Genomic DNA, 274,177 nt, shown 5'->3' on the forward strand with positions numbered 1-274,177 from the left:
GTGGGTAACTATTTCCTAAATTTTCATTCAGTACCATTTTTGTCTGTCTTTCTGTATATAGAAGGAACCATCCAGAATGCTGGAGGCTTTCTGTTGTTGTTTTTAATATTTCATGGATGCCCACATGTCTATCTGTTATCCCTTGCTTTCCACAAGACCATAGCAATTAAAGAAGAAATGCATTGTATTCTATCAGTGACTTCTACCTACTGTGTATTTATGTTTTATGTAGCTTTTTATTTACATGCTGCAAACTCCATTAGACTATAAGCTTCATGAGAACAGGAACTGCATTTTGTTGTTTTCCTTCCTTTGCATCCTCAGAGCTTATCAAAATGTCTGGCACTTAAATGTATAGCTTAATAAATGCTTGCTTACTGAGTAGTTATTAGTTGGTAATTGAGATAAAGATTTGTTTAAGGGATGAATGAATGATGTCAGTGGCAGGGACCAGGCAGAAGGCTGGGGAGGAGAAGAAGGAGTGCTATTCATAGTGGTCTGTGGTTCACAGAAGCCAAATCCTTTAGCAAATTAAACTGACCCTGGGTCGTGGAGGGACCAATGAGGAAATGAGAGAAAGGTACCAAATTCTTGCAGGCTCCTCCTCAGAATGTTGTGGGCCTTCAGAGATGGCCACCAAAGGAAAGAACAGGTCACATTTGTTTGTGCCCAGCCACAGGGCTGTCTCTGGCCCAAAACACAACTGAAAGCCAGATTTCCATGTGGGTATCCCACAAAATTACCCATCCATGGAGAGCCTCTATTCATCTGACTATGAATGCGACCTTTTCACAGACTTGCTCAGGAACCAGGAGGCAAAATGCTGGATTGGCTAGAAAGTTAATCTGGGGGTTCAGAAGACTCAGCCTCCTGTTTCTGTGGGTGCAGGGATGTGTAGTGAGGTCCTCAAAGAGAAACCTGTTCCTTTATATTCAGATCCAGTAGAATGTTTAAACAGTTTACATCTCACTGGATAAACCTTTTGACTTGTAAAAGCAGAGAAAAGGGTAGCTTTATTTACCCAGATTCAGGGCAACAGAACTTTTTATGTCAACAGATTTATAGAATGTGAATTTGTACTGAGCAGCAGATGAGTTGTTTACAGTAACCTTGAGTCCACAGGGCTTATCTTGTATTTATACAAGAAGTGCAAAAAAGAAAAGAGATTCTAGTTTTCTTTCCAATGTTTAAAATACTTTTCTTCCTGTCTTAAATAAAGGATGAACTTTAAACAATCCCAGCAAAACCAAGCCATTTTTATACTGGGCACCCAGAGTTCCTTTGCACTTGAAGAGGGTATAGATTTCTTCCAGCCTCCCTTAGAGCAACAAAATGGCAGGAGCCCAAGACCCTCTGGAAGAAGATTGGGAGGGCCTGTAGGGAACCTTGAATTCTTACTAAGGGATTTCCCTTCCAGGGAGATGTCAAAGAAATAGAGGTAATTACTCAGAAGGGACTATGCGAAGGAGTCCACTCAGAGCTGTGCATTCTGACCATGCCATCACGGCAGGGAGGCAGCGGGGAACTGAGAATATCCTTGCCAAGTTAATTTCTGCACTAGGAGGAGTAGATTCATGCTTATGCCCAGTGGGGATGGCAAAATTGGGAACAGCCTAGTTATGGAAGACTCTACTCAGTTTCATTCAATTAGGATTTACCAAGTGCCTACTGTGTGCAAAATATTGGGCATCCAACAACAAAACCACAATTGCCCCCTGTCCTCAAGTATCTAGGTTGCCATTTTTGCCACTCCTACAAATCAATCAAGTGTACGTTATCTCTATGAGTGACCTCTAGCTTATCTCCATATGTCTTAACGCTAACACAGGGGTCTCTTCTCTAACTCCTCCCGTACACTCCCAACTCAATCTTCTGCAATTATCAAGGCACTCCCCATAAGATAAAATGTGAAATATGGCCAGACATTCTCTGTCTTCTCAGATGCCTAATTTTTCCATCTCATCTGTCAGTAATTCCAAACAGAATAGTCCACAGAACTTTGATACTATAAGGGATCTTAGAGCTCATTTAGTTCAATCCAGTAGAATTTTATAATAAGGGGATTCTGTTTTGTTTTGGTCTTTACACTTCCAAAGGCTAGAAATGTCTGATAAATTTTGGAAGAAGAGAGGTCTAGACCTATGATTTCATCAATGTAGGCAGCTCTCAAGTGAGGAAACCTCTTCTCTTTAATGAAGATCCACTTTTATTCTGTAATGTAGCCATAGAGAGCCACTGAGGGGTTACTTTAATATATGTCAGAGGCAGGACTGAAATGCAAATTGTCCTGAGTCTGAGACCAGTTCCTTGTCCACTCTATCTCAATGCCTAGTATATAGTAAGCACCTAATAAATACTTATTGAATAAATTAATGATTTTTACAGATGATCAAACTTATTCCTAAAAGGTTAAGTGATTTGTGTAAAGTTCCACATCTAGTTAACCAAAGGATTAGCATTCTAGGCTCCTAGTTTCTATTCCAGTATCATTTACATTAAACCCCCATACTCTGCATCCTGTTATATGTTCATTTGTCTATTCTCCACCCGGCAGTTACACCACACAACCACTTTCTGATATGAGCTCTTGTTCATGTCCAACTAGAATAGCCACTCACCTCCCATCATCCTAATCAAATTCTACTCATTGACAGCACCCAGCTCAACTACCATCTCCTCTCTGGAGTCTTGCAGGATCACAAAGGCTGTGTTCCCTTCTCCAAAGTCCCACATTACTTTTTCGTATCATTTAATTTTAGTTTCTAAATCCAATTAAATGAATCATTGCATCAAGTATCCCCTGGGAGAAAGGAACTGTTGCACACTAGGAGGAGGAATGGAGAATTATATAGTACTATTCATGAGGACTAATATTTATCTTCTTCCTTTAACCCCAAATCATCAACAAGTATTTATTGGGCATTTTTTAGGAAGCTTGATTGTATATTGGATAGAATCAGGAAGATCCAAGTTCAAATTTGACCTCAGACAATAAGTAGCTATTTGACCCTGGACAAGTCACTTAACCCATATTTGCCTCAGTTTCTCATCTGTAAAATGGGGATACATTGGAGTAGGAGATAGCAAACCATTATAGCACCTTTGCCCAGAAAATCTTTTGGAATGTTCCATGGGGTCATATAGTATCAGACAACTGAACAACAACAATGATGTGCCAATCTGGCACTGTACTGTACTGGGTGCTGGAGATACAAAGGCAAAAATGGAACCTTCCCTACCCTCAAGTAGTTTCCATTCTATTGGAAGAAACAACATGTGCACATACAAGTTTATACAAACATGTTTATGTTTATACAAAACAGATTCAAAATAGGTACAAGGTGACAGAGAATATTTTTTGTGGGGAGGAGCGGGGAGAAGGGAGAAGTAAGATTAGGTCTGTGCAAAAAAGTGGTGCTTGAGCTGAAATTTAAAAGAACCTAGAGATTATAAAGAAGCCAAATGAAGAAACATGTTCCTGAGATGGGAGAAAGCTGGTGAAAAGGAATAGAAGTAGGAAATGAGGTACTCTGTAGATGGAAAAGTGAAAAGGCAGCTTGAAAGGATGAGAGTATATAAATATAATATGACTAAGTTTGGAATGGTAAGTTGGAGCCAGATTGTGAAAATTTTAAAATATCTTTTTAAATATTGTCCTCCGTCCCTGACATTTCTTTTTTTTTTTAATTTTCTTATTTGATGATAGATTTTTATTTTCAAGATACGTGCAAAGATAGTTTTCAACATTCACTCTTGTAAAACTTTGTGTTTCAAGTTTTTCCTCCCTCCCACCCCCCAATCCCCTCCCCTAGCCAACAAGTTATGCATTATGTGTTAAACATGTACACTTTTTCTATACATATTTCCACATTTATCATGCTTCACAAGAAAAATCAGATCAAAATGAAAATAAATGAGGAAAAAAAGCAAGCAAACAACAACCAAAGAGGTGAAAATATTATGTTATGAAACACATTCTCCATAGTCCTTTGTCTGGATACACATGGCTCTCTCCATCACAAATCTATTTGAATTAGCCTGAATCCCCTCACCCTTAAAAAAGAACCACGCTGACATTTTTATCATACGATTTAGAGCCAAAAAGGATCTTAAAAATTACCTATTCCAATCTTCATTTTAACCACCCAGAGAAATGATAGTTCTTAATGAAAATCAGGCTAATAGCAAACAGAAACAACAGAATTCAAACCCAAATCCTTTGTTCTTTCCAATACATTATAATATATTATGGAATCTTGAGTGCTTTAAAATGTCAGTATTTTTTTTTTTTGCTTAATTGAGTAATCAAGGATGGCAAATCAACCCCAACACATTAAAAGACCCCAGAGGTAACCTGTCCTTAACACATATCCAATGATTGTGGCCAGACATGCCATGACCCTATACATGGGGTTTTTACTTCTCAGTACAAATTGTACCCCTGAAACAGTTTAAGCCATACACTGCTGGGGCATGAAGCACTCAAGCTAGAACAGAAGAGCAGGTCTCATTTTCTAAATGGCAGGGTGATGGAGCCAAGTTTCTGAGGTTGGTTGGTTGAGTTCCAGGGAAGCTTCGTGGGTTTTGTTCACATTAATCTGGCTCAGGGACTTTGCTACCATTGGCAATAGACCCTAAGGACCTAGTCCAATATGGCCCCAACTTTTCTGGAATATATCCCCAACTGTACCCAGCTTCAAACATCTTACCAGAAGAATAATTATTCCACTTTTCATCAATCAATAAATTGGGGAAACATTGCCTTTAGCTATCTCCCAAGTTAACTTTCAAGCAATTACATGGCATGGTGGCTGACATGTCAGACTTAGAGATGGGAAGATTCAAATTCAAATCTTGCCTGGGTCACTTACTAGCTATGTTACCCTGATTTTTTTCTTTTTGTTATTTAACCTCTCTCAACCTGTTTTCTCACCTATAAAATTAGAATAATAACAGTACCTACTTCACAGGGTTATACGGATCAAATGAGATAATATATATAAATTGCTTTGCAAACCTTAAGGTGCTATATAAATGGTGAGAAGAAAAGAAGGAAGATGAGAAGGATGTATAATAGTCACAGTGAAAGAAGACTTTCAATTGAGACACAATCTCCCTGGAGACAAAAATCCAAGAAAGATGTTAATAGACCCATAGCCTTAAATATCTATATGCTATGTGCACAAATGCACAAAGATTAAAACTGATGGGATAAGACTCATGATTACAATATGACTCTGGACAAGCTTACCTACCTTATTAAAAAGAAAGAGAGAAAAAGGAAAAATAGCACCATATGTTTGAATGCAATCACATGGGAAGAATTTCAGAAGATTAAGGGGAAATGTTTTTCCCAAATGTACATTTGGGAAAAAATCAATGGAAAGAGAAACGGAAATGAGTTGCTTCTTTTTCTGTTCTTTTCTCTTTTTTTCTTTGAGTACAAAAGATAGAAAGAAGAGCAGGCAACAAAGGAAAAAGACAAATACATGGCATAGTTCTGTAAGAAAAATCCTATAAGAATGCTAAACCTCAGGATAAGGTAAATCCAGTAAAGAAAGCAAAGGAAAACACAAAGGAAGGTTTATAGTTATGTTAAGGGGGAAAGAAAGATCAAAGAAAAGAAGAGTTAGGATAAATGAGACAAGAATAAATGATAACAGAGAAAAGATAAAGCTCTCAAATATTTTTTGCTTTTGTTTTCTTTGAAAAAAAAAAAGACTGACCTTTGGATTAGAATGGAAAGAAGAAAAATGGATAGGAGGGAGAGTTGATAACAATAAAAATAGATAGTAGAGCACCTAACTCTCTTTGATGAATTCCAGTCACATGGCTCAGATGAATTACCTAATTGTATTATTATGAATTGAATTATTATGAATTAAATGAATTGCTTAATTGAAGAACATTAATGTATGATTACTGAGTCACTATCAGGGATAACTGAAAGAATGTGGACAAAATGAGAGGTGCAATAGGACCATAGGACAAATGTTTGACTTTGCCAAAAGGGAAGAGAATAGCGTCAGCAAATTATGGGATATTGAGCTCAACTTGATTCCTGGCAAAATACAAGAATGTATAATTAAAGAGATGGGTGAGGAGTTTCTAGAAAAGGAAATGGTGAATACAAAGAATCTACATAACTGTGGCAAGATCACAAGTTGACAGACCAATGTTCTTTTCTCTTTTGATGGTTTTGCTAAACTGGTAGGTTAGGAAAATATCATAAATGTAATTTTAGCAAATAATTTCTTGGATAATTGTGTAAAAGGCAGAGAGATTCTAGTTAGAAAACAGCATAGGTAGGTGGATTGAGAATGTTGAATACCTGAGTTCACATTATCTTGAAAGATCATCAATGAAATGTCACACGGATCTGTGACTTAACTTAGACTCTTTTAACGTTTTTACCCCTTACTTGAATAAAAGCCATTTGCCAATCATACAGCTGAGAGTGATTGCCAAGTCACAGAATGACAGTTAGAATCCCAAAAGGTCATGATAAACCAGAACATCAGACAGATTTGAATAAATTAAATTTAATAGGAATGAACACAAAGTCTGAAACAGTCATGAAGTAAATTTTATGAGTACAAAAAAATGCCATTTGGCTGAAAAAAAAAACTGGAAGTTTTAATGAACTGAAAGCTTGATATGAGTCAAAAGTATGATATGGCAGACATAAAAGTTAATGTGATTGGCACAGTGAATAGAGCACCAGCCCTGAAATCAGGAAGACCTGAGTTCAAATCTGGTCTCAGACACTTAACACTTCCTGGCTGTGTGATCCTGGGCAAGTTACTTAATCCCAATTGCCTCAGCAAAAAAAAAAAAAAAAAAAAAGAAAAAGAAAAAGAAAAAAAGTTGATGTGATCTCTTTCTTTAAGAGAGAAGTAGTTTCTAAAAACATCACAGCTTGTTGATTCTACCCCCACAATAACTATCATATGTCCTCATATTTTTTTCACTCACAGAACCACCAACCTTGTTCAAATCTGCATTACTTCTCACTGGGGCTCCTGCAGTAGCTCCTAATTGACTCCTCCTCCAGATTTCCCCTCTCTTCAAAATATTGTCCCCAATCCTGTTAAAGTGATATTCCTAAAATCCAAATCAAGTTACATCATTATCCTGCCCTCAAAGCTCCAATAGCTTCCTTTTGTTTATAGGATTCATTCTATTTAACAATTAAAATCTCTCATAATCTGACAGCAAACTGTGCCTTCCCAGGATAATAAAACATTATTTCTTTTCATGATTTCTATGGTCCAGCCAGACTAGTCTCTTTGCTATTACTTGTACATAACATTGCATCTCTCATGTCTGGAAGACTCTCCATACTCAATTCCACTTTTCATAATCCCTCAGTCTCTTCCAGATTCAACTCCAGTGCCACCTTCCATGCCGGGGTCATTCCTGATTCCACCAAGAGTTAGTGCCTTCCAACCTCTCTATCCCTCCCCAGTCTAATATTGCTTGGTTGCTTTGTATTTATTTAGGTCAGATTTTGTACAGAAATTTCTATGTATATTTTTCCTCTTAGTAGAATGTAAGCTCTTTGAGAAGAGGGACAGTTTTACTTTTCTCTTTGCATCCCTATTGCCTTGCATTATTCCCAGCATATAGAATGCTTAATAAATATTGAATAAATGAATGTATGAGCAAATGAATAAGACTACAATCCTACTGTTCTCTGCCCTGGTCATAACATATATGTTATATTGTATTCTATTCTGAGTGCCAGAGTTTAATAAGGATGATGATAAATTGGAGCGCGTACAGAGAAGGGCAATCAGATTGCAGAAGGTTTTGAATTCATGCCACATGAGAGCATAAACTGAAATTATTAGGGATGTTTAACCTGGCGAAAAAAAGACTCAGGAGACACACAATGGCTATCTTCAGTAAGTAAATTAATGGCATTTACTAAGCACTTTCTACATGCCAGGCACATATTATTTCTATTTGGCCCCAAAAGAATGAACCAGAAGTAATAAAAAGAAATTGCAAAGACACATTCAGGCTTGACAGGAAACTGCTTCCTAATGTAGCTTAATATTTGCAGACACCTATGTCTTTTGGCACAGCAAAATTTTATTATGTGTCTTTACTGAACCCCTGGAAGATTTAGCTCTTCCCATTTTCTAAAGAACAGAGAATAGAACCCTTTCTTTAGCCTAAATAAAAGCAAGAATGTCAGAAGACTTCGTAAGTTCTAAGAGAAGACATTAATTCATGTCCTTCTATAACTTTAGACTCATCTATTCCAAGAAGTTTACTTTGACACCTTCCTTTCTACCTTCATTGGAATCCTTTAAGTACTTTTGTACATCTACTGATGCTTTTTTCATCTCATGCTCCTTGACATCTTTCTAGTATTTGATACTAGCCTTCCTCTTCTTTCTATATACACACTCTGTCTCCTCTTGGTTTCAGGAATAACAGTCTCTTTTTTCTCTTCCTACACTTCTAACCTCTCTTTCAAATCTCCTTTTCTATTTCTTTATCCTCCTAGCAAATTCATTAATTACCTGTTGTCCCAGGCCTTATTCTTGACCCATATAGTCTCTCCAACTTTTATTTCAGTCACATACAACTTTCTGTGACCCTATTTTGAATTTTCTCAGCAGAGATACTGGAGTGGTTTGCCTTTTCCTTTTCCAGCTCATTTTATATATGAGAAAGCTGAGGCAAACAATTAAGTGACTTGGTCAGGATCACACAACTGTAAAATGCCTGAGGGCTCATGAATATACAATATTTCATTGTTGAAAGGGTCTTTGGCAGCCAATTAATTGGCCAGTCTGTAACTAAAACTGAATTTTCTCTGTAATATGCCCAAAAAGCAAATATCCAGTTTTTGTCCAAAAATTTTCAATCAGGAAGAATACATTACTTTCCAATGTAACCCATTCCATATTTGAATAACCTTAATTATTAGGAAGTCTCTTGTTGGGGCTTTTTTGTTTTACTTTGTTTTGTTTTATCCTCTTTGGTCTTAAGCCTATGTTTGACTACAATTTTCTACTCACTACTACTGGTTCTGACTCTGGGATCAAAAAACAAAACAAAACAAAACAAAACAAACAAACAAACAAAAAAAAAAAACAATCTCTCTGTTGGCAGCCTTTAAATAATTAAACACAACCATGAAGTCCCCATTGAGTCTTCTGTTCCCCAGGCTAAACTAATCCCTAATTCCCATGGAAGATTTTTATATAGTGTACCTTGAGAGCCTTCACTATCTTAGAGTTCTCATCTCGATGCACTCCAGCTTATCCATCTCCTTCCTTTAATGTGGTGCCCAGAACTGAACTTCATAGTCCATATCTGATCTGATCAGTACATGCTAACCTACCCTCCCACCCTATAACCCTATTAATTACATGCCCTCACTTCCATGAAGGTAGGGATTATATATTTTCTAAATTTGTTTCTCATCCAGTACCTAATAAAGTGCTCTGGTAATAGATAGGTATTTTATAATATTTCTGTAATATCATGCTCAGGCATGTCCCAGGAACTACTGCTGGTCCTTAAAAGCCTGAGCCAAATTCTGATATTTTCAGGAAGCTCCTTCATCAAGGGAAAATTGAGCCAAATTTTAGTATTTCCAAAAAATATGTATGGTGAACGAACTGAAGAGATTTATTAGAATGAAATCTTCAAATTGGATCTTTTCTGTGTGTGAGATTAAAACTGAAGAACTGAGTCATGTATTGCTTTGGATTAAAAAGTATTCATAGTTGAAAGAACATTTGATTCAGTGCCAACAGATCTGGATTTGAAATAAAGTTTTGATCATTACTAAATGTATTTCCCTGGACAAGATATTTAACTTCTCTGGGCCTCAGCTTCCTCCTTTATGAAATGGAGATAAGAATATGGCTTTAGTGGATAGAAAGTCAGACTTGCAGTCAGCCAGTAATCAAGAAGAATTCATTAAGTACTCACTATGTACAGGTATTATGGTGAGCACTGGGGAAACAAGCCTCTGACCTCTAATGGGGGAGACAACATGCAAAAAAAAATGTAAATATTCGATAAAGTACTTAAATGATAGGAGATTGTAAGAAGACTGTAAAGATAGGAGGGGGACAGGTTAGAAAGGACTTTGATCCTCGAGGTAATAGGGAGCCACCAAAATCTGAAGAGGAGGGGGAGGGAGGAATGTGTGACCTATTCCCTAGGAAAATATCCTTGACAACTGAATGGAAAATAAATTAGAATTGGGAAGATACTTGAGGCAAGAGGGACAAGCAGAAGGCTATCCTCATAAGAGAGGAACTAACTATAGGTATTAACATTTTTTTCCAGAGGAGTGTTAAATTATGAATTCATTAATGTACAGATATCTACATGGCCAAACAGATTGTTTCATATCTATTCTGTGTAACACTCCTTCAAATATTCAAAGATAGGTATCATGTTCCCAGTGTCTATTCTTGCCCAAGTGTTAAACATCCATAGTTCCTTTAATCTTGTAGTCCAAGGTTCTCTCTCCTTAATCATGTTTCCTCCCTTCTCCCTAATACCTCAAAGGACTTTTAATTAGGTAAACCTTCCAACCAATGTTATCCTTCCTTTGAGCTGAAGAAACCTGCCCTGGTCAATGAGATAGAAAAGCAGAGTTGAGAGCTTTTAGAAACTTCTTACATCTTCTATTTATTTCTTTTAATGTATCCCTGTCACCTAAAACAGGACTCTGCAAACACTCAAGTAATGATTGTTGACCACTGAATGAAAGAAGGTAGACTCAAGAACTAGTAAAAACAGCCCCAAACAAATCACTTTTTCTTTCTTCTTTTGATAATATTTGTACTTCCTCCCTTCCTTGGCACATAGTAAGTACTTAAAAAATACTTGTTAAATAACCTTCCAGGGCTGTTGTGAGGTAAACCCTCTGGAATCCTGCAGACAGTCTAAAAATGAGCATCACAAAATATATAAATATTAATGTTTCTTAGTGTGGCTTCAGGGAGAAAACTTTGGGTTTAGAATTGGAAGAAGTAGTCTTCCCTCTTTTTTGGCCTTAATTTTCTTCACTGTACAGTAAAAATAATAATATTAGCATCCAATATAAAATAATCTTTTTGGCTTTCAAAGCCCTTCATAATTATTATTCACTTGCATGCACTCCAATTTGATGGTTCTGGCCTTATTGTTCCTTTAAAATATTCCATCTCCTAACTCCAAGTGCCTTCACTTACTGTCTGCTATGACTGGAACATTATTTCTTCTCATGCCTGCCTCTTAATTTTTCTGATTTTCTCCAAGGCTCAGTTAAATAGCCACCTTCTTCAATAGGTTTCTTTCATCTTAGTATCTTCCTTCTGAAATTACGCTACAATTTATCCGGTTTATATTGTGACTGTATATAATTGTATTACCAGTTTCCCTATTAGACTATGAAGCTCCCTGAAAACAGAAGCTGTCTTTTGCCTTTCTTTGTATCTCATAATTTAGTATAGTGGCTGGCATTTAAGAGGAATTTAATAAATATTAATTGAATAACATCTAAAATCTCCTATCTATGATCTTTTTTGATGTTGAGATAGAAACCGTCATTTTCTTTTATTCTTTAATATTTAATTATCTGATGAACATTAAGGACAATAGCTTTTTGTATAATTCAATAAAATGACTGAAATATTCTTGAAAAGCAGCTCCTAGACAAATCTAATAATGATTATTATCATGATCTCATCTTTCTCATTATTGTGCTGGCATTCATATTGAAATATTATTGCTATAGAAAAATAATAATTATTTTCTTTTTCTATGGAATCCAGATAGAAATGATTTTTGAAATTATTAATAATAATAATAGCTAATATTTGTATGGTATTTTAGATTTACAAAGCACTTTACAGATAAAAGGTATATTCATACCTTTACTCTTAGTATAGTTGTAAGATATTAAGACTTAATAGCTTACATATTAAAAATAGTATTATTTGACAGATTAAATGTAAAATTAAAAATTAAACATTCATGACTGAGAAAACTGAGGCCAAAAGAGGTTAGAGTGACTTGCTGAGATGATACCATCAGTGAGAGATTGAAACAGGATTTAAACTTGTCTTTATGACTCCAATTCTGAGACTCTGATACTATGCCATCAAGTGATTGTGTGATTATCCTGTTCTAATTATCTTACATTTGATGTTTTGCAGATTAATGGACTAATAGACAAAATAATGTACAAGTAAATATGGCTTTTTATAGTTGAATAAAAATGTCAAAATATAACTTCATCCCATGGAAATTTACTGAAAGCTTCCTTGGTACAAATCTCATAATAGGCAGAATGATCGAGATGATATAAATCTCATTCTCTTCTCATCTGCTTAGGTCTTTATATTTAAGAAGCCTTTAAATCAATGTAGATTGTATATTAGGAATATACAGTAGTATATGTATGCCTAAGTTTTGTGGGCAACATTTAAAGTTTAGGATAATATTCTCTTTTTTAGGACAATATCCTCAATCCATTACATTTAGCTGGTTTAATTTCTCTGGGCTATTTTGAAGTTAGTATTTGTAGAATTGGGATTTATCATCCAACAGTTCTTGAAAGATAGCAAGCTTCTGACGTATAATTGTAGCTACTTTTATATCCTGTGAAGATTTTGCTTGATTGGCCTTGCATTATCTGCATTTATTAACAAGTCTGGGTTCCTTTGAAAAAAATCCTTCTGTACTTTATGGTAGTAATGGCCAAGTCCTGAATTGCCATCATAAACTAAAAGGTATTTTCTGTGAACCCAGTTCAAATCTTGCAGAATGGATTAGTAAACTTCATGCAGTGTACTTATATATTCCTAGGCATTTCCATATCTCCTCTTAAAATATAACTCTTTGAGGGTAGGAACTGTTTATTTTTTCCTTTTTTAAAAATATTTTCAGCAATGTACCTAACCAGTGCTTAATAAATACTTGTGGTCTGATGGACTGCTTTAATTTTATGTATGTGGCATGGATCCCCACATAATAATTCTTCCCAATTTTGATATTCTATTTTGGGTCAACAACTCCTTAAATGTACATCTCTAAGATCTGATTTCAATGAGCTTCCAAAAGATTAATTTAAAGAAACTAAATAGAAGCATCAAAGTTTGTAGCACTGAAATGAAATAGTAGGGGAAACACGGCTATGAGAGGGCTGAATGAGATAAGCTCTACTGGCTTTTCAAATCCTAGAACTATATTCTAATTAATGTTTGCGATATCACCAGTATGTAGCTAGATGACATAGTGCATAGAGTGCTAGGCTTGGAGTCAAGAAATCTCATCTTCCTGATTTTGAATCTGGCCTCAGATACTTACTAGCTATGTGACCCTACACAAGTTACTTAACCTTGTTTGCCTCAGTTTTCTCATCTGTCAAATGAGCTGGAGAAGGAAATAGCAAGCTACTCCAATATTTTTGCCAAGAAAATTCTAAATGGGTCATGAAGAATGAGAGATGACTGAAAAATGACTAAACAACCACAAATACACATGTATATTACACAAAATATACATTTATACCATTTATAAATGCTTATATATGTATGCTTATATATGCATATTTATATATTTGCACATTGCCAAACATATTTATAGATATAGATAGTATATCAGGGGTCCTCAAACTATGCTCCGAGGCCAGATGTTGCAGCTGAGGATGATTATCCCCCTCATCTAGGGCTATGAAGTTTCTTTTTTTAAAGGCCCACAAAACAAAGTTTTTGTTTTTAACTATAGTCTGGCCCTCCAACAGTCTGAGGGACAGTGAACTGGCCCCCTATTTAAAAAGTTTGAGGACCCCTGGTATATATCATATATAATAAATAATATATGCATACAAACCCAAACATGCTATTTTATATATTTAAATTTTTATATGCTTATATATATGTATACACATATTTTACATTATACATCTATAAGTTATATAGAAATATATTTGTATGCTGAACTATTATATGGATAGGTATCATATGTAATACATACATAATATTTAGCTACAAATATGGTATTTTATATGTATGTAAAGATATATTTTTCTATTTACATATAGTTATATATTAGAAACAGAAATATAAACTATATATATACAATACACTTATGTATATACATATATGTGTATGTTTGTGTATGTATAAATATTTCATAATGGTGTGCCTTGAGCAAATCATATACTGCTGGTCTCAGGGTCTTTCTGAGCTATGACATTCCAGATACTATATTTATTCCTAGAGCTATACCATGCTACTATATTCATCTGTCATTGCTTTAACTTAGCCCTCAACTTTCATCCAGAATTTTTCTAAAATCTAAGTTAACCGGGGCAACTAGGTGGTACAGTGGATAGAGTACCAGCCCTGAAGTCAGGAAGAACTGGGTTCAAATCTGGTCTCAGACACTTAACACTTCCTAGTTGTATGACCCTGAGCAAGTCACTTAATCCCAATTGCCTCAGGGAAAAATAAAAATAAATAAATAAAATAAGATCTAAGTTAGCCAACGATGTTCTTAAATTCTCATAAAGGTTACTTTGGAAACTCTTTTTTCCCTTGTTAGAATTCTTTCAGTTAAATATATTTGGAAATTTATTCATTAAGACAGAAGCAGCTATACTCAAAGAAAGAACACTGAGAAATGAATATGAACTGCTTGCATTTTTGTTCTTCTTCCCCGGTTATTTATACCTTCTGAATTCAATTCTCCCTGTGCAACAAGAGAACTGTTCGGTTCTGCACACATATATTGTATCTAGTATATACTGTAACCTATTTAACATGTATAGGACTGCTTACCATCTGGGGGAGGGGGTGGAGGGAGGGAGGGGAAAAATCGGAATAGAAGTGAGTGCAAGGGATAATGCTGTAAAAAATTACCCTGGTATGGGTTCTGTCAATAAAAAGTTATTTTAAAAAAAAGAAAGAAATTTATTCCTTAAAAGAACTATAAAATTATTCATGTCCCTTTATCCAGTAGTGTCACTACTGCGCCTGTATCCCAAAGAGATCACAAAAGAAGAAAAAGGACCACATGTGCCAAAATGTTTGTAGCAGCCCTCTTTGTGGTGGCAAGTAACCAGAAACTGGGTGGATGGTCATCAGCTGGAGAATAAGTTATGATATATGAATGCAATGGAATATTATTATTCTGTAAGAAATAATGAACAGTCTGATTTCAAAAAGGTCTGGAACTGATGCTGAATGAAGCAAACAGAACCAAGAGAACATTGCACACAGTAACAATAAGATTATGTGACAATCAACTGTGATGGACTTGGTTATTGTTAAGAATAACTTTGTTATTCTTAATGCAGTAATTCAAGGCAATTCCATCAGACTTGGGAAAATGCCATCTTCATCCTGAGAGAGAATTATTGAGACTGAATATGGATTAAATCATAGTATTTTCATCTCTTTATTTATTTTTCTTTCTCATGTTTTCCCCCGGGTATGATTTTCATTGCACAACATGACAAATGTCAAAATGTGTTTAAAAAATTGCAAAGTTTTAACTTCTATCAGATTAGGTGCAATTCTGGGGAGAGGGGAGAGAAGGGAGGAAGAGAGAAAAAACTGGAATGCACAGTCTTGTAAAAATGAATGTTTAAAACTATCTTTACATGTATTTGGAAAAATAAGACTATTGAAAAATTTTAAACATAAAAATAAATTGTTCTTGAAGGTGTCCCTTGTCCTTGGATCAGCATCCACTAGAAAATTTTCTGAGGCAGGCTTTGGACTCAGATATTCCTGACTCCAGACCTAATTCTCTATCCATTGCTAAAAGAAGAACTAAACTTCACATGATGAAAAAGATATAAATGGGTATGTATCTGCACTATTGAAAGCAGTGTGTGTGTGTGTGTGTGTGTGTGTGTGTGTGTGTGTGTGTGTGTGTGTGTGTGTGTGTGTGAATTCTGGGTGTGATTTGCCCAGAGTCACAATTAGTAAGTGTCTAAAACCATATTTGAACTCAGATCCTTCTGGCTCCAGCACTGGTGCTCTATCCACTGTTGTGTCTATCCACTGCCCCCAGTAGCCACATTATTACAGTAATAGAAGTACTAAAATACAGTTCTTGGCACAGTGACCTGTATATAGTAGAAGTTCATAATTTGATTTAATGATTGGCTGGCCTACACTTCCACTAAAGGAACTTCAGCCATTTAATTTCTCCCTACTATTGAGTTTTCATATTTCAGTCCAATGAAAATTCCTTCCACTTCTTCCTCCATCAGATTGTTTTCATTTATCCCACTCTGCCTTCACAGCCAGACTATTGGATCATGTCCTTATCTCAAAGAGTAGGAAATGACTACAGGGGATAAGGGTTTACTGTGTGTATAGGCTATTCACTGAGATCTTAAACTGTTAAGTTTATTAGCTGCATTTTGATAAGATAAGTAAATTAACAATGTGCTATAAATACTTTTCTAGTTAGCTTTGGATCATTCCAGGGGGCAACATGTGTAGGTATTTGTACTCTCCAGTCTTTTCAAATTAATGGGAATTCTGTTATTTAGTGTTCAAAAAATTCTAAAAATGAAAATTTGGGGTAAAAGCATGTTTTATGGTACAAAAAGTGGTGAGTAGTGAGGAAGACTTAGAATATAATCTGACCAGAGATGATTGTCACCCTCTTACTCTTCCTAAGTGTATTCATTTCACCCAACCTCTCCAAAAAGCAATCATTTCAAAGTTTTATCTTTCTTGCTCTCTTCCCCACAATGCTTTATGACCTTTGTTGGATTTTTTGGTCCATTTTTCTTAGAATCATAAAATCATTGATTTAAAGGCTAAAGAAAAAATTTAGGTCATAGGATCATAGATTTATAATTGGGAGTATCCTCAAAGGTCATCTAATTTAAGCCCCATATTTTACTAATGAAGAACTGCTGCCTAAGAAATTTAAATGACTTTCCTGAGGTCATACATTAAGTGGCAAAGTCAAGATTTGAATCTAGCCTCCTCTGATTCCAAATGTAGCCCTTTATCCACTTAACATTGCCTTCTGAAGAAAAATCCTAAAGCACCTGGTAGTTTCAGATGATGTCCCTTTCCAATGATAATCTACAGTATCTGTTACATAGTAGGGGCTAAATAAATACTTGTTGACTTGACTTCTCTTAATCTAATTGAATCCTGCTTAGCTTCCAAAAATAAGTAGATTCAGGATATAGACAGTTTCAGTCTACAAAGAAAATTAGTGGCAGAGCTGGAGTAGAAAAAACCAGATTATGGAACCATATATTGTAATATCTCAGGGGCAATCTAGCACACCTCCTTATTCCCTTCAATATTACAGATGAAGTAAGTGAGGCCCACAGATATTAAATGACTTTCTCAAAATTAAACAGGTGTTATTTTAATTCAGTACCACTGATTCTATAGCCAATTGCCCCCAAAGCCTATTATTCCCATTGCCCAGCAAGGGCATGGTCCCACTTCTACTAGGATAATGGAAAGGGAAAGTTGAAGTAGGAAAAGGAAAGAGGAGAGGCCTTTGGATTGCCTCTGAATTGTTCCCTTCCACTTGTAACCACCAAGACAAATAACAGAGAGTGGAAGGGTGGGAACACATACCATGGAGATTAAAAAAAAAATGGTGCTATGGGTCCAGTGGTGACTTATGAAAAAGGTTTTGGCATGAATTGCTATTTTTGTTCAGGAAGAAATGAGGTCAACCTCTTAAAAAAAAAAAAAAAGGTTCAGAATGCCATAGCCCTTATTAACCAATGTGGTCACGTCTCTGGTTTACCCCATCATACTAAGCCTGTTTTACAGAGTCAGTAAATTCATCCACTGGCAAAGGACCACCAACCTAACAAGTGGTTTGCAACTTGCTCAATAAATGGACCAACTTCTCCATTTCAAAAAAATAAAAAATAAAAATAGAATGCAAGACATCATTGTTAATGGAGTCATTGCAAATTCAATATGAACTCTGTTCTCAGGATATCTCAAGGGTGAGTATCTTTGTTATAAACAAATATCTTCAACTGGGGGTAATGTATGAAAGAGTAAGTGAAGCCAAGGATAAATATAACCCAGTATTCTTCAACTAAATTTATCCTTCCCTTACCTATGGCCCTAATTATAGCCTGTCTAGGGGTCCAGTCTGAGGGGTTTGAGAAGTTAAAGTTAGCAGTGGGCTGGGAGTCATTTCTATAAACAAAGGGCAGAAGCAGAATGAGCCCCCTTTAGAATGTTGCTAGATAGAAATAGAAATGACATACCCTTTGTATTGTAGAACATGACCCCTGTGAAAGCAGCCCTGGGGGATATATTTTGGTATATGGTTTGTCCTGTGCAATATTTGAAACAATTTTTAACATGTTATATTATAATGGGAATCCACACTTTTAAAAATTATATCTCATTAGAGCACTAGCTCTGGAGTCAGAGAACTGAAGTTTAAACCCAGTCTTTTATTATCTATGTAATTTTGGATAAGTCATTTAATCTCTCTGGGTCTCAGTTTACTTATCTAGAAAATGAGGTCAGACTATTTGGTCTCTAAAAATGCTTCCAGTTCTGAATCTATGTTCAAAATAAAACTCAGTCCTTAAGTCCTATCCCTTCTACAACTCCTTCCCTGACCATTCACACCCACAGTCAAATTGAATCTTTGTCTCTATCTTTTTCTCTCTTTTTCTCTGTCTCTCTCTTTTCTGGTTTCTCTGTCTCTGTCTTAGTGTTTCTCTGTCTCTCCCTATCTCTCTGCCTCTGTCTTTCTGTGTCTCTGTGTGTATCTCTCTGCCTCCCTCCCTCTCTCTCTCTCTCTCTCTCTCTCTCTCTCTCTCTCTCTCTCTCTCTCTCTCTCTCTCTCCATTAACTTCCTGTATTTAGAAAGACATAGCAAGATCATGTTATCTAATAGTTATAGACCATTTCACTAGGTAGATGTATTACAAAATAGAAACTAGAAAGTCTAAATAGTTGCTAAAATACTGTTGTAAATATATTTCTCAGCAGATGGACTTCCTGCCAGAATGCATTGAGACTTAAGGAAGACAATTAGAAAATACATTCATCAAAGGGATGTTATCTTTGGCGGGCATCAAGAAATCTAGGATAATAATCTACTACCCCCATGGGAACCCACAACCTGAATGCTTCAACCAATTTTTGATGAACATGTTAAAGATGCTGAGATCACAATAAGAATCTTATTGAATACAGCATGTAGCTTTTTTGTACATTCAGACAATTCTTTTGGGATGATGCCATTGGTTTTACATCCTACATGCTGATGTTTGAACAAAAGCCACATCTACCTAATAAATCATGTTTGGAAGTCCCCGAAGATGCAGCAATTGCATATTCTAATAACTAGTGTATCTCTGGGTTGAAAGAGAACCCAAAAGAAGTTGACCACCTAACTATATCTTCAATGCCGAAGAAAGCTGAAACAAAGAAAGAAATGATATGACTGTCTTCACTATTCAGACATTCAACAAAGTAGCAATCCTTTTGAACAATCTTAGCGTTCACGAGATTCATAAATTAACAGATTATAACATACCTAATTGTGGACAGCCTGAGCATCTTCACTGCTTACAAAATAGCCTCTGAGACCTATAAAGGTCCCCTAAGGACACCTCATCACAATCACTTACTTATACCCATTGGTAATAGACAAGTAATAACTGATAATAATTCAACATAGTGAATTATAAACAAAAGAGATTACTGGTGAGTGATGTAATCATCCCATTCAGCAATGATAGGAATTTAAAATTAAGAATGGTTCTATAATCTGATAAATTCAAATGATAGGAATGTGCTGAATCTTCTTCTGTCTAGGACCACAGCCATAGAGACTTTTAAGTTACAGACACATTCCTCAAAATAGAGTAATCCTGCTAAGCAGATTGAGTACTTTATATAGGGTCAGATTTAGGTAGACAAGACTGATGAGTATGATTATCCCATATTATTGATATGCATACGCATAAAAGAAGATAGGTATGGAGGTCACAGAAGTACTATCTAATCCATGACCAGACTAATGTATAATGTCCTTCATGGAATGGGAAATATTTGTTCATGTGGACTGATGATAATTCTGATGTTTGTTTGTGTACTATGTCTTGAATGTGATTACACATATTAATAGATGCATAAATTTCTGAAGAATATTTCTACTTTATTATCCTTTGCATGTTATTCTTATTACTATGTATTGTTATCATGCCTGTTTTGTAACATCATTTGTTAAACTTGCTTAGTTCATTGTTAATTATTTATAGTTTTGTCATTTGCCCCATTTTGTTATTCAGTGGGCTTAATATTATTTTAACTTGCTTTTGTTTTTGGATATGTATGTACTATTGGGAATTTTGCACAATTCTGGAAGTAATTTATCAAATGATGCTCCCTGTATGGTGCTATGTCTACTGTATCTATGTCTAATCACAGAGTTGGTAGAGATAGAGGAAGCCATTTGTGCTAAGATATCAGAAACCATCTGATCCAATTATTGCTATTTATGTGCTGTTCTTGATAACCTAAAGGGACTTTTCTCAGATATTGGTTTAATTCCCTGTTCTATTATAGAGTGATGTATATTTGATCTTAATTTATATAATTATGGATGCCATCTACTGAAGCTGATTTTTCAAGAGACTGAAAATTTTCAAACCCTGGGGGAAAATGTAATGCTTCCTCGCCAAGAAGTGGTTGATATCCACTTATAAATATAACTAAATATCCAATATTTAGTTGATCACTAAAATTTTGAGGTTTTGCTCACCTCCCAATGAAAAGGCTTGGGGATGGAATGGAAAAGGTAGGAAAAAAACACCTAAAGGAAGAAAGAGGAAGCCTTCCCTCAGAAGTCTATTAGTATTTTGTAACTCAAATCCAAAAGGGAAAACTATGAGCTAAAGGGGCAATCAGCAAGACATAGATTACTTTATATTGGGATAACTCAGTTGAAAAAGAAAAAAAAAAGGGAGAGATTTTGTAACAAATATGGAGATAATTTATGGTCTTTATTGACCTTCCCCTTTGTCTATTTCAGCCAAGCATGACTTGTGCCTAAATTTGAGATAATTCATTCACTCTACTAAAATACAAATTCACTGACTTAATCTGACATCTCACAAACTTCTATGATTGATCTAGATGTGCATTTTTTTACGTTCATTGATTTACAGTGTGAAAATTCAAGGGCAGGAGCAACTCTAGGGCCAACATGGAGAAAGAAGTGATTTTTTCGTAGTACAATGCTGGGATCCCCAATTCCATTACTATCCTCTCTTGCCACCTATTGTTAGATAATCTTTTCCTCTAACAAAAGCATAATCATGAGCCATTCATATGTTTTTGTAAATAAACCCTAAAAAGCAAAATTAATATGAATTTGGGCTTTTTGGTCTTCCCCATCAGGCTGTCCGGTTTTTTGTTTGTTTGTTTGTTTGTTTTTGGTTATTGTTTGGTTGTATAATTGAGCTAAGGTGTCTAATTCATTAATGGTAGTAAAGTCCTGGACTTTGTTTAATCTTTAGAGATCCTCTAGTTTAGTAAATTGCTTTCTGGGCAGTTTATATTTAAATTATTCCATGAAGACAACTTTGGATGTTTGTATGGAAGAAACATTAACCATGTGGGTTGCACCCAATAAGGACAAGGCTCAAGAACTAGAAGCAAGTTATATATGTATATGACCATTTAGAGAATCCTCTAATTTATAACTCAATTCAAGAGTAAAATCAAAGCCATGTAAAGCATTAAAAAACTGAATGTGTGATTTATTATATTTAAGATTGGTCTATAAGGCTTAAATATGTCTGTCATTATTAACAGTAAATGAATGTAACTTTACAAGTTCAGTATTTCGATACAGTACAGAACTATAAATGCGGCAACTGTGTACTAGAGAATTAATATTTCCTCGATGCAAATATCAATCTGCAGGACCATTCAGAAGCTTCCACTAAAAACTCAAACTGCAGTATCACAAACTCTACTCAAAACGTAAGTCTATCTAAATTAAGTATTAGAGAAAAACAGTGGTGACAACTTGGGCTTAATATGTCAGATTTGGTACAGGATCAAAATAACTAATATTTTTAATGTCCTGGTTTCAAATTAATAAATACAAACAATATAAAAATATACACCAGTTGATAAAGGGCTACACTGAGAAAGATGAAGAAAGTTAAATCTCGCTTTCAAATGTATGCAGATATGTCTTTAGAGACAAGATTTCAGGGTAGCTCCGGCTGGTCTTTCGGAAGAAATCCAGACTGGTGAGCTGCTCAATGTCTCTCACTCGAGCAGTATGCATCTTCAAAAGATCTTCAACCCACCGGGATTCATCTTCTGAGCTCTATAAAAGAAATGCAACTTTGTTTGAGCCACGTTCTGAATTCTAAATTTTCCAAAGCAAATATTCCTTTATGGTTCTCCACAAATGACCTCCACACGCTTCTAGGCTCACAACCAACAAATTTCCTCCATCTCTCTTGTAGCATGCACACACACACACACACACACACACACACACACACACACGCACACACGCACACACATACACACACATACATATTCCCTCTTTCTACCACAGTCCTGTCAAAAATGCCCCACAAATACCTACCCTCAACTGTAAACATTTTCAACAGCAATTAGTTGTACCATATAAATGAGACATGTGGTGTGTGTGGGTATACAACTTAATGAATGCTCAGGACATAAATCAAAATTAGAAAACCCAAATGTCCCTAAAGTATCCCACATTTTTCATCCTTAGGCACTGTCAGATTAGAATAGTTCAGCACATACATAAGTAATCTGAAAAGTTCTTCTATTTCATAGAGAGAATTAAGAAGGACACTTGACCAACACATGGAAAATCAGATATATATTGCATATCTTTCAGAAGAATTGATTAAGCATCATCCTTTTCATAAGAAAATGAAAAGAATGAACTAATATGTATATTAATTCTTCTTAAGAATCACAAGGTTGCAAGAGACAGAGGAAGCCATTTGTTCTAGGATATCAGAAACCATCTGATCCAATATATATTTTAACAAGCACTCTTTCTAAAATGTACCCAAGAAATAGTCACTTGACCCATGAATGAAGACCTCTGATGAGGGACAATTCATCTTAATTGCATCTTAAGAATTGCATCATAAGACATCACATTCCAATTTTTTCATAAACTTATTGGTAGGAAGTTTTCTCCACATAAAAATCTGATTCTTTGGTCCTTTTATCCATTGCTCCAAACCTAGAACTACCTTCTGCAGTAGAACAAATCTAGTCCACCTTGCAAGTGAGAGTTCTTCAACTATTTATTATGTCCCTTCCCATCTTCTCTCATCTGGGTTAAGCATCTCCCAAACCTTGGAACTGGCCTACTTGGGTATGATCTTAAGGCCCTTGACTGTCATAATTGTTTTCTTCTGGACACCAATAGCTTAACAATGTTCTTCCTAAAGTATGTCACCCAGAACTGAATGCAATACTCTTAGTGTGCCAACAGGTCTATCATTTCCCTAGTCTTAATACTATACCTCTATCAATGTGGTCTGAGTCCATGTTGCGTTGGTTTACTTTGGACTCCTATCAAGTCCCTAATACATCAATTCCTAGTTCTTTTTCAGATAAACTATTATACAGCAACACTTTTCCCTCATACTCATACGATGATTTTTCTGGACTTAGTATAAGAATTTGCATTTGTCACTATTAAATTTTACCAGATTTGTTACCAGTGTTCTACTTTGTCAAGGTCTCTTAAATTCTGACCCTTTCATCTGGTACATTTGCTGTTCTTTTCAGTTTTGGCTCATTTGCAAATAGGATTTGTACTATCTCTGCCTTCATTCTGAATTGATAAAATTGTTAAACAGTACAATGCAAACACAGAACTGCAGGGTACTCCTCTGGGCATTTTCTTTTGGGTTGATCTTAAACTTATGACTAAGGATTTGATTTCTAAAAACTGAGTACTAACTGGAAATTGAGTAGATGTCCATTGGTTGGAGAATGGCTGAATAAGTTATGATATATGAAAACTATGGGATATTGTTTTTCTGTAAGAAGCGATCAGCAGGATGATTTCAAAAAAGCCTGGAGAGACTTGCATGAACTGATGCTAAGTGAAATGAGTAGAATCAAGGGAAAACTGTACAGAGCAACAACAAGATTATATGATGATCAATTGTGATAGATGTGGCTTTTTTCAACAATGAGATGATTCGGGTCAATTCTAATAGACTTGTGATGGAGAGAGCCATCAGCATCCAGAAAGAGGACTATGGAGAATGAATGTGGATCACAACACAATATTTTCACCTTTTTTGTTATTATCATTTGCTTGCTTTTTTTTCTCATTCTTCCCCTTTTTGATCTGATTTTTCTTGTGCAGCATAATTATGGAAATACGTATAGAATAATTGTACATATATAACATATATTGGATTAATTGCTGTCTAGGAAAGGGGATGGGAAAGGGCGGAAGAAAAAATTTGAAACACAATGTTTTGCAAGAATGAATGTTGAAAATTATCTATGCATATATTTTTAAAATAAAAAAAACTATCATTAATAAAAAAAAGTAAGCCCTAAATGTCAACATTGGGGTTTAGTAAGTGAAATAGATGAGAAACATGGTCTTTGGGACAAGGAAATGTTTGATTACAAAGAAAATATTTTTACAGCAAAAACTTAAGGATCAAACTACTAAGGTCAACAACTTGTGACATAAAGATGCAAGAAGCCTTCCATTGTTATTCCATTAATACATTGTTGATGGAGTTGTAAAATGATCCAATCATTATGGAAAGCAATTTGAAACTATGCCCAACAGGCTACAAAACTCTGCATATCCTTTGATCCAGCAGTGTCTCTATTGGCTCTGTATCCCAAAGAGATCATGAAAGAAGGAAAAGGACCTTCATGTACAAAAATGTTTTAGCAACTCTTTTTGTAGTGGCAAGAAACTGAAAATTGAATGGATACCCATCTCTTAGGGAATGGCTCAATAAGTTATGGCATATGAATGTAATGGTATATTATTGTTCTATAAGAAATGATCAGCAGGATGATTCAGAAAGAGCTAGAGAGGCTTACATTAACTGATGTTGAGTGACGTGAACAGAACCAAGAATAACAATAACACAATAACAGCAAGATTATATGATAATCACTTGTGATACACTTGGTTCTTCTCAACAATGTGGTAATTCAAGGCATGGGATAGAAAATGGCAATCACATCCAGAGAGAGAACTATGGAGATTGTAGACTGAAGCATAGTATTTTCACCTTTTTGTTTGTTCATTTGTTTTTTTTTTCTTTCTCATATTATTTTTTCCTTTTGATCTGATCTTTCTTGTACAAGACAAATATAAAAATAAGTTTAAAAGAATAGTACAGTTTTAACCTATATCAGATTACATGTTATCTTGGAGAGGAAGGAGATAAGGAAGGGAGGGGGAAAATTTGGAACACGAAGTTTTACAAAAATGAAAGATGGAAAATGTCTTGAATACATTTGGAAAAATAAAATTTACCATTTGAAGTTACCATTAAAAAAAGATTTGAGCTCAAATTTGGCCTCAGACACTTACTAGCTGGGCAAGTCAATTAATCCATTGGAGAAGGAAATAGCAAATCATTCTAATATCTTTGCCCCATACTGGATCACAAAAAAGTCACACTTGACTGAACAAGAAGAAAACTGGAAAGATAGGAAAGGATTATGCAACAAAGGGCTCTGAATGTCAGAGAACTTTATATTTAATTCTGGAAACAAAAGGAGACCACTGAAGTTTATTAAGTAAAGGAAGAAGCATGGTTACACTTGTACTTTATGGAATTCACTTTAGCAATTGAATAGAGAACGTATTGGAGCAGAAAGAGACTTGCTTCAGGGAGATCAAGCCAGAAGGCAATTGCAATAGTTGAAATATGAAGTGATGAGGGCTTGCATTAAGAGAACGGCTGTGTGAGCATAGAGAAGGGGGTTTACATAAGAGATCTTGTGAAGATAGAAACAACATGACTAGGCAACATGGAACATGAAGAAACTAAGTTTGTAAATCTGGAGGGATAGTGTCTTTTACAATAATGGAGAAGGAAGGCTTTGTAGAAAAGATAATGAGTTCTGTTTCAAACATGTCAAATTTAAGATGTCTCTTCTAGTTGTACAATGCCAGTTGGTGATGCAAAATGCAGGATTAAGGCTAGGGCTGGTTTGATAGATCTAAGAATAATCTGCATAGAGATGATAACAGAACCTATGGAAGCTGATAAAAATCACCAAGAAATGAAAGGGAAAAAGAAAAGGGTCAAGGACAGATGCTTGGGAGACACCCAAGATTAGTGCGCATGACCTAGATGAAGATCCAGCAACATAATAACTCTAATAGGTATCAGAAAATATGATTCGAATTAACCTTGTAAATTTTATCTGAAGAAAACACTAAACACTGTTTATATTTAGCTTAAACATAGTATGTGTTTTGTGGCTATCTGCACTGGGGCATGCTCATGGCTTACTACAAATTAAATGGAATCTTTCATAGAACTCTCTTATATCCCATCCCCTTCATACACATACATATACACATATATTCGATTTTCTATAGAGGCAAAAAGGGACTTCTGTTCCTGAATTATTACTGTGGTACAAATCATAAAAGTGTCAAGATTATAATTACCTAAGTGAAAAGGACTAAATTTCTAGATTAATTGCAGAAAATCCTTTAATAGTAACTAAGATTGGTAAGGCTATATCTCATAAGACTGTGAGCTCCTCAACTCACCTAAATCTCTCCCTTGGTGATGCTGAACACTGGAGTTAAATTGTTTTTCTAGCCCATCCTCATATGTTGTAATGATGACTCACACTAACTTTCAAAGATTGACAAAGCCCATTCCTCATAATAATTGCATAAGTGAATAAGGATATATAATATCTGACCCATTTTACAGGTTGAGAAGTATGGTAGAAAGAAGTTAAGAGATTTGTCATCAGTCACATAAGTGGAAATACTAAAGCTTAGACCCCCCATTCTATATTTTCTGGCTCTAAATCAATCTAATATTCTATTCTTTATGTTCTTTGGGAACAAAAAAATGTTATTTGATAATTATTAATTTCTAGTCTCCCCCATTACAACATGAATCCCTTGAGGACACAATCTATTTTTGCTATTCTTTGTATTCTGAGCATTTAGTTTAGGACCTTGGCTTAATAATGTGGGCTAACTGAATGACCTATTATTGTAGCTATTTATTGCTATTATCTTTGGTCACATCCATGATCAAACTAAATTATGGAAGTGCCATAGAAGAATCCCATCCCACCCCTCATTACCACCTCCTTACCAACACTCATCACTTGGCAATTGCTCTATAATCTCTAGTCTTTGATGCCTTGAGCATGCAGCCAGTATGTATAATTAACAGAAATAGAACCTTGTTCTAATTACAAAGTGAGTACATAAATTACATTTCATCATCATTGTTGTAATTATCATTACTCTTCTGTTGATTATTTCCTATTTATCTGGTAGACAGTTTGTACATAGTTGTTTACATGTCTCTTCCATTAGATTTTGAACTCCTTTAGAACAGAGACTATCTGTTGTTCTTCATTGTATACCTAGAGCTTAGCACAGTGCCTGGCACATAGTAGGTGTTTGATAAATGCTTATTGAATGCTTCTCTATGACCAAAGAGTTCAAATATTAAAAGGCAGGAAGAATCAGGAAGTTGATTTTTAAGAAAACCTCTCAATATGAGTAAGTATATAATGAGCCCCTGTTTAGGTTTATTTAATTCATAATTTATTATTAATAATTCATCATTGCTGGCAGGCAAGGTGAATTTTCTTTGCACCACCACGCCCCATCTGCTTCTTCCTTGACCTCAACTTGAAGGATTGTGCTTATTTGCATGGTTCCCATTTAAAGTAGATTCTCAGAGGCTTATGGAGAACTTGACCCCCATTCCACTGATGGAGTAGATATTTGGTCAGAAACAGTCAAGGAAAGACATGAATTCTCTCCTGTACCAGCTGCTTCACAATTACTGGGGTTTGGCACAAGTTTTGTTATCAGAAGAGATTCGGATGTCCCAAAATGAACAATCAGCATTATGACTAATTAGAAAATAGAAAACAGTAACATTCTCTCTGTCTCTCCTCCTTCCCTCGCTCCCTTCCCCCTCTTTCTGTCTCTCTCACTCTCTTCCCCTTCACTTTTTCTCTCTCTCTCTCCCCCTTCACTCTTTCTCTCTCTCCCCCTCTCCTTCTCTTCTCTTCTCCTCTCCCTCCTTCTTCTCTCCTTTCCTTTACTCTCCTCCCCTCTTTTTTCCTCTCCTACTCTCCTCTCTCATAATGGGAAAGAAGAACTCTAAAAGAATCCTGGATTATTACAGAAGAAAGCCCACAAAAGCTTCTTAAAAGATGGCTTAAAAGAGACAAAGTCCTACATGTTCCAGGGCTTAAAACTTCAAATGTTCACACTTTTTTTTTCCTCAGTGGCTTTATTGAACTCTGAACTGAAGCCTGGGAACTTGAATTTCTCGGAAAGATTCAGCCCACACAAACCTGGATTAGGAATGAGGGCTCACTGGTGCCAGTGCTAAATATGTAGTATGAGGGTGTTGATTCAGGAAACTGGCACTGAGTAGTGCCAGGCCAAAAAGCATAAATATGCAGAATATTTTTGCAGTCCGGGGAAATTAAGGGCTCTCTTCTCCCCCTACTATCTTCCATGTAGAGTACTGAGGTTCATGGGGAAGGACAAATCTAAATATAGTTCTCCCAAGAAGATTACATCTGATGCTCAGGGAATCATGCCATTTTCAAAAAAGAATCTCAAACTAAGTGAGATTTTCCTTAGAATAGACATGCCCATAGAATAGACCCCCTCATTGGGGTGGGGAGAGGGTCCTCAATCCAATTCTTAGAGTTTCATTTTCATTGAGTTTAATTTTTGTAAATGCAAACATTTGAATGGGTAGCCACAAGGTAAAAAGGCATTTCCTTTCTCATAAGACTGTCATTTGTGCACAGCAGTTCAGGACAAATCCAATTCATTTTCTCAAGCTGTTTTTCTGGTTTCATTTTTTTCTCTCTCTTTATGAGAGCTGAGATGTCAGGTCAGCTTCATTTCAATGGTTTTCCTTTGGGTTCTCATACTGTAATTTTTGGGTTCAGAATAGCAATTCAACTAGTACTGGAAACCTCACAAATGAAAACTAACCTTCTATGCTGATTAGGGCTATGAGCTCATGAAAGTGTTTACTGAGCCTGATCCTTGGATGTACAATGCAAAACTTGGGAAACTCAAATATATAGCTTCGTTTATTAAGGGAGAAGTTTGTTTAAACACAGTTCTTGAATAATTCATTTGGGGAGTACAAATGGAAGCACAATCCAAGCTTTTTATGTTGTGGACATTTGCTATAATTCAACCATTCTTTCCTAATGTTTAGAGAGGCAATTTGTCACAATAAGTAGAATGCTGGACTTGGAGTCAAGAAGGCTGAGATCCTACATTGGGTAACACTGATAAGATTGTATGCATTATGACTTAATTTCTCTGAGACTTAATTATCTCATCTGCAGAGTAGAGATAATAATAAGTCTCTCTTAAAAACTTTAGCATTGATTGTATGACATGGGGAACACTGGCACAAGACTTCATACATGGCGTGCCCTCATCAGAGAAGGTGCACTAGGAGCAAAACAGAAATGAATTAACTCAGGAGAAACACGAGATGTGCAAAGTTAGAGAATCCACCCCAAATAGGGTCATAATAGAGACTATTTGTGACTGACCTGTGGCAGAACATTCTGAGTTCATATCGGTCTGATCAGCCACAGTCAGATATAATAATTTGACTTTAACATAGTGATGTTATTTTGATCCTCTTTGATAACAAAGGACAACAAACAACCAATTCAGAGGGCTGAAATTGTAGTTATTTGTTAAGAGATTGCATTGTGTGATGTAAGATCAAATGGGATAAAGTATATTAAATGATCCACAAACTACAAAGCAGTATAGAAATGACGCTTCTCACTATTACCACCACTACCACCATCACCATGAAAATCATTACCATCATTCTGAGAGACAATTCCTAAAAGATTGGATTTATGAGTCAAAATCAAAAAGATATAGATATCAAATTTTTAAAAAGATACCAAAAGATATAGATTGAAGTCCTATATTGCCACTTGCTAGATATATGATATTGGGACAATTAGTCAATAACCACTTATTAAGTGTTTTCCATGAGCCAGACACTGGGCTAAGTATTGGGTATAAAAAAGGTAAGGAGAGGCCAAAACAATTTCAACCCTGGAAGAGTTCTTAATCTAATGGAAGAGACATATATGTAGCAAGATCTGCACATAATAGATGAAATACAGTTTCTCAACCTCTCAGAGCCTTCATTTTCTCTCCTGTACAATGCAAGTAATATTCAGAGTTGATTCAATGAGGTAACTTAGGCAAAAAAAATCTGAAAATGATTAAAAGCTCTATAAAACCTAAAGAATCTTTCCTGGATGACAAGTTGCCTTTTGCAGAGTTATGAAGTGGTATTTATGTTAGTCAGAGATCCACACCTACTGCCTCAACATCCTTTTGTACTCACATTGCAGCTCTCCTCATTGTCAGGCCGGTGAGGAAGGATGAAAGAGAATACTGACAGGGGACCATCACACTTGTCAGCAGGTTGAGTGAAATCAAGGCAGCTTGTAATGATGCTGTAGTAATGAGTAGGAATTGGAATGGAGCTTCCTTCAACATGCCTGGTAGAAGAAAAAAAAAATTTAATGACTTGTAATCTTCCTTCTTTAACAACAACCAAGGCATTAAGATTGACTCCCATACATGGCAAAATCATTTCTCATTTGCTGACAAGAGGGCTGATTAAAATATACTCATCCAGTTGTCCCACAAGTCTAGGGCTCTGTTCCTCCTCATTTCTGCCTCCTAGATTCAAATTTCAGCTAACAGTCCTACTTTTTACAAAAAGCTTTTCTCAATTCTACTTAATGCTAATACCTTGCCTCTGTTTATTATGGCCAATTTGTACCCTCTATAATTTGTTTGTACATATTGCTTGTGTGTGATATCCCCATTAGACTGTTAATTCCTTTAGAAAAAGGACAGTCATTTGCCTTTCTTTCTATCTCCAGCACTTGGTACCATGTCTGCATATTGTAGGTATTTAATGAATGTTAGTTGTCTAACTTACTGATTTAAGACTCTCCACCAGCTTGCACTAACCTCTCTCTCTTGCCTTACTTCTCATAACCCATCCCCTCCTATCCCCTACTCTACATTCCAGGCAAACTAAACAACTCACTTTTCTCCAAATTCACTGTTCCATTTCCTTACTCTGAACACTTGTCTAAGTTGTGTCCCATGATTAGAACACATTAGAAGGGTCCTCATCTCCACCTCTCAGAATCTTGATCAGCTTTGAAGATTCAACTCAGGAATCATCTCTTTGGTCTTCCAACTATTATTCATTCTCTCTCCTCAAATTACCTTCTACATAATTCCCTGTACTCATATCAAATTCCCCCAATATTGCCTTCCTCGAGAGTCAAGTTTTGTTATTGTCTAGTCCTTTAAAAATGTTTGATCAATTAAATTATCCAGAGAATGGAAGAGAGGACGGATAGGAGGTATGTTAGAGAGGGAAGGGAAGAACAAATCCCTTAGGTTGATGCTACCTAAAATCTATGGTAATTAGGGAGGGAAGGGAAGGTGATGAGCATTTATATAGCTTTCAAAATGGGTCAATCATTGTGCTAAGTACTTTACAAATATTTTCATTTGATAGCTCTATGAGGTAGGTGTTTTTATTAATTAGTTAGCTTACTCATTTGCATGATTTCCCTTATAGTCTACTGTGTATTTACTGACCTACTGGAGAAAACATATGTTCACCCCCTTCCTTTCAAAAGAAATGGACAAACACATTGCATTGGCAGAACCTGTGATACATGGATTCAGATGTTCTCTTTGAAAGTTCTAAAACAATCCAAATGTCCTCAAAGTGGATCTAGTTGATTTTTGCTATAATAGTGCTATAATAGTTAAATATAGCTTCTTAGGACCTGGGTTACTACTGGCTTCTGGTTTGAGCAATTAATTGACTTTCAACTCAAGAATTGAAGGACACCATGTGGTTTTCTGTGGAAAGAACACAGACTCTGGAATCAAGAGGATGTGCATTCAACTCCTTCCTCCACCACCTATGAGAATTTGGACAAGTCTCAATCTCCATGAACCTCAGTTTTCTCAACTATTACATAAGAAAATTGGAATAAATAGCTTCTGAAGTTCCTTTCTGCTCTACACCTGAGCATCCTATTATAAAAGGGGGTCCAATCCGCAGTAGGATCCCCTGCAAAGAGTAGGACTTGGACCAAGCCCATACTTCAGTGGAGTTTACTAGAGCACAGTGTCTATCATATAGTAGATTCTTTTTTTTTTTTTTTAATTTTTTATTTTTTTTATTTTTTAAATTTTTTATTTAATAATTACATTATATTGACACTCGTTTCTGTTCCGATTTTTTTCCCCCTCCCTCCCTCCACCCCCTCCCCTAGATGGCAAGCAGTCCTTTATATGTTGGATATGTTGCAGTATATCCTAGATACAATATATGTTTGCAGAACCGAACAGTTCTCTTGTTGCGTAGGGAGAATTGGATTCAGAAGGTATAAATAATCCGGGAAGAAAAACAAAAATGCAGATAGTTTACATTCGTTTCCCAGTGTTCTTTCTTTGGGTGTAGCTGCTTTTGTCCGTCATTTATCAATTGAAACTCAGGTCTCTTTGTCAAAGAAATCCACTTCCATCAAAATATGTCCTCATACAATATCGTTGTCGTAGTGTATAATGATCTCCTGGTTCTGCTCATTTCACTTAGCATCAGTTCATGTAAGTCTCGCCAGTCCTCTCTGTATTCATCCTGCTGGTCATTTCTTACAGAACAATAATATTCCATAACATTCATATACCACAATTTACCCAGCCATTCTCCAATTGATGGGCATCCATTCATTTTCCAGTTTCTAGCCACTACAAACAGGGCTGCTACAAACATTTTGGCACATACAGGTCCCTTTCCCTTCTTTGGTATTTCTTTGGGATATAAGCCCAATAGAAACACTGCTGGATCAAAGGGTATGCACAATTTGATAATTTTTTGGGCATAATTCCAGATTGCTCTCCAGAATGGTTGGATTCGTTCACAACTCCACCAACAATGCATTAGTGTCCCAGTTTTCCCGCATCCCCTCCAACATTCATCATTATTTTTTCCTGTCATCTTAGCCAATCTGACAGGTGTGTAGTGGTATCTCAGAGTTGTCTTAATTTGCATTTCTCTGATTAATAATGATTTGGAACACTCTTTCATATGAGTGGTAATAGTTTCAATCTCATCCTCTGAAAATTGTCTGTTCATATCCTTTGACCATTTATCAATTGGAGAATGGCTTGATTTCTTATAAATTTGAGTCAGTTCTCTATATATTTTGGAAATGAGGCCTTTATCAGAACCTTTAACTGTGAAAATGTTTTCCCAGTTTGTTGCTTCCCTTCTAATCTTGTTTGCATTAGTTTTATTTGTACAAAAGCTTTTTAATTTGATGTAATCGAAATTTTCTATTCTGTGATCAGTAATGGTCTCTAGTTCATCTTTGGTCACAAATTTCTTTCTCCTCCACAAGTCTGAGAGATAAACTATTCTATGTTCCTCTAATTTATTTATAGTCTCGTTCTTTATGCCTAGGTCATAGACCCATTTTGATCTTATCTTGGTATATGGTGTTAAGTGTGGGTCCATGCCTAATTTCTGCCATACTAATTTCCAATTATCCCAGCAGTTTTTATCAAATAATGAATTCTTTTCCCAGAAGTTAGGGGCTTTGGGTTTGTCAAACACTAGATTGCTATAATTGACTATTCTGTCTTGTGAGCCTAGCCTTTTCCACTGATCCACTAATCTATTTCTTAGCCAATACCAAATGGTTTTGGTGACTGCTGCTTTATAATATAATTTTAGATCAGGTACAGCTAGGCCACCTTCATTTGATTTTTTTTTCATTAATTCTCTTGAGATTCTCGACTTTTTATTGTTCCATATGAATTTTGTTGTTATTTTTTCTAGATCAATAAAATATTTTCTTGGAAGTCTGATTGGTATAGCACTAAATAAATAGATTAGTTTAGGGAGTATTGTCATCTTTATTATGTTCGCTCGGCCGATCCAAGAGCACTTAATATTTTTCCAATTATTTAAGTCTGACTTTATTTGTGTGGAGACTTTTTTATAATTTTGCTCATATAATTCCTGACTTTCCTTTGGTAGATAGATTCCCAAATATTTTATGGTATCAACAGTTATTCTGAATGGAATTTCTCTTTGTATCTCTTGCTGTTGGGTTTTGTTGGTGATGTATAAAAATGCTGAGGATTTATGGGGATTTATTTTGTAGCCAGCTACTTTGCTAAAATTATGAATTATTTCCAATAGCTTTTTGGTAGAATCTCTGGGGTTCTCTAGGTATACCATCATATCATCTGCAAAGAGTGATAGTTTGGTTTCCTCATTGCCTACTCTAATTCCTTTTATATCTTTCTCGACTCTTATTGCCGAGGCTAGTGTTTCTAATACGATATTAAATAATAATGGTGATAGTGGGCAACCTTGCTTCACTCCAGATCTTACTGGGAAAGGTTCCAGTTTTTCCCCATTGCATATGATGCTTACTGATGGTTTTAAATATATGCTCCTGACTATTTTAAGGAAAAGTCCTTTTATTCCTATGCTCTCAAGTGTTTTTATTAGGAATGGATGTTGGATTTTATCAAATGCTTTTTCTGCATCTATTGAGATGATCATGTGGTTTTTGTTTGTTTGGTTATTGATATAGTCAATTATGCTAATAGTTTTCCTAATATTGAACCAGCCCTGCATTCCTGGTATAAATCCTACTTGGTCATAGTGTATTATCCTGGTGACAATTTTCTGTAATCTTTTTGCTAATATTTTATTTAAGATTTTAGCATCAATATTCATTAGGGAGATTGGTCTATAATTTTCTTTCTCTGTTTTCAGCCTACCTGGTTTAGGTATCAGTACCATATAGTAGATTCTTAATAAATATTTATTAAATAATTGTTTGATTAAAATCTCATCTATAAATGTTTTCTTGTAAGAGAAACACTTGCATAAATCAACAACTCCTTATCAGTTATCTTATTATCTTAACTGTGGTCCAGGGATTTAACTAATATAAGGAACTGGGCACTAAATCTATAGTAAAAAGGTTCAGATACTCATATAAAGCCTGGGCACTATGCCTTACCCCATTTTTTCTTTTTTTTTTCTTGCTTCATACTTCCTTACTTGCTACAAAGTAACTAGTATTCTAAACATAATATACTATCATGGTATATAAATCTTTATAAAACTATCTATTCTGCGAGGCATAATGGTGCACATCTATAAATAGTCCTTGCTACTGGAGAGGCTCAGATTGATAGATTGCTTGAGCTGAGGAGTACTAATCTGCATTCAACAGGATAAGTAGATAGGATGTTCATACCAAGTCTGACAGAAATATGGAAGCATACGAGGATAGGCAGAAGCCAGGCTGCCTAAGGAGGGCCAAACCAACCTAGGTCAGCCATAGAGCAGGTTAAAGCTCTGGTGTCAATCAATAAAGGAATCAGGTTCAATGGTTGCTGCATTTGCAATTCAGGTAGGACAAAGATTGTCAATTTCCACAATTTTGCTATTTAAAAAATAGCTAATACAAAAAGGACAGCAATAAGGTCAAAGAAAAGAAAGAAAGAACAGCTTTTCAAATTTCACAAGTCTTTCTTATGAGATAAATGATTGACTTTCAATTAAATAGGCGATCATGAGATTGGGAGCTGAAAGAGATTTTAGAGATCAATTAAACCAGTCCTCTTATCTGACACATGAGGAAACTGAGGCCAGGAGAGTTTGAGTAATTCACCCAAAGTCACACAAGTAGCAAATAGCTGTGTTAGAACTTGTATTTAATGTCCTCTGACTCCAAATCCAGTGTTCTTTCCACAATACTACCTTCTCATTATCTTAATTATAGTTCAGAACCTAATGTTAGTAGAACTTTGGAATCTCAAAGTTAGGAAGGACATTTAGTCCAAACTATACTGAAAGGCAAGTGGTCATCTAGTTCTTTGCATAAGATTTCTATTGAATGAGAATCTACTACTTTTCCCAATGCTTTCTATTTTACTTTTAGATACATCTGTCAGGAAATTTTTTTCTTACATCCAGTCTTTTATAAGATTTCTTTTGTGTAAATTCAACTTATTACTCAAGTCCTACTGTTTGGACCAAGCCAATACTTCTTGTTTCTGTTGTATGTAAGGTCCTCCATGAAAGCCTAGTCAAAAGCTGAAAGCCTTTTTTCTCCAGGCCTTTAGTATTTCATGTCTATTTGGGCAGCACTCAGGCGGTCCACCCTTGACTCTCTTTACATGACAGGTTGTATTAATGATGGAACACATCATCAACTTCTGTGCCTCTATTCATATTATACTCTAACACTTAGAATACTTTATCCATCTCTGTCTGTTGGTGTTGTCTCATATTAACACTTATTCTTCAAAGACCCACTCACCTACTACCTTTTCCATAGAGTCTTCCTTTCTATTCCTCTATAGCTAGTAGTCTATCCCATCTATTCCATTATCACTTATTAATTATAATTAACATAACCTATAAGTAATATATGTTTATTAATAACTATGCATTTATGTTTCAATTTGTGGCATATTTATTTCAGTTTGTCTAATTTCTTTTACTAGATCATAAACTTCTTGAAAGCAGGATCTTGTTCTGTCCATTTCTATATCTTTCCTAGCACATTAGCCTACTATATTATATGTCTTTATATGCTTGTTGAATAAGCATGTCTTTATATGTTTGTTGAACCAATATTTGAGTGAAAGGAAATTAAAAGCTGGAAAACTAATGAGCAAAGATCTAGAGGGAAGGATTTTAAGAACACAGTCTCTTCTTATTACCCAAATATTTGAGAAATAACCTTTAATAACCTCTTTGGAAATTTAATTTCAAAATGTTTTAAATTAAATGTTAATGTAAATTAATTTGAATAATTAAGTATAATGTAAATAAAATTAAATAATTAAAGGTGATTATTAAAATTAGCCAAACAATTACAATTAAACTTGTTAATAAATTTATTAATGCATTAACATAAATTTAATGCTAAAATTTAAATAAATAAAATTCTAAAAAAGGAAAATTTGAGTCTTACTGTTTGATTTTATCTTGTGTATCATGTAAACCATCATAGTCATAGTCAAAAATGGGTCCACTGATGACATTGACTCCATTCCTCTCAGTTGCATATCTTTTCACCAAAACCCTTTGGAAATAATTCCAGATTCCTGTACAAAGAAACAATCTTGAGTAAGCAAAATGCTTCTACTTTAACTGAATGTTGAAAATATATTTCACTGAGCTAAAGATCACTGACTTAAAATTCTAGCTCAAATTCATCTTCTTTCAGCATCTCAGAATTTACCATATCTGGAACTTACTACCTCTTTATTTCTACTTGTTAGACTTGTTTTCTTTAAATAAGAGCCCATGTAATTTCTATATGATGTTTTTCTTGACTTTCTCCCTGTACTCCAGTTGTTCATATTCTCTTTCTTTAAGATCCCAGGGGAGATCATTTGGGACCAGAGAAGAAACAAGACATTGAGCTATGTTATGAGGAAGCAGACAGTTAGGACTTTATCTTCCACTGTCCTTATGAGCTATTTAGATGATGCAGATTCACTGAAAAGAGGTTTCCCTCCTTCCCAATTTTATTTATTTACTTTCAACAGAAGTCCAAACCACAGGATGGAGCTTTGAGAACAGAGGATGAATGGCATATATGAGAGGAAAAGAGATATATCATTTGTTTATGAACTACTATAATTCCTTTGGTTTTATATATATTTTTGTGGGTAAATTTTCATTGGTGAAAGGAGAAAGTATTGTCCTGGATCCAACATGTATGGTAAATCTGAGTTCTTGTACAGGATCTTAGAACACTTTTACCCACATATGTGGAGACCTACACATGAGCTACCTGAGCCATAATTAGAGAATTTTAGAAAAAACTGGAGGAAGAAATGCAAAGAAAAACTAATTAGTTGGTTAACCATTAGTCAGAGCTCTCTATCTGATCTTTATTCCTTCAAAGGCTCCACTTCAAATGGAATAGACATAATAGTCCTCCAAAAGAGAAAATAATCTTTAAGTTATAAGAACAGTAACCAGAGAACCATTCTCCTGAGGACCAGAAAAAATCAGCCTAAGCTTAGATTTACCATCACTTTCTATCATTTAAGAGAATGCTATGCTCATATAAAGAAAAAGAAGATGGGAAGCGGAAGAACAAATGCTAATCTAAGCAGAAGGCAGTGAGTGTGGCAGGGTGGAGGGGGACAAGGAAAATCAACACAATGAGAACACTCAAAAGGCCAAAGACCACAGCAATGTGGCATGTGAACAGACCATTCCACCTCTGGGGGAGGAACAGTGAGACCTCTGTGCGAAGTCTGTTGCAATGCCAACATCAGGATGGTACTGTGTGTTTCCTTTATTACTGCTTAGACGAAAATGTGTCAATAAAGAACAAAGGCCTCTAGCAAACCCTGATATGAGGAAATCAAATAAAGTCACACGATAAAATAAAATTTGCAAAGAATATATTGCCATGGCCTCCTGGAATGCTCAAACTGTAGTTGAGAATGGCCCAGGAACCTAGTTTTGTATATGCATGTGTACATATGTACATTTTGCAAAGATCCAAAACAGATTATAAAATTGTCCCTCATTCAAACTCCATAAAGACTTTGTTCATGCCTTTCTCGGGGCACTTAATTATAACAGAAAGCAGAAGTTGATTTGCTCACTTCCTTAATTCCAATTACCAAATTGTATAGTCATTGAATTCTGAGACCACATTCTATTCACCTCTTATCTCACCTCAGAACAGTAATAATGCCTTGAATATCATTTGGACTCAATAGATGTTTGTTAAATGAATCAATTAACAAATGAATTTAGCACAGTTATGGAAAAGAGTATTCTATTTGATCTTGGAACCATAACATATATGGATTATCAATTTTTAAATTATCAATAAACAATTAGATATATGCTACTAAAACTGTACTGAAAGTAAATTAATCATTTTTTAGTGGTTTGGAAGACAAACAACATGCTGAAAATATACATAAGAAGTTCTTAGTAAATTATTGATGAATTATATTTTGTTGTTGAATACCATTTATCACTGGACTGGTAAAGCACAAAAGTGCTGATTATCAGAACCCTGGAAAACCACTCTTAGCAATATGTCCAAACAGAAAAAAGACAAGCATTAGATACAGAGAGATTTATATGTGTTTGTGTATACATCAATGTGCATACTACATATATTAACATATGTCTATTTTCCTATTGTATATAAAAGATATAAATTGATAAATATAAGGCTTATAGAAAGAGGTCCAGAAATAAAAACTTTTTGAGAGTAAGGAATATAGGAGAGGGGCAGGGAATCTAGACCAAAGATTTCATTGAAATTGGAACTCTAAGAAAATTCCGTCTCTCAATGCAAATTTCTAATTTTCTTAGGGAGTTGTCTGAGAATTAGGAAATTAAATGACTTGGTTTAGATCACACAGTTATTATGTGTCAGCACAGAACTTGTTCTTCCTGACTCTGAGATCAGATCTATATTATGTCATGCTGCCTCTTCTTACAGATAAAAGGTCAAAATATATGAACAAGTGGTCATTAAAAGAAATAATGCAAATAAACAGCTATATGAAGATGACACAAATCACTAAACATAAGAGACAAGGAAAAATAAAACAATTCTGCAGTCCCACTTCACACTTGGCAAATGAGCAAAGATCATAAAAGATATTAATAACCATTGTTGGAAAGATAGACATACTAATAGACTGTTAAATGAGCTATAAAATGGCTCCAATTGCTATGGAAGAGAATTTAAAACAATTCTAGAAAAAGTAATTAAACTGTTCATATTTTTTAACTCAGCAAAAGTACTACTGGTTATGTACAACTACAGGACTTTTTTGTAGCAAAACTAAACCAAACTAAACTAAAAACAAACAAAACCTAAGAAACGAAATGAGAGCTCATCCGTAGGGGAAAGACTGCATAAGCTGTTACATACAAATGTAAGCAGATCATTATTGCATCCTAAGAAATAACAAATGAGAAAAACAAAATAGCATGGTAAGATTTGTATGAATGGACGCAGTGTATCAAGCAGAACCAAGAGAATAACATCCACAATGACTCTAACTAAGTTAAGGAAAACAATACCATGAAATGTGAGAACTTGGATCAATGTCATGACCAATCTTCTTTCTACAAAACTGCTGAAATATACTTCCTCTTGGTAGAAAGGCAATGGACTACATGTGCAAAATAAAACATATGCTTATTTGACATGGTCAATGTATCCATATGTTTTGTTTAACTGTACTTCTTTATTACAAGAAAGGGTTTTGGAAGTTCACAATGGAAATTAATGGGGGGGAAAGGGAAGAAGACATTAAAACATTTTATTTAAAAAGGAGATTAGTACCTACTCTGTCACTTGGCAATTAAGGAGCATTAGGTAAGGTACTTAAGTGCTCTAAACTTCAGTTTCTTCATCAATAAAATGAAAATCATTATGGCTGCCTACTACTCTAATAGATTGTTATAAAAATTGAGACAAGGATATTACTTCAAATAATTTGAAATCTATAAAACACTGTCAATTAAATTAAACAAGAAAGTTAAAAAAGCAAATAGTAAATGCATAAGTTTATCTTCACAACTGCTTAGGATATATAAACTTACTCTGGAAGGCAGGATACATTGGAATCATGTTAGTTACGAGGAAGGCATCATATTTAGATTCTGTGGAAGAGCTCAGATCTAAAAATTATAAATGAAAACAATGTAGTGTTAATTACTTAGATCTTATCAATGTCAATTGTGTGAGATTCTCTAACTGGAAGGTCTTGTAAATGACTACACCTAAGGATTACCTGAGCAAATCCATTTTTCCCTTCTTCCCATTACCTCTTCCTCCAGTCATATTCTCATATTCATATTTCTCCTTTCTCTCACTCCCTCAAATACAAGTACATGAATGTGTCTGTAAACATTCACATGTACAGGCACAGACATACACATATAGACTTCCCTTCTTCCTTCTCTCCCTTCATGCTTTATGGAAAATAGTAAACAATCTAAGGAGAGATAAATATAGATAGATAGATAGATAGATAGATAGATAGATAGATAATTCAATGCATAAATAGGTAAGTAAGTAGGTAGGTAGACAAACAGATAGACATAGATATAGATATAGTATATGAGAGTTCTTGCTAATATTATTCATTTCCTTTCACTAGAGGCTTCTCAATGTTCAAGTCCTTGATTGCTAAAAAAAAAAAAAAAAAATCTGAGTCATATTACCTGTTCATCCACCTCCAGATTCCCTTTCTCTAATCATATCCCTTTGTTTCTTTCATGGAAATATCACAAGACACTCAGTCAAGAACTTTGCTGAAATGCAATTACAACATGCCTATGGCATTCCTATTTTTGGAGCCTGAAGAACTAAATTCAAATATTGCCTCAGCTTCTTACAGGTTACCAGTGAAAGCTGGGTGAGTCACTGGCGCACTGGGAGCTTCAGTTTCATCATCTATTCTGTGAGGAGTTTGAACTAGGTGATGTCTAAAGTCCCTTCTAGTTGAATCTAAATACAGTTAATCAAGAACTGCTACCTTTGACACATCAAAAACCTAGCACCCAGCAACCATGCATTATCCAGCCATCTGATGACCAAACAACTTACGGGGAGGGAAGAGAAATCCATAGGAGATCTGTTTATCATTTTTATAAGCCAAGCAGTTCTGACTGTAACTTGGAGAAATGCGAACATCTGGTCGTACACAATTGGTCAAGTGCTCAGGAATGCTAGAGACTTCAGCCTGCAGCAAAAGACAAATGAACACCATGATGCAAAGTCCAAAAAATAAATAAAATAACATTGATATCAGCATGAAAAAGAGGCTATGCCATCTGAACCCAGAGAGAGGACTATAGGAACTGAATGTGCAGATAACATAGTATTTTCAAATTTTTTTTTTGCTGTTGTTTGCTTGCATTTTGTTTTCTTACTCATTTTCTTTCCTTTTGATCTGATTTTTCCTGTTCAGCATCATAATTATGGAAATATATATAGAAGAATTACACATATTTGACATATATTGGATTATTTGTTATCTTGGGGAGGGATGGAGGGAAGGAAGGCAAAAAATTTGGAACAAGTTTTTGCAAAGGTGAATATTGAAAATTATCTATACATATGTTTTGAAAATAAAAAGCTTTAATAATAATAATAAAGAAAAAGAAAAAGAAAAAAGAGGCTATGATTGGCTCTGGTCACAATCAAAGAAAAGAAAATAGGAAGAAAGGCTCTTATCTTACCTCTCTGATTTCCTTAAAGGGACATGATTCTAGCAATTGTAGCAAATACTTTGTACATAAACATGCACAATACGTGAACTTAAAAGCTGAGTTTCTAGCAGTGGGGAAAAATTGCTTTTTGAGTCATTATAAGAATATACAGGTAATCCTAAAAAGAAGATCTGAAGCATTTTGGGGCCTTCCTTAGTTTCCTGATATGTAAAAACAATAGATTAGGCAAGGTAGCAAAGCAGAAAGAGTCAGGAGTACTTGGTTTCAAGGACTTCCTCAGATACTTACCTGCATAATCCTGGCACTTAGACTCTTTAAGCCTTCATTTTCTTACCTTCAAATGGAGGTAATAATAATTGCCTCATAGGGTTGTTGTAAGGATCAAATGGGATAAAGTATAAAGCAATTTGCAAAATTTAAAACACCACAGAAATATTAGCTATTACTAATATCATTAATATTATAAATCTAGAGATGGAAGGGACTTCAGAGTCATCTGGTAGAAGACTCATTTTACAAGTAAGGACCCTGAGACCCAGGGAGATTAGGCAATCTATTCAAAGTCATAAAGTAAATTAAGCATCAGAAGTAAAATTTGAATCCACACCTTATGATTTCATAGTTGGTGCTCACTTAGTTCTAAATCTCATGACTATAGGCAAGCAATATACTATAGTAAAAAAAGAACCAGCTCTTAGAACTAGAGAAACTGTTTTCAAATCTCACCTTTGATATTTATAGTCCCTATATTACCTCTTCTTCCTCAGTTTCCTGATTTGTAAAATTAGAAGGTTAGACCTGATGATATCTGAGGTCTTTCCTGCTTTACATGTATTGCCCTCTTCCCTCTCTCTGTTCCTCAGGTCCTTTCTTCAGACACTGAAGACAATGAGAGTTGCCCTGTCTAATTCAGGGGTGGGGAATGTCCAACCTGTGGGTCACATGAGGCCCATGAAACCATTTGCTAAGGAAACCATAGATGATGATGATGATCTGAAAGCTAAGTATAACAATCTTTCATTGCTTGAGTTCTATAAACTGATAATTTTGTACGGCTTCTGAAGGATGTTATAAATACCCAAATGACACTTGGCAGAAAAAAGGTTCCTTACCCCTATTGCTTGGGGCACCCATCTTCTACTCTAGCAAGCTTCTGCTATCCTTTGTGATGACACAGGTCCTATTAATATCAAATTTCCTACTCATGGTCCTGCTCACTTTATACTTAATTTACTTCTAGGAGTAATTTGAAAATTGAGAGAAGTGAGATAGTACAATGAATCCAGTTTCTGAGACTTTTCTCATTGAGAAAAGTTAAAGCCTTGTTTAAACACAATTTAAGTAAACCGCAGTATTTATCTTTCTATTAATACAAAGAATATGATATAATATTAAATACTGGAGAACCCAATTTCTCTTAATGACCTGTTTGGAAACAGTGTAGGATGTCCACAAAGGCATTAGGAATGTTTCACTATAGCCGCTTTCGAAATCATGGTGATACAAGATATTATATCTAGTCCGATAAAGTACTGCAGGTCGACCATAAAGGAGATGTCTCTCTAGGAAAGGAAAAAAAAGAATGAACTTCATTAAAGACAGTTTAGATTATACAGATGATTTGGAAAAGATATTGGAAGAGGGCCAAGTTGTCCAAAATTTGCTCACTTTAGTAATAATATAGCGCCTTCCCCTTAATTTAATCAAGTTAGTATCTAATCCTCTTTGTGGTTTATCTGATCACCTTGGAAGAATAGTGTTTTTTGTTTTTCAAAAAAAAGTTATATTAACGTTGAACTTCTTTATGTGCAAAGCTTTTTCACATACATTGTCTTATTTGATTCAAATCTTCTCCAAAAATCAAAATAAGTGTTCTTATAATTTTAATAATTTGTTTATGTTGTTATTTTAATTTTGGATCTTTTAATCTTAAATTTAAAAGCTGATATCAAGGGTGAAAAAGTTCTGTAACCATATCTGGAATGATGACTAGACAAGAGATAAATAATAGTCCTATTTTGATGTCACTTTATCCAAACCTTTATTACTGCCATCTAATGTCCTCTAAAACTTTCTAACCACTTCCTCAGTAATTATAGTACAAAGGCCATATTCTTCCATCTATCCAAACCCATGCTCTCATCCTAAACCCCTTCAATATTTACAATAATTATCCTTCACACATCCTGGATCACTTTAACTCTCAAGGGTTGTCTCCATTTCATAAGGGTTATCATACTAAGACCTTGCCAACACATGAAACTATTCTACCTCCAAGATTATGAGCTCTGAACTCTCCTCTCTCTGGGTCACAGTCTTCTGTTTTTTCTACTTTTCCCATTTCTTCCCTCCTCCTCAGCCAACTCAGGTTCTTCTTGGTACAATCCAATTCTCCCAATTTATAACCTGTAGTTTGGCCACAGTTTTCTCTGTTCAAACTTCCTTTGCATGCACTCTAGTCTAAGTCACAACACTAAACCCTCAAATCTCTTTGCCCCTTTTCTTTAAAGGGATAATAGACAAAAGGAAAGGTTTGGGGTTTCTTTTTTTTTTTTAAGCAGTCTATTTACCACACTTATTAAGTGCTTCCTATATGCCAAATACTGTGCCGAAAGATAAGGGTTAAAGACAATAATAAAACAGCGGCTATTCTCAAGAAGCTTCCTTTATAATGGGTGAGGCAACAATACACATAGTCAATTTATCCCCTAATAATGCTACTCCTAACCCTCTAACATATAACTTATATCTAACATATTGCTTTTCTAACAATTCTGGAGAAAACCACCAGGATGATTGATTCCAATAAAAATTCAACTAGGCTTTCATTCTTATATGTCAGTTTCTTTAATCATCTCTGATAGTCTTCCTGTCCTATAATAGTTCTATACCTTATCTTGTCCTTAAGCCTTGAAACTAATTTCCCTGCTCTATCAGAATATATTTTATACACATGTTGTGTATTTTAAAATATCCACTAGGAATTCTTTCAGCTCCCTTCCTCCAGACTTCAAAGCCTCCTTAGGTCCACTCTTCATCTCTCTAATAATAACTAACATTTATTTAGTACTTACTAAGTGCAATTATTATCTCATTTGATCTTCATAACAACCCTGAAAGGAGATAGATATTATTATATCCCCATTTTATAAATAATGAAATCAAGAGAAATAGACATAATTGACTTGACCAGGGTCATAGAGTTACTAAGTTTCTAAAGTCAGATTTTAACTAAGGTGATCACAGTGCTCTATTAACAGCATTACCTGTCTTCAAAAATCTCTCTCCTAAAAAGATGAAATGAGCCTTTCTTATCAAGGTTATGCCATTCCCTTCAATGGACCTTGCTTTATTATTCATTCATTTTCCTTTTTTTTTTCCCCATCTGCCTTTCCCTTCGTCATCTTAACCTCCATTTCTCCAAATTCTCCCTCTTTCCTTCAAAAATAGGCTCAAATACAATTTTCTGCATTAGTGACGGTGAACTCCAACAGAAATCGGGGCCACTAAGCCATTCATAAAACCATATATTAACATTTTCTATATTCTCTTGTATTTTTTATTTTATCAAATATTTCCCAATAATATTTTATTTTGGTTTGAGTAGAATTACAATGTAGACTTCCTGTGTTTAACAACTTTATTCTGCATGAATAGCTAACATCCTCTTTCTTTAAATTAATTCATATTTATTTTGTATATGCTATTTCTGTATGTATATATTATATACATACATGTATATATGTTATCTTCGCTATTAGAATTCAAACTTCCTGACAACTTCACTTTTTGTCTTTGTATTCCAGGTGTTTAACAAAGAGCCTAGCACATATTAGAGACAGTTATGTGGCACAATGGATAGAATACTAGGCTTGAAATCAGGAAGACTAGAGATGAATTCAAATTAGTCTTTGATATTAACTGTGTGCTGTTTGTAAATCACTTAACCCCATTTGCCTAAATTTCCTTATCTGTAAAATGAGCTGGAGAAGGAAATGGCAAACTACTCCAATGTCTTAGCCAAGCAAACCCCAAATGGGATAAAAAGTTGGGCACAGCAAAACAACAGAAACAAAATATATTAAGTGATCAATAAATTCCTTTTAAATGACTGACTCCATGTCTAAATTTTTAGAATAAGTAGTCTATACTAGCTACGCCTACCTCCTCTAGCCTTTTAATTCTTGAGCACCTTTAGTATGTCTTCTGTAACTAACATTCCACTAAAACTGTTTTCAAACCATCTATGTCTCTAAAATGTTAAATCTAAGATCAAATCCTTGACCTTTTTTTACAGCAGTTTGATGGTTCTGATCATCTGTACTTTCTAGATGGGTCCTTCTATGGCACTGTGCTCTCCTAGTTTTCCTTATTTTTTGATCAATCTTTCTGGATATTCTTCAGTACAGCTTCCTCCTCTTTGGACCTATATCTCCCCAAGGTCCTTTTTATTATTCCCTCTGAAGACCTCATCCATTCCTAAAGTTTAAAATATTATCTGCCTAAAAATGATTGCAAATTTTTTTTTATTTCCATGTCTGATTTTTCCCCCAAACTCAAATTTTACTTCTTCAACTGCCTTTTGGGCACCTTCCCTTTAATGTTCCACCAGTATTTGTCTCATTATGTTGAAAACTGAACTCATTCCCCACCCACATATCCCCAACCTCAAAAAACTTATGCTTTCCTCCTTTCTTTTGCTAATATGACCATCTTCCCAGTCAACCAGACTCTAAACAAAAGAGTCATTCTTCCTCTTCCATCTCCTTCACACTCCACAAATAACTAGTGGATAAATCCTGCTCATGCTACCTGAACAATTTTTCTCAAATATTTTTCCTCGTCTATATTTATAAGCTTATCAACTTATCACTATTCACTTAAATTATTGCAGTATTAATTGGTAGGTCTTAACTTACCTTTTCTAATTCATTCTTCATACCATTAATAACATAATGCATCAAAGCAAAGGTCTAATTATGTTAGTCCCTGCTCCAAATCTTTACTGGCTCTCTAATAAGTGTAAGAAAAACTAAACTCCTTACCTTGTAGCCAAGGTCCTCCCACATCAGTAGAACAGTTCTCAGTAACCTACCTTTCCACTTTCCCACTTCCTCCTCCCATTCTATATTCCATTCAATAACTAGCTGATCCTTGAGTCTTACACAGGTTGTCCTTTCTTCATTCATCTTCTCTTCATGACAACACATTCTCCTCCATATTTCTGATTCTTGAAAGCCCTCTCATCCTTTAAGACTTAGATAAGATTCCAACTCTTCAAAGAAGATTTCTCTAATTCCCTTTGCTATAAGTGATCTATCCTTTCTAAAATTTTTTCTTATACTTTATCTGGATCTTGCTTTCAACACATTTCATTCTACCTTGTGTCCTATGAATTTAAAATAAGAAAATATTTGGAACAGACTTTGCAAACCTTAAAATGTTATGCAAATGTAAATGTGAGCTATTTAATTTTTATATTTATATTTTATATTACTTATCAATCAAATAAGATAATATATGAAAAGCACTTTATAGATCTTAAAAAGCCGTATGGATACCAGCTTTGTTACTGTTATAATTATATCATATCTCCCTCTATTAAACTATAAGCTCATCAAGGCAAGTATTGTCATTTTTCATGTTTGTATTTGAGGCACCTATCATAATGCCTTAGACCTAGTAGACACTTCATAGATGCTTGTTGATTTGAATTTACTTAAATTAAATTTAGCCCCATGAAAGATTAATCAAATGAAGTGATCAAATGAACCAATGATTTAATCAAGTGGAAGGCTCTCTGTTGATCATTATTTGCAAATTGCAATTCCAATATGCATTATTTGAGCATTAAAGAAAGTAGTGATGAGTATTTAAAGTAAGCAGCTTTATCACATGAAGAAAGGAAATCTCCTCAGGTAAGACATTAAACAAACATGTATAAATAAAATAAGTGAAATTTTTAGAGGGTCATTCCTTCCAGTGATGGGGGAAGGAAGGATGACATTTTGAATTTCAATTTTTAACAATCTATATCAAGGTTCCCAAATATTGCCTCAGACAAATATGGGGAAGACCATTCTCTTGGGGAAGAAGCTAAGATCTTTTACACTAAATAAAAAGAAGAAAACTTCAGTTCTCAGGCAGTTATCAAAAGTGGCAGGAACCCTGTAGACTTTTTTAAAAAGTCCAAAGATTGAGCTGTCTTCTAGAAAAATGGAACTTGGTAACCTGAAGGCAAAATATTTTGCGCCTGAAGCTTGGATGATTAAAAGTCAAATGATAATCAAATTATACTTATTTTGTTAAAGAAAAAAAAATTTGGCAACCACTTATTCAATTCTTTATACATGTTGTTTTAATTGGAGTGTTACCATTCTATGCAAATAACCAAGAAAACCCTTTGGAGTATACTTTGGAAGATCCCCCCAAGTAGAACCATTGATTTGAGGCAAAAGGACCCACCCTGCTGTCACAAATTTCCCATGGATATTTTGGGGCTCTCTAAATTATATTAAGAGGCATAAGCCTCATTTCATGCACTACACTTGGGAAATTAGAGGAGGATTTGTAACCAAGGGAGATATCATAGGGGGGGGGGGGGGGAGGGCGGGGAGAGAGGGAGAAGAAGCCACCAAATCAGAACCGTCATACTTGGGGAACAGGCGAGCCAACCCAGACCTTCCTTCAAAACTCAAACCAAACCTTTTCTAGGCTCAAAAATTCCATTAACGTTTTCCTTGTTTTCATTTTTGCTGCCTCTGAATTTTCTGGTTTCAGCTGGAAGCAGAAGCATCAAAATTCTATGAGAGGCTATTCTCATTATTTGTTCAACTTTAAGTGCTTACCAAACACATTCCTCAGAAATTTGAATACAAACCCAATATTCCGAATCTATTCCACTGGGGAAGCAAAGGATTAGCAGCTGTTTCTCATTGTAAATCCTAATCCTGCACTCATTACAGCAGACATTTAACTAGCAATTTAGAGTGTTTATTGATTATACAGTTGAAATACTCTCCTTCCCCCCCCCCCCACTCTCCCCTACCCCATTTCCATCTCAGTCCTGACTATTTCTAAACAGGAACCTTCTTTCACTCCAAGACAGGGAAATTTGATGGCTGCCCCAAATTCATTACTGGTTTGTCCCAACCTCTAACACACACATCCCCACCACACACACACATACACACTCACACTCCACCAAGGAACTCCCCTCTTTCAAAATCTTGCTCAAGATTTTCTCCTCTAGACAGCCTTCGCAGATTAAGCCCACTCTTCTCTGCTCATTTCTCTTAGTCTTAATGTCTTAAATTTTGTTCTGTTTCAAATAACATTTGTTTAACAAGTATTTGTTTGAACAATAAATATTTGCAAGGCATTATGTTTGCCTGTGGGGTAATACACAAGAACTAGTCCCTGCTTTCTAGGAGTTTACTATCTAATAGATTGCATATTCAGTCTCCCTAACTAGGTTTTAAGCTCTTCAAAAAGACCCAAATCCTATTTTATTGAGTTTTGTATCTATCCAGGGACTATTCAAGAAATGGGCCAATGAGGGAAGGGACGATAGGGGGTACAGACATTTACTGGGATAAGTTTTATCTACATTTCATTTTCTACCTGCCTGCATTTACACAATCCATCACTAGGTTTGAAATAGAATTCTTCCTCTTCTCTGCCTCTCAAAATCCTCATCTTCCATCAAGGTTCAAAAAAAGTATTTCCCACTCCACAAAATTTTTCCTGAACTTCTAAGGTAATAGAATCATAGACTCGGAATTGCAAGGGCCTTAAAGACCATCTAACTAAATCCTTCCTTTTTTAGGGAAGGGAGACTGTGACTTTGTAAAGGTCATATTGGTAGCAAATGAGATGCTGGATTTAAATGTAGGTTTTCTGTCTCCAAACCCAATCCTTATTCCACTGTACACTATTGATGTTCTCTCTGAATGTCTCTGTTTCTCTCTGTGTTTTTCTCTCCCTTCTTTCCTCCCCCTCCTCCCCTCCTCCTTCTTCTCCCCTCTCTCTCTCTCCTCCCCTCTCTCTCTCCCCCTCATAGAAGCTATACAAATATAGACATTTCTTCCATTTTTGTCTTTTTATCCCTATACACAGTGTCTCATACTTCACTGTGCTTTAATATCTATCAAGTGGAATCCAATCAGCAAAGAAAGAGGAAGGATACATAGTCTCCAACAGAGAAAAAAAGAATACTCAGATTCTCAAAGCATCGGGGATATCCAAATTTTGAAAGCAATTTCCCTATCCAGACACTGATCCACAGTCTAAGACAGATCTGCCTGAATCACGAAAATTTGGCTCATAAATGTCAGTTGTTCATTTTCCCCTGTAAAAACTATTTCACCTGAAGTCTTTGCTGAGATAGGAAGATCTGGATTGAAAGAGTAGTAAGGTCTCAGAAGCTCAGCCCAAATTCCTTCCGAAACTGTGAGAAAGCCACACAATTTTATTTCTGGGTAGGAAACATTGCCTTCTGTCCTAAAGAAGTCACATAAACCTATGTACTGTACATGACAGTACTTGGGCATGGAAGCTTTTATCTCACTATGGTTAAAGCTAGAGATGATGATTGTGTCACTACTTTTTCAGTGTGCTATGCACCTTATTACTTCTTCAAATTATGCTTTTCTTCTCTTCCCAGTCTGTTACCACCCATTAGAATACCAGACAGAGGCTTTCCTCCACTTCCCAGGTCAGTGTTTACAGTGGCTTTTTGGACTCTCTGATGCAAGCCAGGGTTCTCCTCCATATGCCACACTTGGCAGGACATTTGTAGCCAAGTCTTTTTAAGTGTTGTGGTCCAATTCCTTTTTAAAGGCTTCCAAAGTCTGGTCATCCAAACTTGAATTCTATTTCTTTTCCCTCCTCAGTTTCCTGATTCAGATTCCCACGGATTAGCTGGCCGACTTTTCAACCACAAGAAAATCTTTCCTCTTTTCCTTTTCCTTAAGTCTTTGCTCTCACAATAAGATGTCCTTGAAAACTCTTAATAGTATCTTAACTGGAGAACCCACTGTGTTATAAACTAAATTTCTCTTGCTCTTCAGCATGTGTTCTCATTTGTACACTGATTCTTTCTGTCCACTTTCTTTCAGGCAAGTCAAACTTTTACCTAGAAAAAAAATTTTTTAATACTTTCTATTTGAAAGAGTACTCTTCACAGAATTTCAGACTTGGAGGCAATCTAGTTGCACCTATACTTAAACAAGAATCCTCTTTACAAGATGCTACACAAGTAGTAATACAGCCTTTGTTTGAAGACCTCAAAGAACAGGGAGCTTACTACCTTTGAAAACAACCTATTCCAATTTGGGGCAGTTCTAATGGTTGAGATATTTTTGTCCTTAAATCAAATCTAATTTGCTTCTCTACAACTTTCACTCATTGCTTGTAGCTGTTGGAAAGAAAATCGTCTAATCTTATTTCTGCAGGAGATTCCTTTAAGTGCTGGAAGAAAATTAACCTTAATATGGTGAAGATATCTATACCTAGTTGTTTCTCTTCTTCAAGCCTAAGCATCCCTAAGTATTTCAACTGATTCTTTTGTGGCATAGTTTCCATGCCTCTAACCATTCTGATGATCCTTTCTGCATAAGCTACAGTTTATCAATAACTCCCCTAAAATGTGGTACTCAATACTTACCATTGTGTTCCAGATATGATCTGACTAAAAATAAAATGTACAATGGCTGCATTTTCTTCAAACTTGATGCAATGATTCTATTAATACAGTCTAACATGACAATTTTTTTTCTGGTTACTATATCTGTATTGAGCCATTGAACTGATAGATACCCTACTAAAAACCCCAGGTTTTTGTCATTAAAACTATTGTGTTAGCCAGGCTTCCTCATGTCCTGTACTTAAAGATTTTTTTTTAATCTATCTATAAGACTACATTTGTCACTACTAAATTTCATCTTATAAAAGGTTTTTTGGTATATAGGTGTTAGTGGACAAGTATCTATGCTGTAATTACTTATTGGGAATATTATAGGAAAAATTTTCAAATAAGAACAGGTTAGGGAAAAGCAGAAGAAAGGAAAAGAGAGTGGAAGATGCAGGGAGAGTCAAGTCCAATTTATCATGACCCTTGCTAGATTTGTAATCTGTTTACTGAATTTGTCATCTACTTCCTGCTTCTGTCCAACTCATCTCTAGGATATTTCATTCACATTATTATTTATGTCTCTTCCTCCCCAAATGCTCATCACCATGCTTCCCCATTCGGTTCATGGATTTCCTTGCATGAGTTGATTTTCTTGATTTGGTGCTTCTCTTCCATCATTTTTAGTTAACCTGTTCCTTTGAAATAAGGGATTCATCTCTGTAGAAATGTATAATATAAGTCATAGTGATATATATAAAATATCCTCTTTCATTGGTGTTGATTGGTACTTTCTCTGAAGCATAGTTTTGGAGAATTGCCTATGACACTGAGAAGTTAAATCACTTTCCCAGAGTCACATAAGATAATATATGTCAGAAGCAGGGTTTGAATTCAGATCCTGAGTCCCAGGCATACTTTCTACCTACTATGTCATATTGTCTCTATAAAAAATATAATTTCAAATATTCAGTGATGCTTCCTATTCCCTCCTCTTTTTGTAACATATTCTTCTTCATTTATGATACAAGGATTCAAGTTAAGATTTTCCTTTGGTGATACTCAACACTATGGATTCCTCTTTTTCTACAGCCAAGTATTTCTGGCATATAGGCTGTACATTCTGCTTTAACAAATTGTATTTCTCTTTTAAATCATTCAAGAACATACTGTTGTGATTCCATGATCTATTGGGAATACACAGTGTGTTTTGTCTCATCAGATATTGATTTTTTTCTTTCATATTACAATATTTATTCAGAGATTGCTAAACTCTTTCAACTGTTCTGCAAACTATTAATATCTTTTCTTTTAGTTTATCTTCTTAAGCTCATGGTATTTAAATGAGTTTATTCCTCCTAAAAAATTTGGTAGTTTTAGTCTTTTGTTCATTATCTTTTCCTATTGCTCGTTTTCTGACTCCCTTTCCTTGATGATGCTCTACTTGGGGACTTGCTTCTTCCTACACTGATCAATTCATATTTTAACAGCTTTAATTCCTATTCCAAATAAATTCTAGAAGAACAGAACTGACCTAATTAGATGGTGAACTCTTTTTTCAGATTTAGCTGAGTGCCTCACAGCCGCAAACTCTCTGTCTCTCTCATGTCTCTATTTCTGTCTCTCTGTCTCTCTCTGTCTCTCTCTTACACACACACACACACACACACACACACACACACACACAGCCTTGTCCCCTTTCCTTCCATTCCTACATTCTTTGGCCCAATTAAATTATGGCTCAGAGTGCTGCTATCCTGCTAAAACAGCCTAAGAAAATGTCTGCCACTTAGATCTCTAAGGCACTAAAAGAAAGGAAGAGCTACAATCAGGGTATAGATTCAAGTTCTACAAGAACCAATGGTTTGGGGCCAAGTTGTCACAAGAGAAGAGGGTGTTAAGTGGACATCCTAGGGGTAAATATTTTTCCTATGCTGTTAGTTCTTTGTTGTTGTTGTTGTTGTTGTTGTTTACCTTATTGAGATTTTGGTGTCCTAGACCATGGAGACAACTGAAATTTCTTTATCTCTTACACATAATTCTTATTTTGGAAAGGTTTGAAAGATCCCAAGGATGAGAGAAAATGTATATTCCTCTATCTTGTACATCATAACAAGTTAAGATTTTGGTTTTCTTTGGATTTTTTTCCTTTATATTTTCCTTAGAAGGAAAATTTTCCATTATTTTAAGGAGTAATTTATTCTTCCTGATAAGACAGAGAGATATTGCCCAATTCCTTTTGCTTTCTATTCCAATAGAGAGAAAAATGCTACATTTTGTCAGCGAGATGTTACTTAGTAATTAAAACTGTTTGAAAATGGACTAGATTGATTAGAGGTGATATGCTAAAAGGAAGTTTCCCTTCACTGGAAATCAAGCAACTACTTTGGGAGTATATTGTAGAGAATTTCAATTAAAGGACTTTTCCAAAAAATAAGATTCTTGTGTCACTTATGCAAGTCTCTTTCTTTCTTATAATTTACATATGGATATCCACTTCTTTCATTAATACATCCAGCACCACTTACAGTGGAACACAAAATGATGACAAATTTTAGAAAGTGGGGGGAGCCATTTTAGGCCATGTATCAACCCCAACTTCATCCTCTTGCTTTATACCTATCAAGATTCACAGAATATCATCATCATAAGGGACCCCAGAAATCACTGAGTAATTTAACAGGAATTTCCTTTACAACAATTTTTCCTGGAGTAGCTTTGTTGTGAAATTTCTCTGCACTTATCACTTTTTAACCTGCATTATTCTTATTTGTGGATACAATTTATCACTGCACATAGCCTCCCCCCATTTATCATAAGGTGTTTGAGTGAAATAACTTATATTTCATCTTCTTGTCTTTTCCATTACTTTTGATGAAAAGCTGAATTACAAATTAAAATGTATAATAAAAGATCCACTGAATTGTGTTTTTACATATGGCTATTCATTACTACCAAAACATGTCAGGATAGTTTAACTACATTAAATGAATGGTTCTTACAGCTCTGTCTAGCTTATATTGATTATTCCAGAAAATTAAAGGCTTTGCTAGAAAATTATCCATAAAAGGAAGAGCAACCAAAGTGTAAGATGTCCTTGAAGAGAAAAAAAAAGATTTCTCTGAACAAATCATCATGAGCAAATGCTTGCACGCACAGGCGCATGAGCATGCACACACACACATGCACATACAAACACATGCACACACAAATAGTATCAGTCAACTTCTACTCTAGTGGAAATATTAAATATTTTGGAGTTGTGAGGCTCTTGGGACCCTCATAAATAAGATGATTATTTTCTTTTAATGAAGTTCTTTTTTGTTTCATACATTGGAACTAATAGTGATAGGTGGAAATTCAGAAGTAAGTGATTTGTTTGATGTAAGAACAAAACAAAACAAAACAAAACAAAACAAACAAACAAAAAAAAAAAAACCCCAAAACCTCACAATTGTCTAAAAGTGGATCAGTATGTCTTAGGAAACAGGAAGTTCTCTTTCACTAAAGTCCTCCAAGTAAAAGCCCACTTGTAAGATTGTCCCAGATAAAAGAACTCCTTTTTCACATGTGAGTTAGACTCAATGAGTTCTAAAATCTCTTACATTCTAATAGTTTTTAAAGTGCTCCTCTGAAGAAGTTTTGAAAGTTTTCTGAGAAATGATGTAAATTAAAGGAAGCAGAACTAGGAAAGCAACATACACAAAAACTATAATAATGTAAATACAAACAATAACAAAATAATCAAAATGACTACTTGTGAAATTACAGTGACTAAGTTTGCCTCTGAAGAAGAGACATGAAAAAGTAATCGCTACTTCCATCTTGTCTCTCCACTTCTTTTCAGAGGCAAGAAACCATGCATATAGACATGGATATTAATAATTTTTTCCATTCATACCCCTTTTTCTCCAAAGAAATTTTTACATGACTCCAGTATATAAAATAGGCATAAAAATCAAACATTTACTGATTATAAAACATAATTTTGCCAGCCCTACATTCAATTATAAGACCCCATATGGAGTTGCAAACAACAGTTTAAGAAGCTGAGCTATAAAGAATTCCCAGATAAGGAAAACTCCCTCTACCAATTCAGATTGTCACCTTTCCCATCCATTATTATTCTTAGAGAGTTTCTTGAGGTACTGTGATATTAAATGACTTGACCAGAGTCATAAAAAAATTTATAATTTTAAGAATTACATCCTTTACATAACTAAAGATATGTCCATAGGGCTGTAGCTTAGTCAGTCTTAGTCTCTCTTTTGGTCAAAATATATTATTGCAATTTCTGTCCTTCTTCTCCTATACTCTTTTAGAAGGCCAAAAAACAGAATTCTGGAATGGGCTAAGCTTGAGATTCATTTTTGATTTTGTTTTAGTTATTTTTCATTGTTTGCTTTTTTGTTCCTTGTTTTTAAATTGTAAACTTAATCAATAATCATTTTAATACAAAGAAGGACAAGAAAGAAGATTATATAAAGGATCTGAAAACTTTGGTAAATAGTGTTTGAGGAGATCCTTTTTTGAAAATCTAATTCAGAGGATTATAAGTGTTGCCAAATCTTTAGGGGTAATAACCTGTGTGACTTTTCCCCAGGTTCCATCTCACAAGAGAATGAGGGAGATTGGGGCTGAAATGTTATTCAAAGGGTATCTTGAGAAAAACCCAATCCTTCTGCGGCTGATTCCTTTTGAATCAACTCACTGGGGTGATTCACTCAAAGCAAGAGTATCTTAAATCCTGTTTTCCCTAGGTTGAATCTACAGTTTCTACTGAATGGGAGGGGTGGAGAAAGTTGAGGAGAAGAGGAGGGGAGGGGAGGGTGAGAATAGGTACCATCACATGAATGCATTACCACTGACTACCAAAGGCACTTATTTATTCTCAGCCAAAGTGGTTTCCTGGCATCACTGAGGCGGGCCTAAGGCTACAGAAAAGACACTAAGGCATTAACAGCAATACTATTAACTGTTTCGTAGGGATCTATTGAGGGAGAACAAGCTTAAGCTTTTCTTTGTGTCCTGATGATTCAATATCTGGAGAACTCAAACTATCCAATATTTTTCCAAGCAAAGATCCAAATCTTTTCATGATGAAGATACTCACTGGATCCCCAATGAAGAGTCAGACTAAAGCACTCTATGTCCCCAGTATAATTTGGCAACTTTTTGTTTAGCTATCCACTATCTTTAGACTACTATCCAAGCTGCCTTCGTCTAAGAAGCTTCCAAATATCCTGCATATCCCATGATCAAAGGGGAGCTAAGAAAAATGGGGTGGGAGAGATGAAGATCTTATAAAAAGGAGAAAATCAAAGAAGTCAAAGAAAAACAAAATCCTTGAACTAATTTCTTCAGCTTCCCCTAATCAGATGGGAAGCCATGAACAGACTAATAGGAATCATATGCAAGCTAATAGATTTAGCAATGGAACAGTAAAAAGGAAAAACACACACACAACACACCCTATTATTGGTTTGTGAAACTGAGGGGGAGGGGTAGTGACAGTCCTGAAGCCAAATAAAAAGAAAACTATAATCCTCATAGAAATGAGGCATACATAAATCAAGGAGAATAATACCTTAGCTATCTGGTACTGTAACATTCAGTTTTCCATTAGCTCAGAGTTTACCCTCTTTTAGCACCAAATCAACTTTTTTTTTGGTATAATAATTTTGGACAGAAATCTTTTTAAAATGAATCACACTTTTTTCCCTATTCTTTTAAACAGAGGATATTAAACATAGTCTAATCTTTTCACCACTTCCAGAACATTTTATTCAGTTCTGGGAACCCTATTTTAAGAAGGATGTTAATAATTAATGGAAATAATCAATTAATAATTAATGAGAATGTCCAGAAAGGGTAAATCAGAATGGTGAGGGTCCTCACATTCATATCATAAAGGAGTCAGTAGAAGGAAATGAAGATATTTAGCATGGAGAAGACTGAGAAATAAGAGCTATCTTCATTATCAGAAGGTTATTATATAGCAGAGGGAATGGGTTTTTTCTATTTGGCCTTAAAATATAGAATCAGGGATAGTTTGCAAGTCTCAAAGAGTCAGTGAGTTAGTCCATGAGGATTTATTTAGCATTTACTATGTGAGACTTTGGTAAATGGTAGGAACACAAAGAAAGACAAAATCAATCCCTGCCTTCAAGACACTTACAGTCTGATGATGCAACAATGTTAATAACTGGGTACATATATATATATATATATATATATATATATATATATATATATATATATATATATATATAATGAATGGAAAGTAATCTGAGAAGGGACAAGAGAGAGAACATGGATAGGCTTCCTTTAAAAGGTAGAATTTCATCTTAAAGGAGGTTAGGTAAACTAAGAGGCAGAGATAACAGAAGAGTACATTCTGGGTATAGTCAAAAGTCCATTCAAAGGCAAGGATTTTAAATATGGAGTGTTAGGTACAAAAACAAACAAACAAACAAACAGTAGTGCTGGATTATAGAGTATATAGCAGGGAGTAAAATATAAGAAGCCTGGAAATGTATGAGGGGACCAAGTGGTAAAGAGCTTTAAATAGCAAACAGAGAACTTTATATTTAATCCTGGAGGTAACAGGTAGCCACTGAAGTTTATTGAGTAAGGAGATAATAGTTAAGGCCAATACTTTAGGAAAATTGCTTTGATTGTTGAGTGGAGAATACATTCGAGTGGAGAGAGACTTGAGGCAGAGAACAAACAGAAGGCTATTAACCATAATCTAGATGATGAGAGCCAACAAAAGGGTAGTGGCCCCAGGACTGAAACTCTGGAGGTAGTTTCAGTTATTAGACATGACTCAGTTGAAGATACAACTAAGGAGACTGAGTATTAATTAGGCAAGTAGGAAGAAACCCAGTTGAAAGCAAGTCATGAAATCCAAGAGAAAAGAGAGCATCCAGGAGAAGAAAGGATAAAAAGGATGGGGAATGAGAAAAAACAATTATATTTGACAATTTAGTTCATTATTAACTTTGAAGAGAGGGTGATGATGTTGGAAGTCAAGATAAAAAAATGAAGATGAGAAGAAATGAGGAGACCCAGTGTAGTCAGATTTTTAAAGACATTGAGCTGAGAAGGGAAAGAAAAACATGGGATGACAACTAGTAAGAATGTTTGAATCAAATGAGGATTTTTAAAGAAAAGAATAGATAGGAATACATTGGCAATAGAAGGGAAGAAGTCAAAAGATGTGGAAATATTGAAGATGAGAGTGGAGGTGAGGGTACAAGTAAAGATGTCTGCCACAGGAAAGAGAAGAAGAATATTGGGGAGGGAGGAAGATGACTGAATGACATAAGATGGGGATGAGGAGGAAAAAGGGAATTCTAAGCAGCCTCAATTTGTTCAGTGAAGTGTGAGGCAAAGTCATCAAATTAGAGTATGTAGAGACAGGTACCATGGAATGCTTGAAGAGAGGCAAAATAGTTTTTAAAAAAAGTTGATTAATTAAAAAAAAAACCACCTGACAATTATAGTTATTCAAAAGTGAATTGGACTTCTTCCAGAAGTAATAGGTTTCCCTTCACTGAAAGTTTTCAAACCAAAGTTAATTGATCATTTGTCAAGAATAAAAATGGATTTTCTAAACTGTATTAGGAAGACCTCTGACATTCCTCCCAACCCTAAGTCTATGACATGAATAGCAATTATTCTACTGCTCTGTAACTCAATGATATCTAAAGCTAAATAAAGTATGCTACAACACTCTCCCTAGGCCAGACCAAGGTAGCCTTAAATTGAATTTTTAATTCATGTCTATTTTGAATGGTATTTTTAAAATCTCTTACCATCACTTTCTATGTGTGCCTACCTTTAATCTTTGATGGAATTAGGAACCAAATAACCAGACTTATTAGGCAAAAAGGAAAAGGAACAATCTCTTAGTCAGGGCCCTAGGGGCTCTCCTTGGAGAGAAAAATATGAGCTTTAATGCATGGACTTTGCAACATCTGTTTTAGCTATGGAGGGGTCTTTTTTCCTTACTTACACAGTCTCAGTTTTCTCTGAAGAATTGCCTTCCCATTTGGAGGGGTGTTACTGTAAAAGTAAGTGTGTCACTAAACCTCCTTACTGAAGCACTCCCTTTGCTTCAATCTATGATCTGTTATATAGAAAATGGACTGACTATTCTTCAGGAATATTAATAGTGAATAGTATTTTGTTGACCAAATATTACATAAATGCATCTTGTACATGTAAGAAAATTCTGCCATTTGCCAGATGGATGAAAAATCTCCACTGCCCCCCTTCTCTCTTTCTCTCTCTCTCTCTTACACACACACACACACACACAAGAACATACATACACACACATACATACATACATATATATACATATATATATATATATATATAATATATATATATATATATATATATATATATATATATATATATATATATCTTTTATTGGTTTTCTCACCATAACCCTTATTTACCTTCTGTTGTTCCTTTGGGATGAAGGCGTTTATTGAGTTCTTCCAGTTTGTTCTTCAGAAGCAAAACCCAAGGGGGAAAAAATAGCAAAAACAAAATCACAATGTCAGAAGCCCTCTTTCTTGTACCCCACCCCCACATTTGGATCCTAGTAACAAGAAAAGATGGGATAAGGGAAAAAAACACCACTAATTTCCCACTTTTGTAAAGATACACTTTAGAGACTAAATTCAAAAACTGCATTAAATTCTAAAAAAAAAAAAATACACCAGAAACCCTAAGAGAATAGGTTTTTCTTCCTTCTTAAAATATGTACTTATATTTCAATGCCCATTTTCTTTTTTTTATTATAGCTTTTTATTGACAGAACATATGCATGGGTAATTTTTCAACATTGACCCTTGCAAACACTTCTGATCCAACTTTTCCCTTTCTTCCCTTCATCCCCTCCCCTAGATGGCAGGCAGTTTCATACATGTTAAACCTAATGTCAACTTTCACCTGACATAAACTGATTGTCATAGGAATCAATGGAGGAATCATTTTTGATAATCAATAATAATGATAATAATAGTGTCTCTTGGAGAAATCCAGCCACATGAATACATTTAACCAATTGTGTTTGACTAAGAAGTAGAAAAAACTTCTCTGTTCCCTGAAGGGGCCTAGAGTTAATTCAGAGAACCAAGATAATTTAAAATAAGTGGAACTTCTAAGTTTTTTTAGAGAAAGAGGAATAGGAGGAACGAAGAGGAAATTGCCTTATAATGGATCATGTTTTTCATTTCAATAATTAGTTAACGTCCTCCAACTACTCTATTTTCTATCTCCTCTTTGTGTTTGGTCTTCCCCACTAGATTGTAAACCCTTTGAAAGTAAGGAACATCTTGTTTTCTTGTATTCTTTCACTTAGCACAATCTGTGGCTAATAGTAAGCCCTTAATAAATCCATTCAACAAAGTTCCATCCCTCAGGGCAAATTCTGAGATGAACCTATCTTCTACTGAAATCAGCAAAAGATGCTATAATGAGAATTAAGATTTCCCATCATCCATTGTTTTAAGCAAAACTCTTGTCTAATAAACTTCTATATGTTTTGCCTCTCCCTTTTAGAAATGTGAGCTTCTTGAAAACAAGAACTTTATTTTTCCATGGGGTTTGCACATACTTAACAAACATTTTTTCCATTCATTCTCCCTTTGACAATACCTTATCATCACATGTACATCCCAAGTCAAAATCAGAGTGAAGATACAGAGCCCCAGGATAGAGGGGTCTTGTAACTTCATCAGGCATGGTTGGCCTGTATATATTAGTGCGCAGGAGATGATTCAAACTTCCATGTGTCCCATTATTAGGGGCTGGCCTGAGTCCCAGGAGATCTGATGAAAAGAAGGAGAATAGGATCAGTTGTTTAACAAATGCATCAAAATGGTATTCATTCTAGTGTGCACTGAAAGGCAGACACAAACATATATATATATATACACATACAAATACATGTGTGTATATGTATACCTATACATATGCAGGTATTTTTTTTCACTCCATTTAAAGGACATAATTAACTTTAAGCATCTTTTGCTGGGAAGAGAAATTCAATAAAAGGTAGGTTCATCTCCACCCTTGCAGGATGAAATTTTGTTGAATAGATAAGCATGTATTAAGGGCTTAATGAAAGTCAAAAATTGTGCCAAATGAAGGAATAAAAATACAAGAAACAAAATGTTCCTTACTTGACTCTGATTCTTTTAATTTAATGAAATAAGAAATATAATTGTTTCCTCTCCACCATCATAAGCTATGAAAATGCCTAGGACCAGCAATTTGAAATAGCCAAATTTATTAGCATGGTCATAAAAGATGATACTGCATAAAGAACTGTGCCTGGTGTTAATCTGAGCTCAATCCTGCCTGTTGCTATCAAAGTAAAAATTCAAGAAGCTAAATGGAACTGTCAGCTTGCAAACATTTTGCACATGTATAGGGCCTTTCATCCAAAGTTCTTAAAAGAGATCCATGATTAATAAATAACTTTAGAGTCCCTGGGAGTCCTCTGCTCTGATCGACTCTGCAGGGGTGCTGGCTTCATTGCTTACTAGCATGATAAACAAGCCCAATTTCATCGTGAGAGAATCTTTGCCAAGTGGCACACAGTGACTCCCCTAAGGTGAAAGACAGAGTTGGGAAGAGTACCCAGGAGTCCCGACTTGTGGGCTCCTCCTCTAACCACCAGACTGGCAATTCCTCATTGCCCTCTCCCCCTCAGGAAAGAAAAGTTGTCCTCAAGCAGTAATTAAAAGCTTGATGGGGGTGAAAAAGGAACACATAAATAGCTGGACTGGCTCAGGGAGTTGGCACAATTATAACTGAGCTGTAAAGGTGGCACTGGGAGGTAGGGGGAGCATCTCTATGTGGACCCTTACTTCACGAGGTCAGAGAGACTGGGTGTGTCAAACTGTAATGCTATGTTTCATCCCCAGGAGGCTGCCAAGAGTAACACTATGAATGGTCACCATTAGTCAACTGCTGGGAAGAAACAAAGAAGTCTTAGAGGAAGATGAGTAGTTTGCCCCTCAAGCCAAGGAGAAAGCCTGTGGCATTCATGGCATAGGAGAGAGGGAAGAAATGGCACTGATGGTAGGGGAGGCAAATTATCAAAGGAAGAACTTTAGTAACAACTTACCACACATGACATTGTAAAGTTCAATGTTTTCAAATGGAGGCACTTTGGTCTTGTACTTAAATGTTGGACCGTAACCTACAAAAACAGTCTTCCAGAAGAAAAGGAGAAGAAAAACAATTAAGAATAATTGCTATTTGGAAATGAATGAGCTAAAGCTTTTCCTACTATTCTCACCCTGGCCTAGAAATTTCAATTCCACCCAGAAAAACAAATAAAGCATGGTGAGATAATGTTGGTCCTGGCTCATACCTGCATGCTATTGACCTTGTTGTCAAATCCATGATCTCCCTGGAAAAAGCATTTTCCTGTTTGTTTCTTATAGACATCCACGGATTTCCTACATTAAAACAATCTTATCAGTCAGGGATTCTCATGGAATTTTGAGATTATTTTTCAAAATGCAAGTATAGTATATCAAGGGATATGGGGGTAAGAAGGAGAAATGAATTTTTTTTCCAAGGGAAAATAAACCATTTTCTACTTGTATACTGCTATCAATCATTGTGAATCCCATAAAGTACTGCTAACTACCCATACCTACCTCTAAGATGTGACACAGCAACTGTCTAAAAAGATATTGAAAGGAAACACAAACTCATTCACTTAGGATGAGAATAGAACAACTAGGAAAATTAGAAAAAAAAATCTTTGAACCAATTGTTCTTTTGAGACCACAGGTTATATCTCTTTACATGTTATTTCCACCTCTCTACATCTCTATCAGAACATAAACTCCATGAGGATAGGAATTGTGTTTTGCCTTTTATGTTTAGACATGTAATAAATGTTGTTTTGGTTTACATTGGATTTTTAGTGCTTTGCTGTATCCTAAATTATGCAACCACTGGTATTTTTTCAAGATATCAAGTTTCCCAAAAAACTTTCAGTTGTGATTTCAAAGCATCATTTTATCCCATTTTAGATGAAAAAATGTAATGCTGACTTTATATATATATATCATATCTCAGGAAATAAAATAAAATCTAAGACCTTTTTCTTCCTATCCAGGGTTTCATTCAAGACACCATTCTGCCTAGACTCTAGACAAAGGTTTATATAACCTTTTTTATGTCAAATACCTCTTTTGCAATCTGGTGAAAGTTACACCCTTTCTAAGGGCAATTATTTCATTTTAAAAATACATAATATTACAAAGGAACTCAAAAACCAAATGTAATTTTCTCATGCAAGTATATGGATCCTCTGGGGTCTGTGATCTAAGGTTAAGAACACCTCACCTAGGATCAACCTAGTAAATGAAACTAGTGGTTCCCTCCTTCCAAATCTTTGTGCAAGTTGGCTTATGCTTCCCTCTTTACCTCATCCTTTTTGGATTATCTAGGTTTGTTCAAAAGTCAACTCATATAATTCTTTTTAAGGAAAGTCTTCCTATTCCCCTTGGTGTATTCTTCCTCCTCACATTATCTTGTATTGCATTTGCTTATATGTTTATATTTTGTATCTCCTGGTAGAACCTATGTTTCTAGAGAATAGAGGCTGTTGTTTGTTTATTTTGGTCTACTTTTATTACCTCATCATCTGACCCAGATGTACACATAGTAGGCTCTTAAAATGCTTACTCAGTTGTGGTTTGCCTCCTATTATAGATGTCTAAGTGTTTTAAGAGGTACCAAGAAGATAACAGTAAAACTTCTAATTCTTTGCCCAGAATTGCCCAGTGATAGAACTGATGACATCCCCTAAGATTCCACATCCACCATTGTTACATGTCTACTTGGCTCTTTCCTAAATAGGAATGAGGAAATGACAGAGCTTAGAGCCAATACAACTGGTGCAATGTGGATGTGCTAGGCTTCAGGAGGAAAGATACAAAGTAAGAATGGTTCTACAGAAGCTTGCTCTAAAGCCACAGACTACTGATATCTATAGAGGTCCAGAATAAATACATATTATTCAGAGAAGAAATGGGTAGAAGAGGAAAGAAAGCAAGAGAGGGAAAAAAAGAAAAAAAAATAAGTAAAATCATCAGGTCACCTTTGGGGTGATATTCATCACCATCTCCAGGTATATGTGTTTAACCTGCCATTTCAGAATTATAAATATGATGTTTATTTATCAGGAAATATATATAATTTAAAATTTCATGCCATCCTCTAGCATACTTTATTAGATATACTGGGACCAGGGCTGGGAGTTGGAGGGGAAAGGGGAAGTATTATCTAGTCTCACACCTTCACAAGGGACCAAAGGTAAAATGATAATTTAGGGAATGAAACAAAGGCTTCATTGTCAAGAAAGCAAAACCCCTAATTCAACATAAGAAATAGGAAGTGCTACATGCAGTAATATCCCTCAATCTACCTTTCCTGTGGCAATAAGAATCACTTTGCTAAAACATTTTTCTTTATTGACCCAACAATTATTTTCTGAGTAATCCCAGAGACATAATGCCTAGAAAACCAACTTCACAGTCAGAAAGATCTGGATTCAAGTCTGACTTCTGCTACACATAATCTATGTGACTGAAAAAAATAACAACCCACTTAATATTTAATAATTTCAATAATATAGGCAGCTCACTAAGACTATAAGGTGCTGAACTATAGTGGTAATGTGTTTTCCCTATCAGGGAGCTTCCTATACCAATGAAATGTCAAGCTCTGTTCCTACAGGTGTAGCGATGAACTAGATTCTTCAGCAATAACAATGAATATATAGTTTTATCCTTTAAGGAACTTCATTTTAGTTGAGGAGATAAAAAGTCAATAGCTTTAAAATGTCACCATCAAATTAAAACTTTTGATTATGACTGGCATGTTGTTCACCATCTTTCCTGCCTGTTCCAGTGACCCTCTTCACTTCTTTTCTCATACTTGCATTCAGGCAAATTTACTTGCCTCAAACATCTGGTAATTTCTCTCCCCTCCAAGCTTTCATTTACAACAGAATATTTCCTCTCCCCACCCTCCCCAAGAACAGTCTCCCAGATCCTCTCAGCCAATCCTTGTTCCTCATTTCTTTGGTAACTCTTCCATAAAAATTCCCCAGAGTATTCTTACTGAGCCTCTATCCCTCCCATAGTGCCTGGCCTTCATCCATCCCCCACTAATAACTTCTACACACTTAACATTCATGTACATCTCTGCATAGTTATAACTATATGTTAATACTATTCTGCCATTTGTAATCCCACTCTCACCCGTGAGATTGTAAGCTTCTAAAAGGCAGGAAATTCATCTGCTTCCTTTGTTGCTACCAATGGCAACTAGTTGTGGGAGGCTCTACATACACAATGGGTGTTCAATAAATGTTGACTTATTCATTGAAGCATTGTGTGTGTGTGTGTGTGTGTGTGTGTGTGTTTCTTTTTTTAAGGAGGCCAAAGCTCTGCAAAAACAGCAACAGATGTTTTAAAATACCATAGAAAGTTGGAACTGGGAGGAGTGGAAAAATCCATATCTGTTTCAGCAGAAGATGCTGCTGGCAGGTTTGTGTGTAGATGGATAACCCTCTCAATGATTAACTCTTTGGAGGCTGTTAGAGCCAAAAGCAATGGATAATTTATTTGATATCAAATACCAACAGTGGCCAACTATTAACAAATCCTCAAAAAATAAAAATAAAAATTCAGATTCCTCTTTTTCTATTCTATAAAAATATTTTCTTTTTCCAAAGTTCTATGGATAAAAAAATCTCAGACCCATTTTAAAAAAATGGTGACCAAAAAAGAGAGATGCAAAGCATTAACAAAAAGTCCTGAAGTACTCTATAAATACTATAGGTCAAAGTTTGGTCTTTCAACTCAGACTGAATCAACCCAGTTTGCTAGAACAAATTTCTGGCACTTCTTTTGATTAGAAAAAATCTCAGAGAAATGCAAAGTCTAAAAAGGCAATGAAGAGAGGGAGAATATGAGAAAAAGAGAGGGCACATTGAGAGAAGAGATGGAGAAAGGGTAAGAGAGAGATGGAAGGATGAAGAGGGAGAGAGGAAAAGAACAGAGGAGAGAAAGTGGGGAAAGGAGATATAGAATAAAGGAGATGGGGATGGTACAGAAGAGAAAAAGAAAGAGGGAATGGGGGAAAGGAGATGAGGTAAAGAAAGAGAGGAAGATGAGAAGAGAGAGTGTAAAGGGAAAGGAAAGTGTGAAAGAAAAAAGGGAAAGAAATAGAAAGGGAGAGAAGTCAGAAAGAAAGGGAATGAAAATGAGGAAAAGGAAAACATTTCAACTGCCAATCTAACACATTTGGAATAGAATTCCTTCTAGGTAAAATTTTGTTTTCCTAATCTAGCTCCTTTTTCTAGTTAGTAACTTTCAAGAGCTTCAATTGCCCAAAAGTCAATAAGAAAGGAAGAGGGGGAAATAATAACTAAATTACCTCGCAACATGCCATCTTCTATCCACCAGCAGATGAATGTCCTCAATTCTTCTGTTATTAGCATAGTGTAGACGTTTGGGAAGGTTCTGTTTCAAGTAAGGTTTAAAATGCTGGTCTTGCTTTTTACACTGAAATGCAAGTGAGGGAGATGTGGATTTCATGGTATAAGTTATAGAATCATTAGTTGAACTGAAACTTCACTAAGAGCATGCCATGGATGAGTAAGAAATCTATGGACTTATTTACTCTAATCAGATTTTAAGCCACCCTAAAACAAGCAAGTTCAAAAAGTATTCTGATAAGTGTTTCTCAAATGATTTTGGCACTAGAACACTTTGGGGTTAAAAAGCATGAGTGCAACCCATTGATACAAATGGCAGATAAGATATCTCTTACAATTTTATGGGAGGATGGGGAAGGTTTGATGACAACCACCTCCTTTCAACAATTATTTCTTGAGCAAACCTGAAGGCAACTTTGGCCTTCATATCTAAAATATCTAAAAAGCCCACTTTACAGGCAGAAAGATCTGGATTCAAGTGTGACTTCTACTACATATAGTCTATGTGACTCTGAAAAAAATAATTTAACCCATTTCATATTTAATAATTTCAATAATTTAGGCAACATTCTAAGACTCTCAAACTATCTTCTCTTGAAGTATCAGCTCTTACAGAGCTAGTATGGGTGGTAGATATGAGTCTAGTGAGGTGGACATTCCTTCAGAATCATGCATCTAGTATATTTTCTTGATTTCAAGACCCAGCTCTATGCCCACTGTGCAACAAATGCATCCCCCTTAGCTTATACCTTTCCATTATGAGTCAGGTGATATTGGCTCAAAAAAACTTAATTATAAACTTCATGTTGGGACAGACATTTCTCATAGCTTTTTGTGCCATTCAGTGTTTGTTGATCTGAAAGGTTTTATGACCTTCTGGACCATGGGCAGGTGGAGGGTGCCATTGATTACCTATTAGTCACTGATATCTATATTAAAGCTACATTAGAAATTTCTTCACCATTAGCTTAATATAATGCCATTAGGGGAAAAAATTATTCAGATCTTTACTAAAAGAATTAGTTGTCATAAGACGATAAAATAGCCAATTTCATTTTTTTCATTTGCTATACACATATCTGGCTCAAATGCAAAGATGACATGATTTCAAGAAAATCAAAAATCTTCAATATTTACACAAAAAGAATATTTCCCAAAGGAAAAAAAGTATTAATTTTAAAAGTTGTTTCACAAGAAAAGAAATCATAAACTTTTTTCAAGTCAATTACTTTGGAACACTGTTGTCAAACTCAAGTAGAAATAAAAGAGCAATAATCTATGGATTATCCTTGAAGGTCATATATTGATTGTTTTAAAATATAATATTCTCTTTGTTTGTTTGTTTGTTTGTTTTGCTAAATATTTCCCAATTACTTTTTAATCTGATTTAGGCCATACTTGGGAGAGTGATGTGTCATGGTTGCATGTTTGAAACCTCTGTTTTGGAGTAAATATACATTATTACATGTATATATGTAGATATATGTGTGTATGTATGTTCATTTTTTAATTTATTTACTGGGTTAAGAAGAGATGGAAAAGGGAATATTTTGGAGTAGAAGCAAATATTTGTTTTATTGTGAATGATTACTTTATATTTCTAATGGATGAAGCAAATAAATTTACTTGGTTCAGGCTGTTGCCAAGACTCTTGTGAAGCCTCCAGCTGCCCATGATCCAGGAGGTCATAAAACCTTTCAGATCAACAAACACTGAATGGCATGGAAAGCTATGAGAAATGTCTGTCCCAATACATGAAATGAACATAAGAAATCCACCTAAAGAACAGTAGTCTACAAATCATAGATACTCACAGTGAGATTGGCAATAATAGTTCGGGGATCATCTGTTTAAGAGAAAAAGGAAAGAGATATCTTTAAAATATCACATAATTACTACTGGAGAAAAAAACATGACAGTATGCCCCCCCCGTTCTCTTCAGAAATTTTTTTTTCCTTTGATGCTACAGTGAAACAGAAATAAAATATTACATATGTATATGTACACATATACACACACATATATACACATACAATTTCCTCTGTTTATAGTTATTCCTTTTACATTATCAGAATAGGGGAGGAGCATCAACCCCACCCTCCCTGATCTGGAAATTCCATGTGAAAATGTTTGGCACTCTCTTCATATCAGAGAAGAAGCCTGAATTATCATGGTATTGCTGTTATACAATATTATACACATATTGTATGCATTTCTGAGTTCCTAGGCTTTTTCTGTGCCATCTGCTGTCATCTAGGATTCTACAAAACTCCCCCAGAATTACCATTTAATTTCTTACACTGACCCACAATATATCACAGTGGGGATGTGGAAAGTCTCAATGTGGAAGGGATAACTGCAGTAATTCAAAAGGAAGTTAAGGTGAAGGAATGAGGCAAATCCTAAAGTAAGAAATTTTTTTTTAAATTTCATAGAGGCAAATATCTCATTGTTGGTACACAAATTAACACCTTCTCAGTGCTGATACACAACAACAAACATTTCCCCCAAACTAGAACTGAGAAGAAAATCTTACAAGCTCTGATATCCTGGACAAATCACATATCTGAATCTTAGTTTCATTTTTTTGGGAACTGGGGTTGCTTTGAATTATCCACCTTAAAGAAAATTATCCAACTTAAAGAGAAGATAGAACTTTGCAGAATATACAATATTTTCTAAATGGGAGCTCTCCTATATGCTTAAGGAGTCATACACAACTCAATTCATATTAGAAAGTAGATCTGACAGAATTTTAAAAATATGATTTCATAATGATTTGTATTTCTTTAAAACAGACTATACTTTGTTCATTTCAAAGGTGAGGGGTTTTTTAATCCATTAAAGTTAATGCTGAAAACAAAGCTTCTTTTTTTTTTCCAATAACACTGGATCTAATTATAGATTTCATACACATACACCATCCTCTTTTATTTTCACTATCATTAAACATGATGCTAGCCAAGACCATAAACTTATCCTGGAAAACACTCAATGATGTAATAAAGGTTGTTTATAAAGTGAACAAAGAGTTTGGGGCTTTAGAGTTCTTCTTGTATGTTGGCTTTCCCCCCTTTAAAATGACTTAGAGTCTTAGGATAATACATATAAAAACTAGAAGATACTTTGGAGGTCATAAAGTTCAACCTTTTTATTTTACAGATAAGAAAACTAAGGCATCATTTTGGCTAAATGATTTGCCCAGGTCAGCACAAATATTAAGTCTCAAGCAAAATCTGAAGTTGTCTTCCAGATTCTAAATCCAGTGTTTAACCCACTAAACTATACTCTTAGTACAAGAAATTCAAATATTTGGGGCCAAAAATGCCCTTCATTTATCAATTTCTAAATACTCAGGATTATTCTGTAAACCTTGAGCCCCACGGCCATGAGATGCTGAAGTACAATTTTCACACAATAAAATTCATGCCACTTTTAATTGACACTAGATTATGAAAAAAAAGTTTCCTTTAACTTTCAACTGTTCTTTTGAGATATTTCTGTCTTTTTTTTAAGAGGGAAAATTTAAAGCCTTAATTGTGTTAATTTGGGTGGCCTCAATATACCAGATTCTATCTAATAGCTAAAGGAGACTAAAAACTAAAATTAATGCCATTGTTCAGAATTAGAACTCCTGAACTTCTATGAAATCAAAAGACCAAGGACCCCTTTAGAATGGCTGATCTATATATGAGTGAAATAAACTACCATATATACCAGTGTGATCTCTGGGACATCAATTTATCAAAGTTCATTCTTAGAAAACACATCTCCCCAGCTATTCAACCTTAGAGGAAGATCTTTCATGCTACAATGATAAGATAAGAATATCCATGACAGAAAAGATTATCCATGAATGCTCTTCTCTCTAGGAGACATTAGACAAAAATTTAGTTTCAAACTATGCTTTGAGAGAGAAAGAGGAGCACACTGGATACCTGAAATGTTTTTAGGGAAGCTAGGAAGAGGGACAAAAAGTAGAGGCAGAAGATAGACAACTTTTTTAGTGCTTAGTCTTAGTCCCTGTTCCCTGTTACATGATAAACTCCCTTTTCAGAATCACAGAACTAGAATTTAAAAGGACTTTAGAGGTCACTCATCTGACTCCCTCATCTTACAGATAAGAAAAGCTAACACAAAGACCCAAAAGGGATACCTGACTAGCCCAACATGGCACAGGTAGTCAAGTACTAGAGTCAAGATTTGAACCCAGGCCTTATGACTCCAAATCAAAAGTTCTTTACAATGCATATCCCTTCCTCCTCCTCTTTCCCACAATCTATTCCTACTCCATTCATTTGCTGTTTTTTGATGGATGTATGTTTTGCTGTTGTTGTTGGGAAAGAATCTTCTCTAAAGTCTATAAAGATCTCAATGTCTATCTTTTATAGGTTCTTTTTTTTTTTTTTTTTTTTTTTTTGGTGAGGCATTTGGGATTAAGTGACCTGCTTAGAGTCACACAGCTAGTATTAAGTGTCTGAGGATGGATTTGAACTTGGATCCTCCTGACTCCACAGTTAGTGCTCTATCTACTGCATCATTTAGCTGCCCCTTTCTAACTTCTTATTATTTTAAAATGTCTATCTTTTCTAAATGGACCATTTCTACAAATAAACAAAATGCCAACTTTAAAAGTCTTCAGTAAGGGAGGAATCATCCAAAATCCCCTGGAGCCTACAAGTTTAAAAGTTTTGTCTGACTGTAACGTTTCCCATCCTGAAAGCTGTAACTTAAGTGGCATGGTGAGTCATGATCATTTTCCCGTTACTCCTCATCTTCAAAACAGCCACCACTTCCCCAGGCATTAATGGGTTTTCCTTCTGGCCTTTGCCAACCAGTTTTACATGGATCAGAAGCTGATTTCTGACCAGACTGGAGGGATCTAAAATTTCAGCAAGAAGGGTCTGTTAAGTCTATAAAGCGCTTTAGACTCACTTTGGTGGGAAAGTCAGGGAGGGGAAAGGTTTATCAATAAGTTATTAATTCTTTTGCTACAGGGAATGGTTATCTGGTGAGGAGGGTTAGGAGAGGGTTGACAAATTAAAACCTGAAAGCTGGAAAGAAACTTAGCTGTAACTGAATCAAATCCTCTAATTTTAAAGATAAGGAAAACAAGGCAGTTAATTGACTTGCTCAGGATCATATAGTTATAAGTGTTTGAGGAAGAATTAGAACTCAGGTCTTAAGACAAATATGGAACTATATTTAAAATGATTGAATATATAACCTATATCTTATTGCTTGCTGTCTTGGGGAGAAGGGAAGGGAAAGAGGGAGAAAAAATTCGGAACTCAAAATTTTATAAAAATGAATGCTGAATACTATCTTTAAATATAGTTGAAAAATTAAAAATTGATTGAAAAAAAAAGCCAGGGTTTCCTAATTCCTAGCCCAGCATTCTATCCACTACCCACCTAAAGGAGAAAGAAACACTGTATTTGGAAATAATGATGTTGTAAAAACACAAGATAACTAATTTATAAAATTTGAAGTAGTAATTAATTATAGTTGCTCAGAAGAAAAGAGTCCTCCAGAATATTAGCTACAAGATAACCATGTCTTAAATGCCAACTCACATTTTGCATTATTATTAGACTTAGGACGAATTCTTCCCAGGGCTCCAGGCACTAAAATAATATCATCTACATTGGTCAGATAGGAGCTCAAGAACTCTGTCCTTTCACATGTGACATCCTCCATTCCTGCAAAAAGAAAGGGGAAAAAATGTTAGGGAGACAAGTAAGGTGCAAATTTAAATTGTACTATGGACTTATAAACATAGCTTATTCAAGAATCTTAAGAGTTCTTTCCAAACCACTTATTGGGAAGGAGGGGAAAGGGAAGCAAAGGGTATTGGACAAAATAGTTTCTTAATTTAAAAATACTGATTTCTGTTCCATAGAATCAGATTTTCTTAAGCAACAATGTCTCTGCTCATATTTGAATGTTTAAAAAAAAGAATCATCCTTCAATCATCATTACAGGTCAAACAACCAAGTGGGGGAGTGGGGTGGGGAAGAGACAGAAAGAAATAATTATTCCAATTCCATGATAAAAACCAGCTGACACTGATGCTACTTCTGTAGTCTAAGAAAGACCTATTTTTTTTTTATCCAAATTACTATAAAAATTTCCTGATACTGAGGCAGGAAGGGGGATGGGAGGAGGAATCAAAAAAGGGGCAAGGAGAGAAATAACTAAAAGACATAGTTCTGTGTGTTTTTTACAAAATGTCCCTTTTAAATTATCTCTCAAACATAACTCCTGCTTTGCGTATATGTAATCACCAAACAACTAAGTGTCTCAGTAGGTGGCCTTGGATATTACTGACAAAATAATGTTGACAGAACAAAACAAGGGAAAAAAAAAGCCTACTCCAGACCAAATGAGCTGAGAGCTGCTTCTCTAATTGTAGAACAGAGTAACTGTTCCAGCAAGGTTGTAAACAGTGTAATAAGAACAGAGAACTGGCAACTGTAGTTAAGAGAGAAGGTAAATTTGCTGAAAGGAGAGGAGACAAAACTTATTTCATGTTTTGCCCTTAACTGTTGTCTGTTGTCATCATACACAGGTATATGTATTGGCACATATGTATGTGTGTGTATATATATATGTATGTATGTATGTAAATATATATACATACATACATATATATGTATGTATATGTATATATATATATATATATATATATATATACATATACATACTGATAACAGTCAAGCGAATTCTCCCCAGAAGAAAGAGGAGGAAATTGGTGCACATATTCATTGTTAGATATAGATAGATATAGATATAGTTATATTTATAGATATGATAGACATAGATCATGACATTGAGATACAAACTTAAATGTGGCAAGAAGACAACCAGTAAGTAGGCTAGTAGGACTAGAAAGTGTGCCCTAGTTGGAAAAAACTATGCATGCTTATCCTAAGAAAAGATAACTTAAGAAAACTATAATGAATAGAGCACTGAATACAGGGTTAATAAGACCTGAGTATAAATCCAGTCTAAGACAATCACAAATTGATTGACTCTGGGACAAGTAATTTAGTCTCTGTCTGCCTCAGTTTCTGCATCTTAAATTGAAATTAATAACAGCACCTATTTCCCAGGGTGGTTGTGATGGTTAAATGAAATAATATATGTAAGGCAATTTGCAAACCTAAAAGCATTACACAAATGTGAACTATTTAAGTATCTGAAGAACAATCATATGGAAGAGGGATTCACTTTGTTGCACTTGATCAGAGGAAAGAACAAGAAGTAGGTTTGGAAAGAGCTGGATAGCAGAGTTAGACTTGGAAAAAGTGTTTAGCAAGCTATCTGGCACATAATGGAGACTATGTAGATGCTTATTCTCTTCCCTACTCATATAAAGAAATGTTTCCCCTGATTAGAGCTATCCAAAACTGAAATGTCCAGACTCAGGAGGTAATAGTTTTCCCATCATTTGAGATCAGACATAAATAGAAAAATTATTTCCATAGTTTTTGGTTGAGGGAATTCTTGTTCAGGTAAGGACTGGACTAGATTATTTCTAAGCTCCCATTTTATTCTGATTCCCCAATTATCTTCCATAAGCCATAAACATGAAATTGATATAAAGGACATAATAAGAGGACATGTAGTTTATTTTGATGAATTAAATTCATGACTGAAAGAAACTTCATTTAGGGAACTGAAAGAATAGATAACTGTAACTAAGGAAGTAGATCATTTGCTGAACCCAAGTATAATTCTTTGTTTAGTTTTGCTGTTCCTGTTTAGTTGTTTAATCTTGTCTGACTTTTCATGACCCCATTTGGGTTTTATTGGCAAAGACATTGGTGTGGTTTTCATTTACTTCTCCTGCTCATTTAACATATGAGGAAACTGAGGCAAACAACATTAAGTCACTTGTCCAGAGACATACAGATATAGTCTGAGGTCAAATTTAAATTTGGGTCCTCTTGACTTGAGGCCTGAAATTCTATCCACTGTAGCTTACCATTTAATTTAATTTTATGTAATTTATACAATATGTTATTTAATATATTTTATATAATATAATTTATGTAAAATGTTATATTTTATAATTTATATAATTGTATTTTATATTTGGCCCAACATTCAAATATGATAGCTATTAACTCCACATCATTTATAATTTGCAGATTTGACAAGCATATTACTCCATGCTTTAGTTCAAGTAAGTCACTAGTTAAAAAAAAATAATAAATAAATAAATAACCCAGGACCTAGCATATGCCTTAATTGTGCTTCACTGGAGATTTCCTTCCAAACTGACATAGTCAATATTGACCATTTTTATGATCCAATATTTAAATAATTCCGAACTAACCTAAATGTACAACTGCTTAGCTAATTACATCATTTTAGTATTTTACATAAAGATAACATGAAAGACTTATTTAGATGCCTCGGTAAAGTCTAGATAAGTTATCTATAATCTCATGAGCTATCAGTCTAAATCACTGTTTCTTTACAGAAGAATTAAGATTAATTAATTAACACTACATTTTGATGAAGTTATCTTTGTGATCACTGCTTCCTTTTCTAGATGTTCACAAACCATCCCTTTTAAAAATAAGAATTTGGCCAAGAATCAAAGTCAAGGTCATTAGCTTATAGTTTATAGAAACCATTCTCTTCCCTTTTTGAAAACTGAAACATTTGTTCTTCTCCAGTCCTGCAGCCCTTTCCTATTCCCCATGACCTATTCAAGATCACTATCTTTATGTAATTTTATGCCATTTATGATTAAGAGAATTGCTTTGGGGAGAAGATTCTGGGAAGATCTCAGAGTAGGCTGATAAATTTCAAGCTCTCTCAAATCTGCCCCCCCCCCCCCCAAAAAAAAAAAAATAGAACAAATTTGTACTTCAGGGCAAACAATCAGGTGAAAAACCAAGATTTAGGGCAGGACAGGGATCCTCCTGATACAAACCTACAACATCTGAAGAAAGACCCAAGGCTGGGATTAAGCTGTCTGCAATGCAAACACCCCCAGGCTAACTCCATAGAAACTTTAAGTAGGGATCCCTGGAGCTATCTGGCTGTGGCTAGAGCCTCTGCAGGAATCCCAGAGACTTTCACCTCCTGGACTATTTGTCCTGAGGGGGGTTGAGTCCAGGAAGATTGAGCAAACCTTGGCTGATTTGGGAAGTAGACCCAGCTGCGCTGAGACTCGGCCCAGAGCAAGAAGGGACTTTCACCTTTCCTAGTGAAAGTAGAAGCAGCAGGACCAGGGCATTGGTGGCCATGGGCACTTGCAAGAAAGTGGAGCTCCTGGCTTGGGATTCCTGGTTAGAGGGGAGATGTGAAGCGAGACTTAAGACACCATCCTCCCACCCCCATGATTAGAGGTGCTTGCACTAATATCTCTTTGTTTAAAAAAAAAATGAACCAGCAAAGAAGAAAGAATCCCATCTTTGAAACATAATATGGGAACAGGGAAGATCTGGATTCATCTTCAGAGGAGGACATTTTAGTTAAAGGAAAAAAAAAAGCTTCTACTCCAAAGAATAATGAGAAATGGCTCCCTGCCCAGAGAGAATTTATAAAACTCAAAAAAGAATTCAAAAATCAAATGAGATACTTTGAGGAAAAAACAAAAGAAAAAAATCAAGAAAAACAAGATTATGAAAAAAAAAGTTAATCAATTTAAAAAGAAAGTAGAGTTTCAAAGATGAAAATAACTCTTTGAAAATTAGAATTGGACAAGAGGAAGCCAGCAAAACTATGAGAGACTAAAAAATAACAAAACATTATAAAGAATGAGAAAATACAATAGAATGTGAAACATTTCATAAGGAATATTTTTCATAAGAAAAACAACAGATCTGAATAGAATAGAAATAGAATAAGAATAGAAATATAAGAATAATTGAATTGACAGAAAGTTGTGACCAAAAAGAGAACCTTAATACAATAATTCAGAAAATAATCCTAGAAAATTGTCCTGGAATGATAGAACATGAGGAGAAAGTAGAAATAGAAAAAATCCACCAATTGCCATTTCAAAAAAATCCTTTGTGGAAAACACATAGGAATATTATTGCTAACTTGTGTCACCCCCAGAAATAAGAGAAAATTTTGCAAGAAACAAGAAAAAAAACAATTCAAATATATTGAAGCTACAATTAGAATTGTATAAGACTTAGCAGCAGATTCAATAAAAGACTGCAAATCTTGGGATCACGTTTACAGACAAGCAAAAGAACTAAGCCTAGAGCCAAAAATACCATACCCAGCAAAATTATCTAGAAATTTGAATGAGAAAACACAGACACTCAACCAAACTTGTAGATTTTCAGGACTTTCTACCAACCAAACCCGAATTTAACAGAAAATTTAACATATAAGAGACAATATAAAAGAGCAATTCTAAGGAACTCAACATAAACAAACTGTTTAAACATGGACAAATTATTTATTTTTTTTAATATAGGAAATGTATACTTTATGTTTAAGATTTACATCAACAATAGGATAAGCTCAAAAAAAAAGACTGGCAGAGTAAAGGTAAAAATTGTAATCATGTTATGCAGATAAGGTACAGAGGAAGAACAGAAACAGAAGCATTAAAGGTGGCAGGAGGGCTCATAGTTCTGAAAACCTACTCACATCAGAAATGTGTTCAATAGGCAACACTACAGATATACCATGAAGGATATAGCACCCTTGAAAATCTATAAAGAAATAAGGAGGAGAAGGATAGGTGGAAGGAGAAGCAAAGAATGAGGGAAGGAGGCAAGGGAAGCATCCCCTGGGTGTTAGGAGGTTAAATTATGTAGCAAAATGTAATGAAAGAGTCAGCAAGGATAGGAAAGACATGTGTGTGGAGGGGGTTTGTGTGTGTGAGTGTGTATATGTATGTATATATCTTCATATGTATCTATAAATATATTTTTTCTTAACTGTAGCTTGCTTAGAATGGGGGATGGATAAAAAAGAGATAAGTGTGTGTCTATGTGTGTGAGAATCTCTTTGAAGTGAAGATGGTAGAATGAGTCAGCATTTTTGCCTAGTTCACCCAACATACTTTCTCTACAACCACCAGAAAATATGCCAAACTGAATTCTGATATGGAAAACCAAGAAAAGGTCACAATGAATCATTCTTCCAGCTCAGAAAAGCTTAGAAAGATAGATAGATAAATATGCCAACACTGAGTTTGGGGCTGGCCAGAACAGAAGAAGCAGTGGTAGAGAGTGATAGTGTCCAGGGCTGGTACAATGAAAGGTGCCGAGATTGAAGATCAGGTCTGAATTTGTACATCAAACATGAGATTCAAAAGAAGCATAAAAAGGTAAACATGAGTAAGAAACCAGAAGGGACTAATTAAGGTTAAACTGTTTACATTTTTATACAAGGTAAGGACATGTAATGTCTCAGAACTTTAACATTACTAGGGCTCTCAGGGGGCGTGTAATTGGACAGAGGACCTGGATGTGATTCTACTAATCTAAGATGATCTCAAAAGGAGAGTCAACTGGTAAAGGAAAAAATGCACTGGGAAAGAGAGTAGGGAGAGGAAGATTGGGGAAAATTGGCTCAAATAAATGAACATACAAGGAAGAATTTATACAATAGAGAGGATAATGTGGGGCAAAGTATGAGAATTGTTTGAACCTAGTGGTCATCTGAACTAGTTCAAAGAAGGAGGAATTAACATATATTCACAGTGCATGGGTACAGGAATTTATCTTACCCAAGAGAGAAATAGGAAGAAAAGGGGATATGAGAAAATGAAGAAGGAATAAGAGAAAGAATAGATTAAAGGAAGGAGTGATCAGAAGAAAAATGGACAACAAGAGATGGGAAAAAAGAAAGACATACAGAAAGGAAAAAGGAAGAAAGAAAGATGCATAAGAAACTAGGATGGAGAAAAATCTATAATTGACAATCATAATTGTGAGTATAAACGTGATTAACTCACTCATAAAAATAGAAGATATTATGGATTAGAAACCAGAATTCAATAGTAGGTTGTTTACAAGAAACACACTTGAAACAGAAACTACACAGCTAAAATAAAGAGCTAGATACCATGCCTTAACTGAAGTAACAAAGGGGGTTTGGGGGGGGGGGAGGGTTGGCAAACATGAACTCAAAGAAAAAGCAAAAGAAGACCAAATTTAAAAAGAAAAATAAAGAAACTATATTTTAAAGTACTATAGACAATAAATTAATATCAATACTGAACACGTATGCACCAAATGGCATAGCATCCAAACTTTTAGTTAAATAACTTACAGGAAGAAACAGAGAACAAAAACTGTATCAATGGTAGATCTGAATTTTCCTTCTCATAACTAAATAACTCTAAGCATAAAATAAAGAAAAAAAGTTAAGGAGATGAATAGTTTTAGAAAAATTAAATATGATAGATTTCTGAAAACATTGAAGGGGAATACAAGCATTTTACTTTCTCAGCTACGCATGGTACCTACACAAAAACTGACCATGTATCAGAATATACAAAGCTTATAAACAAATTTAAAAAAAAAACAGAAATATTAAATGCATCTTTTTTTTCTGAAGATACTGCAATAAAATTACATTCAAATAGGAATATTAGAAACATGAATAAAAATTAATTGGGGACCAAATAATAAATTGTAATTAAAAATTTAAAAATTTATTGGAAATTAAAACTAAAGAATGTGTGAGTCAAAGAACAAATCATAGAACCAATCAACAATGCCATTAAAGTAATGAAAATGCAACCAAAAAAGTACTTAAGGGAAATTTTATATATCTAAATACCTATATCGATAAAAGAGAGAAAGAGATCAATAAATTAGCATATGTTAAAACAAAAACAATTTAAAACTCCCAATTAAATACCAGAATAGAAATCTTGTAAATACAAGGAGATTAAACTGAAAGAAAAAATCAAAATAAAACATTAAGCTAGTAAATAAAAGTAAGAACTAGACTTTTATTTATTAGGAATTTAATAAATTAGATAAAACATTGACTAATTTAATTTTTAAATAGGAAATTTACCAATTTTTACCATTTTGTCAATATAAAAATGAAAAATACAGATCCACAATTAAAGGAAAGGAATTCAAAGTGATTATGACAGCTATTTTGCCCAACTACATGTCAAAACTGACAATCTAAATGAAGTGTATGAATATTTACAAAAATATATATTGTCTTTAGGAATAACAGAAAATGATAGGGACAGATAGTTAATGTAGTAAATACAGCACCAGCCCTGAAGTCAGGAGGACCTAGTTCACATCTGACACTTAACACTCCTTGGCTGTGTGACTCTGGGTAAGTCACTTAACCCCTGTCTCAGAAAAAAGAAAAAAAAGAAAAAAAAGAAAAAGAAAAAGAAAAAGAAAGAAAGAAAGAAAAAGAAATGGCATACCTATGTTGGAAGAATCAATTTACAAAAATAAATGAAGTCTTTAAGGAAAAGAAAATCTAGGAGCAAATGATTTACAAGTGAATTCTATAAAAACATTCAATTAATATTATTACCAATAAAATACTGAGAGGAAAGGTAAAAAAGTCTTTCCAAAATCCTTCTATAACACAAATACATGGTCTTGATACATAACTCAGGGAGAGTCAAACCAGAGGAAAAAAAATATAGTCCAAATTCTCTAATGACTATAGATGCAACTATTTTAAATAAAATATTAGCAAAGAGATAAATAGCAATATACCACAAAGATTATACACTATGACCAGTCTGAGTTTATATTAGGATTATAGGACCAGTTCAATACAAAGAAAACTGTAAAGATAAATGGCTATATCAATAGCAAAAATCAAATGATTATTTCAATAAATGCAGGAGATGCTTTTGATAAAACATAATACCCATTCTGATAAAAAATAAATAAGTACTACAAAGCAGAGAAATAAAGACTTTTCCTTAAATTGATAAATAGTATTATCTAAAATCAAGAGAAACTATTAGTGAAAATGAATGGTGAAACAAGGTTGTGCATTATCATCAATACTATTTAATGTTTTACTAGAAATGCTTGCTATAGCAATATGACAAGAAAAAGAAATTAAAATAAGCATTGGGAATGAGAAAATAAAACTATCAGCATTTGCAGATGATATGATGCTTTATCTAGAAAACCCTAAAAAGTTACCTTTTTAAAAAAATTAATTGAAATAATTGACAGATTTATAAAACAATCCATTCCTCAATTGATAAATGGTCAAAAGATATGAACAGACAATTTCCAGATGAAGAAATTAAAGGCATTTCTAGTCGCATGGGGAAATGCTCTAAATCACTATAGATTAGAGAAATGTAAATTAAGATAACTCTGAGGTAGTACTTTATAGCTCTCAGATTGGGTAAAATGACAGGAAAAGATCATGATAAATGCTAAAGGGGATGTGGGAAAACTGGCACACTATACATTGTTAGTGAAGTTGTGAACTAATTCAACCACTGTTTAGAGCAATTTAGAACTATGCCCAAAGAGTTATCAAACTGTGCATACTTTTTGTCTCTTCTGGGCTTGTGTCCCAAAGAGATCATAAAAAGGAGACCAGAACCCACATATGCAAAAGTGTTCATAACAGTTCTTTTTGTAGTGGCAAGGAACTGGAAATTGAGTGGAGGTCCATCAGTTGGGGAATGGCTGAATAAGTTATGATATATGAAGGTAATGGAACATTATTGTTCTATAAGAAATGATCAGCTGGATGATTTCAGGCCTGGAGAGAACTACATGAACTGATGCTAAGTGAAGTGAGTAGAACCAAGAGAACATTATACACAGCAACAAGAAGATCATGTGAATAATCAACTATGATGGACTTGGCTCTTTTCAACAATGAGGTGATTCAAGGCAATTCCAATAGACTTGTGATGGAAAGAGCCATCTGAATCCAGAAAGAGAACTAGGGAAATTGAATATGGATCAAAGCATAGTATTTTCACCTTATTGTTTGTTGTTTGTTTGCTTTTTTGTTTTTTTCTTTCTTTAACCTTTTGATCTAATTTTTCTTGCACAGTATAACAAATATGGAGATATGTTTAGAAAATCAAACATATTGGGACAACTGGGTGGCACAGTAGACAGAGCACTAGCCTTGAAGTCAGAAGGACCTGAGTTCATATCTGGTCTCAGACAATTAACACTTCCTAGCTGTGTGATCCTTGGCAAGTCACATAACCCCAATTATCTCGGGGTGGGGTTGGGGGGAAGAGATAGAATCATAAACACAAAAGTAACTGAAAATTACAAACTGATCTAACCATGCTGGAAAGCAATTTAGAACTATGCCCAGAAGTGTACAAACTAATTAAAATGCACACTTATTAAAGTGTGCAAACCTTTGACCCAGTAATTCTGTTCCTGGAGTTATACCCTAAAAAGATCAAGGAAAGAAGAAAAGGATGCATATATACAAAATTATTTATATCAACTTTTTGTTCTGGCAAAAAATTTAAAACAGAGAATGCACATCACTTGAGGAATGGCTGGATAAGATATATTATATGAATGTGATAGAATATTGTTGTGCTATAAGAAATGTCAAAGGGGATAGTTTCAAAAAAATTGGGAATTGATGCAAAGTAAAGTGAGCAGAACCAGAACAATTTACACAGTAACAACAATATTGTCCAGATAATCAACTTTGAAAGACTCAGTAATTCTAATTACCATAATGATCTATTACAATTCCAAAGGACATATGAGAAAACATGCTATTCACCTCCAGATAGATAACTGATATTGAAGCATGGTTTTATCCTTATTTTTTTCTCTATATGGCTAATGGAGAAATTTCTTTTACAAGATTACAAATATTTGTAATAGGTTTTCTTTTACTTGCCTTTCCATTCAGTAGAAGTGGAAGAGAATTTGAAACAAACAAACAAAAAAAAAAAAAGAATAGAAAAATCAGAGTAAAAAGAAGGAGGGAAGGAGAAGGAAATGAAGAGAAAGAATAAATATCTCTGGGAAATTCAAAGATATTTAAATCATATCAACCAGACTGATTTACTGTCTTTTAGCCCAAAATATAATATGATAAATATTTTCTAAACAATTCCATAAAATATCATACAACCCTTTGTAAACAAAGGACAAAGATCTGGTAGGCAAGTCATAAATCAATATCTTATAGAATCCTTAGTTTAGAATTTTTGTAGAATGGACAGAGAGGGACAAGGCTAATTAGAATTGGCATGACTTTAATTTTATCCCTAAGTGCCTTTATCCAGCTAAAAGCCACCATTCTCAGAGAATGGAAGTTCTGTTATATGGTAGTATATTTGAATATAACTCTGTACATGTTAAATGGTGTATCTTCCAGGAAATGTTTGCCAAGCAAAATAATCAGGTCAAGCATGTAGTAAGAATGAGAGAAGATAGGCAGCTGCTGAGTACTAGATAGCACTGCAACAGCCTGAAAGGGTGCATTCCTAGTAAGAGACCTTGATTAAAGGGTATACCATAATGGATACATTGCCTATGGAGAATTTTACAGAGTCACAGAATTTTAGAGTTATAAAGGTTCCTTTCTATAACTCATACTTAGTAATAAGGACTCAGGGTCCCTTTCTACAACACATATGAAGTCAATATCCACTTTGTGACTCTAATATTTGACTATCTGATTAGTGGTCATGAAGTTTCAACTGGAAGATAACTAGTGAGAGGAAATCTACCATCTCCTGGATCAGTCCATTCCTGTTTTGTGCAGCTCTGATTATTAGGAAGTTTCTTTACTATTCTCTCCCCTTACCATTCTCCTCTCCAGCTAAAAACATCCCCTTTTCCTCCAACTGATGACCAGATAGCATGAAGTTTCATCATCCTAATTGTTCTGGATATTCTTCAACATATCAAAGTCCTCCCTAATCTGTGACATCCAGAACAGAGCATAATAATCCATATGTTGCTAACACATATTCAGAAGAAATATTGTTTCCTTGTTCTTAAAAGCTATGTAATCTTAGTGTAGTGTTGATTTACAATAGGTTTGTGATCCACTGATATTTTCAAATCATATTCATGTGCTCTACACAGTAGTTGAATCAGTTCACAACTTCACTAACAATGTTTAGTGTGCCAGTTTTCCCACATCCCCTTTAGCATTTATTATGATCTTTTCCTGTCATTTTACCCAATCTGAGAGCTATAAACTATCTGTATCCCTATTGAATATCCTTATTGAATTCTTATTAAATCCAATCTAACTTATCAAGATCTTTTTAGATCCAAATTCTGTCATTGTATTAGATATCCCCCTAACATTATGTTATTTGTAGTTTTGATAAATATACCATGTCTTTATCTAAGTTGTTGATTAAAATATTAAATAATACAACTCTGCATTATACTATTATTCAGGCAATCATAGGCTTCATAGAAATATTAGACTTCATAGCTAGATAAGGTACAGAATTTTCCATTTCCATTTCCATTTCCATTTATACTACCTCCCTCAAGGACTGAGTGAGAATAGCCATTTTGTCTTCTTACTTCTATAGTTGTCCTTATTGCATTAAGATCTTTACAAAATCATAGAATATCAGAATTGGAAGAATCCTCAGATGTCATTTAATTCGATCTGGTTCTGAAAATGAATTCTTTCTACAACATCCCCAACAAATGGTAGTATAGACTCTATTTAAAAGTAAGAGATAACTTACTACCTCCACAGATATCCAATGCCACTCTTGCATAGAATTAATTTTTAGGCAGTTTTTCCTGACAGCAAGCTTAAATTTATACTTGCAACTTTTATCCAGTCCTCCTTTTGGGACCAAACAATACTAGTCAAATCCCTTTTCTAAATGAGGTTATTATTGATGCATTTGCCTATAATGGGAAAGCACTTTCTCACCATCCTATTGCTCGCGCGCGCCCACGCGCGGGTACTCTCTCTCTCTCTCTCTTCCCCACCCCCTCTCTCTCCATACATACACACACAGAGCACATTTTCAAGGAAGAATTGAGATTTTTAGAATAGTACTTAGCATATTATAAAAATAAAAACAAGACTGTGTTTTAGATTTAAATGGATGCAGTACCTACATAGTACATGATAAAGGGAAAGATAATACATCATTTCCCCAAAAATGGTTCATACAAAATCTAAATATAGTCTAAATCTTCTCTCAATAAAAGAACAGCAACAAATATAACTAAGCTGAGGGTTAGGAATAAAAATAAATGAAACATCTTTGTTTGAGCTGGAAGAAATATAAAAACTCTTTCATATAGTAAATTGGTATCCATGTGGTGATTTTGCAAAATTAGAATAGATTTTTAGAATCTATAAGAAATATCCTAGATTTTATTGTGGACCTGTATAACCAGAGAAGGTGGGGGGGAACAATTATGTAAAGAGAGTATAAGATAACAGATAACAGATAGACTAAGTTCTGAAGTGGTATCCATGAAAAATTAAAAGAAGCAAAGAAAATTCCTTGAATATAATTGGTTTTGCCTCTATGACAAATTTTTTTTAATGGGCAAAAACTACAAATGATGGGAAAGAAGAAAGGATGAGAAGATGGAAAAAAATGTCAATTATAATTACATGAAGAATATATTTAATACTGGAGGGTATCCAGTGGGGAGGATTCCCTTTAAAGATCCTTCTCTCATATTAGAATTATAGTCCATATTTAAGAGTAGCATATGGAAATTAATTAATTATCAAATATTTTCTGGGTTTAACCTCACCATTGATATTAACTAAGCTGTCCTCTTTAAAAATTTAATATATGGGGGGGGAAGACTTTACCATGGTCTCCAACAAAGATGACATTAACACAACGATGCAGTTTCAGTTGTTTCAGTCCATCCATTAATTGTCCCACAGTTTTGTCAATTTCCCTCAGAGGATTTGTCATCTGTAAAGAAATTTTGAAGAACAACCAAGTCAAATTTTGTTTCTCTGCTTTCCTTTTTCTCACTCATTTCCTTCCTTAGAAAATTCTGGAGGGTAACCTTCATTATCAAGAGGCAGAGCTTTGGCTAGGAAAAAGTTCCCAATAATTTTTAGAGAAACTAGGATTAATTTACTTCATTACTTCATACACACATATATTGTGTATATAAAAATACATACATATGAATTAATTTTAAGGAAGCAATTTTTGTTTTTAAAGATATACTGATTCTTGTTTTTCAAAGTAGAGTTTTTTTTAAATATATTCTTTTAGAGATGAACAGAAATAGCTAAACATTTGAAGCTCCCAAGGGACCATGAGAGATAGGAACCAGGAACAAGATCAACAAAAGAGTAGAGCAAATTTATTTTTTTTTAAATGTCAGCACCAAAGAAAGAATATGGTATATAGTAGGCACTTAATGCTTATTGAAGTGAAGGTATTCCAAGAATGGCAGGTGTTTACTATGGCATCAAAGTTATCATGACATATGAATCAGGATATTATTAACACAATGATATCCACACAACTTTCCAAAGATCTTCAATATAATTTTCATGAAAAGAAGGGAATGCTAATAGTGGAAGATTTTCTAAAAATATGTAGTATAATCATTTTGACATGAAAATTATTTCTGCTTTATTTTGAAAATATTATGTATTCCTTAAGAGCCATGATGCTGATAGAACACTGGACTTAGGAGTCAAGAAAAGCCAACTCTGAATTGGGTTTCTGGGTTTCTTTTTTGACTTTCTGTGTTTCCATTTAAATGACTGTAAAATGAAAGTATTAGACTAAATGACTTAAAAGGTATCTTTCAGTTTTAAACCATGACCTTATTAGCAGTTTTAAATAAAAGTAAATGTTTGGAATTTTTTATATGGGTTTTTGCTTACCTATTTAAAAGAAGATTCAATGCCTACTTCTCTAAAGGATGTTTTCTGAGGGAAAGGATCCCAATTTGATCTCTTATCCTATTGCTTCCTTTCAAACTTTTAATCTATTTGCATGTGGGTCTGGCTTCTTTCAACTTCAATTATTAAACATTATATTTTTCAGACAAGTTTTCAAACATATACATGATAATATGTTTTACCAATTTTATTACTTAGCTAAAGTAATCACAAGATATTACATGGATATCATTTTCATTCAAAAAATATGTTTATTTGATTCTATCTAAAAACTATATTCTATTAGTATCTCCTTAGATTAAGTAAGACTTCTCCTAAACCAGTTGTACTGGGAAGATTCAGTTTTTCAAGATGGGATTCGGTATCTGAAATTCTATTCCAAAGCATGTCACTGAATGTTTCACCCTGAAACCTGAAGAAAGAACTCCAGATACTCCCAGATGTGCTGACTGATAATGTCCTTCTAAGAAAACCCTGCCTGAAACAGTTATCTAAAGAAAAAGGAACTAAATGTAGAAAGTTTGACAAGTCATTGTTGCTACCATCAGTGGCAGTAAAGAATTCTTCTTCCCTCCAAAGAGTGCCAAGAATACAGATGTAGATAAATAAGATTAAGTTTGGACTTTGCTGTTTATGATGCATTAACTCAAAAAGGTTTGAGGCTTCATGGACAAACAAAAAATATGAATCTTTGGGCTATTTCAGATGTCCTGCAATGTAGACATTATCCATCAATGCAAGATTATACCAAAAATGCTCTCTCTTATTTACCCTTTTTTATTGTCTCTATCCTTCAGATTCTAACCTGAAAGTCTGTTGAGTTAAAGAGTTGCCAAATTATTTAAGTCAACTGTTTTAAGGAGTTTTTTCCTTTGGAAATCAAACTATCCTTGGTGTCTTCCTCCTTCCCTCCCTGTTAGAAGGATGTTATTATTTAAGATTGAGCAAGTAATAATTTCCTCTGGGAAGAAAACTTGGAAAGTCCCTTTTGTCAGAGGCTTTAATTTGGGGCAATTGTGAAATGCTTCAACTCAAAGCAATGTGAATATGTTTTTCGAAGTCAGATGCTAAGACTTTTTTGGTAGAAGCAAGGTGATAAGAGAGAAACATGCTTTTCTAACTTGACTGGAATTAAAAAAGGTCCTTCAAATAAGCTTTTCATGGTATCTGTCAAAAAGCAGGAGGGCAGCTTTATGTACCAGACTCTTTGAACTCTCAAAGCCGAATGGACCCTGAAAATTAAGTAAAACTTTTGGGCACACTCCCCAGCCAGGAAGTAGTACTACCATTCTAAAATTCTAAGGTAACAAGGAGAGCTTTAACTCTGGCCTTCCTGACATAAAGCTTTGGAACAACAGATCAACTTACTTTATCCCGACGGGCTTCCGCAGCATAATGGGTCATCCTATGTAATTTTCTTCTTCGTTTCTTTGGAGAAGCAACTGGTCTTTCCTGTCTCCTCTTAGGAGTTAGCTTCCTCTTAGGTCTCTTAGCCGGAGTAAGAGGGGAGCCAAAACTACTCTCCTGTACTGGCGGAGAGAGATGTCTGGACTCAGAAGAAGCCTGTCACCCCCCCAGGGGCAGAGCGTACAACCCTTTGCCATTTGGTGGAAGAAAGAAAGGCTTCTTAGATGATAAGGAAATTGGTACAAGGGACAATTTAGGGACCTCTTGCAAAGAGGAACCCTAAATTGTTCTTGCTGGCAGGGTAGCAGCTTTTGCACTAAGAGCATGAGTATAAAGGGAATCTGTAATTGAAATGAACTTCGGGAGCCCATTTTATGAATAAATATCCATATGGGTTTATGTTAGCAAAGGATGCCAACTTTACAGAGAAAATTATAGGGGAAATTAGAGAAAGCATTCCTCAACTGGTCATATCAATTAACTAATATTTCAGAGTATGTAAAGGGTTCCCTAAGTTATTTTTTTTTTAAAGTCCCATCTCTGGATAACTGGTTCATCTGAGTGCTGGGATTTTTAAGTTCTAACTTTTTTCTTTTGAAATTAGGAAAATTATAAGAAAAGTTATTCATTAACTCCTTTTGATTTCTGATATCTCCTGGAGGAAATAATCAACTCAATTTTTCCTACCAAGAACCATCTTCTTTAAAGAAGGAATTGCATGGTCATTGCTATGTGGAAAGCATTATGGCATAATGGAAAGAATACTGGATTTGGAGATGGAGGACCTCGCTTCAAATCTCAACTCTTCTTCCTTTTTATAATAAGAGGGTGGGACTAAATGACCTTTAGGGTCCAGTCTAACTAAATCTATAATCTATACATAATCTAAGAGTCACATAGGGTGGGACCCATTCAAAGATCTAGTAGGCACCTATTATGATAATAGTCACCTTTATTAACAAGTATCAACAAAAAATACCCAAAGGGTGGAATTAGCCATAGAAGCAAAAATATATATATATATTTTTAGTCTTAAAGAAGTATTGAGGTAAGTTGAGTACAGTATATGAGAACCACAGAATAAAGCATATGTGGCTGTTATTATAGTCTCTGAATCTGATCCTTAGAAGGTCAGAAGGAATCAATAAAACATTTTTAATATATCAAAAAAATCTGTTTTCAAATTGGGGTCATTATAAGACAAAAATCATTAAGCACTTTCCATTTCTGATGCTCTCTGGATAAATAATCTACTTAAATATTTTCTACCAAAAACTATCTTCTTTGGGGAATTGGGGGTCAGGTATCAGACATCAGTGGAGAATAACTATGGAAATTTGTTTTTGATAATTAAGAGAACAATAGTAGTTAACTGATCTTTGGGGACTCCTAATCACTAGAGAAAAGTGGGACTCCTATTTTATTGGTGCTATAAAAGTGAATTTAAAATGCCATTTATTTTAGGGCAGCCTGACTGATTTGTCTTGGTTGGGCTGGTCACAGAGACATTTGAATGCAAGAGGGGAGAAGGGGAAGAATTATGTTAGTGTATCTAGGGAGGCAGGGAGAATCTGCCATGCTAATTCATCATTTTCAGGAAAAGCGGTTGCAAAAGGAGATTCTGTTTGCCACTCATCCCTCTTATGATTGGAGATTTTGGAAGGCACAGCCCCACATACTTTGGTTTTTAAAATGCTTCAAGCTTTCAGGCAAGTCCCAATGAGAAGAGCAAGAAGGAAAAATAGAAGTTTCTCATTTCATGGTACCCAAACACATTCAGCAAGAGCTCAATCTGCCCAAGAGGCTCCAGGCCATTTGCAAGAGACCTAAACATTCTGAAGACTCCCAAGAGTCATTCCAAGATAGCATGTTAGAGGAGCAGCAAGAATAGGTTTTAGTTGAAACAGATTTTTGTCCAATAATTACATTGCATAAGTTTCTTCCTTCCAAAGTTAGAGGGAGAAGAAAGCTAAATTCTCATTAACCAGCCATTCTCTAGCCTGACTTGAAAAGAATTAGCCTAAGGTTATTGAGGGTGGAAACAAAGGAGGGCTATTGACCCTCCTTTCAAAAGTATGCTAGGCCACTGAGGAAGATAGTAGTAACTAGTCAGCCAAAGCTCTGCCTCTCGACCTGGAAGGGCAACCTACCAGAGTGTCACTGAGGAAGCACAGAAGATAAAAGAGAGATCGCGGGAATCCAAAAGCAAGCACATTTTTGAACATTCACTAGTACACTGTGAAACCAGGAACAAAACCTTACTGCAAGAGTACAAAGTCTGACAGAATAATTATCTTTTTCATGGAAACCTTGATACTTGTAGTCAAAGTGCCTACTTGAATTTCAGAATTGCATTCCAGGGTGGTTTTGGCCAGATATAACTTTAAATTTATTTTCCATATCCATTCTTCTATTTGAAAGCACAAAATCATACTTTACCTCATAAAGATCCTTCACTTCATCAATTCCTTAGATGAACCACAAAATACTTTCAAAGTATATTACGAGAAGGCAACATTCATTTGTTATAATCTTGAATCCAAAGCACGCAGTCAACAGAAGACAAATTTTGCTTAGTTATTTTAGTTTTTCATATCACATACGTAAAATTCTTATAAAATTCTTTGTCAACTCCTTCATTTATTGAACTATCTCTTAAAATGTAGAACTAATATTTGAACAGGAACTGTTCTTACCCAGTTAAATACTGGGAGGTCAAACAAGCTTTATGCATGTAGCTGACAACCTTAGTCATTTGTTATCTAGGCTTCATAGAAATGAGGCAGTCAGCTATTGAGGCAAGAGCCTGGTCTCCTTGCATTCATGAAGTTTGAATGCCTTTTATTTTGTAATCTGGCACAATTCAATTAAGCATTCTGATTTTCCACATCTATAAAATGAGAATAATAATATTTTTCTTGCCATCAGTAATACACTGCTAGTACATTTCTATTCTAAATGATGTGAGCATGGTTTTATTCATAGCATTTTTTGTGGAATATCAGAGAATCTACCATTCTCCAAAAACAAACATTTTCAAAGAGTCTGGCAATGTAAATAAAATTTTAGATTCTCAGGAAAACAAACAAACAAACAAAAAACCTCACTGAATTGAGGTAGATGAGTAAAAAACCACAAATACATCAAAATGGTTAAATTTGTAAAAATCCACAAACTTTAGAAAATATATATACTGAAATACCAGTGTAAAGCATCATTTGATACCCAGGTGCCACCCAAAAATACCTCCCACCCTCCTCTTAGAAATTACATTGATGGGCCTTGTAAAAGAGGAAGTCTACAATCAAAATTGCTGGGTACCTAAAAAGAGAGGAGTGACACAGCCCTCAAATAGATTAATTCCTATTTAAAACTGTTTTTAGTTTAAGAGTATTTTATTCCTCTTAAAAACAGTTTTGGTTACCCAACTATAACCATTCTTTATCAATGCCTCTCTTCTCTATCCTCTAACTTTTGATCCAAATCAATTTATTTCAACTATTCAACAAGTATGGAAGTGCTTTTATATTTATAATATTTTAACAACTATTTATTGAGTCCTATTGAAAGTTACAGTGTAGTGGAAACACCAGACTTCGCAACAGAAGAGCTAGGTTGGAGTCCCAGCTTTGCCACAAACGAGCCATTTGACCATTGAGAAATCATTGAACTTTTCCAACTTCAATTTCTTCATTCATAATACAAGGCTAATATGTACTTATCTACCACACAGGGCTGTTGTGAAGATCAAATGAAATTGTGTATATAAAGTACTTTTTAATTTTAAGGGGATAGGGACTAAACCTATGATTTTGCTAGATTAGGGAACTTTGTGGTGAAGCAGCTTCCTCTTGCCAATGCGAGTAAAGCAGCTTTTCTGAAACTTATAGTTTTAGAGAGTCTAGATCACTGAGTCATTAAACAAAATTGCCCAGGGTCATAAACAAAGTTGAATTTGAACTAGGCCTTCCCAGCTCCTTGGGCCAGCTCTTTACCCAATACATTACAAATTCCTCTAATTATGTAACTGTGATTAGTACATTTTTGTTATCAGATTCAATCTTTGAAAACTTAAATTCCCACAAAGTATTTTTCAAGTGTTTTTCTCATCTTCCCATTCCTTTGCACCTTAAATCTAAGGATTAAAAGCACTCATTTTCAAATCATCTACTTGATAGCACAGAGGCAACATAGTGTATTAGATAAAGTCTGAGCTCAGAACCAAGAAGACAGGTTCAAACTCTGTCTCTGACATTATCTATATCATGCTGGGTAAGTTCAACTATAATGGATGAATTGCATATACAAGGAGCCCCTACACTGAGAATTACCCCACAATGTAAAGAATCATGGAGCTTTTGCATATTTAGCTATATACATCACTCCAAGTATCAGAACTGGATTATTCCCCACTTTTTACAATACCAATTTCAAGATTTTTTTTTTTAAAAACACAATCTGACCTAAACCTCTTTATGAGAGAAATACAACTTAAAAATCAAGTCAAGTGATCTTGATTTTAAAACATTTTTGATTATAAACCAACAACATAGATAATACTACTCCAATAAATCTACCACATTGCTTTGCCTAAAAACCAAAATCAGGTATCACAGACGACGAACAGAGAGTAATTTAGTGATACTTCTGTCCCTGTCAGGCAGATTATGAATATACTAACCTCAGGGCCAAATGGGCCATATTTGTGTCCAGCTGCATCTGGCTGTTCAGAATAGAAGGCATAGACAGAAGGCCTACAAGAAAGATTGGGCGTCAGAATATCTCTCCAACCCCTAAACATAACTAATGTCCTCTCATGACCCAGCAAAATATCCCTTCAAATGAAGTTAATTAACCTCCCAAACATGGTTTCTATTATGGAAAACTCATGAGTTTTACTTTCATCAGTTCCCGTTCCTCCCTGTCCCCACAACACAATTTAGCAATTAGTCACTCCGTAACTTTATTAAGTTATCAGGATACATGTGGTGAAGGGCACCAGGCAACAGCCAAGAGAGTACATGGCCCTAGGAAAACTCACAAGGACTATGGAAGCTGTATCATTTAAGAATTCTTTATTAAAGTCACAATTAAATCTTGACATTATCTCAACCCTTAGGGTGCTGTTTGTACATTTCCCAAAGCTCCTGATTTATTTAAGCTGGGTTACAATTAATAGGATAAATAGTTGGTCTTAATCCATGAAATTAAATGTTCTTTGATAATCAAAGCGCATTCTATCCCTCTTAAGGAACCTGTGACATGGTTAAGACTAAGAGCCACACAATATTAATAATACCAAACTTTGGCTGGAATCCTGGCTTAATGTTTCATCTAGTGTTCCATGTAATTCAAATCTAAAATGGAAATTTACAAGAAATAGAGAAAAATGGAAAAGGATGAAAAATTACCTTTCATTATCGGGAAGGGTAAGCCACTGCAGTATTGTTAAAATTCTTCGCTCATGAGGGATGACACTAGGGTAAAAAGACATATACGGCACATATAGTTAATGTTGAATTGCAGAAGGAAAAAGGAAAATTTGAAATCTGTTAAGTTTTTATGTTGCCAATAAACCAAGCTGATCTTGTTTGTCACAATCTGTTTTTACTTGGCTTCAGTAAAACTCCTCTTTCATATTAGTATTTAAATTCATCTTTCCATTTGTCACATTCTACATTGCTCAACTTCTGCTACAGAACACCAAGGTTGGAAAATGTGATTCATGGTCAAAGTGAGGAACCTTCTTAATCAACATGTAGGCTAGACGACTAGCAATATATAATAGAAAGGACGGCAGTGGTTTAGGAGTAAGCAGATCTGGGTGATAGTTCCATGTCTATTACTAATTATTTCTGTGTTTTTAGGCAAAACACTTGTCTTTTCTGGACCCCAATTTCCTCATCTCCAATGTGAGATTTTGAAGATGCCTTCAGAAATGCTCTCTATATAGCGAAGGAAACAATAATTATACAACTGAGAAGAAAAAGTGTCATTTTCTTCCATATTCTCTACCTTGCTCAAACTGGGATCCTTTATTGAAACTTATATCTTTAAGAGTCTGAAATAGAATGTAAATAACTAAAGGGCAAAGAATGATCTGTTTCTTGTCCATATATTCCTAGTGTTTATGCACATAGTCAATAAAGATTTAAGTGTCCTATATGTCCATGCATTGTTCTAAGCTTTGGAGATACAAAGGTAAAAGACATTCCCTGCTATCAAGAAGCTTATGGGCATAGATTAGTTGAACAGAACTTCATTAAGATGACATTCCTTTATTCTATAAAGAAATATCATAAAATATTCCAGGCTCCCTTTTTTTTGTGTATTAAGTGCTGGTATTTCTTTCTGATTGTTCCATTCTAAGAGGAAAAGCATTTGTAGAGGCATATAAGCTAAAAGTTTAGATGAAAGGAAGAGACAGACAGAAAAAGATAGACATAGACAGAGATGGAAAGAGAGAGACGGACACAGAGACAAACAGAGAGAGACACACAGAGACAGATAAACAGAGACAGATACATACATATACACATAGAGAGACAGAGACAGAGAGAAGGAGGAAGAGGAGGAAGAGAAGGAAGAAGAGGAAGAGAAGGAAGGAAGGAGGGAAAAAAGAAACAAAGAAAGGTAAAACTGCATTTGCTTTAAAAAGAAAACAGAAATCTTTTAGATTTCAACCTTTTTATCTGTTAAGTGACAGTATTGAACTAAATAATCTCTAAAATCCCTTGAAACTTGAATTTTTTATTACTTAATTCCTTAAACTCTCCCTTGTTGTTACTATCACAGGCATCTATGTGGGCAGATTACTTAGCTTCAACTGCAAATAAACTTTGATTCTCTTCTTTGAAGTGTGGCATTCTATGCTATATGCCCACATAGGTGCCTGTGATGACAGCCACCATATGGTGGAGTGAGAAAAATAAGATAAAATTTTAGAAGTTGAGAATAAGGAAATACGGTAAAAGGATCATAAATTTTGAGCAAGAACAGATCATCAAGGTCATTTTGTCTAGTCCCCTCATGACACAGGAGAGGAAACTGAGACCAAGAGAGATACTGAATCACTTTTACAAGGTAACATAGAAGAGCTCATTTTCAAGCTCATATCCTGTGGCTTTAGATTCAGCATTACTGAAGAATAAAAATATCTTTATCTTTAGTTAAGCTTCAGAAGTAGACATCTGAAATGTAACTAATGAAGTTCAGTAAGCATATATTCAACTTGGTATACCTAAGGAGGGATAAACCAGCATATCCAAAATATTCAATATGTATTGAGTATAGCTATTCCAAAAGTCTTAGTGCAGTTTAAACTTACTAAAGTCTTATCTGCACTAAGTCTTTTGAGATACTCTATCATGATGGGAAACATAGGCACTAGCCAGTCAAAAAAAAATGTTTAAAAGGCAAGAATCATACTAGATTAAGGCAGTATGGTGTAATGGACTCAAGAAGACTTATTTCAACTTTTGCCTCTGATACATACCAGCTGTCTGGTCAAGCTAGTCATCAAGTTCTCAGTGTTTACAAACAACTCTCCAAGACTAAAAGGAGAAGAAAAAGTACTCAAGCTAGTCATCAAGTTCTCAATGTCTACAAACAACTCTCCAAGACTAAAAGGAGAAGAAAAAGTACTCTTCTATATTAGTAGGGGAAGCTCATTACTAGGAACTTCCTGCACTCATGATATCAGAGGTCCAACAGAAAAAAATTGTAAATTGTACAATCTGTAAGATGAGATTGAGTTACCTATCCTACATGGTCAATACTCACCAATAAGTACTTATAAGTCTATTGTATACTGGGCATTGTGTTAACCTCATGGAGTTTCAGGTTTTTGAGAATCAAATAAGATAATGGATATGATGGGGTTTTAGAAAATATAAATCACCATACAAGGGCAAAGTTTAATTAAATCAAATTGTACTATATTACTATCAGGGAAGAACCTAATAATAATATATAGAATATAAGGAAAGATGATGCTGACTAGTCATTTATTACTGTATAATAAAGTTTGATGAAAGAACTTAAGAGTTTATAGTAGAGAAGTGTTGGATGTTAAAGAAATCAAGATGTCATCATTTTATTTTTCTCCTATCAAACATGTGAATAAGTGGTTCCAGGATTATATTACAAATGAGTAGACTGTCTCAGTGGATTTCCATGGGAAACATAGCTAACAAAAATCAAAGTCAAAAAACAGACTGAACTCAGGGCTCCTTCCACCAAAACCATTGTTCTTTCTACTACATCATATTGCCAGTCAATAAATGTATGCGGTCTGTTTGTCCAAGAACTACTTACAAGAGTACAATATGTGCAAAAGTGTTCATAACAGCTCTTTTTATAATGGCAAGGATCTGGGAATTGAATGGATGCCCATCAGTCAGGGAATGTCTGAATAAGTTATGATATATGAATGTAGTGAAATACTATTGTTCCATAAGAAGTGATGAGCAAGATGATTTTTTAAAAACCTGAAAAGACTTATATGAACTAATGCTAAGTGAAGTGAATAAAACCAAGAGGATATTGTACACAGTGACAACAAGATTTTGTGAAGATCAACTATGATGAACTCGGCTCTTCTCAACAATGTGGTAATTCAAGACCATTCCAATAAAATTGGAGAAAATGCCATCCCCATTCAGAGAGAACTATGGAGATTGAATGTGGATCAAAACATAGTATTTTCACTTTTTTGTTTGTTTTTGTCTTTCTCATGGTGTTTTCATTTTTGGTATGACTTTTTTTCACAACATGATAAATATGGAAATATGTTTTTAAAAACTGTAAACATTTAACCCATATCAGATTGCTTGCTGTCTTGGGGAGGAGGAATGATAAGAGAGGAAGGAAGAAAATGAAGAACACAAAGTCTTACAAGAATGAATATTGAAAACTATCTTTATGTGTATTTGAAAAAATAAAATACCATTGAATTTAAAAAAAAAAAGAGTAGAGGAAAGTACTTATAGGCAAGAAACATGTTTTCTTCCATCAAAAGAAACAAAAATCTTGTGATTTAATCACAAATAGATGAATGTCAACTATATAGAGATTCTAAGGAAAGAAAACTAAACTGGGATCCGTAGCTGCAAGGGAAATCACAGGCTATTTAATCTAACCTCTGTCATTTTACAGTTAAAGAAATTAAGGCTCACCCAGAGAGGGAGAGAGGCCACCTGGCCTTGGAAATGATGAGTTTCTTCTCTTGGGTTATCTTATCTTAGTTTACTTTATAAGGCCAGGATGCTAAGTCAAAAAGATTTCTGGTTGGTGCATACCCTTCAATCTAGCAGTATCTCTATTGATTCTGTATTCCAAAGAGATCATAAAAAGGAGGAAAAGGACCCCATGTGCAAAAATGTTTGTACAAGCCCTCTTTGTAGTGGCAAGGAACTAGAAATTGAATGAATGATTATCAGTTGGGGAATGACTGAAGAAGTTATAGTATATGAATGTAATGGAATATTATTGTTCTATAAGAAATGTTCAGCAGAGAGAGTTACATGAACTGCTGCCAAATGAAGTGAGTGGAACCAAGAGAACATTGCACACAGCAACAACAATATTATGTGTTAATCAAGTGTGATAGACTTGTCTCTCTTCTACAATGAGGTGATTCAGGGCAATTCTTGTAATGGAGATAACCATCTGTATCCAGAGGCAAGACTATGTGGACTGAATGTGGATCACAACATAACATTTTCACCTTTTTGTTATTGTCACTTTCTTGCTTGCTTTTTTCTTTCTATTTTTTTTTTCCTTTTTGATCTGATTTTTCTTGGGCAGCATCATAAATTCCATTCTGGAATTCCAAATTTTGGGGGGTCCCCTTTGAATTCCAGTAGTATCAGTTTCTCATCTGTAAAAATGCAAAAGCTGACTTAATTATTCTCTAAGCCTTTCCTAGCTCTAAAACTCCATGATTTTGATCAATCTGGAGAAGAGTATTATGCAACCATTGGGTTTAGAATTGAAAAGACCTGAACTGAAATACTAGCTCTGCCACTTAGGAGTTTTCTGATTTTGAACAAGTATTTCATCTTACTGATCTCTAGTTTCCTTAGCTATGCTGTTAATACTATTATTAATAATATGATTTATAATATTTCTAATGTTATTTTAAACTGTGATTTAACTGATCCTTATAACAACCCTGTGAAGCACGTGCTATTATTATACCTTTTTTTTTTTTCAGATGAAGAGACTGGAATGAGTGAGGTTAATTTGACTTGCTCAAGGTCATATAAATAGTAAGATTCTGGGGCAAGATTCAAACTCAGGGCTTTCTGACCAATCCAGTACTTTATCCACTATGGCACCTAGCTACTAATGGTAGTGATGGTGGTGGTGGTTTGTTCAGTCATGTCTGACTCTTCATGACCCCATTTGGGATTTTCTTGGTAAAGATGCTGGAATGGTTTACCATTTCCTTGTCCAGCTCATTTTGCAGCTGAGGAAACTGAGGTAAATAGAGTTAAGTGAGTCACTCAGGGTCACACAGCTATTAAGTGTCTGAGGCTGGATTTGAACTCACAAAGACGAGGGCTCTGTCCACTGCATCACCTCCTACAAGGAGCTACAGCTCCTTTTTAAAGACATAATAGCCAACCTTACTTGAAACTTGTGAGAGACAACTAAGATAACAAATGTAAATGAGAGATATGATGCTGATGTTAATTTAAACAGCTTATGACTTATCTTCATATGGAGAGTTATGATCACCAGTATTACAGTTGTACTAAAGGAACAGTTTATTTCATAGCCTATGTATCCAAGCTTGTTGAATGAATGAATGCATGCATGAATGAATGAACAGCAGACATAACTTCCTGACACGAGAAAGTAAAATAAGCTATAGGGGGAAAAATCTCCCTCCTTTCCTACAGAAAACTGTTTAAACACAGCATTAGTACCATTCTGCCTAGAGTAAGGGTCAGTCTACATCAGAGATGGAAAACTTCTTTTATGTTGAGGGCCTTTTGGATACTTATAATATCATTCACCAGCCATATGAAATCATCAACTTATAGAAGTCAAGCAGGGGGGTATTATACCTAGATTTCAGCTCATTATTGCCTGGGATTGCCTTGGCAGGGTCAGACTAAATAATTCAATATATACAGTCTGAGACCCAGACAGTCCCCATTCCTGGTCTAAATAATGACCTTTCTTTCAAAGACATAAGTCCCTGAGGTAGAATTTGAACCTGAGTGAGGTTTCCTTACTTAAGTCCAGCACAATATCTATACCACCACACTGCTTAACAGATGTTGTTAAATTCTTATTTCTACTTAGAAGAACCCCATCTCTAAACTGTACTATAATCCTTTGATTTAGAAAAAATTTTCTAAGAATTTCCAGTGCATAGAATGGAAAGGAAAAATAATATAGAAAGTAAAAGAGACAAAATCATAGGCATCTTTGGAGCACAACAGCTACCTTCTTGAAAGGTGCCAGAAGAGGGTGGAGAACATTAAGATTCAAAACCCAAACACTGTGCCTTTTCAACTCACCCTAGCACATTTTCTGGGGGTGGGGGTAGGGGTGGGGGTGGGGGTAACTCTCTGTATTAATTATGTTACTGGCATCACTCCACTTTGCCAGGCAAATATACAGGGTGGAGGAAGAAGGGGCTCCTATAAGGATCCATTACAGCCAAGGGTTAAAAAAATATTTCGTTCATAAGATTAAATTGGTAGATCAACATGCCAGTTAAGTTAAGCGTTGTCATTTCTAATATACCCACACTCATTCCTCAACTCCAGAAAACTTGGGAAGGAGGACTTTTAAAGAGAACTTCTGTCTTAGATTCACATCATCAAACCCAATTTTGATTTGACTCTTCAAAACTTAAAAAGCAACTTTTATTTCTGCAGTTAGAGAATATAGGTGGTGCCACTCTGGATTAACTTGAATTTGTGATTGCTTTCAGCACAGTACTATTGCAGAATAGGCAGATTTTTGTTAAGGCATAAATGGCAAAGGTGGTTTATAAAAAAAAAATGGAAAGAACATCTCAGTGGGAACAAAATCCCAATGAAAGCTGAAACAGATTCCTTTTCTTACTGAGGAGCCTTCTTTAAAAAATCAACATGTTGACACTTTTATTAGGTATGTTTCATCTTAGCATCGTTTCATAAACATTAACTACTAATCCTCCCCCAACACCTCTGTGGGGAAGGGACTTAGCTCCATTTTCTCATTAAGAAAACCCAGACTCAGTGCAGTGGACAAAATGGGGCTAGAACAGAGGTCTTCTGGGTCTCCTGTATTGCCCTCACCACCACTAGACCACTACATTGAATTCCTAGCAGCCCAAGACCACACAAACGTTTTGAGCTTGCAGACCAAAATAAATAAAGCATGTTGTAATATATTTATAGAAAGTGATAATGCGAACCACAATAAAAAGGAGAGAGGAAGAGAAATATACATTTCTAAAGTGGGAAATTTCTAAAATTCTGTAAGTAGTAAAAAGAAGAAGAAAAACTTTGAAAATGATATGTGGAAAAAGAAAGATTTCTCCTTGCTTGCAACTTACTTTACCTTTAAAGAATAAGTGAAATGAATAAATAAAAGAAACCCCTAAATCCTCTTTAGTGATTCATTGGAAACATATGAATGAAAAGTTCTTGATGCTTTTTTATATTATCCAAAATGAACATGACCAAATGAAGTCATAAGAATCAAGAAAGTTAATTTTGGGAAAGCACTTTTTATACTATAATGGTGGGCTACATAAATAAGTTATTATTATTATTACCAAGAAATTGAATTCAAAATTTAATTCTACAGTTAGTCACAAAATAAAGGTCACTTACACAGACCAGAAGAATGTCCCAGCTTTCACTCCTTGCTTGGTGGCAGTAATCCATATCTAATGAGGAAAATATAAGAGGCTTAAATATAACACATTCTGACTTTTGTTCCCCCCCAAGGCATTAAGATGCAATATGTCATCACTCTTATCCCCACCAACACAACATTCCCCACCATTAATTTGCAGCCATTGGAAATAGATTCCATATTCATTTCCATAAATACTATTAACATTTTTGTTGAAACTTTCATATAATTACTATTTTAGAGCTTGATTTATTTTTGTCTGTTAGAATATAAATACCTTGAAAATGAAGTCTATTCCATATCTATTTTTGTTTCCATAACTCCTAACATAGTACCTTATATGTTGCTACTATTGTTCTTATTATTCAATCATTTTAAATCATGTCTAATTTTTCATGACTATTTGGGATTTTTTTGGCATAGATACTGGAGTGGTTTGTCATTTCCTTCTCCAGCTCAGTATAGATGTGTTAAATGACTTGCTCAGTGTCACACAGTTAGGAAGTATCTGAGGCCTGATTTGAACTCAGGTTCTACTGATTCTAGGGCCAGTGATCTATCCACTACATTATCTAGATTCTCCAGTTTAACCTTCTGGACCTCAACTTTCATTTGTTGGTTTCATTTCAATCATGCCTGACTCTTCACAATTATTTGGCTGCAAATACTGGTTGTATATCCAGCATAATGTTAGGTGTAACAAGTTGAAAAGATGCCTATTCAAGAATATAAATATGCAATATAACATCTATTGCTCCTAAAATCACAAAATTTAAAGAAGGAAACAGAAGCCCATATAAAGGAAACAATCTCAGAACAATTACTCTAATTGATCATGTGCAGGTTTTCCCAAAAAGCTGATTTTAAAGACTTTAATGCCTTAAAAATGGACTAAGATTTTTGCAACACCTGTATAACAGTAGGCTAAAGAAGAGAGCTCCATAATGAGCTGAAATTGTTGATAAAGGTCACTTCAAGAAAGCCAAATTTGAGTTGAGCCTTGAAGATAATAGATTTTAGAAAGCAGGAAAGTAGGAAAATATTAAGTGAGGGGAAGAGGATAAGAGCAAGACCAAAGTTATAGTGAGAATAAGAAAGAGAATAAAAGGGAGATGGAGGGAGAGAGGGAAGAAAAAGAAGAGGAAAAGAAAGATGAAGAAGAAGAGGAAAAAGAGAGAAGGAAAAGAAACAGGAGAAGGAACAGGAGAGGAAGAAGGAAAAAGGAGGAAGGAGGAAGAAGGAGGGAGGAGGAGGAAAGAGGAGGAGGGAGAAGGAGTAGGGAGGAGAAGGAGGAAGAAGAAGAGGAAGAGGAAGAGAAAGAAGAAGAAGAAGAAGAAGAAGAAGAAGAAGAAGAAGAAGAAGAAGAAGAAGAAGAAGACGACGACGACGACGACGACGACGACGACGAAGACGACGACGAAGAAGACGACGAAGACGAAGAAGAAGAAGAAGAAGACGAAGAAGAAGAAGAAGAAGAAGAAGAAGAAGAAGAAGAAGAAGAAGAAGAAGAAGAAGAAGAAGAAGAAGACGAAGACGACGACGACGACGACGACGACGACGACGACGAAGAAGAAGACGAAGACGAAGACGAAGAAGAAGAAGAGTGCTTACTATGTGCCAGGCACTGTGTTAGGTTTTTTTTCACACCCCATCCTTCATCATCTCTCTATTAATGCTGACATTCTTGACCACTATGCCTCCTACATATTTCCTCAATTTCCCAAATACATTTCTCTCTTGGTTCTACAGTCTACTACTTTTCTGACTCTTGCTCCTATTAATGGCATCACAATCTGGTTCCAGCCTACCTTGACAAAATTATTCCCAGAAGCACATTCAAGTCACATCAGTTTACTTGATATTCCTCAATTCAATTTGTCATTTCTCAACTGGGAGCCCTCCCACTTGGAATGTGCTTCTTCTTCACCTCTATTTCTTAGGATCCTCAACTTTTTTCAAGGATAATTTCAGGAACCACTTTCTATATGAAGCCTTTCTGGACTCCCATCATTATTAGCACTTTCTCCTTCCTCAAATTATATTACATTTGTTAATCATTTACATGTCTTATTTCTCAGCAAAATGTAAAGCAGGAACTAATATTTTGAGGGGTCTTGTCTTTGGATCCCTATTCTCCAGCATGGTGCCTTGCATGTAGAAAGTGCCTAAGAAATATATGCTGGATTAAAGGACATCTAGAATGACTTGCACATTTTGAGTTGTAGGAAATAGATGTAGAATTAGCATGGAGTAAGATTATTGGAGACCTTGAAAGCCAAAGAAAAAAGGATATGCTTAATGAAATAATCAGTACACAGTCACTCTAACTTTTTGAGCATGGCAGCAGTATGATGGATGAAAGTAATGATATAAGCTTAGATACTTATATTCAGTTATTTGGATCTTCCCTTTTTGGTTCCATTTTACAAATGAAAAGATTGAGACTCAGATAGTTCTATTGATTTGTACAAGGTTCCAAAATTAGTAAATGCTGCTTATATCTTATCTTTCCTTCTCCACAGGCACAGATGACTAGTATTTTGATTTATATGTCGTGAAAGTCTTCCTAATATTTTTAAATTAAAAAAATAGCTTTCATCTTCTAAAATATATGTGTTTATCCCTATGCCTGTATAATTTTCCTAATGTCATTTATCTCCTATTTCAAATAAGCATTGATATTTCCAAGGATAACCAGGATCTTTCTGGGCATCTAAATAATCCACAATATCTATAGATTGTTCACATAGATAAAATATAGCTATCATCTGGGTTTTCTATTTTCCAAAAAAGAGAACCAAGTTTCCTTGTTAATAACTAGATACTAGAAAAGTTTTAATTTTGGAGGCTCAATTTAATTTTTTTTATTTTTCTCTCTTTATTCACTTTATTTTATTTTCAATTCAGAGAACAAAACAAGCATTTCCATAAAATAGTACAATGAAAAAAGATGATTGTACATGAAACTGCAAATTAGATTTTAAACAAAATTAAATTAAAACACTGAATTTAGACTTGCTCAAAACAGACTACTCTATCATCGCTGACTAAATATATAGTAGCCACTTAAAAATAACTGCTAAACAACTCATGAATATTGATCTTCTAAATAGAAAAAAAATGCCAGTTTAATGGGCTCACAATGCATATTAAATAAACCTCAGTTACTATTTGATTATCTCCCACCCTACTCATTATACCTCCTCTTCCTCCTTACAAAAGATCCAGCCTCCACAGGGAATTGATTTTGAATGATTCTTCTCAAGATCCCAAATTCAAACACTCAGAACATATTGCTTGTATATACATATACATATATATATACATAGTTATATACACAATGCACAAATAAAAAAATGTGTGTATATATTTGCATGCATAACTATATAACCACATGGGTTAAATATATTTTTATACATTTATATGTATACACACAAGCATGTATATATACATGTTTGTGTGTATACATATATTTTTTCCAATCACTTTGGAAAAGTTAATGGAGGACTTTTTAAATGTTAGAGTCCTTTCTCAATCTAAATGCATATGTCTCTGTAGATTATAATCAAAAGTATTATTGGACATGACTATTTTTATAGTATATGTCAAGAGAATACATACACACCCCATGATTCTTAGTCAAAGTTTATTCCAATCTCTCTAGAAAGCCTCCCCAATATTTGTTACATTCTAAAAGAGAACCAGAGAGAGAGGAACTCAGGCCAAGGACAACATCCAGTAAACATCCTAGACTTGGGATCCTGTGGGAGGGCTAAGCAAACACTCCCCCAGTTAACTGACCAAAGACTGAAATTCATGCTAGTGGCCAGGATACTATATGCACTGGCTTGGAGTGAGAAAACACAGAACACAGAGAAGGAGAAGATTCCTCAGTCTGGAGATTTAACATACTTAGATATGCATACATATACATCCATAACTTGTGCTATGTGTATGTATGTTTAAGATACACATATAAAATATGAAATAGAGAAGTGTGTGTTTATATATGAATAATCATAAAATACACAGGGTAGATGCTTATTTTATTGTATTACACTTATATGCATATAATAGGTACAGAAAGAATTTTTTTTTGCTTTCACAGTGATAGACTGCTGGATTCACAAGATTGCCTACAGTGATCTTCCTAGTCACAGCAATTCATAAAAACATCTAATAAAGTTAGAGAAAGATCAAAGTATATGCTGTTAAAATAGGTACCACTCTAATAATAAATACAAATGCTTGAATTTTATTTATAGAAACACACACAGTCAGTAAGCAAATATGCATTATATTTTTATAATGCACTAGTGACTACACTGAGTATTAGCGATACAAAGAAGTAGCCCCCCCACCCCAAAGAAAAATAAGTTCCTGCCCTCAAACCCCTGTAATTAAAACAACAATAACATTCATGTTGCTTTAAGGATGCAATATACTTTTTGTTATTCAGTCATTTGTCCCTCTGTGACCCCATGGATTTGTCCATGGGATCTTCTTGGCAAACATACTTAAGTATTTTGTCATTTCCTTCTCCAGCGTGTCCCCATTTTACAGGAGAGTGATCAAGGCATATAGGGGTTAAGTGATTTGCCTAAGGTCATATAGCTACTGTCTGAGTTTACATTTGAACTCAGGTCTTCCAGATTCCAAGCCTAGTGTTCTATCTACTGTACCATTTAGCAGTTCCCAGTACACTTTACATAAGTTAATTCGATCCTTACAACAACTCTTTGATGTGGATGCTATTATTATCTTCATTTTTACAGATAAAGAAACTGAAGCAATAGTTAAGTGCCTTGCTCGGGGTCATTCCACTAAAGAGAGTCTGAGCTAGAATTGAACTCTGATTTTCCTGATTCCACTTTTTCTAAGTTAATATTCAGTATCCATTCCAATAGGGAGACAACAATTACATAATGTAGTTTCATACAAGATGAAAGTAAATGGAAAGTCATAGAAGAGGGGAGGGCAAGGGAGTTGGGAGGGTAGATGAGGAAACACATCTGGTGGAAAATAGTACTAGACCTGAGTCTTGAACACAAGCACATGCACATGTGTGCACACACACCAAAAAGTAACTACGTAAGTGCCATGCCAAGCCTCTATCCCAAAATACAACCATTTGAACAAGTCGGATGATACCCAAAATGAACAGCTGGAGTGACTGAACTTCAAACTCTTCTCTAGATAATAGGTGCAATGGTCAAGTTTGTCTCTGATCCATCCTTTTATGACTAAACCATTGGATGAATTGGAGCAGGGCTCTCCATGATTAAGATAAACGTGATGCTTAGGAATAGGAAGGAGTGAGGCAGGATCACGTGGCTTTGAAGGAGCCAAGAAGGCAATCATGCATTTGTAGAGGGGTGGGGGAGAGGAAAAAAGCAGCAGGCAAGCAGGCAGCCACTCCCCCTGGAGCAATGCCCAGTGGCCTGGCATCATGGAAATTTACCCAGCATATTTGGTAGAAACTATCCAACTCTGCAATTTTACAACTACCATTATCAGACCACCTCACTTTCATGTACTTTCTTAGCCACCACTAAGAGTCTTGAGTTACTTAGTGTGCTATGTAGAGGACCGCTTCTTCACAAAGGCAATGCCAACATAATACAAACTCAGATAGTTCTTTAACAGCTGAAAAATAAGTCCAACAGACAATATATTTGAGGCAGCAAGATGATCTAGTGGATAGAGAATTGTACTTAAAGTCAGTAAGAGCTGCATTCAAATTCTGCTTCAGACACTTGAACAAAATGCTGAATCTCCCTGTGTCTCAGTTACCCCAACTATAAAGTAGGGATAATCATGGCACCAAACAACACAGAATTGTTATGAGGCTCAAATGACATATGCAAATTACTTTGCAAACTCTAAAGCATATCCTCCGAATGCCCACTGAATCCTATTATTTAGTAGAAGCTTTTCCCAATTATCCTTCATTCTAGTACTTTTTTCCATTGATTATTTCCAATCTAGCCTATTTTGTTAGTACATAAGGGGGAGAAATCCCTTAAGTTGGAGCTTTTGAAAGACAGGCACTATCTTTTGCCTTTCTTTGTAACCCCAGAGCTTAGCCTAGGGCCTGGAATACAATGTTGTTATTATTGTTCAGTCATTTTTCAGTCATGTACAACTAACTTTTCATGACCCCATTTGGAGTTTTCTTGGCAAAGATACTAGAGTCATTTGACATTTCCTTCTCCAGATAATTGTATAGATGAAGAAAGTGAGGAAAACAAGGGTAAGTGATTTTCCCAGAGTCACACAGCTAATCAGTCAGTGTCTGAGGCTGGATTTGACTTCAGACCCTGCACTTTATCCACTACACTACCTAGTTACCCCTGGAACACAATAGGCAAGCATTTAATAAAATTGACTGACTGATATAACTATCATCATCATTATCATTATTATTATTGATTACTATCTGAGGACCAATATAGCTAACTCATAGAGGTTTTTTTTTTTAGCTTTGCTAAAGAATAACATTTTTTCTTCTTGTTTTGGCCACCACTTTTGAAGATCATCTCCTAAGCTATAAATGTGCCTTAACAGGGAAATCTCCACTCATTGAAGTACTGAATTAATAATAATTCTTTACATACAATCTCCTCATTTTTTCAAAAAATTTTCTTTCTGTCTCACCTAGGTTCTAGAAAACTACTCATGATTGGCACAAGAACTTTGATTTGCTTCATTTCTTTCATAGACCAGTTTACCCTTTCTCAGACAGCCTGGAGTCAAGTTTTGGTATCTGGAAGCTCACTCTATGGATGCTAGACTAAGCCAGCTTTAGTCCTTCTGTAGAGTTAGATATTTCAAGCTCAAGAAATCCACCAGCCTCAGACACCAGAGTAGAGGGATTTCTGGAGTGCATTCTCATCCCCAGCTCCTGAAAACATTCTTACAATAGTCCCTTTCCCATGTGTAAAATAAGAGGGTTGGACTGAATGATCCCTAAGATTTTAAGATTTCCTTCCATCTCTATTGCTATGAGTCCAATTCCAGGAGCTAATTCCTATCAACTGCCTTCAAGAAAAAGTGTTTGAAGCAGTAATCTACCATTGTCTTTGTAGAAAGAATAATGGCTCTAAACTCAGAAGATCTAGCTGCAAAGCCTACCTCTTGTATGCACTATCTGTGTGAATTTATCCTCTGTGGGTCTTTGTTCTCCCCCTCTTTCTAAGACTAGAAAGCCTTAAAGGTGGCTTCCAGCTTCAGATCTATGATCCGTAAGATGTAAATGGGGAATGTATGACTATTATACCCATTTGATAGCTAAGAAGGCTGAGGCTGAGTCAACGAAAGTAAATTACTTGTCATATTGACAGTTGGCAAAGGCTAAAGCTAAATCTAAGATCTCCTAGAGCCACTATTCTGATGCTTATTACATAATACCATGATGCCTTTAATTAAACCAGATAATAGAGTGACCAGGTTTGAAGTCAGGAAGATCTGAATTTGAATTCTTCCCCAGACACTTAGTCTATGTCAAACTCAGTTTGCCATGCTGTAAAATAAGCATGATAATAGCACTTATCTTCCAGGACTGCCTTGAGGATCAAATGAAACAATATATGTAATGTACTTTCCAAAACTTAAAGCTTCATAATAATAATAATAATAAATTATATATAATTATATCACTATATATATATATATATAATTATATAGCATGCTGTTGTATTTATATCATATTTTTAATATTAACTATTAGGGCTTACATATTACAATCATTTCAGACACAAAATAATGTGATTATTCATAAGCATTTAAATTGCATATTATATAATTATATATATTGATTATTATTGTCATAATCATTACAGAAGTATCAGGGATTCAGTGATGTTGCAACCACTCCTGACTAAATTGATTCCACATGACAGCTTCAGGAGTAGTAAATGTCCTCATTCTCTTGATGCTGGTTAGCCTCTTGGCCACAAACACAGGTCATATATCACAGACATCAAACATTCTAGTGGACATGCAAAGCTTGATTCCAGAAGATTACACCAAAGCAAAATCATGACAAGCTTCAGAGGCAAAGAGCAAACCATCTAAGGCTTTGCCAATATCAATCGAAAGGGTTATTCTTCTTACAAGACTCTCCACAAGCTGGCTCCAACCTCCATTTCTTAGCTTTATTTCATGCTACACCCCTTCACATACGCTTTGCTCCAGTCAAATCAAAATAAATTAACTCTGAGGGAGGCAGATGTGGCATATGGAAAGAGTAGGTCATACATAGGATCTAAATTCAAGCCTATTACTACTCCTTCATGACTGCCTAAGTCTGAAAGGCAATGAGGTATTTAAAGCACTGGACAGTGAGACAGAAGGACATGGGTCAATTCCTGCCTCTAATAATTGGCATTTATTTAATTTCTTTGAATCTTACTTATGCCATCAAAAAAATAGAGAAAATAACATTTGTAGTAACTACTTTACAGTTTTGTTGTAACATCAAATAGGGTATTTCTTTTTACAACAAAAACAGTGTTTTATTAAAAAAAAAAGTATTTTTTGAAAAAAAAGTTTTACAAACTTTCAAGCATGATTTAAATGTCAGCTATTGTTATAATCATAGGGCAGGGCATATTGTTATATTTGTTGCTATTGTGTTATTATAATATTATATTTGTTATTATGTATTATTATGTGGCATATATTTCCTTCAAAAGAGTTCAGACAGAAACTTGTGAGATGTCTTTATTCAGATTTTTTTATATTCTATGAACTATTTCACAAGTGGGAAAAGTAATTGCTTTTTCTATAGTTGAAAAAAAAGTATAAGAATATAATATAAGATCATCTATAGGCTCACTAAAGGCTTAATCAGTATAAAGCAGCTAAAAATGGTAGGGAGTTGGCTATGGAGTCAAGAAAACCTGAGTTCAAATTCAGCTTCAGACACTTCCTAGTTGTATGAGTTGGATGAGTCAATTAAGCTCTATTTGCCACTAGAAAAGAAAATGGCAAATCACTCCAGTAAATTTGCCAAGAAAATCCCAGGGACAGAATTCCTGTAGAATTCCATTGAATATTGAAAAGTTAAGGGGTCCTCAGTATCATAAAGCCATCAGAAGCCGGATTTGAACTCAGATTATCCTGATGCCAATCCCAGCCTTCCATTCTCTAGTGCATGCTCCTTCTTATGCTCCTATATTTTTATAACAGTTTAAATCCTTGCTATCCCAGGAGCAAAGGATCTAATACTAGAACAGTCACAACATCAATAATAATAACATCACTTGTTTAACTATATCCGGTTGCTTGCTTTCTTGGGAAAGGAGTTGGAGGGAGAGAGAGAAAGAAAAATTTGGAACACAAAGTTTTGCAAAAGTGAATGTTGAAAACTATCTTTGCATATATTTGGAAAAATAAAATACTGTTGAAATTAAGTTAAAAATCAATACTATCTATATAGTGCTTTAAAAGTGCTTTATAAATATGATCTCAGTTTATCAGTTTATTTATAAATAGCATGCAAAGATTTAAATCCAGATTTTTGACTTGAAAGTATACATTTTTCCTACGATATTATAATTGCCTCTCTTTGAGGTCAAGCCAATGTTACCTTCTCAATTAAATTTTCTTTGATTCCTAACTCCTACCCACAAGTAATACCGCTGGCCTTTGTCTTTTCACATATTCCTATGCATTGTCATAGATAGATAGATAGATAGAGATAGTTCTCTCTATGTGGGTATATAAATACACACACAATACACATATGTGTTTGCAAGTATGTACAGAGTATACCAAAAAGATTAACGCACTTTTAAGTTTTAATAGCTTTTGGGAGACACACACACACACACACACACACACACACACACACACTACCAGGTGTGTATATATGTGTGTCTGTGAACATGCTTCTTCAGTCCCATCTTCCTATTTAAGATGTAAGATTCATGATGATAGGAATAATTTGCCTATCTTTGTATCCCCTGGAAACCTAGGAGAGAATTTAAAAAGACCTCCTTCAAATGATGGGATTTAAGTTGAATCTTGACAGAATAATAAAAAAAAAAAAAGTAAAAGTTGAAGGTGAGAAGATAGAGCATTTCAGATCTGAAGGACAGCCCAGGCAAAAATAGGATCATCTGAAAGAGTAGACTGAAACCTAAAGATTAGGGATGCACAAGCTTTTGTTTTCTAGTGTTAATCCTAATACTTTTTCCTCTCTATCTTACTTACTTAAAGTTATGGTTTTCCATGCTCAAAAATGTACATCTGAACTTAAATAGGATTAATAAAACTGCCCTATCTCAGAGAGATCTTTTAATGAATAAGTCACATTATCCAGGAAGTCCTCTCTACTTTACACTCCCTCCCCCCCTTCTTTATTACCTAAGGACTTGGACTATTTATACAGTACTTGCCAACATATGGCGTTTTAATTTTTCTGGCATTACTTCTCCTTCCCCCAACTAGAGTATATCTCCTTAAAGGGAAGGACCACACAACTTCTTTTATCTTCATATACCTCCATAACCCTATGAAACACAACTGTAGGCTCACTGAATTCTAGATGGAAGGCATCTTAGATACCTCCCTGGGCAATTACCTTACTTTACAGATAAGAAACTGAGGTCCAAGGAGATAACTATTCATTTGTAAACATACACACAGGGTCTCATGTATCAGAAGCTTTTAGAGTATATTAGACTCCTAGTCCTCTGAATCCTCATCAAAGCTACATCAAAGCATAAATACTTGTTGACTTAACTGAAAACACAGGAAATATAATTTGTTCAGGTAGGTTTGACTATAACACCATTATTTTAATACCATAGGTTTCTCTGGTTTCCTTTAAGTCCCAACTAAAATCCCACCTTTATAGAATTCCTCTCTTAATTTCAATACCCTTCCTCTGTTAATTATCTCATATTTATTCTATATATAGCTTGCTTTGTATATATTTGTCTGCATATTGTCTTCCCCATTAGACCATAGGCTCTATGAAATCAGTGACTGTCTTTTGCCTTTTATTGTGTGTTTTCAGTGCTTTGCATAGAACCTGGCACACAGTAGGACCTAAATAAATGATTTTTAAGTGATTAATTTTAATTTGACATCTCTGGTATTTGGCTTTCACTTTTAAAAAGGGAGCAAGGCATACAGCTTTTAAATATCTTCATTTTCTTTTTCAATTCAAAATCCTTTCCTATACAAAGGAAAAGGAATTGCAAGAGCCAGTGAAAATCCCTAAAGATCCTCAAACTCTTAAAAATTTGGATTATTTATCAGAAATTCATTCTCTTTAGCAAAGAGGCAGAGATCAGTAGTAAAGAATACAGAAGAAACAATTTCTCCTGGTAGCCCTTCAAGTGGCGTGCCTGTGAGAGCTCTCTCTAAAATTCATCCACTTAATCCCATATGGTTATAATTTTGGTTTAACTAGGGGAAAAGTTGCTGTTCCAAGACAGTTTAACATCCGTTCTCCCTAAAGCAATATCTACTTTAACCTTTGTCTGCTCTTCTTTTCTGTCTCCTTCTTCAATATTTCTCCTCTTTGGGGATTTTTTCTCCCAATTGTTGAGCCATAATTGGAAGCATCCTTTAATCCATTGCTTTACCAGTTCTGGCTACTAGAAGAATGGGGTCAGCCATCTGTAGCTTGGCAAAATGAAAAAGGGCAAGACTTCTCAAAATTGGCAAAGGGGAAATTGAGCTAATGAGCTAAATCAAAACCTAAAATTATTTTAGGAAAAAGTATCTAGTGACAAGATCATAGCTAAATAATCAGTAAAGGTGGAGATGGGTAATAAAAAATAGTATTTTCTCAAGCAACAGTTGTAGAAGTAGCAGAATTTGCTTATAGGAAATGGTTATGGACAATGTGCCTATTTTATGCTGGGCTAGCAGGCATTACTTTTTATCTCTGATATATGATCCTACCAGTGAAAAGTGATCTAGTAAATTTCTTAAGGGCAGGGACTGTTTCATTTTTGCTTTTGTATCTCCACCTGATAAGAAAGAGCTTAGACATAGATGCTTGATAAATCCTTGCTGAATTACTTTTTGACCTCTTCTTTTCCTTTTCAAATTCTATCTAATTCTGTTGCCATGGAGCTTTATCCAACCTTAGTGACTCCAGTTGGAGTTTTTACATATATGTCAAATCTATTAGTATGTAAGCAATCTGAGTGAAGGAAGGCTATTATTTTTTCCTCTCAGTATTCCCCAGCATCTGGTCATGTAACTTGTAACTTATCAATATTCAATGAATATTTATTTTGTTATTTTGAAAAATTAAGTTTTTTAAATTTTATTTTATTTTTAATTTATGGAATAACACAAGTATCTCCATAACATACTATGATAAAAAAAAATGATCCCACTTGAAATCGCAAATGTATTATGTATAATGTGCTTTTAGATAAATCTACTTGAAAACATGTTTGGCAGCCATTTTGCTTCAGGATGATGAGAAAAATAACAAATCAAATATTAGGTAGATTTTAATTTCTTTAGGAATATATGTTTGGTTAAAACCCATTGTTGTCTTCTTGAAAAATATTTCGAAAACACACAAACAAGAAATATAGAGTAGTCAAGTTGAAACAGTGACCTCATTTTGTTCTCTCAGTTAATACTACACCTCCTATCTGATAGTCACATCTACAGAAATTCGTAGTATGATTTCTCTTCTTCTTGAGTCATGCTAAATCAAAGGAAACTATCAATAATAGGGCAACCAAACCCAATTTGATAAAACTACCTTTTATCTGTAGCTGTGGTGTGTCCCAAAATAAGTCTAGATTCCAATATGAAATCAGAAGAGAAATTAGGTAGTTATTTTAATAGAACATCATTTAGATTGAGTTTCTAATTGACTTTTAAATGTTATTATTACATGAACCTTGTTTATAAAAATCCAAGCCATATACAAAATTTCCCTGGGACTCTGTCTGGAGCCAACAAAGAGAATCTAGCGTTTGGAAAGACAACAGAATCAGAAAATCATTGAAAAGAAGCAATTGAACTTGAGTGAACAAGGAGATCTTCTACTGCCTTTCCTAGTGGGAAATCTAGATTTTACATTTACCCACTGACATTCTTTTTTGAAATCCCACTATTTCAGGTTAAAATGACCTTTTTTCCAAGAGGCTGCTGTCATTCAGTCATGTCTGATTCTTCATGACCCCTTTGGGGGTCTTTCTTGGCAAAGATACTGCAGGTTTGCCATTTCTTTCTCCAGCTCATTTTATAGATGAGGAAATTGAGGCAAACAGGGCCACACGATTACTAAATGTCTGGGGCCAGATTTGAACTCATCTCCCTAACTCTAGGCCTAGTGCTCTTATTCACTGTTCTGCCTACTTGTCCCATTTTTCAGACTGGTGCTTTAAAGGAAAAGTTATATTTGCCCTTTATTCTCTGTTAGATACCTATGAAGACATGACAAGCAACTCTGGACATCAGGCCACATGCATCTTCTTAGTGACTCTATGGGAGTGACACTTATGGGAACCATGTGTCTAGTCCCTGATGTCAAGTATTTGAATTCTACTCTCTATTAGCAATACGATATCCATTTAATCTAATATAATCTAACAAGCATTTGTTAAGCACCTACAACAAAAAAGGATCAGAAGATGCTTTCTGTGAGAAGTGCTGCCTGAACTGAGCCTTGAAGGAAGATCAGGACTGATTCTGTGAATAAGGAGTATAGAATGATAAAGAGACTGTCCACTGGATTTGGAGTCAGAGATCCTTAGTTTAAATCTCAGCTCTCAAAGACTCCCTTATGACCTTAAACAAACAAAGCACTTCACTATCTTTGCCAAGAAAACCCCAGATGGGGTCATGAGGAGTCAGACATGACCGAAAAATGACTGATCTGACCTTAAACAACCCCTTAACTTCCCTGGCTTTCGTTTTCTTATATGAAAAATGATGGGGCCAGACTATATGACCAAGAAAATTCTTTTCAGTTTGAAATCTGTGACCCTGTAATTCTAAATGCATTCTAAGATATGGAGTAGAACTCGTGTAAATGTTAGAAGTAAATGTCAAGGAATATTTAAATAGACTAGTTTGGCCAGAAGGTAAAGGGTGTGAAGATGAATGAAATGAAATAATTCTGAAAAGGAAAATTGGAGACAAATTATGAAGATTATTCCAGAGGCAGGAGTGAATCAATGATGATCAGTGCTTAATGAATGAGAGCGTAATATGGTCACATGGCTTTAGTTTTTAGGAAAATTACTTTGGCAGTTTTGTGGAGGATTGATTGGAGAAGGCAGAAAATGGAAGATAGGAACTCATTTAGGAGAGCATTGCAATACACTGGATGTGATATTAAAAGGCCAGAAGCAAGATGGTGACTGTTTGAGGGAAGAAAATGAGATAAATTCAATAGATGTCATGTAGATACAGATGTATCATGTAGTGTGATAAATTGTTTCCCACTAAAATAAATAGTTACAAGTATCCCAAAGCAATGAGAAAATAATTTATTAAAAGCCAAATAGACACCCTGTACTTCAATTGCAAGCAGCTAGGTAGCACAGTGGATACACTACCAGGGATAGAATCAATAGGATTCATCTTCCTAAATTCAAATTCAGCCTTACTAGCTCTGTGACTCTAGACAAGTCACTTAATCCTGTTTGCCTCAGTTTCCTCATCTGTAAAATGAGCTAGAGAAGGAAAAAGGTAAACTACTCCAATATCTTTACCAAGAAAACCCAAATGGAGTCATGAAGAGTTAGGCACAGCAGCAGCAGTAATAACAACTTCTATTTTTACTTTCCATTTTGTTAATTAAAAAAAAAAAGGATATAGGGGAGAAACAATATTTTCCCAATCTAAAATCAAGTTAGGGACCTCTTTATAACATTCAAACTTTATGAAGAACTCTTTCACTCTAAGAGAGATATTCTAATAGAAAAAAACTGTGAAATTATGTACCTCAGAATATTCTACAAATATGTCCCTTTTTTGGATACACTTATTTCTGTTAATGATACCACTATTTCCCCAGTCACCCAATTCCTGTGCATGGCATCAAGTGAAGAATCACAGAATCTGTTGAAGTTAGAAGGGAAATCAAAAGTCAGCTACTCCAACTTATATTTGACCAAGAATCACATACCCAGCATAGCTAATAAGTGGTCATTAAGTCATAGTTTAAAGACTTCTAAAGAGGGGAAATCCATTACCTTCTGGGGAAGTCTATTCTACTTTGAAACAGCTCTACTTGGTGGCAAACTTCCTCACATCAAGTTATCCACTTTGCAACTTACATTCACTGCTTTCTTTGAAGACAAGTATAGCAATTCTAAATGTTTTTAAATACATAAAGACAACTATTGAGGCAGTATGATTCAATGGGAACAGGGAGGAGAAAGAAGAAGGAAAAAGAATGAACATTTATTAAGTATCCACTAGGTGCCAGGTTTAGATGTTTACTAGTTGTGTGACCCTGGGCAATTCACTTGATCTTATTTACCTCAATTTACTCATCTATAAAATGAGCTAGAAAAGGAAATGGCAAACCACTCTAGTATCTTTGCCAAGAAAATTCCCAAAAGGGATCGTGAAGAGTTGGACATGACTTAAACCAACTAAGCAACAACAATAACAACAACAAAACATGTGCCTGGCATTGTACTAAATGCTTTGCAAATATTATTTCATTTGATGCTCACAACAATCTTGGTAAGTGCTATTATTATCCCCATTTTTCAGTTCTCTAAACTGAGGCAGAGATAAATGAATTGCTTGGGTTCATACAGCTAGTAAGTATTTGAGGCTGACTTTGAACTCAGGTCATACTGACTTTAAGCCCACAATCCTCTAATGACTGCACCACCCAGCTGAATTTAAAATAGTAAGATCCTGCCAATGGCTACCTGAAAGACTCTGGCCAATTTATTTAGTCTCTTTGACTCTCACTTTCTTCATCTATAAATTATAATTGAATTAGGTGATCTCTAACATCCTTTCCAGTTGTAAATCTATGATCCTAAGTGTTTTGACGATTTCTTCAAAATGTCTATTAAATCTTTTTCTATCTCCCTTAACCTTATCATTCCACAGCTATTACCCTAATTCAGACACAATTCAACCCTGATTTATTACAGTGGTACATAGAATTTGTCTAAATTTGTCCATTCCATTATTATATAAGCTCTTTGAGAGTAGAGAATGTAATTTTTTTTTACATCTCTCTCTCTTGCATATTATAGTACCAAATAAAGACATAATCATTTGATCAAGCAGTTCTGTTCCATAAATGTTTGTTAAATAAATGCTTGGCTAAATCAGAATTTAATTATGTCAATCTAACTTTTTAGTTATTACTTTATGCTTCCTAATTTAACTGAACAAAAAAATAAATATTAACTCGGTGATTTGCAAGAGGCAAAAGTCTAAACAAACAGAAAAAAAGTAGTCATAGAGTAACATCTGGTTGTTTATTATTCCAAAAGAACATGGAACAGTGGAAGAGGGAGATCAAGCAACAGAGCTTACTAAGTTTGAAAAACTGAATATCGTATTAGAATAATCAAATTCTATCTCTGACCTATACTTTGGCATAATTAAGAATCAGTAACTTCACTAGTGCTTGACATAGTGACACTGTGTAGGAGCTTAATAAATACTTATCAGTTGGTTGATTAGCCACTCAATACCCCATACTCAGTGCCTCTAAGACCATAAATTACAGATGGGTTGCCAATACTTAGAGGATGTTTCTCAAAATTTCTCAAAATTATGAAAAACACTGGTATGAGCCAAAGAAAATCAAACTTTCTAAAGCCCAGCAAAAACTCAAACTTACTGGTTGGCCTCCCCACCATCTGTGATTAAATTTCTCTCGTCCTCGAAGGTGGAAAGTAGCATCAAATACAGGATCATACATTGAATTGCCAACAATTCCATGTGATTCAGGGTAAAGCCCCTGAAAAAAAGGAAATTTATTAATACAATTTCATCAATATGCAAAAAAGTCAGGAACAATTCTAGTTCAAGACTTACTATTTTATAAAAGTGTATTATGTGTGTTTACATTTATACACATACATATATGTACATATAATATACATCTATACACACATATATGTGTATATGTATATAGCTATATATACTTACATATCAGTATATATATACATATATATATATATGTACACACCCATACATATGTGTATATATTTATATATCCATATTTATGGAAGTATATATCTATATAATATATATGTATATGTATACAGATATCTCAAATTACCTCCTTATTGTACATGGGAAAATATTCATTCCCATTTGTAGAATAGTTATTTTAAAATATATTATAAATTTAAGAATGCAATGGTAATGCACTATCCATAGTTTTTATTGAAGAGGATATTAAATTATAAAACAATGTGAAACCAGTGGACCAGAACATAAGCATTTTCATTTTTAGTTAATTCTTAAACTTTGCAGCTTAGTTAGCTATTCTTTTACTTCTTTTAATAGTCTCTTCTCCCCTCTAACTCTCTTTTCCTTATATACTCACTTATTTTCTCACTTTACTCCTATCCCATGTACCATTAAGCAAACAAAAATGGCAGGTGCTTGAATCTAAAGGAATACCTAAAATTCTAGTTATATAACAAAATATAATTAAACTTTAAAGTCAGAGAACAAGCAACAGAGCTCACTAAGTTTGAAAAACTGAATATTGTATTAGTCCTAATACAAATGACTTCTCACTAGCAATCTTTTTCTTTTAACAAAGCAACACATTTGTTTAGTGAGGAACATACTTAAGGGTTTTAGCATTTAAAGTCAAAATAAACATCTTTTGTTAAGGCTAAAAACTATTTCATTCTTGTGAATCAGATGGAATAATAAGATTTGAGAACATACTAGCTTCTCTTTTAACACTATTTAGCAATTCTTAAAAAAACATTTTTTCTCTTTAAATTATCTCTGTGTAATTCCTTCCTTTGAATATATTAAATATATCTTGAAAAAACTTACAGTTGCCAAGGTATATAAGTTTGGGAAGGTTTTTGTAGGGTAGACAGGTCTCATGTAAGGAGAGTGTGTGCCACAAGATCCTGAAAACATAAGTAAAGATGTTAAAAATGGAAAAAGCAGTCAATAAAAACATGGGGACAATTCTCATTTGCATATTCTCTACAAAGACTTTTTTTTTTTTTTACAAACTGTCTTATAGAAATACTAAGAATTAGCATGTGCTATTTATTTCTACTTTATCACATTTTTGTGAGTTTTAAATTATCTTATAGGCATTCATATCTCAAGATATCAAAGTCAAGATATCTGTATTGTACAAATATAGATCAAGAAGAATTCTATCCATACACCTCAAGGGTCAATAGGTAATTAAATTAACACATAGGCCACAGGTAGCAGGTGTTAAGATATAGGGAAATTTCTTACTTAGTTTTTCAATGTTAGGCATGACCTTGCTCCCTTTCTTCATGTAGGATGCACGGAAGCCATCCACAGAGAAGATAATTAACGGAGGGCGAGTAAACCTTTCAACAACAAAACAGTTTGTGTTAGAAAACTGATTTCCACCTTTTTTCATTATGTACAATAAGTGTACATTATAAGAGAGACTGAGATAGAAAAGCAAGAAGAGACATCAAGAGATCATTTATACCCTAACTCCTTGTTTTAAGGCAGGCTTGGTACAAGGAGAAAGGCTGCATTTAGAGGAACTGGCCTTGAATCCAGGGACTGTTATGTACTTTCTCTGGGACACTGGACAAGATTTCTCTGAGCCTCTAAAGGGCTTGGATCAGAGAACTTCAAAAGTCCCTTCCAAATCTATAACCTATATTTTATATATGAAGCATTCATTCTCAAAGAAATTAAGAGTTTTGCTCTTTCTCTTACATTTAACAAGAGAAGGATCTTAATTGCCCATAAACTATGTCTTTACAAGCACTATAATGACAATAACAAACAACAAACCATTTTATCTCAGGAAACTGTAATAATGACCCAAGAGAAAACCTAATATTTAAATAATTTTAAATTTTAAATGAATTGAAGACCACCTTAAAAATAACTGGGGTGTTTACATGGATGGATCAGGACAGCCAACAAAGCAAACCATCCCAGGGGGGGAATTCCAGAGAATACCCAGCTTCCTCCAAAAACAAAAAGAAAAAAAGTACATTTTACTGCTGTGCAAAAGATTACAGGAACAAACTGGCTTCAGAGTCAGGAAGTTCTAAATTCAAGTCCACCCTCTCACACATACTGACTGTATGATATTGGGCCAGTCATCTAATCTCGCAGTTATTGTTCTTTAGTTTTTCAGTCATTTCTGACTCTCTGCAAGTGCTTTTGAGTTTTTCTTGATAAAGATACTGGAGTAGTTTGCCATTTCCTTCTTCAATTCATTTAGCAGATGAGGAAACTGAGGCAAACAGAATCAAGTGATTTGCTCAGGGTCATATAGCTATTTGCTTTAAGGTTTATAAAGTGCCTGTTTAATTGTTAGATGGTCTTCAAGAATTATTCTGAACAAAACAAAGGAAAAAAAATTTTTTTAAAACCTCCTTACCATAGATAGCCAAACAGGTGCTAACTCTCTCCAAGTTAGCTAGATTGGTTCTTGGACAGCAAACATACACAGGACATCGTTAGGCCAGTACACAGAGTCATTATTCCTCCATAGTATTAGCCAGGACTTTTGTTTCACTAGCTTAGCATTCAAGAATCCAAGATCACAATCATATATCAAGAACTCCCCCCAAAATCCCACAACAAAGTACATGTCACTCCCTGATATTCATAAAATAAACATAGCAACCAAATTTCTCAACTGTGGGCTCTGAGCCTAAAATACATTTAGAAAAATTGTCACAAGTTTCCAAAGTTAACCCATCAATAAACAATGTTATCATTAATAATAATGAGTAGTGAGATAATAGTAAAGAGAATAATGAATGAGCAGAGAGACACTTATGGAGTCAGGGAAACCCGTGATCAGGCCCTGTTATACCAGCTGTGTGGCCCTGTGCAAGTCACTTAGGGTCACAGTGATCCATGACATTATCTAAGAATATGAGCTACAGGATAATTATTGACTTATATGCATTTCCTTGCATGGAGTTTTCTACATGCCTGACATCACAGATGGAAACAAAATAATAATACCCAGTTATCTAGAATTGTTTAAGTCTACAAAAAGACTTTCATAATAATTATTCTGTGAGGTGACTAATATGCATGTTATTATCCCACATTTTACAGATGAGGAAATTAAGACTGGAATTAAATGACTTGTCCCTGGTCCTATAGCTAGTAGGTGTTCAAGCTGGAATTTGAATTCCAGGTCTCCCAACTCTATGCCCAACATCCTTTTAACTTTTCCATGTTGCCTCTATTTATTAACTACTTTCCAACATATAAGGCAATATTCTAGGGTACAATATTATTACAATGACTGTACAATTGCAATGGTGTTCATTTAGAGAAGCAATAATAGCCCTATCTAATCACATTTAAGCAGAGTGGATTATCAAAGTCTGGAAGTTCAGAGACATTAATGCCTCAGTAGTCCAGGGAGAGCTGATTGTACCTAATTGCAACTCTTCTCTTGAATCTAGAAATTCTTTAAGGATACTGCAGAAATATTCTTAAAGCAAAGAGCTGCAGTTCTTCAAAGGGGATCACTGCAAAATCACCACCAGGAAAATTTCCTTCCCTCTTTATTGTTACCCAAAGATCTCCTATAAAATTAATTAACATGGACCATGGTGGATATAGGTGATACGGTGGAAAGATTGCTGGATTAAGTTAATGAAGACCAAAGTTAAAATCTTGTTGCAAATATTTACTAAATGGGTGACCTTGGATACCAAATCTGTCAGCCTCATTTTCCTAACATCTGTCAGCCTCAGTTTCCTCATCTGTAAAATGGGGATGAAGCACCTTCCACAAAGAATTGCTGTGAAGATCAAGTATATGCAAAGTTGTGAAGAGTATATATAAAGTGATCTGCAATCCTAAAAGCATCAACATTATCACATAGACCTACTATTTTCAGAAGACAGCAAGAAAACTAATAATTTCATAAAATGAGTATAGATTTTAACCTTTGACTAGTTCATAGTCAAACTCAAGGGTATTTTATAAACTCAAAGTCTTTAGAGTTGAATAGGATATTACAGGTTATTGAGTCCAAATTCTTCATTTTACCAAAGACAACATTAAGCCCCAGAGTTGTAAAGGGAATTCTCCAAAGTCATATAGAGTCAAAATTTTAAACCAAATCTCAAGAATCCAAAAGAGGTGCATTCTTTATTTGTATATTACCCCTAATCGTTTACCTTGAGCTTCACCATCTCTATTAATCCATCTATTTGCTTTATCAATATTTTAACAGGTACTTCAAACATATCCTAAACATATTCCTAAATTGTACTTACCCTGCAGGGCATTCTGGTGCCTTTATTTCTTCACAGTCATCATCCACCCAGTGGGACTCTCCTATAAGGAGAAATGGAGTACTTTATGGTGAACATAGATAACCATTCCATCCAGAGTCTAAAATGAGCAATCCTAAGACCTATAATCTATTTTGCTACTGGTCAGGTGTGACTCATCTAAAAATGTTCATGATACCTAGCCAATGCCTGAGTTTGGGGATGTCAGAGTATAGAAGTGATATAGAATGTACCAGGAGATATGAATCTAAGAGCTCCTCTCAGTCCTGAACGATACATGAATAAGCATTGAAGAAAATCATGGGATCAAAGGAAAGGAGGATCACAGATTTAAAGGTAGAAAAGACATGGAGCTCCAGTACAAACCGCTCATGCTATAAATAAGGAAATTGAGACCAAGAGAAGGTGCCATGGTTATGCACCTAGTTCATAATTTCTAGACCCTCTGATTTCAGACCCCAGCTCTTTTTATGATAATGTGACTCATATCAATGATGAATAAGCTGGTAATATCTAGGGATAATAGTTTTCCATTCCCTCAGGAGAAAAAATAGATTTTTAAAAATCTGTTGTTGTTGCCATGATTTCCCTCTTCTGTGCAACTGTGCATGCTGCTACAAGTAGCTAGGTGGGACGATGCATAGCACCCCAAGCCTGGAGTCTGGAAGACCTAAGTTCAAATCCAGCCTCAGACACTTACTAGCTGTGAGAATATGGGCAAGTCACTTAACCCTGTTTGTCTCAGTTTTCTCACCTGTAAAATGAGCTAGAGAAGGAAATAGAAACCATTCCATGCTCTCTGCCAAGAAAACTCCAAATGGAATTGCAAAGAATCAGACATGATTGAAGTGACTGAACAACAATAGCAAAATGCACTAATTATAAAGGTGCTATGGTTATTTTATAAAGGTTAGGTACCAGGTACACAGATACAAAATTAATACAGCCACTGTCTATATTTGGAATCAGGAAACCTAGATTTAAATCCCAGCCCTCTTCTATTACCTGAGCACCTAAGTCTCAGTTTCCTTGTCTGTAATATGAGGATAGTGGACTAAATTTTATACTCCAATGAAAGCATGGTCTGGATCAGAAAATGGAATTAATATTATTATTGTTATCTTTGTATGTTACAGGTACAAAGCTCATCGATAGACATGCATGCTTTCATTTGATTCTCACAGCATAAGTTCTGTGAGGCATGGAGTGTAATTATCACCATATGCATTTCACAGAGAAGTGCCTCTTTCAGAGTCACACAGCCTTGTCACTCTAACCCTAGTGTTCTCTTCTCTGTGCTATACTAGGCCTGCTGCCTAAATCTGGGAGTAGAAATCTGAAAAAAAAAAGTTTTCCCTTTAACTCTACATCCCACCCCCACTGATCATCCAGAGAAGGACTCAGATGAACAGATATTTTTCTCTGCAGAAAACAAAATGTATCAAAAGCTGTCTGTCTTGTACCACTTTTCTAAGGGCAAACAAAAATCACATGTCCAGTGCTGAAGGAAAAGTTTGTGACCAACCTTTGAGAAAAACTGTTCCTATGTAAAGAGTTTCCTTGTAAACCTGCCAGGGTCAGTGAGAACTTAGCTATTGACGACAGGCCTGAAGATTGTGTACCTTGAAATAAGGTAGACCTTTAAAATACATCTAATATTAATGGAGCACTCTCTTCCTGCTCTCAAAGAAAGCACTCAATGTGATATTTAGAATATCCATGACTCTGTTGGCAAGAATATAGTCTCCACAGATACAGATTCTGCTAAATCCTACATCCCTTCAGGAGACAGTTTTCATCAACTGGATGTCCAAAAGGGGGGAAAAAAAGAAATTGTCACAGGGTAGTCAGCTCATCCTGGTGATGGGCCTCTCTGAGTTTATCTGAACTGGTCTCAGGTGATAGCATCCCCATCCCCATCCTTGAGGTCTTCCCAGTTTAGTATCTAAGGATCTCTGAAGGAGGATGAGAGTAAACATGCATAGAGAGAAAGAAGTAACAGAGAACTAGAGCTAGACTTAGAAAGAGGGTCTCATGTACCCTAGTCATCTTCTCCAAGAAAATCACAAAATCAGTTCACTTGGAATAGGAAGAGAAGGGAGGGGTGCTTGCTGTTTTTCAATGTGTTGCCAAAAGAGTACTTCACAATATTAACTGGCATTTCTCTAGCACCTTCAAGTTTACAAAAATGTTTTACATATTCATGATTTTCATAATGAACCTGTGAGGTATGGAACACAAATATTATTAATATCCCCATTTTACAAATGAGAGGATCAATACTCCAAAAATTCAAATGACTTGCCCTTGATCATACAGCTATTAAGTATTTGAAGTGGAATTCATCCAGGTCTTGGTTTCTTTTAAGTCTAGAATTCTTTTGCACTCTGTCCTCCTGTCTTGTATTTATAGATACATAATTATCTCATTCTATTTTATATCCCCTTCATTCTATAGTGGCAAAATAGAGAGGAATAGTTATTTCTCCTTAAATTCCCAAACTTGCATCCAAGGCAATAAAATTCATTATCTTTTGGATTATATTCAGCTTTTGTTTTCCCAAATCTGAAGATGTCCCAGAGAAAAAACAGTGCATACCTTTACAAATAACTTGGTAATTGGTACAACAGTCTCCTTTGGCCAAGCAGTCCTCTGAGCAATGACAAGCATTGTCTTCATTTCTTACTTCTCCACATCTGTCCTTAGTGCATTCCCAGCCCCGGGCTGAAAAAGACAAAATAAGGATTTTTTTCAAAACTTCTTTTGAATCAGATGAAAAGAGAACACTAATGGTGTCCAGAGACAGCCAAAGGAACTCAAGACATTTAGAGGAATCAATGAAAACATCACATCATCTTGCCCATTCTTGATGTTTGGATTGGGCAAAAGCCCATGTGATTGTAAGAAAATTTCTTAATCAGATTTATAATTTTTCTAAAAGAAAAATCCATCAGAATGAAGTAAGACTCATTTGAAAAAATAGAATCATTATTGATGAAAGTTTCTTATCCTTTCTTGAGTGGCTCTAAAGTAGCAAATGGAAAGGTAAAGTAATAAATACATGGAAAATAAATGGTAGTGATAAGGTCATATTGTTACGGTATAGATAATATATGTATCTTAATTTATCCATTTTCATGTGCACACCTATTGAAACTTAATGAGTTTGATTTACATACAAAATATGAGGTGATTCCTAAGACCTTCTCCAAAAAGAACAGAAAGAGTTTTAATATTCTAAATTTTAGCAAATTCATTGGCAAGCTCCTCTCTTCCTGTTCAAATGGCCTGATACTGACTTTTCTGTACATATTACCCCTCTTGTTTTCAGTCATATGATTCTTCATAACACCATTTGGGCTTTTCATGTCAAAGCTACGGGAGTGGTTTGTCATTTCCATGCAGTTCATTGTTCAAATGAGGAGCCTGAGGTAAATGGAGTTAAGTGACTTTCTCAGAGTCATACAATTAGTGTCCAAGACCAGATTTGAACTCAAGAAGATGACTCTTCTTGACTCCAGGTCCGGCACTCTATGCACTAACTTATCAGCTGCCCTGTCCTAACTACCTCTAAAAAATACAAGCACCTAGAGGTTAGAAATCATTGTTTTTGACTCTTTGTTACTGCATCTACTGTCTGAAGCAATTCAAAGGGATTCAACTGGTGATTTCATTGGTGTAGGCCCAATGAAACACCTTGTACCAATGAAAGTTGGTATCTTCTCTACAAATAAGTGTTGGCCCTCACCTAGAGACTCCACCACCAAACTTTGGGCATTTTCACATTTGTCCCCCACATCAGTAAAGCTCTCCTCTTCATTTCTCCCTGCTGGCTTCTCTAGCTTTCTCTAAGTCCCAGCCAAAATCCCACCTTCCACAGAAAGTTTCTTCTGATTCTCCTTCATACGAATGACTTCCCTCTCCTGATTATCCATAATCCATGATTATCTCCATCTTGTTGTCCATAGTTCTTTGCATGTTGTTTCCTCCATTTGATTGTGGGCTTTTCAGTGAGCAGGAACTATCTTTTGCCTTTTGGGTGTGGGTTAGTTTTGTTTTGTATCCTCAGAACTTAGCACAGTATCTGGCACATAGTAGGTACTTAACAAATTCTTGACTGTCTGACTTTCCCAGAGCATATAGCCAGGACAGAAGGAAAATTTGAACTCAGGTCCAGCTTATTCCAAGGTCAATATCTATTCTATCTGAATTATTCTATCCTTAAATTTTAAAAATTTATCTGTAGTCCAATGTCATCCAGAAAAAGGTGACCAGAATGGCAAGTGGCTACTATCGAAGACAAACTGAATGAAATAAAAATGTTTAATCTGGAGAAGCGAAAAAGGGGAAGTAAATGATAGCTGTTTTCAAGTCTCTGAAGGGCTGTCATGGCAAAGAGAGACTAGACTTGTTCCAGTTTGCCCCAGAAGGCAAAATAAGGAGCAGTGGATAAAAGCCTGCAGACACAGATCTTGGCTCAATAGGAGGAAAAATTTTAAACAACGAGAGCTAGCCAAAAGTGGAATGAGATACCTCTAGAAACAGTGAGGCCCCTAGCTAAAGATTTCTAAGCAAAAGCTGAATGACCGCTAATGGGGAAGATTGAAGAAGGAATTCTTTCTTGCCTGGGTACACTTCAGACAATATAGCCTCTCAAATGCTATGATTAGGTAAGATATCAAAGAAAAAGCACAAGAATTAGGAATCAGAAAAAAATAGATATGGGTCAAGGCGCCACCACTTAAAAGGTATCATCAGGACTCTACTAAAGCCAGCACAAGCCAGCTTCAATCAACTTGGGGGAAAGCCGCTTGTTAAATTTTCAGTGTGAGCATTGACACATCAGAAATCACCAAATGCTACAAATCAGAGTGTGATTTATTGTTTTGTTGACTATCTATAAGAAAGTGGTAGAGAGAATGCTAATTAATTATTCAGATTAAATTGAAAATTGTGTCCTGAATACATTTTTTGAGGGGGAAAGCCAATTGTTAAATATTTACCAGCATTTTACTAGATATAATTCTGTGTAAATCAATTAACCTCTCTGAGTCTTAGCTTCCTCATATATAAAATAGGAATAGACTCAGAGCCAGAAAGAATAATAGTGGTCACTTACTCCTTTCCCTCATTTTAGAGATAGGAAATTGAAGGCCAGAAAGATTGAATGAATGCCCAGGAAACATAATGCAATAATAGAAGAGCTCAACTTTGAAACCAAGCCATCTGACCTCAAATCCAATGTGCTTTCCATTGTTCTATACTGCTTCAAATGAGAGACATATGTGAAAGTGTTTTGTAAGGAAGGAGGGAGGGAAAGTGGAAAGGGAAGGAAGGAAGGAAGGAAGGACGGAAGGAAGGAAGGAAAAAAGGAAGGAAGAGGGAAATGGAAGGAGGAAGATAAGAAGAGAGGAGGGGAGAAGAAAGAAAGAAAGAAGCATTTATTAAACACCTACTATGTGTCAGGCACTATGCTAAGTGCTTTAAAATCATTTCATTTTTTTCCTCACAACAATCCTATGAGTTGGGTACTATTAAGATTCTTGGAAACTGAGGCAGACCATAGATAAGAGACTGGTCTTATACAGCTAGTAAGTGTCTCAGTCTGCATTTGAACACAGGTTATCCTTACTTCAGGCCTAGCATTCTATCTACAACACTACTTAACTATCTAACAAAACACTATATAAATGCTAGTGATTCTGATTCTGATTGCTCAGGGAGGACTGACACCTCTGACGTGAGGGTTTGCTGAGCACTTTTCAAAGCTGCTCATTCATCTCCCTTTGGTGTCCACCTCTTACCCAACTCTCACCTGTGGTTCTGAGAAGCCCTAGTATGCACAGTGGGCCATTCTCAAGTAAATTAAACCAGGTTGAGGTAACCAACAAAAAACCTGTCCTTGAGTTAAAAATAAGTCTACATCAAGCATGTAAAGATTTCCTCTGGCTGAATGGACAGATGCGAATGATTTATTCCAATGACCATGGAGTCAGCTAAATCAGGCATTGGGGAATGTTTAAATTTTGATCAAGCATTGAAGACTGCAGTCATCCACTGCATCCTGGATCTTCTTGACTTTCAACTTTTATCCTGCCCCTAGACTATCGTGACTCAGAAAGAGAGAGTGAAGATGATAACTTTGGGCAAATCTGCCTCACTTAAATCCAATTCACTCACAAGTCAAGATATTATCCATAATGTCATTGGTCCTCTTCAAACATGAAGGACAAACAATAGCATTCTTAGAAATACAAAAGTGGCAGCAAGCACCTAAATCCCTGTTCATTTCACTGAAATTGTATTATTTTTATGATGAAAATTCCAGATCTATGTTTCCTAGTAGTGTGACAAAAAACTACTAAATCATATAAGAATAGCTGGCTGAGTACTCCCAAGTTCAATTTTATCTAGAGGTCGTGTTCAAGAAAACAAAAATAAGAATTGATGTTCCATCTTAGGAAAATTATATTATAAATATAATATAAATAATAAGTAATATAAAATAAATATAATAAAATTATGTTAGTGTGATTTAATTTCCAGCCTATTACTTTTATGTTCCCAAATAGAAAAAACAAATGCAAAGTTGTCAAACTATTTCAGATTATACAATAAGAGTATCTCTAGGTCACTGGCAAATGATTTGACTCTATATCCTCAGTTATTCATGCATCATCAGAGATGGAAGCAATGATTCCAGATACTTGTACCCTCCTCCTAATGCTACATCTTCTGTCTTCCATGTGACTATGAGATTCATCATTGTCCATAAGAAAAACTTGGCCAATATTTTTAGTTTAACTTGGCCTAAGATCCATACCATTCTTCTTACTCATGACTTCCCTTCCTCTCCATTCTGTCACTTCCCAACCACATCTAGTGGATGGAATTCTTTATTCTAGGACCTGGAATCCAAAGGCTGAGCCTGATCCACAATGGTAACCACTTGCAAATATCTCCAACTCAAAAGGTCATATTGTTGTATGTGACAATAGCCCTCTAGTTGGTCTGCCTGCCACAAATCTCTTCCCACCAATGTCCATCTTCCATTCAGCAGCAAAAGTGATTTTCCTAAAGCATTGGTCCCACTATATTATCCCCATATTCAATACAATTCAGTGGCTCCCTATCACCTCCATTATCAAATACAAAATACTTTGACATTCAAAGCTTTTTCACAACTTGTCTCCCCTCCCACTTTTCTAGTCCTTTTACAACTTACTCTCTGCCATATACTCTTTGACCTACTGATAATGGCCTCCTTGCTATTTTTTGAACAAGATATCCTATATCTTGTCTCAGATATTGTCTCTATCCTCCATCCCTGGAATGTTCCCCTTCCTCATTTCTAGCCAAATGACTTCCTTCAAATTTCAGCTGAAATTCCACCTTCTATGGGAAGTCTCTCAAAAAAAAAAAAATCCTCCTAATTCCAATGTCTTCACTCTGATAATTATTTCCTATTAATCTTAATTTGTTTATCTGTACAATTCTGCTTGCTTTTTCTCTCTCTCTCATTAGATTCTGAGCACCTTGAGGGCAGTTGCTTTTTGCCGTGTGTGTGTGTGTGTGTGTGTGTGTGTGTGTGTGTGTGTGTGTGTGTGTCTCCAGAGCTTAGTATGGTACCTAGCATATAATAGGTGATTAATAAATGTTTATTGACAAAAGTCAAAACCACAAAATTAGGGATTTTTCCAAGCATGGAAAAAAATTTCTATAGATAGGAAAACAGAAAAGTTTTACCTTACAAGTATCAGCAGGTGACTAAAGATATAAAGAAATTGTTGTGGGTGTTGCTATTCAGTCATATTGAAGTTTTAATGAACACATTTGGGATTTTCTTGAAAAAGGTACTGGAGTAAGTAGCCATTCTCTTCTCCAGCTCATTTTAGAGATGAGGAAACTAAGGCAGAATTAAGTGAGTTGCTTAGGGTCACACAGCTTGTATCTGTGGTCATATTTTAACTCAATTCCTCCTGACTCCAGCCCCAGAACTCAATCCATTATGCCACCTCATTGCCCAATACAAAGGAGTAGTGGACTACAACTCCCAGGAGCCATAAGCTGTTGGCAGATATTCAATGATGTCCTACATTGCTACACTGGATTTTTAGCATATTCATTATATAGTATCATAGCTAAGGAATTTCAGAGAAGGCCCCTAGAAAAGCAATAATTATGATAAATAGGTCTAGGAACTAGGTCTGTAAGGAAATCCTAAGAAAACTACTAAATCACATTGCTGTAGGTTAGAGAAAAAAAAAGCAGAGGTGGTAGGGAAGAAAATGAGTCATCCAAATAAACAGGATTGGCTATGGGGAGCAGGTCTTCTGTTTCTAGTGATAATAGACCCAGAAGGAATAATAACAATATGAAGTTAAGTATATGAGAGAATTTTCTAATTTGTTCCACAGTTTTGTTCCCCACTCCAGTTACAAAGACTTTGTGGAATCTCTTTTTCTGGGATTTTTTAGAATAGAATAGAGAACTACCTCTTTTAAATACCTAGAAAAACAGTTTTGCCTAAGGACAGGGAATATTGACTAGATGCTCTCTCCAAAGTCCTTGTCCGGCTCTTGATTATAGGACAGTAAATGTGGGGGCAGCAGCAGAAAGAACCACAAAATAAATCAACATGTTGAAATTGTAACAGGGAAAATATGAGGGACTTCATCCACTAAAGTGTTGTCTTTCCATTCTGAGAGCTGTCATTCAGAAACTTCTAAATTTTGTTTGTGCTGCTTCAAAACATGAGAATTTTTCTTATTTTTTATTAATAACATTTTATTTTCCCCCAATTACACGTGAAAACAATCTTTGGCATTTATTTTTGCAAGATTTTTGTTCCAAATTTTTCTGCCTTCCTCCCTTCCCTACTCTTTTCTGAAGATGATAGGCAGTTTGATATAACATATTTCCATATTAGTACAATTGTGAAAGAAGAAACAGAGTAAAAGAAAAAAATATGAGAAAGAATAAAAGGAAAAAGTATGCCTCAATCTATATTCAGGCTATATTATATATAAAAATATATTATAATAATATATTAATCTGCATTAATAATATTAATAATAATATTCTATAATATAATATTAATTTATATTAATTCTTTTTAACACTTCAATATATTTTTATTTATAATAGCTTTTTATTTTTCAAAATACATGCAAAGATAGGTTTCAACATTCACCCTTACAAAACTTTGTGTTCCAAAATTTTCTTCCTATCTTCCTATGTCTCTCTTCCTCTAGACAGCAAGTAATCCCCTTTAGGTTAAACTTGTTCAATTCTTCTAAATATATTTCCACATTTATCATGATGTACAAGAAAAGTCAGATCAAAAGAGGAAAAAATGAGAAAAAAAAAGCAAACTTACAATATCAATAACAATGAAAAAGGTGAAAATACTATGCTGTGATCAAAATTCAGTCTTCATAGTCCTCTCTCTGAATGCAGATGGCTCCTTCCAACAAGTCTATTGGAATTGTCTTGAATCATTTCATTGTTGAAAATAGCCAAGTCCATCACAGCTGATCTTGATGCTGTGTACAACATTCTCTTGGTTCTACTCACTTCACTTAACACCATTTCATGTAAGTCTTTCCAGACTTTTCTGAAATCAACCTGCTGATCATTTTTTATAGAATAATATGATTTTATTGCATTATATATCATAACTTATTCAACCATTCCTCAGCTATTAAGCATCTACTCAATTTCCAGTTCCTTGCCACTACAAGAAGGGCTACTACAAACATTTTTGCACATGTGGGTTCTTTTCCCTTTTTTATGATCTCTTTGGGATATAAGCCCAATAGAGACATTGTTGGATTAAAGGATATGCATAGTTTGAAAGCTCTTTGGATATAGTTCCAAATTGCTCTCCAGAATTGTTGGATCAGTTCACAACTCCACTAAAAATGTATTAGTGTCCCAGTTTTCCCACATATCCTGCAGCATTCATCATTACTTTTATTGTCATGTTAGCCAATCTGAGAGGAACCTCTGGATTGTTTTTATTTTCATTTTTTTCATCAGTAGTGATTTAGAGTATTTTTTTCTATGACGAGAAATGGCTTTAATGTATGTGACAATCATCTGTTCATACTGTTTGACCATTTATCAATTAGGAAATGGCTTGTATTCTTATAAATTTGAGTCAATTCTTTATATATTTTAGAAGTTAGGCCTTTATCAGAAACATCAATTGTAAAAAAAAAATTGCCCAGTTTTCTACTTTCCTTTTAATTTTGGCTACATTGGTTTTGCTTGTGCAAAACCTTTTTAATTTAATATAATCTAAATTATCCACTTTACATTTCATAATGTTCTCTAGTTCTTTTTTGGTCATAAATTCCTTCCTTCTCCACAGATCTGAGAGGGAGACTACCCCTTGTTTTCTTAATTTGCTTATAATATCACCCTTAATGCTCATTAATGGAACCAGTCCATCAGTTCTTTATCTGGATGTGGACAGCATTTCCTTCATGAGTCCTTTGTATTTATCTTAGATGATTGTGTTGCTGAGAAGAGTGAGTCATTTGTAGTTGATCATAACAGAATGTTGCTGATACTATTTACAATATTTTCCTGTTTCTTCTCATTTCACTTTGCATTAGTTTGTATGTCTTTCCAGGATTTTCTGAAATCTGCCGGTTCATCATTTCTTATTGCATAATAGTATTACATTACATTTATATATCATAGCTTATTCAGCCCAATTGATGGGCATCCCCTCAGTTTCCAATATTTTGCCACTACAAATGACAATCCTTTATATTTTTTCCCTTTTTAAGCTTCTCCTGGGGCTTGATACTGGAAATCATTTTTTTTTGTTGTTCAATTTTATGAAAGCTTGAAATTTGATTGAATGACTTTTTTTTTTTTTTACTTAAAATATTATGTTTAACTTCACTGGGTAGGTGATTCTTGTCTTACTCTTTGTCTTCTAGCATATCATGCTCCATGACCTCCAATCCTTTAATGTTGTTGCTGCTAAGTCTTGTGTAATCATTAATACAGCTCCCCAATAGTGCTGGTGTCTGGCATAGGCTTAGGTCAGTGAGATGGTTCTGCATTTTCCCAGCACAAAATGTCTGTCTGGACACTGAAGTCTGCTTGTTTCCCCCAGACTGTGCTGAAAGCACATGGAGGTCTGGCCACTAGAGGTTGTCTGTTTGCCCAAAGCTACACTGAAGAATGTGGCTATGCTAAGGCGCATGGGGAGTCCCGGTGTTGGTGTTTGCCTGCTCCACCACACTGAGGCTCAAGATCTCCCACTAGTTTGCTGAGGTAAAGCTTGCTGCTGGTTTGCTGAATGCTTCCTGTTTTGGATTAAGTCCCCATTTTACCCAAGAAGATAGACCCTTCTTACAGATTTTCCAGGTTTCTTGGACTAAAATTTTTTTCCCTCCATATTTTTGCTAATTTTAGGATTTGTTTTAGGGTATTGTTTTATAGTTGTTTGGAGGTGGATATGGAACAGTTATGACTATTTACTGCTTACTCTGCCATCTTAGCTCCCAGAAATGAGAAATTATTTTTAAAAATAAAGAATATTTTTACAGAGGAATACTTTGGAATAATAATCTGGAGCATGATAGGGCTGAAAAATACTGAAGTCTTTCTTTTGTTCTAGAGAAACAACCCATACAATTGAAAATACCCATTGACAGCCCCATTAGGCTGTCCATGAATAGATTCTAGAGTAACTGTCAACTATACAGACTAGATGTTGATTAAATAAATATATTATTGCTGTATATATAAGTCAGCCAACAAGCACTAATTAAGTAGTTATTATTATTAATTATGTGCCAAAGCCTGTGCTAGGTGCTGAGGGTTTAAAGACAGAAACAAAAGAATACTTACTCTCAACAAGCTTATATTTAAATGGAAATAATGGAACAAAGGCAAGCTGAAGAGACAAGAAAAATAAAATATCTTAAATAATTTGATTTAGCTGTATGCTAAGATTGGAGATGAAGAAAGAAGTACGGCAGCAATCAGAAATCAGTTTTCCCTTCTTTAAGCAAAGGTGTGAAAGGAGATTGAATCTAAAAGGTGAGTCACCAGTGTCCCCAAAACCTAGCCAAGGAAGCAACATTTGCACAATATGGGAAGGACACATTATTGTCTGTTTTTTGAGGTTTTTCTTTTTAGCCAAAGTGAAACACACAGATAATAATCATCATCAGAGCATCATTAAAAGGACAATAATACATGGAATCACCCAGGTTCCTAGTTTAATTAGGCCAAAACAAGAGAGTGGAAAAGGAAAAGAACAGCAAGTTATGTCTCATTCATTATTGGGGAAAGTAAGAAAGAAAACAATGGCTACTATACCTGTCTTTAAACAGTGATCATCAAAATCATAGCAGCAACTACCATAACTCTTGCACAGGTTGTCACACTGACAGTCCATGTCCTCACGTTCTTGGAGTTCAAAGCATCTGCCCTTGCAAGAATTAGAAGAGTTGGTCCTGGGAGCATCTGAAAGTACTGTATAAAATAAAGGTGGTTGGTATCATGTTACCATTGACTAGCAAGTGCTAATTCATAATGAACCTGTAGTTGTTTAATGCTCCATGATTTATTTTATTCCTTTCCATTGCCATAGAGAAAATCCAGAATCTCAGCTAGCAGTCTTAAATGAGCATTGCTTAACAAAATAGGGACCAGAAAAGATAATGAATATAAGCCACTTTTTCATTATCATCAATTAGTAGTTCAAGGTAAACACACTATGATAAATAATACCACTTTCACATGTGAAATACAGTGAGACAAACATATACTAATATATGCAAAACAAACCAAAACTGAGAAATGCCAAACTGAGCCAATTAAGGACCTGATTTCATTGGCATGTTTAATGGGGGAGGGGGAAATAGGAAAAGGGAGGGAAAGCAAAGTTGAAACAGAAAACAGGAAACATCTGGAATGAGAGGGTTGAACTAGAAGCCCTCTGAGGCTCCTTCCAGATCTTATATATTAAATATTTTATGTCTATATCTAGAACAGAAGAAGGAACCAAAGTCACAGTAAAAGATTTTTCATCACGATATGCTGTGGCTAAAGACTGAAATACTAGAGATTTGATTTGGCAAAGAACAAATCTTAGAAATGCTAGAAGAATAGAAATCATTCTTTTTTTTTTATTTTTAATTGACTTTTAAAATTAAATTAATCTTTTTTAACCACTGGTAGTAAAAAAAAAAAAAAAAAAAAAAAAAAATCAGTGAAAAGCTATCCATAGAGCCAGACAAAATACCAACTTGAAAAATCATGAATGTAACAAATGACATTTTTGTGGATAAGACTGACTTTTCCAAGTTGTGGGGGGGGTGAGTTTTTCATCTTTGGGCTGGGAGATATTTCTAGGTTCCAGCAAATAGTTCTGCTACCTGCCCTGGAACCTGCACCTGAAGATATCCACTCTGGCTCTTGCTAATTAACACAGCCAGTTCTATTGGATTAAAGAGATTCACTGGATGATAAGGAATACAAAAACAGATGCCTGATTTGTTGTGAAGTGTTGTGAAGTGCTGATTTATGCACGCATAAAAGCACCTATTAAAGCAGGAAAATATCGGATCTCCAGTGTCAAGATATATATGACCGTACATTGAAGGGCTATTGCTTCAGTCAAACTGAGACTTGGGAAAGACCTTAACTTTAAAAGGCCAAGGTTTCCCATTGTATCCAGAACCACCTCCAGTCATTCAGATCTACAAATTGCCTCTGAACCCAACTGGCTCTAAAGGAGAAAGTGAAGCTGGTTGCTTTGCATATCCCTCCCTAACTTAAATCCAATTCATTTGCAAGTTGTCATCACCTTCCTGAAGTCAAGGTACTCTTCAAGAAGGAAGGACAAACAAAAATATATCTGACCAACAATTATTTATACTTTGAGCCATCTATTGATATAACAGACTCAATTGTAATAAGCCACGAGAAAGAAGAAAATAATGAATTGAAAAGAAAGAAAACTCAATGGAACAAAGCAAGAGATGAAATTTAACACTATTTTTTTTTTAAGAACTACTTTTTCCCCAGAGAAAACCAACAGTAATCTACTTCTGATACAATATATCAACTAGTGTTGTTCTTATATTCCTTCAATAAATATTTCTTATTACTCAGGTTGTTGAACCAGATCCATAAATCAATAACTAATCATACAGGATCTAGACTCACCTAAGTTGTTGAAGCATATTTGTCCTCTTCCTTTACAAATTTAGAGAGAGAAATGTAAAATTTCTTTCCCTTTACATTCTTAAGCCACTTCACAAGTAAGTGGCTAAATTGTGCAAATAATAAAATCCCTGAAGTGATCACTTTATTCAAATTTTACTGCATATTTCTATTGAGCCGCAATCAATGACCATATTTTATATTATTATAACTTTTAATAGTACAAATTCATTTTGTTGTTCACACTAATGGGGGCTTAACTTTATTAGCACATCTGTACCTTTTTTATTTTCTTTTATTCCTGATATCACTTACCTTGACAGTGCCCTTCACAATGCTCTAAGACTTTGAATTGCAGAATAGTTGCTGATTAGAACTGATAAAGGGAATTTCCTCATTGGAAGTTCCCAACTTCAAAGAAATTCCAAAAACAGGTCTTGGTCCATTCCAAAATGTATATATATCCTAAAACCATTGCTATCATCTTATTTTTTCTTTCATTAAATTTTTTAAATTAACAAGTGCTTATTTTCTCTTTCCCAATTCTATTCCCTACTCCAGAAAAGAAATCTTTATAATAAATATATATAGTTAATAAAAACAAATTTCAACATTAATCATGTCCCAAAATTCCATCACTCTCTTTTGACTGTGTCCCCTTACAATAATCTTCAGAACAACTTTGAAACTTTCAAATGATTGATCACTACTATTTTATAATGTATGATAAGTGCAACTTTATTTAAAAAGAAAAAAAAAATCTAAATTTCACCAACTCACAGAAATAAGCAATATCATTATACTAGGATCAGGCTTGATAAGAGTCAAAGGTACTATCTCTTATTATAATGAAGCTGTTCTGAAACTTGCCCCATAACTGGCTTGCATTCAGCTGACCAAAGTGATGAGTAAGGGAAGGAAGAGATGAATACAATTGCCCAGTATCTTTGTAAGCTTCAAGTACTTCTACCATCTGTATGCTATGTCTATCAGATTTAAGTAGTTTGAGTTGTTACCCATTCAAGCATTCAAGCAGCAGAAAGGAACTGCATCCACAAACCTTTTCCAATTCCCAATGACCTATTCTTGCCCCATGCCACAACTTCAGGAATGAGTCAGGGAATCTTCAGCAATCCCTTGACTGTTCTATTTCTGGCCTCATACTATTATTCTCAGACTGTACCCAGAGCACAACTGTTCAGTTTGTATCCTATATCCTACTTTTATGGGCAATTGGGGAATCTATCTTCATTCTGAATCTTCTAACTTTTAAATGTCATCCTGCTTTTGACCCATGTAGACACTGAGTTCTATAAACTAACACGATATATGATGAATGCTTAGGAATTTCATATTATTTCACAATATCTATTTGAATGGGATCATTTTAGTTCTGTTATTTAATCCCAGCATCACCTCTTAGTGATATGGTAAAAGATAATGTTTAGAAAACGGGTCAGAAATGAGTGATGCAACAATAGGATTATTCATGAAGACCTTGCAAAAGTCTTTGTATCAAATAAACTCATTCAAATTTTAATGATCTCATGTATTTTTTAAAGGAAAGGTTGTTATCTATCAGAGGAAAGTCATTTTTAGTGTTTTTGAAAAAAAAAAAATAAATGCTGCAAATATTCACTCCCACACAGGTTTGTGAAAACAATGGGAACAACAACTTTTCCAATTTCTACAATACTCTGCATTTTTTTCCTGGAGTCACAATTTGACTGTTAAACAAAATTAAGACTGGATAAAAACTTGTAAGACTTATTTTTGTTTTCAGTCTATTGATAGAAAATATAGTGGGTGAAAAAATACTCTTTTAGGAATAAAAAAGGCAGTATTATATAATAAAAGCAGGCTTCAAAATCGGAAAGACCTAAGTTAGAGTCCTTTCTGATTATATCTTAACTTTTCAATGCCCCAGGCAACTCTCTTAGATGGTAAATTGCAAAACAAACACCAGAGTCAGTTAAAGGGAAATTTCTTTACTAGGGGTCCCTATGCCAATAGTATCAAGATCAAATATTAATGGGGTCATTAAATGCACATAATAATCTTGTAAGCACACACCAACTTAGAAAACTATATATTAACATTATCTATGTTCAACAATATTTTTATTATTCTTGCTAAATATTTTCTAATTATAATCTGATTCAAGCAGCACTTAGAGGCATTGTAGTAATAAGAGACCACACACTTAATTACATAAGGAAATCACAATCACAAATCTAATCTGTTAAAAGAAATTCTAAAGTAATCCCATTACCATGGTTCTTGTTTGTTGTGATTTCATTGATATAGGGAACTCCCAGACAAGGAAACTTCCTCATAAATTCCATTTATTCTTTCCTCTGCAATTTATAAACCTAGAGGATTGTCACTGAGAAGTTAATTGACTTGTTCCGTGTCACAAAACCTATCAAGTTGCTCCTAAAGACTATATACCCATATCAAACTTTAAATTAGCCTTATTCAGAGCATTTTCTGATTATGGGATGTCATACACCTGAGTCACAGGAATGAGGCTGACTATGAGACAACCAAAAGCAAGAGGGAAGGGATGATCCAAACAATAGTTCAATCAGAATACCCTCTTATTTTTGCCCTTATCCAACAAAGGCATTCTTAAAAAAGTAAAATTCCAGATCTGAGTGATGGCAGATCCGGGAGGCAACATTTAAGCTTAAAAACACCCAGCATGCCATCCAGCCCAACCTACTGCAGGAATGTTCTTTCTTTCCAGTTTTGTTCATTCCCATTTCCAGTGTTTGGGATAGTGCTCCCAACCTGTTCCTCCCATTCTTCTTGGTTTTTAAGCCAAATATTTCCTGACATTAAGAAATAAGGATTGAAATGGGTATAGGCTGAAGTTGTATGGTCTCCTTTCTAGATAGTTGTTAAAAACAGAATAGATTATCATATCTGGGGTTGGTTTTAATGTGATGGGGGGGGGGGGGAGAAGACAAGGGAAAGATATAAATAATCTTTCAACATTCTCTCCAACCATAAGGGATTATAATGATAGTTTCCTTTCAGTCATACCTTCTTATAACAAGATAAGAATTCTTCTTTCTTCTTGCTGCTTCCAACATTACATTTAGCAAAATAACATGAATACAACCCAGCTATTGAGTTGTCTGAATCAAGTCTCTAATCATCTTCGTGGACACTATTTTTTTTTTAATTTTCTCTAAACTCTCAACAATATCATTTCCCCCTAGCATCAGTCAGAATAAGTCCATGACAAGTCTTTTTGTTTGTTTAATTCAGCATTTTGGAAACGGCTGACTCCACAATGAAGGGACCTCTTAGAAAGACTTCACATGCATCTTCCATCAATCTAAAATAGCCTTTGTAGAAATGACCTCATAAACTATAAAGCTACATTTTGTACTTTAAATAGACATAAAATAAAATTTTAAATTCTATTTCCCAGACATCCAGATTGCAGGACAGGGATATTGGACTATATATATACATACATATACACAAACACACATACACACATATATATAACACCTCACCACAACAACCCTATGAAATTAATACCATGGATATTATGGTCTCTATTTTACTTAATAAGAAAAGAAAGAAAGATTCAAACCCACATCCAAACTTCTTCCTACTTATGCCAAATTACCTTTTTAGGAAAGATTTTATTTAAAAAAAAAAAAAAAAGCTTAATCACCACTATTAAAATGTTTATCATAGTATCATAGAATTGGTGGACTGGAAGGGACCTGTAAGGTTTATTGAATCAAATTCCCTCTTTTCATAGGCAAGGAAAGTAAGTCTCAGAGAGGAGAAAGAGTGGCCAAGATTATACAGGAAATGAGTGGTACAGATGGGCCTTTAACCCAATTCCTGTGAATCTCCTTACAATTTGTTTCTCCTAAACCATAATTTTAACAAAACTTCTTTTTTTCAAAGAACTTTCAAGTTAAGCACATCAACTATCGTTGCTGTTGTGGAATCATTTCAGTCATGTCCAGCTCCCCTAATCAATAAACTCCACTGGCTGATTCTCTATAACCTCTAGAGTAAAAATCTAAACTTCTCTTTTTTGGCTGACCCTCACCTATTCTTCTAGTGTTATTCTATATTACTTCCCTTTCTATTCTATAATCTGGCCAACCTGGTCTTACAATTATTCTTTTTGTGTTATAGTCCATCTGCCATTTCTGTGTCTGTGTTGCCTATTCCCCATACCTAGAATTCACTTTCTCACCTTGGCCTCTTAGAATCCCTTATTCTCTTCAAGACTTATCTTGAAGACTTGAAGACTTATTCAAGAAAATCAATGCACTCATAATTACTACCTTTCATGACCCTCATCCCCAACTATTATTGCTCCCCACACTAAACTGCCTTTTTAAATATATATTTTCTCTGTATATAATTAAGTTCATGTTATTTCCCCTGATAGAATATAAGCTCTTTGAGGAGAGGCAGATTGATTCTATATCTCCAACAGCTAACATAGTGTTTGGGTCATAAAAGTCATTTAATAAATGATTTTTTAAAATAAATGTTTGTTGATTGGTTGAAATCCAGCATTTATACCAAAAATGTTCTAAAGATTTATCTTTAGATATCTGAAATATCAGAATATATACAGGAGGGTTACACCATCTCTGCTTTTCTTTAATCTGCAGCTAAAATCCTCCCCTCTACTCCATTATTCCTAATATTTTCTCTAAGATATGAAATCTATCTTGCACATAATCTATTTGTACATAGTTATTTGGGACAACCAACTGGTATTAGATAGCATGCTAGCATAAATTGTAAGAATTCAGTAATACCTGAATTCAAATGCAGCCTCAGATGTTTACTAGTATGTGACGCTAGGCAAATCATTTAACCCTGTTTGCCTCAGTTCCTCATTAGTAAAAATGAGCTAGAGAAGGAAATGGGAAACTAGTCTATTATCTTTGCCCACCCTCCTAAAAAAAAAAAAAACACAAATGGGGTCACAGAGAGTTGTACATACCTGAAACAACTCAATGACCATAAAACATAAACACAAAATTGTCCAAATATTAAACCACCCAGTAGACTGTGAGTTCCTTGAGAACAGGGATGCTCTTGCCTTTCTTTGTATCCCTAATCCTTAGCATAGTGACAAACACATTGTACGCACTTAATACATGTTTGCTGACTGACAGAAAGCATGCAAATCAATGCACTCATAATTATTATGCCTCTTAAAGACTTAAAACTCAAGTATCCTATTAGTTTTCCAATTCAGAAGATCACATTCTGCTGGCCTAAATTCTTCTTAACTTCTTTACTAGATTTCATATAAAACCCCATGGAGTATTTAGTAAATTTGGTAGATTTTCACCATTGCATTTAATCAGCATTTTTGAGTGCCCTCTATGTATGTGGCACTGTGCAAGACAATGGAGACAATGTTACAATGACCAGGACACAATCTCTGCCTTAATCTTCTTAGTTTTAGTCTTTCTTTTCTACCACCATCATTTAAAACAATAATTATTTTTCATCAAAAGGCACAAAATTAAAATGATTATAATCATTCTTCCCCTGTACTTTTCTATATTTCTTGAATAAAAGTTCTCAAAGTTGATTTGGAGTCAGGGACCTGAATTTGAATCCTAACTCTCTCTGTGTGATCTTAGGAAAGTTAATTGACCTCTGTAAGCCTCAGTTTTTCCTTCTATCAAAAAAAGGTGTCAGACTAGATGGCCTCTAAGATGCTACCTCTAGCTAGAAAGTGACCTTAGACACCTTAGATAACCTCTCCTTCTAAAAGATAAATCTTTGATCTGGGATTTGAAACCATGTCCTTTGATTCTGAATTCAGATGCAAACTATCTTTTCATCCACATTATTTTCTGCAGCATATTATTTTCAATTATATCCCTAAATTTCACTCATAAATTTATTTACACTTCCTATAAGACTGCTAAAGATGATGAATGGATCAGCCTAATCTTTCTTCCCTTAAATATCTGCCCACTGGTGGATAAATTACTATTTATCATCCAAAATTAAAAAGCATAATCAATTTGAACCTAAAGAGCAAAAGAACCAAATCTTATTCTTGAGTGAGGGGGAAAAAAGACAAAAATCTCATTGCTTGAGTCCCATCTTCCTGCCCTCATTGTCAAAACAGTCTCTTCCTGGAAGGATTTCAGGAATCTATGGTACAGGCCCTCTGTTGAGCTTACATGATTTTTCATTAAGATTTGCTCACTTTACAGTAGATCACTCTTGTAAATTTACTAAATTTTCAGCTTATCATCGTTTTTGTCATACAAAGTCTATGTTTCTTCTAAAATTCTTATTCAATTGTCACTTCCAATGGTTCACAATAAAGCAACAATAAGTCTACCCTACAAATTTGCTAGTTAATTAATTATAAATACTATTTGTTTGTACTGTCCTAGTTTTTAAATTAATACTCTGACCAGAGCCAGCACGTGCCAAACATTCTTAGCAACTGGCAAAGGGTTTGGGGGGTTTTATTTTTTTGTTTTTGTTTTTGCTTTTGCTTTTGCTTTTGCTTTTTTGTTTTTATTTTTTGTTTGTTTGTTTGTTTTGTTTGTTTGTTTTTTGCAAAGATCTGCCCCTGTTTGCTAAAGAAGAGGTGGTACGGTTTTGAATGGACCATCCCACTTGAGTCAGTCTGAAGTTGGTAAGGGGCAAATGTCCTTCATCCTCATATTTGCTGTGATGTCCTAGAAGCTGTTGGTTTCCAAAGAAAATAAGGACATCTACCTCTCTGCCTAAGTAATCTAGGCCTAATGTGAATATTCAGACAGTCATGTTTTCTGATGCTAAGGCTTGGCTAGTGGTTCAGATATTATTATTTATAGAGATTATTTATAGAAGGCTCTTTCCAGACCTTGTGGCACTAAGAGTCTTCATGTCTCCTAAAGCTCTACCCTTTTACTGAATTACCAAAGTGATGCAAAACTTGGAGAAATAAACTCTTGTCTTTAAGTAGCAAGAGCAGCAGCAGAAAAAAAGCTGCTTTAAAAAAAACAAAAAGGTAGGCAAAACTGAAAAAGAAAGCATGGAACTCAAAAGTAACTTATCTTTAGTTTATCTTCTTGTGTATAGCTAAGCAATGTTTTAAACTTCTTAAGAGTCTAGTATAAGAGCTAGAGGAGTGTTCTTAATCTAGGATCCATGAACTGCTAAAAATATATATATGGATAACTATTTCAAAATAATTCATTGTAATCCTAAGTATTTTATTTTATGCATTTAACAGCATCACTCTGAAAAGGTGTTCTTAGGCTTCACCAGACTGTGTAAAGAGTCCATCATATAAATAGGGTTGAAGACTCCTACTCTAGAATAACAAATTTAACTAATTTAATTTAATAAATTGGTAAGTCAAAAAAGAAATCTTAGTTTCTTTGTTTTCCTGGATAGATTTCAGCTCCTCCCTTGAAGCTGCCATAACAACTCCTCAATGAATGTTGATTTTCCCAGAAATGACAGGGCCAATAGCAATATCAATTCCATAATTCTGTTAACTGTTTCTTTGTAACACATAAGAAAATAGTTGCTTGAAAACTAAATGTTTACAAGGATTAGTACTGCTGGCCTATATTTTAAAGGAAATAGAATCTTTTCAAAACCTTGTGACATATACTTTTAAGCAATGAATGTTAGGTTTAAGAAGTACTTTTTTAAAAAGCAGCTTTTTAGCCTCAGTAGTATTTCTTATAAAGATAATGTTCATTGCTATTCATATAATTGATTTAAAATACAAGAGACAGAGACCATTCTTCTGAGTCCCCTAGAGGAGAAACTGGGGTCCCCAGGGAAACTTGTCCAGAGTCAACAATTCATCTATAACAGACTTAGAGATTAACATAAGGCACTGATAAGTTAAACCCATACTCATTGTGTTACAAACAGGACCTGAACTCAGATCTTTACAACTCAAAAGCTGGCACCTTATACTGCCTTAATATTTGTGGCAAAAAAGGAGAAATGGGGGCTGAGGAAGAAGGGGGAAATAGGGGATCTTTGCTATGATATATAGAAACTCAGGATAAAATAATATGAATAAGAAGATAAAAATTTTAGACCTTAGATACTGTCTAAACCAACTTCCTAAGAAAAGGAAATTAAGGTCTAGAATGGTTCAATGACCTGTCTAAAATCATACAGTAGGGATTGAGAACCAGTCCTCCTCATGATATAGTGGACAGAGCACTGATCTCTGGGTCAACAAGATTTGGGTTTGAATATTGCTTCAAATAGTTCCTAGCTGGCCAAATCACTTAACCTTCCTGAGCCTCAGTTTCCTCATTTGTAAAATGATGGGATCTGGACTTAAGATTTAAGATCCCCTAAATTTGTGAGCCTATGACTCCTAGTCCAATTTGTCTTCCACTACTACTTCTCATGACACTTCCTCAAGGATCAGTCATGTTGAAATGAGCCAAACTAGTTGAGTTTGCACATTAGTTAATAAAAGCATTGCATTTTTTTTCCTTTAAAATTCATTTTATATAATAAATATATTTGTTTACAATATATATACAATATATACACTTGTATAAAGTCCTCTGAAGAAAATGAAAGCAAAAAAACAAAACAAAAAAACCCACCCTAGAATATGATTGCAGCAGCTTCTGTGGAACCCTTCAACCTTGTGAAGGTAAGGTTCCCTTTCCTCTACAGCTACTGTGAGTATTAATGGGAGTCATACATGTCTAAACAGAACATTTGTTACCAATAAAAACAAGTCCTCTAGCCCAGCATTGTACCTTCTGCTCCTCTCCCCTCCCCTGCTCTTTCTAACAGTAGACAATTCATTTTGTCCATTTGCCTCACTGGCCACACGATTTTTATGATCTCAGCTTTCCTACTCAACCCTCTCCACCCCTACCCCCCACTCCCAACCTAATATTATTCTTTCAACCCTCTGGCATGACTCAGAAGAAACTTAGTTGATGTAAAAGAAGTCTGTGTAGTCCCTTATCCTATTCACCATAAACAGATTAATAATCAAACTTAGAGCCTAGCCAAATCAAGACAGGTGGTGGTCTTAGAGGTTAGAACTGTCAAGAAACATGGGTACATTATGCATAGAATTACCAGAAAAAGAGAAAAACATGCTGAAATGTCAGGTAAAGTCCAGAAAATATTGCCCCCTAGGGTACCCATTACTTAAAATGTAATTTTTTATTTATAAAACCATCAGCAGCTCCAATTTCCAGGAAATTAACCAACTCATTACTTAAGACCTGGTCAGCTAAGCCCCTCACCATACACAAGGAGCTCCTTTATCGCAGCTCTCAAACTGTCTGTGGACTAGCATATTGTAAAAGGAAACTTTTCCCCTCTCTTCAGTTCTAGTAATTAAGTCAAGGGACACATTTATAGCCTCCCTTCCTTATGCCACAGGAAAGAAAATGGAGACAAGTTTATCCCTGGAAACTCTTTTGAATTCCTTCTGTATTTAAGTTCTTTTTTTCTATTCTAAATAAATCTTGATTTCATGAAATCCCACATATCTCAAACTTGGTAAAAAGACATCACTTGTATATTCATTATTTACTGTCTCTTCTCCCCACATCAGGAAACTCTTACAGAAGAAAAGTTGGAGGGAGTGAGGGAATCAACCAGCCAGCACACAACTACCTAACAGCCTATGGAGACCAGGTACCTCCAGTCTTAAAGCATCACCTGTTCTCACCATCCATAGGCTGTAGTAGTTTGGAGGAACCGTCAGCCGACAGCTGTCTTTTGGTTCATCCATAACATTCAAAAACATTGTAGCCTTAAATATCACATCACCAGAAATTTTACAGACATAATTTTGCTTATTCTTTTTAGTCTTCACCCAGCAATAACTAAATACCTGTAATCTGTCACTTTTCCCATCTGTTTCAGGCTAAAATCTAGGTCAAAGCTGAGTATTTTGCAGCATGAGATTTTCTTTCAAAGAGGACAACTTTGCACCAAGAAAACCACTGACAAAAAGAGATGGAGAATTTGAAGAGATGCTATTATAGGTCATTTACCTGAGAGAGGACCCTCCTCCCATTCTTCAGCTCTCTTAATTCGGTTTGTGGCAAATCCTACACAGGCATATATTCCGATGGCAAAAATGAATAAGGAGATTACCTGGGGAAGTAAAAGACCAAAGAGTCAAATACTCTTATAGCTGGCTAGAAGTCAAGTCCTATAGCATTTAAGGGTCAGAACATCACAGCTCAATCCCTATAGCTTTTCAAACACATCATCAAATGCCATTCTCTGTTTCACACATTCACAACTCTGCAAGAATTTGTTTAATTAAGCAAGTGAGAAGAAAGCATTTCATTTGATAGCCTGTCCTTCAGGAGGCAGTGGAAGGGTCTCCTTCCCATAGAAATGCCTTTTCTTGCCCCGTACCTGGTGTGCCTGGAGAATGTTTCTCTTTGCCATGGTAGAGAATTCTTGGAAAGCCTTTTTTTGCTGTAAGTTGTTCTCTTTTTTCTCTACACTGAATGCCGGGCTCTTTGCTCTCTGAGTCCAGTCTATTAGCTACAACTAATCCCACCTGGGGAGGTTGACAGGCTCATTTGATTTGCCAAGGGCCTGATTTCATCATGGTTCACTCACAAATCCCAGCTCTGAGTACAAGAGGCTTCCAGCATCATCCTTCTTTTCCCCTCCCCCTTGCCCTTCCCCCCCCCCCCCCATACACATACACACACAGACACACACACAGACACACACTCTTTTATGTGGTTTCCTCTGGCAACAAGAGGTTTTCTAATGTTGCTGTGGCCAATAACAGTTCATGTTCATCTTACTTTCCTCACAAAAACACGAGTAAAAAAGAAACCAAATGTATTTTATCCGATAAAAGTGAAACAGGGCTGGAGAAAGGAGAGAGAGGTTTGGTACCAGTTTCAAGCTTTGGAGATTTACAATGTAGTTATTCAAAGGCATTAATCTTGCAACTTTATTTTAAAAAAAAAAAACAAGGAAGCTTTTATAATTTATGACTAATAACTTGCTGATTTTACCATTTATTTGATTGGAGGAATTCAATTTTAATGTCCAAGTCCCAACTGCAAACCCCCCTTTTTTGTTCCTCATGATTTTCCAACTATTTCTCACTATGAAATCTCTTGGGACTGTAACCAGCCCTAGAGATAGCATTAGTTTTCCTCATATTGTTGTTATGGTTCAGGAGGAGCTTTATCAAATTACCAAGAATGCCAGCCAAGCTACACCAAGTCCTCCTTGCCTATCAGAAAGGACATAAAGACAGTTTCTCTCTCTCTCTCTCTCTCTTTCTCTCTCTCTCTCTCTCTCTCTCTCTCTCTCTCTCTCTCTCTCTCTCTCTCTCTCTCTCTCTCTCTCTCTCTCTCTCTCCTCTCTCTCTCTCTCTCTGTCTCTCTGTCTCTCTCTCTGTCTCTCTCTCTGTCTCTCTCTGTCTCTCTCTGTCTCTCTCTCTGTCTCTGTCTCTCTCTCTCTCTCTCTCTCTCTGTCTCTCTCTCTCTCTCTCTCTGTCTCTCTCTGTCTCTCTCTCTCTCTGTCTCTCTCTCTCTCTCTGTCTCTCTCTTTCTCTCTCTTTCTGTCTCTCTGTCTCTGTCTCTCTGTTTCTTTCTCTCTCTCTCTCTCTCTCTCTCTCTCTCTCTCTCTCTCTCTCTCTCTCTCTCCACCACCCCCCCTCCTTTCTCAAAAGAAACTACCAGCTTGGGAAAAAAAAAAAAACAGCTTCATAAGCAGTTTCATTTAGGAAGGAAACTAGAGATGGATAGAATTATGATTCAAAGTATTGGTTTGCCAGTTATTCGTGGGGGTAAATTATCATTCAAGGCAAAGCAACCCAGCCCCTCAGGGATAAAGAAGTTTCTTTCACTGAGCTCTTTACCAACCAGTATATTTAAAGGAACAGTGTTTAAACTTAATCTTAAAATTTACTGAACAGAGGTTCAGATTAGTGATTAAAACAGGATCAGAGGAGCAATCAAGAGACTTTTATTAAGCACCAGAACTATGAGCTGGGAGCTGATCTAGAAGCTGGGGCTATAAAGACTAAAATGAAACAGTTCCTACCCTCAAGGTGCATACATTCAAATGTTTAAATTCAAAGATTCAGAGTTCTAGGGGTTCCTAAAATGTCCTCTCCCACTATTTTAGACAAAAGAACTAAGACTACAGAGATAATGAGTCATGACATGGTACAAAAAGCCCCAAATGAAGGAATACAACCGATTTTATTTCTATGAACATTAGTTTCCCTATTTGTTGAGTGAGAGAACTGAATTCTAAAATCCTTACTCAGTTCTAAAGCCTTTAATGGATAAAGTCTCTTCCAGATCCAAAAACACTTTAAAAAATCAGAGAATTGGGAATTTTTATTGTTGGGTTTTTTTTTTTTATTGCTTCTTTCAAATGATCACTACTAAAAGATTAAATGCATGTATGCATATGTAAATAAATCTCAGACCTGCCATTCAACAAATGACTCAGAGCTTTGATTATGTTCAAAAGATTGGAGTAGCCCAAAGGAACCACCACTTTTTTGACAAAAAGTGGCAATCTTGATGACCATCGTTTCATTAAATATTCGAAAATATGGTGGTGGCTTTTTGGAAACCAGAATATGTTTTCAAGCACTTTAAGAATTCACACTATCGCAGAGATAGTGGGTTACAAGTTCACTTAAAGACAAGCATTGATAGAAAAATAATAAGTTAATATTTGTATAGAACTTTAAGAATGTGGTTTCTTTTTTCCTCTTTTTATTATATATATTAATGAATATTGAAGGGATAAAACAAGCATTTCCACAACATTGTACAATAAAAAGATGATTTTATATGAACTACAAATCTATACAACTTGCTACTTCTGTCAAATATACAACAAAATTATTGGGTAAATTTCTTTTTTTCCCCTCATTTTTCTCTACCTTTCCCCCACTCCCACTATAGATGGCTATCATTAGAAACAAATATATATGAGTGTGTGTTTTTATATACACACATGTAAAATTATTATTTTAAATGTATATATATATATATCAGTTCTTTCTCTGGCAGCTAGTGTTTTACTGCAGAGAGTGTCTTACTTCAGATGTCCTCCATAGTTAATTCTGAGCATGATATCAATTAATCAATTCAACAAGTCTATGAAGTTGGTGCTTTAGCTATTAATATTCCCATTTTACACTTGAGGAAATTGAGGTTCAGAATAGTTAAGGGATTTGCCCCTGGTCATAGAGCTGGTAAGATTTCATTGTATGGGTTTTTCAATTTGGGGAAATTTGGTTAAGGTTTTAGAAAACCTTATGAAATATGCTGGAGTTCTCTGCCATTTGTGCTTAAAATCTAAGGTTATCATTGTAAATAAAAGACTGGCCTTATGATTCCATTGGTATGTGGAACACTTTTTTTCAATACATATTGGTAACCTGAAATCAGAGGGTCACCTAGAGCAGTAGTAATAGGCCCTAATGCCTGAGCTACTAATCTAAAATAGGAATTCCTACAGGCCGCATATTATTTTAGTTTAAAAATGTAATGTTATCTATGTTTTATTGTATTTTTATTTACTTTGTAAATATTTCCTAATTATGTATTCTTTAAAATCCATAAGCCTGTGTGTCTGACACACAGGCTGTATATTTGGTGTTTAAAGAAGTTGAATAACTTACCAAAGCTTCTTGATTTTCAAGGTCTACTACTTATCCACAACACAAGGATTCATCTGGCAATTTATCATGACAGATAAGCAAAAATACTAACAGAAAACAATGGTGGATAATGTAAAACTCATTACTATGCTCTTATAAAGATTTATAAGCTTTTCTTTGCATTAATCAATCATGAAATATTCATTAGGAACCTACTACATGCCAGGTGGCAGCTAGATAGCTCTGTGGATAGAGCCCTGGACCTGGAATCAGGAAGAACTGAGTTCAAATCCAACCTCACATATTGAGCAGTGTATGTGATTCTGAGTGAGTGACTTACGCTCTATTTTTCTTATCCACTGAAGAAGAAAATAACAAAGTATTCTAATATCTTTGCCAAGAAAACCCTATAATGAGGTCACAAAGAGTTAGACACAGCTGAACAGCTAACAAAAAAACAGCAGCTACTATACTAGGTACTAAAGATACAAGTGCAAAAAAATTAAACAATCCAGTCTAAGGAAAAAGCCTATATTCTAGTGGGGAAGACAAGAAGTATATAGAAAGATATTTAAAACACAAATATAAATTTAATAAATACAAATACATACAAAATCATTAAATACAATATAAATAAATGCATTGGAAAGAAGATACTAGCACTAGAATATGATAAATAGGTCCTTCAAGCAGAAGAAAATACATCACTACATACCCTAAAAGAAATCAAAGAAGAAAGAAAGGACCTACATTTACAAAATAAATGTATAGTTGTCTTTTTTGTGGTAGACAAAAATTTTAAACTAAGAAGGTATCCTCCTATCAGGAAATAGCTAAGCAAATTGTGGTATATGAACAATGGAATTTTTTTTTTGTTGATTGTTGAATCATTTCAATCATATCAAACTCTTTTTGAACCCATTTAAGGTTTTCTTAACAAATGTTGAAATGGTTTGCTATTTCCTTCTCCAGATCTTTTTACAGATGAGGAAATTGAGGCAAATAGAGTTATGTGACTTACTCAATCATATAGCTAGTATCTGAGATAAGATTTGAAAATTCAGGACCTTCTGACTCTAGGCCTGAATTCTGTCCACTCTACCTAGCCACCAAAGAATTGAATGTTATTGCTATATAAGAATGAAAAGGAAAACTGGGAAGTTTCTTTGTGAACTAGAATTAAACACAAGAAACTAGCTCAATCTATATAATGTCAACATTATAAAGAAAAACAATTTCAAATGACTTTAAAACTGACCAACACAATGAAAAATCACAATTCCAAAAGAATGAAGATGAAGTACACTGCTGCCAGAGAAATGATCATGCAGGAAGAGACAAACATTTTACAACATGACCAATGTGAGAATTTTTGTCAGCCAGTGTGTACACGTGTGTGGATGTGGATAAGTGTGGGTGTATGTGTACACAACGGGGGTTCGATTTTTTTTTATTTGCTCAGTGTGAGGGATGGAGGCCAGTGGGAAGGACCTATTATACAAGAAAAAATAAAAGCTAAGTAGTTGGAAAAATTGATGAATAGTAGAAGAGAAACTACATCAAAAACAAGCTCATTCAACACATTAATATTATTAATATGATTTTGTGCTAAGCATATTTATTTATGCTATTTTAATTTTTGTTAAGCATTGGTTTATACATTAATGAAACATTCTTTTTCATTTAAAAAAGGAAGAAAAAGGATATAGCCTGTACTGAGTCATATGGTATCCAATGCCATGGAAGTATGGCATTGAGTGATAGAAGGATCAGATTGTGTAGATCTTTAACAACTAAAGAGAAAATGTATGTTGTATCCTAAAGGCAATAGTTCAGCACTAGATAGATTCAGTAGAAGGGTCACATGGTCAGATCTGCACTTAAGGAAAATTACTCTGGCAACATTTTGTAGAATAAATGAGAGAGGGCCAGATATGCAGGGGAGGCCAAGGAGGAGGTTGCTGCAATAATCTAGGTGGAAGATAAGGACATGAACCAAGGTGGTAGTTGTATAAGTAAAAAGGAGGGTTTGAATATGAGCATTATGAAGGTAGAAATTTTTAAAAAATTGTTTACTGATAGGTTAATATAATATAATATAACATAAGAAAGATTCAAGATAAAGCCAAAAACTTTGAAACTGAAATATTAGAAGGATAAAAGTAACTTCCATAGAAATAGAAGAGTTTGGGAGAATAGAGGCTTTCAGGAGAAACATCTTCATTAATATGACAGTATTAATTCCTTGGGAACTGAGGAGGCTACCAAGACATATCAATAAAAATAATAATAGTTGACAATTGTTTAATGTTTACATTTTGCAAAAGGCTTTATGTATATTTTCTGTTTCCATATATGTCTCACTGTCCTGCATGTTCTCAATAATTACAAAGAATTTCTAAGTGTTTTGGGAGTCTAGTGCTTGCCCAGACCCAATAGTTTGGCTGATGCAATCTCCCCACAGGGGAGGAAAGGGGATAGTAGGGAATTTGCTTCTAGGATAATCACAAAATCAGAAAAAGACAGAGCCTCAAAGAGACTATGCAGCAGGTGTAGATATTCTGTGACTTATTCTGGTCAGCTAACCACATGGTCACGCTACACATAGTGTCTAGCAAGAGACCATGCTATAAAGGGAAAAGATCTCTTCCTCTCTTTTGGCCTAGAACAGGTCTCAATTCTTGACCTTCTCATTTGTTCTTTTGTGTCCTGGGTGAAGAGAATAGTGTCTCATGACTAAATAAATCTGAAAAGCCATCAGGAATATGTTCTGGCACCTCATTGTAGCATTGATGTCGAGAGAATCAAGGAGTCACCATATTCTTCAGAGTAAATGAGGGAAAAGAAGAGGTGACTGATACTTTTTGAATGCCTTTGTAAGTCAATCAACATGTTTCCTCTTCACCACATGGTTAGTGGACCAGAACCAATTGGGGAATATCAATGAATTCCCCACAGTCTGTCTAGGGCACCTCCCTTATCATATTTATGGTAGTGCCTACTATGTGCCCAGCATTGTATTAAAGGTTTTAAAATTACTATGTCATTTAAACCTCATAACCCTGGAAGGTCAGTGCTATTACTAACTCCATATAAAGAATGAGGAAACTGAGGCAAATTAAGTGACTTGCCCAGGTTTACATAGCTAGTAAATGTCTGCAGCTAGATTTGAATTCAGATCTTTCTGAATTCAAGTATCCTATTCAATGTGCCACCTAGCTTCACCATCATGATTCTCCAAAAAGCAAACTCCCTTAGCATCTTCCATCTAGAAAGGCTGCATTCGTAAAGGAGGTTAATGGCTTCAGTAAGTGTACAATACCCCCATTACACAAGGATATTTTACAGTCTTGACCTTAAGTCCTCACAGCTTAAAAGGGGATCTTGGAAGTCAGCTAGTACAACACTGTGTAAAGCTGGATTCCCCTTTACTTTATAGTTTCTCATACTTAACCTTAGTTGAAATTTGATCTTGTAGATAGACCTAACTTGGTCTATCCTGATGAATCCTGATGAGGACTCTGTTAAAAATTAATAGAATCCTAGTGTTTGGAGAACCATGGTATAGTGAAAAAAATTAGTCCTGAGAACTAGAAGGCATGGTTCTGATCCTGGTTCTAACTAGCTCTGCAACTTATGAAACTACCTAATCCAACTCCTCGCTTTACAAATGGAGAAACTAAGTCCCAGAAATCTCTCAACAGATTTGAAGTAAATCTAAAGTCAAACTGATAAACTGTTGGTCAACAGTGCAGCTAATCAGCAGCATTTATTAAGAACCAACTCACCCAAGGTCCCATAAGTATCAAGTGACAGAAGTCAGACTTGATTACAGTTCCTCTGTCTACAAACCCAGTGTCCTTTGTACTTGATAAGAGCAAACCACCTCATTTCTCTGAGTCTCAGTCTCTTTGTCTCGGCAACTCTGGCAAAAAGGTGATAGATTCAAATTGCAAAATGACATGTATATTCTCTGACAAGCCAATATGAGAATTTATTTTGCTTGATTTTGTATATTTGTTGTAAAGGCATTCTTTTTCTTTTTTTTCTCTGTTTATTTGGAGGAGGAAAAGTGAGAAGGAAGAGTGGAGTCATGATCAGTTATGTTCAACTCTTTATGACCCAGTGGGCCATAATACACCAATATTATCCAGTTTTCTTAGCAAAGATACTAGAATAGTTTGCCATTTCATTCTCCAGATGAAAGATATGGTGGAAGAGAGAAGGAGAAGGAGAAGGAGAAGGAGAAGGAGAAGGAGAAGGAGAAGGAGAAGGAGAAGGAGGAAGAGGAGGAGAAGGAGAAGAGGAAGAAGAGGAGGAGAAGGAGAAGAAGAGGAAGAGGAGGAGGAGGGAGGAGGGAGGAGGAAGAGGAGGAGGAGGGAGGAGGGAGGAGGAGAAGAGGAGGAGGAGGAGGAGGAAGAGGAGGAGGAGGAGGAGGAGGAGGAGGAGGAGAAGAGGAGGAGGAGGAGGAGGAAGAGGAGGAGAAGGAGGAGGAAGAGGAGGAGGAAGAGGAGGAGGAGGAGAGGAAGAGGAGGAGGAGGAGGAGGAAGAGGAGGAGGAGGAAGAGGAGGAAGAGGAGGAGGAGGAGGAGAAGAGGAGGAGAAGGAGGAGGAAGAGGAGGAGGAAGAGGAGGAGGAGGAGGAGGAGAGGAGGAGGAGGAGAGGAGGAGGAGAGGAGGAGGAGGAGGAAGAGGAGGACAACACAGAGAAAGACAGGGAGAGATGGAGGGTGGGAGGAAGAGAGAAAGAGAGATAGGTAGAAAGGAGAGAGAAAGAAAGAGAAGAGACAGAGAAAGGACAAAAATGGAAAGAAGGAAGGAAGGAAGGAAGGAAGGAAGGAAGGAAGGAAGGAAGGAAGGAAGGAAGGAAGGAAGGAAGGAAGGAAGGAAGGAAGGAAGGAAAGAAGGAAGGAAGAAGGAAGGAAGGAAGGAAGGAAGGAAGGAAGGAAGGAAGGAAGGAAGGAAGGAAGGAAGGAAGGAAGGAAGGAAGGAAAGAAGGAAGGAAGGAAGGAAGAAAAAGAGAGAGAGTAGGAGGGTGGGAGGAAGAAAGGAGGAAGGGAGAGAGGAAGGAAGGAAGAGAGGGAGAGAAGGAAGGAAGGGAGAGAAGGAGAAGGATGTAGAAAAAGAAAGAATGTTCCTGAAACATATTTTGGAAAATCACAGAAGAAAGCACAACCAAGCAGAATAGTTTTGAGAGTTATGTGTTTATTATGAAACTGAAAAGCAAAGTGTACATAATATGAATGAATATATTCATTTCAATTCTCTCGCTCTCACTCTTGCTCTCGGTGTGTGTGTGTGTGTGTGTGTGTGTGTGTGTGTGTGTGTGTTTGTCTGTCTGTCTGTCTCTCTTTTTCCTTGCATTGACCAAGAGAGAAGCAGATGTAAGCTGAGGAAGAGGAAATACCTCAGTAATTAGAGTTGTTTAAAAGTCGATAGAGCCTTAGAAGACAGTACCAGATTTTCAAACTATATCACAAAGTGGCATTCATCAAAAATCTAGTACTGGCTAATAAATACAGTATTGGATCAATAATAGATTATTGTAAATAACTATAACAATGTAGTATTTGATAAACCCAAAGATTCAAGTTTTTGGCCTAAGAACTCATTATTTGACAAAAATTGCTAGGAAAACCAGAAAGCAATTTGACAGAAACTAGTTATAGATCAACATCTCATACTATATACCAAGATAAGATCCAAAGACATAAATGATTTAGATATAAAGAGTAATATCATAAGTAAATTAGGAGAAATGGGAAAATGTGCCTGTTAGTTCTATGGATATGGGAAAGTTTATAACAAAACAAGAAATAGAGAGTTTCATTGGAAATAAAATAGATAATTTGATTAAGTGAAATTAAAAAACTTTTGAACAAAGCTACTACAGCCAAAATTAAAAGAAAAATAGGGAATGGGATGGGGGCAAAATCTGAGAAATCAGAGAAAAAGGGAAAGGACTTTATTTATAGATCTGTGGTCACAAAGAATTGGAAATTGAGGGGATGCCCATGAATAGTGAAATAGCTGAACAGGTTGTGGTGGATTGTGGTGGAATTTTATTTTGCTATAGGAAATGAAAAATAGAATGTTTTTAGGAAAACCTGGGAAGACTTATATGAATTCATGCAAAGTGAATTAGCAGAACTAGGAGAATATTATACATAGTAACAACAACATTATAAGGACAAACAACTGTGAAAGACTTAAGTACTCTAATCAAGACAATGACCCAAGGCAATTCTACATGCTCCAGGAAATAATTAATGAATTTTGGATACAGACTGAAACATGTGTGTGTGTGCATATGTTTATACAGCATGTACATATATAATATGTTCATTTTTTTTCTCTATTTGTATGTTTTCTTTTGCAGCATAACTAATATGGAAATGTGTTTGGCATGTCAAATATATTTATTTGTTGTCGTTGTTATTTTTCAATTATGTCTGATTCTTCAGAACCTAATTTATTGACAAAGTTGCTAGAGTAGTTTTCTATTTCCTTCTCCAGCTCATTTTGCAGATGAGAAATTAAGGCAAACAGGAATAAATTACTTGCCCAGATCAGATTTGAATTCAGCGAGTTTCATCAGATGTTTAATTAATTTCAAATTATTGGCTTTCTCAAGGATGGGAGAGGGATAGGAGAAAGGGAAAGAATTTGGAACTCAAAATGATAAAAAAAAATGAATGTTGAAAAATCTTACATATAATTGGGAAATATTTGATGAAATGAAAAAATATTTTTAAAAAGAAGATAATATATTTCCCATCAATGAAGATCTTGGAAAAGATAATGAATAGCCATTGGTAGAGTGTTGGAATCCTTACTAACTGCTAAGTAATTAGAGTTGATCTAATCTTACAAGAAGTTGTTTTGGCCAGAACCTGAAACAAGGTACTAAGTAGAACTAATCAAGACAAGGCTTGTGTTCCCACCTTTACTCATTGGACTCCACAAGTATGCTAGCTTCACAAAGTACACTTTCTAACTTCAAGAGAGTTCACACCTCCCTTAAAGTCATTGGGCCAGAGAGCACTATGGGAGAAAACCCATAATCCCATTCTCTCAGAAGAGGCAGATAAAAAGCCAGCGATGAAGGATCTATGGCAGAATACACTTTTTTCCTCTTGGCTGGCTGATCGCGCTAGACTCGAGAGAAACGACTCTGCTGCAGAGAACACTTTTGACGGACTTCAGTGGAGCTACGCCAGAAGCCCTCTCTCCGCGGCAAGTTGGTGCTGGGCTCCCCAGAAGGAGATAAGAGAGATCTTCCATCTCTGTTGGAGGCAGAAGAAGGCAGAGGCAGAGGCTGAAGGACAGAACCTTAAGATTTGGAGACATCCGAAGGGCTCTAAGCCTCTAAACCGGCTGCCCTGAGAAGAACAAACTCCAACATTTTGAACTCTTAACATTTGGCGCCCAAGCGTGGGAACCAAGGACCCTACTTTCACTGAAGAAGTCTCCAGTGACCAGGAACTGAGTGAGTACAACCTTTTTTGGCTGAAATGGGACAGATCCTAGGTAAAGATTCTCCATCCCCCACCCCAACCCCAGACCCACCCAAGAGTGGTGCTATAGAAAGCCTGCTTAAGCTGATAGAAGATCAAGGGCTACTTGTAACTTGGGGACAGACAGCTAGACTTCTGGCTACATTAAAACGCACCTCCCCTTGGTTCTTAGAGGAAAAACAAATCTCTCTAAAAAACTGGGCACTGGTTGGTCAACAGATGTCTGCATATAACAATGAAAACGGTCCTCGTTCAGTTTCCATTGCAGTGTTCTATTTATACAATACAATACAGATGGCCTTAAAATACCAGGATATCCAAAGGGGGAAGCCTGAGATAAAGGAGGAAGACAAAGAACAGATTAATGGCCATATCCCCACAGGGCAGGGAGACTTAAGTGAGGCTCAAGGGTGGGGTGAATCTGAGGCAGCCTCAGCCCCACCTGAGGAGCAGGTAATTGACTCTCTTTCATCAACTCCACCCTCCGGGATGGAGGGAGGAGGGGTAGTGGGGGGGGCAGTGACAGCACCAGCACCTTCCCCCCAGCATCTAGCATCTTCCCCCCAGCATCCAGCACCTCCCCCCCAGCATCCAGCACCTCCCCCCCAGCATCCAGCACCTCCCCCCGGCATCCAGCCCTCCCCCCCAGCATCCAGCTGCTCCTTTGAGTAGATTACAAAAGGGACTAATTAAGGCCAGAGAAGAAGGGAAAAATGTATTAGAATTTCAACACCACATTTTTCCTGTAATTCAACAGTTTAATTCTTCAGGTCAAGAAAGTAGAAGATACTCACCTTTTGATATAGAAATCCTCAAAGACCTGAAAAAAGCTTGCACTCTTTATGGGGCTACATCAGCTTATGTTAAGATGCTATTGCAAAATTTGTCTTTTGAAATCTTGACCCCTAATGACTGGAAATCGATAGCAAAAATATGCCTAGAACCTGGACAGAACTACTTGTGGCTTTCTGAATATAGTGAGCTCTGTAGGATACAAGCCCAACAAAATATTCAAAGTGGAGTTCATACTACAATCACCTGTGACCTACTAACAGGTACAGGTCCTTATGCAGATGTCGCAACACAAATTGGTTATTCTGTAGCAGCATATCAGCAAATTGCTGATAATGCTATCAAAGCGTGGGCTTCTCTTCACAATAAAGACGACAAAGGAGGAGCCTTCACAAAAATAACACAAGGGCCAAATGAACCCTTCGCTGACTTTGTGGGACGCTTGCAGACAGCTATCATAAGAACAAATGGAGAAAATGCAATAACAGACATCTTGATAAGGCAACTTGCTAAGGAAAATGCTAATGAGGTTTGCAGAAGAATTATACTAGGACTGCGCAAGGATGCTCCTTTAGAGGAACTCATAAGACGCTGTGCCACAGTGGACACAGGTGCCTTTTATAGCCAGGCTATGATGCAGACTTCCCAAAATCCAAACATGAGAAGACAGAATCCCTCTTGGCAAGGGACTTCCAGAGAGACTCGTAGATGCTTTCAGTGTGGAAAAGTAGGACATCTGAAAGCTCAATGTTGGTATAGAGATAGAATGGGAAGACAAGGTGGGAGAACAAGACCCCAAACCCCATGTCCAAAATGCAACAGAGGCTTCCATTGGGCCTCAGAATGCAGACAGATTCAGGGAAACGGGATGAGGGGCCCAGCCCCAGGGCCCAAGGCAAAAAACACTTGGGGCATGATGGCAGCCAATGGTGCACCCAGAGAGTGCCTAGAAGTCCAGTACCCAGATATGACCAATCAACCAGAAAGCCATATGATGGGAGAAGGGGATTACACAGTAGAGGACGTTGTTAAGGGAATAATTCTTTCATATATGGTTTGCACCTACTCTTGTGGCTAAAAAATTCTTTCTAACACTATATGCTATAACTCTTGACTCTGTGCTATAACCTATTTTCCCTATTAGTCTGAAAACCCCATGAGGACAGGAACTGTGCTATTTTTCTTTGTGTCCATAATAGTTCCTGACATCTACTACTCACTAAATATTTGTGGAATTATTTATCTGGAGAACGCAAAAAAGACTAACCTTCCCCTCCTCCAGGTGAAAGACAAACTGCAATGCCATCTGATCATTTAAAGTAGAGAAAACAAACTGGCAGAATAATGGATATAAAAATAACAGCATTCTCACATTTTTGAAAAGAAAATATCATTGAAGGAGAGCTGGATACCGAACTAAATGATCTGGGGAATGTTTCAAAATACTCTAGAGCAAATTCAAACAAATTGAATGAAGGCCATCTATGGTAATGTTTAAAGTCATTAATATAAGGTCATCTGTGACTGAAACAGTAAACAGAAACAAGGACAAGAACGAATTCAGGAAATGACTTTCCTGTGTAGTCTATCAATACAGGGAAAACACCACTCTACAGAACCCAACACTCTCAACAAGATGGAGATGATCAACCTTACCACTTCCTCAGTAATTATCAGTAAGAATGTCTATGTCTATATCACTTTCAGTTGTACAAAACATTCTGAAAAACAACTTTGTAAGGCACACAGTAAGAGAAAGCATTATTATTCCAATTTTTATAGGTGATGACAAGGCTCAAACTAAGTGACCTAAACATGGTTACATAGCTATTCCAATTTATAGAATACTTGACTTGATTTTTTTATTTTTTCTGGGGGAAAAAATTAATATAAAATGAGTCATTATAGATCAGTCCATACTTATCAGAAGGGTCATTTATTATTTGTTTGTTTTTATTTAGGAAATCAAATTTAAGTGATTTACACAGGGTCACAAAGTCAGTAAATGTCTGAGGTCATATTTGAATTCAGGTTCTCCTGACTCCAAGGCCAGTGCTTTATTCACTGTGCCATTATCTGCCCCAATTTATCATTTATAATTTATCTATAAAGTGAAGGTTCTAAAGTTCCATCCAACTCTAAATCTATTAATTCATATTTAAATAAGTTACTATTTACAAAATGTTTGATCAGAACAACCTGGTAAGGGAGAGTGGAGAAGAAGACATATGCCCACTTCCCAGATTAATAAACTGAGACTCAGAAAGCATCCCATGGACACAGAGTCATAAAGTCTTTAAACCAAGATTGAAACCAAGTTCCCTGATTGTAATTTGAGCACTGTTGTACAGCTCTACTAAGAAAATTAATAACAAGTAAAAATAAATCAAATAAATAAATAAAAAGAAATAAAATTTTAAAAGGACATGACATTTTAATATACTTAGGAACATATTAGCAGTTCAAATTAGCAGTGTGATTATCTGTCACCAAGCCTAAACATCTTAACCTCAGAGACTATCTTTGGCTACTTTTTGTATCCTAGTATTTTACTAGGATACATAGTGACTGATACATAGTAGATATTTAATAAATATTAATGAATAATATGTTAATCAATATTTTATTTATTAATATCAATAAACACATTAATAAACATTAATATTTATATGTTAATATAATTAATTGTATGTTAATAGTAAAGTTTAATAAATATTTATTGATTAAGTAAGTGCTTTCTATATGCAAGACACTACACTAGCCACAGAATCTCAAAGTTAGGAATTAAATGTCCACTTACTACAACTTGACCTTGACAAGCAATATATCTAACAAGTGAAGACATTCTGGGAGGAAGGCTTTTGAGGTAGTCGATTCTCTTTCTATCTCTTCAGATTATATAAATTTCATAATCTATTTAATTGAAAATTTCCAGATTTTCTTTTGTCTGCAAGACTAAATCCAAATTCCTCTAGATTTCAAAATTTGTAACGATTGATCTTGTTCTGTGTTACCTCTCTGACCAAATCTCTCCCCCGCAACCCAATATCCACACCAGTAGAGGAAATTCACTCACTGTGCTTCACAGATAGATTCCTAAGACATTCAATTTGGACAGGCCTTTCGTTAAATTTCTTCATTTTACAGTTGACAAACACGAGTCTCAAAGAAGCAAAATGAGTCACTTGAGGTATCTAGTGAGGATGTGGTAGAATTAGGAGGAAAATTCAGGTATCCTGAATCCTTGACTAGTTTTCTTCTTCTATATATTCTTACCTAACTCTAGTGCTTTTTCTCTATGGATTTTTTCCTTTAATTTACCCTGTTTATAGTTTACTCTATATGTGGATATTTGCATATTATCTTCTCCATTGGATTGTAAGCTCCTCAAGAGCATAACCTCTGTTTTGCTTTTCATTCTGTTACCAGCCCTTAACATTGTACCCCAACATAGTAGGTACTTATTAAATGCTTATTGACTTTTGTTTTGGCATAGTAGATACTTAATAAATGTTTCTTGACTGATTGACTAATTCTTGCAAGAAAGTGTTCCTTCTTTCCTTATGCTTATACAAATCCTATCCATCTTTTGAAGTGAATCACAGTATCATACGATAATAAATCTAGAAATTGAGGGGGATTTAAAATGCCATCTAGTTGAACACCATCATTTTACAAATCATGAAACTTGTATCTAGAGAAGGTAAATGACTAGGTCAATAACACAAGATTATTAAGTGTGGGAAGCATGATTTGAACACAGGATTTCTGACTACTGAGAGTTTTTTTTCTATTATTATACTTATAATCAGTGCAACAAAGTTTGGGCCTTATATGTTCTCACTATTGTTTAACTTTAATTATTTCTTTTTTCTTTCCTATAAAACCTTGAGAATTCTTGCAAAGCAACAAGAATATGTGTGTGTGTGAATATATAGATATATATAGATGTGTAGATATCTATATATAGGTAGAGAGAGAAAATAAACACAAAGATGGAGACAGAGAGAAACAGAAAGAGAAAAAGAGAGAGGAGGAGAAAAAGAGACAGAGAGAGAGAGAGAGAAACACAGAGAGAGAGAGAGAGAGACAGACAGACAGAGAGACAGAGACAGAGAAATCCAGAGAAAGCTCTTCTGAAAAAATTCTTTAAAACCTTATTTCTAAAAGCTGTTGGAAGGTTATGGCATATGATTATGATGGAATGCTATTGTGCTATAAGATATGACAAGCAGGATGCTTTCAGAAAAACCTGGAGAAATTTACATGAATTGATGCAAAGTAAAGTGAGCAGAACTAAGAGAACAGTAACAACAATACTGCACAATGATCAGCCATGAATGACTTAGCTTTTCTCAGTAATACAGTGATTCCAGACAAGTCCAAATAACTTATAATGAAAAATGCTGTCCATCTTCAGAGAAAGAACTGATAGAGTTTGAATACAGATTGAAACATACTATTTTTTCACTTTATTTTTTTTTCATTTAGCAGGGAGACCTGTCTTCTTTCACAACATGAGTAATGTAGAAATATATTTTGCATGATTATACATTTATAACCTATATTAATAACCTAATTAATGTCAGGAAGGAGAGAAGTTGAGGGGAATGAAGAGAAAGAATTTGCAACTCAAATTTGTTAAAAGTGAATGTTCAAAATTGTTTTTTCATATAATTGGAGAATAATAAACTATTATTCAAAAAAGTTTCAGATTATCTACAATAAAAACATTGTTTTGGCCTAAAAAATTTTTTTAGAAAAAGAAAGAACAGGGTTTGAGAGTGATAGTAGGAAGAAAATGCTTCCAAGTCAATTCTAGAGTCCAAAAAATAAGCGGTTTTTAAGTTGCCTTTTCTTAATTTCTCAGTTTGCAGATTGACAGGATTCTACTTGCTAACACCCTTCATGACTTCAGACTTGAAAGTATGACAATTAAGCATTGCTATAAATGTCTATTTAAAGACATCCATTTCATGCTCATTGAAACAGAACAGGGTACTGGTGTATATTCTCCTTATTTCTTTTTGAAGCTTCTTTTTATTGGAGCTTATTTTTAGGTTGTCTCTTGGTGAAGAGCTCACAGTGAATTCAGTGTAGTATAAAAAGTGGAACAAATATTCTTTGCAGAAAGGATTTACAATCTGAGTTGAACTAAAAATTGTGATTGCCTAAATTTGAAGAAGTTGGCACCAGGAACACTGTCAAAATGAGTTGTAGAAACGTAACCCCATGCAATTCAGTCCTGCAGCTGTGGGTTTGGAGCTTAGGATACTCAAGATTCCAACTACTAGAGCAAATTTACATGAATAATCTCTGTGTCAGGGGGTTCTCCAGAGGAAAAACAGCATGAGCCAATCCAAATGAAAACATCCTCTGTAATGTTTATTATAACATCACTAAAGAAAGAAATTGATACCATTATTCTTTTCAGTGACATAACTCCTATTATCCACTACCTACCATGCCTTGTCCAGTACATCAGAAAAAGGGGAGTAAAAAACAAGAACACTGTTCTGTAGGCTATAGGAATTTCATAATTATTTGGTGATATTATTACTTTGGTAAATTCACTGCCTCAGTGAAAAAGGCTGCATGTATGTTTGTTAAAACAGCTTTAATCTACAAGTTAATTATATCAAAGTATTAAAGTTTTGAAAATACCATCAGAGCAATTGATTTTAAATAATGTTATACTAAACTTGCTTTGGTATGTTGAAAATAAATATATTCATTATTGAGGTTTTGAAAATCATTCTCAGGAAACCATTGAGAATAATAATTGCTTTCCAGTCATCTCTTCACCTTGCCATTTATGTCTGACCAACATCTTCATCTCTCTATCATCATAATCTTAGATGCCCCTTCTCAATTATCTAGTTCTAATAAGTGACCTTTCACTTTTTCTTGACCTAAAAATCCAAACTACCATTCTCCTTGCTTTTCTCTGCTTACACAAATCCTGCTCGTTCTTCATTAAAAAAAAAAAATCCTGTTCATTCTTCACAGTCCAGTCCCAAGCTCTTCCTCCTCGACCAAGGCTTCAGAACTATTCCAAACAATGATCCCTCCATTCAGAAAGGAATGTCAGAAGCCCCTCATTTTCCAAATGAAAAAAAAATTGAGGCTGGGCATCTCTGCATCACACTGAGCACTTACCCAGTTTGCCTCCACCTTCTCACCTTTCCCCCTCTCTTTGATATATTTGCCTATCTAAATGTCAGCTCTTTGAGAACAGGAACTATCTTACCTGATCATGTATATCCCAGGTGCATAATACAGGGTCTAGCACACAGTAAGTGTTTAATAAATGTTTTATCTAACTATTATCTATGTATATACTATGTATGTGTATGTATCATCTATGTATGTGATTATATGTCCTCTCTATCATGTGGGTAAGCATCCTATCTATATCTATGCATTTATCTATCTATCCTATTTATCCATCCAAACAACTATCATTTACTTACCCATTTAACAATTTACTCTCAATATTCATTTACCTCTTAGCTATATGTCATGTAGCATAGGCAAATTCATCTCATCAGAAAAATTCCCTAACTTACTTTAGTATAGAAGCTATTCCAAACTTTTTTTCCTCAGTCCTTCCGGACATCCCTCTCCATCTCAGAATTTTGTCTCCTATTTATTTGAATAAAGAGCATTCACCGTGAGTTCCCTATTCTCCCATATCTTCGCCTCAAAATCCTTGACATCAGCCTCACTCTTTCTTCTTTTCCCCCAGTCTCAATAAAGAAGCTGCCTATTTTTTCAACAAGGTCAATCTATTTTCTACAAGAGAGGTATCAAACATGCAACTATATTGAAGCCAGCAACAAATCCAAGTGCAGCTGGAATCCAGATTTAAAAATAATTATTAAACATTTAAGAAAATGAATAAAAATACAATAGGGCATAAATAATATTAATATGTGTTCTTTACTAAGTCAATATACTGCTGACGAGGCTTCTTATACATGGTTTAGTCACCCTGCTTTTATTCAAATTTGACAATGTTGCTCTACATGTGCCTATGGTCCCAATCTCTTTTATCTTCTCCATCAGATTACAACTTCAATCTTCCTCTCTCACAAATGGATTGGGACTATAAATACAAGCAAAACAAATATAAACTCTCAAGAAATTAATACACAAACACATACAATGTCTACTAAAAAACAACCATAGTTGGGAAAGAGTGTATTAACAGGGGAATCAGAGAAGGAAAAAATACTAAATAAGCTAGTATGCTTATTTATATTTGGATCACAGAGTGGGAAGAGGGGAATAATATATAAGCCTGAAACAGTAGCAAGGGAACAGTTTGAAATCCAGGAATTTAATTTATCTTAGAGGCAATTCAGTTTTGAATTATTATAGAGGTAAGATCATACAAAAATTATATAAAGGTAAAAAAGGTTTTAGTCCAATATCAAATCAATATGAATCATCAACTTGGTGGAGCAGGCAAAAAAGCTAACAAAACCTCAGGCTTTCCAAAATAAAGGAGATGACAATTCTATCATACTTTTTTTGGTCAGAGAACACCTGAAATGCTATATTTAGGTTGAAGTGACATCATTTTTGGAAAGACATAGACAAGGTTAAGCATAAACATGTGCTTGTAATCTTTGAAGCTGGGAAATCTGAGGCTAAAGCAGATCAAGTATCTTTACTAAGTCCCCAGTGTGGTGAGCCCTGGGAATTGGAGAGCTACCAAGCAAAATAAGGAAATAAAAACAAACCCAGTTTGAAAAAATGGAATAGATCAACATTTACTTCCGATCAGAATTGGCATCAGACCTGGGTAAGGTCAGGGGAGCTAGTCTCAAAAAAATAAAAAGATATTGACAAGCTGATGGGAAAATTGGAAAACATCCAATGCATGGATCAATTGAAGGAAGTGAGACTGATTAATCTGAAAACCTGGAGGACAGACTTAAAAGCAATATAATAGCTGTCTTTGATATTGGCAATAACATCTTATAATTCTATGATTTTACAGATCTATTATAACATATATAATTTATAAAACACTGTTTTGCACTTAAGTATCTGCTAACATTAAGGATTTAATTTCATTTATATGCTTCCTTATCACCAATAAGATCACAAATGTCTTGATCTCATTAAAGCACTTTTGCATTTTTCCTTAACACAATATTAAGAAAATAGTAAATACTCATGTGAACCATAGAATCTTAGAAGTCCTCTATACCAAGGACTTCATTTTATCTTACGCTTCTCTTCTTTCCTGATCTATGTAGGCATCAATATACTCCATGCTCCTGAATGTTCTGTTCTCTTATTCATATCACATCATGGCTGTTTCATAACAGCACCAATATATGTAGATGGTCAAGCAGTTCCTGAGATTCTCTTCTCCACTCAATTATAGGGCATTCTTCTATTACCAACTTATGAATTTTTACCAAGGAAGGTTCCTTGTTATTACGATCACTGAGAATCTTTTACTTCACAACTTGGGTGATGAAAAATGTACAAATAAGAAAATTCATGAGGTTTAGTCCATTCTCACACAGAGATATTGTTGGGAAAGAGAGGAATATTTTAATAGACAATGTCTTAAAATTATTAGGAAAATAATTTTAACCCTGCAGATCCACTGAAAGAGTATTAGGGATCCCCAGAAAATCTTGAACGACACTTTGAGAATTGCTGCTCTAACCCATCAAGATCTTTTTTTTTTAATTCCATCTCATTTATCCAGTATGTCATTTATCCTTTCCTGCCTTGTATTGTCTGTAAACTTGTTAAGCATTCCCTTTATGCATCCATCTGACTGACAAAAATATTGAATAAAATAGGACCAAGGACAGATGTTCAAATCATTTAATTAGAGACCTTCTTCCAGGAGGAATAAGGATGGAATTAAAAAAAATTCCATCTCATTTATCCAGTATGTCATTTATCCTTTCCTGCCTTGTATTGTCTGTAAACTTGTTAAGCATTCCCTTTATGCATCCATCTGACTGACAAAAATATTGAATAAAATAGGACCAAGGACAGATGTTCAAATCATTTAATTAGAGACCTTCTTCCAGGAGGAATAAGGATGGTGGTGTCTGGGTTCAAATCCTGCCACTCACACTTATTAGCTGTGTGACTTTGGATGATAGGTTGCCAGTTAGATGGGACCTTAAGGGCCATCTAAAGGAATCCATTCATCTTGTATATGAGAAAACTGAGTCCCAGAGAAGTTAAATGACTGGTATTAACAAGATTGAGATTTAAATTCAGGTCCTTTAACCCTAAATCCATAACTTTCCCCCTACATGAAACTATCCTCAGGCATTAAAACTCCCTGAACCTATTTAATTGTGTTTACAAAATGAGAGCACTGAATTAAATAATATCTCAAGTTCCTTCAACCTCTGTTAGATTCTATGAAGTACCTTCCTCACAGAGTTTTTGTGTAGATCAACTAATATAATATGTTGTAAAATACTCTTTAAACCTTAAAGAGTATATTATTAATGTAGGTCTGGCCATTTAACTAGTGCTCTAAATTCACGTAACAATACAATCATGTAACCCCCATCCTTCCATCTTATCCAAAATCACAAGAGATTTTGTCAAATGTGAGACTAAAATATAGGTATAGTGGGCCTATGCCATTTCCTTAAGAGTAATCCTGTCATTACATATATCTTAGAAAGATAATGTGAGAATCGAGTAGACTGAATTTCTCAGTTCTTTTAATGTCTTTCAAGCAAGAAAGTTAAGAGACTCTTCCAAAAATCATACAGTTGTATGACAGAGCCAGGATTAGAATTCAGTTAGATCAGTTCCGAGACCACTATGTCTTCAAATTGAATTATTTTCTTTTTAAAAAGTATCCCTTATTTTTCTGGGCTCCATAAACCAGAGATAATTGTTAGAAATGTTATGAGGCATCCCTTACACAGTCTATCTGAACTCAAGACTATAACCAACAGTTTTTGAATGGGTAAAAGCAGCTTTGTCTTTGGAGTGATTTAGCAAACAAAACAAAATTCACTGGGAGCAAAGAGAGGGTTTCTGTGCATTTGAACCTCACTAATTAAAATCTTTTTTTTTTCCATTATTACGGACAAACTTCAGGAAGTTAAGAATAAACTAAAAGAGCTGAGCAGAGCCTCTAACCGAAAGTGCTTATTATACTTTGCCATGGGAATCTCCCAATTGCCAGAACAATGGGACTCCCACTAGGGAGGAAGCCACAAAGAATATGCGTGTGATTCTCCTTGTAACCATGGAAGGATTGTCAAGGATGTAAAGGAGAATGGGATTGTAGAGGATCTGAACTCAACAAAAAGGAAATTTAAGACTCATATGTCTCTGTCTTAAAGATGTACTGTTTCCTTTATCACTACAGCTTTCCTCTTGGCCTGTAAAGCTGCCAAGATTTCAGAGTACAGGCCACACAGTAAGCTACTCCAGGCAAGTACTAAGAGACAGTTTACTATAAAGTTAAGATGTTTCATATGAAAAAATATAGATTGCAACACTTTTGTTGATCTTTAATCTCATCCATGTGGGTTTTGCCTCCAGCAATGCAGCTCTCAACTCATCCATGCCTTCTAATTTTGTGTGACTCTGTCAACCTTTATGTAATAGCACCTGGGACAACACACACACACACACACACACACACACACACAGAGTTTTAAGTACAACCTGCAGAAAGGCTAACCCAAGATCAAGGTACTCTATGGATCACTATGCAGCTAAAAAACCATATCTCACGAGCTCCCACTGATGAGTTTGAACTTTCTGCTCAGCCAGATGATAGGCTATTTAAAATTAAAGGCATTAAGTTAAATAGCATAATATACAAAGTTAAAATATAACATTGTCTCCATAAACATGGGGCACATTTTCTTGTGAATATATGTACTCCTCAGTGAGAAGCGTGAACATATCAAGGAGCATTTGAGGGCGTATAAACATTAGGCACTTATATAGAGGATTAGATGTGTGAGAATTCAAGAGGGCAATATCTTTTGCTAATAACAATACAATGCTGATAAATAAATAAATGATTAATATTTTGCATGACTTCACATGTATAATTGCCATCATATTGCTTGCCTTCTCAGTGGGTGGGGAAGAAGAGGAAGGGAGGGAGAGAATTTGGAATGCAGCATTTTTAGAATGGATGTTTAAGATGATTTTTTAAAAAGGTAACAGTGCTACTGCCCATTGCATATCATATCTATTTCCTATTTCTATTTATTCCTCTCCTCCCTCTCTGTGCTTGATCTGGAGTCCTCAATTGAGGTGCTGCTTCTTCCACATAACTGCCATCTCTCCTTCAGTTTAACAATCAGATTCCTCCAGCTCCTTGTGTTTTAAGTGGCAGTCTCACAAGCATCAGTGCTTTTAGAAAGTTAGGGCTTTCATATAACAATCATCAAAAGAGAAAAGAAAAAAAGATTTTTTTTTTCCAGAAAGAGAGGGATGTCCTCTCTGAAGGCAGCCCCCTTGTTAATAAAACCTATAAGCACATAAATTATCCTTGAATTCCTTCCTCCTACTAACAGAATTGAATGTCTCTATTCTGAGTCTACATCTAATATCTGATTGTATAAAAGGAGATTGAAAGATGCCTAGATCTCCTAAGATAAAGTCACTCATCCTACATGTCTTTAAATCTACTTAAAAGAGAGTTGCAGGGTCTGATGACCAAATCCCTCTTCCTTTAGGCCATTTGGCCCTTAAAAAAAAAAAAAGACTTGAGATTTGAGTTTTTTCCCTTCCATTTATTCTTTTAAATTCTGGGTACAGGGACTTTTTCCAATGTAGGGACTTTTTTCTTTTCGCATAGCTCTCAGGATCCCAAATGGTTTAATTGGAAGGACTGATCAGGGGGACAAAAAGATGAGGGACACATAGATGGGGTGACTTATGAACAGTGGATTCCAGTCTGGGGACTCTAAGAGGTTGCATTTGAAGCCTCCAAGCCTTGATAAGAGTGCTGGGAGCCTGAGCCACAAGGTCTTAGATCCCAGAATTTCCAGGTTAGATGTAGAAGAAAGCAAAGGAGGGAAACTCTGAGAGGCCAGGGTTCTTGAATCCTGGAGTATAGAGAGTGGAAGTCTTTAAATTTGAACTTGGTAGAATTAATGCTATACAGCAGTGGAGTTAAGCTGGAACCCTAACCCCTGTCTTCTTTAGAGACTAAGGTGATACAAGTATTGGGGAGTAATGCCTGTATGGTTATATTTCTGTGAATAGAGCACCTTTCCTCCATTCGGGAGAACTTATCTTTCTGAGTTCAAATCTGGACTCAGAGACTTTCTAGATGTGTGAAAGTTGGGAAGTCACTTAATCTGTTTATCTCAGTGTCCTCATTTGTTAAATAAGACTAATGATAGCACTTACCTTCCAGGATTGTTGTGATGATTAAATGAGATAATAATTATAAACTCTTATAAGGCACAGTGCCTAAAGCATAGTAGTCCTTTATCCACTATACCACTAGCAATCTGAGAAAGGTAATTACCAACTGAGAATGTTAGAGTAAGCATTATGGAGAATGTGGCATTTGGGGGAGAGGGGGAAAGGAAATTCTAGGTGAAATCCTAGGCAGAATTTCTAAATGTCTTTGTGCCAACAAAAGGCCACAAATTTCAGCAGACTAAAATTGAGTATATTTATAGGGTTCCTCAGAGCCTGGGAAGGCTTTTACAAAGTAATATTTGCTTCGAAGTTAAAGCAAGTATAACCAGGATCACACAACTAATAAATATCTGAAGATGAGTCTTCCTGATCCAGGATCTTAATGTACTGTGCCACCTATAGTTGCCACTACATATATGCATGCATTTAGAGTTATATAAGTTATATAAATGTGTTTGTGTGTGTGTGTGTATACAAACACACACACACACACACACACACACACACACACACACATAGATGTGTATATAGGTATCTATATATCTGTGTGAGTGTGTGTCATAGAAAAAAAGAAAGAAAGAAGCCAGAATAATGCCTTGGTTTATATATACAGTTGGGAAATATGATATATATATATATATATATATATATATATATAATTAGCAAAACATATTAGAAAGGAACAGTCAGACACATGGGAGTAGAATTAAGAGAATGGTGTCATAAAAACTCAGAGGAGAAAGAATATGCAGGAGAAAGGTCTAATAAACAATATCAACTGTCAAATCCAAGTCAAGAAGGAGGAGGAGGAAGTGAAGAATCAGATTTGGCATTTAAGAAATTATTGGTAACTTTAGAAAGGAATTTCACTTGAGTGACAAGAGATAAAAAAGGAAAGTAAACAAGCATTTATTAAGTATGTACATTGTATTAGGCACTATGTTAAACACATTACAAATTTTATCTCATTTAATCCTCACAACCACCCTGGGAGATAGCCACTACTATCATTCACATTTTATGGTTTAGAAAACAGAAACAGACAGAAGTTAAGTTATTTGCCCAGAGACACACATCTATGAAGTATCTTAATAAAACACTTCTTAAACTTTTTCCACTCATCATTCCTTTTTGCCCAAGAAATTTTTACCTGAACCCGGATAATATAAGTACATAAAATAGGTATACAAATCAAACATTTACTGGTAATAAATCATAATTGTGCAGACCTCATATTCAATTACAAGGTCATGAGCCACAGTTTAAGAATCTGGGTCTTATATCTCATTTTACTTCAGGTCTTTCTGACTCTTCAGAGCTCTATCTACTGCTTTCTGATTAGGTCAGAAGTCAAATTGTTAAGGAGTAAATAAAAAATAATTAGATCAAAGAATATTAATTTTTTTCTATTTTGGCTAAAAAATAAGGAAAACTAGTGTAGCTAGTGGCGATGGGTTTGAAAAATTAGCTTTTGGAGGTACAAGACACAGGGAGTTATGGAATGATTAAAGGTTAAGACTAGGAAAAGAAATATTACAGTATTTTTAATCATGCAAGTAGAAATTTTGTAGGTGGTGGCAAGATCTAGGGTGGGACCATTATTGTGTATGGCTGAAGAACAGTGGAGGAATAGATTATGGGATCTGAGAAGACTAAGAACTGGAAAATTAAGGTATTTGAGGAAGTTGAAGTCTGCCAGCATAAGAGTTAGGGAGGAGAGAAAAACAATAAGCCAGATGTCGAAACCTTTGAGAAAGCAGAAGTAATGGCATAGGGTCCAGTCAATGGGAACCACTATCTAGATTGAATGATAAACTATGATAGAGTAAATTTCAAATTTGGGGAACTTGGGGATTATTGGCAGCAGGAGGAGAATCTGGATGTGGCAGTGAGGATCAACAAGGCACGGTAGAACAATAAAAAGAGCACGGAATTGAGTGTTGTAGAATCTGGAAAATCTAGAGGAGTCCATATCTCTCAAAATCCAGTAAGTCTCTAAAAAGGCACCATAAAGATGCTGTAAACTCCTCCATCCCATATAGGACTACACAAAAAGACTGCTAGAATCATGTAGGAGTGTAGATCTGACACAAACTAGGACATGAAAAAAAGTGAAGTATGAAACAGTCCAGTCCCACAGCAAAAGAGAAGGCCAGAATATTTACCTTTGCTGGCCACCCAAGGGTCTTATCCCCTTAGGAGAGAAACTCAGACTAGCAATAAAGACAGGGCAATCAGGAATTAAAACACAGCAAGAAAGAGCACCCAGGACAAGATAACCTAAAGGTTTAATCCATAGCAAGAGACAGGGTCAGGTCCACTGTGGAATAACCTAGAAACACCCTTTGTACCAGAGACTGAGCTAGAACAGCACCCAATTGGAAGTGACTCAGACCACAACAAAGGCAAGATCCCAGGTCAGACTAGCATCCATGCAGCTGCACCCAACCTACGATTCAGGCATCCCATGTCCAATTCTGCAACCAAGAATGATGAGCTTATGAGCTATGAAGGTGTCAGCTCTTCCTTCAGGACCAGGGCAAGTGAACATGCAGTCAATGCTAAAGAAGACAGTAAAGAATGATTTTCACAGGAGGATACAGAAAGATTTTGTAAATATGATTATAGAAGGATCACTGGTAATCTTTGAGAAATAATGGAGAACTAGAAAGGCTCCAGAAAACTGGAAGTATTAAAAAGTACTTTATAGATTATAGAAATAGTTGACTAGATAATTTAATGTTGAGAGAGAAAAAAAATTCTAGAATAGATTATTTAAAGAATCATAAATGAGCACTTAGAACCAAAAATACTTATTGTTAGAACTTGCATAGCTTTAATGAAAATAAATCATGTCAAAACAACTCATTTTTAATAGTTCCACTGACCTCAGATCAGGGAAATGCCACAAACTTAATACATCTGGGTTTCAGCATGGCATTTGCCAATTTTTTTGCTGATATCTTCACAAAAAAAAATATAAAGAAATGAGGGCCAGATAATAATCCATTTGGAAGAAGCACAGTTGGTTAAATAATTTACCCAGGGAGAGAAAGAAGAATACATGGGGAATGTGAGATGATATAAAAACAAAAAATATAGCAAGGAAATTTTATTCTTAAAATAAGAATAATCTACTCAAACGGTTCAGGTTCAGATTAATGGATAGATTTCAAATTATGTCATTTTATAGGGCTCTTTCTGTACTTGATCCTGTGCTAATCACAATTTTCACTAGTTGTTTAGATACAGAAAGGAAGCAGTAGATAAAGCACTGCGCTAGAACAAAGAAAGAATTGGATTCAAATCCCCCCTCTGATACATATTGGTTGTGTAATTATGGTCCCTCAGAGTTTCCAGAGTATTCTCTAAGGTTGGAAGTTTTAAAAAAGGTACTGACCTATATTTATGTAGGGAATTTCTTACCCCCATGCTTCCCTATTTAAGTAAAACCATACATGTGTGACAAAAAAAAAAAAAGATATCCATTTTGTCTTAAGGCATATCTTGAGGTTTGATGCAAGCAAAGGAATAAGTCATGCTGACCAGAGTTTGCCAGGTCATGCTTCCGGAGTCAGGATTAAAGCAATAGTTAATAAAGGTAGGAGGTCCTGGTAGAAATGAAAGCAAGTTTAGAAAAACAGGCTGATACCAAATAAGCAAAACAGGAAGCCTCATTCAATTAGTGAACAAACATGTATTGAGTGATTACTACAAGTCAGGCACTGTGCTAAGCACTAGGGATTACAAAGAAAGGCAAAAGTACAGTTGGAAGTCAGCATCACAAATGACTCTAGACAAGCTTGCTGGCTTGATGCCCTCAAGTCTGTCTTCACTGAAGATAGCTTACATCTTTTTAAATGGGTTGTGGCTTGGCATGGAATTAGGCTGAACTACTAGAAATACTGTGGCTTGATTAAGGACTTTAATACTATTGCTATCTTTTGCACTAGTCAGACCACATCTGGAACAGTGACTTCAGTTCATAGGATCACAGATTTAGTACTAAAAGTGACTTTCAAAATCATCAAACAAAATGGGGTTGATCTAAGTCACCCTAGAGATTTCTTTGAGTGACAGGTTCTGCAAAATTATTATTATATGTATGGCATTGGATCTCAGAAATGAGTGGCTTTAAATTTATGTATTTGACAAATTTTATTAAGCATTCTCTCTGCGTAATACATCATACTATTGGTACAATGTAGGAAGGGAGAGGAGGAAAGAAGGAATAAACATCTATTAAGTACCTACAATGTGCCAGGCATTTTGGTAAGTGACTTAGAAATATTATCTCATTGATCCGCATAACAACCCTAGAAGACAATTGTTTAAAGATGAGCACACTGGTGCAGACAGAGAAAAAAAAATTAAAAAAAAAATTGATTGCCAAATTCATAAAAGCTAGTAAGTATCTGAGGTCAGATTTGAATTCTGATCTTCCTGACTCAGGTCTGTGCTCTGTCCATTGAGCCACCTAACTGAGAAGATAGTCAAAACCAACAATCAAAGATAAATAAGACAAGAACTCTGCTTTCATTTCCCCCATTGACCTCATTATAAAATATTTAAATGCTCAGGATACATGAATAGCAAATCCACAGCTTTTCCCCTTCAAGGAGCTCACATTCTAATGGGGAAGGTAACATGTAAACAACTACGGACAAACACGCGTAATGGGAAATTTGGCACAATGTCTAGACAACCTAAAAAGAAACCATCTACACTGACCTTCTAGGTGACAGGAGAGATGATGCACATGTGGACATTCTGCATTGGCATACCATGAACAATTTTTCTATTTTTCTACTGGTTATGCTTTTAAAAATCATTTCCTGAAAAGAATTGGAAAACAAGTAGTTGCCCATCAACGAGGGAATGACTGAATAAGTTGTGGTATAAGAAATGGAATATTATTGTTCTACATGAATGATGAACAAGTAAACTGATGCTGATTGAAACAAGTAGAACCAAGAATACAGTGTATACAGTAACAGCAAGATTGTGTGATGATCAACTATAAAAGATTTGGTTCTTTTTAGCATTTCAATGATCCAAGGCAATCCCAGTAAATTTTAAATAGAAAATGTCATCTGCATCCAGAGAAAGAACTGTGGATAATGAATGTAAATACATGTTATGTTCACTTTTTTTTTCTTTTTCTTGTTTTTTCTCTCTAATGGTTTTTTCCTTATATTCTGATTTTTCTCTCCCAACATTCATACATAAATGTATATCTAAAAATTTATGTATATGTATAACCAGAAAAATAAAGAAAACAATAAAAGGAATATTATGAGTCATGGAGGAGATAGAAAAATAATTATTACAACAAGGTTATTACTGACATAAAGAAATCATTGCCTGAGTGATCACAAAGTTAATGTGTCGGAGTGAAAGGCATTTACAGTAGCAGGTAACCATACAGCAAAGGATGTTAGTTTTTTGTTTTGTTTTGTCCTTTTCAATTTTAGGTAAAAGAAGTAGAATCTTTGGCCCAGGACAGTTTGATCCCCAAGGATCTGGGAAATGAAGAATCCAGATGGGGTCTTATGGGAAGTCAGCAAGAAGCATTAAGAAACAAGGGCCACAAGATGCTAACACAGTAGGACTTTAGACTTGAACTTGGTGAAACTCATGCTATAAAGGAATTGAATTAAACTGTGAGATGGGAGGAAAAATACAGAGATCAGAAATAACTATATTAATAGTGGCAATGGTTGGAATTTACTTCGTGCTTTAAAGTTTACAAAGTACTTTATATATACTGCCTCAGTCATATAAAAATAAATATGGCTTCTTCAGATTTGAGATAGCTGGGCAGTTTGGCAGATATTTAGATCAGCCAAAGGTAATGTGAGAAAATGTTATTTAAAAAAAAAAGAAAACAGGATTGTCCATGCATTTTTAAATACCTTTTTATCCATTAATACTATTGCTGCTAGGGTGCAAAAGAGATAAAAGAAAGATAAAACATAGAAAATAATTTATATCAATTCTTTTAGTGGTGGCCAAGAAAAAAAAATAAATAAATAACCTGCAATACAAGGGGATGGCCCTTCAATTGAGGAAAGGACGAATAAATTATGGTTTGTGAATATGATGGAATACTATTGTGTTGTAAGAAATGAAACAAGAGATCATTTTAAATAGGTAGGGAAAAAGACAGAATGAAAAGAACAGACAGAACCTGAAGAACAATTTACACTATAATTATAAAAAATTAACAATTTCAAGGACTTATATAAAGTGATAAAGATAGAAATGGGTAGAATCAGGAAAACAATTTGTATAATAATAATACTTAAAAAACAAATAACTTCTCAAGCTGTAAGAACTATAATCAGTGTAATAACCCTTCATGATTGCAGTGGAATAATGAAAAAATATGGCATAAAAGTAATGGATTTGGAGTACAGAATGAGACATATAATATTTGTGTATACAATGGGAATTTGATTTTGGTTGCATATATTTGTTACAAGAAATTTGCCTTTCTTTTCTTTTTTCCAATTGGATACGAAAGGAGAAGGGGAGAAAATAAATTTGTCTAGTTTTTTTTTTTTTTAATAGAGAAGAAGAGGTAGTCCTACAGGTATGGAATGCTGCATGCACTTTTAGATGAGATCATTGTACCATTAGTTTTTCTCATGTGTTACTCTTTGCTACAAGAGACTTTTCAGGAAATGTGAGTAGTCTGTAAATGTTTGTAATATAAAAATAAAACAATTCAATAAAATTTTTGAAAATGCACAGGAAAGAACAGAAAAAGTTCAGAAGGAAACATAAACAAGACAGCTTTGAAAGTAACATATTGAATTTATTACTTTCTTTAAGTCATACTAAATGGAGATTCATGATATAATACTGTTTTCTCTTTTATGCTATATGTGAAAGTGTTCCTTATGTGTTTATTAACTTCAGAATATTTTGTGTTGATTATTTAAATATTAAGTTATTTAAATAATTTAAATAGATCATGTATATTTTAAAAGTGATTTAAGATTCCATTTCCTTTGACCCAGACGATTAGATGTTGAGCATGTATATGTTGAAGATGAAAGACAAAAAAAGAAAGGTCTCAAATAGATCTAAATGTTCAAAGAAACACTTTTGTGGTAGCAAAGCACTAGAAACAAAGATGTCCATCAGTAGAGGCCAAATAAATTGTGATACCTGAATGTGACAGAATATGACTCTATTGTGATAAATAATATAAAAAATTAATAGAAGCATGGAACATATTATCAACTGATCCAGAGTAAAATAAGCAGAACTAGGAAAACAATTGACATGACTAAACCAACATAAATGGAACAAATATTAAACAAAACTGAAGGTTATACATTTATAATGACCAAATTTTAATGCAGAGAAAAGTTATGAAAATTCAACTCTCTCTTCCTTCATTGCAGAGGTGAAGTTCTATGGAGGTGGAATGTCAGACTTGCCATGAAACATAATATTGGTTGCTTTTTTCATGAATTATTCTTTCTTGTTTAATTACAGCTACAAGGGAAAGGCTTACTGTGTAGGAAATGAGGATGTGATATATCGACAAGCAGCTATGAAAAAATAAAAGGTAGCTAGGTTGCACTGAAAGACAGAAATATCACTGGACTCAAGAATTGAATCCCAGACTGGTTAGTAGGTTATAAACAAGATCAAGCAAAATGGAATACGATTTTGAACTAGATGAATGGCCATGGGGAGGGATTAGAGGACATAACTAGAAGACTTGACAACTGAAGTAATACAGATTTCTCAGATAATCTCATTAGGTTTTCGTTGTTCTTTTTGAGAAGAGAAAAAGTAGTAGTGACAGTTCTCATAATAATTGTTCATAGCAAGTGTTCCAACCTCAGAAGGACCCTAAGAGCAATTCTCCAGCTGTCACAAGAAGCTGTAACTCCTAAGAAAGGGGGCAGATTCTGGCTTGGCACAATTTCTCAATTCATCTCTTGGTAGATGGAATCGTTATTCCAATCTTCCCTTGACGCCATCTGATTGGCAACTGGCTTAGAAGGCCAAGTCTGTTCTTAAGTCAGTCACAGGCTTGCCGCCCAATCATTTTATATGATAATAAGCCTCCTTCCATTTACACAGCTGTTTTTCCTTCAATTCCAACTGTCTATGATTCTGTGACTCATCTTCAGCATTTACAATAATTTGAAACTCTGATGCAGATAGAATTTCATGTGGCAATGGCTCAGTTGAGTCCCTCATTCATAATACACTAATCCTAGAACAAAAAAATCACAGAATCATAGTGCTGGAAAGGATGGAATAATAAGATAATTACATATATTATAATATATAAGCTTAATAATATGTCTAAGACAATTCCATCTCACAACTCTAATTATTTTCACTGCTGTCACTCATGCCTAGAATTCCTTTTTTTCTCATCTCTACTTCTGTCTTTCTTCCAAGTCCCAACTAAAATTCCATCCTCTATGAGAAATCTTTCCTGATCCCTCTTAACACTAGAATTCCTTAACCATAGAACTCCTTCTATTGATTATCTCCAAATTATTCCATATATAATTTGTTTGTATATAATAGTTTGTATGTTATCTCCCCCATTATACTGTGAACTCTTTCAATCCATAATAAATCAATAAACAATTATTAAGTGTCTCCTGTGTTCCAGGCACAGTGCTAAGGACTGATGGTATGGAAAAAAGAGGCAAAAGACAGTCCCTGCCTTTAAGGGCTCCTTTGAGATCAGAAATTGTCTTTTGTATTCCCTTTTGTATCCCTTTCTTTGTATCCCCAGAACTTAGTACAGTATCTGACATATAGTAGATGCCTGACACATGTTTATTGCTGACTGACTTAGACTGGTTTGTGATTTTTATGGTTATAGGAAACTCCTAGGCAAGGAAATTCCCTTTGCTGATACAAATTAGCACCTTCTTTGCAACTTAAAATCTTAGAGACTGGCATAGAAAATAGCAGGTATAGAAAATGACCTGGGTTTGTGGCAGCCCTGTTTGTAGTGGCTAGAAGATGGAAAATGAATGGATGCCCATTAATTGGAGAATGGTTGAGTAAATTGTGGTATATGAATGTTATGGAATATTATTGTTCTGTAAGGAATGACCAGCAGGATGAATACAGAGAAGACTGGCGAGACTTACATGAACTGATGCTAAGTGAAATGAGCAGAACCAGGAGATCATTATATACCTCAATAATGATACTGTTTGAGGATGTATTATGATGGAAGTGGATCTCTTCGATAAAGAGAGCTAATTCAGTTTCAACTGATCAAGGATGGACAGAAGCAGCTACACCCAAAGAAAGAACACTGGGAAATGAATATAAACTGCTTGCATTTTTGTTTTTCTTCCCAGGTTATTTATACCTTCTGAATCCAATTCTCCCTGTGCAACAAGAAAACTGTTCGGTTCTGCACACATATATTGTATCTAGGATATACTGTAACCTATTCAGCATGTAAAGGACTGCTTGCCATCTGTGGGAGGGGGTGGAGGGAGGGAGGGGAAAAATCGGAACAGAAGCGAGTGCAAGGGATAATGCTGTAAAAAAAAAAAATTCCTTGGCATGGGTTCTGTCAATAAAAAGTTATTTTAAAAAAAGAACCTAAAAAAATTTTAAAAAATAAAGTGACCTGGGTCACAAAGCCAGATTGCATCAGAGATGGGACACACGCATGAAATACTTGAATAATATTATCACATAACATGTAAGAACAACCTGTTCAAATAAGATATCAATTTATATGGCGTTTTAACATTTATTAAGGCTTTTATACACAGCCCTGAAAGACAATAATGCAAATAATGTTATCTTCATCTTACAGATGAGGAAACTGTGGCTTAAAGTGACTTGCCCAAAGTTACACAACCAATAAGTGACTACGTTTGAAGTGCTATTTCTTCTGAGAATCTGTTGAGGGAACTGAGAATGCTTAGCTCAGAGAAGAAAAGACTGCAAAGGAATATAACTGCTGTCTTCAAGTATTTGTAAGGCTGTCACATGGAAGAGAGATTAGATTTGCTTAGCTGCAGAACCCAGAATTAGGAGCAAAGTGTAAAAGTTTCAAAAGAGGGAGATTTGGGTTGAATATAGAGTGGCTTCATAGTAAATAAAAAACATAGGGCAACACAGAAATTCAGTGTTGGGACCTCAGAAGATATCCAATTCAAATAACCCATGCCTAAAAATAATCCTCACTATGACATACCTGACACATGATATTTTCTTGATGGGGAATCTACTCCCTTCTGAGGAATCTTATTCCTTTTTAGAACCAATTGTTAGGAAGTTTTTCATGAAATCAATCCTAAATTTGCCCACTCTGTAACTTTTACCCATTGCACGTATTTCTGCTATGGAGATCAAGGAGAACAAGGCTAATTACTCTTCTGGGAGAAAACCCTTCAAAAAGGCAGTTATCCCTCAAAACTTCTCTTATTAAAATTAAAATGGAAATAACCCCAGAGTGAAGTCATTGCCCCTCACTAAAAGTCTTCAAGCAGATGAGATGCTCCATCTCCAGACTCTAGGCATTTTCACTGGCTAGCTTTCTTTATGCCTGAAATTCTCTCCATCTTCATGTGTGCGTCCTGGTTTTCCTGGCTTCTTTTAAGTTTCAGTTAAAATCTCACCTTCTACATGAAACCTCTCCTGATTTCCCATTAATGCTAGTGCTTTCCCTCAGCTGATTAGCTCCAATTATATATATGATACATATATATACATATATATGTATATAGATGTATTTATATAAAATCTATTTTATATATTTGTATATAATTTGTATACATTTATATAAATGTATATATAAATCCATATAAGTAGATTTATATATAAATAGATTTTACATTATATATACATTTATATACATATAGAGAGAGATGTATTAATATATAAATAGAGATATATTTATATATAAATATATTTACAAATATTTGTATGTATATCTATATACTTAAATATATAAATGTATATAAAATATTTTACATAGATATATATTTTATACAGCTATATTCATAAGTATACATATGTATATACACATATAAGTAATTTATATACAGTTGTTTTACCCATTAGACTGTGAACTCCTTGAGAATAAAGATTGTCTTTTGCTTGTTTTATTATTCTTAGTGCTTATTGATTGACTGACTCAAATACACTTTGGACTCATTGTCCTTTGAAATCTCTTGTAAATCTTAAATTCTGTGATTCTTATTACCAGTGTTCTTTCCATTGTGATTCAGTTGTTTCTTATCTCATCTGATTCTTCATGACCCCATTTGTCTGACGCTGAATTTAAACTCTCAAAGATGAGTGAGGCTTCCTAATTCCACACCTAGCATTCTATCCATTTCATCTCTACCTATTACAAAAGATCGGTTGATCCAATCCTCAAGTAGAAAGAAGTAAACACCACAGACAAATTATTATTTTTCAAGGTCCTAGTAATTTGACCCCATCGTGTTAGGGTGATCATCCCTACAGTTGATATTTCATCCATAAGCACAGATTTCTCCATGATTTTTGGAATTCCTGATGAAAATAGATTCTTGCTGGGCCTAAGCTCACCTCACTAAAATACAGGGGCCATCAGTGAACTGGACTTATGAACTCACTAGGCTGGTTTGCTTATTTATTAGTGTCAGTATTTGCCTGGGCAGGGTAAGAACAAACAAAAGAAACTCCCATGTACAGAATTTCAATGAAGAGGCTGAACCCACAGAGAAAAGGGTCCATTGTGATGATGTGCAGAGGAGGGGATGAGTAGGCTACCCATTCTGCTTTAATCCACCCAGAATCTGATCCTGCTTTTACTCAAACCAACCTTCAGCATTATGCCTTTAGGCCATCCTAAACAATGCATTGGTTTTTCCTTTGGTCTCTATCCTCAGGCTGCTTACTGTGAAAGTTTTGACTTCTAAAATGGATTAAATATTTTTGAGAATAGAGATGGCTACTTTGGTTTTCTAATAATGCCCAATGTAGATTTTTTTTTAAAAAAGTAATTCAATTGCACATGTTTAATCTATATCCCATTCCTTGCTGTCTTGGAGAGGAGAGAGGGAGGAAGAAAGAAAAAACACTTTGGAACACAAGGTTTTACAAAAATGGATGTTGAAAACTATTTTTGCATGTATTTGGAAAAATAATATATCATTTTTTAAAAAGTAATTCAAAATTGCTAATTGATCATTTCAGATTTCTGAGGCTTCTGGGGTTTGGAGGATACCAAAGCTCCAGTTGGAAGCTCTTTTTCTCTGCCTTCAGAAGTTATTGTAAAATGGAAAGGAATATACTAGGAACATAGTTCCCTGCGGATTTTGAGCTCTTGAGGGGCAAAGACTATCTTTTACTTTTACATACTTCGTGCTAAGTATAGTACCTGGAGCATAATAGGTGTTTTGTTTTGTTTTGTTTTGTTTTTTTTAATGCTTCTTAACTAAGTAAATGTAGATTTCAAGCTAGAAAGAAATCACAAAGTTGATATGGCTCCCCAGCTTCTTAAACAGTGGTTTGCTATCCCATATAAGATTTCATAACTGAATATGAGGGTAACAAAATTATGATTTATTTACAAAGATTTCTCGGAAGAAAAGGGGTTATGAGTGGGAAAAGTTTAAGAAGCCCTGATCTAAACCAATTATCTCATTTTATAAATCAATCAATCAACAAGTATTTATTAAACTCTGCTGTATACCAGACATTAGGAATATAAGTACAAGGAATTAAACAATCCTTATTTTCTATGAGTCTTTAATTTAACAATAGAGACAAATGCATATTAAAACATATAAAGAATGTCTTTTCAGTTATATCCAATTCTTTGTGACCCCTTTGGGATTTTCTTGGCAGAAATGCTAGAATGATTTGCCAATTCCTTCTCCAAATTATTTTACTGATAAGGGAACTGAGATGAATAGGATTAAGTGACTTGCCCAGGGTCACACAGCTAGTAAATATCTGTTTGAAAGTAGCTCTTAAAATATCAGATTTGAAAGTAGCTCTTCCTAACTCCTAACTTGGCAATCTATCCACTGTACCACCTAGCTTCCTTAAATAAATATAAAGTGTGTGTGTACACACACATACAGACACACACACACACACACACACACACACACACACACGACAGTTCAGGAGGAAGGCACTAATGGGGTTGGGGAGTGGGGTATCAGGAAAGGCTTTGTGGCTTGAGCAGCATCTTAAGAGAGCAATTCCATAAGAAAAAAGTAAGGAAGGCATTCATTGCCAGCATGGGAGACAACTATTACAAAGGCACAGGAATTACAAATGGATTGTCTTGTAGGACAAACAGAAAAAAGGAAGGAAAATTTGTCTGGAGTATAAAGAATAGGAAGGGAAACAGTGTGCAATGAGCCTGGAAAGATAGGTTGGGTATAGATTGTGAAAAGATTTAAAAGCTAATCAGAGAAGTTTGTATTTTATCTATTATAGAGGAAACAGGAAATCCCTAGAGTTTATGGGACAGTGGAGTCTTGGGGCTGGATCTTTGTTTACATAAAATTGCTTTGTCAGCCATGTGTAGAGAGAATGTATTTTTAAAATGAGGGATTGGAACTAGGGAGATCAATTAGAAAACTATTGAAATAATCTGAGTGACAGGTAATAAGGACCTAACTCATAAGTAGAGTAGAGAAGAGAGATGGGAATCTAGAGATTTTGTGAGATATCAAAGCTAAGAGAGAGAAAGTGTGTCAATGTGCAGCATGCATCATGGATCTCATATTTAAAAAAAATAAAGACAAATCTAAGGGAGGGGTTTGGGGGAAAAGAGGGGGAAAAAATTGGAGCACAAGGTTTTACAAGGGTGAATGTTGGAAATTATCCATTCATATGTTTTGAAAATAAAAAGCTTTAATAAAAAAGGCAAAAACTATTTTGCACTGCTTGCCTAAACCCTCTCCTTGTGTTGAATCAGTGGAGTGCAGAATAGCTCTCACCATCCTCCAGAGTTCTTATGAACAGTCATTGATTGGCTGAGCTGTTCAATCTCAACAGGTCCACTGAGGAGAATATAACAAGCAAACATACTTGACTATCTGCCTAGCCCATGGCACTAGAGAAAAGAGGAAGAGGGGACTGTCAGTACAAAATTCAGTTCATGCCCTCAAGGAGCTCATAATATAATTGAGAAAACAAAACTTGATATACTTAAAACAACTAGAGAAATTATGCACGGCAATGTGCAATTAGCATCCAATTACATAGCTAGATTGTATAATTTCTGTAAGTGATGAGGAGCAGATTATAATTAGAATAGGATGTGAAATGAGAGTTGAGTCTTGAATTTAAAAAAATAGATAGGATTAGGCTAAAAAGTGGGGATTTAGGATAGCATTTTCAACAAAAGGTATTTCAGGATGGACTAGGGGACTAGGACCACTAATGACCCAGAGATGAAAGCTAGCATCAACACAAATAAAAATCAGAAAAGGAAAAAAAATGAGAGTGATAGAATATTAAGTAGAGAGAAAGGAAAATAAACCCAGAATCTAATGCTTAAACTTTTGAAAAGTTTAGGAACTTAAGAAGAGGTAACAAAAAAATCTGCATTTATTTGTTAATTCAACAAATATTTATGTGACTAATATGGAAATATGTTTACAATTATTGTACATGTATAGCTTATATCAGATTGCTTGCTGTCTTGGAAAGGGAGAAGGTAAGGAAGGGAGAGCAAAAAAAAAATTGGAACAAAGTCTTACAAAAATGAATGTTGAAAACCATCTTTACATATAATCAGAAAAATAAGATACAATTGAATTTTTAAAATTGTCAAATGCTTTCTGTGTGCAGGACAATCATATGGCCTGTGTCAGAGACATAACAGAAAAGTGGCTAATGATAGTTGGTTGAGACAAATTTCAAAGCTGAATTTCTGATCCTCTAATACATGTAAGAATATATATGTATACACACAAGCTTACTAGCTTTGAAGTATTACCCAAAGCAAACCAGATTGGTGACATAGCAATCTTGCTCCCTAAAGATGGCAGGTGTTTGCTATTGGATCACAAAAAAATCTCAATTACTTGGAAAGTGTTTTGAATTAAATAGCAATTTCTATCAAGCAATTTATTCTATAATTTCCTCTAAATAGGTCTTTCAAACTCAAAGAAGGATGGGAGGCAGCACCGATGAACAGAGGGATAGATGTATCTACTAAGACCTGAGTTCAAGGCCCAGATCAGGATTAGTTGTGTAACCATAAATGGATTATTTAACTTCTCTGAATCTTAGTTTACTTAACTATAAAACAGGAATACTGTTGTTTGAACTCCTGCCCCCTAGAATTGTTTTGCACAAAGCATTGGGCAAAACTTCAAAATGCTATATAATTGAAAGAGGAGGGAATGTGATCATTTTGGCTACTAGTAGGAAACAATCAAAGGACACCAGCCCCACTGGCCTTGCCTCTTTCTTAATTGTTCTCTCTACCCCTAGTTACTCCCCGGCCCAATGTATTCTCCACACAGCCACTAAATTGACATTCTTAAAACATAAAGTCTAGCTATTACATTCCCCTGTTGATGACACTTCAGTGGATCCCTGTTATTTTTAGGATAAAAGGCCAATTCCTCTGTTTGACTTTTAAAGCCCTTTACAACATGGCTCCAGACTACATCAAGGAATTTTACATTACTATCATGCAATCTGCATTCAACTAGTTTACTCCTCTATTCACCTTTCCATCCCTTCACTTCCATGCCTTTGCATAAGCTGTCTCCAGTGTCTAAAATACTCTCTCTTCACCTCTGCCTCTTGAAATAATAATAATAATAACAATAATAACAACCACCATCACCGCTACTATCCACAACAATATTTATAGAGCTTACCATGTGCTAGGTACTGTGTTAAATACTTAACAATTATTATTTCATTTGATCCTCACAACAACCCTGATAGATGAGACATAGAGGCTGTTACTATCTCCATTTTACAGATGAGAATTAGACAGAGTATAAGTGACTTGATCATACAGCTCATACATATCAGAGGCCAAATTTGAACTCAACTCTTCTGACTCCAGGATCAGCAATTTATCCTCTATGACATTTAGCTCCCTAGCCCCCTTCAAACTTTACTTCCTACCTAAGCAAGGGTTTATACAAACAGTATACTAAATGTGAATGGAATCAGGAAAGTGTTCATAGAAGGAGAAGAGGAAAGGAATATGTATTTCTTTATTACCTACTATATACCTAGCTCTGTACTAATTACAAGTATTAGTTCATAGAATGACAAAATCATAAGATTTGAGAGAGTAGGGATCTCCCTGGCTATCTAGTCTTAGAAGCAAAATGAATCCTGACTATAACATACTCAACAAGTAGTCATCTAGACTCTGTCTGATCACCTCCAAAGAAGGAAAACCCATCCTTGCCCAAAGCATTCCATTTCCATTCTGGAGAGCTTTAATGTTTTTCTGCAAATAAAACCCACATTTGCCTGTTTGCACTTTCTACCAATTTTCTACCAATTGCTCCTGGATGTGTCTTCTGGGGTCAAACATCTGCTTAGGTCAGAGGTGGAGTTTTAGGGGAGTTAGGTAGCACAGTGGTTAGAGTGCTATTATTGCTTTATATATAAAATAGATTAGATAGATAGATAGATAGACAGACACCACATATTGTATTTGTCTCTCTCTATGCCATTTCTTTCCACAGAATATAAATTGTACCTAGTAGTTACAACTATCCTTAAGGAAAGGAATGATTTGGTCTTTGTATTCCTAGAACCCAGAACAGTCTGTGGTACAGAGTAGAGACTCAATAAATATTTTCAGTTGGATTCCCTCTATCTTCAGATTAATTGACAAGACAGTCAAGGAACTTTAAACGAATTGTCAAAAATCTTCTCATCCCAGGTCTACCCAGATCCTTTACAATATTGGTAAATGGAGCCCCTAGGTTTGAAGGAGACTCATTCTTCTAAATGATTAATTTAGTTGGCAAACTCCTTCTCTATGGAGAACAAATTACTACAAGCTAGCAGAATAGCAGCAAAAAGAAACTATCCAAAGATTTCAGCTCAGTGAAGAAATTAGATCATTCCTTTTTTTTTTTTCTTGATGCAATGGGGGTTAAGTGACTTGCCCAGGGTCACACAGATAGAAAGTGTTAAGTGCCTGAGGCCTGATTTGAACTCAGGTCATCCTGACTTCAGGGCCAGTGGTCTATCCATTGCCGCACCTGCCTCAGATCATTCAATTTTAAGAGGACCATGGCAACTTTGGAAGTATCAGTTACCCTAATCCCACGTATATTCCTTCACACATATGCTGCATATCTGTTCCCCTCCACGTACATTCTTTAGTCATGTGCATTACCTATGTACCTTGCACAGGGAATGGATATATCCCACCACTAATGGTACAGTAACTCATAAAAGAATATACTCAATATACTCCTATGTGAATGGAGCTGAATTTAGTGGAGTGGGGATGGGATGAAAAGGAATTTTTTTCCCATATATTTTGCTAAGTTGTTTAATAAGTATCTTTTATTTGGAACTAATGCATCCTCTGATAGAACTAATAAAAATAAATGCCTAACTAGGGGCATGCAAATCAGGAATTTTCTTCAAAGAAAATACTAACTCATAAAATGTCTCATATCTGAGATAGCTTTCTCTGGGTTCTCTATCATTGTAGTAGAAGTCCAATCAATTGCCAACTCAAAAGAAAATTATTGTTCCGCCTAGAGGTTAGTCAATTGAAGCAAAATTGGAAAGAAGAAATGGAATGTCAAATTCCAATTTATATAAGGAAGAAAGTATAATTTGTTGGTTTTGAGTCTCTATTGTATTTCTGCAGTGAGAACAAAGATCCCAACAAAGAAAACAAAAATCCCAACATTTTATCATTCCTAGAAATTAACAATCTATTTAAAAGATAAACAGTTTTAAAAAGATGTGTCTGTATATATGGTATCTATATACACCCATGCACATGTAGGTATGTAATATATATATATACAATAAGTATATTTGTTTGTGTTTATGTGTATGCATACATGTACATATATAGACACATATATAAATATGTCTTAATCCTGTGCTTAGAAGTAATGAGGCTATGTTCTAGTAAAAGTTCACTATTCATCAACTAGGGTATCTGGGTTCTAATCCCAGCTTCCACTGAGCAATCTCAGGAAAGAAATTCATCTTTTCTGAACCTTAGTTCTTCATTGATAATGGTGAAGGTCCCTTCCAGCTCTAGAGTTCCATGATAATGATGTTAATGGTTAGAAATTATAGTGGCACTTCAAGATTTTTAAGTACTTAACAAATATTATTTTTTTATCCTCATAGTAACCCTAGAAGATAGGTGCTCTTATTATCCCCATTTTGCAAATGAAGAAACTGGGACAACAAAAGTTACACAGCTTTCTTAGCTAGCAAATCTCTGAGGTCACATTGAACTCAGATCTTCTGGACTCCAGGTCCAGTACTCTGTCTACAGGGTACCTGAGAGTCAACTAACTTACTAATAATGTACATTCAGGTGGGGAACTAGGTTGTGCCATAGTGCATAGAGTGCTGAGCCTGAAGTTAGAAGGCATCTTCCTGAGTTCAAATATGATCTCAGACACTTACTACCTGTGTGGCCCTGGACAAGTCACTTAATGTTGTTTGCCTCAGTTTTCTCATCTGTAAAATGAACTGGAGAATGAATGGCAAATCCCTCCAATATCTTTGCCAAGAGAACCCAAATAGGGTAATGAAGAGTCAAACACACGTGAACAACAATTACAAGTCTCAGGTTACTGTCAAAGATCTAGGGTACTCAGAAGCCATTTAATTGAACTCTGTTATTTTACTCTGTGAAACTGAAAGCCAGGGTGATTAAGTAATTCACCCAAAATCACACAGGTAATAAGCATCAAATACTTTTGAACCCAGATCCTCTGACTCCACAATTAGTAAGTGCTCTCTCCACTACATCTTTTTCTTAGTTTTACTCTTTAGGCTGCCTGAAGTAGTTACCTTCTAATTTTCTCTAAAATAATGTTTTTTAACTGTGTTCCTTGAACATGGTGAGATATATAGATATAGGATATAAAATATACATATATTATATATACTTATATTATATAATTGGTTTCCTTTGTATCTTATTTTGTGTATTTAAAAATATTCTCCTGAATAGGAGCTTCATCAGCCTTGCAAAGAGGCCACAAAATAAAAAGAGGTAAAATAAGGTTCCAAGACAAGTAATTAATTCACTTTGGTTCCTATCCTGTGTTCTCTTATGAAAGAATAGTCTTCAGTCTGCAACATACAGACCATCCCATTTTGTCAATGCCCCGTCTGTTGTGCTATTTGAACAAAGACTGGCTCCTTTTTCATGGATATTTAAAAAAGACACAGCAGGCCTCTGATTATCACTTCAGTCCCTTGTCCAAAATAATTATTTATTGATTACAAGCTCTGACACATCACCTGAGTGATCTTTTCCCTAAAATTCTGTAGGCCTTGGTCTCTGCCTAAATAAAATAAATTTGACTAAGAGGTTTTTCCCACGACATGACATGAGTAGTGATTACTAGTTAGTAAATCATTATCACCTATCTTCTCCCTTACAGGTTTGAAAAGATATGAATCTAAGTACAGCTGAATTTCCTTAAGGCCATTTGTTGTTTCTTCTGTATTCTCTGAAGCTCATTTGTGGGAACACTTAAAGGAAGTGGCCCCCCGAAACTATCTGGTACATGAAAACAACTACCCCAGCCACATTGCTATCAAATGTTTATAGAGAAGCCCTGATCTAGGCCACTATGTTTATAAATGCAGGCTATTTTCTCTACTGAAAGGCTTTGTTTACTGACCAAATGGGCTTTCTCAACACACAATCTGCTTGTTGACAAATCCAACTACAAAACTTTGAATATGTTGGACACAATTGAGTTTTTCCATCATTAATACTTCCCAGACATTAATGCATCATAGTTACATGGAGGGTTGGGGGCACTAACCTTTTTTCCATATTGCTAACTTGAATCAGGAACAAATACAAGATTATTCTACATTTCCCCTCTAAGCTTGTTTTTTGGCATCTACCATATGCAGTAACTCTGGCACTTTTCACAATGTCATAAGAACTTTCACCCAGGGGAGTTATTAGTTTTGAAACCAGGGGGTAAATCCTTAAGAATGCCTATTTTCCTTCAAAGGACAAAATGTTGTTTGTGTGGTGTTAAGCTTAGTATTAAGCATTCCCTAAACCATCAGACAGAAAAACAGCAGTAACACCGTGCTAATCAGAGGAGAAAAAGCCTGGGAGTATCAAACAACAGGACCTCAGATCAAACAATATGAGAATATTAGACCTGAAGAGTCCTTAGAGATGATCTAACCCACATCCCCCATTTACTAGATGAGGAAACTGAGTCCCATAGCTTCACAGAATTTGAGTATTAGACGGGAATTCAACAGTCAACAAGTCCAAGCCCCGCATGAATAGAATCCCTATGCTAACATACTTGACATGTAATTATCTAGCTCTTCCTTAAAGATTTCCTTCAGCATAAATTGGCCTCTTGGAACTTTTACCCATTGCTTCGGAACCTGCTTTCTCCAATCAAACAAAACAAGATAAATCTCCTCCATAAGAGGCTTCTTCAATCTTAGAAGGCAGCTATCAAGACCTCTTCTCCAAGATAAATAGCCCTAGTTCCTTTGATCAACATTTGAATGTCATTCCCTCAAGGTCCATCACCATTTTTCTCACCTACCTCTGGACACCCTCCAGCTTATCAGTATTTTTCTTAAACAGAATTGAACAAAAGACTCAAGTTAAGATGTGACTTAGGAGGGTACTGTGTGGCCATAACCTTACTGCCTCCTCCTTCGGAAGCTATGCTTCTCAAAAAAAAAAAAAAAAAGCCTTTTATTTAGAATAATTACTAACACATATATCATTTTAAAGGTTATCAAAGAGATTTGCAAAAAAAATCTCATTTTATTTATGAAATTATCCTCCCCATTTTTACAGAAAAGAAAACTGAGGCAAATAACAGTTAAGTGGCTTTCTGAGAGACATAAAACTAGTAAATATTTAAGTCTAGATTTGAACTCAGGCTTTCCTGATTCCAGGTATAGCGCTCTGTCTGCTATACCACCACCTAGCTTTCCCTAATAATAGCTAATATTTATAAAATACTTTTAGGTTTCCAAACAATTCACAAATATTACCCCATTTTGTCCTCCCAATAACTTTGAGAAGCAGGAGTTTTATTATTTCCCATTTTATAAATGAGGAAACTGAGAAAAGCAACAATAAAATGGTTTCCTCAAGGTCACACTGCTAATAAGAGTCTAGATTTGAACTCAGTTCTTCCTGACTCCAGTTGTGTTCCCTATGCCACAGGGATGACTTGACTTCACATTGTTGATTCACATTGCAATCCAATCAATTCAGATTTTTTTTTCAAAAGACCTCTCCATACATATCTCATCTTATTATGCTTATAAACTTGACTTTTTTGCACCTAAGCAAAATTTTACATTTATCTTTACTAAATGTCACCTCATTTGATTTAGCCCAGTGCTCTATTCAAGAGGTTCTTGGATCTTGATTCTGTCATCCAATTAAGCAGTTGATCAACAAGCATGTATTAGGCACCCAACACATACCCAGCATTGTGTAGATGCCAATACAAATATAATGAATATAGTAATTGTATTCTAAGAACACACACACACATATACAAATGTGTATATACGTATATTTGTGTATATATATTTATGTTTGTATGTATGAAGAAATCAATATAATCATTATATTCTCAGAATAAATACAAAGTAATTAAATTTAAGGTGGTTTTGAGAGGGAGGGCACCAACATTTAGTGGGAAATCAGGAAAGATTTCATATAGGAAGAGATGTTTAAGATATATTTGAACAAAGAGGAGAATTCTATTAGGTGGAGGTGAGGAGTGAGTTTATTCCAGCCATGTGGCATGGCCCCTATAAAATATGAAGATGAGAGATAGACTGTCCTTGAGTGAGAAAAAGAAAGAAGACTAGTTTGACTGCATTGCAGAATATAAGAAACTAGAAAGATAGGTTAGGGTCAAGTTCTAAAGAGGTTCAAATACTAAACAGAGATATTCATAGTTGATTCTAGAAGCAACAGTTTATGTGTGTGTGTGTATACACAAGTAGTGTAGAAACTGTTCCACCATGATTCCATCTCCAAAAGTGATAAGCATGGACCTTCTGGCCCATCTTGGTATTGTCCACAAATTGATAAGCATACCATCTATGGCCTTCTTTCCCATCTTTCTATTGTCCACAAATTTGATAAGAATACCATCTACGGTATTTATTTAAGCCATTGATAAAAATGTTAAATAGCAAAGGATCAAACAAATGCCTGGAGTACTTCAACAATTATTCTTTGAGGTCAACCAGCTAGACAATCCTGAATCAATCTGATAGTGTTATCATCTAATGCACATCCTTCCATATTCTTACAAAAAATAGTATGAGATACTTTATCAAAAGCTTGGTTAAAATCTACCTAAACTAAATCCACAGTATTTAAAGATTCAGTTATTTGCCTAGATTACATAACTAAATGTTGTATTTCCTGCCTCTGTAGAAGAGATGTCCTTTGTTTGCCCACATGCCTCTTAGTCCTATTGGCAAGCCTCAGTTAATCTTCAGAATGACTCATTATGAAATAGTGAAATCTTTCACCCAGTGCTTCTCAGAAGCATACTGGCAATGCTCATCAGACAAAACAACCTTTATTACTATTATTCTGATCATTACAATTCCCAGTTACTACATTCCATGGTTCAAATTTTTTTCTAAATTTTTTTAAAGCTTGAGGTTATTTCCCAAATAACATTTTAAAACACTTTTTTAAAGGTGAGGTTTATATAGTGTTTTAAGATTTACAAAGTGTCTGATATATATTGTCTATTGCCTCAATCTATGATTTCCTCTCAAGCAGAAAGAGGTAAGATGCAATCTGGTGTAGCAGTTAGTTTATTGTTGTTCAGTCAAGAAGTTGCATACAACTCTGAGATGTTCTCAAAACCCAGGAAAACCTAGATTTAAGTCCTTTCTGATCCATACTGGGTATGTAACTATGGGCAGGCTACTTAACTTTCAAGTGTTCTAGATAATACTGTAACACCCCAACACTGTAAGTTGCAGACAGTGTCAACCTATATTGGAGAAGTTTTCATATCTGAGAATTTTCCAATGAAATCAAGGGTCCAACTCCTATCGCCTATCCTTTGTAATATCAGTACCATGCCTATTAAGAATAGACATGTTTATTGACTTGAACTGAAACAGTCCTAAATATTTCATAAGAACATAATATTGAAAACAATTTCTTTTACATCTTGCAGTTTGAGTGTAAAAAATGAGAAGACCAAAAATAATGCTTAAAAGCAATAAAAAGAAAGATTGTCATGGTTCCCTCTACTGCATACATGTTCTGTCATTCTTCTTTCCTTTAATCATTCCTGAATCCAAATCCTTAGTTTTATAAAAATGGAAAATAGCCAATAACATTTGGATTCTCTCATCCCTTACATTTGCTGCTGTCCACCACTGCATTATATCAGTTGCATACAAAATGTGTAATCTTCTCCAAAATAGGTTTCCCCAAACATGAACATTGAACAACTGTTCTGTGGAACAATAAAGCAATAACTGTTGTCAATAACCTTAATAAGAATACCTACCACCCTTTCTCCCTCTCAGGCTTTCTATTACTTTGAGCCTATAAAGGCTGAAGTAGTATAGGTCTTTGAGTCAGTGTCTTTAAATTAGCCCTAGCGCTGCAGGGCTCCTGACTATATTTTCAGTAGGGAATGTAAGAGAGATTAGAAGCAGAGAAGGGCAGCTGTGTAGGAGGATAGTTGTTTCATTCAATCAACAAGTTTTATTGAGCTCTAACTATGTGCTAGACACAGTGCTAAGCACCAAAGATACAAAGAGAGTTACAAATACAGTCCCTGCCTTTAAGGGGTTCACATTCTAATAGGGGAGACAACCTGCAAATAACTGTGTACACAGAAGAGATATGCAGAATAAATAGAAGGTAGTCTTCAGGGAGAAATTACTAGGATTGGTGTGGGAAGAAGGGAAAAGATGGAAAAGGCCCCTTGCAGAGATGTGATTTGAACTGCATCTGGAAAAATATCAGCAAAACCCAGTGGTAGAGGTGAAGAAAGAGCATTCCTAAGAATAAGGAATAAGCAGGGAAAAGGGAGAAAGGCAGAATGTCATGTGCCCAGAATAGCAAGAATGCTGGTGTTGCTGAATCATAGAGTATGTGGGGGAGTAAGCTAGATTTCCCAGTGTTGCCCAGTGTTCTGTATGTCCCTGGAAAAAAATCTCTTCCAGGGACTTCATGCTGATGAAATTCTTAAAGCATTGCAAATATCAATTCCTGAACATTAGTGAGCTTTTCACAAGGTCATTAATGATTGTGTTCTTGAGAACACCTTTAAGCCCTTCCTTATTCCCTCAGATGTACCCAGGCAGAAGTCACCAAACTCAGATATCACAATTATTTAGTAGAGTTAAACACATTAGTCTTACATGAAATCAAATTCAGAAAAATTAATCACTTTTCCACACAGCTAGCCAGCTCTCTATCTTTCCCTTCCCACATGATGTTTATCTACAGAAGATTGAGCACTGGGCAATGAATTTTTCTGACTGTTGTAGAGATGAAGATGTAAGAAAATAAATTCTAGTCCCAGGTAGAGAAGGCACAAACAAAAGAACAAGCTTTGTCTAGCCTAGGTGTTGCTACTAATAAAGAATGAATTCAAAGGAAGAAGAGATTAATTTTGCAGAAGTAGATGCAGAAGAAGACTTCCAAGAATGCTTTCTATCAGATTTGGCTACCCACCCCAGGCCATTTTGCCATCTGCTTTACTGTTGCCCTGTTTCTTTACATAGAACAGTATCCTCCAGCTTGGACCTGTTTCCAAGTTCAACCATGTCTCCAGTCTCCCAGGTTTGAAACACACTTTAGGACTGAACTGTCCTAATTGGTAAATGTGCAAAAACTAATCCAGCCCACAACATATCTCCAGCCCCAGACCAAACCATGTTTCATATCCTATCTAGCCATCTTCTCCAAGATGACTTGTTGGGCTTATCATCTTCCTTTGCCACTGCTTTTTAACTTCCCATGCTTGTGAATAGTCATGAAAAATCTCCTTTGCCTGTCCACCATTCATTCTCTTGGAAGTGTTGTCCTTCCCTATTAGCATGCTCACACATAAAGATAGGGATTATTTCACTGTTATATTTTTCTTCCAAGTGATTAAAAGCATATACACAAGGAAAGGAGATTATGTGGAGGAACCTTGGATTCTTGGACTTGTTCTAGTTTTGATTTGATAACTTGTTAATTATATGGGTGTTTGAGCAAGTTAACATCTCTTAGTCTTATTTCAGCCATAAAATAATGGTTTTTCACATTATTTCAGAGCTAGTAGGGACCTAAGAAGTCATTTAGACTAACCACCTTTTATTCAACTGTTCTACAATATCATTGAAAATAGTTGTTTAGCTTCTGTTCAAAGATCTCCAATGCAAGGAAAACTTCAACCTCCAAAGGATGACCCTTTTATTCTCAGGCAAAGCTTAATTACAATAGAGATTAAGGTTCAAGTCCCATGTCTTGCCTAATACTGACTCTATGACCTTGAGCAAGTCATAGAACTATTAGATGTTCCTAATAACTTTCTAAGACCCTAAATTGCAGAGAAAGTGGCTATTCACATTGGTGGAGGAATTTTCCCATCAATAGTTTCTTAATTTAACAAAATCGTATGTTCAACAAAACAACAGTAAAGCCAGTTTTTCCTTATATCAAACCTAACTTTACTTCTGGCCAACTATTGCTCCTAGTTCTTCCCTCTGAAGCCCAGGAAAACTAGATTGGACAAGACAATCTCTAAGTTTCTTTCTGGATCAAACATTCTCTATTTTTACATTTCATGCATTTATCTTTTTAGACACACCTTTACTCCCTAATATTCACCTTCTAAATACAAATAACACAAAAAATCAAACTCTATTATAATCATTATAAAAGATCTGGATGATTATTCTCTTTTAAACTGTTGGATATCCACCAACTTTTAAAAAAGAAAATGACAACAATGTTAACTCACACCACAAGTCACCAAAGACAAAGGGAACTAAAATAAACTTTCAAAATCCCTTGATTCTATTGTTTTCTATTTATCTTCCACAACTAACTGACTCATTACTGCCTACCTTTCTACCTCTCCCTATTTGTCTTCTTCATCCCTCATATTTCCTTCCTAAGTAGATGAGAGGAAAACCTTTCTCCTCTACAATCACTCCATTGAAGATCAAAGATTTCAAGGAAGCCTCTTCTCCTATGGATTTGCATAGCAAGAGGGAGCTAGAGAGTCTGTGAGTCATACATGAGCAATGGGAATTGAGTATATGCAAAGTCTGAAGGGCAAAGAAATTCACAACCTCTCTTCTTTCCCAAAGACAACATACAACAAAATGCCCCAACTCACAGAAGCCCAGAACAGAAGTAATAGAAAATTTCTGGAGAGTCAAAGCCTGTGCATGGACTGTGAAAGAAATCTATAGACTTGAAAAAGATCTTTTTCTTATCATCTCAGATTTCCAGAAATGGTGAACCCTAGGTGCATACTGTTTTTTAATAGATCTTTTTTTTTTTTAATGGAATCTTTTTGTGCTTCATCATATTAAAAAAATTGTCATATTGAGCATGAGTAGTTTGGTTCGTCTATTCTTTAGCTGACAATCCATAAATACATAGGTTTTCATTTTCCCCTCCTCTGATTGTCTTAAAATTGAAACTATTCTACTTCCTGCTAAAAGGAACAACATTTCCAAGCAAGGTAATTAGGTAAACAGTGAGAGCACTGCAGGAAACTTCCCAGTCAAAGGCAATGATCTTTCCTTGCAGTATTCCCCAAATAGACTTGTTTGTAGTAATAATGAGCAATTAAAGATCAAAAGGACAGATAATCTGTTTAGAGACCAAGTGAGGCAGCAAGGTTTCTCTCTAGGGCTGTGGGGCACATTAATACAAAAGCATAAGTCAAGGGAGCAGTGTTGCAGAGAAGGGGATATAACAGAAAAATGAAATGGGCATAAAAGAATTAGAAATTTGCTCCTTCTTATTAATAGATCAAATATTCTTAATCTGAGGTCCATATCCAGAGAGATTTCAGGGGATTCATGAACTTAATGAGGAAAAAACCAGCGACTTTATTTCCACAGAAGTAGTTTTCTTTGTAAATCTATGTAGTTAATGCATTTTAATATACATATATATATGCATATGTGTGTATGTATATTATTCTGACAAGGTATCTCGACTATCAAAGGGATCCATGTTTCAAAAAAAAGATTAAGAACCCCTTCCGTAAATGATAATTACCACCTCGCTGCTCTTAATCTCAGAAGCAAGGAAAGGGAGAAGGACTGTCTGAAATGCACAGGAAATTAACACACTTGTGTTCCAAGAACTCATCCCTGAAATAGAATGCTCCAAGACTGCCCACCATCTGCACATAGATTCAACAGTTAATAAATGTAAAGCGAAGCCTGTCCTTTGAATGACACAATGAATAACAAAATTCAGGATGTGAATGCCTAGAAACCAGCTTGCTCTCCCTTTTCCTACTAACTCAAAAGGCAAACAGCCTTCCAAAGAAGAACACGCCACTCAGCTGCACATTACACAATCTGTGGATAGATTATCTTCTCCTTTTCAAGAAATGAAACACTCAATTTCCAAACCAAAATGCTGTTTGGCAAATATAACTTGCAAGGAGCTGGGCTCTGCTTCTGGGGCTACTCTGAGTTTCCCAGATTACTGTCCTCAGACCCGATTTTAATAGGGAGGGTATTTGGGGGAAATTGTTACTTTGCTTCCCCTCCAACTTTCCTTCCTGACCTAAGAGCAGTTCACAGATGCCGCTTGCACAACAGAAGGAGGGGAGGGAGAGGCTGTCTCCTACCGTACCGGTTGGTCTTTGGAGCTCATGTTGCCACCGATGCTTTCTTCCTTTTTTCCGGAGAATTTGGGAGAATCAGTGGGAGCAGCTGGTAGAGATCTTCTCTCTGAGGGCCCAGGGCGCTGATGGAGTTGTGCCTCAAGTGCGAAGAGCCGGCTGGTCTTGTTTGCACTATGTCGTTTGCTTTTGAGATTTCTCCAATGCAGATGAAGTCAGGGGGCAGCTGTCCTTGGGGACAATGATTCAATTGGAAGATGGCCTTTGAACAAAGGAGCTGCTTTTACCAGATAGTGTTTTACAGGCATACACATGACCTTTGACTACAAGGGCTGGATGGAAGGAAAGTGTCAGATCACCAAAGACGGGCCTGTCGTCTAAATCATCTGCACTCCCCCCCCCCCCAACAGGATCAAGTTAATTTTTTACCATATAATCTCTTAAGGAAGATTTCTGTGATCTCTGCCATTTCCCCTACTACCCCCCTCATTCCGGGCTTTCAGATTATTTTCCCTTGTGTCCTAAAGGATTTTTGTAGGATAGACCTGGTGTGTTGTTAAAAACCGTCCTTCCACCAGCTCATATTCATGATAATCAAAGGTTCACCAAAGATTTTTACTTTGTATATATTTTGCATTTGCTAATCTCTGTACACGTTGTTTTCCCTGTGGAATGTAAACTCCTAAAGTCGCAAGCAGTTTTCTAGTTTGTCATTGTATTCAAAGCTCCCAGCCCAGTGCCTGGCATATAGTAGGTGCCTAATAAGTGCCTGGGGCAGTTAGATGCTGCTGTTAATAAAGCAGTAGGCTTGGAAGTAGAAAGATATTTTACAGAGTTCAAATCTGGCCCCAGACACAAGCTAAGTGAACTTGGGCAAGTCATTTAACCCTGCTTATCTCAGTTTCTTCATCTGTAAAATGGAGTTGGGGAAAGAAATAGCAAACTATCCTAATATTTTCGCCAAGAAATACCCAAATGGATTCACAGAGTCAGATCCGGCTGAAAAACAGCAACAATAAATGCTTATCGAACTAAATGTACTTAGGTTTTATATAAGTGCCCAAAGATTCCTTCTAGAATTTAATACTAAAGAATACAATATACAAACACACTGTCTTAATGTCCCTAACACGCCACTCAGCTGAGGACAATTCAAGTGGACGCCAAAAGAGTGTTGGAAAGAAATCATATTTAAATTCAGTAATTATCTCCTTAAGTTATTGCCAATATTTAAATGAAAACAAATTATACGAAGGAACCTCAGTGAAGAGAAGGAATGAGCATTTAAACAACACCTGCTATGTACCAGGCACTGAGATTAGAGTTGTTTTTACAAATATCATCTCCTTGAATCCTCACAACAATCCTGGGAAATGTGTGCTATTATTATCCCCAGTTGAGGAAATTGAGGCAAACAGGTTAAGTTCCTTCCCCAGGGTCACACATCTAGTAAATGTCTGAGGGGGGGTCTCAGTTCAGATTTTCCTGACTCCAGACCCAGAACTCATCTCCAATTCCTTAGAAAATTTATCTAAGGCAGGGATCTACCTTGTTTTGACCCCTTTGGCAGTCTGGTGAAATCTGTAGGTCCTTTCTCAGAAGTACATTATAAAATATAAACATGTATAAAATAAACATAGAACTTCAAAGGAAAACAATTATATCGAAATACTCTTATAAAGGAATTTGAAAACAAGTTTAGGGGCAGCTAGATGGCTCAATGGATAGAATCTGGTAGTTCCTGAAGTCAGAAGAACCTGAGTTCAAATTCAGACCTAGAACTTTCTAGCTGTGTGACCTGGGCAAGTCACTGTTTGCCTGTTTGCCTCAGTTTCCTCATCTATAAGATAAAATGGAGAAAAAAATGGCAAACCACTACAGTATTTTTTGCCAATAAAACCCCAAATGGGGTCATGAAGAGTCGGATACAGTTGAAACTACTCATTGCAAACTATCTTTGCATGCATTTGGAAAAATAAAATACCATTAAAAAGTTTTTTAAACGTGGCCAAAGGCTATGAAGAGGTAGTTTTCAGGAGATGAAGTGAAAATTATCAAAAGTCATCTGGAAGAATATTCTAAATCATTACTATTAAAAGAACAAATCACAGTAAATCTGATTTTTCACATCACCCCTCCCCCCAAAAAATAAACTACTCAACAAAAACAAAAATAAGTTTAGGGATCCAAGTTAAAAACCTTGTTAATGTAGTGTAGGATACTAATATTAAATAACTTAACCAAATAATTTCACATGATACTTTGTGGCTAACCTGGGACTTAAACTCAGGTTTTCTGCCTCCAAACCAGCATTTTTTTTCAAGTGTATTATACTTTTCCCTCTATTGATTGCCAACAAAGAATTGAGATGGAAAGGACTTTAGAGATCATGCAGTCCCACTCCTCTCTTTCTTTCAAGGAGGAAGAAACTGAGGCTAAAGGCCAGGAATTAGTTCACCTCAAATCACATTAAAAAATAGAAAGTTGGAATTCCTTCATAGGCTCCAGTCAGTATGCCCTAGACGTTTTCTAAGCAGAAAGCACCAGCTATACAATTGTTAGTATTTCTCCATTTTAATTAACTAATTTATTGCCACATGTGTTCTCCCTCGTTAAAAGTTTTCTTCTTGAAGTCAGGGATTGACTTTGTCTTTTTCTCCCAATGGAAGAACATGCTGCCCCATAGTATCCTTCTACAATTGACAGGTTCCTCTAAATACCAACTGAGTCTTTACTCCTTTCCCAGCTCCACTCCTGACTCTCTAGACCAAAGGTTCCTAAACTGTGGGTCATAACCCCATAATGGGTTCATATAACTGAATGGGGGGTCATGAAATTATGATTTGTTATCAGTAATGTTTGATTTGTATATCTTTTATATACCTATATACCTATTTTATACACCTATATACCTATTTACATGAAAAAATTTTTCTGGTGATAAGAGGTTGCCAGTAAAACAGTTTAAGAAGCCCTACTTTAGACTTGCTCTACTATTCCCCAATAAATGTACTTTCTCTTAACAGAGTGGCTCCCCTCCCCTGACTTTAGCTTTAAGTGTGGCCTTCCTCCATTGCAAATTGAGATCCTTGGGGTACCTCAAGGATTGTCTTTCTGCTTGTGTTTTTATTCCCAGAATTTAGTACAATGCCTGGCATATAGTAAACACTTAATAAATGCTTGTTGATTTGAAAAAAAGGGAGAGAGGGAAGAAGGAAAGATGCAAGGGAGGAGGGAAGGAAAAGGAGGAAAAAAGAAGGAAGGAATTCTAAATGGCAAAGTTAACTTAACCATGGGCAAATGTAACGGTGAGGAATACTCATTGCATTTACACAACAATAAGTTGGTTTATTAATTAGGATCAGGTAAAGAATTTAAGTCATTCTACAATTTCTATAATTGAATGTGCTGCTAACTCCTCAGAAACCTACAAAGTGCGCAACATAATCAGGAACAGTAATTGGAAGCCAGGGACAAATAATCTTCTCCCCTCCACAGAGTCATTCTGCATTTCAACCTGATTTTGTGATTCCGGTTACCACCCAGAGCAAGGTGGGGGCAGTATCCTAAAATTAGAGATTAGAGATTCAGAGCAGGGGGCCCTTAAGAAATCCTCTGGTCCAACTCTCACATTTTATCAATGAAGAAAAAGGCCCAAAGACAGTAATTAACTTATCTGAGGTTCTACATACAATAGTAACAGAGCTGGGATTCAAAGCTAGATCCTGTGATTCCAAACCCAGGATATTTCCACTGATTATTCAAAAGAAAAGAAATTAAGAGGCTAAAGATATCAAGATGAAGAAAATATATATTTTAGAAGAGTCTTCAGACAGTTGTATAATGTTGTATATGTATAGGGGCATTTAGGATAATGAGTTGTATGTATAAGGGCATTTTAGGATAGAGTGAGGGACTAGAGTGGGAAGTTTTTAGTTGTTCAGTCATTTCAGTCCTGTCCAACATTTCATGACTGCGTTAGGGATTTTCTTGACAGACATACAAAAGTGGTTTATCATTCCCTACTCCAGCTTATTTTACAAATGAGGAAACTGAAACAGAGATAAGTGACTTGCTCAGAGTTACACTGCAAGTATCTGAAGCCAGATTTTAATTTAGGAAGATGAATCTTTCTGAACCCAGTCCTGATGCTCTCAAATCTGTGTCAGACATTTCCTAGCAGTATCATCTTGGGCAAATCATTTAACCCTATTCACTTCAGTTTTCTCATCTATAAAATAAACTGGAGAAAGAAATGCAAACCAGTCCAGTGTCTCTGCCAAGACAACTCCTGATGGGGTCACAGAGTCATCCCTGACTAAGCAAATGGTATGTAGGTAAAATGTGAAAGGAGACATATAGATATAGATAAATCAAAGATTTTTAAACCTTGGAGTAGATAAGGTGAATTTTTATCAAATCTCAGCTTGCTAGTTCTAAGGGAAAAGGGGTAGAGAAGCATGATTTGAAGTGACAAAAAGGTTATTTTAAATCAAATATGAGAAATATTATATCTCATTAAGTTTAATTCCTGGCTCACAGTCTTTCTCTTCACCAAACTCTTGAAGGGTACTTTAACCAAGATAATTTTGTTTCCTCAAATACTCCTACATACAATTCATCAATTTACTTATTTCCCGTGATTCACTTCTCTGCCTACTTCAACAACACACAGAATTGGCAGCTAGGTAGAGCAGTAAATAGAACACTAAATCTGGAGTCATATAGGAGTTAAAATTATGAATTTATTATCAATTATTCTCAGTTCAAGTTTCCTCATCTGTAAAATAGGGATAATAATAGCACTTGCACATGGTGAGTTATGCATGTGGTATCCATGTGAGGATAAAACAGATTAATATTTGTAAAGTGCTTTGCAAACCTTAAATCATTCTACAAAGTCTAACTATTATTAATTTTTATCTTGTGTTCACCAACAATTTTTTGATCTCTGTGTTCATAAGATCAAAAATTCTCTTACCTGATTACAATTTGTGGTTATTCCACCTGTTCTGCCTTAGGAATAAAGTTGGGAACCCTTAATTTTATTCTTCACCTTCTCTACAACCTCTAGTGCTTAGTCTCCTGAATTCTTTCCCAGACGATCACCCTTGTACTGGCCATTCTCCTCTTTTTCAGGAATTAGGGTTCACTACCTAGGTAGCATCCTTTGACATCTCACTCTCTCCAACTCTCCTGTATCTAATCTGGTGTGAAGTTGTGTCAATTCTACTTTCATAACATTTTTCTCATATGTCTCTCTTCTCCCTTCTGATATTGCCTCCACCCTGATGCTGATCTTCATCACCTCACACCTGGACTATGACTTTTTGACCTCCATTCAACTGTCAGAGTAATCTTCCTAAAGTATCACACACACCCCCCATCATTTAAAAAACTCCTATGGTTTCCCTATTCTTCTGGAATCAAATATAAAACCCTGTTTCTCTTTTAAAGCCCTTCCTAACAGGGATCTTTTGTACTTTAACATAGCATGCTTTTCTATTATTCTGCAATCCAGGGCACTGATCTCCTTACTAATTCTTGAATACCATATTCTATTTCCCAATTCTGGTCATTTTCACTAGCTGTCCCCCATTCCTGGAAAATTCCTGTCCTAACCTTTATCTCCTACATTCCTTTACATCCCACCTTCTACAAGAAGCTTTTCCTGATTCCCCTAAATGCTATTACCTTCTTGCTGTGATTATCTCTAATTCATCCTGTATTTATCTTATCTGCACATAATTGTTTGCAAATTGTCTTACTCATTAGTTTGTGAGCTTCTTAAGAGAAGAAAATGCTTTTTAACGATCTCAGGACTTAACACTGTACCTGGCACACAATAAGGTGCTTAATAATTCTTGGTGAATAAATTATTGTTCCCACCAGTTCCTCTGCTTGGTTTTGATTTCCCCTATCATCATCATCCCCACTCCCCACCCCATCCCCAGCATGAGCTCATCACTGGGGAAACTCATCAAGAGATTGCCTCAACCTTGGTGCTCACACCTCATTAGTACCTTTAGTTGCATTTGTACCTCTAATTGGAGGGCTGTGGGCCAGAGCAAAAAGCTCCTGCCATAACAATCCCTGTCTTTAAAGAGGGCCCAGAAGCTCAGCCAACTTTCCATTTCCACCCAAACCTCTCTGCTTGGTTGTGATTCTGTGACCCACAGTTTAAGAAGCTGGAGAGTTATACAATAAAAAGAATAAATGGTTATTATTTAGTGCCTTCAGAAGAGACTTCTTAGATCCAGTTTCCTTTCAAAACATAGGTCAAGTATCATCTAAGTCACAGAATTTCATTTCAGATCCACCTGAGTCACAGAATGCCATACATTCATTTTGATGCACATTATATTTACTTAATTACCTTGTATGTGCTGGATGCTGCTCCCTACTCTGAAAGTTTTAAAATCACAAACTATTGTCCAGTTTTGTCTTTTACCCCCAAGTACTTAGCAGTGTTTAACACCTCATGTTTTCTTAATGAATGCTTGTTGAATCAGTTAATTGAATTAAATTGGAAGTGCCCTTGAAAGTCTTCTTACACTAGAACAATGGTAAAAAATGAGTTTATCAGAGTAGCAAAAATCTTGAAGGCAAAAAGGGCCTGAGCTAGAAGAGAATAAACCATGTTTATCACAGCAGCTTCAGAGGGAGTAAAGTGTAACTGAAATAGGTTGTTTCTAAGAAAGGCAGGTCTCCACCTCACCTCACCTTCATCCTCCATCCACAAACCACTCCTCACCAATGGGGTCCCTATGCTTGGACCAAGGAATGAAGTTAGAAATGTGGGACTGATTGTCCCTCTTAATGCTAGTAAGAAGACATGGATACACATAGACGTCTCCATTTCTCTAGGTTAAAAGAACCCATATTTGCTCATAAAAGAAAATCATGCTGTTCCTAGAACAATCACAATTTGCTGACCCTAAAACCTTCATTTCACAAATGAGAAATCAAGACAGAAAGTTTAAGTAAATTGCCCAAGATCACCCAATTTTCACTGGCAGAGCCAACGTTGGAACCCAATTCAAAGTTTACTGATATATTTCCATGTCTTAAGTTCATTAGCCATTGTTCCTTTGTTTCCTTAATTCCATCTTTCCTTCTCCCTCCCTTTTTCCCACCTTTCTTTCCTTACTTCCTTCATCTTTCTGTTACTTTCTTCCTCCCTCCCTTCTTTCCTTTCTTTCTCCCTCATGGCCTCCCTTCCTTCTTTTCTCCTTCCTTCTGTTAGAACATATTTTCATGAATTTAAATGGTTCCTAGGACGGAAATTTTATCTATCAGGGCAAGATAGTAACCTGTCTATAATTTTCAGTCATATAATTTCCTGAGTTCATTTCATAATGTCTTTTAAAAATTATTTTAGCAGATTTTTCTTTTTATAACTCAACAAAAGAGATCTTCAAATCAGCTTTATAGACTTTTAGGTCCTAATAAAGTTTCTCTGTGCTTATGAAGACCCTATATCAACTAAAAGAAGAAATGGGCCCATGTGTTTTTGTATGTAAGCCTTTGTATATCAATATATTTGGGGGCCTTCATTTTTGGACGTAATAGAGATTATAATCTGCTCATAGGAGAGCCTAGCAAGACCAATGTGACTATTAATGAAAGCCTTTTCATAGTAGCAAAGAACTGGAAATAAAATATTTACACAACAGTTGGGGAATGGCTATACCCACTTTACTATAATGGGAAGGAAAGGTTAACATAAAAGAAAAAAAGTATAAAACATCAGGGATTCAAAAAATTATGGGAAAATTTATATGAAATGATACATAATGACTACCACAAAATATAAATGAAAAGTTTACTAAAAGGCAGCCAAAATGAGTAACTGAGAATGCAAGAAACATGTCTCCCTTTCTCTTTAAAGGGGTGGGATGGGGTGGATGGAGGTAAGGACTAAAAGAGCAAAATTATATATGTATTATTATATTGTAATTATATGTAACTATTATATTGTTTTTATTGTCAAAGATATTGGAGTGGTTTGCCATTTTCTTCTCTGGTTCATTTTACAAATGAATTAATGAGGTAAACAACATTAAATGACTCATCCAGGATAACACAGCTAGGAAATATCTGAGGTGGAATTTGAACTCAAGAAGATAGAGCATTTTCCTAGCTCCAGGCCTGGTACTCTATCCACTATACTGTATAGCTAATGATTCCCATGGTCTAACCCAGCCAGAATTCTGTAACTGATAGGAGAATCCAGAGAATTTTGTGGAGAACTGGCTGACTTCTATAACTATTATATGTAAATATGCATAGAGACATAAATATAAGTTATTTATATAATCTATATATACATAAATATACACACACATATATGATATTTTTACTGATTTCTTTTTTGCTACAAAGGGAGGTTCAATTATGGGAGTGGGATATGTTCAGAAATTACATCAATGAAAAAATAAAAACCAATAATACTTATTTTAAGAGAGAAAGAGAAGGAAGGAAGGAAGGAAGGAAGGAAGGAAGGAAGGAAGGAAGGAAGGAAGGAAGGAAGGAAGGAAGGAAGGAAGGAAGGAAGGAAGGAAGAAAAGGAGGGAGAGAGGGAGAGAGGTATATATATTTTTAAAAAAAAAGGTATTAGCATCTTCTGTGCTCCCTTTCCATATCCTCTGAATACTTCTCAAATTTGATTGCCATTTTTTTGCAGTCTACCTCCATCAAGATCAGTAAGCTATCCTTAAGGCACAGGTCACTAACCCCTCATACCTTTTCCCATTCTTCTTTCTTTGCTTTACATCATGTCTGTAGTTTTTTTTGTTTTTTTTTGTTTTGTTTTTAATATCGAAATACAACCATTTATTCGGAATCTAAGCAGCTCAGTAAAAAGAGCCCTGGGCCTGGAGTCAGGAAAACCTGAGTTTAAATCTGCCCCCAGAACTTAGTAGGTCTGTTATCCTAAACAAACCAATCAATTGTCCTTAGACTCAATTTCCTTATCTGTTTAAAAATTAAGGAGAAGGGGGGAATAATAGCAGCACTTACCTGAGGAGGTTGTTTTAAGGATCAAATGAGATGATTATTACCAATTCCCTCTTCTTGCCTTTCCCTCTCTCCCAATTGCTGGACATAAATGCTATTTTCAATTTGTCGCTATTGCAAGTAAATCTATGAATAACTCTGAACAGCTACATCTTTTCCCTTCCTTCGTTCCCCAGTTCTTCCAACATCTGCTTTGCAGAGGTGGTCACACAAGTTCTGATGGAAACATAACTTGTTGGGAGGTGAGGGGAATATGGCATGACATCAGCATAATCTGATAGTTAGACCACAAGAGAGGGGCAGTCTGTCCCTAGTTCTTACAGAAGTTGGGGGAAAGTGAAAAGGTAGCCCTGGGAAAGAGTTACCATGATGATGGCCCCCAGGAAGTTGATGGTCTGTGGGCAGTTATATAGAACAATACAGACCAGTAAGTGGACTAGTGTGATGTAAGACTTTGGAATAGCAATCCAGACCCTCCTGAGGGAGGATATATATCCCTAAAATGTCAGCACCCCAGCACTTCATTCATTTTTATTAGTTACTGTTCTGTGTACAGACTGAAGTATTAAATACATTTAAGATGGATTTAGTTAAATTTATGGGTACAAGCTCCATAACATCTTTTTTAGATAAACTCAGGGTATTCAAGAGACATCCTTTTGAAACTGAAATTACAGAAGTCAGCCAGATCTCCACAAAATTCTCTTTGATTCTCCTATCAGTTACAGAATTCTGGCTGGTTTAGACCATGGGAATCATTAGCTATACAGTATAGTGGATAGAGTACCAGGCCTGGAGTTAGGAAAATGCTCTATCTTCTTGAGTTTAAATCCCACCTCAGATATTTCCTAGCTGTGTTATCCTGGATGAGTCACTTAACCTTGTTTACCTCATTAACTCATTTGTAAAATGAACCAGAGAAGAAAATGGCAAACCACTCCAATATCTTTGACAATAAAAATTAAAATGGGGTCATGAATGTTGGACATTCATGGAATAAATGGAATAACAATTTTCTTTCCTCCTTTTTACTCTACTTACTTCTGCTTAATCATTTTTTCTCCCTTTTTTTCTTCTTCTCTTGTTATGCCTTAACACCCATAAATATTATTTTCTTCTCCAATTGGTCATCCCCTTTTCCCTCCTCATCAAATGTAGTTATAAAGGGTGTCCCAAAAGTCTTAGTGAAGTTTTAAGCCAATATAATTTTTCAGTAGTATTTCATTTTTCTAAATACATTTAAAGATAGTTTTCAAAATTCATTTTTGCAAAACTTTGTGTTCTATTTTTTCTCCCTTCCTCCCTTACCTCTACTCTCAAGACATCAAGCAATCTGATATAGGTTAAATACATACAATTTTTTAAAAAAATTTCCTTATTCATCATGTTGTGCCAGAAAAATCAGACCAAAAGAAAAGAAACAAACAAAAAAAAAGAAACCAAAAGGTGAAAATACTATATTTTGATCCATATTCAGTCTCCATAGTTCTCTCTCTGGATGTGATTGTAAGGCATTACAATTTAATACAATTTTCAGTTATGTGATCTCATTTCAGCCCCATGGCTACTTCATGCACAAGGAGAATAATTGTTATTATGCCCCATTTTATAAATCAGGAAAGTAAGATTCAGAGCACTTAAATAACTTATTTTAGGTCTAAACCTTCATCTTTCCAAATTCAGCGCTCTGATCTTTCCCTTAAACGAGTTTACTCTTGATCTAATGTCAAAAGTACAGGTCCCTTTGTCTCTCTGAACTTGATCTCAGGATTTTTGAAGAATATAAACTAACTAATAGAAATTCTGCCTTTTTTTAAAGAGTCTTTTCTGGAAAACAACCCACACTGGAATTCTGCAATTCAATAGGGATTCTGTTATGTATATATTTGAATTAATATTTTTCTGTTTCTAATTATGGATAACCAGCAATAGATCTTCTTCCAAAATTATAGGACTACTTATTCTCCAATGTGCTCAGAGGCTTAAGGATTCATCCAATGAATTTAATAAGTAAATAATGTTCTTTCTGAGGAATAAGATACTCCTACAGTAGTCTATGATTCTGATTTTAACAAAGCTAATGATTATTACCTCTTTTTCTCTCTGTCAAACATTGACTAGTTCTATTAACATTTAATCCACTAATAATTTTCTCAAGTATTCCTTAATTTAGTCAAAATCTTTTTAACAGTATAAACTGTGGCCAAGGAATCCCTACCATGACATCAGCCTCTCATGGTTGGGATCATATTGTGAGTTCCTAGCTCCTAAAAAGGTTAGTTTCTCATTGAGTTCATTTTTTCTACCTGGAGTTTCTCCAAAAAAATCTTTTACATGTGGGGTAAATTCATGCCTGACATAACTCATGTCTGATTATTCCTACTATTGATCAAATAGTTTCCTGTCCCTGTACAAGCACTCAAGGTACTAAGTGTATCTCGAATACAGAACAGCCTTTATTTTACCTCACAGAGAATGAATATGATGCAAAGAAGTCAAAAAAGACCATAAAGAATTGCAGAAACATTAAGCATTCAATTCATCACTCTTCCCCCTACTCCACCTTCACCCCAAAGGGAACAAATTTGGCATTATAACCAGATAATCCTTTGACATTCTGGTGAGTTTGTCTTTTCCTAGAGGGTTTTATAAAATCTCCCTAAGCAGTAAGATAAAACAATGTATAGTCAGATAGAGTGCTGGGCCTGGGACCAGGAAAACCTAAATTCAAATCTGGCCTCAGACATTTACTAGCTGTGTAATTGAGCAAGTCAACTTACTTGTTTGCCTCAGTTTTCTCAACTGTAAATAGAGAGAAAATAGGATCTACCTTTCATGATTATTGTGAAAATCAAATGAGATAATCACTGTAAACCATTTAACACAGTGTCTACCACATAGTAGGCACTACAAAAATATTAGTTATTAGGATAGCAGTACCACACTGTGGTTTAGAGCTATTGACAAAAATCAATGTATTCTATAAGATTTGTATTAGCAGAATAACTCCCTAGTTTTATTCTCTAAATTGATGCTCTTTGTTCCAATGACAAACCCTCAAACTTGGATGAAGTGTGAACACTTCCTCTACCCTTTGATTTTATAGAAACTTTCATTCTTCAGGCTGTTACCATATCTTAGATTGAGAAAAAAAATTTTTTATCAGTCTTCAATTCCTGGACTTCTCTGAAAAGGAGATAGAAGGACTGAGGCCAGAAATTTGAGGTCTTATGGGTTCTTTAGTAAACACTTAAAGCAAACCATGCACTTCTTCCACAAATCACTATTAATTGTTTGGGGGCTAGAGGAGAAAAATCCCCTTCCTTTCATCCAGCACCTTTCCATTGCTATGCTACAGAGAAAGGGACAAAAGAAAAGATGAAGAGAGATTTCTAAAGAAATTCAGAGAGAGAGAATAATCTATTAGCTCTATATAACATGGAAGGAGTAACTCTTATGACAAGAATCCATTTTCTGGGCATCATTCAGCAAATCATCTTGGAAGTTTCTCCAATTTCAGGAATTCAGTAGTCATGTCTAGGCTGCTCCATGGATGCCTCCAAATAAAAAACCAAACTCTAATTTCATCAGGTTGACCAGAGAAACTCATCAGATTGATTGGGGACTCTTTGATCTTCATCTTTGATTTCTCTACCCTCCACAACAGTATTCAACAGCTAGGAAAATTCATTATTTGCTGAAATGTTAAATTCATTCAAAACACCCTTCTCCTTGGCCACTTCAAAATAAAGACATTTCATAGCACCTGAGAATATTAATGCTGAAAGAGGCCTGGAGATTCTTGTTCTAACCCCTCAATTTGACATAGTTGAAAGAACATAGGCTTTTCATATACTCCTCATTCCCCACAAACTCTGGATTTCAATCCCATCTCTAATACTTCTTAATTATATAATCATAGTCAGCTTAAAGTTTATGAGCTTTTGTTTTTTCATCCATGAAATGCATGTAATAATACCCTTAATACCTATTTAACTGAATTGTTGGGATAAAGTTATGAAATTAACTGCTTAATAAATCAGATGAAAACAAATATTAGAATTATTATTTTATTGATGAACGAAACTAAAGAAAAGGGAAACAAAATGGAGATTTTTCAAGCAATGGCCGCAACTCTATTAACTTTATTGTAAAGGCAATTCAAAAATCACAAAACTTCAGAGTAAGAGACCTCAGCAATCATCTAGTGTAATTCATTCCTGAAAAATAATAGAAATAAGCATATAATATAAATAAAATGTAAAATGTATAAAACATAAATATATAAAATGTAAAATAAAAGTATAATAAAAGATAACAAATTCCCCCTCTATGTGACCTTTCAGAAAGGCTAGATCACTACTTACTGATCTAGCCTTTGCTTAAAAGTCCCAAATGAGAGGGAGCAAATTTCCTTTCATTATACTCATAGTTTCAATAGTCATCAGTCAATAAACACATATTAAGCTCCTATCAAATGCTAAGCATTATTCCAAGAGATGGAAATACAAAGAAAGGCAAAAACTCCTGAATTCAAGGAGTTCACAATCTAATGGGAGAGATGATATTCAAACAATATGTACAAATAAGATATTATACCTAGGGATAAACTGGAGATAATCAGAGGAGCAGTACTCAAATGAAAAGGGATTGGGAAAGCCTTCCTGTTCAAGGTAGAAATTTAGATAGGACCTAAGAGGTGGAAATGAGAAAGGAAAGAATTCCAGGATAAGCCTGGAGCTTTATCCTTACTTCAAGCTGAAATTTGCTTCTTTGCAAATTTCACCTATTGTTCCTAGTTCTTCCCTCTCCCTCTTCCTTATGATAGATAGCCTTTCAAATATTTGGAGATGGCTATCAGGTCCCTCCTATCCACCTCCATGCTTATCTTCTCTAGGCTAAAAATATCTAGCTTCTTCAAATGATCCCCATGGCATGAATCTAAAGCCTTTTCCCATCCTTACTGACCTTCTTTGAGTATTTTCCAGCTTAACAACATACTTTGGCAGAATGTGACGGGCCACAACTGAACCCCACACTCCAGAGGTAGTGGACAATTGATCCATCACCTCCTTTTCCCTGGAATCTATATCGCTCAATGTAGTACAAGATTTTGTTTTCTTTTTTGTCTGCCATATCACACTATTGACTCCTATTGAGCATCTTTTCCAATAAAATCCTTCTATCTTTTTTCAATTTTAATGTACCTCTGGCCATATTAACTACTCTTTGGACCTAGCTTCCACTTAATTCTAGTTTGTCCTTCCCTCTTTCCTTCCCTCTTTTCTTCCTTCCTCCTAAAGGAGTGATCTGGAACTCTCTTCTTTTGATACTCCATTATAGCAAGCAAGTAGTTTTCTGTTTCCTTTCATGAGGGTACTGGAGAATTGGGAGGTGATCTTTCCCCTAACCAACATCCTAATGGCTGTTCTCATATGACAATTTGAGTAGGGGAAGTCAACTAATTAAGTTTGTACATTGGCTGCTTTTTCAGTTTTCAATTTACTTTCCTGAGTATATGGTTGAACAGCAAAGTGAGTTCATATACTGTGAAAAGCACTGGAAATACAAAGGAAAAGTTCCTTCTTTTCTTCCTTCCTTCCCTCCCTCCTTCCTTCCCTCCTTTCTTCCTTCCTCCCTTTCTTCCTTCCTTCCTTCCTTCTTTCCTTCCTTCCTTCCTTCCTTCCCTCCTTTCTTTCTTCCTTCCTTCCTTCCTTTCCTCCTTCCTTCCCTCCTTCCCTCCCTCCTTTCCTCCTTCCTTCCCTTTTCCTTCTCTCCTTCCTTCCCTCCTTCCTTCCTTTCTTCTCTCCTTCCTTCGTCTTCCTTCTTTCTTTCCTTCCCCTTCCTTTCTTCCTCCTTCCTTTACTTGTCCTCCCCCCTCCCTCCCTATTCCCTTCCTCTTTACCTCTTTCCTCCTTCCTGTTTCTCTTCCTTCCTTTTTTCTTTCCTTCTTTTCTCTCTCTTTTTTCTTCCTTCCTTTATCTCTCCCTTTCTTCCTTTATCTCTCTTCTTTATTTCCTTCCTTCCTTTTTTCTTTCTCTCTATTTTTCACTTTCTTTTCCTCATACCTTCCTTTTTCTATAGGCCCCATTCTTCTCATGTATTAAATGTGATCATGGACTACTTAAACCTAGCAAAGTTTCAGCTTCCTCCTTTGTAAAATAGGGATATAACATCATTGATGTCTATTTTAGAAAATTGTTGCTTAAAAACTACTTAGATTCATTAACAACTTTAGCAAAGTTGTAGGATATAAAATAAATACACATAAATCATTGGTATTTCTATATGTTACCAACAAAGTCACACAGCAAGACATAGCAAGAGGAATCCCATTTACAATCATTGTAGATATTATAAAATATTGGGGAGTCTACATGCTAAGACAAAGCCAGGAACTACATGAATACAATTACAAGACATTTTTCACATAATTAAAATTAGATCTAAACAATTGGAAGAATATCAACTACTCATATGTAGGCCAAGCTAATATAAGAAAAAGGACTTTTCTACCTAGATTAATCTACCTATTTAGTGCCATACCAATCAAACTGCCAAGAAATTACCTTATAGAGTTAGAAAAAGTAACAATAAAATTCATCTGGAACAACAAAATGTGAAGAATTTCAAGAGAATTAATGAAAAATGCAAATGAAGGTGGTTTAGCTGTACTAGATCTAAAACAATATTATAAGAAATAAGAGTAGTGGATCAATGGAATAGGTTAGGTTCACAAGACAATAGAGAAAATGATTATAGTAATCTAGTGTTTGATAAACTCAAAGACTCGAGCTTCTGGGAATAAAAATTCACTATTTGACAAAAATTGCTGGGAAAATTGGAAAATAGTACGGCAGAAATTAGGCATTGGCCCACATCTAATTCCCTATACCAAGATAAGGTCAAAATGGGTTCATGATTTAGATAAAAGGTGATACTATAAGCAAATTAGTAGAACAAGATAGACTTATCTCTCAGATCTATAGAGAAGAAAGCAATTTATAGTCAAATAAGAACTAAAGAAAATAGCAAATGAAATGCAAAATGGATAATTTTTATTATATTAAATGAAAAGGTTTTGTACAAACAAAACCAATGAAGCCAAGATTAGAAGGGAAACAGAAAGGGGGGGGGGATTTACATCCAGGGTTTCTCATAAAGGTTTCATTTCTAAAATATATATATATAATTGACTCAAATTTATAAGAATACAAGTCATTACCCAAATGATAAATGGTCAAAGGATATGAGTAGACAAATTCCAGATGAAGAAATTAAAGTCTTTTCTAGTTATATGAAAAATGCTCTAAATCGATATTGATTAGAAAAATTTAAATTAAGACAACTCTGAGCTACCACTTTACATTTCTCAGATTGACTAAGATGATGATAAATTTTGGAGGGGATGTGGGAAAACTGGGACAGTAATACACTGTTGGTGGAATTGTGAACTGATCCAACTATAGTGGGGAGAAATTTGGAATTATGACAGAGAACTATCAAACTGTGCATATTCTTTGATCCAGCAGTGTCTCCTCTAGGTCTGTATCCTAAAGAGATCATAAAAAAGGGGGAAAATGCCTATGTGTGCAAATATGCTTTTAGCAGCTCTTTTTGTAGCATCAAGGAATTGGAAACTAAGTGAGTGCCCATCAATCAGGGAATGGCTAAATAAGTTATGGTATATGAATGTATTGGAATATTATGGTTCTATAAGAAATGATGAGCAGGCTGATTTCAGAAAGGTCTGGAAAGATTTAACATGAACTGATGCTAAGTGAAGCAAGTAGAACTAAGAGAAGATTGTAAACAGCAACAAGATTATGTGACGATCAGCTGTGATGGCTTTAGCTTTTTTCAACAATGAGGTGATTCAAGCCAATTCAAGAGAGCCATCTGCATCCAGAGAGAGGACTGTGGGCATTGAATATGGATTAAAGCATAGTATTTTCACTTTTTTTGTTGTTTGCTTGCTTGATTTTTTTCCTTCTCATTTTCCCCCTTTTTTGATCTTATTTTTCTTGTATAACATGATAAATATGGAAATGTTTAGAAGAAGTGCACATGTTTAACTTATTTTGCACTACTTTCTGACTAAGGGAGGAGGGAGAGAGGGAGAGGAGAAAAATTTGCAATACAAGATTTTGCAGGGATGAATGTTGAAAACTATCTTTGCATGTATTTTGAAAAATAAAATGCTATTAAAAAAAAAAGATTGTTGCAAGACTTAAATGAGATATGGAGGGTGTCCCAAAAGTCTTTGTTCAATTTTGACCTTCAATGGCTTACACTTAAAGCAAATTAAAGTGAATTAACACTTTGGAGATACTCTCTCTATATATAGTATTTTACAAACTTTAAAATACTATATGAATGGTAACTATTGCTATTGTTAAAAGATCCAGAAAGGGGGGGGACAATCTAGGAAAAATCTAAGGGGGTGAGTCAGAGGGCACCCCAATTTCATCTGGGCAAAGCCTTAGGGAAAGATTCATATCAAAAGTGACTCCTGAACTGAACCTTGACAGAAGATAAAGTTTTTGAAAGTTTATTTTGTGAAGATGAAAAGAGTAATTTCAGGCAAAGTACAGGCTGTGCAAATTCACTGAAGCAGAAGACAGAAGACAGCAATGTTAAGTTCAAGTAATAGCTAGAAGTATAGTTTGGCTGGAAAATAGAATTTATGAGGGAGAATAATGTGAAATAAAGATGGAAAAGTAAATTGGAGCCAAACTATACAGGGCTTTAATGTCAGGCTTCAGAGTTTGTTTGCTTTTATCTCTAAGGTCACTAAAGAGTTTTTGAGGAATAGAGAGACATGATCAAATGCAGACATTAGATGAACATAAAATCAATCATTCAAAAAAAAAAAACACCTTCAAAAAGTTTGACAAATTCCAGAAAAAAGTTTAAGAACATACTCTCTGAAAACATAGAACATAGTTTTAAGTTTAATATCTTCATTAACATATTCTTCATCACTTTCAAGCAACAAAACAAATCATGCCCCAATTTGTAGCATTTGCGGTTTTCAAGATATGAAACTTTAATAATTATGAACCTTTTGGAGCTGATTCCAGCACATACAAACATTCAACTTCTACCTCTCCTCACAACCACCTCATGCAAGCTAGTTAGACCAGGAGCTTGCATTAATTGAACTCAGTGATGCTGTACAAGGTTGAAAAAGTAAAGTGCTTATTTAGAGAAAGAGATGAGCTTTTTTGGTACTTAGAGTTGATGGAAATGCGTCCAGTAGGGAAAGCAGAAAACTTACAAGTGTAACAAGAGACTGAACAGGGCATATGTAAAGCTGCCCTTCCTGATGCCAACCAATCATGTGTACCAGTTCAGTGATTGTTGTTCATATTTTTTAACATCTTGGGGTATTGTCTTGACTTTTGCAAGAACTGAATTTAAGAGAGGCATTGTCACACAAAGTCATTAGCCTCTCTTTTCTTGAATTATGAAAGTTCAGTAGCAGGACAAAAGTCAAGATGACTGGCAATGGTCCAGGATGGAGTGGATTAACTTGGTGTTTTTGATGCCTGACTAAGCTCTAATGTTTTACCTCACCTGCTGTAGCTGCTTTCTTGGCCACTGGAACAAACTGTTCTCATCTGCCCATTTCACTAATCTTCATTGCTTGGTACTTTGGAGATGACCAACTCATGGCTTCTGTCCATGTATGAGTCAGCATAAGGACTCCTATACTTTAAGATGGACAATTATCTCTGAATAGGAAGAGTCAATGACTTGGTTGACCTTTAAAGGAGTGATCCGGAACTCTCTTCTTTTGATACTCCATTATAGCAAGTAGTTTTCTGTTTCCTTTGATGAGGGTACTGGAGAATTGGGAGGTGGTCTTTCCCCTAACCAACATCCTAATGGCTGTTCTCATATAATAATTTGAGTAGTGGAACTCAACTAATTGAGTTTGCACATGAGCTACTTTTTCTATTTTCAATTTACTTTCCTGAGTATATGGTTGAACAGCAAAGTGAGTTCATCAGCTTTCCCTATTTTCTAATTTCCTATTACAATTAAGGATACCACACTTTCCAATATCCCAGGCTCACAACTTAGATATCAGTCTTGATTCCTTATTTTCTTTCACTCCCCCATATTCAATCTATTGCCAAGTCCTATTGATTTTAACTTTCATGGTATCTCATGTATGTGCCTCCTTCTCCTCTCTGCTCCACTCTGTTCCAGGCCTTCATCATCTACTGCCTAGACTATGGCAATAACCTTCTAGTTAGTCTTCCTGCCACAAGTCTTTCCCCTATTGCAGTCAATCTTTTGCTCAAATATCAAGTTAATCTTCCTGAAGGATAGGTCTGATTATCTCACCCTTCAATTCAATAAATACCAGTGACTCCCTATAACCTCCAGGATCAAATGTAAGATCCTCTGTTTCAAGTTCAAAAATCTTCATAACTGCTCCCTTTCTAATCTTACATTTTTATTTATCCTCACATACTCTCATTTCCTTCTTATTCTTCAGATAAGAAATTCTATTTTCTCTGGTTGTCCTCAATGCTTGCAATTCTCTCCATCATCTTCACTCCTTGGATTTCTTGACTTCATTCAAATCTACAGGAAAATTTTCCTGATGCCCCTTAATGTTGGTGTCTTCTCTCTGTTAATTATCTTATGATATAGATAGAAAGACAGAAGACAGATAGATAGATTGACTGATATTACTTGTACATAATATATGTGTTATATTGCATACTGTCTCTTTTTTTAGATTTTGAGCTTCTTGAGAGCAGAATTTTTTTTCCTTTGTATTCCCAGTGCTTTTCACAGTATATGAAGTAGGCCCTTAACAAATCTAATTGGCTCACTGTCTAACTGACTCTAAAGATGTATGTGTCTGGGCTTAAAGATGGCCTTATATTGGAGAAGATTTGGGTTCAACATTTGGAGCTGCTGTGCTTGAAAGAAAGTTTCTATATTGGAAAAAATGACAACAGCCTTAGTCCTCATCATCAAAAGAAATGGACTAGAAGTTATTTGGACAGGACAGAGTCCTACAAATGGCCTTATCTTCTGATAGGAAAGCATGATAGTAGATTTAAGTTAAATTATTAAAACCCATACATCTTTCTGTCAATGAACCTTTGTGTTTTATGTTAATCATTTCTATTATGTGTAAAAAATACCTGTCCCAGAGAGGACTGGCAAGACTTACATGAACTGATGCTGAGTGAAATGAGCAGAACCAGGAGATCATTATATACCTCAACAACGATACTGTTTGAGGATGTATTCTGATGGAAGTGGACCTCTTTGATAAAGAAAGCCTTAATTGATCAAAGATGGACAGAAGCAGCTACACCCAGAGAAAGAACACTGGAAATGAATATAAACTGCTTGCATTTATGTTTTTCTTCCCGGGTTATTTATACCTTCTGAATTCAATTCTCCCTGTGCAACAAGAAAACTGTTTGGTTCTACACACATATATTGTATCTAGGATATACTGCAACCCATTCAACATGTAAAGGACTCTTGCCATCTGGGGGAAGGGGTGGAGGGAGGGAGGGGAAAAATCGGAACAGAAGTGAATGCAAGGGATAATGCTGTAAAAAATTACCCTGGCATGCATTCTATCAATAAAAAAATATTTAAAAATTAAAAAAAAAGGAAGAAAAAAAGAAAAAAAATACCTGTCCCATACCTGATTCATATTGTATATTGAGTACTTTTCTATTCCCCTCTTTAGAGATACCTTAGATATCTTTAATAAGCAAATTTTTGAGGTACAGGAGTGGGAGCTTAAGAAGCCAAAGAATGTGAGAAAATAAAGTCTAAGCCCTCTCTTTAGAGGCCAAATCTCTGTCAGACTGAATTTGGTTCAGATCATCTATTAACATGGGTACAGACAGAGAAACCTGTTAGTTGCGACATTCTTTCTAAGTTGGTTCCCTCTTTGTTTATCACATAGCTAAGCTAAAGCTGCTACTAAATCATTCAACTTAGACAGAGATAGGGTTTGATGATATCTATCCTCAAGAATCTGACTTCAAATCCAGTTTAAGAAGATTAGAATCACCACACTAAATCAACTCAGCAGTCTAGCACTGACTAGCCAAGAAGGCTTATCAAGAAAGCATAGTGGTTTTCCTTTACAAAATACTCAAAGCTTTCAGCTATATTTCTTTATGTTTCCTTTAGTAACCCATTGTGATCCCAATATCACAGGGACATATTGCTTTTAAAGATGACTTATAACTTTTCATTCTACAAGTAAGGAAGCTGCGGTCCCTCCAAGATAAAGAGATTCTTAAACTGCAGCCTATGAATTTGTGTTATAACTACTTTAATAAATAGTTTTCAAGATAATTGATGTTCTTTGCAAATCTGTATATTTTATTTTATACATTAAAAACATTGTTCTAAGGAAGGGTTCATAGACTTCACCATGCTCCTAAAGGAGTCCAGGACATGCAAAAAAAGTTCAAAACCACTATTTTTTTAAAAGAGTGACTTGCTATTTTGGTCACAAAAGTAAAAAGGAATAGAATCAAGCCTTTCATAAGATAACAAGCTTCAGGATAAACTTCATATTAGAGGTCATTGTGGCCAATACATCTTTTTACAGATGAAGAAATTAGAGCCCAGAATGATTAAACAATTTATCCAAACCAATTCAGATAATGAGTAGCAAAGTCAGTATTTAAATTCAGATCTTCCATTAGAACCTGGGACTCCAGTGCTGGAAAAAAACATGTTAAGCTCTGATTGGCAAATTTCTTACCTTATCTTGTCAAGATTCCTGTCACCATCTTATTTCCTGGTCATTGCTACTACACTAAACTGTACCCCACTATATCCCACCTCCTCTTTACAACTCCCCTTTTTTATCATGTTTCTCACTAGAATGTAAGTTCCCCAAAATAAGGACTTTTTTCCTTTGATTTTTACAATTTTTTCTTGGATTTGTATAGAATTGGCTACTTCTTAACACAGTGCTTGAATCAAAATAAAAAGTTTAAATACTCTGTCTTTGACTTTCTCTGTCTCTCTGACTCTGGCTTTACTTCTATCTCTCTCCCTTTTCTAATTCAAAATACAAGTCTTTCCAATATCTTCTTGATCATTTTATAGTTCTTTCTCTCTACATCACTTTCTGTCCCATTATATTTTTCCTTGAATTGAATGCCCAGACCTGGGAGGTTGAATTCAAATCATATCTCTTTAATTACTAGCTGTGTGATCATAGATAAGTCATTTAACATTTCTAGGTCTCATTTTCTTCAACTCTGAAATATAAGGCAGCAAGGTGATATAGACTAAAGAGCATTGGACCTGCAGTCAGGAAGATCTGAAATCCTGTTATGGCCACTTACTAGCTGGGCAAGTCACTTAACCTCTGTCTGCCTTAGTTTATTCATGTGTATAAATAATAACACCTGTCTTTCAGGATAATTGTAAGGATCAAATAAGTTCAATATAAAGCTTACAAACTATAAAGTACCATATAAATGCAATTTATGATGATGATGAAAATGATGGTGATGAAATACTACTAATGTTGTGAGGATTAAATAAGATTAAATGGAAAAAATATATAACACACTTTGTAAACCTTTAAGTACTATTATCAATATTAGTTGATATTCTAAATTGATATCAATATTAGTTGATTATCTAAACCAGGAAAAAATAACATTTTCTGCTTTGTTTTCAATTTTTGTCTTAATGATTCCCAAACCTTTCAGAATTAGAATTTATAAAAATTTTAGCTGAAGGGCATGAATGATATGAGCAGGTGGATTTCAGAAAAAATGTGGAAAGACTTAACATGAACTAATGTTGAGTGAAGTGAACAGAATCAGAAGAACATTGGGCACAGTAACAGCAACATTGTGTGATCATCAACTATGATAGACTTAGCTATTTTCAGCAATGCAATCATCTGAGACAATTACAAAGGGCTAATCGCAGAAAATATCCTCATCCAGAGAAAGAACTATGGCGTTTGAATGCAAATTGAAACATGCTATTTTAATTTTTTTCTTTCTTGTGGTTTTTCCCCTTTTGTCCTGAGTCTTCTTTTACAACATGACTAGAGTGGAAATATGTTTAACATGATTGTACATATATAAACTATATCAGATTGCTTGTTGTCTTAGGGAAAGGGGAAAAAGGGAAGTAAAGAGAAAAATTTGGAGCTCAAAACCTTAAAAAATGAACATTGAAAACTATCTTTACATGCAATTGGAAAAAATATTATTAAGAACATGAATCATGAGAAAATGGAATGAATGAAGGATCAAAGCATTTATTAAGTATGCAAAGCACTGTGCTAGTAACTGGAGATAGAAGATTATTCCTGCTCTAGAAGAGAACTTCTTAAACTTTTTTTTACTCACAACCCCATTTTGCCTGAGAAATTTTTATATGACCTCGAGTATATAGGTATATCAAACAAGTATACGAATCAAACAGTTACTGATAATAAATCATAATGAATTCATATCCCCCACCTTCAGTTATAAGACCCCATATTGTTTCTCAAGCCACAGCTGAAGAAGCTGGGTTCTAAAGGAGCTCTCATTCTTCTAGGGAAGACTATACAAGTGGAAGGTTTCAGCTGCAAGTTGGATGGAAAGGTGACATGGTCCTTAAGGTGCAATGTAGGGGTGTACTGCTAATATTTAGCAACCACCTCTCTGGAAAAAATAAAATGTGCTAACAATGCACTTTTAAGCTTAATCTTCATTATTAACATTTCCTCTATCATTTTCCTAAATCTAGACAATCAACAAAATAATAAATCATCTTGGTTTGTAGCATTTATTATTTTCCAAGTTGTAAATGCTAACAATGAAAATTTAACAATCAATTCTCATAAGCCAACTCGAGCCAGCTCAGGACACTACTGCTCTAACAGCAAATATGATATTTGTCCAGTCTCTGCTAGTCTGGCATAAAGTATTACCATAGGGTGAAAGGGATCCGGAAAAATTAAAATCATAGAATTTTAGAGTTGAAAAAAGCTGTAGGGGATCATCTAGTACAATGCCCTTATTTTCTAGAAAAAGAAACTGAGTCCTAGCAAAAGGAGTAAATTACCAAAATCACATGGCTAGCTAGCAATAAAATTGGGAATAATTCTTAGATCTTTCTAGTTTCCTGTTCAGTGTACTTCCTAAGCAGAGCATGGTGATTCAGCCAGGTAGATGCCAAAACAATCCAGGACAGATGGTTGTCATATGGAATACCTAAGGGTTGGAAAGCTTAGCATGAGAGCTGAGAGTAGTGCAGTTTAGCTATTAAATCCCTAACTTAACATTGTGTATGCTTTGTAAAGGTCTATACAAATCTCATGGAGCCATGTTGCTTCAATGTAACATAATGTTTATCCATATGACATTTTTAAAAATCGTGATTTCCCCCCTGGAAAGTATGACTAAGAAATTTCACTGCTATAATAAATAATTTTCCCTAAGTGGTGGAAGGGGCCAGGAAGGGGGAGAGGAGTAGTTATTATAACAACCACAAATTGGTCCAGGCTATGTTTTGCTTCCAATTTCATTACAAATTTTCAGAGAAGCCATAAAAGATTCAAGTGAAATCTGGTTGGTTGATTAGAAACATGTGAATGGAGCCCCAAATCAGCCACGTGTTTCACATTTCCCAGTCTGAGTTTTGCCAAGTATTAATCATAATCTGTCCTATGATATTCTAAGAAATGCAATAACCCAGGCTGCCCTATGTTAGGAGTGTGTCCACCAAGCTCCCATGGAGAGAGAAGCGGCAAATGCCAAAAAGGAAAAAGACACTGGCACTTGAGACCAAAATTGTCTTTAGAATCCACAGATTCTTCTAAGTCCCACTCATATCTGAATAGGGACCTTCTCTGTAGTATCCTGGTCACGGAATTCATTATTCATTCTTTAATGGGAGAATTCTAGTGAGGAAGAACATACTACCTACCAAGCCACCCCATTCCACTTCTGAATAACTCTGGTTATTAGAAAGTTTGTCATTGTATCAAATCTAAATGAGCTTCTGATTCTTTTATGCATTTCTCCTTGTTCTGATGCCATAAAAAGCCTACTCATACTCTTTTACATTACTAGCCTTCAAATTCTTCTAAATAATTACCCCTTCCACATCAAAGGGAGGCACAGGGCCACTAGCTGAAATATCTGCATAAAAATTTTTTTGGCCCTCCCTTTGTACTGCATTTTTTTTTCTTTTTCTTGTAGGGGGTTTAAAACATTCAATCATAGGCTCTGTGTTGCCTACTGGCCTTCGTATGTCATCTGCAGCTTCCGCAAAACTCCCAAAAAATTCCCATTTAATTTCTTATGCTAATCTGCCATATACTAAAACTTGTAATGAGAAAAGCTACAATAGGAAAGGTTTAGCTGTATATTGTAAGCTCATTAAGAGAAGTAACTATTTTAATTTGTCTGTGTAAGCCCAAATGCTTGGTAAATGCTTATTGAATGACTAATTAATAGTTGAAGAAGACTCGTTTTTTCTGAGTCTTCTCTTTTCCAGGCTAAATAAGTCTTAGGTCTTCAGGGAATTTTCATGTCATAAGCCTAAGGTCTTGAGCTAAATGCCCTCTCCAGATGCTCTCCAACTAATAAGAGTCTTGCCTAAAATGTCTTACCCAGAATTAACCACAATACTTCAGCTGTGGTGTAACCAAGACAGAGTATACTTTCTCTTCCCATAGCCCACGTTGTCATATTAGTCTCTATCACCAAAGGCTATCATATTAGTCACTGGAGCTACTATTGATTAAAATACTGAAGGACAGTTACTTGGTTCTTATTATGACAGCACCCTAATGTTTCCCTTCCTTAGGATCCAAACCAATTTTAAGAGGCATCATAGAAAGAATATTAATCCCAAACCTTATTCTTCCACTCTAAAAGTCAAGTTTTTAGTAAGCATTTACTATATGCTAAGCATTATGATATTCACTGCAGTCTCTGAACTCAAGAAGCTCACACTGGAGAAAGAAACAATATGTAAACAACTGTACATACACGATATATACAATATAAATGTAAGTTTATTTCACAGTAAAAACATTGGGAGTTGATAGGACTAGGAAAGGCCTCACATTCACATAAGTAAGATTCATATAACTTGGTCTTGCAGGAAGCCAAGATGTGGAGATGAGAAGGGAGATCATTCCAGGTATGACATGTAGCCAATGAAAAGACATGGATCTGGGATATGAAGTATGGAGTAGAAATTCTTAACCTGGGGTCTATGTGGATAGAGTTCAAGTGGTCTGTGAACTTGGATGAAAAATAATCACATCTTTCATTTCAATGTAATTTGTTTCCTTTGTAATCTGTTTTATTTTATTTTATGCATTTAAAAATATTTTTTCCTAAGATGTCTATAGACTTCCCCAGAGTGCCAAAGGAATCCATGACACAAAGAGTAATCCCTATGCAGAGTAACAGCTGGTAGTTCAGTGGAGAAGTAGAAGAAGTAGTAGAGAGGATGGGGAGAGTCAAGTGTAAAAAGATTGGAAAGGTAGGAAGGAGACAGATTAGATAGGACTTTAGAAGCTAAATAGAGGGTTTTTACATTTAATTCTGGAGGTAATAAGGAGGAGAATGAAATAGTCAGATCTAAACTTTAGGAAGATGATTTGAAATGTCTTGAGTGTCTCCCTGAGCATTTACATCTTAGTACTTGTTAATTGGAGATAATATCAGTTACCCCATCAGCCTCATAGGGAAATTATGAGGATTAAGTGAGATAATGGCTGCACACTGCCTTTGACATATCAAATATTAAAAACATATCAAATGTTTTTCAACTGAATTGAACTGAAAGATATTATAAAGATGAAGGGTGCTATATATATTATCAAATATTTGTCAGGATTTAAAATAGTCTTGATAATCTAGAACATTGGGCCAAATCTAATAACATGAAACTTAATAGTGATAAATGTAAGATATTATACTTGGATTAGAAACATTTTTTTCTATAATAAGTCTGGTGTAGTTGATAGAATACTGGGCTATAAACAAGAAGGACTGAGTTCTACTCCAGTCTAGCTAAGTGATCTTGGGCAATTTTACCTCTATGAATCCTCAGTTTCATCTATAAAATGTCCAAATTAAACTAGATGCCCTCCAACCTGCCTTCCAAAATTAAGACTGTACTCCTACAATCATACATTTTAAAAATGGAAAGAAATAGCATTTTGTCTGAAAAAAAGTATGAGTTTCTTAGTGGACTCTATATGAATCAGTGGGCAGTAGGACGCATAGTAAATAGAATGCCCAGTCTGGAGTCAGGAAAAACTAAGTTCAAATCTCAGTTTAAATACTTACCACCTGAAAAATGTGTATATTATACTAAATGACCTCAAGTGCCCTTTTAAATAACTAAATATAAATTCATAACCCAGTATATGACTCAAATAAGATTGAAGTCTATTTTGGCTTTAAGGTGAAAGTGAAGACAGATTAAAGTTTAACTTCCTTGAATCTACAAAAAAGACCAAAATTCATTTTAAAACTTCCATAACCATTTAACTTTAGGTGTTCTATTATTGTTTCTTCTCTTAAACATGTTGTGTATTTCCCTGGAGGGGTTAACAATAAAAAGTCTGAAGAAGAGTTGTATGCTGATCTCAAAAACAGGAACACAAAGAACAAGATGGAAACCTGCATTACTTCCTGAGGGAGAGCTGGGGAAAAGAACATAGACTGGGAGGTAGCAATAGCAAAAAACCAATAGAGGACAAAATCAGGCCAAACTCTGAGGGTTCAGCAATGAGGAAAAAAGAGCAAACCATAGGGATTCAGCAAGGCTATGAGAGGACAGTCTTCATGTGTACTTATCAGGATGGGCAATGAAAAAAGTTGAACTAAATTTTTGCATCTTTATATTTTTACTGGGTACAGAATAAAAATGTGTTTGTGAGCTTCACCTCTAAAAGGGAATATTGACTTTACATCTGTAGGCCAAATAGGTGTTTGTACAAACACATCGATTTCAAGATTCTGGCATCCTAAGCTGTGAAATTTCCATTTATTTCACATCCGTGGAATATCCAAAGAAGCCTGGCATTGGACAAGGTGCTCTGGGATTGGGATACAGAATATAGACCATAGAGGAGATCCAACTGTTCCCAAAACAGCCCTAATGGGGCGGAAATACAAACTCTTTGACTTGGCACTTTTGCAGATGTGGTTTTGAGATGTTGTGTCTTAATGATTGAATTGATAATATGCTTTTAACCAGGTCCATTTTAAGTAGCATTTTCTCAGCAGTAAGAACTAGAGATTTATACATTTCAGAAGTATCAATACTCCTTTCAGAAGGACATTGATTACTGCTTTTGCATTTCCATTTCAATCAATTGACAAGCAAGTATTAAGTGCCAACTGATTATCAGAAAATGTGTGAGGTGCTGGCAATGCAGAGACAAAAATGAAACAGTCCCTGGTCTCAAAGAGATTATATTCTATTGAGGCAGACAACATGCATGTATATAATTTTATACAAAATATATTTTAAAAAAGAAATACAATTTCATTTCAAGGAAAAGGTATTAGACCTAAAGCAATGAAGAGAAACATTTAAATATAGTATATGAGATGAATTTTGAATGAAACTAGGAATTCTAAGATGTGACAGTTTTGAATCTGGTCTCCTCAACTAAACTACAAGCTTGGTGAAGTCAGAGCAGAACTGTAACTAAGGCAAGTCAACTACAACTTTGCCCTATGGTAAACTATGAATAAATTCTAAAAAGAAGAATTTTAAGCTATTAGCAACCATAAATACTCAAATAGGAATTGGGAACAAAATAACTATCTATTGGTTGGGGGAATGGTTAAACAAATTGTACACAAATGTAATAGATTATCACAGTGAATAATGAATAATGGATCTTAAATTCAATACATCTAAAACTAAGCTCATTGTCTTTCTATCATTGTGAGCAGTTTTTTAACCTTTTTAAATATCCTCAGCAGTTAGTACAATGTCTAGAATATAGTAAGCACTTAATAAATGCTTGTTAACTTGACCTGAATGTAAGAAATACAGAGAAACATGGACAAATTTATTCAACTAATGTAAAATTAAGTAAATGTTTTAATCTTGCTGAACTACTTTTTTTTTCCTTTTTTTCTAGTTTTATTGAAAAGGATGACTTGCTGTGAAGGAGTAGCAGGCGGCACATATTCAAAAGTGAAATTGATATAAAACAAGAGATTTCACAAAAAAAATTTAAAATAAAAGAAAATATAAGAATTCTTTCAAAATAGCCCAAGAAGAAGAAAATTGATGCTGAAGAATATATTAGGAAAACTATTTAATGTTATTTTATTAAATTTGTTTAGTTATTTTAAGAGTTAGGGAGTTTTTATCCTAGATAATAACGCTATCATCATTATTTTCATCATTTTCATCAGAATGCATTTAGACAAGACTTGAAAGTACATAAAATGATTCCTCCAATAACAATAACTATCAATGAAGCAGGAAAACCTTATCCTTTCCATTTCACAGATTCAGAAACTGAAGCTCATAGAGCTCAGATTACTTGCTCAGGACTAAAAAATCTCAGAGACCATATTTGAACCTGAATCTCCTAGCAGGAATATAATCTTTCTCTGCCTTATATCACTTTGAACCTATAACTAACTACCATGTGGTTTTAGAGAAATCAGTTATATCTTGAAGACCTAGTTTCCTCATCTAAAAAAATGAAAACATTTGATCTTGAAAGTCTTAGCATTCTATTATTTTGTCAATACTATGTAGGGGGAAATAGTATCACTATTAAGAATATTCCTTAAGAACATTTTCAAAGAAGAAAACAAAAACTGTTCAAAGTTATTTATGGTTCGGTCATAGCCAATTCTCCATGATCCCATTTGGGGTTTTCTTGGCAAAGATACTGGAGTGATTTGCCATTTCCTTCTCCTGTTTATTTTATATATAAAGAACTGAGGCAAACATGGCTAAATGACTTGCACAAGGTCACACAACTAGTATTTAAGGCCAAATTTGAACTCAGGAAGATGAACCTTTCTTTATTCTAACTCCAGCATCTTATCCACTACATCATCTAGCTATCCCTGTTTTTTATAAGTTGTCTATACTATTATTGTTTATGATCACAGGGGAGGAGGAAAGTGACAAGTGTTTGAAGAAATATGGTACATCAACGTAATTTTTCTTTAAAAAAGTATCGTACAATGAAGAATGGTAAATGTATTCAAATGCTCAAATGGCTCTGACATCTTATGGATTCTGAAGTTCCCTTTACCAATGTAAATAATAATCCATTCTTAACTGCCCATCCTGAATGATTCTTGTCCAGGTCCTCATACAAATTTACCAGAGTATGCTGTGGATACCTTCATTGTTTTCTCTTAGTACTGAAAAGTTCAAATGGAGCACTATGATTTCCCATTTCTTGCTCTTGTCCTGTGACCCAGTTTATCTTCTCTTTCTACTTTATAATTCCTTGCCCACACTTTTTGCTTTGTCAATATAGCCTGCTAACAATGATCATGCATATGCCCTTTGTGTGCTACAAATAAGCACAGAAATTCACACAAAATGATGTAAAATGAAGCATGGAGAACCAGATCGGTAAGCACAGTAATTACAGCAAGACTTTATGTATGTCTACAAATTAATCAATTTGACATGACATCAATGTGGATATTCTCTCCAATGGTGCAATTTGTGACATCTTCTCAACCTATGTAACTCTTATTCAAGTCTTTGTTTTAATTATTCACATAGGGTTCCAACCTTCATGTTACCTCAGGTACCTTTTTCTAGGTCTCCTATATAAATTCATCACAGTACAACCTTAAGGCGTCCATTAAGCTCAACTCAACTCTAAGAATATTTTCTCCAACACCTACTATGCATCAAACATATGCTAGTCATAGTAGACACAAAAAAATAAAATGATAGTTCTTGACCTCAAAGAGTTTACATTCTCCTAGAGAAGATAATATGTAACCTAATTCATTCTTCTAGGGAAGTAAGCATATGTACGTATACTCATCATATGTATACATTCTATATGAAGTAAATACAAAATATTTTGGGCAAGGGGAGAGCATGATACATTGTCATCAAGAAATCCTTATGGAGGAGAGGGCATTTAAACTGATCCTAGATTTTAAGAAGAGATGACAAGAAAGAATATGGGGGGTGGGGGTGGGGATGGAAACCAGTTTGTGTTAGGTGTGCTGGAGGAAGATAGAATAATATAAAGGGGAAATAGTAAGTCAATTTGACTGGAAGAGAAAGAGTGAGGGTGTGAAAGGAAATAATATGAAATGAGATCAGAAAGGTAAATAGGTAAATTGGATATTTTGGAGAGCTTTAAATGCTAAACAAAGGAGTTTGTCTAGAGACAATAGGTAAAAACTAAAGAATTTTAAGTAAAGCACCTAGTGATACAATGTGTAAATCATTAAGTCTTGGGTTCAAATGTGGTCTTAGTCATTTATTAACTTCATGACTGAGCAAATCACTTAATATCTGCTTTCCTTTCTCAGTTGCAAAATCAGGATAATCATAATTCCTTCCTCTCAGGATTGTTGTGAGGATCAAATGAAATACTTGCAAAGTGCTTAGCACAGTTATCTGGTACATAGTATTTATTTAAATGCTTGTTTACCTCCTTTGGCATTATGCTATCTTTATAAGCTTTTATCCCATTCTTCCAGTGGACCTGGTTTGAGCAAGGAGATCATGTGCCCCTGGTTTAGTGGAATTTTCCTGTAAGGACTACATTTTTACATCTGCTCAGAGCAGTACCTAGCTTGGGCAGTCTGAACTCCAGTCACATCCAATGCCATTGCCAATGCCACAGCCCAGTCACAGCCACAGCCACAACATTATGTCCTCATTACCAGCATAACTCTTTCCAGCAAACTGACCTTGGACAAGGTGAACCTGAAGGAGAAAAGGGTCATCATGAGGCTCAAAGATTCTCAAGGGCAGATTTTAATGTTCCCATGAAGAACAAGGAGATAACCAACAACCAAAGAGTCAAGGATGCTCTTCCTAGCATCAATTACTGCTTGGATAATGGAGCCAAGTTTATTGTTCTAATGGACCACTTAGGCCAACCTGATGGCATCCCCATACCTGATAAATACTCCTTAGAACCCATGGCTATAGAACTCAAATTCTTGCTGAGCAAAGATGTTTTGTTCTTGAAGGAGTGTGAGGGTCCAAAAGTGGAGAAAGCCTGTGCTACCTCACCTAATGGTTCTATCATTTTGCTGAAGAATCTTGGCTTCCATGGTGAAGAAGAGGAAAAAAAATAAAGATGCTTCTGGAAACAAGATCAAAGCTGATCCAGATAAAGTAGAAGCCTTCTTAGCATCCCTCTCTGAGAGAGGGGATGTCTTTTTGATGTTGTCAATGATGCTTTTGGTACAGTTCACTGTGCCCACAGTTCTATGGTGAGAATGAATCTGCCTCAGAAGACATGTGGTTTCCTTATAAAAAGGAAACTGACTTATTTTGCCAAGGCCTTGGAGAGCCCAGAGAGGACCTTCCTGATCATTTTGGGCAAAGCTAAAGTTGCTGATGAAATCCAGTTGATCAACAATATGCTAGACAAAGTCAATGACATGATCATTGGTGATAGGATGGATTTCACCTTCCTCAAGGTGCTTCAACAAGAAGATTGAAACTCTTTTTGATGAAGAGGGGGATAAGGTTATCAAAGATCTAAATAGCTAAGCTGAAAAGAATGATATCAGTATCACTTTGCCTGCTGATTTAATCACAATGGTTAAGTTTGATGAGAATGCCAAGACTGGCCAAGCCACATTGGCCTCCGGCAACCCTGCTAGATAGATGGGTTTGGACTGTAGCCCCAACCCAGACCAAATAGATTGTGTGGAATGGACTTATTGGAGTATTTGAGTGGGAAGCCTTTGATCGGGGAACCAAAGAGCTAATGACCAATGTGGTAGAGAACACCAAGAGGAACACTGAGGACAAAGTCAGCTATGTGAGCACTGGGGATAGTGCCAGTCTAGAACTGCTGGAGGGCAAAGTCCTCCCTGAGGTGGCTGCCCTGAGCAATGTCTATTGGGTGCTATTTTCTGTCCCCCTGGTTCCTGTGTATCAACCTTCAGATATGATACTGTGGTGCTTCCAGTCCCTTTCCTTGTCACTAGGGAAGTTTCTCCCTCAAGACTCAATCAATGGCCACAAGATGAGGCAATGAGTGCCCCAGAAGCAACTCAATATAATTTTATGTGTCCTGAATGTGCCTGTTGTCAGATTTCATTTGAATTTATTTAGTATGTCCAAACCATTGTTGCAATTTGTGGAATATATATATATATTGCCTTTAGAAAGAAAAAATCTAAAGCCACTGCTCGTATACTCTCAAAATAGTTTGGTCTGTTCAGCTTTGTCAGCATCTGTTTTTGTCATTAACCATACACAGTATGAAAATTTGAAGAAACTCCAATTTGGGTGGGGGTGGGAGGAGTTGAATTGTTAAATAAACATTTCCTAAAAGTGCCAGCTTTATATATATAGATACCTATATATAAAAGACATTAAGTTAGGAAGGTGTTGAAGTTTTTTTTTTAATTACTCTTTATTGATGAGGAGCATATTGATAGAGGCTTAATAGCAATAATATTAGAATGATTGTTATCACTAAAACTCTTAGAAGTAGTAATAGTCAAAGCAGCAGCAACAGTAGTAGCAATAGCAGTAGTAGTATTAGTAGCAACAGCAGCAGCAGCAGCAGTAGTAGTAGTAGTAGTAGTAGTAGTAGTAGCAAGAGCAGCAGCAGTAGTGGTAGTAGCAGCAGCAACAGCAGCAACTCTCTGGGGCCACGAACTATGAATACAAACAGGGAAGGTGTAAAACTAGTGATGTGTGATATATGTATTTATTTACTCTAAGTACATGTTGTAGCCCCCAAGTAAAATCAAATTCTCTTAGAGGCAGGAGCAGTTCCATTTTTGTCTTTCTGCCTCTAGTGTCTGCCACAGTGTCTGAGTGAGCACTTAGTAAATGCTTATTGGACTGAATCAAATTGAATTGCAAAAAGGTCAAAGTTGGCACAGGGAGTGAATTACTGGTGATGCTATATACATTTTCACTAGGATCTTGGAGGCCAAGGCTTAGGGCAAGAATTTAAGTCATATCTTGAAGGAACTGAAATATGAGTGATTCCATAAACTTGGAGGTTCCTGCTGAGAAGCACAACTATTAACCTCAATCCAAAGTAAAGTTGAAAAAAAAATTCCTCTTATCAAAGTCAAAACAGCTCATCTATTTCCATTAGAAGAAAGGAGTTTGTTATCATCTTTTTCCTACTTTAACACCCTTGGAATCCCCTCTATAATAAACTGTAGCCTCCAGCCAACAAAGTGCTATGTTTTTTCCTCTTTTAGGTCCTGTACAATATGTACCAGTTTCCAAAATGAGACATCCTACGTAAACTCTCGGCTGTAACTAAGGACTCAGTAAACAAAACATTCAGGGTTGTTTAACTCAGTAATAGTGCCAGAGAAGAAAGAAATCACTATCTGGTTTGGAGGTCGCTCTTTTATCAAACTCACAGAATGGGAGAGTCAATGAAAAGTTTCTATGCCTTTGGCTCTTACAAAGATCAAAAATCTTCCAGAGGGGCAAATACTTTTCTTTCTGTTACCAGAGTTTAGTAGAGGGTCTGGTACACAGTAAGTGCTTAATTACTGTTTATTGACTGACAAATATTGATTTCCAAATTGTCAAGATATGGTTTTTGTTCACAAATGTTAGAAAAATAGATTGGGATAAAATAAACTATGCCCACACTGTGCCCCCTACTATAAATCAAAGTAGAAAATTAGAAGAGTTATTGTAACATTTATAAAGAACTTAGTACAGTACCTGGAATATAATAGGTGCCTAATAAATATTTGTTTTTCCTTCTCCTTTGTCAACATTATTCTCAATGCATGATGCCTTGAACTAAATAATATAGTTGAGATTAGGTCTGCTGAGGGCAAAATTCAGTGAGACTATACCCTCTCTATTTTTCTAATTTATACTTCGCTTGCTGCAGATCCAGATCACACTTCTTTCTTGGCTGCCACATCACACTGCTGATTCATGGAATTTGCAGTACATTGAAACCCCAGACCTTTTTCAGAATGTCTATCTAACCATATATCCTCCATATTGTACTTGTTAAGTTGATTTTTTTTTGTACCCATATAAGACGTTAAATTTATTTCTATGGAATTTTATCTAATTGGATTCATTCCAATACTCCAGTCTCAAAGTCTTTGGGGGATCCTGACTCAGTCATCCAGTGTCCCTCTTTGTTTTGTGCTGATGAGATTATAATTTATGCCTTACTGTAATGGACTGAGGCTTGAGTTGATACACTGAGGTCCCAAGCACACGAGGCTAAATAGTAATTGGACCATACTCTATTAATATATAAGCTTGGAGAAAGAATGGTCCCCGCCCACTCTTTGTGCAAGTCCTGATGTGTTGTATAGGAAATGACGATTTTGGTGGGTGGAGGCAGGGGAGTGGAAAAGGAAGGGGAGGAGAGACTGTTTTGCTTTTTGCCATTGCGAGGACCTTTCTGTTTGTTTCTCTTCTTCTTTTTGCTTTTGCTGAGGCAGTTGGGGTTAAGTGACTTGCTTATGGTCACACAACCAGGAATTGTTAAGTGTCTGAGGCTGGATTTGAACTCGGGTCCTCCTGACTTCAGGACTGGTGCTCTACCCACTGAGCCATCTCCTCCCCTTCCTCAGGAGTTTTTACTCCTTTTATAGTTGAAAAAATCCCCATCAATCTGTGGAGAAGAGATGTTTTACAACAATTAGGGTTAAAAATGAGTACTTCGGTTTTTTAAGCAGGACTGCTGTTGAAGGCCTGCCAACACTTTCACCTGTTCCTATCCAATGGAAAACTGATACACCCGTGTGGATAGAACAGTGGCCCTTAAGTAGCGATAAAATTCAGGCCTTATTAGATATAGTACAGGAGCAGCTTGAACAAGGGCATTTACAATCTTCTCTAAGTCCTTGGAATTCCCCAGTGTTCGTTGTAAAAAAGAAATCGGGAAAATGGAGGATGCTCACTGATTTAAGAAAAGTGAATGAACAGATGGAAACTACGGGAACTCTTCAGCCTGGACTTCCATCTCCTACTCAATTGCCTAGAGAGTGGCCTCTTTGGGTCATTGATATTAAGGATTGTTTCTATTCTATCCCTCTGGATAAGGAGGATATGAAAAGATTTGCCTTTTCAGTGCCCAGTGTTAACTTAGCTGAGCCTTATAAAAGATATGAATGGACAGTTTTGCCACAGGGAATGAAAAACAGCCCTACTATGTGTCAAATGTATGTTGCTGCTGCTCTTGCTTCAATAAGAAAAGCATTTCCAAAAGTTATGCTATTACATTATATGGATGATATATTGGGATGTGCACCTGAAGAACAAATGCTAGAAGCATGTCTATAAAAGACGATAGAAACACTAAGATACTACAAATTATACATAGCTGAAGAGAAAATTCAAAGACATGCTCCTTTTCAATATTTAGGATATGAAGTATACCCTAAGGTGCTTACAGTACAAAAACTGTCCTTAAGAACAGAGAAGCTAAACACCTTAAATGATTTTCAGAAATTGATAGGAGATATCCAGTGGTGCAACCAGTGTTAGGATTGACTACTTATCAGTTACAACCATTATATGATATTTTAAGGGGAGACAGTGCTTTAAATTCACCATGCCAGCTTACAAAAGAAGCTCAAGAGGCTTTGAGAGAAGTTGAACTGGCTTTATCCAATGTGGTTGAAAGAGTCACTCAAAAACTCTTGGAAATATCAGTTTTTACCACACAAGAGGCACCCACAGCAGTCCTTCATCAAGGACACAGTGTGATAGAGTGGGTGAACCTCCCGGCACAACCAGAACAAAGCCTTACTCCTTACCCAGTGCTTGTGGCTAGAATTTTGTTAAAGGCCATTAAGCGAGCAGTACAATTATCTGGGGCAAGACCTGATAAGATATACACCTTTTACACCAATACACAAATTAATGTGTGTTGTGAGACCATCCCAGAGTGGCAAATTTTATTAGCCAAGGCTCCAAATTTTACACATGGGTCTCCATTAAAGATAACCAGACTTTTACATAATTGGCGATGGATTCTTGAAGAAAAAGTTTCTAAAGTTCCTCTTAAAGGATGAACTATCTTTACAGATGCATCCAAACACAATATTTGTGCTGTATACTCTCATGACTTAACTATAAAGAGAGTAGTCAGAACTCCTTTTCAGTCCACTCAGCAGAACGAATTATATGCAATCATGTTACCTCTCACTTATCACCCAGGAGACATAAATATAATATCTGATTCAGCCTATTCAATAGGTGTGGTACAAAGAATTGCCACAGCCCAAATAAAATTTGAAGCTTCTAATATATATCAGCTCTTTAAGGAACTTCAGGAGCAAGTGAGAAAACATCCAGGTAAGATTTATATCTTGCATGTCCACTCACATAGTGGACTCCCAGGCCCTATTTTTGATGGGAATTCAAAGGGAGATAGCCTTTTAACTATGTTAGCCAGTACGCCTTTATTTCAGGAGGCCCAGGAATCCCATTCTAAATACCATCAGGCTGCTCGAGCTTTGCGTTTACAATTTGGGATTACAAAAGAGGAAGCTAGGAGTATAGTAAAAAGCTGTACAACTTGCCTTCCTTTCCACGCTCCTACTCTGCCTCCAGGGAAGAACCCTCGTGGTTTGAGACCCAATGAAATCTGGCAAATGGATGTGACCCATTATAAATCTTTTGGTCATCTGTCTTTTATCCATGTTGTGGTAGACATCTTTTCAGGATTCACTTTTGCCATACCAGCAGCAAAAGAGACAGCCCGAGTGGTCACTGAATTTCTCACGCAAGCATTTGTCATTATAGGTGTACCACAAGCAATAAAAACAGACAATGGTCCTGCATATGCCTCCAAACATTTTGCACACTTTTGTGCACAGTATAAGATTTTACACACCACTGGCATACCCTTTAATCCTCAAGGACAGGCAATAGTAGAGAGGAGAAACAGAGACATTAAGACGCTGCTCCAAAAACAAAAGAAAGGGGGAGCCACAGGTAACCCTAGAGAACTACTAAATCTAGCACTTTATACTATTAACTTCTTGATTTTTGACAAAGATGCACTAGCTCCAGCAGACAGGTTTTATAACCCACCGGAAGGGCAGTGTCCAGTGCGAGCAGCTCCACTATCTTTATATAATTGCCAGGTGATGTAGAGAGACCCAGAAAGTGGTGAATGGAAGGGACCAGATAGGCTAACTGCTTGGGGGAGAGGGTTTGCTTGTATCTCTGCAGGTGGAGAAGGAATCAGATGGATGCCAACGAGCCGTATTCACCTTGTCCATCACAGAGAGATGGAGCAGACCCTTGAAACGAAGGAGAAGACCCAAGAAACATCGGGTGGTTCTGTTGCTGATTGTGCTCACCATTGAAAGAGTGTGGCAGTTATGGTGTTTGACTCATGGACATAGAAAATCATTGGACTTCAAAACCCTCAGAAATCATTGGATTCTCTGAGACATTAGATGGTTGTAAGACTTTAAATCCCTCAGGAATCATTGGATTCTTTGAGACATAAGACTTGAAAGCCCTCAGGAATCATTGGATTTTCTGAGAAATGATAAGACTGTTATAAGACTTCAAAATCTGCTGGAATCATTGGATTCCCTAAGACATAAAAAGACTTTTGCTGGACTTCAAAAACTTGGGGGATCATTGGATTCCCTGATATGTGAAGCAATGGACAATAGGTTGATTTTGGACTATCTCTTGTCTGCTGAAGAAGGTGTATGTGTGACTGCTGTTTATATACTCTCCTTCTAGGACTTCTGGCAATCTTTTACAACACAATGTTGATTTATATTAATTGTTATACCGTTACTTGGGTGTATAATTCATGTTTGTTACACCACATCAAGCCTGCACTGACTGTGGGGAGAGTCATCACTAATAGCCTTTGCGTTGTTGCTATGTGCTTGTGTAATACTTCCCATGCTGATGGGTTTGTGCATAATAAGACCTTCAGCCCAGAAACCTGCTAGCAACCGCCACTTCCCTTTGGTGCTTTTCATCTCCCTTCCTGAGATGTCAGGGAGGGTATGATTATCTCCTTTTTAGTGCTTTTACCTCCCTTCTTGAGAAGTCAGGGGGGTCGTGATCACCTCCTTTTTGGTGCTTTCACCTCCTTTCCTGAGAAGTCAGGGAGGGTGTGATTACCTCCCCTTGGGGGCTCTGACCTCCCTGAGGAGTCAGGGATGGTATGACCACCTGTGTTCTAAAACAAAAGAAAGTGGGAGATGTAATGGGCTGAGGCTTGAGTTGATGCACTGAGGTCCCAAGCACATGAGGCTAAACAGTAATTGGACCATACTCTATTAATATATAAGCTTGGAGAAAGAATGGTCCCCGCCCACTCTTTGTGCAAGTCCTGATGTGTTGTATAGGAAATGACAATTTTTGCAGGGGAGTGGAAAACCTTACAATGTTAAACAGCACAGGTACCTGGGGTTCTCCACTGGAGACCTCCTGCCATACTGATAATGAAGCAGTCACAGTTATGCTTTGAACCTGGCCATCCAACCAGCCCTGTTTGCTTCTAAAACCTGCATTGTGAGACCCACGGATTCTTATAGAATAGTAATTGATACTTATGTAGCTCTTTAAAGATTGCAAAAATATATGCCTCATTTGAACTTTCCAGTTCCCCTATGAGGAAAGTATTAGAAACTTTCTACCAATATATATGGGAACTTAAGTCTACCTCTTTATTTTATAGTATTGGACAATGTCTGACTCAAAGAGGCTACATACCTTTTCCATTGTCATACAGCTAATTCTGAAAGCCAGAGTTGGAATTTGAACTTCATTCTTCCCAAGACCATCACTGTTTAATATACCATACAGATATGAACAACATGATTAATTATTATTGCTTTATGCAAACATAGAAACTATTTGATATACTATAGGAGATAATGAAAAGGTAACATCTGCTGAGTAACTAGTAAAACAAACTTATGGATTTTTTAGAGTCAGGCATCATAAGCGTACTATCTTTACTATAATGACACTTGATACATCCATCTACCATAAATAAAGATTTTTAAATATCCTAGGGAATTTATCCAGTGTACAGTCCTGGAGCCACAAAATTATTACAAACCAAATTATTACCCACAATCTCTTGAATATAACATGATCCATGCAAATTTTAAAATGTCAATGAATGTCATCATCCTAAATACTTAACATCCAAATTGTCTGAAATAAAAAGCTTTCAAAATATAGAAATCTAGTAGAGGAGATCAAAGTCACATTCAAATAAGATAAGTTGTATATTGTCTCCATTGGCCTATCTAGTACTGTTATTATACAAAAGGTGCTTTCAGGGGCAGCTAGGTGGCACAATGGATAGAGCATCAGCCCTGATGTCAGGAAGACCTGAATTCAAATCTGATCTCAGATACTTAACACTTCCTAACTGTGTGACATGGGCAAGCCCCTTAATCCCACTTGCCTCAGGAAAAAAAATAATAATAAAAGATACTTTCAGTGAACTTATTGAGGTTGAGCTTATAGCCTAATATCTATTCAAATACAAAAAGGATTTAGTTAATCAACTATGCAGTAGTCTATGCATGATTTCTTTTTTAAAAAATTTTATTGTTTATTTTTATGGTCACACATGTACATTAATTTTTTTAAATGCATACTTCTTTATGATCTCTTTCTTTATGAATCATGTTGGGAGAGAAAAATCAGACCAAAACAATAAGAGAAAAAAAACAGAAGAAAAAGGAAAAAAGTGAATATAACATGTTTTGATTTATATTCATTCTCCATAGTTCTCTCTCTGGATGCAGATGCAGTTTCTATTCAAGTTTATTGAGATTGCCATGGATCATTGAAACACAGAAAAGAAGTCTTTCATAGTTGATCATCACACAATCTTACTGTTACTGTATACAATGTATTCCTGGATCTACTTGTTTTGCTCAGTATTCGTTTGTATAAACTTGTCCAGGTCTTTTCTAAATCAGCTTATTCATCATTTTTTATAAAATAATAATATTCCATTATTTTCATATAACATGATTTATTTAGCTAAGCCCCCACTGATGGTCATCAGTTATTCATTTTACAATTCTTTGCCACCACAAAAAGAGCCACTACAAATATTTTTGCACATGTGGGTCCTTTTCCCTCCTTTATGATTTCCTTGGGATACAGACCCAGTAGTAGCATTGCTGGATCAGTTTTATCGCCCTTTGGGCATAGTTCCAACTTGCTCTCCAGAATGGCTAGATCATTTCATAATTCTGTGAGTCGGACAATATATGAATTATTATCCCCAGCTAACAAATCCAGAAACTGTGGGTGGAAGAGGAGATTGCATAAATCACATAGGGCAAAATGTCAGAGCCTGACTACAAACTCAGTTGTCCTTTCTTTAAGACAGATATTCTTCACATTATTTGACAAAAATAATGCTGGGAAAATTGGAAATTAGTATGTTAGAAACTAGGCATTGACCCACACTTAATGCCGTACACCAAGATAAGATCAAAATGGGTTCATGAGCTAGATATAAAGAATGAAGCTATAAATAAATTGGAAGAGCATAGGATAGTTTACCTCTCAGACCTGTGGAAGAGGAAGGAATTTATGACCAAAGAAGAACTAGAGATCACTATTGACCACAAAATAGAAAATTTTGATTATATCAAATTGAAAAGTTTTATACAAACAAAACTAATGCAGACAAGATTAGAAGGGAAACAATAAACTGGAAAAACATTTTTACAGTCAAAGGTTCTGATAAAAGCCTCATTTCCGAAATATATAGAGAATTGACTCTAATTTACAAGAAATCAAGCCATTCTCCAATTGATAAATGGCCAAAGGATACGAACAGACAATTCTCAGACAAAGAAATTAAAATTATTTATAGCCATGTGAAAATATGCTCCAAATCATTATTAATCCGAGAAATGCAAATTAAGACAACTCTGAAATACCACTACACACCTGTCAGATTGACTAGAATGACAGGGAAAGATAATGTGGAATGTTGGAGGGGATGTGGGAAAACAGGGACACTGATACATTGTTGGTGGAATTGTGAACACATCCAGCCATTCTGGAGAGCAATTGGGAACTATACTTAAAAAGTTATCAAACTGTGCATACCCTTTGATCCAACAGTGTTTCTAGTGGGCTTATACTCCAAAGAGATCATAAAGAAGGGAAAGAGACCTTTATGTGCAAAAATGTTTGTGGCAGCCCTGTTTGTAGTAGCTAGAAGCTGTAAAATGAATGGATGCCCATTAATTGGAGAATGGTTGAGTAAATTGTGGTATATGAACATTATGGAATATTATTGTTCTGTAAGAAATGACCAGCAGGATGAATACAGAGAGGACTGGTGAGACTTACACGAACTGATGCTGAATGAAATGAGCAGAACCAGGAGATCATTATATACCTCAACAACGATACTGTATGAGGATGTATTCGGATGGAAGTGGATTTCTTCAACAAAGAGATCTAACCTAGTTTCAATTGATCAAAGATGGACAAAAGCAGCTACACCCAAAGAAAGGACACTGGGAAATGAACATAAACTGCTTGCATTTTTGTTTTTCTTTCCAGGTTATTTATACCTTCTGAATCCAATGCTCCCTATGCAACAAGAGAACTGTTTGGTTCTGCACACATATATTGTATCTAGGATATACTATAACCTATTTAACATGTATAGGACTACTTGCCATCTGGGGGAGGAGGTGGAGAGAAGGAAGGGAAAAATCGTAACAGAAGAGAGTGCAAGGGATAATGTTGTAAAAAATTACCCTGGCATGGGTTCTGTCAATAAAAAGTTATTAAAAAAAAAAAAGACAGATGTTCTTTGTGTGATAACTCACACTGTACCAATTAAGTCTTAGTGTCTTAAAGCTTTAAAGTTAAGAGACACTTCAGAGACCATCAACTCTTATCCTTTTGTTTTGCAAATAAGGAAGTGTTTAGCCCGACTAACAGAGCTATTTGGACTCCTGGTCTCCCAAATCCCAGTCTAGTGCTTTCTATCAAAACTCCCTAAATTTGCTGGCAACTGAATAAGCCTATATACAATTTTAGATATTTTATTTCCACAAAGATATCAGTAATTAGGAAGACATTTTTTAAAAAGGAAATAAGGGATGAAACGACTCCCTCCACAAAGAGTTAAGTAGGAAATAGGAGAAGATATTACAGAATATCAAATAGCATTAGTTCTCTATTTTCATTCAATTCTCTACAATTTTTAGAAGTTTGAGTTGAAAAGTTATTCAATTGGGGGGGTAAGTAGAGCCAAGATAGTGGAGAATAGACACGTCTTTATCTGAGCTCTTCCTTACATCCCTCAGATCAACACTAGATCAAGCTTCTGAACTGGTTTTGGAGTGACAGAACCCACAAATATTTAGGAGTAACAAATTTCCAGCAGAAAATATTTTGGAAGAACTTCAGAAAAGGTCTCTTTCAATTGGGTGAGGTGGGGTGGGAGAGAGAGGTGACCAAGAGCAGGCCCAAGGCAGGGACTGTATAGCAGGAAATCTATTAGAAATTATTAGCTAATAGATTAGGAACTCTATTGGCTAAATCTTAGCCAAAATACAGCAGCATTGACTACTCGGTCCTTGTTCAGAAACCAGTTCAACAACAGATTAGCTGTGAGACATCCAACACAAATACAAAAGGCAAATAGTGAGCCTCTGAACCCCAGAATAATGTGGGACTTGGCCACACACACCCAGCACCAGAAAGAAGTCAGCAGCAAGGGCCCAGGGCAGTGTAAACCTGCTGTCACCTGTAGAGTAAACTTGGAACAATCTCCTCTTTGCCCTAAGAGCAGACCTCAACCTTTAAAAAATGAGCAAAAAAGCAAAAAGAATTCTAACCATACATAGCTTTTATGGAGACAGAGAAGAGCATACCTCAAACCCTAAGGACACTAAATGCAAATCATCTTTAGATGAAGCCCCAAAGGGTGATTTGGGTTGGTCCCCATCTCACAAGGCTCTCTAGGAAGAATTCAAAAAGGATCTTAAAAGAGAGTTAAAAGAAAAATGGGGAAAGGAAATGAGAACTTTGCAGGAAAGTTTGGAAAAGGAAAAATGAATTATCTGAACTCCTTAAAAAATAGACTTGATGAAAAGGAAAAAGCACATAACTCCTTACAAAATGTATTTGCAAAAGAAACAAACTCATTAAAAAACAAAATTTGTGAAATGGAAAAAAAAATCCAATGAACAAAATAATTGATTTAAAAGTTCAATTGGCCAAATGCAAAAGGAGATAAAAAAAGCTAAGTGAAGAAAATAAGTCACTAAAAATTAGAATTGAACAAATGCAAATGAATGACTTGATGAGACAGGAAAAATCAATCAAACAAAACCCAAAAATGAAAAAATAGAAGAAAATGTAAAATACAGTTGGAAAAAACAACTGACATGGAAAATGGTTCAGAAGAAACAATCTAAGAATTACTGGACTACCTGAAAACATGATGAAAAAAAAGAGCCTAGACATCATCTTTCAGGAAATCATCAAGGAAAACTGCCCTGATGTCCTAGAAGATTAAATTAGTCAGCAAAAGAATTCATCTATCACCTCCTGAAATAGACCTCAAAATGAAAACTCTAAGGAATATCATAGCTAAATTTCAAAATTATCAGATTAAGGAGAAAATCTTGGAAGCAGCCAGAAAGAAACAATTCAGATATAGAGGAGCCCCAATCATAATTACCCAGGACCTAGTAGAAGCTTCCACTTTATTTTTTTAAATTCTGTATATATATATATAATTTGGTGATTTGGTATTTTGTTTTTTTTTCTTTTTTATTATAGCTTTTTATTTACAAGATATATGCATGAGTAATTTTTCAGCATTGACAGTTGCAAAACCTTTTGTTCCAATCCCCCCCCTTCCTCCCCCTACTCTCTCCCCCAGATGGCATGTAGACCAATATATGTTAAATATGTTAAAGTATATGTTAAATACAATATATGTATACATGTCCATACAATTATTTTGCTGCACAAGAAGAATTGGACTTTGAAATAGTGTACAATTAACCTGTGAAGGAAATAAAAAATGTAGGCGGACAAAAATATAGGGATTGGGAATTCTATGTAGTGGTTCACACTCATTTCCCTGAGTTCTTTTGTTGGGTATAGCTGGTTCAATTCATTACTGTTCTATTGGAACTGATTTGTTTCATCTCATTGTTGAAGAAGGTCATGTCCATCAGAATTGAATATAGTATTGTTGTTGAAGTATATAATGATCTCCTGGTCCTGCTCATTTCACTCAATATTAGTTCATGTAAGTCTCTCCAGGCCTTTCTGAAATCATTCTGCTGGTCATTTCTTACAGAACAATAATATTCCATTACATTCATATACCACAATTTATTCAGACATTCTCCAATTGAAGGGCATCCACTCAGTTTCTGGTTTCTGGCCACTACAAAGAGGGCTGCCAGAAACACTCTTGCACATACAGGTCTGTTTCTCTTCTTTAAGATCTCTTTGTGATATAAGGCCAGTAGTAACACTACAGCTTCCACTTTAAAGGATCAAAGTTCCTGGAATTTGATATTCCAAAAGACAAAGGAACTTGGATTCCAGCCAAGAATCAACTATCCAACGAAATATTATCTTTTAGGGGAAAAGATGGACATTCAATGAAAGAGGTAAATTTCATTTATATGATGAATAGACCAGAGCTGAACATAAAATTTGATCTTCGGATACAGAACTCAAGAGAAGCATAAAAAGATAAAAGGGAAAGAAAAGCTATTCAATTAATAAATTTAAAATGAAAAGCAGTATGCTGGAGCCAATGTGTAGTGGCTGTTGAGAGTTGATTATTAAATTTTCAATGTGAGCATTTAAACCTTGAAAATAAACAATTCTACTAATCAGGGTTTGAATTTTTGTTGTTGTTGTTGATTATCTAGACTTAAGAAAGTGATGAAGCAAGTGTCAATGTAGATTAAACTTTAAAATATGTCTGTACGTACTTTTTTCCCTCATAACGTTAATTTTTAAACATTTAGCAGTACATCTCAGACTAAAGGTATGTTAAAAATAATCTAGTCCAATACCTTCATTTTACACATGATGAAACTAAAGTTTAGGAAGGTCATGTGATTTACCAGAGGTCACACTGGTTAACTGTAGAAGAAATGGGATTTGATTTCAAATCCTGACTCTATACCCAGTGCTCTTTCCACTATGTCCCACAAATTCATTTCAACAAACATTGTTAAGCACCTATTTTGTGACAGCACTATTCTAGATTCTGGGGACAACTTAAATAATTCCCTACACTGGGCTTACAAACTACTGAGGAGATGCAATATGTGCATGTATGTATATATTTTGTCTACACTAGCCCTCTGCTTTTATTCAGTCAGTGAATTTTTATTCAGTAGTTGCTATATGCCAAATACTATGCTAAGAGCTGCATCTACAAAGAGAGGCAAAAGACCTGCCCTTGGAGCTATATACAAGATAAATAGGACATAAATAATGAAGAGAAAGAACAGGAATTAAAAAAGGCTAAAGAAGACTTTTTGCACAAGATGGGAAAAGATTTCAGCTAACCATTATTCAACATCTTCATCTTTTTCATTATGCTACATACCCACACACACCAAGGAAGGTGTCTTTTGGCCACTTTTTTGTATTCATGTCATTGGTGGAAATAGGTTAGACTCTACTTAATGCAGCTCTCTATATGCTTTTAGGCAGAAGTATGTTATAGAATATTTAACAACCTTGTCAACAAGAGGAGAAAAAATACATTTTTAAGTTTAGAGTTAGTTAAGAATATTTTCTTACATCAAGATGATTTACAAAACAATAAATCATTTCATGCTTTGAGGTTTTCTCATTTCCAAGATGTAAATGTTCACTCTGAACATTTAACAATCAGCTCTTGCAAGTTTGTCAAGTTGGTTTAGCATACCTTTTCCTTAGGTCATCTGCAAATGTGATTTTTCTGATATCCCTCAATCAATTAGTGCAGATTTTAAATACTTATTGCAAAACAAGCACCAAGCTAGGCACTGAGTTTACATAGAAATACTGCCCTGGAAGAGACAACATGATGTATAAAATGTGACAGAATTGGGGATTTAGAACCATAAGGGATTTCAGTTGCAAATTAGTACAATCCCCTAAGGTCCATAAGTTGATCAGTATCTTTGAACCCCAGGTCCCTTTCTGATATTTGAGAAAATCATTTTGGTGGCAGTGGGGAGGACAGATTTGGAAGAGGAAGAGATGAGGCAGAAAGACCAAATGCAAGAGAATAATTCAATAGCAACAGGACACAATGGAAGAAGAGTAGGAGTTATATGGACAGAGAAAAGGGGATCTTAGAAAATGATAAACTAAAGGTAAAAATTACAAGATTTTGCAACTGATTGGATATGGAGGCGTGTGAGAGTAAGGAGTTGAGGACATTACAGAGTTACATAATTCATAAGCACATATAGCATTATTAGGAGATGGTTGGTGTTAAAAAGATGAACTTTTCCTAAAGGGACCAATTTTAAATCCTTAAAATTTTTGAATAATTGCCCAGATGTAATCTAGTCTTTCTTTTTCTCCTTCCAGTTCAGGGTCCAGCTTCTTGTTTATCTGAGATTGACACTATATCCTGGGCTGCCCACCTGTGTGCTTAGTTGTGACTATAATTCCCATTGTATCCACATCTGTTGCCTCATAGCTTTGAGACAGATACAAATGGTAAAATGGTATAGTGATATCTTTTGATTTGTATGTCAACTGGATTTAAATGAGGTAGAGTGGCACAAATCATCAGCCTCATTCTATATTCCAGAGTTATCACTGTCCAGTGGCAGGACAGAGTCAAGAAAACTGGTCAAGAAAACGGCTCAAGATGCAGTGGAAGACTTTGGTATCTTTGATATCTAACCATGCTATAAGCAGTTCCTGCTTCAGCTGCCTTCATGGACATTGGAACAAATTGTTTTCATTGACCTATTCCACTCGGAAAAGGCTTCACATCCTTAAAGTAGACTACTCTCTAAATCACCAGATAAGTTAAAAACCTTTAGTTACCCTCAACCTGCTTTAGCCTGTTTGGTGAACCAGTTGACTGAGATGTGACCATTTGCACTATAATTTCTTGGAGCTACAGGTGAAAATTAGGAGGAGGAGGTGAATGCCAAAGGTGGAAAGCAGCCCTGAAAAGGGCCTGACAGATCTCACCCCAGAGTATTAATGTTCCTTGAACTTATCTTATACCCCAAGTGAATGACTAAGTATGCAAACAGCACAATGTTACTTGTAAATACAAGTTTGGAAAATTAAAATTCTTACTTGGACTTCAGTCTCAGTTTCCTTTTCTATAAAATGAAGAGATTGAATTTTGTAACTCCAAGGTCCCTTCCAGCATTAAAAGTATGATCCCCAATTCTCTGAGAATTCCCCCCTTTAAAAAGGATCCTTTTTTCTACTTGGAATTTTGCAGAATATACTGCATAGCAGTGATAAATCTTTTATGTGTGTATTAAGTCTAAGGACACCAGCCAGAGATAGCATGAAGACCCAGACCTTGAGACTCCTAGTCAAGTGATTTTTCTCATAGATCATCTCATCCTGAAAAGTCCTCTCCCTCCTTTGAATGCTTTACCATTCATTTGAAATACACTCATACCTCAAGATTTCTTCTTTTTGGCCTTAGATATTACATAAATCTTATGTTCTTTGAATTTTTGTAGTTTGTGATTTTATCTTTCTAGTGTGGTAGAGCCTGTTTTGCTGTCAAAGTCTCCTTTGTGAAGCCACAGTCACTCCTCACCAATGTGAGGGGGATCAGAGTAGGACTTTTTGTTAGAGAATGCAAGATGTCATCATTCTTTTTTGTTAGCAATAAAAAAAAATTGACTCAAAAGAATACTGCTAAGATAAAGCTACTCCAACAGGGTGTCCCACATTCACATGTCAAAATTATGCAAGATTTATTGAGAAATATAAAATGAGAGGTCATTCTTTTGGTCTTCAAATTGTTAATATCTGAGACAAAATGGGGAGGGATTGGTTCACCAAGGCTGAAAAATTCCGGAGTAAATTTCAATCAAAGAATGATTTACTATAGTTGTTGATTTTCAGATACTTCTTGTTGTATATTGTATTGTACTAATGGTATTATGCTCCCAAACACTTCAGAGCTTCCTAATAAGTTCTAAAATAATTCGAAATATTTTAGCCTAACTATTCATGTAGAAAAAACCAAGGATGAAGGGGCCTATTATCTAGATTTTTATATAATTGGATAGAAAACCCATGTAAAATACATGTAAAAATTTCATTGTTTTATTCATTATATTCTTTATATGTTATAGTCTTCACATTTTTGGTGTTTGTTAAATCCATAATTAAAAATAATTTTAATTTTTTCTTTTATAATAATAGCTCCCCCCCCCAAATACAGGCAAAGACAGTTTTCAACATTCCCCTTGTAAAACCTTGTGTTCCAAATTTTTCTCCCTTCCCTCCCCTCTTCTCCCTCTCCTAGACAGCAAACAATCCACAATAGGTTAAGCATATATAATTCTTCTGCACATATTTTCATATTTTTGATGCTGGAAGGAAAAAAATAGAGAAAAAGAGAAAAAAATAAGAGAAAAACAAGCAAACAAACAACATCACTATCAAAAAAAAAAGGTGAAAATACTATGCTTTGATCCACATTCAGTCTCCAGTTCTCTTTTTGGATGTGGATGGCTCTTTTTATCACAAATATTTTGGAATTGCCTTGAATCACTTCATTGCTGAAAAGAGCCAAGTCCATCACTATTGATCATCACACAATCTTGTTGCTGTATACAATGTTCTCTTTGTTCTATTCATTTCACTTAGCAAAAGCCTTTCCAAACTTTTCTGAAACCAGCCTGCCTATCATTTTCCAACTGATGGGTATCCACTCAATTTCCAGTTTCTTGCCACTACAAAAATGGCCACTACAAATATTTTTGCACATGTGGGTCCTTTCCCCTATTTTGTGATCTCTTTGGGAAACAATTCCATTAAAATAATTTTTAAAGGAAAATCCATAGAACAAATACATCAGTAATTTTTAAGGAATATCAACAGAACAGATACATTGGTACAACTTGGATAGGCTCTAGAACTGGACACTCTACTAATTGAACAGGATTCCTTGGGGTATCCTGCACTATGCTTTTAATGGCCCCCATTTTCTTACTGAAATGATGTTATCTTCTTAGTATCAACAGTTTTTTAGCAATATTGCTTGGTTGGGAGTCACAAAATGCATAGTATCTCAAAGTGAAAAAACTGATGATCATTCAGAGGGCAATGGAGAGACACATATTGGCTACGAATCAGTTGCAACATAGGACAGAAAGTAGCATGAAGAATATCCTAAAATGGATGCATAACAGAAAAATGTAAAAGGCAGGCCATGTTCTGAGAGCAAAGAATAATCTATGAGATCAATTAGTAAATACATAATGGAAAGAGTGCTAGAGGAAGGCTCCTGAATATTAAGTGGATCCTTGTGGATTTAGAGGAGAATATGGACAAGATCTGCACATCATGAATGGCTTGTGATCCATACTCTTGGATGGAGGATCCATGTCAATGAGATCATCAAAATTTCAAGGTTGTTTTATCTTTCCAAAGCTCTGTATTGATCTTTGATTCCTATTGCTAATATCATCAATAGCACCTAGAGTAGGGGTGCTCAATTGTTTGTGAATGTTATTATTATTTTATTCATCATCATCATCATTTGATTCTTTGTAGCATTGTAAGGTTTTGGAAACCTTACTTGCAACATGTAAAAGTAAGCTTTAAACTAGACTCTCAGAACTCAAAGGGTCCCAAGAGGCACGTTATATACCTACATAGAGTTACTCTACAATTACCTTGACAAGTGGTTATTTAGCTATTACTTGAAGATTTATAATGATGAACTCACACTAGAGATAACAAGGTGATGCAATGGATAAAGCACTGAACCTGAAGTTAAGAAAATCTGAGATCAAGTGTGACCTAAGACATTTATTGTGTAATCCTGGACAAACCACTTAATTATCATCTGCCTCAGTTTCCTCATAACATGGAGATTGAACAAGCATCTATCTGCCTTTCAAGGCTGTTGTGAGGATAAAATGAGATCATATTTGTAAAGTGCTTTGTGAACCATAATACTTGTAACCAAAGTACTTTGATTACAAGTATATTCTTTAGTACTATAAATTCTTGGGAATTTTTGATTTGTTCTTAGCTAAAATTTCCTATTTTGTTCACCATGGCCTAACAGAGTAAGTCTAGTCCCTCCCTGTGAATTTTAAAGAAACTGGAAAGCACAGAATTTTGAGTTGGCTCAACCCTAACTCTTCAGTCTACAGTTAGTTCCTAGCACTGGGAACACTGGGACAAGAACTTGAGCATATGTAAAATGAATGCATCTTCATAGAGTTTGAAGCTGGCTTTATTACATGGTTAGGGTTTTGTGGGTGAGAGACAAAAGAAGATTTCCTTCATGCCTAGATTCACTGATCTTCTACTTGGAATTAGAAAGAACTGTAAGGGATAACTGATTCCGTCCAGCCTCCTGCCTTTGATAGATAGTTGAACTTTATGTAGGTCCATAAGGTTTGAAGAACAATAAATCTGAAAAGAGTTTTGTAAGTAGGTACTGTTGGTATTGTGATCCATTTTACAGATGAGGAAAGTACAGTTCAAAAAAGTAAGCAACATTCCATGATTAAATATCAAAAGCAGAATTATGGTCTTACTGACCCCAGATCTAGCATTTTACCCATGATTACATAATGAAATATTATTGTCGTTTAACCAGTGAGATAACTGAGCTCCACCAAGGTTAAACCCAATAGATCAGACACATACAGCTAACATGAGACAGAGAAGGAATCAGAAGCCGCATCTCTTTTCTCCAAACACAGTGCTTTTTCCATTACATCAAACTTCCAACTAATAGGGGGCAAAAACCAGGGGATTCAACCTTAAAGCTTTAGAATTGTACTCAATGAAAGCAGGCCAAGGCTTTATTTATGTCTCCAAATCCTGGGGCCTGGAGTCAAGGTAAAAGTAGCTATTTCTTACTTCTTATCAGCTTTCCATCAAATACAAAAACAGGAATCAATTTATTACTTTCAGGCACCTACTGGGTCAGATTGGCCAGTGAATAATGTTTTAAGCTCTTTCTTTGTAAATATTATTAAAAGCCTTGTGTGTTTCCTTCCTTTCTCCATGTGTCTTTCTTCCAAGCAGAACATTGGATTTACTGCTAGGTTATTTTCCCCCTCCTGGTTGGTAATTAAGAATTTATGGTAAAACTATGGAAAATTACCCCCCATTGTAGTTTTCCTTTAGCTATGCCAAAGAAATACAAATCCCCACAAACCCTTGAGCATACACAAAGCAGTTTTATAAAATTGGAGAGGGATTTCGTGAGCTCTTTGGTGAAAAGGAACTGTGTTAACTCTCTCATTGATGACTTTTTGTCTCACACTTGTAGGAAGTTGCTAAATAACCTTTGACCCTATCTGCCTCCAAAGAGAATGAGTCAGATGGCTCAGATTGTGGATGTTTTGAATACAGACAGAATCAGAAGGATGTATGAATTTCTAACTGATGGTGTTGAGGGAAGGGAAAAAATTAGAAGCAGGGGCTTCCCTTTTCCTATCCCCTTTCTCTTTTCCCCCTCAATCCCCCACCACCAGATTTCTCCTCCTAGATTTATCTCTCCTGCATAGACAGTTGGAGTGTGCATTTCTCATACTGTAGAGAAAGGTTTTGCTAGAGCTGGCAGCAGCACATTTAGAAATAAGTGAAGTATGTCTATAGTGTTTTCCCTTTCAGGGCCTCTCTCCCACTTGCAATGCCTAGAATTTTCCCCTTGCCCAAGACGAGCTCCTGGCTCACAGCTCCCCACATTGGGTGCACAGTGAAATTTAGTCTTCCAGGTAGTACTTCATGTTCAGGAAGGATTACTCTTTCCCACCCAATCAAAACCAATGTGTTCTCCATTTCACTGTTATCGACCCTGCACTCCAAAAACCCTGATGTTGTGGAGAAAATACTGATTTGGAAGTCCTAAGTACTGAGTTAGAGTATAATAGTATTTATCTGCAACCTATTTATTGGATGATCTAGAACCTATCATGGCTGTTTCCTCATTTGCAAAATGAGGAAAGTGAATTAGATGAACTCAGAGTCAGAGAATCACAGCATTGGAGAACTGGAAGGGATTTCAGCTGCCATCTTGTTCAACACATACACTAAAGTCAAGTTAACAAGCATTTATTAATCATCTACTATATACCAGGCACCATGCTCAGCCCTGGGGATGACAGTAGCTAAAAAATGGTTATCCAGCCTCTGCTTGTGGACCTTGGGAGACATGCTACCTCTTGAAATAGGACTGAAAGGTTAGGAAGGTTTTCCTACCAGAAACCTGCAACAACGCATGTCAGCCCTTTACTTATTTGAAGACAAGTGGTCATACGCCCTGACTCTTGTCCAGGGTAACATGTCCAATTCTTTCAACTAATCCTTATTATTTAGCAACTTAACACCCTCACTGTCCTATTTGTCCTCCCTTGAACACTCTCCAACTTATTAATCTTTTGAAATTGTGGTGCAACGAACTGAACACAATATTCCAGATGAGTTCTAATGTGGGCAGAGAACAATGGAACTATCCATTTCTTTATTTCTCTCAGTGAAGCCCAAGATGGCATTACTTACCATCAATTCAAAGTGAGCTTGCAATCCACTAAAATTCTCAGTTCCTTTTTTTTTTTTTTCAAAACTGCTATTTAACTATGGCTCTTTCATCTTGTACTCCTGAGTTGATATCTTGTACCCAACAGTAAGACATTGTGTCCCTACTGAATTTTATCTAATCATGTTCATCCCAGTGCTCTAGTCCAGCAATCAGCCAACTAAGACCTGCAGGCCAAATCTGGGCCACTTCCTGCTTTTGTACAGCCTTTGGCCCCCAGGTCATAGTTTGCTGACCCCTACTCCAGTCTGCTAAGTTCTTTTTTAGATCTCATTTGATTGTAGACTCCTTGAAGACAGGGACTGAAGACAGGGAAAACATTTGCTTCTTTTTTATATTCTTAGCACTTAGCCCAGTGCCTAGTATATAGTAGGCACTAAATAAATGTTTACTGGCTGATTGACTGGATCCTGACTTTTATTTAATATACTAACTGCCTTTATTAGTTTTGTCATCTGCAAATTTGATGAAATTGCTATCCATGTCTTTATTCACTTCCTGCCACATTGAAATTTTACCACTAACAACTACTGTGAATCCAGACATCTAACTAGACCTGAAACAATCTAATTATAGTATTATCTAGTCCACATCCTTCCACCCCCTCCACACAAATAGAATGAAGCTTTGTATCCAAACTTCACTAAAATTTAGGTAAACTGTATTGCCAGTATTCCCCTCAGCTACCATTTTAATAATCCTGTCAAAAGGGAAATAAAATTGGTTGCCATTCTTTGTTCTTGTTGAAACCACACTGATTCTTTGTAATCTCTCTTCCCTGTCTAATTGTTCATCAATCATCTCTTTATTGAACTATTCTATAATTTTCCCAAGAATCCAAGTCAAGTTCACTGTCTTTTAGTTAGCAGATTATATTCTCCTCTCTTTTTTTGAAAATCATAAGATTTTCCTGTCTCCAATTTTGTGGTGACTGTCACTTTCCATAATATTTAAGATATTAGTCAACTATCTTTATAGTTCCTTCAAGATCTGATGTTCAGTGGTTCCTGGTTCTGGATTTAATGGTTCAAAAAAAGAAAAACAAGCCAATAAATTAATTTATAATCATAGGAATTGGAGCTAAAAGAAACTTTGCAGATTATCTGTCTAAGGTTATTCTTCTGGAATCCATGAACTTTTTTTTTACTATATTAATAACTATTTCACTATAATTGGTTCCCTTTGCAATACTATGGATTTCCTTTTGCTTTTTAGTCATTTTTAAAAGTTATATCCAACTCTTTATGACCTTTTTGAGAGTTTTTTTGGAGGGTGGCAATGATATTGGAATGATTTGCCATTTTCTTCTCAGCTGATTTTACAGATAAGGAACTTAGAGTTGAGTGACTTGCTTAGAGTCACTATCTGAGCTGGATTTGAATTCATAAAGATGAGTCTTCCTAACTCTCAGTGTGGCACTGCACCATTATTTCCTTTATTATCCTATATTAGCTGCTGGGGCAGCTAGGTGGCATGATGAATAGAGCTTTGGATTTAGAGTCAAGAAGATCTGAATTCAAATCCAACCTCACATCCTTTCTAACTATGTGAGCCTAAGCAAGTTACTTAGCTTGTTTGCCTCAGTTTTTTCATCTATAAAATAAGGATCATAACAGTATTTGCCTTCTGTGGTGATTTTAAGGATCAAATGAAATAATTATTAAAAGCACTTAGCACAGTGCCTGATGTATAATAAGCAGTATATAGTTATATTTATTATTATTAGCTATTATTATTATTTTATATTATTGTTTTATTATACTTATATATAATATATAATATATATACTTATTATATATATTATAAATAGCTATTATTATTATTCATTGTATGCATTAAAAACATTATTCTACAAAAGGGTCCGTAGACTTCACCAGACTCTAAAGGGATCCATGACATAAAAAAGGTTAAGAACATCTGGTTTGAGCCAATCCACTCATTTCTGGTACTGACAACTAGGTTTTTGATTTTTTTTTGTTTTGAACTTTGCCAGCCAAAAGCATGATTCCTATAATCATGAATATGCTAGAGAAGTAGGAGACCAGAGCTCAAAGGGTGAAAGGACTTGCCCAAGATGACAAAGCTTTTAAGTAATAAAGTCAGAATTTGAACCTCTAATTCAAAATCTAAGTTGCTAATAGGTGAAAGTAGTTTATGATGTTAGTTCTCCAAATTTTTTTTCTATCTCCATAAGGGACTAATATCCCTTCTAGAATTAAGTATATAATCATATAATCCTGGACACAATTATTTACCCAAAGAAATGATTCACACTAATGGTTGAATTTTAGGCACCATGGAGGACGAGTGGAGATTTGATTTCTAGCAAAGCTTAAAAGAAAGCAAAAAATAACATTACCAGATGGTGCTCTAGAAACAAAGTTCCAGATCCAGATGTATTTATTTATTTGTTTGCTGAGACAATTAGGGTTAAGTGACTTGCCCAGAGTCACACAGCTAGGAGATGTTAAGTTTCTGAGGTAAAATTTGAACTCAGGTCCTCCTGACTTCAGAGCTATTGCTCTATCCACTATGCCATCTAGCTGCCCCCAGATCATAATTTTAAAGCAAAACAAGAAACTTTTTATTGGCATCATGTCCATCTAGTTATGTTTCTTTCAATAACATTGGGTTGCTCCTCCTTCCCCCTTTGGAGTAATACAAAGACTATGAGACACTGGGAATAGTGTCAGACTTGTTCATTATGATGGATATTTTCTCTCTTTTTCATTCTTTGCTATAAGGAGTGGCTCTCTGGGAAGGAGATAAGAGGAGGGGGGATGTAGATAATGTGAAACCAAAAGATGTCAACAGAGAGTGATAGAAAATAAATTAAGGTATTCCAGTAAAAGAGCCACAAGTAGAAAGATCCAGCAGGAAAGATTACTGTATCCCTTAACTGAGACCTGTTGAAAACCTTAGCTTAAAAATATCAAGTTTATCCAGGGCCATATCCAAGTCATCTTGACCTATATTTGGCCGATTCCTTGATCTCCTCATTGATTTGCCTCCCAATACAAACTTCTATTCATCAGAGTACTAGCAGCCATGACCATGTGGTGTGTGTGTGTGTGTGTGTGTGTGTGTGTGTGTGTGTGTGAGAGAGAGAGAGAGAGAGAGAGACAGACAGACAGACAGAGGGAAGGGAGGGAAGAGAGAGAGAGAGAGGGAGAAGAAGGGAGAAGGAAGGAGAAAGAGAAAAAGAGAGAGAGAGACAGAGAGAGACAGAGACAGAGACAGACACAGAGAGACAGAGACAGAGACAGAGAGAGGGATGTGGGGAGTGGAAAAGGAAAACATGGAGAAAAGAGATTCTGAGTTCCTGCAGCTAGCACCATCTTTACAATGCAGACTATCATGAGTATGTACTGAAGCAGGAATAGAATGATCTATGAACAAAGCCTCTATCTCTTATTGCTCCTTAGCATACAGCCCAAAATACAAAAGCAAATATAATCATTATAATGGCTCATTGTAAGGAAGATTACTTTTCCTCCTCACTCTCAAGATACCAGGAGCCTTCACAGCTGACATCTGCTGAAAAATGCTTAAGGCTTATGGTGGTGGCCAGCACCTGTAATCTCTGCTGTCAGAAAGCCTGAGGATTTCAGTGTGAATACAGCTCAGAGGGCTGCAATGAATTATGATAATAGGGCATCTTCATGAATTTGGGCATCAATAAGGTGAGCCGCAGGAAGGCCTGGGGAGGGGAAGGGCAGTGCGGCCAGTTTGCCTCAGAAGGGACAAATTGGTCCAAGTCAGAAACTTTTATTATTCAGTCATTTTCAGTCATGCCCAAGGTTCCATGATCTTATTTGAGGTTTTTCTGGCAAAGAACTGAAGTGGTTTGACATTTCCTTTTCCAGCTCATTTTACAGATGGGAAAACTGAGTCAAACAGTGTTACGTGACTCTCCCAGAGTCACACAGCTTCCTAATGTCAGACTGGATTTGAAATCAGGAAGATGAGTCTTTCTGGCTCTAGGCCCAACAGTGTACTATGCCATTTACCAGATCAAATACCCATGTTCATCTGAGGTTGGACCTATGATTAGCACCTGTATTTCTAGTCTATGTGGACCCAATCTTTAAAACACACACTCAAATACACCTGCAAAGTTAAATTCATTTTCATTCTTCAACATTCTTAGTCATGTAAAGTAGACATTTTAATGTCAAAGAGCCATATAAAGTTCCTATGGGTTAAGAACCTTCAAATCATACAACTTATGGCAGATTATTTCTTTTCCACACCCAACTGGTCTGTATTCATCTCTGTGAGCTTATTGATGTATAAATAACCACCCATCTATTCTTTTATTCTGGCAACACTTGCCCACAATCTCCTGTATGTCTTTGACAAATGGCCCACTCAACTTATTAGAGATTTTCTTCCAATTCTTGTGACATTGTACCATCAAAGTAGTACAAAGACCATTCATCTGTTATCCCTTGCTTTTGTCATATGATTTATGTACCCTTTGGTCAGTCTTTTGACATTCTTTATGCTCTTCTCCTATGTACTACTTAGTTGATAATTTGTCTATTTATCTATTCCTACCTACATGTAGCGACAGAGACAGAGACAGAGAGAGAGGGATGTGGAGAGTGGAAAAGGAAAACATGGAGAAAAGAGATTCTGAGTTCCTTGGTTTCATGTATCCCTTTATTGCCTTTTAGATGACCTGAACTTTTTTTACTTCTTCAAAGACTGTGATATTCTGGTTAAATATGCTTGTCGATGGCAGGAACTGTTTAGTGTATATCTTTATATTCATTTGCATCTACCAAAGTGCCTAGTTGCCCAGTATGTAGCAGACCTGTTGAGTCCTTTCTGATCACTACTCTAACTCACACTTACAGGTTATGTTCCTTGGGAAGGTGACTTGCCCCTGTCTGATAGTACTATATAAGTCTCCGTTCCTAAAACTTAAATTCATGAGCCCCAACCTATGTGTTTACCTTTAGTAATCATCAAGTTAACACATTTAGCTTAAAGGACAGGTATTTATTGAAGTAGCATAGTGAAAATAGTAACTACATTTCCCCCATAAACCTGGGGTATATGCTTCAAAAATAAATATATCAGAAGAGTGAGCATACTTTAAGGATTTCAGGAACCTCTCCTGCTGAATGAAGAAACTGCTAAGGATGCTCAAATCCTCCAAGTTATCCTATCAAATTAAGGCTTGTAATAATGACAGAAAGCCCCTTTTCCCACTGGAGAAGATTTTGAATATAAACTAGCTGCCCATTAATGTTCCCCTTTACCTCAATTCCCTGCCAGCATGAATCAGAATCAATTCTCAAACTCTGACCTGCTCATCAGGACTGGGTGCTCGTCTTCCTCTTTCTCTGACTGCCTGGTTCTGCTTGGCACAAATCAGAACCCTATAGAAATGTACTTCTCTTTACTGGTTTGGGATAACACTAACTAGTACTCCTGACCCATTTCCCTCTTCTGTGACTATTCTTAATTATTGAGAATATTTCCCTTTTATAAAACTTGCTTGCTTCACTTTTTCTTTGCAAGTTTCTATGATATGTTGTATTCTATCTTGTAGCATTTTACCTCCTTAAATGCATCCTTTTCTCCTTAGATGCATTGGCCTTTCATCAGGGCTGGGAGCCAATCCCTGCTTCCTAAGCCATGTCTTAAGAATCAAAAAAAATGTAAGAATTGTAATGCACTGATGGTAGGACTTCTTCCTCTACCCTACACAAAGGCTGTAATTAGGAATCTGACTAGAACCATAAATCTCTTGGGTTCTTTCCTCTGACAACATAAGTGGCTTATAAATACATGTCCCAGAAAAGTGATATCAAACTCAAATATAAATGAGGGCCACTAAACCATATATCCCTGTAGACTTCATGTCAACTTAAAAGCCCACATGTTAATATTATCTGTTTTATTGTATTTTTATTTATTTTGTTAAAGATTTCCCAGTTAGATTTAAATTTGACTCTAGCCATTGTTGTAAGCCACATGGGTCTTGTGTTTGATACCTTTACCCTAAACAGTTCATACCTCTTGTTCTGGAGGACCTGGATGCTCTTTCTTTTCTTGTGGGTGTCCTTCCTCATGCTTACGACCCTTGAGCGCAGTGTCTTATAATGAATGGTTCTCCTAGGTAAAGGATGCAATAAATAGAGCATGTGACCTTAAGAGTCATAAAGATCTGAATTTTAAGACTTACTAGATGTGTGACCCTGGACAAATCACTTAACCACAATTTGCTTCAGTTCCTTATCTGGAAAAGAAGGAAATGATAAAGTACTCCAGTATCTTTGCCAGGAAAACTCATAGAAAACCTGAACAGTTCTCCTACACCATTCCATGACTAATTTCCCCCTTCCCAGAAAAGAACTAATTCTCTTTCAACGAGAGGCTGTCTCTTTTTTTTCCCCCGAGGCAATTGGGGTTAAGTGACTTGTCTAAAATCACACAGCTAGTAAGTGTTAAACATCTAAAGTAGCATTTGAATTCAGGTTTTCCTGATCTTAGAGGCAGTGCTCTATCCACTGTGCCATTTAGATGCCCCATGAAGTTATCTTCTTGACTCCTAGAGCTCACATATCTCAGAATTGGTGTCTATATTGTCCAGGCAATGACTAGCTTCCTTTTAATTCCATCAAGTTTAACTGAAGAACGTCACATCTCATAAGGATAACATTTTAGACACTGCCCTGTACTTAGTTAAACTCCTAAAACCTTGTTTCTCCTTCCTGTTCCTGATATTCTATACTTTCTTCATCTGAATTAAAGGATCAGGGTTCCCCTTCCTCCTGATCATCTGATCAACTCTCTATCTTCCAGATATTAATGAATTACTGATTATTTGTTGATTGATTAAGCCCTAAACTCAGTCATACAGCATCACCAAAAGTATTGCTTTTCTTTTTTTTAATGACATGCTTATATATGCTTCTAGTGCTTAAGAACACTAAGTAATTTCCCAACGACAACTTGTAGCAACTTATGAAACTGTATTCAATAGGCATTCTATAAATTCATAATAACTAAATACAAAAATATACATTGTAATATATATTGCATTGACAATGATCTCACAGTATAAAAACATGATTTCATTTAATTAGAAGCACATTGTGCTACAATAATCAGTTGAAGATATTCATGAAACCCCAACTCTAGCAAAGGCTAATGATACCTGCTCTAGTGCCCAAACACAAATGGAAGCTGTTACTTAAAAGCTCATTTGCAAAATGGATTATCTATTCAACTAGAGACTGGGTAGCTTTTCAAGTCTAGGTCATTAGTTCAAATCTGTTCTGGATTTAAGGCGGCTGAAAATTGTTACCTTCTGACAGACTAACTTAATTCTCAGTAATTGGTGCTTTCCCCAGGCAGGTTAGAGACACAAACACTGAACGAGCCTATGTCTCTGCCAAAACACATTAACAAGATAAAACAGCAGAGATAGCCCGAGGAAAGGGGAACTTCTTTAACAATCTCCCTAAAAGCATCAAAGCCAAAAAATACACTAGCATGGAGACTCATGGGGAACTCTCATAAAAGGAAACTTCCTCTACTAAAACAGCTTGACACTTGTTAACCATAGGTGGTAAGGCATGTAGAGTGCTGAGTCTTGAGTCAAGACCCTGAGTTCAAATTTATCCGCAGGTGCTTAGTAGTTTTGTGACTTGAGGTGAACTACTGGAGTCTGCCTCAATTTTCTCAACTATAAAATGAGGTTAATAGTAAGTAGCATCTCCCTCCCAAGGTTGTAAGGATCAAATGAGATGATATATATCTATAATCTATATGTAGTACTTAGCACAGTACCTGGTACATTATTAAGTCATTTAAGTCTTATTTGACTCTTCATGACCCCATTTAGGGTTTTCTTCACAAAGATACTGACAAAGATACTCAATTGGTTTGCCATTTACTTCTCTATTTCATTTTACATATAAGGAAACTGAGGCAATCGGGGTTAAGTGACTTGACCAGCATCACACAGCTTAATCAGTATCTGAGGCTGAATTTGAACTCAGGAAGATGAATCTTCCTGAATCCTGGCCCGGCTTCTATCCACTACACTATCTAGCTGTCCCAGCCTTGATTTGTGGTTTTAGAATTGCCTAAGAAATTTTTACATGGCGCTGAGCATATAGGTATATAAAATAGGTAGAACAATCAAACATTTACAGATAATAAAGCATAACTGTGTCTTCCACATTCAGTTACATGACCCCACATGGGATCACATTCCACCGTTTAATATACTTTGGTAGAGAGCACTGAGAGGTTTCAATACTTTCCAGGTTCATGTAGCCAATAGCTAGAAGAGGTAGGATTTGAAGCCAGATTTTATTAGTTCCAAAGCCAGCTCTCTTTTCATTATATCTCCGCATCCTCAAGATAGAACACCTGATATATGAAACTAATGGAATATTATTGTTCTATAAGAAATGATGAACATATTGGTTTTAGAAAAGCCTGGAAAGATTTACATGAACTGATACTAAGCAAAGTGAGTAGAATCAAGAAAACATTGTACACAGCAACAAGAAGATTGTGCAATCATCAACTATGATAAAATTAGCTCTTCTCAGCCATACAGTGATCTTAGGCAATTCCAATAAACTTTGGATAGAAAATGCCTTCTGCACCCAGAGAAAGAACTATGGAAACTGAATGGAGATCAAAGTATACTATTTTTATTTCTTCTTTTTTTGTGCTTTTTTACTTTTTGTTATGGTTTTTTTTTCCCAATATGACTCATATGGAAATATGTAAAAAAAAATGTACATGTATAACCTAAATATATATGTATATATAATAGACCACCTGAATTTCCAGACCAATAATATACTATAAAGAACCATATAGGGATCATGCCAACCTTCCTCAGGCCACAAAACATCCCTTTATGCTCACTGAAGTCACCCACATGGAGATTCCTCTATTGCCTTCAAAGACATCTTCTTTGTGTTTAAAGAAATATAAAATATGAACAAAGCATCACTGTGGCACAGAATTTCTAATCATAAAATGAGAAAGGAGCTTTCAACTCTTCCCCTAACTAGTTGTTGATCTGGTTGGTACCTCCTCTAGGGAATGAGAGAGTTAGATCAGATAATATCTAAAGTCCCCTTCAGGTCCAAATCTATGATACTATGAAGTCACTTCATCCTTCTGGATCTATTTCCTCATATGCAAAATAAAAGGAAGGCTCTAAAAGTCTCCCAAAGGTTGGCTCATGGCAAATTTTTACCAGTTCATAAAATGTTCACTCCCCAAAATAATGCATTTTAAAGCCTATAAACTTTTAAAAATGAATTTCTTCCTCTTCCTATTTATTGTTTTTTCCTCTTTTATCCCCTCACTCTCTATTTGACTGGGAAAGGAGAGAAATGCTCTAGATATTGTATATCTAAACCTCAGCCTGACATTTGCCAACATAACTCATTTTGGTTAATATGGAAAGAGGAGAATAGCTATAATTTGTAAAGCATTTTAAGATTTGAAAATCATTTACAAATATTATCTCATGTGATCTTCACCACAATCCTGGGAGGTCAGTGCTACTATCATCTTCATTTTTCAGATGTGGAAACTGAGACAGACAGCAGTCTGCCTGGGGTTGATGGGGGCGACTAGGAGGTGCAGTAAATAGAGCACTAGCCTTGAGATCATGAAGACTCATCTTTGTGAGTTCAAATCTGACCTTACTTAGTAGCTGTGTGACTCTGGACAAGTCATTTAACGCTGATTGGCTCAGTTTCTGATATGTAAAATGAACCAGAGAAGGAAATGGTAAACTAATCTAATACCTTTGCCAATAAGACATTCCAAAATGGGGTCATAAAGAGATAGAAACAACTGAAATGATTCAAAACACACACACACAGAGAGAGAGAGAGAGAGAGAGAGAGAGAGAGAGAGAGAGAGAGAGAGAGAGAGAGAGAGAGAGAGAGAGAGAGAGAGAGAGAGAGAGAGAGAGAGAGAGAAGAGAGAGAGAGAGAGAGAGAGAGAGAGAGAGAGAGAGAGAGAGAGAGAGAGAGAGAGAGAGAGAGAGAGAGAGAGAGAAGGAGTCAGGCTCACCTTGATACCTTTTTTAAACTTAATCTTAAACATACACCCACAAAAAGCCTTTTTCACCCAGCTTTTCCTACCTTTATTGAAATATCTATATATTTCTTTTGAACATATTTTACATTTGTTGTTGTGGCATCATTTTAGCCATGACCTTAATTTAGGGGTTTTTTTGGCAAAGCTACAAAAGTGGTTTGTCATTTCCTTCTCTAGCTCATTTTACAGATGAAGAAACTGAGGCAAACAGAGTTAAGTGAGATTTGAACTCAGGAAAATGAGTCTGACTTCAATACTCTATCCATTATACCAATCTAGATGCCCACAGTCTATATTTACTTATTTGTGAATATGTCCTCACCTTCAGTAGGAAATGGGTTTTTTCAACCAGACATTATCTTATTTTTTTTTTTATTTGAACCCTAGTATTCTGTAGTTTGCCTGTAGTATCATTCAGTAGTTTTTCAGTGATGTCTAGAGGAGTTTGTCATTTCTTTCTCCAGCTCATTTAATAGATGAAGAACTGTGGCAAACAGGATTAAGTGACTTTTCTAAGGTCATATAGCTAGTTAAGTATCTGAGGTCAAATTTGAACTCAGAAGATGAATCTGTTTACTGATTGCAGATCTGACACTTTGTGCATTATGACACCACCTACCTGTCCCTTACATGTAGGAGACCCTTGATAAATGTTGATTGCTTGTTGAAGATATGCTCATCAAATTTGTGGATAGGGAGATATGGTTAAAAATATGGATTACAAAATCAATAAATAATTATAATTGCTAGCATTTAGTTATTGAACAGATAAACTAAAAATCTAAAACAAAGGAGAATCACTTGACCTCACAGGTAACCCTGAGGCTTGCTGTGATAGGACTTAAAACTTCAACACAATTCTAGAAGAGTTACTTAATTTTAAAAGATTAGAATTTTATAAAAGAAACAACAGAATTGCATTTTATGTTCTATCTGCAGTTTATGGATAAGAGTTGGGAGGATCCATTCTCTCATTAGAAATATCCCAGTTCTAGAGTTGCATGGAATCCAGAGGCAGTCTTAGGGAGCCTGATGCCTAAAAAGAGAGGGGTTTGGGCCTTTTTTTTCTCCTTTATCCCAGACTACTGATTTTCTTAAAGAAAGTTTAGGTATGGCTTGAATTTAAGGTGTCCCAAAAAAGCATTCATAGGGTCCCTTTTTAGAAAAGTACTCACTCTATAGAGTAATAAATATAAAGAATAAGATAGCTATTTCTTACAACATAAAAGAAATGTTGAAAATGAAAAAAGTTCATAAATGTGCATTAATAAATACTTAAAAAACACACATTGTGGAATAGCTACATAAAGATTTCATTTTCCCCTCTAACCGTCATTGCTCATATAATTCACAAGACTACATCTTCAATTATCACTTAATACTTATTTCCTTGACTTGACTTGACTCTCAGCAAGCCAGGATATTGTTCATGTCAGCCCTCAGCTACAGAATCCTCCCATTGGGGGTGTTTATCACCTCTAAGAAGCTGTCCCAGAAATCACCTTCTCATGGACAACCAACATTCAAACTCAGAAACAAATGATTGCTGAAGTTTATAAGGTAGCTGCCAAATCTAGAAACAGCCATCTCAAAATCTCTGGTCACTTGTGAATCTGAAAAAGAAACACAAAGCCGAAGTTGGAGCTATCTCACATTTACATATAACAAATATTTCCGCACCGTGTTCACATAACTGTTATAGCTACTGCTATTGGAGAAGAGATATGGAGAGAACCTCAATTCCCCCAGCTAGAAGTCTAAAAGATACCTAGTGCTGACTGTATTCCAGTAGAGAGACCAATTTGAAACTAATTCCTTCCCAACTAATTCACTAGGGCTCTTTCACACAATTTCTCTCTCACACCTATAGAGATTCCTGTGTCCACAAGCTCTCCTCTCCCTTCAATAAAGAATAAAAATCAAGGACTTCTGCGTATCTTGACTCTGGCTGATTTTAAAGTATCCAGGGTGCTAACGAGGTCATCACATGTACCCATAAATTTTTATGGCTCATATATCAACCTTTTTTATGGTCTGTCAATCTATGAAAGATAGGAAATTTCTGCTACTTAATTCGAGCCACCCAGTTATATTTTTCTAGGTATTCAGCAAGAGCTAAATTTTCATTGCCCAGAGATATGTTGTACAGTTCCTACTATTTTCTTACCTAATCTATTTTAATAGTGGTGACAAAAATTATGATGATGATTTTAAGACCTGCTAGACCAGTGGTGGATGGAGAAGTGATCAATCCAAAAGCATTTGTTAATCACCTATTTGCCAGGTTCTGATGATACAAAGACAAAAGTAATACAGTTTCCGCCTTTAAGCAGCTTATATTCCATTAGTGGACTGCCTGGGTGATTGATTAATATACTCCCATGAGCCCTCCTACAACAGTAACTTGTTTTGGATTCGCTACACCAGTCTCAAATCTTTGAATTTTGTGCACAAAGAGAGAATTCCAGAGATTCATTATAGATCATTGAAGAACATGACTGGACTCTCAAAAAGTGGAGAAATATACCTGATTATATCATCAGGTATCTGGTACCTCTTTGAAAGACCTGCACTTCTTTGATACTTTTGGAGTGTTAAATCTGTTTAAATTCACAGAGGTTTTGTTCCATTTATGCCTCCTCATTGACCTACTGAAACACCCAAGTGAATTTGGACACCTGTAACAGAATTAGATCACATTTACAGAGCAGTTGATGTTTTATAAAACTTTTAGTCCTCTCAATAACCTTATGAGGTAGGTACTATTGTTATTGTTTAGTTGTTTCAATTGTGTCCAACTCTTTGTGACCCCTTTTGGGCATGTTCTTGGCAGAGAAACTGGAGTGGTTCACCATTTCCTTCTCCAGCTTAGTTTACAGCTGAAAAAACTGAGGCAAACAGGGTTAAATGACTTGCCCAGGATCACACAGCTAGTAGAGGTCATACTACTTTAGGCTCTGTTTATTTATCTCATTTTTACAACTAAGGAAAATGAATTTCAAAGAAGTTAAATGATTTGCCTCAGGTCAAACCCAGATTCTCAGATTTCTGATTCAGGATATAGTTACTGCCTTCCTCTGCCTCATCATGATGACTTGCCTTCCCTAAACCCATTCTAAGCTAAGATCAGACTCACTAATGCACTAATTTCCTCACTCCATATTAATTATTTAAAGTCTGATATCATTCCACATAGAGTGAGGTCTTGAGACTCTTCTATTTTATCTGTCCTTTTTTCTATCATATGAGCTGGATTCTGTGAATTTCCCCTACTATAATATTTCCTCCCTGAAGATTTCTGCAGAGATGAAATGCTTTTATCTGATTATGAGATTTCCTGTAGCCCTCTCCTTCCCTCAGACCCTAAGGTAGCATGTTTTCTATAAAACAGGCCAAGTTTCCTGCACAGGGCCTCTGGGAAGAGTGGGAGTGTATAGAAGAAAGAGGCACTGGAGCAGCATCCTTTTTGTGTCACAGACCCTTTGGCAGTCTGGGGAAACTTCTGGATCCCTTCTCAGAGCCATGTTTTTCAGTTCATAAAATAAAATACAGAGAATTGTAAAAGGAAACCAATTATATTGAAATGCAGCTATAATTTTTTTTAAACCCACAAGTTCACAGACTCCAGGTTGATTCCTGGATTAGAATTATGATCTATTGATGGTTTTAGCTTTTCAAAAATATACATACACATGTATCACAAATATATATATGTATGTATGTATACACACACAAAGGCATATGAAAATACAAAACATTAATGATTAAAAAAGATGGAAGTAAGCATTTTATTTTATCCTGATATTAAGGGGTACCATCCTAGGGCTCATGTTTGGACTAGCCATTGCTGGTTCTGGTCAAAAACAATGAACCGTTGATGACTATTTCTGGCCATGAAATGAGGAGTTAAGAAGATTTGCCATTTTGGTATGGCCTGAAATTTTGGTTTGACAAAGCAAGACCTGAGTAGTCTCTTGGATATCTATAGATCTATCTGTGACGTGGGTAGAGTGAAGAGATGTTGTATCAGTTAAGGAAAAAATATAGCTTCCAGCTAGGCATCCTGAGGCACAGGTAATATGCTTTTTTCCAAGACTTCAGGGGATCCACCTAGTCAAGGAATGTGAATGGAATTTGATGCACTCAACATTACATAAATGCATGTAAGCTTTAAGCCAGCCCTCATTTACACAACTCTTCTTCCCTCTCCATCAACTGCTCTCATTGACTTCCTTAGAGACTTTCATTTGAGATAACTCACAAAAATTTCCTGGCAAACCTCAATCCACAATATGAATGACATCTATCATTTTTATTATTATTCCTATTATTAATAATATTATAATACTACTATAGGGAATGGCTTCACTACTACCCCTGTCAGCCAAATTGCTAATCTTTGCAACTCTATAGAAATTATGAACTACTTCTGGCTCTACATCAAAGAAACAAGCCTATTTTTCTCTTAGACAACTCAAATTGTCTAGAGCTGTCTTTTGCTCTGGATATGAAGTTGACCCTCAGCCATTTGGGTAGAGTGGATTTCTGACCTTTTGCTCTGGATACCATACACCCTCTGCCATTGCTCTTTTGTACTGTTTGCTTATTTTTTAACCAATACCTCTGACCTGAAGCCCTTTTAGTATAATTATAACCATAGAGCATATCTATCCTCAACTGACCTGAAACATACAACTTTATCTCCATCCTTCATAGGTCACATAGGGAAGAACATTAGCCCCATGAAGAGTTCTTGAGGCGCTGATAAGTCACATTTGGCTTTAAAGAAGCCCAGAAATATTGTAAATGTCACTGAGAAGTAAAAAAAGTATTTCTGGGAACCCTTTTCAATCAATCAATAAACATTTATTAAGCAGCTTCTATGTACCAGGCACTGTGCCAACCACTAGAGATACCAAAAAAAAAAAAAAAAAAAAAGGAATAAGATAATCTTTGCCATCAAGGAGTTTACAGTCTAATGAGGGAGACAACAAGCAAATATATAAAAAGCAAGCTATATGTGGGATAAGCAGGAAATAATTAACAGAGAAGACACTGGAATTAAGAAAGATTGGGAAAGGCTTCCTGTAGAAAGTGGGGTTTAATTTGGAATTTAGAAAAAGCCAGGGAAGTCAATGGGAAGAGCTGAGAAAGGAGTGCCTTCTAGTTATAGGAACTAATCAGAAAAATTGCCTCGAGCTGAGAAATGGATGTCTTGTTGGTAGAATGGTTAGGAGGTTGATATCACTGGATCTAAGAATACATGGAAGGTAAGAATATATATATATATATATATACACATATACATACATATTTAAAGACTGGATAGATAAGAGGGAGCTAGGTTATACAGAGAATTCTGCATCCAATCTAGAAATCATAGTGGGAGGAAGAGTGATATAGTAGAAGCAGTAGTAGATTTGGAGCCAAAGAAAATGAATTTAAATTGCTGCTCTGTTACATGCTGTGTGGGAGACCTTGTGTGGATAGAAATCTATCCTAGTCCCAGTTTAATCATCTATAAAATGTTAGGGTTGGACTAGTTAACCTGTGAGATCCCTTCCAATTCTAAATCTATGAACCCAAAATCCAGTAATAAACGTAATTTGCTCTAAAACAGGGCTTCTTAAGCAGGTATCTATAAACTTTAATTGTATTTCAGTATAACTGGTTTTCTTTGTAATCCTTTGTATTTTATACATTTAAACATTATTTTGAGGACCAAAGGGTCCATGAAACAAAAAAGATTAAGAACATCAATACTAAAAGAAATATCCAGGTTAGTGTTAGATTCAGCTGTTTTAATAAAAAGGTCTGGGGTAGAAAGGGGGCAATAAGGAGAAGAAGAAAAGAAGCAAATTTAGGCTTAGCATCAGAAAAATTGACCAAGCAATGGATGATACCCAAACATGGAATGGGTTGACTCAGGATACACAGCAGATTTTCCCACTGAAGGTCAAGTTAAAAAGCTGTATGTATTTTCTATGGATGCTGAAGAGGGATAATAACATCATAGAGTTAGATCTGTAAGAATCTCAGAATTCATCTGCTTTAACACATTCATTTTACAGATAAGGAAACTGAGATCCAAAGGAATTGTGATTAGCCCAATGAAACAGGTGGAAAATGGCAGACCTGGCTTAGAATCAAGTTCTTCTGCCACTAAATTCAAGAATCTTTCCATTACTCTGCATTGACCCCTCGGATTTTTGCCCATGTTTCAGATAACTAAATGGTCAAATAAAGACATTATCTGTGATGTCATTGGTTCTCTTCAAAAAATTAAGGACAAACAACAACTAACTTTTTTTTTTTCCATTTTAACTGAGGTAAGATTCATTTTTGACATAAAAAGTGTAATGATAATTTCTATAAGTGCCCCACCAAGTCAGCCCCTAAAAATCTAAGGAATGAGGTCATAAATTGATATGTCCCAAGAGGAAATCTGCTCTCCTGTGCTCCAAAAAAAAACTAATTGTTTACATCTCTAGTCATTAAAACTTCTATCTCATGAAGATCTTTGTTAACCCTTCAAGTTCAGCCTGTGTGGCTGTGACACAATACTGCCACCTGGTGACAATATATCTAAATTGCAGTTTCAGATCTTGTGGCTATTGAAAGAGGGATAACAGCCCACAGCTAAATGCAAAAGTGGGAAGAATAGTTATTAAAAGTGTTGTAAGGCAACCCCAGCCTAACAAAAACAGCTCAGTTCATGCCTGACAACGGCCACAGATCAAGGAACATTTTTTGGCAGATGAAGTCTAATTTATAATTGTGAAATTCCTTCTTATTGCATCAAAGGATTAAAAAAAAAAAATCTTGGTTTAAGTTTGTACAAAAGTAATTTAAGGTCAGTAAATTTCCAACAGTTTCTCTCCTGGAGGTGAATAGGGGTCAAAGTAAGTGACAAATCCAACTGGCTATACTTTAGGATCAAAGAGTCACTTGCTCTTTCGGAAATGAGATATTAAATGCAAAGATGCATTTTCTGGGATTGCCAAGAAAGAAGCACACTATTTGAAGCATTAAAAAATGAATTTCCCCTTTATATCCTTCCTCTTTCCCTTTTCCTACACTTCCCTTTGCTTGACTGCACAAGTAAATCCATGCCTTCTCAAAATATATATTTTACTCATGGAAACCAGCCTACTTTCCAGCTTTTAAAACTTCTTTATTTTGTGTGCTTTTTTATTAAATGGCTTATTGAAAAAAAAAAATTAAACAGCAATACAATCAACAATTTGCTTCATAACTATATTTCAATTAATTTTTAAAATTATCTACACATTTCTTTTCTTTAAATTATAAAATATTTTGTTAAAATTAACATTAAATATCAAGACAACTAACATTTAGTCAGCAACCATTTATTAAATATCTATGAAATACATAGTTATCATATGGGTACAAAAACAAAAATAAAGTCATTCCAAGCCTCAAAGAGCTTACATTCTAAAGGGAGAAATAAGGTCTGTGCTTATAAGTACACACAGAATACATATGAAATAAAGAAAAGGTATTTTTAGGAGGTGATGCAAGATGAGGGGGAATAGGGAAGTCTTCATATAGAAGGTAATATCTGAGCTGAATCTTGAAGGTACTAGATTTACTTAGTAAATGTTGCTCAGCAAAGATACTAGAATAGTTTGCCATTTCGGTCCCCAGAGCAGTGTGCTCTTAAAGTAAATAAGGTTAAATGACTTGCCTGGGATCACTAGGTTAGTGTCTGAGACCATTTGAATTCAGGTCATTCTGTCTCCAGGCACCAGACTCTATATAGTGTGTCACTTAGCTGCCCCAACTAAATATTTACATTTAAATTAATGTAAATGCAAAAAATATAGAAAATTTTTTGACATTATTTCTATATCACCATTAAATTTTTATATCCTCTCACAATGGAAACAATCATTTAAAAATAGAAACCTGATGTGAACACCATCACCTTAAAATAAAATATTCAAGCTGTGTCAGAAGCTTTTGGCAAGAAAATATGCTTCTGTATTTTTCATTTTAAAAACATGGTTAGCATTCTTAATTAAAAACACAGTATTAGAAGAACCTCATTTTTTTTTGCATCAACAATGGAAAAAAATTGTTCTGTTAATAAAGTAAATGGGGTATGAGCAGAACAGTAAGTAGTACAAGATGAATAGAGCTTCAATCCAGATAATCAGTCTTCAAATTTTATTCTGGAAGAATGTATCTATAATATTTGCCATGAGTTCTTCTGAGTAGTCTACTCTGCAAAAATATTACAATTATTTTGGCCTTTTTTGTGCTCAAGATGAAATAAACAGGAAATGTTGCTTCTTGTGGCATCTAGGCAAGCAATATAACTAGTTCCATCATCTTCTTTACTTGCTTCTGCAAGGAGAATTCATGAATCATCCTTCAATTTATCCACAACTTGCTTTTGTTTTCTGGTTTATTTAATTCAAGAGTATCAATTTTAATGTGGTCATGGGTCCACTAAGACTTGTAGATTTAGGAATAGAAGGAATTACAGAGTTTATCTATTCTAATTCCCTAATTTTAAGGATGATGTTCTGATCTAAAATCTAATTGAAATGGATGAATATTTGCAAAAATAAATTACCTAGATTAATGGAATAGGAAATAAATTACTTAAGTAGTCCCATTTTAGAAAAAGAAACTGAACAAGCTATCAATGAACTCCCTAAGAAAAAATCTCCAGGGACAGATGGATTTACAAGGGAATTCTACCAAACATTTAAAGCGCAATTAATTCCAATACTATGTAAATAAACTATTTAGAAAAATAGGTAAAGCAGTCCTGTCAAATTCCTTCTTTGACACCAATATAATACTGAAACCTAAACCAGGAAAAGTCAAAACAGGGAAAGAAAATTATAGACCAATTTCTTTAATGAATATCAATGCAAAGTTTTTAAATAAAATATTAGCAAATACCTTGTTGGTGGAATTGTGAACACATCCAGCCATTCTGGAGAGCACTTTGGAACTATGGTCAAAAAGTTATCAAACTGTGCATACCCTTTGATCCAGCAGTGTTTCTACTGGGCTTATACCCCAAAAAGGTACTAAAGAAGGGAAAGGGACCTGTATGTGCCAAAATGTTTGTAGCAGCCCTGTTTGTAGTGGCTAGAAACTGGAAATTGAATGGATGCCCATCAATTGGAAAATGGTTGGGTAAACTGTGGTATATGAATGTTATGGAATATTATTGTTCTGTAAGAAATGACCAGCAGGATGAATACAGGGAGGCTTGGAGAGACTTACATGAACTGATGCTAAGTGAAATGAGCAGAACCAGATCATTATATACCTCAACAACGATATTGTATGAGGATGTATTCTGATGGAAGTGGATTTCTTTGACAAAGAGATCTAACTCAGTTTCAATTGATCAAGGATGGACAGAAGCAGCTACACCCAAAGAAAGAACACTGGGAAATGAATCTAAACTGTTTGCATTTTTATTTTTCTTCCCAGGTTATTTTTTATCTTCTGAATCCAATTCTTCCTGTGCAACAAGAGAACTTCGGTTCTGCACACATATATTGTATCTAGGATATACTGTGACATATTTAACATGTATAGGACTGCTTGCCATCTGAGAGAGGGGGTGAAAGGAGGGAGGGGAAAAATCGGAACAGAAGTGAGTGCAAGGGATAATGTTGTAAAAAAAAATTACCCAGGCATGAGTTCTGTCAATAAAAAGTTGTAATTAAAAAAAATAAAATATTAGCAAAGAGATTACTACAATTGGGGAGTAGTTGAATAAGTTATGGTATAGTATTTGAAAGTAATGGGATATTATTGTTCTATAAAAAATGGTAAACAAGTCAATTTTAGAAAGCTCTGGAAAGATTCACACAAACTGATGCTGAGTGAAACAAGCAGAACCAGAAATACATTGTATACAATAACAGCAAGATTGTGCAATGATAAAGTATGAAAGACTTGGTTGTTCTCAGTGATTCAGTAATCCAAGGCAATCCCAAAAACTTTGGATAGAAACCACCTGCATCCAGGAAGAGAACTATGGAGATTGAATAGTAAATCAGCACATGCTAATGGCTCATTTTTTTTCTAGTTTGTTTTTTTTTTAATCTCTCATGGGTTTTCTCTTTTGTTTTCTTTCCCTATATGATTC

The 274,177-nt window shown here is 35.5% G+C and overlaps 1 protein-coding gene and 1 pseudogene across 3 annotated transcripts; one reads left to right on the top strand and one right to left on the bottom strand.

Moving 5' to 3' along the window:
* Positions 1 to 21,738: 21,738 nt before the first annotated feature.
* On the bottom strand, positions 21,739 to 200,242 carry ENPP2 (ectonucleotide pyrophosphatase/phosphodiesterase 2). Of its 3 annotated transcripts, none has more exons than XM_051971022.1 (26): positions 199,964 to 200,242; positions 147,578 to 147,680; positions 135,702 to 135,857; positions 125,952 to 126,077; positions 123,336 to 123,396; positions 120,328 to 120,425; positions 119,902 to 119,981; positions 118,721 to 118,840; positions 101,880 to 101,935; positions 94,449 to 94,514; positions 93,719 to 93,791; positions 86,569 to 86,677; positions 73,383 to 73,508; positions 69,621 to 69,652; positions 67,746 to 67,873; positions 63,655 to 63,742; positions 63,406 to 63,493; positions 61,929 to 62,101; positions 60,722 to 60,773; positions 49,325 to 49,399; positions 44,045 to 44,181; positions 41,994 to 42,129; positions 40,985 to 41,062; positions 37,356 to 37,488; positions 30,647 to 30,803; positions 21,739 to 22,347 (listed from the first exon to the last, which is right to left on the bottom strand). In XM_051971022.1, the coding sequence occupies exons 1-26, from the start codon at positions 199,982 to 199,984 to the stop codon at positions 22,177 to 22,179; spliced, it is 2,643 nt and encodes an 880-aa protein (XP_051826982.1). In that variant the 5' UTR covers positions 199,985 to 200,242; the 3' UTR covers positions 21,739 to 22,176. The 3 variants fall into 3 exon arrangements, with proteins under 3 accessions (XP_051826982.1, XP_051826981.1, XP_051826983.1); XM_051971021.1 differs by lacking the exon at positions 199,964 to 200,242 and adding an exon at positions 147,951 to 148,091; XM_051971023.1 differs by lacking the exons at positions 49,325 to 49,399; positions 199,964 to 200,242 and adding an exon at positions 147,951 to 148,089.
* Positions 200,243 to 230,575: 30,333 nt separating this feature from the next.
* On the top strand, positions 230,576 to 233,208 carry LOC127547659 (phosphoglycerate kinase 1-like; annotated as a pseudogene).
* Positions 233,209 to 274,177: the final 40,969 nt, after the last annotated feature.

Source organism: Antechinus flavipes, chromosome 1, assembly GCF_016432865.1.
Source record: "Antechinus flavipes isolate AdamAnt ecotype Samford, QLD, Australia chromosome 1, AdamAnt_v2, whole genome shotgun sequence".
NCBI classification, from domain to species: domain Eukaryota; kingdom Metazoa; phylum Chordata; class Mammalia; order Dasyuromorphia; family Dasyuridae; genus Antechinus; species Antechinus flavipes.

Excerpts from the sequence above, each read along its gene's own strand:
- ENPP2 (XM_051971021.1), bottom strand. The coding sequence starts at position 147,983 with ATGGCAAAGAGAAACATTCTCCAGGCACACCAG. Across the intron at positions 147,681-147,950 it reads ACATTCTCCAGGCACACCAG|GTAATCTCCTTATTCATTTT; the intron begins GTACGGGGCAAG and ends TTACTTCCCCAG. Across the intron at positions 67,874-69,620 it reads CTATTATTGCCAATCTCACT|TGTAAAAAGCAAGACCAGCA; the intron begins GTGAGTATCTAT and ends CTTGCATTTCAG.